At 51.4% G+C, this 234,207-nt stretch overlaps 1 protein-coding gene across 2 annotated transcripts; it reads left to right on the top strand.

The window, feature by feature from the left end:
• The first annotated feature begins 76,512 nt into the window (after window positions 1–76,512).
• Window positions 76,513–207,589, top strand: COL5A1 (collagen type V alpha 1 chain). 2 transcript variants are annotated; one of them, XM_057409164.1, is made up of 66 exons: window positions 76,513–76,836; window positions 103,686–103,853; window positions 109,840–110,053; window positions 110,677–110,839; window positions 133,680–133,811; window positions 135,710–135,856; window positions 135,975–136,223; window positions 139,944–140,096; window positions 140,397–140,453; window positions 144,340–144,381; window positions 144,569–144,631; window positions 150,303–150,377; window positions 151,877–151,969; window positions 153,769–153,825; window positions 153,964–154,017; window positions 154,609–154,662; window positions 155,459–155,512; window positions 156,355–156,408; window positions 157,274–157,327; window positions 158,732–158,776; window positions 161,037–161,090; window positions 162,285–162,329; window positions 162,934–162,987; window positions 163,574–163,618; window positions 164,404–164,457; window positions 165,224–165,268; window positions 166,939–166,992; window positions 168,911–168,955; window positions 170,044–170,097; window positions 170,197–170,304; window positions 170,907–170,960; window positions 172,517–172,570; window positions 176,728–176,772; window positions 177,067–177,120; window positions 177,997–178,041; window positions 178,628–178,681; window positions 179,248–179,301; window positions 182,617–182,670; window positions 184,145–184,252; window positions 184,434–184,523; window positions 184,615–184,668; window positions 185,298–185,405; window positions 186,942–187,049; window positions 187,532–187,585; window positions 188,177–188,230; window positions 188,429–188,536; window positions 188,626–188,679; window positions 188,770–188,877; window positions 188,962–189,015; window positions 189,397–189,504; window positions 190,834–190,887; window positions 191,260–191,313; window positions 191,743–191,796; window positions 192,225–192,278; window positions 192,953–193,060; window positions 193,490–193,543; window positions 193,642–193,695; window positions 193,880–193,987; window positions 194,459–194,512; window positions 195,140–195,175; window positions 195,941–195,994; window positions 196,369–196,627; window positions 197,046–197,158; window positions 199,316–199,384; window positions 202,560–202,793; window positions 204,919–207,589. In XM_057409164.1, exons 1-66 carry the CDS (start codon window positions 76,737–76,739, stop codon window positions 205,063–205,065), a joined length of 5,514 nt encoding a protein of 1,837 aa, XP_057265147.1. In that variant the 5' UTR covers window positions 76,513–76,736; the 3' UTR covers window positions 205,066–207,589. The 2 variants fall into 2 exon arrangements, with proteins under 2 accessions (XP_057265147.1, XP_057265146.1); XM_057409163.1 differs by lacking the exon at window positions 199,316–199,384 and adding an exon at window positions 199,193–199,261 and having other exon boundaries at window positions 76,514–76,836.
• Window positions 207,590–234,207: the final 26,618 nt, after the last annotated feature.

The following is a 234,207-nucleotide window of genomic DNA, read 5'->3' as shown; positions in this document are numbered from 1 at the left end:
CGCAGCCACCGCCTGCACCCTGGATGCTCCTCGCTGCCTTCTTGTGTGTGTGCACGTCTCAGCTGAGCCTGAACCCCAACCCAGTGAGTCCAGGGCCACCCCTGCGGTGCTGAGGCCTCCTGAGCATCCCCCAGCACCCATGGGTGCAGGGAGCCCCAGCCCCACACAGCTCCCGTGCTGGGCCCAAGACATGGGACCACGGCTCAGGAGCTGGTGCTGGCCCCATCAGTGCTGGGCGAGCATGGGCTGGCTTCAGCTGACACGTATGTGCGTGTGTATACATGTATGTACTGTAGATATATACACTGTATAAATAGCCTCACTCACATATACATATATTATAACTGTAGCAATTACAGACTTCTCGTGGTTTCTTGTTTTAAGTCCATTTTCCCTATTTTTTCCCTTGCTTTTTTGTTTGTTTGGGGTTTTTTTTTGCTTCATGTAAGCGAGTACATCGTATCCGCAGCCCTCTCCGCATTGGCTGATGCCAAATCTGGATCTTTATTCCTCGTGGCAAAGGAACTGCATCTATTTTAAGATGCTTTTTTGTTTTGTTTCCTTGTTTGTGTTTGTGTTTTGAGCAGCAGGTGGGTTTAAGACTGGCTTTAGCGATTCCCAGTACTTAGCGACGGATGCCTTGGCTATGGGATGCATAGATAACAAATAAAATACATTAACATTTAGAAAGAAAGAAAGAAAAGATAAGGAAAAATATCTAAAGCATCAATAAAGTGAAAATCTATTTTTGTACAAATGTAATTTTATCCCTTCCGTATTCTTGGCTATTTTCTTTCTGGATGGTTTGGTTTCCTCTACAGAGATTGTTATAACCTCTCCGTTCCCTCTCTTGCTCTCAAGTGTGCAGCCCCAGGGCCAGGGATCTGGAGAGGAGGGAGGAATTCTGACGTGTTTTAAAGGCTTTATATGAAATCTCTTTTGAAATAATTTTTTGGAATGAACTTTTTATTTCCCCCCCCCCCCCACTTCCAAGATCTCCTTTTGTGGGGTGGGGAGGGAAGGGGCTGGTCTGGGGGTGTCTTTTGTCACGTATATCCGGCGTTCCCGCAGGTCTGTTTTACTGTGAAATCACTACCGTGTATTATTATTCACTTTAAAAAAGAAAAAAAAAAGGAAAAAACCCAGGAATTGCTGCTGGAAACGCCAGTGTTTGATGAACAATTGTACCAGAATTGTGGGAAAAGAGAAAAAAAAGAGAAAAAGAAAAAAGGAGAAAAAAAAAAAGAAGAAAATATATGAGCATTTTAAAATATAACCCCGTCCAAGTCCTCTTTTGTTCTTCACCCGTGTGTCTGCAGTGAGTCCTTCAGGCCCCCCCACTGCGGGTCCCCATCGCCCCCCTTCCCAGGGGATCATCCTTGCAAGACCGAGGCCAGGTATCCCCAGCCTGGCTGTGAAGGGCAACAGCCGGACCAGGGCGTGCTGACCGGCTCCAGTGGATGCTGCTGTCCAGCCCCATCCCTCTGGGAGCCACATCCGTGCCATGGAGCAGGGCGAGGGAGGTGCTGGGCCCCCGGAGCAGCGGGTGTGTGAACAGGAGCCGTTAGCACTGGCCTCAGCTTAACCTGGATTCGTTGCCAGGTACAAACAAGATTGAACTTGCTCGTGGGTTTACAGTGGAGATAAATCCTCCCCAACGGCTGCAGAGCCGGTCGAGTAGAGAGGGAAAATAGTTTCAATTCGGTTAGTGCCGATCGTGTCTCTCACTTGCCTGCAGTGGTTTTTCATTCGGAAGCCCTGGGAAGGAGCAGGATGATCCTGCTCAGCCCCATCCTGCTGCTCACGTCCATCCCCTGTCCCGCTCCCCACCGGCCCCAGGGAGCAGGCACCCCCCGGCCACGCTGCCAGCCCATGGCTCCCGGTGCAGAGGGTGGGTTTGTGCCTCGTTAACCTCCAGGCAGCAGTTTGTGTTTAGAGAGTAAATATTTACCTCCCGGAGGGTTTTCCCCCATCTCCAGGGCGGAGCAAGCTGGGATCCCAGGGGATGCTCATCCCTGTTCCATGGGCTGCCCACTAGCTCCAGACCCAGCCTTTGCTTTGAAACCCGGCTTTGTTTCTATATTTAAAGATGTTAATAATGGAAAGAAAAGCAAAGCCAAGGTGGCCGCTGATGGGCTTTTTTTCCTTGTGGCTGGCTGCTGCTGTGTGTGCTGCTGCCCTCCCAGAGGCCACGGCTCCTCAGCCCCAAACCCGCTCGGGAAGGGCTCTGCTACCCGGGAGGCAGGAGGAGGTTTGCACCTTGGCCAGATCTGCTCGTTGCTGTTTCTCAGCCTCTGCAGGGATCAAAGTGCCTGTTTTGACTCCCCTCCTGATGCCTTGATAACAGAGGGTGGTTGTAATGCAATTAAACATCCCTCGCATGCAGCGGCTCAGGGCTTTTGTTGTGTCTCAGGGCTGGGTGTGCGCAGGATTTGCCCTTGCCCTGGGAACAGCAGGGAGACACGGAGACACAAAGTGGGAGCAGAGCTCTCTGGTTTATCAGGAGTTCCCAATACCAAATTTCCATAAACCCTGAGCTCTTGGATGTGTGGAACTGTGAGAGGACATCGTCTTCCCCTGCAAAACACTGCTCCTGGTCCTCTGGGTACTTGAGGGGATGCAGGGTGGGGGATGCTGTGTTGGGGGTGCAGAGCATCCGTGGGGTGCTCGCTGTTGGAAATGCCTCTTGCTTGGAGGCACCAGGCTGGCCACTTAATCTCTGTGCATCCCCAGTGCTGACAGAGATGGAGTGAGGTGTCAGCAGGGTGTTCTGAACTCCTCAGGCGAAGGGCTGTGCTCCTGGTCCTCCACGGGCCCCAGCTCTGCAGCGAGCGATGGCTCTGCAAATAAATACAGACAGATGAGCCCCGTCACCAGTCATTTATCACTCAGTAATTGCCAGGGGAAAGCAGGTCGGTTTTCTCCTCCTGACCTCTCTCAAGGAACCTTTTCACCCCAGCTGGGGCTGGGGTCCCATCGACAGCTTCCCCCCCCCCGTGCTGGGGCTGCAGAGGGAGCATTGACCTTCTGCAGCGTGTCCTCCAAGGGACATTTCCATGGGTGTCCCCATGGCATTCCCAAGCTATGCAGACACCCACAGTGGGCCCCCAGTGCATCCACCAATGGGATCTGATGGGAGATCAGGGATAGTTCCTGCTACAAACAGAATTAATGGAATCACAGAGCAGTTTGGGTGGAAGGGACCTTAAAGCTCATCCAGTCCAAACCGCCTTCCACTGGAGCAGCTTGCTCCAAGCCCCTGTGTCCAACCTGGCCTTGAGCACTGCCAGGGATGGGGCAGCCACAGCTTCTCTGGGCACCCTGTGCCAGTGCCTCAGCACCCTCACAGGGAGGAACTTGCACCTAAGAGCTCATCTCAATGTGGCTTCAGGACCCGAGCAGTGCAGGGCTCCAGGCGTTTTCCTGCGGGACTTTGGGATGGAGCCCCTGGGGCTGGTTCTCCTGCAGCAAAGTGCTGCTGCCACCTCCCGACCGGAGCGAGCCCTGCCCGGTCCCGATCCCCCTTTCCAGGGCAGCTCCAGGGCTGGAACCGAACAACCTGTGGAAAACAAGAGGCATTTTGTTTCTCCTTCCTTTGACAGCATCCCGCAGGCTGTGGAGTCCCCGAAGCGAAGCTCTGCATCCCTCTCATGCTCCTGGGCATCCGGCAGGGCCTCAACCCCTTCTGAGCAGCTTCCGGTCCCTGAAGGATGCTCCACTGTTGGTCACCTCCATTTCCTTCCCATCTCCTTGCCCTGACTCTGAAATTTCTGTCCTGATTCAGCTGTTTCTTGCGGTGGGAGCTGCAAAGCTGCCCATTGCCTAAACCACTGCATCTTGAGTGCTTGAGCTGATTTTCCCTCCCAGAACACAGCGCCTGCTTTTTCCTTGCAGTGTGGCAAAGGGTTAACAAAATGCTTCAAGCAAAGCATTGCCTAAAATGAGGATTTTTCATTCCAAAGAGCCTGAGATCCCAAGGCACAGGCAAGAAACACCAGCCACAAAACCCCTGCAGCTCTCCCCCTTGCACCACTGGCAGTGAAACCTTGTTTGGCTTCATATGCAAGATTTTCCATCCCGTGCTCCAACGCAACTCAATCCCACTAAGCCCACATCTTGTTTTTCTACTGACAAAGTGAGGTATGATTCTTGGCTCGGAGGTTTTCTGCTGTGGAAGACTAAATGAAAAGATGCTTTTAGAGCTCATTCACTCAACACTCAACCCCAAACACAGGGGAGGGTCAGATGGAAATACGCTAAAGTCATCAGCCGGGCTTTCTGCTGCGTTTCTTTTATGGTTGATATTAGGCTGAGGAAAATGAGATGAAGACAGGAGTGTTTGCTGGGAGCCTGCTAGAGGTAGAGCAGCCGATGAGTAAAGCAGCCAAGTCACTTCATTTCTTTTCTTATAAAAAGCCGGGTTTGAGTCACTGATTCCTCAGGACCCAGCTCTGGGGTTCTGTTTGTCCGGGCTTTTTAATTTATAACACAAAAGCCTTGTAATAAGTGCAGCCCCATCCCTGCTCTCTTCCTGCTCTATCCCTGCCCCATCCCTGCCCATGTGCTGTGTCCAGCACGGAGGCTGCGGAGGGCCAGGCTGGGAGCTGCTCCTGTGTGTCCGCGGCCATCAGCAGCTGCCTCCCCTCCCAGCCCTCCTGCGCAGACACATCAGGACGTGGGTTCCTGGGCGATCCGAAGACATTACCTAATCCTCTGAAACTGGATCCTCCCATCAGACCCGGCTGGATGGGAAAAGCTTGCTCTGGCCTGTCTGTTCCTGCTCCAGAAATGTTTCCCTCCTTATGGCAAAGAATGTGCTGCGCACCATTTCCTGCTATCTGGAGGGTGGAGGTGGGTCCCCGGAGACCCCAGGGGTTAACCCCTGCCTGCGAGGAGCTGGTCTGCGTGGGCTGATCAGTCTTGATCCATTTCAGGGTAGCACTGTCCCTGCTGGGAGTTCCCATCCCTTCTGCCCTGGGCTCCCTGCCCCTTGGAAGAGGCTCTTGGCAGGAGATTCCTTCAAGCACATGGCAAGTGCTCACCGTGAGTTGCAGGCTCTGGCTTACAAAGCCAGTGCAGCCCAGGTCCAGCAGTTCTCAGCTCTGAGCTCGCACAGCACCCTGTCCCCAGGCACGAACCGGGCTGGGGCAGCCGGAGGGTGGTTGGGGTTGAGGAAGGCACCGCATGGCCTGGCAGGTGCTTCCAGCCCTTTGAGCATCCTCCTAGGTGCTGGGGCAATCTGAGCACCTCAGCCTGCTGACAAGTGGGAGGAGGCCGTCAGGAGAGATGATTTGTGGCTATAGCTCCTTGCTGTTGTCACTCCAGCCGTTTTACCTTAAGGGGCAATAAAGATGAAAGCAAATAATAAGCAACCAGGCATCGTTTGGGGGGGGGGGGGGGGGGGAGGCTGTGATTTACACTGCTGGGGCTGCAGGGAGCTCATCTGAGGCCGCTGCTATCGACAGCAAGTCCATGCGGCTGCTTCTTACAGCACTTCCGTGCGCCCGGAGCAGGGGAGGGTGACATTTTTAACAGCTAAAAATACACAGCTGGTGGTGAGCTCCAGCAGCACGGGGAGGGGGAGGATTCGTGCCCGGAATGGTTTGAGCTTGGAGAGAAGGTTCTGAAGGGGTGATGGGGGCAGCAGCCCTGGGCGGTGCTGCCCCAGGAGCTGCTGCACTCGGGAAGGGTTCAGACCCAAGCCAAGGACCAGGTGCTGCCATGCGGGGCTGTGCCCTCTGGGCCCCGGTGGGTTCCTGTGCCTGGAGGAGGTTGATGCTCAGGGAGGTGCCATCGCCCTGGGTCAGGCACACACCAGCTCACCCTGCTCCGCTGCTCCATAGGGTTTGCTGGAGCAGGTCAGCCCATGGCCAAGGGTGAACCTGGCTGCAAAGTGAGCAGATACATCCCCTTTGATCCATCCAGAGGACAAGCTACTGCAGGCCCCTGTGTCATCCAGGAAACCCAGTAGAAGTGAGGGTTTTAGCCTCCAAGCAGGATGATTCCGATTCTCATTTATTTCTGCTCAAAAGAAGCAGTAGCCTTGCTGACTCCTTTCCCAGGAGCACGAGGACTTGATCCTGTGGGTCTGGGGACCTCAACGATGAAGACACATTGCAGCCTTTTTCACAGGAGCTTCAATTCCTTCCTTCTCCTCAAGCCATTGCCTTGAGAGGAGGGAGGAGGTGGTTTCAGGAGACACAACGAATGACTAATCCATCTCCTGCCTCTGCCAAGGGAGAGCAACCAGCCCCACGAGCATCCCTGCTGCCTGCGAGAGCTCGGGGATGTCAGCAGGGTTCTGATTTACAGCAATCAATCCATCATCCTTATTTATAGCTGCAGCTCCATGTGAGATTTCACACAGAAAGATTGGCTTCTTCCATGGCCTCGCTCCTGCCAAAATTGTCTCTGGGCCTCCCAACCTTCCTGGGGAGGCTTTGCCGTTGCCTCTGCCACGTCCGTGTGGGAAGCTGCCATTCCTGCCCCATCCCAACGCAATTACTGCCTCTATCATTAGAGCACTTCCTCACAGCCAGAGGTTTCCAGGTCAGTGGAAGGAGGATGAGGACGGCGGAGGTGGGAGGGGAGGTGGTCCTTCTGCCCTGCAGCACTGGGCAGGAGCAGTGGCTCTGAGCACAACAGGGAGCCGTGCGTTTCCTTGTGGAACATGTGGGTTTCACCCCTGTGAAATGTCCCTCCTGGCTGCCCAAAACACTTTCCCCCTTGCCAAGATGTTGTTGATCGGGCCCTTTCCCACCCTGCTGGGGTTTTGCTTGTTTGCCCTCTGCTCCGTGGGGCTGCTGCTGGTTTCCAACATCCCAGGATCTCCCCATCGCCTGGGAAACTCTGTTTTCCTGAGGAGGATAGTGAGGATTTCTGATCCCTCTGCAGCAGAAGGCTGGGGAAGCGTGACTCAGATTCAGCCCCCAGCGTTCAGAAAACACAGGCAAATCAAAGGCATGAGCAAGCAGGAAGGAGCTGTAACCAGTAGAAGGGAGCGGGGGGCTCGCTGCCACCCGGGGCTGCGTGTTCTGTCTGCTCAGCCGGGAATGGGCACCCTGGAACCCCCTTTTCCCCCTGTAATAGGTGGTGACAGTGAGGGAAAGTGCTGCAGCCTGTTTAAACGTGAGCCTGCTCCCCGGGGCCCGGCCAGCGCCGCTCCTGCGCCGTGATGAATGGAGCCCTGGGACCCGGTGCCTGCAACAGCCAAAGCACTTACCTTGGAAATGCAAACCTTATGGAAAGCAAATCCATAATTCCTGGGGCCTGGCTTTCGCTGACACGCGCCCGAGCCCGCAGGAAATCAACCCTTTGTTAATCCTCCTCGAGAGGCGCGCGGGCCCCTATAAAAGGCTCCTGAAGTAAGTAACTAATTACAGCCCGCACGAGGCTCAGTCTGTCACCCCGACAGCTCAGTGGGAGCAGGGGCTGGCTGGGATGATGGACGAGTGCGCGCCAGCTCCTGGCTTCGCTCTGAAAGAGGAAGAATTAATGGGCAAATAAATTACAAATCAATTATTAAAGCTGAGCAGGGCCCTGTTTGACTGGGTATCAAATATACATTTCTAATTAACTCAACAACCCCTGTCTATGTGCACGGGATGCTGCCTGCTGCTAGAAATAAGAGTTTCCATCACACACTCTAAATAGGGTCTTTTATTTCTCTCTTCTTGCCTACCGAGGCAGCTCAGACCACAGATCTCTCTGTAAGGAGCAGTTTTTATGCATCAACAGCACTGAGAGACCCCCAGCTTCATGCCAAGGCTCAGGACACCCTGCTCTGCTGGGGTGGATCATGTCCTCGAGGTACCAGCATCTTCCAGGCTCAGCACCACCCCTCCTGGGGGAAATTGGGTGCCACCGGGGTGCGGGTGGGGGGTGATGTTACAGGGTTTGGGTTGGAATGAACACCAGAGCCAGGAGCAGCGAAACCTGTGAGGCATCCACACACTATTTCTGCTGCTCACTAATCAATTATCATTCTTAGACAAGCTCCCATATGGTGCCTTTATAAATCACTCTCTCCCATTATCCAGTCTGTCTTATTTGCCTGACATGAGCTATAAGGAGGGTGGTTTTTAGGCTAATGTTAACTCAAGCGCACAGAATGTGATTTATTTATAGAGTTTAAGAAAAGTGTTTTAAAAGTCAAAATCCGGGTGCTAAGGAGCTAAACAAGAGGCGGAAGACTCATTCTGCAGCCTTGGCATGAGCATCACTATAATAAGTCCTGGTTTGGGAACTGGCCCGTGAATACCTGTTCTCAGCCACAGCACAGAGGGGCTGGTATCTCTCTGATACCAGCAGCTCTCCATCCCAGCTTGGCCTGCAACCTGGGCACTTGGCAGAAGAGCTGAGCTGGGAGCCAAGAACAAAGGGTCCAAGAAGAAACCAGAGCAAAGAAAGGAGCCCTTCACCTCCCACCTGAGCAGAAAAGAGCACAAGGCCTTTGGAGCACTGATCCTGAGCACAGGAGGTTTCTTAGGATGTCTTGGGAAGCTGCCATTGAGCAGCTTTGTTTCCTACTGCGAACAAGGTAGAACTCACACCTACTGCAAAGCCGGTCTCGGGAGGACTGGAGGAAGCAGCTGCCTTGCTGGGACGGGGGTGAGTCCGTGGATGATGCTGAGCCCGTGGCAGGACGCTCAGCTTTTCCCGCGGGGCTCCCTCCGGGTTTGTCAAAGAGACAAAAGAGCTCCCCCCGCCGTGCTCGCTGTTGGATTCCAGGCTGGAACCCGCCTGCAGCCTCACCCTGCGGCCCGGGGAAGCCCCACAGCGCACCCCAGGGTGCCCACCCCCGGGCTTCGGGGTCCCCCCGCCGGCCGCTCCCGTTGGTGCCGCTGCAGCGCCGCGCCGTGCCCACCAGGTGGCGATGTGGCACCGCGCATTGGCCGCAGCAGCGCCCTCCCATTGGCTGGGCGCGCCGCCCTGGCAACGCGCTGGCAGCTGGTCCCGCCCCCCATCCCCGCATCCCTCCGCCGCCCATCGCCAGGGTCGCGCCCCAAATCTCTGCCTGTGCCCTCTCTGCTCACCCCGGCCTCCGTCGTTTCCCCTTCTCTGCTCCCCTCAGTCTCTGCCCCGAGGGTCAGCAGTGCTGGGGAGGCACCCACGTGCGCCTGTGTGCCCCGAGCAGGGGAGCACAGGGTGGGAGCCGGGCTGAAACTGCTGCCAGAACCATCACGCTGTAGTACAGGGAGGGAGGGCTGTGCGCAGCTGAGCACTTTGCTAATGCTGCCTCTGTGACTGCTGCTCCCGGACCTGAACAGCAGACAGGATGTCTCTCTCTTGCCTTCTCTCTGCTCCTTTCCTTCCCTTTTTCACTGCCCGAGCTCCCAGGCTGTTGTGCTGGTTGGTGCCGTATGGTACATGGACCAAGATGCCAATTCCAAGGGTCCATCATACTGAACTCCCCTGGGAGGAAGATGATGGCTCTGCTGAACGTGGACAGCGGTGCAGCCAGAGACCTTGGTGCAGAGCTGGACAGGGGCCTGCAGTAGTAACGTCTGGCTGGCCTAGGCTAAGAAGCCGATGTCCAGACTATCTAGAAACTCAAAACAATGTTTCAGAGGCCAAATTCCCTTTCCTTACTCCGGCTTCTCCAGCCAGGTCTCATTCTTGCCCTGGGTGCACTTCTCCGCCATTGCAAGGCAGGGAGAGCCATGGGCACAGCCCCACTGATGGGATTTGTCCCAGTCCCCTGGGACTGCAGCTTCTCTGTCCCAGCACATCAGGGGTTGTTCAGGAGGAAAGAGGCGTTTCAGAGGGTGTGACTTCTTCTTCCCTCTCCCCAAGGGAAGGAGCTCAGTGGGGAGAAAGCAGGGAGGTTTTCAGGCACCTCCTCTGGTGTTACCCTCCTCCAAGCCAGCTCAGTGAATTACAGCCCTAATTCAAACCTTGCCTCAGCTCTGCTTGCCTGAATAATGGTGTGAGCGCTTCTGCCTGCAGTGAGGCTGTTGGCAGGGATGGAGCTGCTCCTCCGGTGTCAGCGAGCAGGGTCGGTCCCACTTGATGCTCCAGCATAGCCATGCAGTTTCACCCTCCATCATATGTGGGGTTGGATGTGGGCAGCACTTAGGGGTCTAAAACCTGATGCAAGTGCCTCACGTGAGGCTCTCTAGGTGCAAAACAACCCCTTAAGCCGAAGGTGTGTGAGTGGGTGCAATGACCCCCCAGAGGCATTGCCAACCCATAGAAATGGTGTGAAGGGCTCCGAGCAGAGGAAGGGGCTGGGAAAGGCTCTGTCGGGCTGCTCCGTACAGGGGCTGCAGCATCCACCTCCTCTGGCTGCAGAGCTCCCGCTGCCACGTGGCCTGCTCCAGCGCAGCTCCCTCCTCCCATCTCTTTGCTTCTTCCTTTTTTTCCTCAGGAAACATCTGGAAGCCGAGTGAGGGACGTTAAAAGGGGAAAAAAGAAAGAAGGGGAAAAAAAGCCCAGGAAAGAAGCCAGGGGGAGGGACTCGGGAGCACCATATGATTTCGCTTTCCTAAGACAACTGCAATTATGCCTTTGAGGCTTTACCCGTCACTGTAGATTCAAACCATGTTGGATGATGTCAGTGGGAAAATATGAAGGGCCTACTGGCTGCTTGGAAATAGGAGAGGGAAAGATCAGTCTCTGGTGTTTTATTTAACATCGGAGTCAGAAGAAGGCACCGTCCAGATGGGCTTTTTCTTTGTGGCTTTCCTGGGGCTGGTTGGGCCTGGCCGCTCCCTTGGGAGGGGGGAAATTCCTCCTGTGTCTACCCAAAGGATGTGCTGCCCTGTGCTGCAGAGTCTGCTCCTACCACGAGCCCTGAAAACGCTGGGGCAGCGCTGGGGCTGGATTCCCCCAGTGAAGGGGACAAGCAGGAGCTGTCGATCCCGCTTTAGCAACCACGGGGACTCCTGTTTGCAGGCAGCTTCCAGCCAACCTGCCCATTGCCACCGGCTCCTCCTGGGAGGTTTGGATGTGGAGTCTCCACGCAGAGCCTCTTGAAAAGATCAAGACGTTGCTGTCAGATTTCATGAACCTTCCGTTTGGAAAAGCAGGATGCTGCAGGAGAGCTGGGCCTTGAGCTGACAGGGGTCAAACTGCCGGAAAACAGGCTTGGGAGTAATGAAAAATCCCTCCCTCCCGTTCCCGTGGGAAGAAATCAGGTGTGCAGATGGGGAGGGGAGATCCCGTGCCAAGAGATGCTCAGAGCCACCACTGCTGATGCAGGGGGAGCTGGAGGCTGAGCAGGGGGGTCAGATAAATGTGTGAGGGGTTTCTTCACTGGGGGTAAAGCAGCAATGTGAGTTCCTCGTGTGGTTCTTTTCCTGTTTGAGGAACAGCTCCGGATCCCAGCGTGTCTGGCCCAGGAGCTGACGCGAGGACGTGTCGGGGCCTCACCCTCACCGACATGAGCTGGATCCGGATTTCCTGGAGCTGTGGCTTTGAGGGACCCAGCTCTGGGCTCACAGGGCTCCTCTTGGTCTTTTGAGCTGCACCTCAATGGGGGGGATTGCCCAGGCTGCTCCCAGGGATGTGCCCTGCTTTGTGCTCTCAGGGTGAACACCCAGTTAGATGTGATCCATGAGCACCCAGTTAGATGTGACCCATGAGCACCCAGTTAGATGTGACCCATGAGCACCCAGTTAGATGTGATCCATGAGCACCCAGTTAGATGTGATCCATGAGCACCCAGTTAGATGTGATCCATGAGCACCCAGTTCGATGTGATCCAGGAACACTCAGTTACATGCAACCCACGCAGGCAGCGCACACCTCAGCTGTCCTGTGCACATCTGATTTCATCAGCCTGACCTTTTCAGGCTGTTAACAATGTCCATGGCATTGAGCCCTTTACAGGGGTTTTCAGCAGTGACATTAAAGAGCATCTCCTGATGATCTGGAGATGCAGGTTAGACCTTTTGCTAACACACCACAAACACCCTGCACACGGTGTCCTCATCATCCTGAAAGGCTTTGGAATCCTGAAATCCTTCAGGGGCGGCAGGGGTGCAGATGAGAATTGCAAGGGTTTCTCCTGTTCAAATGTCCTTTGTGTCACAGAGACACAGCCCTGGAAAGATATGTAGGGACCTGAGCTGCAGCAGTTTCCATCAGCTGGGTGTTCAACAGGAGGTACCCAGCCCCCTCTAACCTTCAACACCCGCCTTTGCTTTCCTATTCACCATATGAAGAAAATATTATTCCTTCACTGCTATTCTTTACGCAGGCTGCTGCCCTGTGCTCACGTTACAGCTCCAGCCTCACCGTCTGAAGCCAAGACTAATTCTAAATCATGAATGGGTATGAAGCAGGCAGTGCGATGGCGAGGGCACCGCTCCACACGGCTCAACCCCCTGAGGACACCGAGGAGCCGGGCAGGGCTGGGAGCTGGAGCTGCTGCTCCCCATCAGCCACATCCCCACCGCTGCCTCCGTGCTGCTACTGCCTCTTCCTCTTCCTCCTCCTCCGTCCACTCCCAGCAGCATCTCCTCCTGGACAGGAGCCCCAGCAGAGCACCCATGGGTGCCTTGCAGCTGAGGGCATTTGGCTCAGAAAGTGTTTAAAGCATCAAATTCCTCTTTTTAACCCAATTAATATGTTCATTGGAGGACTTCAGCGCTGAGATTACAGCAATTAATCCACTGCCGTCCCCAGGCACATCTTGCTCAACTTGCTCAGGAGAAGTATTCCAGTTTCTATCTAACCCCACAACTTCAGCTGTCCCTTTGGTGGCTGGGAACTGAGCCTAGACATGAAATAATGAACTAAAACCCTTCGATGCATTGACCAAAGAAAACAAGCTGTCAACTAGAAATATTCCCTTGCTTCTTTCTGAGGCTCACCAAATCTCCATCCCATCTGTAGGTATCATTATGTCAGGAAGGCAGCCTAAGTAACTCAGCGTGCGATTGTCAGCGGCAGCATGTGAGACTGTTTGTAGAGCATAAATCAGTCTAGGAAATGAAAAGTGCTGTCTCCTTTGCCCCAGGTTTGCTCAGCATTTCGTACCTCTGTGGGGAGGTTTTGGCAGTTTAAACCCAAGCCCCACATTTGTTGTTAGGGCTTTAATTATGTTCAGTCATCTCTTTGCCATCCGCATTAGGCCCTGACATCCCCCCCTCCTGAGCTCCAGCCACCCCAGCAGAGGCAGTGACTCCACTTTAGCATGAAAACGCTGATGGAGAGGTGGAGCCTCCCCAGGTTTGCCTGCCCTCAGCTCTTGGCTCAGCCTGGAGAACGGAAGGAGCCGCAGTGGTTCCAGTGCTCCTTTCACCATGGCTGTGCTGAGGCTCCTGCCTCCACAGCGGCAGTGGATGTGCTGGAGGATGATAGAGCAACCTGGGCACTGACTTCTGAAGGCTGGTTTTGAAAGGGCAGCTTTGCGCAGAGCAGCCCCCAAACTCAGGGTCTCTGGAGGGGCCTGGGCTCTTCTCCCATGTAACAAGGGATGGGACAAGAGGAACCGGCCTCAAGCTGCACCAGGGCAGGTTTAGATGGAGCTGAGGAACAATTCCTGCCCCAGAGGGTGCTCAGGCATTGGAACAGGCTGCGCAGGGCAGGGCTGCAGTCACCCTCCCTGCAAGTGTTCACACACCATGGAGCCAAGGCCTCAGGGCCATGGGGCAGTGGTGGCCTTGGCAGGGCTACGAATGGTGGAACTTGATGTTCTTAAAGGTCTTTTCCAACCTGGCTGATTCTGTGATCCTATGACCTGAAGCCCTCAGGAGCTCAGTCATGTTGTCCTCCGGCACTTCCAGCCGGTGCCATCAATGCCCAATCTCAAACAGAGAGGAATTTTGTAATTAGCCTTTAATCCCGTTTAAGGATGATCTGAAACACCCAGCCCCGTACCGAGCCCTGCTCTAAGTGAAAGGACAAGAGCCTGTCTCCATTCTCCTTCTGGGAAGGAAATGTGTGAGGTTGTCCGATATCTGACACGGAATCTCCATCCGCATGGATCTTGCAGTGGAGTTTGCCAGAGGAAGAGGGGCCATTTCATTCAGGCCAGTTCCTTCTTTTCTTTGCAAACAGCCTCTCCTCACTGTTTGGCACCAGGCACAGCATGCAGTATCCAAGCCCATGGAGGGCTGCAGGGAGCCCATGGGCATTCTATGAACAAAACTCCACTCTAGGGTGGAAAGCAGGGGTAAAGCATCACATCCAAAAAGACCCATGAGCCCATTCCCTGCATCACCCATTCCCTGCATCACCCATTCCCTGCATCGCTCATTCCAACCTCGGGAGCCGCATAAAGGAGCCTCAGGGGGATCCCAAGGAGCTGAGCTGGAGGGGCAGGGGAATGAATAGAGCTTCTGTTCCGTGCAGAGCATTGGGTTTCGGCTCAGGAGGGGTCTGGTCTGCAGCAGCAGGAGAGGCCCTGGTTTACAAAACAAATAAACCACTGTGGCTTTCAGCACGAGAAATCTGTTATTCTGAAGGGTCCGGGGTAACACCACCTGATGGCACACTGCGTTTTGAAAGGGCGGTTAACGAACGGGAGCTGAGACGGAGAGGGGGAAATCCAGTTCTCCTAAAGCTGCTTTGATTTGAACTTCCTTAACCCAAGCTAAGGCTCAGCGTGTTTCCCCGTCTCTGGGGACAGGGGTGAAGGTGGCCACAGCTTGTGTCCAAAACCAGGCAGCCCCTCTGCAGGGGTGCTGCCATCCCAGCACTGCTCATCCTGTCCCATTGGATGGGCATCACCCCAAAGCCTCCAGTCACCTTTCTGCTGGCCTCAGAGGCAGGAGCCTGGTGTGAGGACACGGGGGGGCACCTAAGGGTGTTCCTCTGCATCTGCTTTGGGGTCAGACCCTCAGAGGGAGAAAGAACCCGATTGTTTTCTCTGGCGGCTCCATCGGAGGGCTGACAGAGCCGTGCCCGCCCCTTCCCTGTTTACACGACATCGTCCCAGCCCTGCCGGTGGGGCTCGGAGCAGGCCCTTCTGTTTGCACTGATTTAATCTTCCCATCCTCAAACCCCTGTAAACACTTTTAAGCCCGAGGCTGAGCTGGATGCCTCAGCTCCCCCACGCGTGGCACTTGCCCAGGGGTGCTGTGTGCAAATCCCAGCTGGACCATTCTGTATCCAGAGGCAATTCGTGTCTGAGATCCCTGGGAACAAAGTATAAGGGAAAGCGCAAGGATGTGATGCTCACAGTGACAAGTTCCTAAGGCATTGGAGTGACTGAGGAGCCGGGATTTCCCTTCAAGCAGCCTTTCCTAGGAGCTTTCCTGCGGTGTTTGCAGTAGAAACATTAGGTCAGCCCTTAACCAGGAGCAGCAGCAAGCTCTGGTTTTCTAACCTCCGATGCCCAGACCCACCAAGCTTCGTGGATCAGCTCCGATTTTTGCCATTTCCCAGCTCATCCCAGCAGCACTTCGCATTAGGGTGATGTCTCCATATATGCTCGGTGGAGCCCTTGCGAGGCTCTCACCGGGGCTGCCTGGGGTGGGTGACAGCCTTGTCTGTGGCAGGGGATGTCCCTCTGAGGGGTCCCATCACAAGCATCACATCAGGGTTCTCGTCTCATTGCTGGTTTTTGGGATGCAGACAGCAGATGGCAATGGAGAGCTGGGAGGCACAGAGGGGGTAACCAGCAGTGAGGGTCAGGCTCCTGTGGCTGATAAAGATGATCCGTGCTGTGGGAAAAAAGTAGTTTTGGAAAGAGGGAGGGAGAACTGAAGAGCAAAACCTCCCTCCAGCCTTGAAACGCCCTTGATGTCCCTGCTGACCCCTGCCTGCCCGCGTCCTGCAAACAACAGGGCAAAGCCAGGCTTATCTCCAGCCCAGTTTGTCAACCCCGTCCCAATGTGCTGCAGGATGCTGAGGAAAGCAGGATGCTGTGGGAGCCATTGGGCTGCCTGCCCCATCCAGACCTGGGTGTGAGACATCCCAGGCAGAACTCCAGCAACTGCAACTGTGTGGGGCACACAGTCCTGGATAGAGAGTGACTGGGAGGAGGCGGATGCAGGCAGCATCCCATCATGGGTGGGAAAGGCACCAGGCATCCGCGGTAGCAACCAGGGGGACCACTGCCTGTGGGCACCGACACCAGCGGGTTTACAGGGTGTAGCCAAGGTTGTGGTATCTGCTTTTGGCGATGGGAGCCAGGCAGCACCCTCCTGCCCCGCTGCCCTCTGGGGTCCCTGGAGGTGCTGCTGCATCTCCTGCCTCACACCAGAACCCACCCCTGGTCCCCTCCCTGCTGCAGGCTCCGGCAGCCAGAGCCGGGAGGAAGACACTAGGTGGCAGGTTGAGGCCATGTCTGAGCCCCTGGCTGCCAGCCCAGCCCCAGAGCAGGGCGGTGTGGGATCGCTGATGGCTCGCAGGGCTGTGCTGGCCTCGGTGGCTCTGCGGGACGGGGCGGGTGCAGGATCCAGCTGCACATTTGCATGAAGCTGCTTTAGAACTCTTGCCCGCGGGGCCTTGGGCATCAGCCAGGTTTGGCAGAAGCTGGCAGGGAGGTTTGAGAGGAGGGATGACGGGGATGTAGGAGAGGCATGGCCTGAGTGCTGCGTCTGCAGCAAGCCAGGCTGGAAAGGAGAAACAGAGATTATCTCTGTGTGACCCCCGTGCCCTGCACACAGGCACTGCCTCTGCTCACCACTGCAACCCCGGTCACTTCTGAGCTGCTTAACAGAAGCTGGAAAGAGCCACGCATGGGGGTTGAGGCAGGATTCGTGCTCCCAGAGCAGAGGGTGATGCACGTGAAATCCAGCCCTGTCAGTCACCATCCTCATGAACCAAGTTTGCTGTGCAGAGCATCCTGAGCCCTGCACAAACCAGGACAAAATGGGATTTGTGTCCCAGAAACAGCTGCTATTAAAGGGTGACTTTTCAGGAACAGTTTTGTCTTTCTCCTTCTATTAAATCTGTGCAAGCTGGAACACCAGATTTAGTACTGCCTAGGGATCCAGCAGGGATCCACATGAGAGGCAGATAGAGGCATGCCAGGACTGCTTAAGGACAGGGACAAGAGGTAAGGCCACCCTCCAGAATGACACTCACACTTCCCAGGGTCTTGTGTGCTTGCAATGAGGTTTGTAGCTGTTTGATGCCTCCGAGGGCTGCCAGGAGCTGCAGAAAATCAGGGAGCAGAGCAGGGTCTGAGCTTTGGGTCCACGTTTGCCAGTGAATGCACGGAGCTGCCGGTGAGCTGTGCATAGCTCTTTGCTTCCTGGAGCAAAACCTTGTTAGAACAGAGAGGCGGGAGCTGGGGGATGCTGGTTCTCAGAGCTGAGCTCAGGGTAACCCTGCCCGCAGAGGGGCTGGTCAGCTCCGAGCTCTTTTTCCGCTCCTGGGATTTTGCCTCTAAAGAGCAGCCAGTGGCCGGGACACGGTTTTCTCCGGGCCAGTTTTGCACACTGGAGACGTTTCACATCAGCCGAGGCTGAACTCCTGAGCTCCCACACACTTCCCAGGGCTGCAGCCCGGCCCCGGGGCTGGCCCTGCCTGCGGGAAAGCCAGTTCCCCTGGGATACCGGGACGTGTGTCCCCAGGGCAGCTTTTGTCACCCATGGAGCCTCGCCACTCCCGGCACTTGCGGGTTCCAAGAACCGGGTGAAGCAGCATCCAAACCATCCGGGAAAACGGCGCAAGCCCGAGTGAGGGCTGCGCACACAAAGTGCGGCCGGTTCACAGGGAGCTGGGCTGTCCAGAGAGGAATATTCGTGGGGATCCGCTGGGATTTGCTCTGAAAAGGGAAATCTGCTCCTGCTGCAACTGTTTTATGGGGCTACTGTGATGAGAGCTGCAGACAAGGTGAGGAGCCGGGCTGCTCCAGTGCTGGCGCCCTGCCCCCTTGTCCCCATGTCCCCAGCACCTCCCAGCACCCTCCTTGGGTCCCTCCGATGCTCTTCATCCACAGATCCATGAGTGTTGCGGGTTCTCAGGTTCCAACTGGGGCTCGCTCCTCCTGCAGATCCGGTGCCGGTGCTGGGTGCTGGGACCGGTGCTGGTGCCGGTGCTGGTTCTGGTGCAGGCTGTCGGGAGCCCCAGCAGCCGGGGCCGTGCCTCAGCAGAAAGGAATGTTCTCCAGAGCTCATCAAGGCAGCCTGAGACGCTCGGTCCAGCTCTCATGAGTCACCTATGGCCGCACATGTGGGCTCCGAGGGAGCCAACAGCAACACGGCGTAGCCTAGCAATGGGGAGCAACCCGACAATAATAAAGCAGGGTTTAACATAATCCCCTACAGCAAACCCGTGTAAACTAATTGTTTGATGAGGATTTTCCAGCAGTGTCTGTGATTGTGAGGAGGGAAAGTGGAGGCAAAGCACTTGCCTGATGCAGCTTGAGGTCAGGGCTCCGTGTCTGCTGCTCTCACACCTCCTCCATCTCCTTTTCCCTCCCCATTCTCCCGCATTCATCCATCTCTAGTAAAGCTTTTCTCCCTGACTCCCTTTCGGGCTGTTCCTTGCCTCCAGTGCAGGATGCATCCCTCCACCATGGCCGAGGCAAGGGGCAGCTACTCTGACCTGGGGAAAACGTTTCATTCTGAAATAGGGATGCTGACACAGCTATGGTCATTTATGGTGTCCTTCTGGTTAAGAAATGGGCATCATTTCTAAAGACTTAGAGTCCCCACCTGCCTTTAATGGGACTATTCTCACAGCTGTTGCCAAAGGTAGAGACTTAGAGTCAAACAATAATTACTCCCAGGAAAGAAGCACTGTTTTCTTGTCATGTTCCATTAAAGAGTTCACAGCATGAGCTAAGGAATTAATGGCCTTATTATATGGCCTTCAAGCCAGATCATATTAAAGAGGAGAAGGCAGCTCTGAAGAATACAGGAGATGCTGGGGATGCCACTGCCTTGGATGATGCAGCTGCATCGGGGTGTTTAATATTTTAGCTCAGTGTTGGCTCTGTCAGCAGGGATGGAGGGTGGCAAAGGGCCCTGGACCAGGAGAGGAGGCTGGGCAGGCTGGAGATGTGCCCTTCTTCCCATTGGGAATTGCTTCCCGCAGAGATGAGGTTTATTTCCCATCCTCGGTGTGTGTGGTGGCTCCATCCCGCCCTGGTTGTGGTAGGTGTTGGTGCTGCCGGGCGATGGCTGGCATCTACCCCTCTACCATGGTGGCAGATGGCAGCTGGGGAAGCAGACGCGCCGCAGCCACGTGCTGGCAGCAGGAGCCTGAAATGTGTCTCATTAATGCTCGTTGTTGTTGCTTCCCCTTGAGCAGGAGAACCTGGCAGCCTCCGTGGCTTGGAAGTACACCAACCCCCCCAGGAAAGAGAGGTTCCAGCCCTCCCAATGACTTCAGGGCTCCCTGTGGAGACGACTCAGCATGGTTCATCCCCCAGACACCTGCAGATGCACTCAGGCGCGTGCATGTAGGTGCTGATTCCCGGTGGCCCAAGGGTTGCATGTTCCAGCTCCCTCCCTGGCTCTGGGGCTTGAGAGACCTGCTCTGTTTTGATGAATTTGGGCAGGATGGCTCCGGTTCTCCACAGCTGCTCACAGTGCAGCTTGGCCATGCGTGACAGCAGGGAATGCCCTGCCCACAGACCCCATTTCCCTGTGCGCCCCTGTACAGACGTCCCGGTAGAGAGGTCCCACCAGCAGCAGGGCTGTGCTTACAACAGTTCACACGGCTCAAGGAGAACAGCACCAGGCAAATGCCAGTCCAGGTCTGCCTTCGAGCCCTCAGGGTTCCACACTTCCCTAGGGCGTGCTTTGTGCAGCAGATCCCAGGATGTGAACTGCCAGCCTGCTGTCACACATTGATGTCAATGGGACATGTCCCATTTTGGATGGGGGACACAGACCATTACCTTTCACTTCTGAATGGACAAAGAGGCTGTAACGTTTTTAATAGCACTTCCTCTTCGGAACACCATCTAGGAGGCTCTTTTTCACATGCTTTGGTCTATATTTGTTCCTTCACCTATTTCTATTTCAACACTGCTGTTACTGGAAAACTTACACAGCTTTGGAGACCAAGGAGCACTCTGCTGCTGATCCGTGTCCTGCTCCAGCCTGATGGCAATCATCTGGTTTGCATGATTTCCTAATTAAGGGGCTTGGCCTGATGGCACTTCATGGTTGCAAAACATCTCTGCACGCTTGCAGGGTACTTAGAGCATACGGCCCTCATCCAGCAAATGGAATAGTGCTCGAGGCAGTGAACTCAGCTGAGGACAGTGGGATGCCTTGGAGTGACACCAGATGTGATGGGGTAGGAAATATGTCCTTCAAAAACCAGACTGAGATGGAAATGCTGAGCTGGCCCTTCTCACCAAGGGAATGGCATGAGGTGTAATCACTGTGGTGCTTTGCCACATTTCCAAGTGTGGCTTTTAATCCCTGCTCTGTTTCTCCAGGCACCGGTGGTGTCTTGGATTGGGTTTGATGGGGCTTTGTAGTTTTCAAAATGTTCTTTTTTTCCCTCACAGAGGGAACAGTCTCTGTCTTCCTGTTACTCCACGGAGCAGAATATTCCAATACAAAGACAAACTGCAAGAACAAAACCAGGACTCACCATCAGCAGCCAACCTGTCTTCTTACAGCTGTAGGAGTCACAAGCTAATATTCCAACAGTTCTACTTGGGCACGGGGAAATGGAACGTTATCCAGAAACTATCTTGGATTTCTCTGGGTAGGGAAAAATACAAAGCTAATGCCCTCTTGTGGCTCCTGACGGCAGAGTGCTCGGCTGCAGGGTGGTGGCAGAGATACCCACCTGGTTGTTACAGGGTAGGGAGGATAAAGGGCTGTGAGTCCCCTCTGCAGCATGGGAGGTTCCTGGAGTGCATTCCTTCTGCTGCGATTAGAGACCGGGATGAGGCTCGGTGAGAGCAGGGGCGCACACTGCTGCAGCGGGCTCTGGCTGCTCTATGATGTGCTGGGGGCTTCGGGCCTCATTTAACCTGGAGTTTCCCTAAGCGAGGTTTGACCACGTCCCTTCGAGCTGCCCAAAGGACATCAGCACACTCCTAGGTTGCATCTGACGCTCTCTGCACCTCACTTTTGCTGTCCCCTCTGTGAGAGGTGAGGGCTTTGTCCCTGTGAACACGAGCGGAGCCCCATGGACATCCACTGCCGGGGTCCCCTTCAGGGCAGTGCTCGGTGGGAAGAGCCGAGCCCTCACAAGCCAAAGGCACTGCAGCAAGCAGGAAGAGCCTTGCTGCGCTTCCCAGCAGCTCCACTCCATCTCCATCTTGTTAAGGAATACACAGCATGTTCCCAGGCTGGGCTGACAACCAGACTCCCCTGTGTCCAGGGCCCCGCTGGCCCCTTCCTAGGTGAGTTAAGCAAGCACAAATGTCCTCCCTAAACAACAACAGAGAGGAGGCAGCTGGATGCGAACGCGCGGTTCCTGTGCGGGCTCCCTTTCAAATGAGTCATCCAAGTTCCTTGGCAGGCGCCCCTGTGTATCTGACTGGGATCAGGTTAGGGGCAATGTGGATAGCTGAGGATGGAAAATATGTGTCCAATTTACTCTTCTGTCCCACTGCTGATCCCGAGGCTTGGGAACGCTCCTGTTACACACCAGCTCTGTGCACTCTGCTTTGGGCTGTTCGGGGCTTGTTCTCCTTCCCATTCCCTGCTGGAGGCTCTTCTTCCATCCTCTCCCATATGTCCCTCTGTATTCCCCACTAGAACCCAAGGCAGAAGCATTGCCTTGCCATGCTGGTGGGTACAGAGGCAGCCACAGGGCTGGGGCAGTCCCAGAGCATCCTCCTGCCTGCTCACTGCTCAGCAGAGACCCAGCAGAGCTCTCACTTGTGCAGTGTCATGATTCTGTCTCTCTGGTGCAAACCCATCGCGGTGGCTGCACTTAGAGCAGGCTGACACCAACCGATGCGTCCTGCTCTCTAGGTCTTGCTTTAGCTTGGAAAGAGCGGCAGGGCTTGGAGGAAGCACTGTGTTCCATAGAGCAGGAGGAGCAGCTCACACATGGTGCCCAGCAGCTCTGCGCACCACTTCCCTGCAGACCTCCAGCGAAGGGGGGAAGGACCAGCATAAACCTCTTGGAAAGAAATGCCCAGGGAATGGAGATGCTAAGTATTCCCTGAAATCCTGACGGAAATGGAGCTCTTGGCAGAGAGCAGAGCCATGCTTTTTAGTAGATCTATAGTCGGTTGAGAGAAAGAAAAGCCCCTTTAAGGAGCCTCTGCTTTCAAGGCAAGAAAACAGCACCCTGGTTTCCACAGAGCCTGGAAGCAAGGAGGGAAATCCTACCAGAAACATCCCAAGAGGCCACGAATTCCCTTCCATACCCCCTCCTCCTCCCCTTGTCCCAGCACCTCAGCTGTCAGTCCCACCCCAGCCATCAATGACAACTGCCCATCTCTGGAGTCCCACTCCCACAGCCTGCCCAGGAAGGAACTTGCACAAAGCAGGGTGGTGAAGAGCCCATTCCTCCCCTGGGCAGCCAGGACCGCAGAGGGATGCCTGGGAGGCAAGGAGTGGCTCGGGCAGAGGGGAAAGGGCAGGAAAGGCTCATCGCAGCTGGCAGGACCATGCAGATGCTCACTCCAGGGGATGTTTGCAGAGCCAGGAGCTGGATGGTGGCTGCTCCTGGCTCCCAGCCCAGCGGCGTGCCCCTGCCCCACACAGTTTGGTGGAGATGGCTCAGCCCTGCTGCTGCTGTTTGTGTAAGCACCCTGCCGATGCTGTGTGCTGGGCTCACAGAAGGAACTTTGCCCTCTCTCAGCTCACACTTTTCCTAAGAAAATAAGTTTGGGTCTTTGCCAAAGAGACAGAAATGAAAAAAACCTTCCCTTTGAAAGCTAAAATCATCCCTTTCTGGTGCTCAAAGCTTTCCAGAGGAAAAACCTCAGATAGAAAACATCTCTACAGAAACAAGTAAGATTTTGACAGAAAACTCAGTGCTGCTGAAACTTATGAATTAAAAAAAATGAAATAAAGCTGAAGAAGCACCTCAGCAGTGATGCTGAGCCTGTGCACGTGGCACGCTCAGCCACCACATACTCGCAGGGCTTGACTGGATGCTCAGCATCTGTTTAGGGAGGGAGCCTGTCCACTTACAAGAAGAACCGAAACAAATGCGAGGAGGAGCTGTGGCTCCGCCTGCTTTAGGACACAAGCATCTAAAGGCTGGGAAGTTCTCACAGGCAATGGGAGGTCACTGCTGGGGTAGGATGTTGGGCGATGGGGACCATCGGTTTGATCTCTGATCTGCTCAGCAATTGCGCTCATCCTAAATTCCTCACATTTCATGGTAGAAATAGTTTCAGGTTAATATTCATGTGGGGAGTGACTGGCTCCAGATTCTGTGATCTGTGGGATCAGGAGCACAGCCTCATCCCACCGGCATAGCGGAGCCAGCGCCAGGCTCTCCGCTGCTCTTTGTGAGCTCTTTGGAAATCATGGAAGTCAATAAATCTTTGAAGTTATTTTGGGCTGGAACCCAGTGATGTTTAATCAGAAGCAGATGCTCGTGGAGGTCTGTCCTGGAAGGCTGGTGTGGGGACAGGCACGTGGGCTCTAGAATATAGAGAATTCTCATCACTGTCATTGTATGTTAATGTCTGTGCTTTAAAGAATATTTGATGTACTTGGATGTGTCATTGGGTGCCTGGCACCAGTGAGACAAGGGGGGCACAAAATCAACAGCACCAGCCACCGCTCTGCATTCAAAACCAGATGAGAACTGGGCTTTGATGAACCCCCCACATCCTTCCATTTACCTGGGTTAAACGTTCTCGCAGAGCCTGCTGGACTGGATGGACTCTCGGTGACCAGCAGTGGCCTCCTCCATCCCTGGTGTCCTCAGGCTGTTTTGCCTGGGGAGCAAACACCCGGGATTTTGGGCTGCCTTTAAAGCTGCAAAACTGCCCAAAGCCCCTCTCCAGGTTCCCTGCAGCCCCTTCAGGCACTGGAGCTGCTCTCAGGTCTCCCCTTCAGGAGCCTTCTCTTGTCCAGGCTGCCCCAGCCCAGCTCTCTCAGCCTGGCTCCAGAGCAGAGCTGCTCCAGCCCTCAGAGCATCTCCATGGCCTCCTCTGGCCTCGCTCCAGCAGCTCCACGTCCCTCTTGTGCTGCTGCCCCAGAGCTGGATCAGGGCTGCAGGGGGTCTCCCCATCGCCTGGGCACTGTCCGCAGGAGATGGAGGAAGCGCTGGGTGTGAGCAGGGTCCGGAGGGTCTGCGCCACCCAGGGTGGGATTTCCTATTTCCCTGGGATGGAATTCCCTATTTCCCAGTCGCTGACGCTCCCTTCTTCCTTCCCTACGGCTGGAATGCCCCGCGCAGCTCACACCGCCGTCCTCCTGCTCCCAGCCCTGCTGCGGGGGGGTTTGGGGCCTGTGGGCTCGGGGTCCCCCCCATCCCCGTAGCCAGCTCCGAGAGCCGCAGCGGCATCACTAGATGGAGCTACCGGCTGCGTTATCCCCGGCGCCGAGGGTACCGGAGCCGCTCCCGGGCACGGGGGATGCTGGGGTGGTCCCGGTGGGCCTGGGCGCTGCGGCCACTCCTGTCCCCAGAGTCCTCCACCTCCCGTGGGCTCACTGAGTCACTGCAGCCATCCCTGCACCACATCCTCTGAGACCAACCCACGCAGGAGCGAGAGGGGCTTGGGGCGCTCTGTGCAGAAATTGCTTTCTCATGACTAAACATCAGCGCACAGAAAACCCAAACCACGGCCACAGAATCCCTTTAAGGTCATTGGTGACTCCCCAGCCCAGAGGAGCTTGGTCTCAATGTCCCAGTGGGAAATGGACGCAGGGAGAGGGGTTGCTTGTCTTGGTAAGGGCTGCCACGAAACATCAGTCAGAGAGCTTCCTCCAGCGAGCTCGTGACCTGGGTGGTGGAAGAAGGCCGGGCTGGCCCCCAGCAGGACAGCTTCTGGGCTTTATGGTTATAAATCATGATTTGTTCATGGGCAGCTCCTGGTGGCAGCCAGAGGGTGAGCCATGGGGCTCACACTGACACAGGCTGATGGGGAAGCTTCAGATCAGCTCCGGTTTGTGCGAGTCCCTTCCTGGGCAGGCTGGGGCACAGGAACCTTCCTGCAGCTCATTAAAAACCCACTCATTGAAACTCCTGTCACTGGGGATGCTTGGTTTTGCTTCATCATCCTCCTCCTCTAGGCTTTGAGAAGTGCCAGCAACATGAAGGTGGGGTTACTGCAGGCATGGCTGGGCTCCAGCCACCCTTGTAATGTTAATAGATTGATAGAGGAGCAAATGAAGCTGGTGTAGGTAATATTAGCACTGCACACAAATGTCATGGTCAGAAATATTTCAGGCTACAACAGTAAGAAATTCTCTTCTGCAGGATCCGATTTGCCCTTGGTTACATGAGGGCTCGGTTGGTGCTGGAGGTGGCTGCAGTTCTTTGATAAACTCTGATTTATCTTTTACATGAACAGGCATTAACAGTTTAATTCAGCTTTTGATGACCCCACGTAAAGGAGCAAGTGTGTGGTTGGGGGGTTTGGTCTCAGCTGTCCTGTGGTGTTCACACTGACTGGGATCACCTTTTCCACCTCTCCCTGTTTCTCAGGCAGTGTTGGGCAGGCGATGCCAGGACAGGGGCGGAAAGAGCTGCACGTTGGTGGGAGGAATTGCCCCTTGCACACTGTGGCTTGCTCCATCCTGGGCATCACCAACGGGCAGTACCAGTTGTAAATGAAACCCCTCTCTTTGACCTTTCCAGGTGTGAAAGATGCAAAGATCCCTCAACTTCCCTTTCCTTTAGTTCTTTTACAGAACACTTCAGCATTGGATGTTGAAAGATAAAAACTGTCCTTTATGGCCATCTAGCCCCTTATTTTCCTCCTCCTGCCCTTGATAACGAGGACCAGCGTGATGGAGCACACCAGATACAGCCATTTCCTCACTGGCGCTAGTTGGGAAGGAGCAATTCCTGGAGAAATGGCAGAAATAAAGGCCAGTGTTGTCTGGGCAGAGCAGCTGCTGTGCTCCAGAGCAGAGTGAAGGAGCGGGAAGGGCAGGGAGCGCTGACCATGGGGTCACGTTGGCTCCGGACGAGCTGGGAGGGGGAAGGACGTGGGTCCAGGAGAAATTCGAGGGAAGAAGCAAGAGCCAGCAGGGATTAAATCTGTGGCTCAGCCAGGATGAGCTCAGCACCCGGCTCCCGTGCTCCCACCAGCACCAGGGATGCTCTGGACATGCTGCAGAGGGATTCTGGATGGCTTGGGGGGTTTGGTGCCCATGGGACAAGAGGTCTTGGGGGGGGGTCATGCCCTGGTGCAGGGCCCTGGCTCCGCCTGACCCCCTGCTCTGTGCCCATGGACACGGGGAGTGAGTGAGAAGCTGGAGCAGCGCGAGAGAACCCAAATGTGTTTCCACTTAGCTGCTCCTCCGAGGCCAAATGATGTAACTCCACGAAGCCCTGCAGTATGTTGGCAGGAGGAGCCCGGTGACAACTCCAACTGTAAGTTCCTGAGCTAATGAGCAGGAAAGTTGAATAAAAAAAGAGAAAGAAAAAGAAAAAAAAAGGCCTTTTCTTTGGCTCCACATCAAGATCCTCCCCAAGAACGTTTTCTGAGCAGGGAACGGCACACCGAAGGGAAAAATCCAGCCCCAAAGCTCCTCTCCTCTGTTCTAATGGGGCAAAGCCAGGAGGGCAGCACCAATTGGGCCGAGCATTTCAAGCCAGTGGAGCTGGGTTTGCCAGGGATGCTGGGCAAACATCCTGCTCCAGAAGCAGCTCGCTGCCACCGCATCCTCCAGCCTTTATGGAGTTAACCACAATTACTATTACTAAGGGTGGTTTTTCCTCTCTGTGTGTGTTACCAGCAAAGAATGTTTTACTACAGCTCTCCACACAGCCACCAGCCTCCAAATGGACCATGTTACACTGGAGCTAACTGTTGTGTCAGGGACCATGTGTTTCTTGTAAGATGGGCTTGAGCCACAACTGTGTAGGAAATTGTTTATCTCTCCCCCCTCTCCTTCTGCCTTCATCCTCCCACGGGCCGCATGGACAGGCTGGGACCTTGCCTGGGGATGCTGGAGGGGGTTTTACAGCCCAGGCCTGTAGTGAGGAGCGAGCTCTGATTGAGATCAGGGTGACTTCCCCTGTCACTGGCTGGGTGATATGTGCCAGTCCTGTGGTCCCCAGGGGCACAAGCAGCTCCCTCTGGGGCTTGGGTGCCATAAACAGTGCCCCACCACAGGGCAGGGGCCAGCATCACTGCTGCAGGCTGGCTCAGCACCGCCGATGCCTGGGAAACCTCTGCGGGAGGGCTGGGATGGAGCACACGAAGGCAGGATGCTGATGTGCGTGCGTGCGCTTCAGAACAAAGTCTGGGCAGAGAGGATGCACCAACCCCAGGGTCACGGTGGAGGCACCACGGGCATGGACCCGCCTTTGGCCTCCACTGAGGGGGAGTCTCAGCAGATCTGGGGCTTGCTTCTCCCCTGCTCTGCGCTGCAAGAGGGATGCCAGGGAAACCCGAGCCCCTGGTGCCTCCCTCTCCTTATCCATCCATCCAAAGCCATCCCCCTTCACAAAAAGACACTTTTCCTTTTTACTGCCTCTGCTCTCCTGGCCCCTGATCTGCACAACAGCATAATTGGATATAAACATCTGATTTTTTACTTTGCCTCAGTAATAGCTTGTAGCAGCCTTTTCCAACATCTATTAATACTGTGCTGTGTATTAGATCCAGACTGCAGATCCCCAGACGTGACTATCTGCAGAAGAAAATGGGGAAAGGCTGAACACAGATCAAACGCTTGCCCTCTGGTCAGTTTTAAATATGGCATAAACTGTCTTTCTCTGACTTTAGTGAGGGCTCTTGCTTCTAAACACCTTGGCCTTCACTCCCTGCAAGATATCATAGAAGAGGCCCACCTGGCTCAGACTAATCATCTCTAAGCATCAGTATCTTGTTCCAACAAAGGCCAGTGAGACCTGGCAGAGCAATACTCCTTCTGCTGCCTTTATACAGAGCAGAGCCATAGGAGGTTGAGATCTCTGCTTTATACAGGGAAAACATGAGCACAAAGAGAGGAACTGACTCACCCAAACCCACCTGTAGCCAGGTGGGAGGTAGAAACCACTGGGTCATGGTGGTGGCTCCCTCCAGCAGTCCCAGGGTGGGATTCTGGTGGGGATGATGCTGAGGCGCTGTTTCAGTGCTTTACATTCGTTCCTCGTGACACACAGAGACTTGCAGAGTTGCAGTCACTTCCTCAGACAGAAGTTGCTTTACTCTTTGGAACAGGAGGGGTTTACTCAAAGAAATGAAGATTTTTCTTCCAGATGGGCATGTTTTTCCTGAATTGCTTTGATTTAAGCAGATCTGGGAGCTCTTCATTGCCCGTGGCCCCCCCATCTCCTACCGGCTCCCTGCAGAGGCAAAAAGCAGCAAAAATACAGCAGAAAATAAGAGCCACATCTAATTCCTGATCCCCCCTGACACAACGTGGGAGCAATTCTCTAACCCCCAGCTCGTGCTCTGGCAGAGCTGCAAGGCCTGGCTGTGCTGGGGTGCAGACCACAGCAGGAACAGCACCGGGCTTGACCAGCACCAGAGCTGGGGAAAGGGGCAGCACTTCCCATTGGGAAATGATCCTTTTCTGCCCCAGAAGAAAAACCCACACCGCTTATAACAAAGGGACATGTTAGCCCTGATTGTATCTCTGGGAATGGGAAAAACAGCCCGGGTTAAATCCTCCAGCTGGTTACAAGCCCTGGGAGGCGTCCCCTGCCCTTCCTTGTTAGGACACCAGCAGGGTACAGCTCCAAACCTTCAATAGATGATGTTTCTTGCAAAAGCAAACCACAAACCTGCACCCTCAGCTATATTTCTCTTCCACCACTGTCAGCGTCTGTCTGTGCCGGGGCTCTATCAGATGATAGCAACTGCTTTTCGCATCACACTGCTGGGGCAGAGCGATCCAACAGAGGATACCTGATGAGAAAAGGACACTGAAGAATCTGGCTTGGAGGGGAAAACAGGGTGTGAAGCTCTGCTGGGGTTTGCTGGTCGGGTGTCAGGCTTCCTAGGGCTGCTTGAGGAGAGCAGATCCCTTTTCCTCCTCACCAGGAATGGCAAAACAGGGCCTCCCCTGGCTCTGCTTTGCTTCTTGCTGCTGGCCACTGCTCTGAATTGGGCTGGGGGAAGGAAAGAGGCTGTGCATCTCCTGATGGCTGGGATCACTGAAAAGCCTGAAGTGTACCATGGACTAGACCAGCCCTTTAGATGACAACCTGCTTTACCACCAGCCTGGGCCCCAAATTTATTGGGCTGCAGCTGGGAGTCTTTCGCTTTGATCCATCTCTGCTATTAAACAGCTTCAGATAAAGCTATAAAGCTCATTTCTAGGAAAGGAAGTCAACCAACCTAAATCTTGGATCTGAGCAGCAGTGGGGAGCTGATCTGTAAACTATCTCCTCTGCAGCTTCAAAAGCAAAGCAGCTCATTTTAACACACTGCACGGCACTTCAGCAGTGATTAAAGTACCTTAAACATGCTCCTTTTTCATCATAGACCCGTGTGCTGACAGGTTGCCAAGTACAACAAACCCAGTCAAAAGCATCCCCATGATGGATCTCATTGTCATTGCCTTGTTTCCTGGACAAGAGCATCTGTTACAAAAATAGAGCCTGAAGGAACATGCGCATCCTCATATAGAAACAAACCCTAAAAGCAAGCTGAGGAGCCATAGAGGAGACAGCCTCTGAGCTACAGACACAAAGTACCGAGGGAAGGAGACAACTGCCTGGTGAATGCTGGGAAATAATACCCTAAAATCCTCCTGAGCCCATCCATCACCCTGCCTTTGGTGATCATCTCAGCAGTAAATTCCCTTATCATCCTATTGGAATTTGACATTAATGACCTGCCTGTTATTTCAGAGGGAGATGGACTGGAACCAGCGGGTAATTGGTAGGAAAGATTGCCGGTTATAGCAAAGACCCGATACCATCGGAGCAGTTACACTATGGGAGAGGGAGATTAGGCAGCTCTGTTTACCACAAGGGGCTTATTCATCCTGAATAAATGCTTTAGCTGCCCAGGGCCTTCCTCTCACACTCTCATTCCCCTCCAGCGGCATCTTAACATCCGCACTAACAGTGTTTTCCCCCGTGGCTCTGGTAGGAAGAGCAGCACAGACGCTGCGCACCAGCAGCAGAGATGGTTGTAAAAATGACTAACAGGCTCCCCCCGAACTCCCATTAGTTTAGGCACTTATTTCTGAGTTGTCCCAGGAAAGACCACTGTAATGTCTTAATCATTCCCACTACCCAGAAGGCTTCTGCAAACACCTCTGTCCATGAAGACAACATCCACAGAAAGCCTAGCTGGAGTCCTTCCTTTAAACAGTGGCTTGAGATCAGTTCTGGCGTCCTCAACATAAAAAGGACATGGAACTGTTGGAACAAGCCCAGAGGAGGCCACGAGGATGATCAGGGACTGGAGCACCTCCCGTATGAAGACAGGCTGAGGAAGTTGGGGCTGTTCAGCCTGGAGAAGAGAAGGCTGCGTGGAGACCTCAGAGCAGCTTCCAGTATCTGAAGGGGGCCTATAGGGATGCTGGGGAGGGACTCTTCATTAGGGACTGGAGTGACAGCACAAGGGGTAATGGGTTCAAACTTAAACAGGGGAAGTTTAGATTGGATATAAGGAGGGAATTCTTTCCTGTTAGGGTGGTGAGGCACTGGAATGGGTTGGCCAGGGAGGTTGTGAATGCTCCATCCCTGGCAGTGTTCAAGGCCAGGTTGGACGAGGCCTTAGGTGAGATGGTTTAGTGTGAGGTGTCCCTGCCCATGGCAGGGGGGTTGGAACTGGGTGATCTTAAGGTCCTTTCCAACCTGAACTATTCTATGATTCTGTGAGATGGGGCTCAGAGCAGAGGTGGAGCTTGGCATTGGTAACACCTGAGATAAGAGACTGCAACAGCCCTGGAGCTGCTGGGTGCTGCCCCATCCCCTCCCTATGGCTTTAACAGGCATTGGGAATCAATTCCCATGTCTCTGGTGCCGGCACGATGAGAAGGCACAAGCAGTGAGCTATGGCCATGCCTCTCCTGGGGACAACTGAAGTGGAGACCTGGAGGTTGGATTTCTTGCCTAGAGCCGCATATCAAGCTGTCAACCACCAGCATGGCAGGAATCGAGCCTGCGAGCCCCATGCATTGTGCTGCTGTGCATGGGAGGCTCTGCATGCACAGAAACATCAGCAGAATGAATGAAATGCTGCTGTAGTGGCCACATTCCCACGTGCTCCTTGTGCTCTTCCACTTGACTCACCAATAAGGAAGCCAAGATATTTTGTAGAGGCTGTTTTGTAAACACTGATCAATGTAATTCATAGCCAGAGCCGTGCCAGCCCACTTGCTGGATACTCCCCCGGGAATGGGTTTAAGCCCTGCTTGCCCTGAGTGGATGGAGACGATGTCCTCCAGCCCCTTCCCTCTTGGCTGTGACATTGGGCTGGGGAATGGGTGCTCACTGCTGGTCTTTGGGGTCATGCACAAGAATGAAATGTTGGTGACAGCCTGAAACAAGCTTCAATTGCTTCTTGCCTCGCATGTTGTTCCCTGCAGACAAATTGGAGGTGAGCGAGTTCATAAACTGAATAATCACCATGTTCCTACAAGAAACATTTTCTTATCTTGATTTTTCCCCCTTTCCCCCTCTCTCCCACCCCATCTTGGACTAATCACTTCCAGACCGGGAACCTTCAAACAGATTTGTTTGGAGGCTTGGCGTGAGCTCGTGGTAGCTGAAGCCTTCTGGCTTTCCCTACGAAAACCAGAGCCCATTTGGAGGGGAAGGAGAGCTCCAGTGCTAGTCAGACCCTAGGCATCAAGGGGGCAAGCAAGATGAGAACTAGAAAGCTGCCCAGAACACCTCTGGCCCCTTCCTGCACATCGGCAGCAGAACTGCTTTCCGTTTGGCTGGTGGTGGCTGAGCTGTAAACGCTGCCAGGAGGAACCCAGCAGCCTCCTGTGGTTTGTTCTGTGCAGGTTTGTGAGAGGCTTCCAAAACGGGCCTGGAGGCTGTCGCTCTGGTCCCAGACAGCCGTGGGCAATGGTGTGTCAGCTGTGTCCCCCCATGCGGGACAGCCTGGGGATCATCTGCACCAAGCCAGCGGTGCTCCCCCAGCGCCCCATCATGCCCGCGGTGATGGAAATGGGTGTCATGGGATGAGCTCCTTGGGAACTACAGCAGAAATGGGCTGAGGGGCTCATGAAAGCTGGAGAGAGATTCCCCAAGGAATGCTGTGGTCTGGAGTACCCAGGAGACCCACCAACCCATGCACATCAGGATGTGTACATGTAGATGTCCTTCTGAATCTTGCTCTTCCTCACTTTCTTGTCCCAGAGAACACCCAAGCTGCGAGCACTCTGAGGGCGATGATGCAGAGCAAGAAATTGCTGTAGCAAGAAACAGAGAAATGAGATTTGTGCATGTTTTTTTGGGAAAAATACCAAGTTTTCCTTGTCAGAAAATGAATGTGTTGGAAACCGGCTTGTAAAACTCCAGTCCTGACCCAAGCACTCGTTTGCCACGGGGCTGTCACCTACGCTCACTGTTCTCAGCATTCCTCAAACCCCTGTCTCCAAAACAAAAGATTCCTGTTGATATTTTATAGATGGATTTGTGGAAGAGCAAATCCTGGTCAGGTCAGCAGCTTTCCCTGGATCCAGCAGCGGGTGAGGAAGGTTTATGGAATACAGAATTATTCTCCGCTTGCTGCAGAGCTGTTCCCAAGGAGATGGGGAGCGCAGTGATAAATGGATTTCAGGAAGCCTGGGGGTTCAGCTTGGCTAAGGGAAAATTGCTGGTGTCTATCCCAACACTGCAAACCTGATTTTCTGCTTACATGCCTGATCATAAATCAGCAGTAAATGTACTTATGGTGACATGCCAAGTTTTCCCTTGGATGCTGTTCTATAGGCAAATGCTCCTTCAGCCACAGGTGATTAGAGCTGATGAAGAACCCACGGATAGAGGTGATTTGGTGGGGATCTGCAGGAGATGCTGTTTGATCGGAGCAGCCTTTTGCCCTGAGCTGCTCTGACCACGCTGCGGAGGCAGCAGAGAGATGCCAGCAGAGACATTGACCCGGCGAGCCCGAGCAGTGGGAATCCTCTGTCTGCAAAGCTCCTCCAGTCTGTAAAAACCTCTGAAGAGGTTTTTGATTAATGTAAATTGCTTCTGCCTTTTTTTGCAGCAAATTAAAGCTTCAGTCTCTATTCACATCCCCTCGAGGCTCACGCAGCCTGAGGTTCCCTTGCTAAGAAGGACGCACGGCTCTTTCTGCTCCCTTTTAAGTAGGCCAGAAAGCATCCCAGCGCCTGTACTTCTGGAGGAGCAGGCGCCTGCACACCAGTCACCGGCACACAACTGCAGCCATGGGAAGAGGCAGGCTGGGGCTCCAGGCAGGCTGCGGCGCTCCGCGGGGAGGGACTCGCTTGGAAACTGGGGCGAAAGTTGAAAGAGGATTGAATGTTGTCTGGATCGGTTCATGTGTCCCCGATTAGCAGCAGCTTCCCAGCGCATGACGTAAGGGGGGTTTAATGAGCTACTCTCGCTAAGATAAAGCACAGCCGTTCCCAGATCGCGCCCTCGATGCTGCGATAGAGACTGGTGCAGTCAAAGATGAGAACGAGATCCCACGTCACACATGGCGAGCACTAAAATCCTTTAGAGTATGGCTCTGTTTTCCTACCAATTTACTGTGGCAACCCCAGGAACTTCTGCACATCCCTGGTTTAATACCTGTATTAACTGCTACTGAGAGGGGACCCTTAAGCTCCCCAAACAGCACAATAAACGATGTCGCACAGTGGGATAATGCACAAAAAGTGTCTATGATTGCTCTGAAAGTCCCCAGCCCAGCTGGCAAAGCCCAGTCCTGTTTAACGGCACTTTAGCACAATAAATGAAATTGAAAATCCATATTTCCCAGGTTTTCATGACAACAGTGTGAAACTGGGCTGCGGGCTGATCTCGCTCACCTCGTAATGCACAGTCCTCCCCTCTTCCACATCATTCCTTTGCTCCTAGTCATACCTCCTTGTACCATCCCACATATTTCATCTTAGTCCTCTGTGCTCACACCCTTGAAATCCTTCCAGGCTGCTATCATGTCCACTTCTCTAACTCACCTCTGCGAGCCAAGCTATACATCCAGGCTCCAATTCTTCCCCATAAACCTATCCCTCCAGGACCCTGACCATTTTGTGATATTTCCATGGGGGTTTGCTTCTCCTCTTCTAACACCAGTACAGCTTACACCAGAGAAAGATAGGAATCAGGTTTCTGGGTTTTTTATAACCAGAGCCAAGGGCAAAGCTTGGGGATGCTGTACACAGTCCTCACTGAGCGGTGAAGAACCAGGGCAGGACACGTTGAGCAGATGGTGATTCTGGACTGCAGATGAGGACTAAATTACTGTGTTCAGAGCACATCTTTGATACACTTCCAGCTTTTCTCAGATGGTTCCACTCAATGTTTGGCACAGCTGATGCGAGGGGAAGGCCAGGAGAGCAATCACCCAGCATGCGCAGCCCCGCGCCGAAGGGCCCCAGCCCCGGCGGGCTCTGGTTGACATGGTCCTTCCCGATGCATCCAGTAGGACTTCTCTGACTTCTCCCACTCCTCCAGTACCAGCAGAGCTTTAATATTTACCCATAGGTGCAAAGGTGCAGCTCATGCTCTGCCCAGCCTCTGCTCCCTCCTGCCACATCACATTGCAAGCAGCTCACCTGGGTGATGTGATCCTAAGTTCAAATACTGGAGAAGACTGCTATCATGTGAGCAATTCCTCGGAGTTAAAAGACTCTCCTCCATGGGTTTTGGCTTTGGATGACCCGCACTCCTAATGCACTCTTCACTTAATTCACTCCTGCCAGTGCAAATGCTCTTATTTATGGAGTCAGTAATCACTTCCTATCAACACGCTCTGGAAATCTGCTCCTTCCACAAAACATTCCTTCAAGCAAATCCTTCCCCATGAATATTCCCAGTGCAAGCCGAGTCCGGGGCCTGCTCAGGGCATAGGAGAGGACTTTCAAAGGACTCCCACTGAGCTCCGTTGGCTCGGACCCCGAGTGAACACACATCCACACCCACAAAGCTCTGTTAGAGATGGCCTCATAGAAGCTCACAAGAACCTTTCCCAAAGTCCTTAGGAGGGTCCGTGGTTATTTCCCCATCCTTTCACTGCACTTGGAGCACAGGGTTTTACCTCTGCGGAGGAGTCTCGGGCAGCACCACAAAGCACACACCTAAGGGCTCTGCTGGTTTAAAACCCTTCCAGGGCACGGAGCTCAGTGTCTTTTTTCTCCCTTAACTTAAAAGCCAGAAAAAATATCTAGAAATGTCTGAGCAGGAGAATCAATCACGTATGAAGGAACCTTCCGGGTCCCACGAACCAGCCCGTGTTTTCAGCCTTGGCAGTTTATTCTTCCTCTTTCTGGGAGGCAGCACAGAGATGTTTTCCATTCGAGATATCCCAGGGCTCTTGCAGCTCACGCTGAGCCCTCAGAAGTAAATGAGCCACTTTTCCCAGCAGCAATCTCAGCTACAATTAAGAAATGTGATGTTGTTCTTGGTGTACCCAGCCTGGCTTTTGGTTGAAGCCATAGGAAAGCAGAGGCATGGAGTCCACGCCAGAGCAGCGCCAACAAACATATAACACACACACATCTTTAGCTCGGTTTTCTGCTCCACATCTCAGCTGTTTCACAGGCCAAGTAGAGCTCTTTATCGGTGTCATTTACTCAGCTGTCAAGTGGGGTTTTTATCCTCGAGCTCCGCAGTGAGGAAATAGGAACCTACAATGAACTTGCCTCGAATTGAAACAGATATTTAACTAGAATAAACCAGCGGCTGCACTGAATAAACACTGCAGGCACTTTAGAAAGAATGCTCAGTTGACATAAGATCTGTTGGGTGAGTTCAAGAAATGTTAGATTTTACGCTGAAGTCATTAATCTTCTGGGTTAAAAAGGGATAGTGCTGAGCTCTGCACCCTGGGGCCTGGCTTGGACAGACCAGTGCAGGTTTGCTGTCTGGGGGCTGCAGAGCTGTTGGCATGGACAGGGAGACTCCTTTCCCATCACAGCGGCTGAGGAGTGGGGACTCGATCTCCACTGCTGTCTTCTGCAGCTGCTGCAGCTCACTGAAACCTCTGGCAGAGGGTCCTGTCCACTGGCCATGTGCACCAGGGCGTTTAGTGCAGAGCTGAGTCTTTGCTGCTCAGCCCTGATGCTATCACAGATGTCTTGAAGGAGACTGAAGCTCAGGGTCTCCGGGCCAACACTATTTGTTCCACTTGGGACAGCCCCAAGTGCTTTGAGGGCCAAGGCAGCAATGGAACCCAGTAGCCTCTGGTGGGGCTGTTGCAGTGTTTGGAAACCACAGTGCCCTCGTATGACCCTGACTCTGCTCTCCTTCCCCTCTGGAGCACAGGACGGATGGAAGGGTGGATGCGGGTCTTGGCTCCTCATCCTCCCAGCAGCCGTGTTGATCCGGGCAGGCTGGAGCACGTTTGCTCCAGGCTCGCAGGTGTTGGCAGCCGCCCGCGGGCTGATCTCTGCATGGGCACCCATCCTGCTCCCTGATCCTCTCCGACACCAACAGCCCCGGGGAACGCCTGGCCCTGCGCTGAGCTCAGCAACACCTGCCACAGCGCTGGAATCCCATTTAATGCCGTGGGAAGGGGGCTTCTCGGAACTGCCCCTGTAACAGGGGGGTTGCTGGCCCTGCAGAGCCACAGCTCCGCCGGTCACAAGGGAAGGAGCTGCTGGTTTGGGGTTTATTAAGAGAAAACTGCACTTCCTAAAGACAGGAGACCATGGCTGATCTACCCGGGGGGGATCACCCAGGCTGGCAGGACCTGGGGCCTCTGCTCAGCCAGACCTCAGAGCCAAGCGCCTTGGGAAGGTTTGGATGTGACGGCAGCTCTGCTGCATCTGCAAGCCCCATGTCTTGAGAAAGCAGAGCACGTTTCCTGGGGAGTGGGCTGATCCCAGCCAGAGGAATGCCACGTCCTCCATGGTACCTGCAGGCTGGGCTGAGCAGTGGCCCACGGGGAAGAGCTCACCCGGTAAGTCAGCCCGTGCTAAAGACTCACAGATGTTTAATATTGCTGGTCCCTGCTCCGAGGAGAGGGGGAGCGGAGCTGCACCGAGCACTGCCATGGGTTTTCAATACATTCCATATGTTTCCTCCATAAGTCAAGATTAACCAGCGGTGCTGGTTGGAATAGGAATCAGCCGCTGGCTGTTCCGCTGCCTTTGGAGGAAGAATGAGCCCTGAGCGCAGGCTCTGACCTGACTGACAATACATCTCCATGGGGCAGGTGGAATTGTCCACGCTGCCACCGCTCTCATGGGTGCTGTTGCTTTGCCAGCAGGACCAAACTGCCCCAGCCCCATCTGCCTGGTGGAAAACCCTGGGTTTATCCTCATGCTGCTCTGCCATTCCCAGGGAAAATATGATGTCCTTCAGGTGCCCGAGCCCCACTGCAGCCAGTCTGCAGACACAGAGGGGACCCAAGGCCCCAGCTCATGCCTCGAGCCCTCGGTCACCACACTCCCGCAGCCACACACAAGGGCTGCAATTTACTTTTTCCCTATGTTTTCCCCCCAGTCTCCTCACTCCAGCAGCAGCATTTCAGGGGTGTTACCTTCACCTCTCCCTTGCTCAGCTCCAGACACTGCAAAAGCCATCACTGGCAGGTCTGCAGGGAAGAGGAAAACCCAGCAACCAGGAGGGGAAGGAATTTGCTCTCTCCTGAAGGGCACCCTCGCTGTAACGATGCCAGCCAAATATGCACAGAAGTCCTCCGTAATTGCTCTGGTAATCATTTCACATGTGTGGGACTTTTTAGGCTAAAGTATGATTACAGCTAATTGCTGTTTGATTTTGTTCCTGTTTGTATTCCCCTTAAAGAAATTGTTGGAGTCTCTGCTAAAAGACTTTCTTGCCTTTTTTCCCCTTCTTTTTCTTAAATCATGCTGGAAAAAAAGGGATCGTGTTGCAACACTCCGAGCTCATGAATGGCCATTAGCTCTCCAATGATCTTACAACAAAGAGCCGTGTGAAGCCTGAAAGAGCCTGATGCTTTTTCCCAGCACTGGGAGCTGACAGTCCTTCAGTGTGCAGAACTAAGGAGAATTTGGGAAGATCTTGGCTGTTTGTTAATGAAACCCTCTGGGCAGGAGGCTGAGGCTGGATTTGTGTGGGGAGATGAGAGGATCTGAGCTGGTTGGTGCAAGTAAGATAAAGGTGTCAGAAATCAGCTGAATCCCTGCTGTGTGCCCCCATAGGAAACTGGACGAGGGGAGCAGGGACAGGAACCCCTCTGGTGCCTGGGTTTGGAAAGTCTATGTTCTTTCCTTGTCCTGCATTGATTTTACACGGTGCCCATCGGCCAGAACCAGCAAAGGGGCAACTGAAGCTGGTGGGGCTCAGCGCAGGCGCAGGGGTCACTGGGAGCATCTCCTGCCGTGGCTGGTACCGGTATCCTCACTGAGTGCCTTTCCTCAGCCCTGGTTTTCAACACAGGTGTCCCAGGGTGTAACTTAGAGAGAATTAAACACCAGGTGTGCTCAGGCTTTGGGGAGTTACCATATTCTGGTGGCCTGCGGTGAGGCCAGATAACTCCCTTATCAGTTCATCTGTATATATATATATATATATATATACACATATATGTGTGCCTCTGTACCATCCCTCAATGACTTTTGCAGGTTTTATTTTTCTATCAGAAAATTGGCTTTATGTTGAGATGCTGAAAAGATTTGGGGAAAAGGAACAGAAAGAGTCAGTTTTCCTGTCCTGGGAGATTCCCCCATCCCTCTCCTCATTTGGAATGAAAAACTGGAACCGGGAATGATGCTAAAAGGTGAGATATTTTTTACTACGTTCACTGAAATGCTTCAGGTTCAGTCAGCACTTGTCAAATAAAAACCACAGAGAGCACGTGCACAAAGCCCCCTTTCTGACTGAGCTCCACTCTTTGAGCAGTCATTTTCCAGAAGCTTCTCGCTTCCTCTGTTTCTCCAGGGGCTGGAGCACTTGGCAGAAGCTCGTGGACATGAGGTAGGTGATGCTCGGTGGAAAAGCTGCTGAAGGAAGGGATGGAGGGAGGCTTTGGTGATGGCTCTAGACACAACCTGGAAGAGGTGCCAGGAGAGCATCTCCCCAGCACTCCCACCTCACCGAAACACAATGCTGCCCTGGAGCAGGGAGAGTCAGTGGGTCACAAGAGCTGTAATATTCTCATTCCTGAGCATTGTATCCTTCAGAGGGGACTGAGACCACATAAAAAGTCTTGACTGTGGTGAGCCACAAGCCACTGTTCCAGTCCCTCCTCAGCCACATGCAGAATCCAGAGCAGGGAGTGATCACAGAAAATGCAGGGTTATGTTGCTAAGGGATGGGATGGAAAGAGCTGGTGCCATCCCAGCCCTGGAAAACAGGGAGCTTGTTTGCTTTCTCTTTCTTTTCCTTCTCCCCCCCCACCTTTATATTTGGCTCCTGCCTCTGCCCAAGAAGCCAAATTAGCTCATGGTCTGAGGCTCCAGAACTGAACATGAGCAGAAGCAAGATGACATTGGCTTGAAATAGAAGCAGAAATAGAGCTGTTTACCATCCTGTTTGACACTTGGAGGGAGCAGGAAATATTTCAGGGCATGGGCACTCACACAGCAGCTACCAAAGCACATCTGTAAGAACAACTGCTTCCTGTGGAGCAGATGTTTTGTGGCTGCTGCTTATATCCACTCCAAAATGCTATGGGTGAGGACACCACCTGCTTCCATTCGGATGTCCCACCACATTCAATGGATACTAACGAGATGATTCCCAAGGGGCTACATTGCTTTCCCTGATGGGAAGATGGGAGCCCAAATCTCAACCAGGAATCTCTCATGGATGCATAATCCTGGGAATATGAGACAGATTGAAACGCACAGAATCCCAGCTGATTGCTTCTCCCTAATTAAGAGAATTATCAGCTCCCTTTGAGCTGGTGACTGCATCTGAGAGCTGCTGCCCCTCTCGGCACCGGAGCCGGCATGGATGCGTGGTGTATTTTTAACCAGGCTCTTCTGAGCAGGATAATGATATGGTGGTGCCTCCTCCCTGCAATTCTGTAGTCAATGTGTTTGGAAGATGATCTCAGCCATGGTGCTTACATGCTAAACAGCAGGCAGAAGAAGAATGAGCTCTTGATTAAAAGATGTCTAGACAGCCTTCTGCATTTTTAGGTCCTGATTTAGAGGACTTAGGTATGGAGGGATTTACATCACTCCCCAAATCTGATCCTCTGTTTCTGATGGCGGCAGGACAGTTCTCACGGCCAGCTCTCAATTCTACCAGCAGTCTCAGGACATTTGGTTTTTTCCTGGAGGCCCCAGAGGCTGTGGAAGAATAGCTGCTTCCTTTTCCATACAAATAGGAAATGCTCATCCCCAGTGATCCCAGAGCAAATGAGGCCCATAATGGTTGAAGCTTGGAATGGGGAGGCAACAACACTCCTAGTAAATGCATATTTTGAGCCATCTTATGATTTTGGAAAGCTTGGGGTTGCTCTTGCAGACCTTTAAGCTTTCAATATAGCTTGAAATTCCCAGTCCTGAGTCCAGGACTGCCGGCAGTCTGCAGAGTTGCTTTACCCAGCATCCAGCAAACCCTCTGAAGGGGAGTACTGTCCTGCAGGAACAACGGCCTCAGGGGACTTGATGTGGCAACTGAGTCTTTCCATTTGAAGATCAGCTTGCTCCAATTCAAGCCTTGCTGGCGACATCCTGGAGGTTCCAGCAAGTTTGCTGCGGGGCCATGAGCAGGATGTGGATCCCAACAGTGTGACCAGACTCAAACCAAGGGCAATGGGAACTCGGCATGCAGGAAAGCATCAGGATCCCTATCAGCCATACTCCAGGTAGCTGTGACAGCACAGACCCAGCCTGGTTGGTGCACATATCCTGCACTGTGATTATCACTGGCCCTTGGCATGATCTGGAAATCAGGTTCCCTAATAGGCCTATCAGTTATCCCCTTGAGCAGAGCAAAAGTTGAGTCTGCAGTTTCCATCCGCTGACAGCCAGCCTGAGTGTTTCTATGGCTCGCACCACTCAGCCCTGTTTGGTTACGAGGGCTCGAGGCAATAGGAACCCACTGTCAGACACAACTTTGTTGAAGAACTCTACAGTTATTGGCCTCTCAAATGCAGGTGCAGTCGATAGCCAGGGCTAATCCTGCTGGGAAAGAGGAGCTGAAGCTCTCCAGGCTCCACTAAGGACAAACCCAGTTATATTTGGGTGTATTTTGCAGAGAAAAAGGGCTCTGGAGTGTTTGGGTACTAAATTACTTCTGCCAAAGCCCCCTTCTCCTGCAGCAGAACTGGTTTGTGCCAGGCACAGAGCTGGGGGGGGGGGGTAGACCAGCCTGCTCAGCACCCAAAAAACAGGTTTCCAAATGACCGCTTTCTCACCTGGTGAACTGAACAAAGGCAAAGGGAGACACTAACTGAGACGTAATTCAGTTTAAATGAACTCCGGAAAGGCCTGAAGGAGAAAACCAGAGCAGCTTTCTGGTCCTTGTAGAGGAGCCACGTTGCAATTTCTCCCATGACCAGCAGCATTAAAAAGGTGCCGGGACAAGAAAAGTGAGAACTCATGTGCCTTTTAAAAGCCTCTGCTCTGCTGGGCTTAATGGCTCTTTCTTTTCAAGAAATGATTCATCCTATGACTGTGTAACCAGCATCACAAAGAGGATGGCATTGCACATCTGGAATAATGCTTCCTGACAGCTCTGTGGAGGTGGTGGGACTTGAAGAAGTTAATGAGAAACATAAGCTTGCAAAAAGTGGGTGGGAAAAAGGGTTAGAGATACAGCAAAGTGGTTTGCATCCAGATTGAGGAACATTTAATGACTCAGTGTGTGCTGATTTTCGAGCTAGAGATGTTGTCAACTCCTTAAGGATTTCTCCATCCATGGGCCCATTAAGAGGGGGTTAATGCAGTTAAGATGCGAGTCACTGTTCCAGACCTTACAAGGCAGAGAAACCCCCGGAAAAAGATGCCATGGGCCCTTGTTCTGCCTGTGGATGACTAACCCCAGGAGCTCTCTAACTGCCATCCCAAGGGTATCATTCAAAACCAGCACAGGAGCCCTCCCAGTGCCACACCATGCTAGTGCCACAGGACAAGGCTTATTTTTGGATCAGGGTCTTACTTTCGAGGGCTGTGATCCCTGCTCCCGTCCCCTGTCAGCACCCTCAGCTTCTTCTAGCCTGGGACCATCCCATTCCTTGGATGACAGCTCATTTCAAAGGCAGACGAGGCTTCCCACAGCTATTGTCCTGTGGCTGTCTGCATATTTCAGCCCTTCACTACCCTTGCTCCTAGCAAGCATCTGATCAGAAGCTCTGAGCTTCATCTGAAAGTCCACAAATGAGACTTTGAACTAAAGAAAGAGACAACCCCCCCCCAGCCTTCACTGAAATACTCCTTATAAACAGATCCTTATACATCCTAAACTCAAAACCATCTGCGTTTCCAAGCCTCAGGAAATTGCAGCTCCCATCCTGGAAATAAAATTCATGTTTGTCCATATATCACATTAATTAAACTCCATAATATGGAAAGAGGCTGGTAAAATGCTTTCCTGATGGCTGCCAGATTTGCATAGCAAATTATCGTATTACCCATTGCAATTATTACTACTATGAGCATTATTGTCATCATCTTTTCCTTCATGTCAGATGTGTTTAGAAAGATAGGGCACTTTGCTGATCAAGAGATAAATGTATTTGGTCTTATAGTGATCTGCTCATTATTTATGTGCCCCATCTCACACTGGGGAACCCCAAAGCCTTGTGCTGACTTACTGACTGTAGCATGCGATGTTAGCAAGGAGGAGATCTAAACTTGAATGATAACATCCGTCATTTATAAAGGCAAACTGACAGGCTGAGGAAGACAGCAGCTCTGTCCTCTGTGGAAGGGCTGGGTTTACATCCCCCACTTCTGCTAACCAGTGGATGGGGAAAGCCCTCGGCGATGGAGTCCACTCAGTGCCACCATTGCTGCTCCTGAGCCCTGCTCTGGCAGCTGCTGGCCGGATGGTAGGAAATGCCACATCAGAAACATTCCAGCTACTGGGGGAAACGATGTGTGGACGGGGAGAAGTGCAGACCTCAGCTGTTCTTCGTGGGGTTTGCATTCTTTCCCGCTGAGGTACGGCACACGGAAAAGCATCGTGCTCTGTGTGGTCAGCGCCCCTACCAGAAACAGAGCGGTGGCACGCTGTTAAACCGCCATTAACTGAGCTACCACGGGAGGGTCGGCTTGGCCTCCTCCGGCAGGACTAAAACAGCGTCCACCTGAGCCCTTGGCTGCTTGTGTGTTACTGTGGAGGGGTGGCACACCCGGAACGTGCCTCCGTGCACATCTGTCCTCCCAGACACCCGCCTTCCCCAGGAGGCAGCCGTAGGACACGGCTTGCAAAGACATGGGTTGAACCTGTGGGTTCTGAGCAGAGCCCAGGCTGTGTCAGACTTCCATACGTGCCTTCATTGCCCCGGTGTGTCAGCCCCTCCTGAGCTGGGGAAGGCACAGCCAAAGGAAATCTGGACCCAAACGTTGGCTTCCAAACTCTGAAGCTGTCAATATTTGTGTCAAGAAACGCGACAAAATTAGGACACATTTTTCACAGCCAGTTTTCTCTGCCTGGATACAGTCCGTGCCATCCAGGTATGCCAACATCAATAGCAGTTTTGTGGAACATCTTTATGGTATTTTGTTGTGTGAATGCCAGGGGAGAAGGGCATTGCTTTATCCAGAACGGTCTGCAGGAAGACCACACAGCAAATCCTGCTTCTCATCCTCATCCAAGCTGCATCCATCAAAACGAAGCTCGGAGCGGAAGCAGCCGTGAACCTGGAGTGACCATGCTGCTGCTGGGGGAGGAGGGTTTCAGCCTCCCAGGCCCTGCTGTGGGGAAGCTGCCAGGAAATGTGGCAGTCTGGAGCCGAAACCTCCCGGCCATGAGGAGCAGCGTGTCCAGGCACTGCGATGGGGATGTGTCCTGCACGCCAGCACCACCGCACTGACCTCCCCACACCTCCTCAGCCTGTGCAGGGACTTCAGGGCTCCCTTCAGCCCCGGCAGGCTGCGCTGGCTGCCATTGACAGTCACCTCATTGTCAGCCAAGTAACCGTACACTCCATGCGCAGAATGCAGGAGATCGTGTGACAGCTTCTTCGTCTCACAAAGCAGGGGATGCCGAGGAGGCAAAACGTCCCATTCCCTGGTTGAAACAGACATCACAGGCTGTGATCAGCCCTCGTGTACATGCACACAGGCAGCGGGAGAAGATCGGGCATCAAAGGGAAAACCCCATCCCTGCGAGGATATTGACATCAACAGGAGCTTTGTGAGGAGATGAGATGTAAAACCGAGTCGCAGCCGGGCTGATGGAAGTTAAAGACGCCGTTAACCCTTGAGCAGACCCGCTGCTGACACGCAGGGCAGGAGAGATGTCAGGGCTCAGGCTGCTGGTCCTCACCCAGGGCTGGGCTTTTCTCAGCCACTCAAATTCCTTGGAAAGTTGGACACGAAAGGCCACAGGCTGCTTGGAAATTGCCACTTCTCCTCAATCACTGCTACAGATGCAACATGTCAGTTTTTCTCTCACCATAATTTTTCCATTGCTTCTTAATGGAAGGAATTCTCTGTTCCAGTGATGAGGCAAGAAAAGGATGACACAGGAGAAAGAGAGCGAAGCTGCAGGAGAAGGTTTTCTGCCAGGGCTTTCAGTTTGGGATGAGATAAAAAAAGAACTAAAGGAAGCTCTCGATGGAGAATTCCTGACAGTTCGAGTGTCACAATCTCTGAGCTTTGGCCACTTCAGCCAAAAATCTCCTGGGGACACCCTGATGCATTCCCAGCACTGTGGTCTGGATGCTGGGTCTCGATTAATCCACCCTTGCAGAAACAAAGCTCAAGCTGGGAAACCAGACCCCGAATCCAGCCCCGGGGAGTCAGGAATCCAACCCCAATCCCACCAGCTCAGACACCCCAACTACAGCCCCTACCCAAAGACTGTGCCCTACTGGGACATGGACCCTCGCTGCAGCCTGAAATGCACTGTGGTCATATGTCCCCTTAGAGATGTATTTATGGACGTCATTTCCCTTGTTTACCGTAAGGAATAACCAGGCGCAGGGTTTGTGCCAGGACTGGGTTTTCTTGCATGTTTTTATCTGACAGAACAAAGGGATTTATTTCTGCAGTAAAACAACTTGCAAAGGTGCCCTGTAATTCCACCCATTGGAAGTTGTTTCGAGCTCTGCCGCAGCCCCGGAGAGCTGAAGAGGTTGCAAGTTCAGAAGGGATTTTTATCTCGCTGCCTGGAAAAGCTTCACTTTGACTTTATCCGTGGATCTCAACATGAGGCTGTTGTTTGAATAACAGCAATCCAGAGCGGTCACCCCGCTCTGAGTTCCCCCCGGGGATTGGGATGGAAGCCTGGGGACCCCTTTGCCCAGAAGAGATCCATCCCCTGGGCTCTTGCACCATGGATGAAGGTGGGAGAGGCTCACCAGACCTGTTGTCTGGCTGGGTCTGGGCATCCCCACGGCTTCAGGGGACCTGTGAAGTGAAGCCTTGATGGAACAAGCAGGATAAGACCCTGCTGAGGTCTCCCAGGCCATGGGGGGGGGACCAGGTCCCATCCCTGACACAGACACATCCCACCAGGGCTTGGGTTTGACTCTCAATTGCTCCTTCTGTTCTGACCGTGCCAGTTGTTAACCAGCACCAGGGGGACCAGGTCCCATCCCTGACACAGACACATCCCACAAGGGCTTGGGTTTGACTCTCAATTGCTCCTTCTGTTCTGACTGTGCCAGTTATTAACCAGCACCACTTGCTCAGCCTGAGCTGACCCTGCGCTACCTGGAAGCGATGAAGCAAAGAGGCCATGAAGGCAGAGGGGCTGTTGTTTAATGTGTTTAACCACTGAGCAACGCACCCATCAGCAGGACCCTGGTGCTGTGCTGTTGGGAGGGGAAAGGCAACTGGCACCATCACTGGGAGCAGCTCAGTGCCAGCAGCTCCCAGTGCTGTGACCACAGGAGCCAAACCTCTGGTCCCCTGTCCTGCATGCACAGGTGCCTTCAGGACAGCCATAACTACCCCCTATGGCAGCAGCACTGGGACAAGGCTGATCAGCTGCAGGTTCTCCTGCAGGTTAGGTCAGAACGATCCCCATCCCCACAGTGCTGCAGACCTGGCCCTTACCAAGCACAGCAGATGGGTTCACATTTGAATTGTGCTAAAGACAGGCCTTTGGGGACAAAATGTGTGTGTCCCTGCCAGGAGGAGCAGGCAGGATCCTGTGGATGCTCAGCTCCCAGCGGGATGGAGCAACGGGTGCATCTCCAGTCCTGCTCTGCCTTTTGGACCTGGGATCCCGGTCGGGGGGTGTATCACAAAGGTGATGACACAGGACATATGGAGCTGTGTGTTTCAACATACATTTCCATAAAGATATTTAATGCATTCCCTCACACCAAGTAATGCTTTGGAAAGGATCCAGGCCTGCGAATGTTTCTATAAACACGTCATCTCTTGCTGCTCTTCTCCCTCTTTTGCTGTGAGCTGAAGGATTTGGTGTTTCCCTCCCTTGCTGTGGAAACCTTGGATGTCACTTAAGATCTTGCTGGTCCATTAAAGCAGGATCCTTCATTCGTACTCAGCTTTCAAGTCAGTGCAGTCCACGTCAGAAGAGCTGCGGACTGTGGCGTTTCATATAGTCTGTGCCTTGAGGAGATGATTTCCTAGAAATAGCCAGCTATGAAAACACTCCCAGTACATCCTGTATGTGGAGATGATTATATGCAGCCCACACGCCCATTGGGTTGTTTTTCCTAGCTTTTTATTTGTTCCTAGAGATAGGTGACATTTTCTCACAAAGCTTTTTCAACCAGGAAATGCAGGTTCAAGGACACGACGGCGCTTTGGAAATGGGCATTGAGCCTCCCTACTTCATCCTCCATAGACACCCAAAGTTACCCTGAAATAGCAAGCTGTTAGAAACAAGCGACAGGCCTGCATTCCTATAGAACCAGCCAACAAATAGGTGTGATACACTGCAAATATCAGCTCTGGTAGGCTGGGATTTTTACTTTTAAGGAGTTAACATTTTAAAGCTTGGCCTCAAACCTGGACGCTTCCTCAAAGCCAGGCAGATGTGTTCCAGTTGGGAAGGAGGTGCTCCAAGCGAAGCTGGGTTGTTTTCCCACAATTTCTGGATTGCCAAAAAGGCAAATCAGCATTGGTTGTAGCAGCCTGATAGCCAAATCCACCCTTAGCTGGGGCTGAAGCTGCCACAGAAAAGAAGAAAAACTTGGAGATGGTGTGGAAAAGCTTTCCTGGAATGATGGGCAGGACCCAGCCTCTGTCCCCAGCAGCTCGGAGTTGGATCAAGATATCTCCACTTTGATTCTCAATACTAATTGGAGCTTGAGAGCTCTTTGCTTGAAGTAACAAGGATAAAACTGTGTGCCATTCCACCCCATTTCCAGGCAGCACCAGGCCTGAGAACTGGGCTCTGTTTAATTTATATTGTGAGAATCCCTCACTGCATAATGCCTCTGTTTCCAGATATTATTAACAGAGCTGGAGAGTCCTTCCATGTGTTCTGCTGGAAAGTAGCTGTAAATCAAACATGATTCGGGAAGGGGATTGTGAAATTTGACTCACAGTCTAAAAATGTGCTTGTGGAATGGAGGTTGCATCATGGAGGTGCTGCAAAGCAAACAAAGCAAACCTCATCTTCTGCAGCACATTTCCTTCCCAAGGGGTAGCAGGACACTGAAAGCACATCTCCAGGAACTAGTGATGCTCCATCTCTGCTTCCACCACTGCTTCTCTTAGCAGCAAAAGAGCCGTTGGAGCTGAGATCAGAGGGGTTTGATTTCAGCTCCTGAGCTCCATTTCTGCAGTGGAGGGGAATAAAAGGGAAGGGAGAGGAGAAGCACATCTGGAGGCTGGTGCATGGCAGCTTGGCCTTCACTTCCAGCGAGCAGCGTTAGGAGAGGAAATTGCCTTGTGGATAGCTGATAGGGGTGTTTGCTCAGGGGGGAGCGGTGGGCCTGGGCAGGGGAGGAAATTCCTGAATGCCAAGCCAAATACAGGAAAAAGAATGTGGATTCCGCAAGGAAAACCATCCACTGGAGAGAGGCAGCCAGCTGCTGGGGATGGCGATGGGTACCACGGTGGTGATCGGAGGTCCTGGCGTGGGGCATGTCCTGGCATCCCATTGCAGCCCTCGTTCCCATGTGTAGCCCAGCGCTGTGCTTGGAACCGTGGGCATGGCTGGTTTGTGGGGCCAGATGCAGTGCCTTCTGGTTTGTCCCTTTTTAAAGCCATCCTGCACTATCTCCCAGCTTCTTCATGATGTGGAACCAGCAGTGAGGGGAACAAATGAAAGTAAAACACTGAAGTGTTTTACACTGTTTTCTGTGACCCTGCTCTGGCTTCTGCTTACAAAAACCCCTGGCATCCACAGTGGTCAGGTCTGTGATTGAATGACATTTTAATTTGGGGTATATTAAAGCAGCATGTTTTCCATGGAAAACCTCAGCACAGAGAGGGAAGATGAGGCTTACGAGAACCTCTTCAGCTTCAGAATTACAACGTGTGCCCCAGATGCCATCACAACATCTTTGATAGGCAGGCCGGTCGATTTAAAGAGGGCAGGAGGGTTCAGCTAATTGAAACCATTGTGTTGTGATAACCAAATGTCATCTTTTGCATCTCCCATAGATGACAATGCATACAGAAAAAAGAGAAATAATAATGCTACGTCCGTTTTCAGGGAGAGATCAAAGGATCTCCTGGAAAGAAGAGCCCAGTTGTCCCTTGAAAGCATCTGGGCTGCAGACAGCCTCTGGAAAAGCCAGTTCCATTCACTCACGAGGCAGAGGAATGCTGTCTGGATGCTTTGAAAAGTGCATGGGCTGGTTGAGGGAAAGCAAAGGGAGCTGTGGCCAGCTGTGGTCATCTGAGTGTCTCCTACCCTCCTCTTGCAATGGGGGCCTCTGGCTGAGCTGTGCTTTTCAGCAAGACGTTCAGCTGATGCTGTGAGCACCACTCATGCACTTGCTTTCGGCTCTTCACAAGGGTGATGTCTCCTTTCTGTACAAGTTACCACTGCTTCTGCAGCAAGGGAAGTGGCGGTGCCCGAGAACCACATGGTCTGAAGGACCCTTCCTGTGCCCCTGGAGGGATGGACCCAATTTCTCCCTCCTGAAGCTGCCAAGGTCGCTGACACAGCTCAGACACCCTGAGTCTCTTTCCCTGCTGTAACCACGGGACCAGCCCTTTTCCTCATCGCCGGAGAAATTACAAATAACGTGCCCATCATTAGTGTAAATTAGAGGCAGGAGATGGAGGGGAAAGGAGAGATGTGTTCCTCTTGTGCCATTTGGTCTGGCTCTGAGCTCTCCAAGGGTGCCTCTGCCCCTCGCTCATGAAGACATTTCTGAGGGGAGGGGTGGCTTTTGCTGATTTTGAAAAGCATCTGATTGCAGCAGATGGTAAATGCATGGGCTCTGTTCTGCTGGGAGCATGCCCTGTGAATCACCTACTGCTTCCTCCTGCATCCCCTGGCAAACCTGGGATGCAAACACTCGGGTTTGTTCGCATTTATGATGGACACATCTGCTGACAGCTCAGCTCACCAACCGGCCAGAAAGGCCGCTCTCATGCAGGGGTATTTTAAACAGCAATTAGGGTTACAGACCATGTCCTCCTCATACTCCCACAAGCAGAACTCCAGAATAACTGGAAGCAGAGCCTGCTCAGACGTTGTTCTGAATACAGAACACAACAACAGCAACAAGACTTTATTAAACGCATAACACCGAGTGGGTAGTTTTGCTAAACATTTGTGAGATACTGGAAAATTCAGCTCCAGCCCTCATGCTTCATCAGCTGCAGTTCAATGCTTCAGTACAGATGGACAGAGCCCAAATGGCAACCTCGCCTGTGGAATGCGTCTGCTCTGGCCCATATGCTGCTCAGAAGTGAAGAGGATGCAGGGCTCGCTTTGAAGCCAGGTCTTGGGGCTCTGCGGGCGGACGGGTGCCACATGGAGCCTCAGACCTTCTCATCTGCCTGTGACCGACCTGCAGCTGGCTCTGGTGACATGGCAGGGTGCTGGCAGCCCCATCAGTGTGTGCTCATGGGGTCACATCCTACTGGGGAGCGAGGGCTGTCCCAGGCACCCGTGGACATTCAGCAAGGACTTTGTGCTGCCGTTACTGGGACAGTGAATAAGGCAGAGGGGATGTCATCAGGGAAAGGCATCCTTTCAGGATGGAGTTAGCAGAGTTGAAAAGCTTTGGTAGTTTGGGATGAGCACTTACCGAAGAGCAGGGAGCTTTTCTTTCTGAGGCCATGGGAGCTGAGCAAGCATCTTCAGCAACAGTCTCCATCAGTCTGCAGCTGAATTTTGTCTCCTCCCTGCAATGCTGCTGCTCTGCATGTAGAAATCAGCCTCCTTTGTGCTTCCACATTCCCATGACATCTTCTGGTGAAGGTGCCAGGCTTTGGATGAGTAACGTTCCCCCACTGTGCATCAGTTTTATCAGCACCTGGTGAGCGAGCCAGCAGAATCAGTGCGAGAGGAGGACAGGGCTCCTCGCCACAGACCCGATTGCTAAGGCTTATTTTTCATCCCTGAGACTGCTGTGCCTGGCTTGGCACTCCATGGCAAACTGGGGATGAGGCTCCTCTGCTTCAGCAGAGTCCCTGGATCAGAGAAAGGATGTGGGGATAACAGGATGCAAGTGGATGCCTGACAGAGACACAAATGGCTGTTGGAGAAACCATAGGAGGGGCAATAAACAGCTGTAACCGAGCTGTGTTTGCTCAGCAAGGTGTGCCATGACCTCACCTCCATTTAGCTTTGCTCCTGGGCACGGGGTGAGGCTCATTTCTAACCCATGAGACCTTCTCCATCAGCACTACCTCCACTGCACCACTGCCCTTGCGGAGGGGCGAGCAGCACAGCCCGGGGGGCTCCAGCAGCCCTGTGCTGTGACTCCCAAGGACCAGACAAGACCTTCAGGGGTCCTGTGCGATGCTCATGTTTCACAGACACGTTTCTAAAGGCAGCAGATGTCAGAGAACAGCATTCGCAACTCTCTTTGGTTTAACCACTGCTCTGGGACCTTTTTGCTTGTTTATTGCCTTTGAGCGCAGGAGCGTGGCATCAGCCTTCATGGACATGCAGTTTACTGACCCCCATTTGCATCCTTCCCATGCACTACACAACTTTTACCCCTTCCTGACCCTCTGCCATCCCCGTGGGCACTTGGATCTGGGCAGTGAGGGCAGAACTGGAACCTTCCCCCTGTTTTCACCCCCCTGCTCCCACTCCCTCCATCTCACATGGGGGCAGGCCTCTAACACAGAAGTTGAGGCATTTTTATTGCACACGCAGCTCTGTGTATCCTTTCCCTAACATTTGTTTTTCCTAGATAGACCCATGTTTATCCACAGCCATTTCTATGGTCAGAGATGTTAATTTGGCATCATACTTGGAAAGTTTTAGACATCTGATCAGGATCAGTACTGGAGCTGCTTGCCAGCTGAAGGAGAATGGCCAATATTAAAAGAAGCCTTAATAAACATCAGCACTGCAAATCTAAACACTTCAAAATGCTATTAAGTGTATTTAGAAAGTTCTGGTGAATCAATAAAGTGCAGAGGCGAAAGAGTCAAGCAGAGGCAGTGAAATGCGAACTCGGCGCGCCGAGGGCATTCTTAGAGCGCCCTGATTGATCCAGGCTTTCCAAAGCCACCTCTGATTTCCTACATGCAACTCACCCGTGTTTGCTGTGGGACCAGCCCAAAGGCCCTTAAAGTCACTGGGGTGGGCTGGAGCTTCCCCACCGGCATTCACTGCTGCAGACACTGCAGGAGCTGCAGAGGATGCCTGCGGGAGAGCTCCAGCACAGAGCATCCCCCAAGAGGTGCCACCAGCAGAGGGGTTGGCAGCTCCTGTGCAGCAGCTCCTGCCACACCAGAGGCCACGGGAAACGAGCCGAAAGCCTCAGAGCTGGCTCTGGGGCTGCTGCAGAGCAGGCACCTGAGAAGCGGGGCTGGAAAGGGAGTCCCAGGTCTGAGCCCTCCACCCCAGCTCTCAGCGTGCCTTAGTCAGTGGAGGCCCATGTTCACTGTGCTGCTAGAGCTTCAGGACCCTGTGAGCTCCTTCTTCTCCTCTCTGCGTTTGCTTCCTGAGGCCCTGGGGGTTTGGCTGTGTTGAGCTGCAGGTGCAAAGCTCAGAGGAAGCCTGGCTGCTGAAAGCCGTGCTCTTTTCAGAGGGGGTTGAGTGTCGGACCCAGGCTCGCAGCAGCTCAACGTGCCAAAAGCACCGTGTTCTGCAGACCCCTGCGAGCGCTCCAGGGACGGGCAGAGCCCAGTGCACCCACTGCGGTGGCAGAGCAGAGCCTGTGCCCCTGCGCCGAGCCCTCCCTCCAGGGCACGCATCAAAAACCTGCCCTCATCTTCCTGACGTGCTTTTCCTGCTCCCAGGGCTGAATTAGCACTAAATGAGACCAGATTCCTCCGTAATTAAGGGTCTCTGTTCCACATCGCTCTGTTACTGAAGATCCTCCTTACCTCTTGCTTCTCCTTCTCCTCCTCCAACCCCAACGCCCCCAGCTGCCTCCTTCTCTTTACATCTCCTGGTCCTACTCGCCTGGGATCCAGCTTCATGCTTTCCCTTCCTCTGTCAACAAGAGACGTGAGCACAGAGAGCTGCTGCTTTTCCCCCATTGCTTCCCTTGTTCTTTGAGCTGAGGACAGAGCACATGTGTTTGATGAATGAGAAAGCAGTTTGAAACCATGTAAATAAAAATAGCAACAACCACCAAACCTAACAAAACAACGTGGAAAAAGATGCTTGGGAATGGTCACAAGTACTTGTTTTCTCTTTTCCCATGAAAGTTTCATTTCTTTCCAGCCTTTCCATCCTCCACGTCTGCCAGCTACCACAGCCTGAGAAATCTCAAGAAGGGGCTGGCCCATGTGGCCCAAAGAGAAGTGAAAATCCCCTCCAGAAAGCTCATTTGCACGAGTGTGCTCCCATAGCCCTCACAGCCTGCGGCAGGGCCCAGGACTGTCTCCTCTGCTTTAGCTCCTGCATACGTGTTCCTGGCTCCCGTGGCGGCACCGCTGGGCAGCCCGTGCCAAACTGCACGCCAGGCCCTTGACCTTCCCCTGACGTTCAGGGCTGTCTCCTAGACTGCGCCAGCTCCTTGCAGGCAGGACTGTCTGGCCAGTGGATTCTGGCCCTTCTGCATGGAAAATGCACTGTGTGGGGTGCCTTGCCAGCCACATCCTGGACTGCGCTTCCCAGCCTCCCCCTGCTCCTCCCTCCCTTTTCCAATGAGCTGCCTTTGCTCACATTCGCTTCACACAAGGGTCTGCAATGGGGGGACCTGTGAGGTCACCCTGGTGTCCCTGGGCCAGCTGGATGACCCCCAGTTTCCCACTGCAGCACCCAGCACCCTGCTCGCACAGCAGAACTTAACGTGTGACTTTTCTTTCTCCTTCCTCCTTTCAACCATTCGGTTACATCTTTCCCCATGTCCCCAGTTTCAGTGCAGGGTATGGGGTGATCCTCACCCCTCACAGCAGCTGGTTCTTGCTTCCCTGCCTAAGGTCCTATTTGTGCTGGAGCTCAACACAGCAACAAAGCAGCGCTGCCTGACTCTGACTCAAATCAGTGTTACCGATCCCAAGCCTAAAGGCAGTTTATGCTGATATTAACAATGAGGCAGAAGTTCCACATCAAGGATCTGCATCAAGCTCACTGCTCAGGGCTGCAATTGAACTTCACAGCAACCTCAGCTTCACCCATTGTCACCATTTGCAGGGCTTGTGCCACCCCTTCCTCCCTCGGTACCGCTAGGATCACAGACAACTTCAGTACTCCCACAGTGCTTCCCTGCACTTACTGCATCAAAGGGAGATCTCTGCTTAGATGCTTCTTCCAGTTGCCCTATTAATGAGCCTTTTAATTGCTATCCTTTTGTGGTAAGTAATTGCTACAGAGATCCGCCTGGGAGATGCAGATGACCTGGCAGCAGGATGCTCTAGGGTACCGGAGCAGCTGAAGGCTGCTGTTAATGGCTTCTGACAGGCTGCATTAGGAGGAGCAGTAACAGCCCTGGACAGGCTGGGACCTGCCGGGACTGTGGCTTCCCCTTGGCACCATGCACCTGCCTGGTGCTAAATTCACTGACCTGGAAAGACGTTGCACATGAGTGGAGTGGTGTGAGTTCTAAAAGAGTATGTGTTCTACCTTCGTGAATGATTGCTTTAGGCAGAAGCCAGGTTACGCCACAGAAATGAGGGATATCTGCAAAGGGGATGGATGCTTTTCTCAGCAAAATTAGTTTGAAGTTTTTCACTTACACAGCTCTCAGGCCCCACTTCTCCTCTCCCTTACATCAGGACATGTGAATATGGATATTACAGATGTCACTGGTCCCCCCTGCATGTTTGTGGGGGAAAATCTAGGCAAGCAATGAGCAGGCATGGCCACAGCAGCTGGCTAAATCCCCATCCTCAACAGGATCTCATCCCTTTTACTGACACAACCTCCTGCTCTACAGGTCTAACAGTCCCAGCCCTATAACAGCCACACTGCTCATGTGCTGCACTGCCTCTTGCCCTTGAAACAAGCGACTTCTGCTCACTATGAGCTGCTCAGCACCACTGGCTTAGGGTGCAATCTGTCCGAAGCAAGATTGTCCCCAGTGTGGCTGTTGTCCTGCCAAACCACGAAAGCAACAGCCTGTCCCTTCTGGGAAACAGCTGAACACGACACAGCCAAAGCTGCTTTTTGTTTGGAAAAGGAGGATGTGCCCAGAGAGGCTGCTCTGGGGAAGGACAGCCCTTGCGCTGAACAGGAGGGAGATGCTGGACTTCAGGCAGCAGATACTGGGTAAAGCTGCTCAATCATGTAAGTGGGATGAGGCTGCTGTCAAATGAGCATCAGGCTCCCAGCACTCAATATTGGCCCCTGGCAAGGCTCAGTACGGATTTTGCCCAATGGCCACATCCTTCAGTGTCCACAAAACGCACCTCCACTGAGAAGGACAGCAAGAGGAGCCTGATGGGCTCAGCTCTGGCCAGGCTGGCTCCCTTCCCAGCTCCGTGTGGGCATTCACACGCACCACTGCAGCTCCACTGGGGAAAGCTCCAGCTCAGCTGAATTCTGCACAACAAATGGGGACCTTTGTAGCCTCGCTGCTCAAAGCTCCCAGCTTTAGGGGCACACTTGCCCCAGCACCACAACCAATGTTTCCTTTGTCAATACAGTGGGTTCCACATGAATCCACATCTCACCCCTTACCCAGATGTGGCCATCAGTTCTGTTGCTGTCGCTGCCTTTTATCCTCTGCATCCCTGAGCAGAGCTCACAAGTGATGCTCTATACCAGATTTAGAAGGAAAAAAAAATGTGTGCTGCAACACACAAAGGAAAAAACCTCATCTCACCCCTTGTGTTTTTCCTGGAAGCATCACTGCCCTTAGTGCATCAAAGAATCACTTCTCCCCTTTTGTTTGCCTTGGCCCCTGCAGCTCACGTCGAACAGGCCAACATAAACCTGCATGCACTGAAGGAATTTTGGGCACAGCTTATTCTGCAGCGCTGGGCTCAGGGTGGGAATGACTCCCAAAGGTCATTGCCTGGCTCTGTGGGTGCAAGCAGCTATGGGTGCAGCGGGTCAGTGCCCTGCAGAGGAGCAGGGAGCCAGGGGCCAGCATCCCCCTGCATCCCAAGACTCAGCTGCACATGGAGACCTCGCTCCCAGGGACCTGCCCCACAGAAACCTCTCGGTCCTGGCAACTGAAAAACTACTGTGCTGCTGCAGAGCTGTACTGGTGTGGGTCTGCGGAACTGCAGGATTGTGGATGCGCTTGTGCAGAGCTGCCAATGCTGCTGATTTTCCAGTGGGAAATCATATACAGGGAAATGATTGTCCAAACCCTTGGTGGGAAAAGCCACGTGGTTTTTGAAGGATTTTTGCCTGAGAAGGCAATGGCTGAGGTCAGTCCTGCTCTCAGACCTGAACAGAGCTCTTCAATATTACTCTGGGAGTTATTTTCATATAAGAGGAAGGAAACTGGCCCTGGCTGTGTACACTTTCCTAATGAGCTCCACAGCACTTTGTGCATCTCCGCTTTTCCTCCTCTCTGCACCCCCCTCAAACATATACAGAAAATGAAAGCTGAAAATAGGCCATTCCTTTCTGACAGTGAGTATAATTAAGCCTCAGAACAGATTCCCCAGGGATATAATGCATCCCAATTACTTGGAGGCTTTCAATCCAGGCTGGGGTGGAGATGCTGGCTTGCTCAGAGCAGGCTGCACACTACAGGTGAGTCCCCTGGGACCTGTTTGGTTTGGGGTCTCCGGACCAGCTCTCGCTGGGCTTTTGGCAGCTCTTTGGGCACCACCAGCCTGATGTAAGTGTGTGCATTTCAGATCCCCACCTTATAACAGGGAGGAAACACCCGACGATCATCCCTGCTTCCAGTTCCAAGGACATCAGCCCTCGGACCTGCGGGCTGCCCATGGATGCCACACAGCTCCACAGGTTTCAGTGCTGTCACCAGCTGTGACTCCACATCAGTTTTGCTCTCTTATTTGGTTTCTAAGCTGGTGCTTGAGGTTTTTGGCTCACAGACAGGTTTTCCCTTCCAAGATCTCTGTGTTGGAGGACTGTTTCCCTAATCCCCAATAGTTTAAGATTATCTCTAGCCAACTATTAATCAACATCAGGATCTAGCACTGTTTGCTTGTGCTCTTGCACTTGAGCACATGAAAAATCCTCTTTTTTCCCTGACGAAACACAGTTGTTAGTTTATCAATTTGCCTCTGGTTTCTTTAGCACCAGCTCCTCAGACACAGAACAGCTCCATTCCTCATTCAATACCAGGATGCCACATGGCAAAGGGATGCTTTAAGAACACCAGTAAACCAAGCAAACACCAGCACAGGAAAGGCTTAAAATAAGCTAGAGAACAACAGCAAAGCTTTTATTTTCTCCTTTCACAGTGTGGTCCTTCGAGTGCAGAAGAATGAATTGCCTTATAAACCCCTGGCACATTTGATAGGCAATCAGCTCGTGCGGTGACAGGGGTTATAGAGCAGAAGATGGATTTTTACAGCACTCTCCGTACGCCACATCTCCAAAAGCCTTTGCAGAGAAGTGAATCAGATGCCACTGACTTTCTAGGGTTGGTAGCTGGAATGGTTCCTTCTGCTCCTGTGACAGGGGACTTTGTCCCAGTCACAGAGGCTTCTGATGGGGCTTACCTCTGCTTAAGCTGCTTCTGTTGCAGCATCGCTCTGGGCTGAAATCACACTTCCCACAGCAACACACACCAGGGAAACTGATGCTGCTTTGTCGTATCTCATTTCAGGCAGCTCGTTTCCTGAAGCTGGTTGTGAACAAGGGAGGATAATGTAACACATAACTCGCCTCGAGAATGACTCTCCCATGCTGAGCCCTGCTCTGCCGCTCTCTGAGGCACTTTGCTCAATGGATCACAGCACGATGCCAGCCCCGGCTGGCAGCCTGCACAGAGCTGCAGCCACCGACCTGGCTGGGATTGCTCTGAGAGCTGTCACAGGGGATGGATGCTGCTCGCGAGCTGGCACCCGATGTCTGCTGAGGAGTCCCACATTATCGCTGCTGTCATCTTCCAAGCTGTGTGTTATACAGGGCAGGAAAGCTGCCAGCTTGCTCTGCAAGCCAGTAGGCATTCTTGGAGACAAAAACCTGAGCCTGGTCCCAAAGCCTTTGTTTGGGCTTTGCTTGGGTTTTATTTCCTTGAGAATTGGACGCTCCTCTCGCTCTGTCAGCTCATGAAACTGCAGCCTGGATCAGGCTGTGTCCGTTTCAAACACAGGACCTGATCCAGAGCTCAGCAAAGCCAGGGGACCAGCTCCATTGTCACCAGATTTCCTGGATCAGGCCTGGCTGTGCTTAAACCTTCTGCTGGGGAAGCTCGACCAAGGCTGTACATGAAACCCTGAAACCTCCCACAGCTGTCATGTAAAGCCATGAGGGGCTCCCTTTCTAAATGCAGTTTGCTGATATAGCTCTGCCTCGTCTGTTTGCAGCCAGCATTTACCCTCACCTGAGCTACTTATTGGGCTGCTCCCCAGCTAAAATGGACAGGAATGGCGTTTGCTCGCTGAAGGATGAAACAGGAATCCCACCTTTGCTGTGGAAGCACCGGTCGAGGACCAGCTCCGGCTGCATCCTCTGCTTCCGAACAGCAGCGCGACCTGGGCATGGTTTGCAGGGAGTGTGGCTTTCTTCTGGTGGCACCAGAGACACAAACCCCTGCTCACAAACAGAGGTTTCCTACAGCTGAGGAGCAACTGTGAGTGGCAAAGGAGCCTGGAAAGCTCCTGCCATCCTGCTGCATTGTGCAGACCTGGCTATTTACACAGGGATTGGGGGGGGCACAGACAGGGTCACTCCACGTCTGTAGTAACTGTGTGTGCTCCCTGCTCTACATCAGACCGGACACTTGGCACAACCAGGGTAGGAACAGCACCTATTTTGTAACGGGGAAGCCTTCAGAAAGATGGGTACATGGTAGTTTTTCACACAGTGCTTTGTTGACCAGAACCTGCTGCTATTTGGGAAGTGGAGAAGCAGCAGTTCAATAGGGGAATGGCTGGAGAAAGACAAATGTTATCACTAAAGCTCTAATTAAAACCAAGGGTACCACAAGGCCCAACTAGTTTCCTAACTGTTCAGCTGCACTGAAACCTTTTTGGAAGCAGAGATCTTCTCCCTTCTTCTGTATGAGGGTTGCTTCTTACACTTTTAGTCACCAGTGATCAGATTCTAGCACTGTGTCTGCAAGGTAGCTTCAGGTTTTGATTTACACCACTGTAATTATTGCTGGATCAACATACATTCTCTCTTATCTCATTTATAGCCCTGGAGGGAGCAGCTGAAATGCGATTGTGGTGGCAGGAAATGACAGATGCAGGCACTAACCAGCAGGTCAGGGCTTTGATCCGGCTCTGACTGCAGCACCTGACCACTACAAATAGGATGGAGATGAAGAGAACGAACATATGGAGCTTGGCCCATAAAGTGGAGCCAGCCCAGGAGTGGAATGCTTGCAGCTGGTTCCCATGCCTGTTTTCCATGCTCCCACATGCACTGGGTCCTGCTTCCCATGTGGAGGGATGCCCCAAACAAACCTGTGCTTAGGTACCGGGTTGCGTGTAAGGCGGGGAGAAGGCAAAGGAAGGTTGAGTGAGCGGACTCTGTGCCAAGGCTCACACTTCCCATACTTCCATGGCCCTCTATGATGGTTTCCTAACAGCAACCTACAAAAACCAGCTGGGACTCAAGGCAAATGAAGGAAAAACCTTTGTCTGGCATCAATAACCCCGGCCTCAGTGGGCAGCTTTGTGCCAGGGGCTGCTCTGCAGCAGAGTGGGGTGGGTTTGGGATGGTTCTCACTGTGTTGGTGAGCTACACACACGGACACGCAGTGAACAGGGGTGGGCCACGAACACCACAGGTCCATGCCGATGCTATCATCCTACATGTGGGCAAATGTCCCTTAGGGCTGGACATAAATCATCCTGCTCCAACCATATCTCTGGTTTCTGTTGTGATCTGAGCTCTGACACCAAGGGACGTTACAGTTGTAAATAGAAGCAGAAAACTGCCCACTCAGCATCTGCTGGCTCATTACAGTGCACACATTGTTTTGTCCATTAACCTGGGCCCTGTCTGTGATCGCAGCACACATCTGCAGCTGGATGCTGATTTACGGGGGGGCCTTTCCCTGGCCCCTCGGTGCTTTTCAAGAGCTCCAAGCTGACTGCACGAAGGGGTTTTCTGGCACTGGGATGTGCAGGGAGACGGCTGAACACTGGAACATGGCACTTGGGAAGGGAAAAGAAAGGCAAAGGAACAGAAACTTCCTGAACCTGTGAAGCGGTGACACGGCAGCAGCTGCGGAGCTGCTAAGCCCCGAAACGAATCTGTGGGATGAACTATACGTGTGATGGCAGAGAGGAAAAGGTGCCACCACTTGGAAAGCATCCCCAACCCTGCGCTCATTCACACTGCGGGAATGCGGGTCTGCAGGAGGAGCATCCGTGATGTGGAAATGAGGCCGAGAAGTGGCGGCTGACACCTCAGAGCAGCGGTGGGAGCAGCCCTTCCCATTCCCACCAGGAGAGCTGCAGCAGGGGCTCTGCTGGCCTGCACGGGGATAACCCCATGGCACGTTCTGTCCTGCTGCCAGAGGTCAGGGCTCTGCGTGGGGAGGGCTCTAACCCCCTCCGCTTGGGGAGAACATGGGGCAGGAAGGGAAGGGAAGGGAACACCTTGGAAGAGCCAAGTAGGCAAAAGCAGCAGGAGGCTGCAGCTCCCATCAGCAGGGCGCTGCCAGGTGAGCCCAATCTCAGCGGCCGAGCGCAGCAGGAGCGGTCTCTATGAGAAGCCCCCAGGAAGTCCCTCCCTGTTGGCGCTCGGAGGGGCTGCTGGGGCAGGAGCTCCAGGAAGCATCTTCCCCTGGGTCCTGCGGGGCTGCTGAGGGTCACCAGAGCGCTCTCCTCCGGGCTCCTTGGGACGCTGCTTCGAGATGCTGATCCCCAGCGGGTGCTGAAGGTGGGCGATGCTCCCCGGGAGCCCCTGGGTAAAGTGGTCCCCTCTGCTGGGGTCTGGGCAGTCCCTTGTAGGCAGAAGGCTGCAGGCAGCTCCGCGTGGGGAGGGATCCCCCAGGGGTGTTGGCAAGAGGAGCGTTTTCTTCTGGTGGTTTTATATGGTCCTTGTGTGTTGATCTAAAACAAGCCGGGACGCTTTTGATTGCGGGCCAGGTTGGGTCCTGACGTTTCTGAGTGGTCCTTGAATATTACAGCTTGAATCAGAGCAAGTCTGCTACTGGGTGATCTTGGAATGAGCGGCGTGCCCGTGTACAGCTATAGAGGGAGGGATGTTAATGGGGGGTGCTATTTGTGTATTCTCAGTATGAAAAGAGGCATTAATTTCACCCACACTAAGGTGGAAGCAATGGATTTGTGTTCCAGCAGCCCCCAGCAATAGGCTGGCACGTTATTTTGCACAGAATGTAAAACATGAAGCTACAGGTTGCTCCCTGTGTTCTTGTGACCCGAGGAGCTGAGGGTGCTCCTCGGGCTGTGCTGGCTGTTGAAGAGGTGCGTTCCTGCTGGGTTTGCTTAGAGGGCACAGGCTGCTGTTAGCTGCAAAGCTTCAGCTCCTGCTCAAGTGGGATCTAATTAGGGACGAGAACTGTTCCTGTGAATGAAGAGTGGCTTTACAAATGTAGTAGTGAACTCTCCAGTGACTGCGTTGTTTTCTGCTTTGCTTAATACCAATAGGAAAGAAGCTGAAATACCTTGGTTTGTGATGTTTATTGCTCACAGCTTATTTGGTTCACTTGAACCTGCGTTTCAAAGCCACACTGAAGTCAAGGGGTGTGAATCCACTTAAATAGAAACCAAATGACAGCTGGCTGGGATCCTTGGGAAGGGAAACCATGGAGCTGTGCTTGCTTCCCACTGTAGCTGATGGGAAAATGATTATACCTTCATCAATGGGAAAGCTCCCCTTGGCTGCTGGTGGCAAAATCTGGTTTCTCATCAGCATGTGGATACAGTGATTGTGCTCCTGAACTGGTGTGTATGGATGCGAGTTAATGAGAACTCATCTGTAGGCTCTGCCTGAAGGCTGGTGCTTAGGTCCAGCTGCACGCTTGAGGAGGAGGCTGGGGTGCCCACAGCACTGGGGTGTTGTGCTGCAGCTGTGCGGGTGCACTTGGAGCACTGGTTTGCTGCCTTCTCCAGTGTCTCATGGTCCCAATCAGTGGGGGATTAGTTCCTGTTGTTAGCAATGACTGCCAGCTCCTCCTCCTCGGTGGTGGTGTGCTGCAGAGCTCGTGGATGCAGGTTTCTCTCCAATTCCTCATTAGGTGCAGGTGAGGAACACTTGTGAGCTCAAGCCGCTTGTAAATGGGCATCGGGGTGCACCAGTGCTTGTGTCGGTCATAGGAGAAGCTGCTGCTCTTTAACCAGCTCAAAGCCAAAGCTCATCTCTTCTTTGCAGTCTGTAAGTCAGAGTGGCAGCAGGGAGAGGGAAGTGTGAAGACAGGCCCTGGGGTGTGTGTCCTCCCCCCCAGCAAGGGATACAACAGCAGCCACTCTTCAGCCCCTGCCAGCTGAATGGAAGAACTAATCAATCTGTCTTGTTCTGCTTGTTGAATGTCCCTCCTCTGCAGGGAAGTGAGACAGTTACTTACACTTTCCAATACGCTGGGACAGTCTTTTGGCCTCAAAATGCTCCAGAATAATGAAAAAGTCTATTTACAGTAGCAAAAGCTCAGCCTGTTGCCTCCTGGGATTTACTACACTGGGGTTTCTGAGAACACTGGTTTCTGTCTCCAAAGTAAGTGCCTTGGCAGCTCTTCACTAGTGCCAGGTATTGAGCCCTTTTGATGGGACCCGGTGATTTATTGCTTCAAGATCTGGGGGAGCTTTTTTGAGGGGAGGAAGGGAAAACCCCTCAGTTCTGTTGTGATGCCGGAGTGGCAGAGCTGCTGTTGGGCTGCAGGTGTGCCTGGGGGAGCTGAGAGCTCGGCACTGGTGTCACCAGCCTAAAGGTGAAGGTCTCGACCCATTTGCAGAGGGGAAATGCAGCCTGGCTGCACGGCTGGCCAGCCTCTGTGGGAGCCAGGTTTGTCCCAGCACCTCCTGGGCTGCTCTCTTTGGTTTGAATCCCCATTTTTCCATTTCCAGCTTTGGAAGTTGTTTGATTTCCAGCCAGCCCCTCGGAGCTGGGAATGGGATGTTTTGCAGGACTGTTTGCTCCTGCAGATTACTGTTTGCAGCCCTGCACATCTGGATGTGCAAAGGTGCCGGTGCCAGGAGCAGCAGGACCCTGCGAGGTGCATCTGTGCCATAGGGTGTGTGGGAAGCACCCAGGAGGTGGCTGATACCTGTGCAGTACAGATGCATTAGGGATAGGTTTTGCCCAATGTTGCCCTGTGTTTTGGGAGACGGGGGGAAATGACAGCACTGTGAGCACCACACACATCCTGGTACCTGGGACTGGCTAAATCCATCCCTTTGGAAGCTGCTGTGTTTATTACAGTTATTGTTTCGCTTTGCTGTTGTTTTCCTCTGGAGGAGGAGCAGGGGAGGTCCTGGCACTCGGTGCATACACATGCTCAGTGTAGGGCTGACCTGTGGTCTCTGCTGCCCTGCTCTGTGGGATGTCTTTATTTCCCCCGCAAACTGATGTCTGGAGCAGTGCTCTATGGGAGGGCTGCTCTGTGGGCAGTGCTGAGGGAGCATCCCCTGCTCACCCCACACTGCCGTGGCCCTGGGGGCTGTGGTACCCCCAAGCGTGGCAGCTTTCCCTGCTGTAGGTGCAGTTTTCCTGCTGCCCTGGCGTTCTGGGAGCTGCTGCTGCAGCTTTGATTCACAGAACCCCAGGCTCCTGTTGCTGGAGGCAGTTGAGAAAACAAAAGCCCAGAAGAAATGGCAAAGGCAGCTGCGGTGGAGGGGCAGTGCTGGGAGCTGCTGTTCCAGCTCACAGCTGGGAGCTCATTTCTGTACCGTGATCCCACCTGTGGGACATCAGTCCCTGGGCTACCCAAAGGAGTTTCTCCCTTGCAGCCTATAGATCCTAGAGGAAGAGAGCTGATTTTCCACTCCTGAGAAGCCCTCTGGGCCCCGGGGGTCCCTGAACTCAGTTATTCCTGAGCTGACCAGCTCATAAATTTCACATCTCATTGCACTGGTTGCTGTTGTTTAAAACAACATCCCAGCTGCTCCCTGTGTCCATCCCTGGTCTGTAGGTTTTTCCATAGGCCACCTCCTCATGCATCGAGGGGCTGGTAGACTCATTAGGATGTGTTCTAGCTGCACGATGTGCTTGGCAGGAAGAAATCCCTTTCTCCTCTTGCGTCAAGAGCAAGCCATGCAATGTATGAGAAATGCAAATAGCTTGGCTAATTCTGGAAGCCAGCACTAAGGTTGTGGCCTGGATCCCACAGTGGGACTGAGCCTTGGCGTGGGTCCCTCACGCTGTGTTGTCAGCTGGAGCTGCACTGTCAAACCCCTGCGCAGAGCACGTAAAGCCATAGTAAGGTCGTAGTAAATCCAGCTCTTAGGAGTAGGCTGATGCTGCACGGCTCTTGTTCTTGCAGGAGGTTTTCAGTTCACCCTACTGAATACCCTGAACGTGTTCCTGTTTAACCCTTCCCTGGATGGAAAAGAAACGCTTCCATTGCACGCACGGGGGCACATTCAGTGGTGCTGCCTGTTCACTGGAAGCAGCGTAGCTTGAATTTCCACTCATGCATGCAGGATTCGAGCAGGCTCAGGAGAAAACTGCTCATGATGGTTTTGTCCTCTCCCTGCCCCTCTCCCTGAAGCGCAGCAGTTGTCTTCCCTGCCCTCCTAATACAAAGATTTCCAATACTAGTTCCAATTTATGCAGGGAAATACTGAGCTGGAAAGAGATTGCAGTGTAATGAGGCAAAACCATGGCAAAGGGGCAAGAGCTTCATTTATTTAAAGACCCGTGGCTCTTCAGCACTCTCTTCGTGCCAGTGCACTCATTGCCTGCCACCGTTTGAGCTGCTGGGCTAATTCTGCAGATAGCCTGCCCCTGGGGTTTTGTGCACATGGCTCAGACTTCACCCCAAGCTCTTCATTCTTTCAGTGCTGATGTGGAAGATGCCGATTGTGCCTTGGTGTCTGCAGAATCCTGGCAAAGCTCACTTTGTGCATGAGTTGCCATCTTTGCCTGGCTTCGGGGGGATCTTCAAGTGCATTAACTTCAGTTACACTGAACTGGTGTTTTCAACACAAATGTTGATCTCGGTCCTGTTCAATGGTTCTTGTGCTGCCACATGCCAACCATCTGTAGCGAGCAGAGATGCTCGGGGTCTCTGGGGGCTGAACTGTGTATTGAAAGATGTCAGCCCTTCTGTATTCATGGGGCTTTAGTAGGTGAGTGCCAGTGCAGGATAAGGAGGACACATGTACAGCTCATCAGGCTTCGTGTGTTAGATCTGTGGCACTCAAAAGTTGCAGTTGGCAGTAAATAAAGCAGCCACCAGCCAGGTTTTTGTCATGCCCCGTGGGAATAATGTGTGTGATAGAATGAGCCACGGGAAGCAACTCCAGCAAAGCGAGTCCCTGCTGGGATCAGGGGCTTGCTCTTGGCCTTTCAAATGGTACCTCTGGGAGGCTGGCATCTCCTGCAAGGAGAACGCAGAGCAGCGGCGGGGCTTGCCTGGCTTGATTTACGCAGTGAGAGGTTTTGTGTGGGATAATGATGATACATGGACTCCAGACTGATGCTTCCAGAAATGTGTTTCCAACCTGTGTGAGGAATTTACTCCAGCCATGCTGGAAGTGCAGACTCGAGGAATACAGACATTCAGAGGTATTTAGTTGTTCATTTGGGGATGCAAAAATGCTGAAGAGGCAGTGTATAGCTTCACTGGGAAGTGATGGAACCAGCCCTTCTGTGGTGCTCCTGGCATGAGGATACAGCTCAGGCACTACACAGTATGCCAGAACCCCTGAACTTTATATGATGTGACTGAGCAGTTTTCAGTGTGGAACTGTATGTGCACCCTTCACCAGCACCCCTGTACTCCAGAATTGGAGCCAAGCTGAACCACAGCCCTTTGTACCTGAAAAGCATCACTCCTAATTCTCATTTTCACCCTGCTTTGGAGCAGACCTATGAGAAGTCGCAGGTGACAGATTTACAGGATACTTTTCAGAGCTGCCTGTGGATGATTTTGATGCTTGCTTCCTCTGCAGCTGGCAAGTTCTGCTTCTCTGGGACTAAACCTTTCGGAAACTATATCATTTGGCTTCCATGCTGGGAAGGAGGGGGCCAGGTTTAAATCTGTGCTCCACATCAGGTGCAGTTCCACGTCTCAAAGTATCCCACATTCGGTGCTTTTCTCACAGTTCAGCAGCCAGTGCAGGCACTGATTGTGAACCTCTGATTCACCAGAGTCAGTGGAGGAGCTGGGAAACACTTCAGGTCTCTTCCCCATGGCAGTGACTCAGTCAAAAGGCTTTTTCCTTTGGCTCTCATGGAGAGCTACCAACCCAGGCTGCTGGAAGTCCTCAGCCCGGTCCCTGCTGATGTCTCCTGGTATCTGAGCGGCTAGACTGCTTCCTGCTGCGTTGGGCGAGTCAGCAGAGGACGTGGGGAGATGCTGGTTGCAGCGCCTGCCTCTGCACAGGCCTTTCATTAGGAACTTGCAGCTCGCTGCAGAGGGGTTCACCACACAGCTACTCTACTGCATGAAAGCATCAGCTTAGAGCAGCAGCAAGTGTCGTGGGTGCTTCACCAAACAGCGACCATTCTGCAAGCCACTGCTTATCAGAGGCAGGCAAGACTGCTGTGATGAGAAGTGAGGTTACTTGGGAGTTGGAGTGCCCTTGCAAATGAATGCAAGATGGAAAATGCTTTATTTTAATAATGTTCTTTGGGACTTGAGCACCTCTGCTAATTATGAAAAGCCTGTTTGCATGTAACAGATATTTGGAATAAAAGCAAGGCTGCCCCAAAACCGGTGGGACGCAGCATCGTCCTAGGACAGGTTAGCATTCCTACTGAGGGCTTCATAGCCTTGTAGAGTCTAAACTAATATTGGTTTCCACCCAGTGTCTTTAAGTGCCAAGGGAAATAACCTTCTGCTGAGGCTCTGTTCCCTTCTGAGGGAAAATACAGTCCGAGAGGTGCAAGAGACGCAAGAACGTCAAAAGGGATGAGCGCTTCCATGACATGATGTCAGGGCTGCGACCTGCCAGTGCAGACTTGGCTGGCACCGTGCTGCCAGGAGCAAATGGTGTCACCCTCTCCCCAGCTCCCAAACAGCCTCCTCAGTGTGTAGGCAGCAGCCACGGGTCCTCATGGAGCAAACGTGTCCCCTTCCAACCTGAGACACAACACAAGGCTCTTTGATTCCTCCTAATTGCATTTCAGTGTTTGCGGCCCGAGCGCAGGGATTCTGCAGGAGTTCAGCACTTTTGGTTGCTGGCTTCCTCTCCTTGCTGACCTACAAATACCACTTCTCAGGGAGAGATTTATGAGCAGCATGAAATTACCGTCTTGTAAAAGCACAAATCACGGCTATAAATAGGGGCCTGGAATATGCAGAGAAACCCCAAGGGAACAGTGCCTCTGGCTTTGTCCATGCGGGACAGCCCTGCCAACCCAGGTTGAGGATGACTCCGGTCCTTTGACTCCTGCAAGCTGGCCTAGTGCCAGCCAACCTTCCCCTAATCCATATCCTCGCAGGGATGGAAATAACATCTGGTGAGGCTGACAGCGGTGGGGCTTTAGAGTAACTGAGAGCGCTGAAAACTGAACCTTCTCAAGCCTTGCATGCATTTATCTTCCTTTCCAGAACATTAGCAGGCAGAGTTTGTTTTCAGTGAGTTATTTAGCAGGAAGAGGGATTAGACCTTGGGCTAGCACTGATTAACCCCTGCATGTTGAGTTGTTTAACAGCATAATGGATTAGTCATGTTGGCTGGTGACCTTTGTCAATGGGATCCTTCATCTGAAGACTCTTCTGTCTTTTTAAATACACAGATCCTTAAAAGTTGAATCTAAATCGTCCCTCAAGTAAATACGTGGCTCAGCAGAGCACGGGATTGGGGCAATAGTCCCACAGTTTCTGATCTTAGGTTTGATATTGCATAAATCAAATCTTGGGAGCCCCATGTATGCAGCTGGCTCCTTGGCACTGCCCGTACACTTGATCAGTAAGGGTTTGAGGTGCTCCAGGAGAGCTGTGCATGAGCTGGAAAAGAATTGTTATGTGAATGGAAAAGAGTTTCTGGAAAAGGTCTGAATTTGCTGTGGGTCTTGGGGAAGGTGTGAAATGGGAGTCCAGCAGCAGTAAGGTTTAATGCCCCTCTACTCCGCTCTTGTGGGACCTCACCTGGAGCATTGTGTGCAGTTCTGGTGTCCTCAACATAAAAAGGACATGGAACTGTTGGAACAAGCCCAGAAGAGGCCACGAGGATGATCAGGGGCTGGAGCACCTCCTGTATGAAGGCAGGCTGAGGAAGTTGGGGCTGTTCAGCCTGGAGAAGAGAAGCTGCGTGGAGACCTCAGAGCAGCTTCCAGTATCTGAAGGGGGCCTATAGGGATGCTGGGGAGGGACTCTTCATTAGGGACTGGAGTGATAGGACAAGGGGTAATGGGTTAAAACTGAAACAGGGGAAGTTTAGACTGGATATAAGGAGGAAATTCTTTCCTGTGAGGGTGGTGAGGCACTGGAATGGGTTGGCCAGGGAGGTTGTGAATGCTCCATCCCTGGCAATGCTCAAGGCCAGGTTGGACAAAGCCTTGGATGAGATGGTTTAGTGTGAGGTGTCCCTGCCCATGGCAGGGGTTGGAACTGGATGATCTTAAGGTCCTTTCCAACCCTAACTATTCTGTGATTCACCCTGGAAATTACATCACAGCCATGTCTGGGGACTCAATAGTTGACTTTTTCATTTAAAGGCAGGCGTGGGGGCAGAGCTGCTGTGAGCATAAATGTGTGAATTCTCATTGCCTTTGAAGCTGTGTCCATTTAAATCAGCTGAGCGGATCTGGATAACTTACACATATTCCTGCTGGTGAAGCCAGGACCAAGAGGGAGGAAAAACTGCTCAGTGGCACCCAACATGGTACCAAGAAAAGCATCTTAAACTGCAGGAAGGCACTGATGGGAGTTTAAGGACTGCCAGGAGCGTATAAAGGTCCCTTACATAAGGCAGCCTTGGACCCAGGAGAATGAGAGGAGGGTGTCTCCTCAGACCTTCCATCCTCAGCGGTGCCACGAGGAAGCTGTTACACTTGACTTTTCAAGTGGAATACCTTCCCGCTGCAGCCAGGAGCTCTTTCTGGGCTCACTGTGCTGCAGTACGAGTCAGGTCAGGAAGTTTGTTTGGTTTGCTAAAAAAGATACCCTAGTTCAAACAAGACTTAATTCATTGAAGCCCCATGGCCTCTGTGAAACACGAACCCCTCGGGCCCCGTGATTTATGAATACAAAGCCATGGGGAAGCCTTGCCAGAGGAAAGCAAGCTGCATGGTGGGTAAGTAAAATAAACTGGGGCAGGAAAGGGTTAAAGACACCCGAAATGTGGAAGCTGCGCAGCTGGAAGCTGGGATGAGCTGTCAGTGCTCTGCCTTCCCAAAGGGGCTCTGCTTCTGTGGCCAGGGAGCTTGCTTAGAGTTGTCTCTATGAATCTGGCTGGTTTTGAGAGGATAAATCTATAGCAGAGGCTGTTCTGTGATGTTGTGGGAGGGCCTGACCCAGGTGAGCAGCCACCAGGGCTGGGCCCTTGGGAAGGGGCAGGACCCAGCTGAGTCTCCCAACCCTCCTGCCAGATGTGCTGCCAAATCCCTATTGTGATCACCAGCAGTAAACCAGCCCAAACACATCTGGTCCTAATGAGGACCACATGAATCCCTGGGCCAGCTTAATCTGTGCCAAATGTTAATTATGCAGATACTTATTAATGTTCGGTTGTTGTCTACATGAAATGGGTGTCGGGGGGCTTCTCTGTACATCTGCAGAGCCCTAACAGGTACAGTGCTGCTTCCCAGGGTTAAACCTCGAGGCCTGACAAAGCTTTGGCTGTGATCGCACCCTGAAGTTGTCTGGTGATGCAGCAAAGCCTTTTAACCTGACAAGATCCTTATAACCTACAGGGCAAGTGGAGGTGCTCCAAGGGATCCACCTATGGGGAGGGGGCTGCAGGCAGAAAACCTGTCTCTAGACCTGCCTAGGTAGCCTGTGCTTTCTGGAAGGTACCTTCAGTTGTACTTCAAAGATAGGAAGCAGAGCAGACCATAGTCTGTCTGCCACCCACTCCCTGACATGGTTTGTTTTGAATGCCTCTGAAAAGAACAATTGGGGATGTCCTTTCTGGATGTGATCCTCAAAGGGATGTGGAATGCTGGTGGAGCGTTCCACGCTGCTGATCTTGAAGATCTAATGTGTGGCTGAAACTGCTCAGACTTCCTCAGAGGTGTCTGAAAAATGTAAAAATGAGTTCTAGAAGTGCCTAAATACATAAACAGGAGCTTTAGGAGGGTTTAGGGTGCTGCTGGCTCTGAACTGAGCTGGGAACAAAGCCAGGCCTGGACTTCAGGTATAATGAAGCAGGATGCCCTGTGAGAGGTGCTCTGCAGTCTCAGATAGCTGTAAAACCTGGTAACTGTTCCAGAAGACTGTAGGTGCTGCACGAAGGCACCGGTGCTAAAGGAATCCTCCCTCAAGCAATGGTTGAGCATCTACTGTAGAAATAAGGTGTATGTGTGGGTGCTGCATCCTGGGAACCCCACTGAACACTGAGAGTGGGACTAGCAGGTGGTGGGGTGACATGGGGTAGTACATCAGTGCTTGATCTGGAGGTACAAGTACTGGGTCTCTGGTTAAGCATGTTAGTGATCTGACACCTTGCTCTGGCCCATGTCTGCGCCTTCTGCCCTGCTGTCTGGCTCTCCCCAGAGCTTCCCAACCTGGAAAACTCATCAGTGGGGGGAGAGAAGGGAGCAAGTTCCTGTGGGGACTTGTGGAAAGGTGCCGATGCGTCTGAGAAGGTGACTGACTGGAAACACTGAACAGACAAGTCAAAATTAGTCATGTTAGCGACCACTCGGAGGCTGGATTGGATTCCTCGAGTGATTCACCCGCAAAAAGGGCTGCTTTGCCTGACATTTTCTTTCCCCTCTCTATTTAGAAAGGAGCTCAGACTGGCTGAGCCTGAATTGCCTTTTGATAGCTGGGTGGTGCGCATAGCGTCCCTGTGTTCTCATCACTTCGAAACCACTACTTCAGCAAGGGGAAAAAGACAACAAAATGAAGGGTTTGTCACTGCAGAAGCCCTCGGTGGAATGAACCTGTAATCTTGTGAAATCAAAGGGGAATCTACGGAATGTGCCATTTTTGGTACAGTTAATGCAACAAAATTATAAATGGAAATAGCTGCCTGGAAATGGTGTACGTGGTTAATAGAACTATTGAAGAAGGGAAAATGTGCTTGGTAAAATAACCTCCGGAGGCTTTAGGTTGCTCTATTCTTCTTTTTGAGGAAGGATTAGAGGATGAAAGGGCCAGAGGATGAAAGGACCATCAGCTGAGGCAATCAGAATCTGGGGCGCTTTAATCAGCTGTTAGACCTGAGTAGAATAATTCATAAATGATGCTCATTTGGGGTGTGCTGGACCATACACAGAACATGCACGTTTTCGGGTTGTTACTGCTTACGGGGATGAAAACCCACCTGTGGTTTTATTGGCAACTTGTGTGCGTAAGACTGAGTAAAGGATGCTCCTTGGCCTGAAAAGGAGCATCCTGCATCTTGATCAGCAGGCAGGAGGTCTGCTGGGATGTCTTGTACAGGCCAGCGAAGGCAGGAGAAGGCTGTAACCTCCTTGCTCTGTGGTGGGAGCAGGAGCCCTGAGGCTTATCTGTGCTGTGACCACAATTTCTTGTGGAATTCATTCACCCAAATGTTTTCAGGATTAGTGAAAGGCACCAGTGGAAAAGATCTGTGGTCACTCAACCCACAGTCACACCAGGGCAGGATTGCTCCCAACAGTCTATAGGTTTGTCTAGATTGATTTGGTATGACTCAAGCAATAAGATTTTCACTAGTTCCTTTGAGAACACAAACGGATCTTCCATGGCTGAGGAGATCTCAGTGTAAGGATTATTTTTCCTGACATCCCAGTTGGAACTTTGTGTTATTTAACTTCCATCCAGTAATACCACACGTGCCCTGAACCCTGCCTGTTTGATGTTGTACCCCCACGTATGCAGAGGCAGCACCATCGCCATTAACAAAGTGGAGGTGTGTGAGAAGCAAATTGTCATCTGTTCATTTGGTTCCTGCCTATCCTCATTCATCCCTGGGGAAAATGGAAAAGCCTTCCTTGGGGATAGGCTTGGAAATGAGCCCCACAGTGGTCCAGATGAAAGTGTTCCTAATGGGCATCCAAGCTCAACCCCTGAAGCCAGATGTCACTGGGTGGGTTTGGACCTGTGCATAAGCTTTGTGGCTTGGGCTCACCTTTAATCTTCAGGCATGATTATGATGAACTGGAGCTACAAAATGAGCTCTGTGGTCTGTATTCAACCAAACCTCCATTGGGATCAGTGAGAGTTTAGTCCAAGTCACTTAGGAGCTTCTTCATTCTTGACCCTGTGAAGATCACAGGGTAAGTCACAGCTCCTTGCTAATGTGCAGCCCCGTGGTTTAACACAAAGCTTTCTGCAGCACCATGGATTATCTCCCTGAAGTCTAGACAGATTATATAGGGTTTAGCCTGGGCCATTGACCGCGGATCACAGGGCATGAGGAAATAAAAACACAGGGATGTGAAGAGGGAATGGCAGCTCCTACCAGGCTGGCACTGGGCATGGAGAGGAACCAAATGAGCAGAAGGTGATCTGAGTTCATCCTTCTCAATAGGCACCATGGTGCAATTTGTCCGTTTGCATTTAATAGATCATATGGTTCAAACACAAGGCTTGGAGTCATTAACATGAAGTGAAGAGAAGGCAACAACACTGGAAAAAGAGGAGGAGTGGAAAGTCCATTCTCTTTATGATGCTATTTCCTTTACCAAACAAACCTCTTTGACTACGAAACATTCAAACATACAAAAAACAAGCCCCACCTTGTGCTGGCTGCTCTTCCCACCATGGGCTTGTCCTGGTGCCACCTCATGGCAAAACTCGGATCCGAGTTTCCAGCAGAGCAGCTGGGATGGGGCTGTTGTGTAGAGCCTGGTCTGTGAGGCCAAAGCAGGTGCTGAAGCACAGGAGGGGTATTTCTGCTTCTCTGTGTTGTGATTTGTGTCTCTGGGAGCAAGAACGTGAACTGTTTGTGGTGTGTGTGTTCCACGTGCGGGAGAAACCTGTTGAATCTCTCCATGGGTCCCTGCAGCCTAACTAGAACGTAAGAGTCTGCTCTGTGTGATGGCTTGCAGCATTGCAGCACCGGTGTTGATGTGCTGCCCATCACCATGTTCTATAACTGCAGATTTGTGATGGCCTCTGCTCAAAACAGTGCCTTCAGAAAGGTTTTAGGGCACTGGCGAAGCTGCTGCCATGCTGCAGCTCTTCAGCAGGTGGGAATAGGTCTGAATGGTCCTGGGTGATGCAATAAATAGCACTCTGCTCAGGCTAAAAACCACACAGAGTATGGAGCTCTGTGCTTCCTCAGTGGGAAGTAGAGATTTATCTTTCAGGTCTCTCAATCCAAGATGTCTCAACTCTAAATTCTCTTTTTTCCTTAAGCTGAATTGGAAAGTGACCATTTCCATGGCAACGGGTGTGAGGTCACAGGGCAGGATTGTGACCTCGGCGTGAGACCGTTCACACACCTCGAGTTCTGGGTAGGGATGTAACTGGGTTTATATGTTTGCTAGGAGCGAAGGCAGATGATGAGGTCGCAGAGGAGAATTGTCTGTTTGGATGTGTGTGCTCTTCATAAACAGCATTTGAAACAATTCCTGAGAACAGTTTTGTCTTTCCTGGTTATTTATACAACAGTTCAGGTAGTTCTAACGCTGAGTCTGTTCCCATCAGCTGGCCATAGGCTGTAATCCTTTATCGGCAGCTCCTTGGGCTGTTCTTTGATTATCCCCATGCTTACTGTTAAACTGCAGAATAACTACAGAATAACCCCCTTTGGGGGGGTCAGGCTCAATGCTCGTGTCTGGTTTCATAGCATATGATTAAACCCCCCCAAACCCTACCGATGTATCGTAAGCTCCTTTGAAAGCTCATGAATGTCTCCTCCATCCCATAAACAGCCAGCTGGGCTCAAGATGCATGTAGTCATGAAACTACTTCTATAAACTGCTGTTCCTTAAAGATATTTGGCCATCTGCCTCCGCTGCAATGTATTCCTTTGGCTATTCACGTTACCCTGCCTGGCTGCTGGAAGGGCTTGGAGTTGGCGTCAACCAGGAGCTCATGTAAACCCACTTGGAGCTCACACCAGCAGATGATCTGGGCCACTCTAACCCGAGGGCTGGCTCCGTGAACCTGGCGTGTGGATGCTGGAATTTTCCAGTTTACCATTACAGGCCTGTTTCCGTATTTCTCTGCTATTGTTAAGGAGGGGCCAACAGGTCTGTGCAAGCTTCTAAATCACCTGGAGAGCAACTGGGAACTCAGACCTAGAGCTCAGGAGAAGCTCCCTGGGCTGGGTTCTCAGCTGGTGCAAAGCAAAAGGTGCTGCATCTGATGGGGGTCCAGGTCTGGGTGCTCTGCCTTGATCGTGGGCTTAAGAGCCCTTGAAAAATGAGTGGTGTGCGAGTGAGCTGCTCTGAGCTGCTTTTATTTCCTTGTCTGCAGTGTGTTTGGTGCTTTAGGTATCCCCCTTCCCCTAGCTGTGTTCCTCTGGAAGGGTGGGGAATGTCAACCCCTTGGTGACAGCATTCAGGTGTTAGTGGGATTTTCACTTGGAGCTGGAGAAGACAAACCAGGGTTTCATTCCAAAACAATGAGCTGCTTGTATGGTCCAAGATGCCAGGCTGGGGTGAGAAGGTGGAGGATCCTGGTGGTTGTGTAACCGGGGCTGAAATCGGAGCCCACTCTGTCAGTGCCCCTCAAGGGTGATTGGGCATCCACATAAGTACTGTGGATCAAGTTATCACTTTGTCATCATACTATCAAGGGTTACTGGGAAGAGGAGGGTTATTTGCAGTCCTCAGTCTGTGGTGCTTTTACCTGTCCTAGTTTCATATCCATATGCTTCATGATGATCCATATCCAGATGCTTCATGATCCATACAAATGGGGGGGGGGGGGAATCCCTGCCATGCAGTGTGTCTCAGCTATGGAACAGGTTCTCTGCTCCATTCCAGAGGCAGCTGTGAACCTGTGGAAGGGGCTTTTGCTGTGTATAGTGGGATATTCCCAAGCAGGAGGGAGGTGTGATGGTGATGGATATTGTCACTGCTGGGCTGTATCCCCTGGAGCTCTGCAGTGGTGTTTGCAGGCTTGCACGGCTATTAGCTGTACTGGAAGAGCTTGCCCCAGGCTCCTGGATATGGAGTGTTGCTTAATTTTTCTTACCAGCCTCTAGTCATGGAATCCCAGACTAGTTTGGGTTGGGATGGGAACTTAAAGCTCATCCGGTTCCACCCCCCTGCCATGGGCAAGGACACCTTCCCACTTGAGCAGGTTGCTCCAAGCCCCGTCCAACCTGTCCGGTCACAGGTTGCTCATCAAAGGCAGGACCTGGGGGGCTTTCACTGAGGGCTGTGCCCAGGGTGCCACTGGCACGGTCCCCACTGCACACGTGGCAGCAGCCAGCACACGCTGCCTCTGGGCTCAGGGGCTTGCAGCCAACCTGCCTCTAACCTCCCTGGTGAAAGGCTCTTTCAGCAAAGACTCTCCTCCTGCGTGTGGCTCATCCCCTGCTGCTTCCTGTTTCACCGGGCTGCTGGTGGTGGAGAAAGCATCTCCATGGGTTCGGAGGCAGAGAGGGAGATTTCCTACAGCTCCTCTCCATTAGGTAACTTCTTTGCTAGGCTACAAACTGAGTGGACTGGGAGCACTCCTTTCCCCTTGATCTGGTGGAATTTGGCCTCCTGTGCTTGTAGGTTTTGATGAGTTTGACATCAATTATACATCTAAGTAACTCTCATTCCAGAAGGTCAGGCTTATCCTGAGTGAACAGCTAAAGCTCGGAAGTCCCTTTTTGTGTGGAGTTCGTCAGACAGGGATAGGACAAGTGACTCTGAACTCATACCTTGCCCTCCTTGTATATAATAAACGGGATGACCAGTGACTGCCCAGGTTCTCACAGTGAGTGAAGGCGTAGACAAGCAAAGTGGAGCCCAGGGTAGGCAGACTGTGGAGTTTGGGTGATGGCAATGCTTGCTTTTCATTGGGATGATGGAAGCCTTTGAGGATGCTGCTGTGCAAGGGCTGAGGAGGGCTGGGATGCTCTCCTGTGGCCCAGGGTATTGGCGTATAGGTGAAATCGCTGCTCCGTGACAAATCTTTGCAACCATTGAAGTCACAGGAGGTGTGACTGTCACCTGGATGTGTGCTGGCAATGATGTGCAGGCCTTTAATGGCGCTGGTATAGCAAGTACCGATACCAGGAAGAGCCTTCAAAGTGCTTAAGGGAGAGGGTTGTGCTTGGTTCTTCCACCTCTGGTCTCCAGATGACCTGAGCTTGGTTTTGAGGGTCTCTGATGTTGTGCGACCTAGTCCTACAGCGAGGTTAGGCTCTCTTCCGCACTTCTGCAGCCGCAGCCTCGTTCTTTGCCCACATCCTCGCCTTTTCCACGCTCCACAAGCCCTGGCGGTTGGGGGGAGCAGATTCCCGATGGAATTCCTGGGGTGGGGGGGGCCGCGCCGTTCAAACTTACCGGGGGCGGGCTGGGGGCGGCTCCTGGCCCGCTGCGCCCGCTCCCGGTTGGCTGCGCTGCTCCGGGATTGACGGGCTCCGGCCTTGGGCTTAAAAGAAGGAGAAGAAGGGAAAAAAAAAGGGGTGGGGGGGAGAGGAAGGAAAGTTTTCCTCGGCGGGAGCCGGAGCGGACGTGCGGAGCCCCCGCTGCCCTCGGCCCGCCCATGGCTCTATAAAGCGGCTGCTCTCGGGGGGGGGGCTTGTAAATAGCTGTATATTATTATTTTTATTGGTTTTCCCCCTCGAGCGGGTGCCCGGTTTCTCTGGACCATGGATACGCACACGCGGTGGAAACGGCGCAGTTGGATACGGAGGTGGTGGGTGCCCGCTGCCCTGGTGCTGCTGAGTGCCCTGTCCCTCGGCCGGGCAGGTAAGGACCATCCGAGAGCCCCCCCATCCCCGGGACAGCGGCGTTGCGGGGTCGGGGAGGGGGGGGCTTTGTGCGGGATAAAACGTTTGTCTGGACCCGCTGCATTCCAGAGGAAAAAAAAGAATGGAAAAAGGGAAAGAAACCCCCGAGCCTCCTTCAGCCGCCCGAGTCTCCGAATGCCATTTGTCAGGGGCCCGGAAAAGGGGGAGAAAACTTAAAGCAAAACTTTCTGCGCCTTCTGGAGCCGGGCCGCCTGTTGCCGGGCTCGGTTTTGTGGGGCAGAAGTCGGGATGTGCTCCCGGAGCCGTAGCTCTTGCTCTGTCGGCGGCTGTATCGGTATTGAGGCAGCTGGAGACCTCTCGCCTCGCCCTGTGCCTTCTCCCTGGGGAGAAGAAACTTTTAGCGCAGGAGCGAGCGGCAGCTCCAGTTCCCTGCGCGCATCGCGGGCGCAGGAGCCTGAGTCGGGCACCCCCCGGTCCTCCCCAGCCCCTGTTTGTAGGGTTTCTCTCTAAAATCGTGGCTGTTGAGCGTGGCGAGAGGAAGCTGCAGAGTGCCAGATGTGCAGCAGCCCTGCACACGCAGCCGGGAAAAACCCTGGAATGTCTTTTTTAACCCCGCGGGAGTGGGACATCCACTTCGTTTCGTTCCACCGATGCTTTGGGTTCTGAGTACGTGGAGCTCTGCTTTCCAAATGTCTGCCTTCCCTGGTGGGCTGGAACTGCAGGGCAGGGCAGGGGGAGAGCCGTGGCTCTGCTGGAAAAGTTCTGTGTTCCGAGTTTGGAGCAGCCAGCCCGCGGTGCTCCGGGGTCTCTTCAGTTTGTGCTTCAAGGGCGCAGGCTCTGAAGCAGTTTGTTGGCAAAAGAGGATTTTGAAACCAGGAAAGTTTAAGCCAGTGGAGCTCTGCGGGGTAATGAGAAACAGTGAAGGGCTGAGAGTGGAGCTCTGGGATCCATCCAGCTTCTGAGCCTGAGTTCTGTGGGCTCGGGGTGTTTTTCCCCGGGAAGCCCAGTGTTTGCAGGGTGGTTTGTGTGTTACCAGGACGAATGCGTGTGGCATTCTGTGTATAGCAGCGGGATTATGAACTATTGTAATTTCTAGGTTCTTAAAATGACCTTAAGGAAGAAAAGGTGGGCGTGCGAGGAATGCTTTCATGAATGGTTTGCTCAGAGTCTCGGCACGACGGAAAATAAGCTGCTGGTTGAGGAACAAACCATTTCTAAACCATCAGAAGTTGGTGAAGTTAACGGCGGTTGGGGCTGCAGTGAGAGTTTGTTGTACAGCAGAAGTATGGGGCTGCCGGAGCAGTTTGTGATTAGGATACTGGAGCAATACTTGCCCCTCTGGAGCTCCCTTCTCGTGCAGCCACCTCATCAGGCTGCTTTGTATTAGTTGAAAACTGCGTTATCACCTCTCTCAACCACTCCAAAGGATATTTTTCCCCTTTCCTCCTGTCCATGCTGTTATTGGAATGGCTTCGGAACATCCTCACGCATTCTGTCCATTGGTATAAATCCGTCAGGCAGCTTCAGCCCTGCTCCTTTTAGAAGTTACCTGGCTGCTTTGCTGAAACCTGTGGCTCCAGCTGTGAGCTGCAGGGAGCTGGTGGGAGCTGATGTTTCTGTGCAGGGCTGAAGAGCTATTGTGGGGCCGACGGGCAGCTCCAAGTAGTGACTTTTGCAGTGAAAGGCTTTGAGGTTTCCTAATGAGCCTCCTAATAGGACATCAGATAATTTGGATGAGGGAGGAGTCAGACTGGGGCTGCTGATGGCATTGACTAAGGCTCTTTGTAGCTTTTTTCCCCATCTTTCCAAGTGATCTTTGATTTCAGCTCAGATTGTTTCAGTTTCAGTTTAGTTGGCTTCTCTGTATGGAGAAAGGTGGACCCCCTCTGTCATCTTTCATAGATCCATCAGTTGGCTACAAAGAAAGGGGAAAGACACCTTGCAGGGAGGGTTTCTAGAGGAATAACTGTCCAAGGCGACGAGCTGAGGGCCTCGGAACACTGCCCTTCCAGCTCACATTTTCCCATATTTTAGCAGATGATGTCACCCGAATCTAACCCGCAGACAAAGCTGGAATCTGCCTCTGCTTCCACAAATCCCCATAAAATTGAATCAGGTTTCTGGGTGAAAATTTTTGGAAGCAGCAGTTTCCTTTAGCGGCGAAGGAAAGTGGAATCAGGATACATGGAATGCCCTTTAAGAGAAATAAAAATGCTGGAAACTATCAAGTGTCCTGTTACCATCTGCTGCTTCTCCCCTTGGCTCTTCCCCGCTCCTCCAGAGTGAGGTAAAGAACAGTCTGTATCTGGGCAGTCAGAAGTGTTGAATATTTTGCCAATCAGAAATGTTGGTATTGTTTTACATAAGCAATCGGATTGTGTGAGTCTGGAAGTGAGGCAGATCTGATTCCCAGTGTAAAACCCGGGTTATGCTGTCAGTGCAGTGCCAGGTTGGAACTGGATGCTGTGACTTCCAAGCCCTTGCTACCGACTGTGCGCTGTCACGGCTGGAGTTGCTGCCTCTGCTCTGCAATGCTGGGGGGTATCCCAGTAAACAAGACTGTGTTGGTGTTACTCCTACTGCTTGCAGACAAAGGGGATGTGCATCCTTACTTTAAAGGTGCTGTCCTTGCCCCTTAGATGCTGTTTTTGTTGGAGATGGACTTTTCAGGCTCATTCCTTTCAAAGGCTGAGCGCCGTGTCTGTGATGTTCAGACTAAGCTTTAATTCTCAAGTAGCTTCTCTTTTTCACGGACCTCCACATGAGAATCTTTGCCACGCTTCCAGAGCCCCAGACTCTTAATGGCCCGTGGATGTCCTGTCGCCCTCGGGAGCCTGTACCTGGCTTTTTCCTCTAACACTGAAGGTGCGATCTGGTCCTGGTGCTCTCTGTCTCTGGTGACTCAAAGTGGCCCTGTCTGTCCTGCAGCCTGGGTTCAGGGCACAGGCTCACAGTGTGTGTGCTCACAACTGCTCTGAGTTACAGATAGAATCCTAAAGATGAGCCCAAGTGTGGCAGCAGATGCTGAGAAGCAGAAGGTGCTGTTGTGGCATATGCCCCTCATGCAGAGGCATTTGTGTGAAGCACAAGTAAATAGATGGGGTTTAATCTTCTGGACTTAGAAATCAATCTGTGGGAGTGCTTTAATGCTTTCCAGGAACTGCTCTTCAGCCTGAGGGGTTTCCCTCTATAGAGTAAACTGGTAATTCTTTTAACAGCTACTTTTTGTTATGCCCTGGTTCTTTGCCCTGCTCCTTGTGTTTTCCCTCTCCCCATGCTATCAGGATGCTGGGGCTGAGCCATGGTGCTGCCCTTCCTGAAGCAGGTAGAGGATGAATGTCAACCACACCATGCAAACAGGAAAGTCTGCACTTGGAAACACTGCATGGAGCAATACTGCTGCGTGAGCAGAACCTGTAAGGGTGACGAAGGGAAGAGGGGACAGGCCAGCTGGCCACAGGGGATAGTGTGTGTGTCAAAGTGCCCAAGTGAGGTGTCACGATAATGATTCATGGGTTTATTATTCATGTGTTGGTGTGGTTGCCTGTGGATACATCTGGAGAACAGTGGGACCGGGGAAGAGCAGGGAGCTGAGCACCAGGGGCTTTTGACTGGCAGCAAACTGCAGCTGCAGAGCTGGACCAGGATCCTGGTTGAGCAGATGATGCAGGCAGGGGATGCTCGGCATCCAGGGGCTTCCAGAGGGTCCCATTTGGAGCCTCTTTGACCTGATGGTTGATACTTGGCTGTAGAAAAGCAAGGACCAGTCTGTGTATGCCATGGTGGAGGTGCTCCCTGTGAATTGGCTTTGAAGTGCAGCAGCCCCTAAGACAGGGGAAATCCCTGCTGCGCTGCAAGTATGAATTTGGCACTTCATCACATACGTACACACAGCCACGTGTGCTCTTGCTTCGGTTGTTCAGGAGGAGCCTGATCCTCAGGGTGCAGCTTTTGTTCTGTACACAAGTGTTTTGCAAAGAGGTTTCAACTGTTTGGGTTCTGGGGAAAACACGGTTAAAACTCCTCAATAGAAAACCTCAGTACCCAGGTTTTGGTAACTGGAGGCTGCTGCTTGAATGAGGATTGTTTGGGCAATAAACAAGGAATTCACCACAAAACACACCTCGGACTTCCCTCAGTGGAGGAAGGCTTCCACGTCCGTGCTTATACCCAGTGCAGACCTCTGCTCGTGGGTTTAAGAAAGCCCTGGCTGCTGCAGCTCGGTGACTGCTCCTGTTGAGGGTATTGTGGGAATGCTGAGGCCTTAAACAGGCACCTGCTGGAACTGGGGCAAATTTAAGACCTGCAGGAGTCGTCCCACTGTCAGTCAGTGTCAGGGGCACGTGCACGCAGGGGTATGCTGCTTGTGGAGCTCACATTGAGCTCTCCACTGGGTTCCCTGCACTACCTGCATAGCTGATAGCATCACATTGGAAGGGACCTTAAAGCTCCTCCAGCTCCAACCCCTGCCACGGGCAGGGACCCCTTCCACTGGAGCAGCTTGCTCCAGGCCCCGGAGTCCAACCTGGCCTTGAGCACTGCCAGGGATGGGGCATTGTCATTCAGCTCTCTTACTGAACCCTAACCCCAGTGCTGGGGGATGCTGGTGCCATTCTGGAGGGGTTTTAGGAGATCCCAAGTGGACACTGCCTTGTGTCGAAGGCTTTACTGTTACCAGCTGATGTGATGGGCACTGGGCTTGCAAGGAGTTCCTCTTAACAAAATAAACCTTTGTGAAACAAAGAAAAAGCCAGTGAAGAAGGAGCAAACCCAGGAGAAGTGAGACATGAAAGAATGGAAAAACTTGGTTGAAACCTAATGTTGTATGGAAAAACCTTCAGTTGGGAACATGGTATAATTAGCCACTGGGTTACTGTTGGCAAGTTGTGAGGCTCTTGAAATGGAGCTGAGCCCCGAGTGAAGTGTCCAAGTGATGTTGTGGTTTCTCTGTGGATGTGTCTGGAAAATCTTGAGAACTAAAATAAATAAATGAAGGAGCTGCACAAAAGGCATTTTTGAGGTTGGTCGCTCACAGTCCGGGCTCTTTTTGCCTCCAGAAGCCAAGAGGATTCTCAGCATCATCTGGAAGCTGTCACAATGGTGAGATGGAACTTCTCTAAGCTGGGACAATGGCATTCATGTATCTGCAGTGGTGGAGTTATCCCGCCAGATTGTGTAATAAACTGGAGAGAAAAAGGGTGGCTTGGGGAGTGAATGGGTGGGATGAGCTGCATCAGTGCTGGTTCCTAAACTCTGCTGTGGACTTTCTCCCAGTCCTTTAGGCAAGTCTCTGTTTCCCATGCCCTGGGGCCTGATCCCGTCTTCCTGTATGGAACCTGCCATTGTGGTGCTGCTTTAACACAAAGTTAGTGCTGACAATACACCACCAAGACGTGCTTTCAGGCAGTGAAGTTCCAGGAGTCTCTTTCCATCCCTGTGCCCCAGGTTATGTTCGTGGTTGTGGTCTTAGTTTTCTGCTTCTAAAATACTTTTCCTCCCTGGGATGGTGTTTTCCTTCGAGCAACACCAGTGCCTCACCCTGCAAATCCAGAAGGTTGTTTGGATTTGGGCTTGGAACTCGGACAGGTTTCTTCCAGGTGACATGATGGTGTGCAGTACAGACCGCCGTGATGGCTGTGGGGTGGTGATGTTCAGCCGTTTTGCTGATGTGGAAGCCATTCCGGTGTATTTTGTTCTGAGTGCTCTGCCCCAGGCTCTTTTCACCCTGCTGGGTTTGCTTTCGTGAAGTCCCCCATGGTTGATTCTGTGCTCCTTGTGGGGCTCAGCCCTGCTGCTCTAGATGCACTGGAGAAGGATGCGAAGGCAAAGCCTTAGTCTTGCTGTGCTCAGGGGACAGCTTGCCATTGCTCTGGATGTCACCCAAAGGGACTCCATGTTTTCTGCTTAGGGATGAGGGTGCAGGGTTGGGGAACCTCTTTTTCAGCAGCTTGCTGAAGGCCTGGATGATCTGCCAAGCTTAAATGCAGCTAAATCTTGGCTAGCTCGGGCTGACCCTGTGCACCATCCCTGCAGGACCAAGCTGTGCCTGCAGCCAGGGAGATGCCCTTTTTGTCAGGGCATATAAAGTAGCAAGCATCCTGGCTTGGCTTTTAAACGAACTCCTTGAAGCCCTTTTCCTTCCCTGCCTTTCTGCACTCCCCTGCTGTAGCTCGTAGAGGCCGGGGGAGCCTGCAGCTGTGCAGGCAATGCTGCAAGGAGTGGCTGGGGGGAACCCGAGGGGAGCAGGGAGGTCACGGAGGGCTCTGGACCCCTGTCAGGTGCAGTCTGAGTGCCCAGATCTAGCATCTCACTTGCGTGTCAGCTGGAGTGTCTGCTTTCTGAGTGTGGGTATAGAGGAGAGAGCCGAGCCTCTTTTGCCCTGCTGTTCCTCCCTCCACCCCCTTTTTTGTTTCCAAGACAATACTTCAGTAAGAATTCCTTGCAGCTGAATTCCTGGAGGTGACACTGCCGGTTTCCCGGCATCTCTGGTATTCCTGCAGCGTTTTACGTGGTGATTCTTGGTGCTGCTCCTCCAGCTGCACCCCTCCGATATGAATTTTGTGTGGCCTTCGAGGGGGCTCGTCCTGGACGTGCTGGAATGAGACGTCTGCTCTGTGTGCTCTTGTCTGCTGCAGGGGAGAGATCTGGTCTGAGGGCTGCAGTTCACCAGCTGAATAATGAATGCATTGTTTGCATGCCCTTATTTCCAGCTTGCAGTATTAGGAGTGAATAGAAAGGTCAAGGAGATGAGTCACTGTGAATACAAGTGTCATTCTGCTCAGAAGAAATGGAAAAAAAGGTGCTTCCAAGCGAGGTGTTTCAGCTGGTGCCAAGCAGCTCCGTTCCACTGTGCTTGGGGTGTCACAGGGGGGAATCTCGGCTGGGATCTGCTCAAGTGCTCAAGCACCAAGGGGCTGGGGCTCCAAGCACAGTTACTGGCGGAGGCTGGGCACAGTCAGGGTGATGCTCTGAAGTGCTGGGCTCACCGCTGCTCTTTTGCAAAGCGAGGAGCTGGAGCTTGGGGGGGTGGCAAACTCCTGTCCTCAACTGCTTTATAGGGCCAGTGGTACCCAGAAGCAGAGGCCTCCTCAAACCAATGTGGAGACTCCCAGTGCTCAGTGAGGCTGCTCTCCTCCAACACCTAGAGCAAGGGTTGGTAGTGCTGTGAAGGTGCTGTCACGGGACAGTGTTAGTCTTGAAATGCTGGTGAGAAAGCGTGTGCACCTCGAGCAATGGGTGTCAGTGGGGTCCCAGCCCGGTTCCTGCCCCATCCTTGGGGCAGGGTGGTGGTGTGTGTGTGTGTGTGTGAGAGAGCCTGCCCATCCCTGCCCTGCCCACAGTCAATGCCCGGCTCTAAATTCAGCATTTTAATTTCCTGCCCCAAAGCTTCATTCAGTGCCCCCAGCCGCTGCTCCAGCCACGCTGGCAGAGCACTGAAGCAGGGATGTGCCTCGCGGGTTGCACGTGTGGAAGGGCAGTGGTGAGCTCCGGGGGGTAGTGCCAAAGGGGTGGGATGGGGACGTGGCCAGTTTTCCTTTAATAGGTACTGCTGGGGCGGTTACAGTAAAGCAGGGGTGGTGGCTGAGAGACCAGGACGCACAGTCCAGTTCAGAAGTTGCTAACGCTGCTTTTAATGGGGCAGAGTTTAAGTCATGGGCTCCTGTACCTGTGGGTTTCCTTTTTCACATGGCTAAAACACCTTTCTTGGGGGTTGCCAGCATTTTGGCCAGCTGCCTTTCACTGAAGGGAAATGCCCATGATGTGTTTGAGGAGGTGATGTGCTGGGGCAGACGACCCTGCATGCTGTGTGCCCCCTGCTTTGGTGTTTGGCAGAACTTGAGTCCTGAGAGGCAGTACCCAGAAATACTTAAATTCTTATTTCTAGCCACGGGATTCTTCTGTTCTGTAAGCCACTCCTCTGGTGTAAACCAGATTCCTCCAAAAGCCAGCTAAAGCTTCCGAATCTTGCCTTAATCTCTGCCCTCAAAATACACCTTCAGTAGAAAATCAAGCCAGCTGTTTTCCTTGCCCATCTAATGAAAGATTACTTCCATAAACAGCTTCCAAGTGAATTTGCCAGTGTAGCTTTGATCCCAAAATTCAACAAATTCCACGTGATATCAAATGACTGGGAACTGGGACTCACTTGCTAATGATGCAATAGCAGGATGCTGACCAAGCGCTGCAGCTCGTGGGCATGGGAGGTCTGTGCCTGGCTTGTGCAGCAAAGGCACTGGGTCAGTGACTTTAGTGTTGGTATTAATGGGAGTTAAAGCCTTCTGCAGGCAGTTGAGGTGGTGGTGGATGTGCTGCAGGCAGGCAGGACACAGCTCCTGCAGCATGGGATGTGTGGGAGCAGCAGAGCTGCTCTGTGTTCACTGGTGCGGGACTGGGTGGGAGAAGCCGCCGCAGGCAGGAGCTGTGCGGGATGTACCCCTGGGGTTCCCCAAGCACAGCGTCTGTTCCTGACCCTGGGCCGCTCGGTGTCTGCTGTTGGAAAGCTGTGGGTTCCTTGAAGGATAAGGACTGTTTGCCTGGAGCCCCGCGGCTGCAGATGCTGTTCCTGATGAGGCTGGTGTTGTTTTACCCTCGATCCCGTTGGACGTTCTGCTTTCTGTAACAGGGAGGGCAGATCACGGAGAATCCCCTCGCTGTTCCTGTGCTCCAGAAGCAGCGTGAGTGTGGGAGGAGGAAGCGGCTTTCATCCGTGTCACTGCCTTTGGCACTCGCTGGCGAGCGCTCGCATAGGAAAACTGCTCGGAATGTTCTCTTGCCGGGGTTTGCAGGGATGGGGAGAGGCGAGGGATCACGTCTTGTGCACGTCGGGAGAAAGCCCCTCCCTGCCGCTCTCAAACGCTTAAATTGAGACAGTCTGTCCTTCTGCAAGTGCTGGATGCTTTCCCTGCTGACCTCAGGAGCTGGGGCTGGAGGAGGAGCGAGCGGCCCCGGCGCTTCTAACAGGCTCCGGCTTGTCTTGGAGCTTCAGTCCCCGTTCCCTGCAGGATGCAAACCAGCAAAACAATAAGGGCCGTATCTGCTCTGGAAACATCCATTTTCCCAGTCCTCTCTAATTAAAGAGCTATATCAGGAAGCAGCAGAGCCTTTATGCACTGGAGGCTATTGTCTTACAAGACTATGTATAGAAGAAGCAGCAGGCGCGCTTATCCCTCAGTGCTGGCACTGGCAGAAGGGTTAAGTCCTCTGCAGCATTCCACCATCCCTTGCTTTTCCAGCCATAGACATTCCCACAGCAGGGTCTGACTGCGGAGCAGAGCTATGGCTGAGCAGGATCAACTTTTCCTTTCTCAAGGAGAAGGCAGAGCTAAGAAGCCCTGCAGGCAGCATTATCTGAGGATGCTGGATGTGGTGCTTGGTACCCAGGCTCTGAGTGGTCCCTGCTTGGGGGATTTCTGGGCACCAAAGGGAAAGCCGGGGCAGGATTGTTGGTCTGATTCTGGTGCTTACACTGAGTTTTTAATTGGCCTAGGGCCCTGGGGCAAGGCTGTCTCTGTGGATCCTGCACTGCTGCAGGGCTGTGTCCACGTGGAGCTCTGGATGCAGGGCTGGGACCCGACTTCTGTGGACCTTGGGACTTTGGGCAGTGAAGTAGCACAGAATCATCGGGCCTAAATCACGGAACAGCCATTCTCTTCTGCCACTGCTTTGACTCGCTGCCTTCATTGCCCATAGGTCTACATTTTCTTGCAGTTTACAGAGCATTTTACAGTCTAATTGGGATTCAGCCTAGGAAAATCCATTGATTTCTTGTGGCTGTGGGGAACAGGCTTGGATAACACTGTGCTGGTTAAGATTTTCCCCATGGAATATGAACCAGAACAAAAACTGGAGCTTGTTTTGGGTGTGGAAATATCCATGAAGAACTTTGGGCTCCTCATTTGAAGGTACTTAAACTTTCACCCCAAGCACTTAGAGATGCTCTGAAAGGTTCAGAGTCCGAACAGCAGTTCCCAATACACTGCACATTGAGTGACCCTGCGGCTCCCTGCTCCAAAGCCTTGGCCAGACAAGCCGGGGCCCTCCCTGCCCTGGGGACGCTCATCCCAAATAGCAAGCAGCAGTGCTGCTAAAAGGAGCAGGATTCCTGCAGCCTGGAAATAGCTGAGTCTCTGCTGCCTGAGCTGGGCTGCCCAGTCTGGGGCCTGGCGCTGAGCTTTTCATGGATGAAGCTGAAACATCTGCTTTTGGGGGGGGAAATCTGCTGCATCTTTGCTTTAGCTCATGTGGCCTCTAAGGAGCCTGGGTGGGATGTGGGACTCCATTTACCTGCCCCTGTTGTGACATCTGGGCTCGAGTTGATAGTTTTCCTTCTGATGGTGGCAAAGTGCCCAGCTTCCAGGCATCTTATAGGAAATTTTAGTTAATGGAAAGGCTGAAAATAGACCTGGGAGATGAGGGGGAGCTTCTGTGCACCTGAAGTGGGTTCTCTTATGCCACAGAGGTGCTCTAAGGAATGTATCTGGGGATCAGATCTGTTTCAACACTTTTCATTTGGGTGAGCAATGAATGACAGCGGAGAGTGTGACTGCAGGCAGGACGTCGTGCCTGTGCAATGTCAGTCAGTGCAGGATGAAGCAAGGCATGTGGAAAATTCTTCTTCTAGGAGGTAAAGCCTAGGGAGAAATCACCATGGGAGAGCTCGGGGTGAAATAGCCTGCTCCAGACAAGCCATGGTCCTCACTGTGCCCCTGCGAGCTCTGCTGGTGATGGATGGGCAGCCTGGGAGGAAGGGACATGTGGGGCTGACCGGCCTGAGAGCATCCTCTGTGCTGCCACACTCAGAAACGTTCTGTCATGCACGAAGCCTCCCAGAGCAAGCAGAGGGAGGGATGGATTGATGGATATGGGGCAGAGGATGCTCCATGAGGCAGATGGTAGGGCAGAGGCAGTTGCCACTGGAGAAACTGGTGCTCGACCAAGGGCTGGGTGTGAAAAGCAGAAACCTTTTTCCTTTGTACTGAGTGTGATGAGTCTGGATGTCTGCAGGAGCAGGGGTTGAGCCCAATGGCAAGAGGGAAGGGCTGGGACAGGGAGGACTCGTTCTGGGTACTGCAGCTCCAGCCTTAGTGGAGCTTCTTCTTGTGGGCTGGTTGGTCCTGGTTAAACTCCTCTTTGATGCCACCAACCTTAGCAGCACTTGAACTGGGTTCACAGCTGCTTTGAATTGGTGCAGTGGTGAATTTGACTTGTGATGTTTTGTGTGAAATAATTGTGTTCCATTATCCACACATGTAGCAATGGTCTTACAACTGGCACTTCTCTGCATGCACATCCTGATGGATTTTGACAGGAATGGGCTGGAGGAGCCAGGGTGGCACCAGAAAAGGGCAGAGTCCTTCCCAAACTCTCATGGGTTTGGACTTGTATGCAGTCTTTTCTGGGATGTCTGCCTTGATGTCAAAGGGAATGTCTCCTCCCTTCTTGCACTGGTAAGATCTCAGCATGTTAACGAAGGGAAGAAGAACATACTGTAAGTGACCTCTGCACTTTTGTAAGGACAAAATCTGTTCTCCTGTAGTAGAAGTCTCTCATCCCTTGGAGTAATAAATGAGGGCATGTAAAATACACCCAGGTTACTTTTGAGCTATTGTGTGTACCCTCTTACAAAGTACTTCATGTCGTGCTTTAGTGATGAATATCAAGCATGCTCTGTGTGTAAATCAATCTTCTCAAAATATCCTGATAACTCCTCTTGGCATTTGCCTTGTCTCCAGACTCCCAGATATTTTCTTACTTGGCTGCTGCCGCTACTCAACACGCCTCGTGCTCATCTATATGGAGTGGTGCTGGGCTGCTGGACTTGTCTGCATGGATTGATGCCTTGATGTGTCATTTACCTTCTCTCCATATGTAAAAATACCAAGCATTACTTACACTCACGAGTGGATGCACAGATGATTGGAAGCGTCAGCGTGCACTTTTCCAGATGGTGGGAGCATGTTCCTTCATTTATTTCAAATGTCAGACTCAGTGAAATGGATCACTCCCAGACCGCGGTGATGGAGTGAGTCTTGTCTCTGTTTCACCAGCAGCGGGGAGAAGCTGCAGGCTCCGTGGCAGCAGCAGCCTTCAGGAGCTGAAACACCACCACTAAACCATGGCTCCAAGCGCTGTAAAGATCTGGGTTTGCAGCTGGCTGGGGGAGGCTGGGTTGGGTCTTGGGAAGGAAGGAGGGATGTCTCCTGGGGGAAGAATGGCTTGAAATAGTGCGTGAAAGACTGACTGTGTCTTGGGTTTCTTCTCTGCTGTGCATGGCACAAGTGCAGCAGACCCTGGGTAGGGTCCTGGTGTTGCCCTGCTTGTGTTTGCAGTGCAGGTATCTAGGGGCTTGTTCTGGCATCTCCCATTGCGCTCCAGTGAGCTTTATACCTACCCTTAATCTTCTGCCTTCCTACTCCATCTGCAGCAGGATGCTGTGGGGTTTTGTTTGCGCAGTGTCTTCAGTCCTCCGGCTCTTTGGGGATAGCAGTGGTGGAAGGTGGGCAGGGTTGGAGAGCAGTTGCTTTGCTCAGATGTTAGCAAAGCTCCAGGGGCGGACATGGGATTTGGGTGCCTGAGTCAGGGCAATGAAGGACTGAATTTCAGCTTAGCAGCTTTTGGGAATGGGGTTGGTGAGTCTCAGGACAGGCCTGCTGGTGGAAGCAGTAACAGAAAGTGCAGATCTCGGTTAATGTTTCGCTCCAGGGTCTGGGCATCGCGGCTCTGGGAACTCTGGAGCTCTAGGGAATCACTTGGTATTTCATGCAGAGCTGAGGCTTCACAGGAACAATAACTGTGCCTGGGGTTTAAAGTGTGTTTAAGTCCCACCCTGCATCTTGCTTCATGTAAAAAGAGCACGTTCTTGTAAGGGCTTTTCTAGGTAATTCCTTCTAATAGTGCTTTGCGTTTCTCGAGCACCCTTGTTCCTCTTGGCAGAGGACACCTCGCAGCAGTAATTTAAGCAGGTGGCCAGATTGCCATTTACCTGGCAAGTAGCTGTTACCAGAGAGTTTCTAACCGTGCCCAGCTTGGGAATCCCTATTTTAACCCGTTGGTCTCTGCTGTGAGCCCTCCCTCCCTTGTCTACCAGACCCAGAAAAGAACCAGCCCCATCTCCTCTTGCCCTCTGTTGTTTCTCCCCTTTGTACTAAGTACAGTAACGCCCCTGAGCAACCCAGGAATCCTGTTCCCATGATCCCCATCCCTGCACAAAGGATCTCTCCCCTCCCGTGTTTGAGAACATGTGCCAGTGACCCTTTGCTCTGTATGAAAATAGCTCCTGCCTTTCTGTAGCTGTCTCTTATTTTTTGATCCTTTAGTTGGACTTTATCCTGTTTGTAGCTGCTCTCTTCCCTTTGACCCTTTGCTTTACCACAGGGGGTATGTTTAGGGGAAGTTTTCCAGCTCCCTTTTCTACCTGAGCATGCCCAGCTGGGCTGGCTCACACGAGTCTTCTCTCCTTGGGTTAAGTTGGAAGGAACTTTAATTGCAAGACTCCAAACTTCCCCGAGTGTTTCCTACTTGTGTGTTGGGAGGTTCCCCTGGGATGAGGCTGCCCCCTTGGAGCTGAGATTATCTTTCCATCTGCTTTTGCCCGAAGCTGGCAGCTCTTTGTGACTCCCTCCAACACTCGCTTCCGTGGGTATTTTAATACTGCTCTCATAATTGCATTAGAAATATTCTTAGTGGCATCCTCATTCATCCTGGCTCGCTGCTCTTCAGGGCTCGCATCTGAGCAAAGGACCTGGTAACTCCTCATGTGCCGGGAATGGTTTCTCCTTGTGTAGAAGAATCTGTCCCTGCAGTGAGCGGTCCCCTCCTGTCAGGGTCCCAGCGCAGTGATGCTGACTTGCACCACAGGCGGATGTGCTCTGGTACCCAGGCGATGTACAGCGGAGCTGTTTCCCCACCTCATCAGTATCTCATTAATCAAAATCTCTTTGCTGCTGCTGATCAAAACCCCAGTCTGCACAGGCACAGACTTACCTGGGAGAACACTTCCTGCTGTTTTCAGTGGCCACTCTGGCACAGCATCCTGCAGCCCCAGTTTCTTCTGTGGTCCCCACAGAGAACAGCCCTGCAGATCCACATTCATTCCCTGCCATGGTTACTGCCTCTTCCTCCCTCTGCCTGCAGCTCCTCAGCTGGCTGTGCTGGTACCACCATGGGGGCTGCCATGTGGTGTGGATGTGCTGCAGACTGGCAACACTTCTGAATGTGTCTTGGAGTCAGCTGCACTTCGAGAGCATCCTTGTTCACCCCTTCACATTGTGAAGGAAGGGCTCTTTCTGGTGCCTTTGCCTGTACGATCCTTTTATTTTGTACAGTCCCTGACTGGTTTGAGTTGAAGGGACCTTAAAGCTCACCCAGCTCCAGCCCCTGCCACGGGCAGGGACACCTTCCACTAGAGCAGCTTGCTCCAAGCCCCTGTGTCCAACCTGGCCTTGAGCACTGCCAGGGATGGGGCAGCCACCCTGGATGTATTGTTCGGGTGCAAAGATGTGCTTGGCAGAGGTGGGTTTTGTGTGCCCTTTAACCGTGGTGCTTTCTAAAGTAACAAAACCCCTTTGAGATGCCTCCAGGAAAACAGGATGACATGCATTATCATGGAGGGTCTGCTGAGTGCCTTGGTAGTTGGGGCAGGTTCTTGTACATGTGTCTGGAGGGGAAGTTATGATGCATTTGGGACTGAATGGCAGCAGCAGAGGATCTTCATTTCAGGCTTATAAAGCAAGTTTAATTAACATCTAATGTCAGTGCAGGTGATTCAGGGGACGTGTATTGGCTGGTCAAGTCAGTACAGCTCAGTGTTCAGAGCTGCAGGTGCACTTCATCTCTCACTGATGCCTCTGACCTTGCTCAAGGCCCTTTATTATGCTGCTTATGATAACAGAACATAAATTTAACAGGAAACGTTGTGAGCCTTCAAAAAAAAAAAGAGGGGATAATGTCAAGGTAAATGTCTGATGGTACAGACAGAAGCGATTAGAAGTGCTTAATATGTCAGGGTATTGATTTCTGTGCTCCTCTGCTCTTTTACCTGCTGCAGTTTGTACCTTTTGGAACCGTGAGAATGATGTGGGCTCTGCTTGTGCTATAGTCAAAACCAGTCTATGGATAGTTCAGTGATGCTGAATGGACCGTTGAAACCCAGATGGCTTCCAGGGGCTGCCCATCTTAGTGCAGGAGCTGGGTCTCACCCCTGGAGCTTGGGGCTCCGGCACTGAGGCTGGTGTTAGATCTCACTTGGGTGTCTGTGCTGTGATTGCATTGCTCAACATCATGTAAATGACTGCTGCTTGTGCTGTGTTCTTATACAAGTTTGTTTGGATTACCCACCTCTTAGGGACAGATACTGCCAGCCTTCTCACCTTACCGTGAGTAAATTGCCACTTAAGGCATTGGGGTTGTTTGACAGCAAAGTAATGTACTATTCCTCAGTGAGAACAGGGCCTGGAAGTTACCTGGGGAGCGTATGGCTGTGCCAGGCTGTGTGGAGAGCCTCAGCTCTGCTCAGCAGTTTTCTTTACAAAGCTGGAGTTTGTTTCCCTATAGAGAATTCAGTTCTGATGGAAACCTGGTTCTTTGGTGTTAGCAAAAAGCCCAGCTTTTAGCAGCCAGTGTGTCAGTGTTGCTGTTCTGCACTTCGCTGGCTTTAAATGGAGCATCTCTGTAGAGCTGTCCGGTTTCTGCCCTGGAAAATCAGAACAGTTTGGATGAACCATCACTTTACACTCTGGGTCCCCATGCGTCCTCCTTTATACTGCTGATTCCCCCCGATCCATGCGCTTGGGTTTAAGGCACTGTGTGAACTAGGATCTGAAGCTTGCTGGCAACCTGGAAGGTGGAAGCCTGCACTGAAGGGGGCCAGTGTCTTGCTGAGCTTCCCTCTCCGTGACTGGAAAGGCAGAGGATATAAAGCAGTGGGAACTGCTGCTCAATGAGCAAAGGGTGAGGGCTGAGCTGCTCTGCACTGGTGTGAGGGACAGACGTTAATCCCACGGGCTCCCTTTGCCAAGAGCATGCACGTGCCCCCCTTTATGTCGCCCTGTTTGTTTGGTGTTTTATTCACTTTTCCAGCCTGGAAGTGAAGACTGGCCCTGTTGGAAGCAGGGAGCAGTGCTTTGAGGGGCTCAGCACCCCACTGCTGCCAGGGTCAGCCCATCCATTGCCTGCCATAGTGCTCACCCCATGGCAGTGCCAAGCAGCTCATGTGGTTGCCAAGCTCCTCTTTCAATGTCACCTCGGTTGCTTGCAGTTAAGATGCACAAGCACAGTTTCCTGAAAGCGCTCGCAGTTTGTATGTGTTAGGGTATAAAAAGCATCATTCCCGCAGCCTGCAAATATTGCAGGCCTGACTGAGCAAAGCTGGGATTGAGCTTTTTAAACCTCCAAGCAGGTTTAGAGGTTGTGCCATGAACCAATTCCAGGCAAGTGGGAATAAGCTTGAGCTGGAATTACCCTTTCCCAGATGAGAGGATTTTGTGCTTCCAGCCTGAGAAAAGATGTCCTAGAGACAGAGCTACTGAAATACACAGCTCTTTTCTTCCCAATAGAGAAATGCAGCCCTGGTGACCACCTTAGCTGAATATTGCAGAAGGAAATCTTCAGTTGCTTCCATGCCTTAGCCAGAACTGGTAGAAAAAAAAAGTACTTTCATATATTTTTTTTGGTGCTTTATGGGAGGTTACCTGGTATTTATTGTCTGCCTTTGCACTAGGAGGGAGCACTAATTGCTTTCTTGCTTGAGTTAAACGGGCTCGCAGCAATTGAGGCTCTCCCTGCACTGCTCAGGGTCACCTTTCCATCAGGCTCCACAGGAGCATCCTGCGCAGAGGCTTGTTTGACCAAGCACCAGTGATGAGCACAGAGGCGGCTCTGAAAAAACCTCTTGGTTGTTTCCTGCTGCCAGAAGTGTTTTCTTATTCTTCCCCTTCATCAGTATACTTGAAGCCTCACCCTAGAACTGGATTGTGCGTGTATGTATTCTCAGTACAGGCCACCATAAATACCTCGGTGTGTGTTCATCTTGAAGTGGATTACACTTAGCCACATTATGTTGTGTGCTACTGTAGGACTTCATAATTGGTTTGCTTTGCTGAGCAGCCTGCATGCATTCAGGCAAAGGCTTAGTCCCAAGAGCTCACATATAAAGCAGAGAGGTGCAAGAAATGACTTGTCCAATGCCATAGGACAGTGCTGGTGTTGGAGCTGACCGAGAGCCAGGCGTGGTTCCTAGACATAGGGAACCTCTTCCCTGTGAGGGTGCTGAGGCGCTGGCACAGGGTGCCCAGAGAAGCTGTGGCTGCCCCATCCCTGGCAGTGCTCAAGGGCAGGTTGGACACAGGGGCTTGGAGCAAGCTGCTCCAGTGGAAGGGGTCCCTGCCCATGGCAGGGGTTGGGGCTGGATGAGCCTTAAGGTGCCTTCAACACAAACCAGGCTGGGAGCTGCTGTTACTGCCAGCAGCCCCCTCACCCTTTGCCCATCAGTGTTCCCTTTTCCCAGCACACAGCCAGGGGCAGGAGCCATCCCTCCTCCATCCCCCCGGGACCCTTTAATGAAGGTTCCCTCTCCTGATTGCCCCAGGCGGCAGCGACAGCTCCGGTGCTGCCCATCACTCGAGTACTTCTCCTTGTCAGTACTGCGGGGAGAGCTCGCGGTGATTTTTATAACTGTCATTGGCTTCTAATTAGATGGTTGATGCCAAAGTAATAATAATAAAAGGCTCTTTATTTAAAACAAACCCATGTGAATAATTATGTAAATATTTGTCTGGGCCAGTGTTCGCTCGAGTCCTGGGAAAGCTTTTTGGATGGATACCTTGGATATTTCTTGTTAGCTTTTATAGTAGCGGATTTCAATGAGATGTTATCTTTGGGTTTGAATTCTCCACGTCAAATGGAAGGCCTGAAATGACATCTCGGTTATTGGGTGCAGCTGATATTTCCAAGAACAGTGAATGGAGAAATCACATTGTAAACCGTTTAATAGGAAATATGTGAAGGAGGGGACGTAGGCGTGACCCACAGTTTGTAAAGCCGGTTCTTGTCCCTGCGTGACTTGGTCACTGCTGCAAAACACCAATTGTGGCTGCTGTGGGTTTTGAGCAGATGAAGGCATCGTCGTACAGGAATATTGGTACGTGATGAGCAAAACCCGTCATCTCCTTCACATCAGTTCCTGAAGCAGGAGGCTCCTGAGGGAGGATTTGTCTCCCATCCAGGTGGGGCGGTGCCGGGAGGAGGGGCTGGGTAATTTGCACCTCTTCGGCTCCTGATAGCTGCGTGTAATGGAGCTGCTGCTCCGGGGTAATGAGCTGGGTTTCTCCGCTAATGACCGGCGGTCAGAGATCACCAAGGGCTGTCAAGGCTGAGCTGCAGGCTCTGGATGTTACCCTAATGCCACTTGATGTGCTCCGTTAACGGCACTAAACCCACTGCCACCGTTTGGTGCTGCTTGGACCCGGGGATGGGGGTGGAATCGCGTGTTTTAATGCAGAACCCCCAATGTGCCGTTTCTTAACGTGGGTATTAGGGAAATACACCATGTACACGTGTTTTATTTCTAATGGGACTGGAAATCGGACGGGAATGGGAGCTGGAGTGTTGTATTTGGATGAGCTGCCTCTTGTGCGTGGTTGGACTCAGCAGATTATATATCATTATAGCTGGTACGTAAAAAAAACCCCTCAGCTGCTCTGGTGAAATAATGTTAATTCCGGGGTGATGCCAACAAAGAAATCCATTTAAACACCTCACCGGGCCAGAGATCTGCTGAATAAATACGGATTAGAACTGAGAAAATCATTAGGAGCCAGTAACCCAGGGGGTGAGTTTCTCCCTGCTGGAGGCAACAGGCTCCTTGGCTGCTCTGTGGTTTCGCTGAGAACTGATGGAACTCGTGGCTGTGGGTGGTTAATTCTGCATCTTCGTCCTCCTGCTCTTGCTGTGGAAGCAGGACCCGTGTTGGTGCAGACGTGGGCTGTAAACCTTGCAAAGGGAGGGGGAAAAAACCAGGAAAACGAGCTTCAGAAACGGTTCCCATGAAGTCAGGCAGATCCTAACTTGAAATTCACCTTCTGGCTACGTATTTGAGGAAAACAGGATATAGATAAAGAGTAAATGGAAGAGTTCATTGGTGAAGGCATCTAAGAGATTTAGTTTTGCATTTCTTTCCCTCTGTCAAAGTATGTGGCAGTGCTGGAAATGGTGTTGGGCTCTATTAGTAACCAATGAAATATTCCGAATGACTTATGCCCGGTCCCATTAACTTCACAGACCCCTAAACCCCACAGCGCCTGAAAATGGGTGTTCAGCTCCGCAGTGAGCGCCCTGGGGCATCCCGGGTGCAGCAAACCTCGGGTTCCGCTCCCTTTGCGGTGAGGAGCCAGAGCAGCGCTGCTGATTCAGCGGCCCGGCTGGCGCTGCGGGGTTTGCCCCGATGGGAATGACTGTAATTATGCAGGTGCTTGTGTTAATGTGCTTAATGAGGCTCCTGGATGGGAGATCCGCTTCCAGCACAACAGCAGCGGAAGGGCTGGGCATGGCTATGGGAGGGCTGGAGGGAGGCTGTTTCTATGTATGTTCTTTCCAGACTACCTTGGTTTAGATGGCAGAAGATGCTGAGAGGGAACGTGATCTTCTGCACTGCCCTGCCTTGAGCCATGTCTCCCTGGTTTCATTCAAACGGTGATGCCCTTGTTCCCGGTTCAGTGTGAAGTAGCTTTGGGTGCGAAAGGAGGGAGAAAGGTGCCATCTGTTGTGTTGCAGAGCCCATGAGCAGTGGCTTGCAGGTGGCTGCAGCTGCAGGAGGATGCTCACACTGGCTGCAAGAGGCTTTTCTGTCGGGTCTTCATGTGTGGTTTCCCCCTGTCTGGGAGATGATCGTGTCAGCTTCTCCCTTCCTTGGGAGAGTTGTATCTTCTGCCCCGTTAAAACTGGTTACAAAACTTTAATGTGCTGCAAGATCAGGCCCTAATTAGATCTTGCTGAGCTTTAAGCGGTTCATCATTATAAAGCACTCTGAAAATGCAAATGCTGTCTCAGTGCCACAACGTCTGGAAACAAGTGCACTCCTTAGAGAAAAGGCAAAAGGTTGAACTTCCCTTTTCCACCTTCAGATACACCTGCAGGAGCCCTGTGTTGCTGGCTTAGGTGCCAGTCCCACACTGGGAACTGGGGAAGGCAGTGTCCTGCAAGGCCCAGGCAGAAAATAATGATCACTTGTAGGAGCAGTGAATGCCACTCTGACAAAGCTGCTGTTAGCCTGGAGTGAAGCCTGTGTCTCATTGTGTGGCCCTGACTGTGCGGCAGGGTCACAGTAGAGTGTGACCGGACCCAAAGTGATGCTGTTCAGACTGATTCCTTGGGTGCTGTTCCCATCTCTTGCTCATCCATCTCTGTGCTCCCATAAGGCTGAGGCAATCGGGGCCCTCGCAAGGATTTTAAAGGATGCTTTTCTGAGTAAAGGGTGCAGAGACCTGGGCTGGGAGGCAGGAGGGGAGGGTGCCTGTTCATTTGCTCATAACTTGCATCTCCTTGTGGCTGGCTTCCAGAAACTGCTCCTAAACCCGAGCTCTCTGTAAGACCTCTCAGTTCATCATTCCAAAGATGGAGTCATGCTCCGTCACAGTTTCCTTCTGCAGATCTGCCGAGTGTGTGAGTTTGTAGCTTTAACAGCTCACAGGTTTCAGGCTCCGCTCAGCCTCAGTTGTTTAAAGGGCAAGGCACCAATGAAACTTGTGCTGGAAACCCTTTCAGAAATGTCACAGTGACCCAGAAATACTCGATCCTGATGGGTGGGGGATTGGAAAGCTCCCCTGGGCCCTGGCTGGCTGGGATGGGAGGAGTGGGCAGGGTGGCATGTGAGGCATCCCTGGCCCTGTGAGCAGGGGCAAGGACACTGCTGAAGCTGGTGATTCACCTCATTCTCCTGACCCTGCTGTCAGGAAGGGGCCCATAAAACCTCCTTGGACACTGAACAGTCGCAGTGAGCGCTGACATGGGCTGGGAGCTTGGCTTGGGCTCCGTCTTAAAAAGCTTTGTGCTCTTGAGTGGATGGGGTGGTTTGCTGCAGTGGGAAGGGGGGGTGGGAGGAAGGATTTGTGGCCCCTTCCTGGGAAGAGCTGGTGATACCCAATGCAAACCCCATGGGTCCCTGTAGGGCTGCCCGTGGGCAGGGAAAGGGACCCTGCGCCTGCTTTGCACCCTCAGACCTGCCCGTCTGGGCCCCCTCTGCTGCCCCTTCCCTGCTCTGGATCTTGTTCGTTGCTTTTGACCAGGATTCGTGGGAATGGGGTCAGCAGCTCCTTGGGAAGTGCAGGACCCACCCGTGGGTGCTCTGCTCTGTGCGCTCCTGGCACACAGCACCGGCTGCCCCCAGCTTTCGGGTGACGATCTGAAACCCTCGATTCCTTACAGTGAATGGGCTCTTTGCTGCTGTTGCATGGGGCTGGGGCTCCCCCATCCCGAACGCTGCCTGTTCTCTGTGCTTTGTGCCTTTAACTTTCACGTGGCATTTCCAGCAGAGAGTTTTTTGCGTGGTTTGATGCCGTTGTGTGGAGAGAGGCCGGCTCTGTGCTGGCTCTTTGCTGCTGCCACCACGGCTTTGTTAGAGACCCAAATGATTGATTGATTTAAGAGAAAAAGATTTATGCTCGCAGGAACAAAGATGATTTGATTCTTTGAGTTTAATGTAGTCTTGCAGAGCTGCTCCAGTATCAGTTTGGGGTTTTTCTTTCCCTTCTGGGATTATGCATACGATCTTTCGAATCCACTCTGCATAATGGTTTCCTTTGTTCACAGTTGGGACTATTTGGGCCTTTAAAACAACCCTATAAGGGGATGACATGAGTCACTGGTGAAATATTCAGCTATCTAGAGCAGTGTGAAGTGCCGCAGCTCTGTTGCAGCTATTGGAAGGAGCTGATGTGCACCAGATGAGCGTCTGACCTCTTTTGTAGCTGGCCTTTTTTGCTGTATTATGCTCCTTCCTAGGGAGCAAACTTTTATATCTTCAGTCCCGCACTTCAGATTCATCAATTCTCCTCCTTAAAATGCCTTTCCTCTTTGTCCAAATATATATTTTCATTTTATTGGGCTGCTGGGATGCTGAATGAAGAATTTAAGGGGCTCTATTAAGTCCCTCCAAAGGATGCTTGAACAATAGCAACTGGAGCTTTGCATGCTTATTTCTTAGACTGTATTTTGCCTTAGCCTCTGCCACCTTGTTTTCATCAGTTATCCAAGGGCTGCAGCTAGGTGGTGAAAATTGTTTAGAGAAGAGTAGAAATCATTGAAATTCCACAGGCAGGACCTGGAGACTCCAGGCTCTGTATAAATCCATCGCTAAGTGAAGCACCTTCCAGTTCTCATCTGTGCTTGGCTGTCTCCTATGGGTCTCAGCACAGGAGCCGTTAGCGCTTGGTATTTAATTCCTAGGACAAGCCATGATATCTGTGTCAACCTCTGGAGAGTGAGCAGCCCTGAGCACAGTGGAAGGGCATCCTTTCCTCTGCACGCTGAACCCTGCTCACCGCAGGTCTGAGCGCGGTCCTCCCAAGGACACAATTAGTGTTTATTCAGTGCTAAGAATAAACTTCTCTTCCCAGGAATGTGGTTTTGCTGTGCATTCAGGCGGCTCTGTAGCATCCTCCTTTCCTGCTGGAGAAGGTAATGCAGTGAGACAGGGTGGTGCGGTGCCTAATGTTGTTTGCACAGGATATATTGATATTAATGGGGGGAAACATGGCAGTAACTTCATCCTTGTCATCTGGGTGTAGGCAGAGTGCCTTATTATGCCTCTCGCAATCTCCTCACAATGCAGATGCTGGTGATTTTCTGGTTTAAAGACAAAACAAGGGGAAAGAAGGGGATTTAAGCAGTTGGTTTATTGTGGGCAGATCAGCTGCAGTGGATTGCTTTGCTTTGGCTGGGAAAATGTTTCTTTTTCCCCCACCTTTCTGTGGGATTTAAGGTACTTTTCGAGGAGATGCTGCTCTTGAAATAATCCTTATTCACTTTATCTACTGTAATGACTTGCTGCAGGATAAGATGGAGAGTTTGTTTTATATTGTGTGTTCATATAGGGAGGCTTTGCTCCCAGGAAGCCTGCATCCCTTGGATATAAATGCCAGACTGGTGGGTTCTGTATTAAATGATGAGAAAGCTGCAGAAGGCACCTGGGATGAGCTGGGAACATAAATGCTTATTCATTCCTCACCTTGTGACCTCAAATATTTAGCAATAATTGCACATAAACCATAGTATGACCAAGTGCTGTGTCATTAAGTCCTGAAGGTCTTTGGATGCCCTTTAGCTGTTACGAAACCAAATATAGAAGAACGGTTCTCCACTGCTAAGTTTGGTGACCTCTTCTTTAGACACCCACATGTCTTGGTGGTTGTATTACTACAAGGACAGGTCAGCTGTGCACCATGAATGTGTCTCGGGATGCTGGTGAGATTTTTGTTTCCATATTGAAGGGTATTGTAAGGCAAAAAGTTGAAGAAAGGGGGTATTTCTAGGGATGTGTTCAGTGAAGATGCTGAAAGCTTGCTAGTGGGATGTGTGTAATTTCAGTTTATTAAACTGCTTTGCTAAAACCTTTTCAGCTTCTGGTCCATTGAGATCTTTGGGGGCCTCCTGCCCACTTACAAAAGGCAGTTGGAAAAGTAAACCTGTTTTCAGCAGTGCACCAAGTGTGCAGCATCCTTTATGGCTCCCCTGGACAAGGGGTCTGTGGAGAGGAGGATGTAGGTGCTGCCTCACTTGAAGTATGCAAACCACTGCAGGTACAGCTCTTACCACAGCGAGGACACCAGCCTGGTTGGGAAACTGGTTTCTTGTTGACTGGTGGGTGCTGGTCCAGGCCCACAGAGGAAGGAGCAGGTTGGGCATGGTGTGGGAAAGCATCCCCTGCTTTTCTTCCTGCAAACCTTCTTGAAGGGTTGGCTTTGAGCTCTGGGGGTGTCCAGGCAAAGCTTTTCCTGAGCAGCCAAATGAATGTGGCGGAACCCTGAAGAGTTTGGGCAGGTTTCCAGATGTAAAATGGGAAGTAATGCTCAGACTTGTTCCAGGGCTCTCCACGCTGCTGGGTGCAGGCTTTTGGGGCAGCCTCTGGCCCCAGTTTGGCTATTTGGCTATTTAGGGTTTGCCTCTGTGTACTGGGTCTGTTGCCACGCTCCTCTGGCTCAGCAGGACCTGGTCCTTGGGAAGCCCTGTGCATCTCGTGAAAGAAGGATCCAGTGTAACGCTGCATAGTAATGTCATTCATGAAGAGCAAGGAAAGAAAAAAGCTTTCATAAAGCACCAGCTAATTCAGTCCTCGGATGAAGGCCAAGCTCAGTGCAAGCTTGCAAGGAATACCCTGTAGGACCTGGTTTTGGTCAGTCTGGTCTCTGTCCAATGTGCACGGTGCTGTCGGAGCTCCTAACAGGAGCTTGCTGAGTTTAGATTTGGCTGAGAAGTCCAGGGAAATAAATCAACTGATGAGCTGGGCAGGAATCGGAGCTGCTGCTGTGGGGAGCTCATCCTTCTGGAAGGAGCTGGAGACTTTCATGCTGTTTAAGTCCTACTCCAACTGATTTCTTAGTGATGAAGAGTAACACGAGTGCTCTGTAGGGCTTCAGCTGCCTCCTCACATCCTCTTTGATTTCCAAGAGCAAGCAGAGATGAGGCATTCATGCACATCTGAGCAGAGGTTATTTATTCTCCTGCTGGTTACCTGTGGGGTTTGTAGTTTGTTTGTGCAATACCCAGACTATTCTACTTCAATATCTTGCTTTGACCTAATCCATCATCCTTATGGAGGTATAGGGGATCTTCCTGTAAAATGAAGATGAATTAATTACATGTTGTGTTTGGAGGCTCTCAGCTTGTGTTTGAATCACCCCTTACACAAGTGCTGCACCAAGGTTCTGATAATGAGGGTGGTGTTGCTCAAAGGGCTCTAAGCACAGCATGAAGTGCTGAGCCTGCTACCTGTTTGCAGCAGGTCCAGCTTCAGTGAATGCCCATCACCGTGCTGTGACCTCTGTGGGAGCTTTTGGCAAGCATTCTGTTCATGTGTAGAGCTGCTGAAATCCTCTGTTTTCATGTCAACCTTCCTGTCAGTGCGCTGCACTTTAGCTATAAGATGATCACAGTGATGAGCAGCACTTAAGTCATCCAGCGCTGTACACTTCTCCCCTATGAGACCCCATGACTGGCTCTGCTGGCTGCCGGGGCTCCCTTGACACAGGAGATGATGCTCGCGCAGGCTCTGTCCCAACAGCAGCCACGCTTTTGGACGATGGGCTCCTCTGCAGAGGTTTCTGTTCCTGCCCAGCCCCGCTCTGCAGGATGGTTTATGTGCAGTGCTGTGAGCGAGGCGCGGACCCCTGCACCCTGCGTGGGGACCGGGCTGATGTCAGGACTCTGGAATTCACATCCCCTCCCCCTTGCCTTTGCCTTTTCCCCCTCTCCTCCCTAAATCCACGTTGGAGGCAGCTTAGGAGCTGGCTCATTTGAACCTCTTGGAGCACAGGGAGGTAACTGGAAGCAGATCTGGAGCTTGGTTGTAATTTTAGTTGTTTAAATGCAGCTTGGGCTCTATGTGTGCAGATATTCCTGGGTGCAATGAAACATGATTGAAGGCGGTGGGAAGATCCAAGTGTCAAGGACAGCTTAGACAAATGTGTGTCATCCATATACTAACAGGAATGAGGGATGAGGAAGCAGCACAGCTGTGTGCTGCGCAGGCCAGGCCCTCAGCTGGTTTATCTGCAGCATTGGCTTGGATCTGCCATATGTTTGTAATCTCTCATTGAGAGCCCAGCTTCTCAGGATTGTGGAAACTTCTAAACACTGCCTAACAATGTACACGGATTTTCCATGCAAATATTAGGCTGATCTTCTTGGTAACCAAAACTTTTCGTATTGTAAAAGTTCTGTTCATGCTCTTTCTTTCCAGTGCCTGGGGTGTTTGTGTTCAGCGCTGATGGCCGAGCTGTAGCCCTTCCCCATGGATGGAGCCAGTCGCGTGTGGCACATCCCTTGCAAATCCTCTCCGTCTTTCCTGCACTGGGAGATGTGTCCTTTTTGCAGCAGCAGGAATGCCACGCACCTCTCTGAATGCAATTGGGCTATTTGTGATCATTCTATGAGCTGCATCCCTGCCTCGTGTTGCCTTGTCTCGCCCCGGGCAGGGTTAGATGCTGGGCTCAAATGCTGCGAGGCTCTGGGCAAGCCCATGGGCAGCAGGACCAGCCATCAGCATCAAAGCACCACGCTGGGATCCTGCTCTGCCATAACCCACCGAGGCATGGCTCGTGGTTGACCTGTTACCCCATCAGTGTGAGCTGGTGTGTGGTTGTTTTGTGTGGTGTGTGTGACCCTCCAGGGAAGCTGGTTCAGATGTTTGCTTCAGAACAGCTTTTTGGATCAACCAACTTAAGAAAAAGGAATGGGAATGTTTGCATAAGCATGAGGGCAACTTCTGATTTAAAGCCTTTCTCTAGGATCATGAATTTCCTGTCAATGCTTAATCTCCAGGAGGTACTTGAATAATGGAGATTGAGTGAAGACATCCAGCAAATCTAACTTCTGTAGCTGACAGTGTGCTCTCCCTTCTGCCCTAGCGCAGACAGCTGTTCCTCTCTGCACTGAGTTAGCATTTCTGACCAGCAGCACAGCGTCCTGGCTTTGAAGCTGGTATTAGCAATGTATTTGCAGATGTATTGAAAACATATTTCATCTGTTTTTAGAACTGTGATGATTGATTTGTGTGATGCTGACTAATACCGATTCGGATCTGAACAAGCACCACTCCTGTTGCCTGCTAATTCTTGTTTTCTCCTTTTCTTTCTACAGCTGATCCTGCAGACCTCTTGAAGGTATTAGATTTTCATAATTTACCTGATGGTATAACAAAAACAACAGGGTTTTGCACAAGCAGAAGATCTTCAAAAGAAGCAGATGTTGCTTACAGAGTAACAAAAGATGCTCAGCTTAGTGCACCGACAAAGCAGCTGTATCCTGGTGAGTCCACGGTTTTATCTGTCATATGGAAATATCTGATGCTTTTCTCAGATTCTGCAGGCACATGTAGGGCACTGCATGATTCCTTCTCTTTCCAAGTGTGCTTGGATAATCCCTTGGGATGCAGGGAGTGATTCCACTGCAAACATTCAGCTGTCAAATAACATCCCAGTAAGCGGTTCTTTTATCATTGCACTTGCACATGGTGGTGGGCTTCACGGCAGATGTGGCCAGTGCCTACATCTGTTCTTCCCATGCTAGGAAGCTTCTACTGTCTCATTATCACCGTGATGTCCAGCTGGGGAGAGAGACTTGGAAGATGCAAAAGAACGCAGACTGCATGGTGTTTGTGGCGTGCCAAGCACAGTGGGGTCTTACTCTGTGGCTGCGGTGTCTCTCGCAGCATAAATAATCACCGTGTAAAAACCAGACTGCCCCATGAGAACAGATGTCCCAAGGGAAGAAGTTTGAAGAAATGGGAGGCTCACTGGGGAAAGCCACTAAGATGCAGAAGTTCACAAAGCCATTGAGGCGTGTGGGCTGCTGCTGCTGCTGCTTCATTTGTCACTGAGGATGCACCGGGGTTTAATTTTTCAGCCCAATGGGCAATCAGTGCTGCAGAGTAAAATGTGCTTGTAAAAAGCCCTGACACATTATAGACCCAAACTACTCACTGCCCAGAAGCTTCGGTTTTGAGCATATACCGTACAGGTACCATAAGGACCACTGCTGCATCCCTGTTTTACACGGGGGAGTGCAGGGATGCTGGCGGTAGGCATGGTTTGTGGACTTTGTAGGTCTGAGGAAAGTGCCTTTGCTGAGGAAGGTTTAGCAATGAGGCAGAAAGATGCTGGGTATAAGTGCTCTGTGAAGCAGTGATGACTTAAGCAAAGCAGACGCACACACACATCTTCCTTTGGTGTGTGTGAGAGAACTAATGGTAAAAATGCATTAGCTGGATCCCTGGTAATGTGCTGTGCCACCACTTTTAACGAGCATGCTGTATCTATTAGAGCCAGCCTGTCAGTGGCCTGACCAAGGACGCTGAGGCTGCACTGCTGCTGCGCTGGCATCCTCCAGCCCTGTATTTCTTTCATTGCATCTGTTATCATTAAGGTTGTTTCCAGACTTCATTATCATCCTGCTGTGACAATAAGCAGGTGAATTCTGTTTAACCTGTGGTGAGCAGGAGCATACCCTGTGTCTCGCATATGGGATGAGGGCATCTGTGCCTGTGCTGTGGGCTGGTAACCCTCCATGGCACAGTTAACCCCTAGCAAAGGAGCTGCGTGGCTTTGCCTGAAGCCCTGTTTCAGTGTCTGCAGAAGTGCAGAACAGACCCTGGATTTGTCTTTATTGCTGCCTGGGGCAGGACACTCCCTTCTGACTATAGATGGTACCATCATGTGCTCAGCTGCACCCCTCAGCCAGGTTCTCCCCATGTCCCAGAGGACTGTGCCTGTAGATGCGTGGGATATTTATCCCAGGGATGAACATTCATTCAGGAGCCCTGCAGTGGTCCCTGCAGTCATCCATCTGTCCCAAGGCAAGATCAACTCAACCTGACCAGTGCATGTCTGACCACTTTGATGTACTCTCTTTCCATGTACCTGAAAGGGCTTGAAGTTTTGGCCTAACTTGCATCTTCTGCTTCAGAAGTGCTTCAAGAAAGTGGTTCCAGTTTGGAATGTACAGCTGTAGTGGATTTGAGAGCTTTCCAGTAGTTGTCGTAGCCACTGTGAAATGTTGCCTGATCACCACTAGCAAACAGTGGTGATCCCAGGAAATAAAGACAAGGATGGAGTACTCCGATTAATGTAGTAAGGAGAGTGGATGGCACCAGTTATGACAGAGGTTAACAGAACAAGACAACGTGCGGAATTGAAGCACGGTAACGGGAGAGAACTCGGCATCGTAGGAGATTAGCTTACTGTTGTCCCACCTTACTTGCATGTCCTCATTGAGTTCTTGGTTCTGCACCTGCTGTCGTCCTTGGGTGAGAAGATCTGGATGGTGTTTCCTTGTGTCATCGAGCAACTTTTCAGTCATTTAATCATCTGGACAGCCATGGAGTGATGGAAGCAGCTTTGTTCCTCTCTGGAGGCTTCCAAAGTCATTGAGTCTTCTCTGCAGTTTGCTAAGGAAATGGGAAGAGTGAAGAACCCCTAGTGTTTTCCATCAGATGAACAGATGTTTGCTCAGTGCATCGCCATAGCTGGATGTGACTTCAGCTCACGCCACCAAATGAATGAGAGAGGAGATAAAGATGATAAAGTAATTGCAGTGCAGCATACCAGGGGAATGCGGGTTTAGTGATTTCCTATTACCAGGCGGGTTATAGAGCACCCGAGGCAAATGCACACTGCACGAGACGGTTTGTGCTCATTAGAAGCTGGTGCTTTTCTAAGATGGCAGTTTGATGGGCTTTGCGTTCTGCTGCCACAGCCGGCAAAGCAAGATACACGTAAAAGTTTATCTGTTTCTACAAGCTCACAAGTGTGAGGAATCCTGCTGCGGTGCTCTTGGTCCTCGCTCCCTCAAGTTCTGCTTCCCAGCAAAAGCAGAGGCAAGAAAGGCAAAGTTTTCAGTGGCAAACAGCAAAATGTCATTTGCATTCTTCAAGCAACCTCATGCTCTCCACACTTCCTGTGGGTGTCTGCATATGCGCATGTTTAAGAGCTCAGACCTCTCTATAATAGCTCAAGCAGCCCTCTCTGAGGAAAACAAGTCATTCTGAAGCTGAGTCTGCTCAGATGAAGGCCAGAAGTTGGTGGCACCGTTGAAGAGCTGTTTCCCCCTGAAGAGCGGCTCTGGGAATGACACCATCTCCACAACGGATCTGCTTTGTGTTTGTGTTGGGAGCTGGCTCGGCTCGTTGCTTTTGCTGCCTTTTTGCTATTCAGCAGCTAAAGCTTTTCTTCCTTCCCAGCTCAGCAGCGGGGCTCGTTATTTCAGGCTGTGTCTGGCTACACCTGCAGGGTCTGGGTTAAGACGGTCCTATCTGTCCCTGTCCTGAAGAACATGAGCTGGTACAGAAGCCTTTAGTTCCTGGTCCTGGTGCTCGGGGTAGCAGCAGCTCAGCCTGGCTCTGCTGGGTTGCATATCGGGGCATAGCAGGGGTGCAATGCGCGCAAGTGAAGCCCACAGCATTGATGTGCTGTGCAGGAGCTGTGTGGGGTGGAGGGGTCTGTACCCACCTTGGACCTCCTCAGCTCTTCCCAGGGCTCCATCTGCAGAACCGGGGTCTTAACCCTTCGCCACCTTGCAGGCGGTTGCATGTGGTGAATGTGAAAGGACTTGGCCACGGGGTAGGAAAGTGATGCTGAGCTAAATCCACCATTGGAGCAGTGCTGTTCAGTGCTGTTGAGTGATGGGATGGATGTGCAGCATCTCTCAGCATGAGCTCGTTTGAAGAAATGAATTGAAGATAAGGGCTTAATCCCAGACCCAGTGTTGAGGGGTTGTCTCCATTGTCTGTATCAATTGACCCAAATCCTCTTGTATTTATTACTCTGTATTTATTAGTACTTATTAGTGCTTCGTATATTTATTATGATGCATTTATTAGTATTGCTGCCGGTGTGGCTGTGTTTCCATACATCATTCAGTAGCCTGGGCCACTTCTAGCTGTGACAGTGAAGCCATTGTTGTTTTGCCAGCACAGCAGAGCAGTACAGAGTAATGTCAGCTATAATTCATCCATTATGGTTATTTGGGTTGAGAAACTCGCATCGCCATGGAGACATCTTAATAGTGAAAAAAAAATTAAAAGCAGATTTTTTAATGAGTTGGCAGCCTGTCCAGGCTGAAGGTACCATTGTGGCTTCCTAATGACATTTTGGACATGAGCTATTTTTCATAAAAGGCCCAAAACTGTAGCCTGTAATTGGAACCAGGAAGGCGTATGGTCTTGATTCAGCTCTACAGGAGGATTTGTGTACAGCAGGAGGGAGATAAAGCTCAGTGGTTCCTATGGGAGGCAGGATAATAGGATGCCTGCATTTGCCAAACATCTAGGTCTGTGTCCTAGGGGGAAATCAGGCTATAATCATGGCATTTAATTACTGGCCGTGAGTCTTCTATTCAGAGCGCTGCCTTATGCTTCTTTCCAAAGGCTGTTCAACCAAGGTGAGGGATATTAACTTGGTGCAAACAGTGTGTGTCTCTGTAGGTATCCTCAGCTCTCCCCCTCTGTGTCCTCTGTTTGCACAAGCTGTTTGTAGCAGTGCTGGGTGTGATGCAGTAGAGCCTGCTCCTGCCTCCCGCTCCCTGTGCTAGGCAGGCAGATGCATTCAAACCACTGTTCATAGAAGCTAAAGCAAGTCCCAGGCAGAAGAGGAGAGGTTAAGCACTTGCTGGTTTGCTGTGGTCAACACTCCCATGGTCCTGGTCCAGTCCCTGGGTCAAAATCCCTTATGGAGCCCTGAGGTGCTACCTACGAAAAGCCTGCAGGGGTGCAGGAAGTGGATTTGAAGCTTATGGGCACAGAGCTCGACAGCTGTGGTGGTTCACATGGCTGCGTGTCTCAGTTTGGAGCTGAGGGCTTGTGGGGTTCCCGTCCCTGCTTGCCGCTGGCTGCCACACGTCGCTGGTCCCAGCACAGCCTGTGGTGCCTGTGGCCCGGCTGCCCCACTTTACCCTGCCAGGGTTTAAGATTTCTCAAGCAGATACCCAGGGGTACAATGCAGCCCTTGTTTCAGAAAGCCTGGACCTCAAAGGCAAGATCCCCTGCAAGTCTCACGCTGCTGAAATGCAGCATCTGAGCAGGTTATGCCCTGTGGGTCCCCTCTTCAGTCATCATTTGGGCAAGAAATCCCCTTTACTGCTCCTTCTGGTGTTTTTAAGTGTCCAGTTTGGGACGTGCACCCAGGATGTTCAGTTTGGGCTCATCTTCCCAGGCTGAATGGCAGAGAAGTCCCAAGTTAGGGGAGTTGTGTCCAGCCCCGGGTGTGATCTGTGACTCGAAAGCTGACCTGCATTTGTCTTGTGTTTCAGGGGACTGACCCTTCCTCCCGTGCAGAGCATCTGCTCTGTGCTGACAGTGCTTGCTCCGTACTTGAAGCTTCCAAACCTTGCAGAAACACAGACAGGAATTGCCTGAGATCAGACAGGGTGGCTCTCCTGAGTGCAGAAAGAGCTAGGAAACACTGACTGCTTTTTAACATGCACACAAATCCGTGTCTCCTGCTCACTGCCAGGTTTATTTCTGTTTGCAGATCTTTCTGTCTGCTCCGGTCCTGAAAGCCGAAGGCACAGACACCGTTCTCATCTGCAGCAGACACAACCTGATGCAACTTCCCTGCTCCCTTAAATAAACCCCTTCAGTGTTGTGTGTGCTGAACTGGCACCGGGCTGCATCATTTCCTCTGTCCCTCCGACATCTTGTTAATCTGGGGACCTCATGATATGTGAAACAAAGTCTTTGCCTTGTCTCCTAAAAAGCTCTAGAACATGCTAAGGAAAGGTTAAGTGCAAATAGCACAGATTTAAACCAGCAGGGTTTTTAGAGTCCCTGTTTCCTGGCGCTATGGTCTCATCCCAAAACAGCAGATCCCTTGCCATCCTTTGCTTGCAAGTTCAAAGATAGGGTGGCTTTTGGCTCTGTGAGAGATTGCAACAAGGGCTGGAAAATGGCTTTCTGCTCATAAATGAATGATGCTCAGAGATGCTCAATTCTGTGCTTGGCTTTTTAATGTGCCATTAGAACAGGTAGCCCTTGGGGGACTCTGCTCTACACTGGTTTTGCTGGTGCAATCTACTTTGGGGTGCAGCCCATCCCAATCCTTTATCCCAACAGGCTTTGGGGGGGAAGCCTGATCTTCACCTGGCAACTAAGATGCTGCCCCATATTTTTCGGGCTGCTGATCTGCACACATCTGGAAAGATAAACCAGAGGTGTCCCCAGGGGTTATTAGGCAACAGCACTGCTTCGGTAGGGTTTAATCTTCAAAGAAACCTGACTAACCTCTTTGCTTTTCCACTCCAGCTTCCCCATTCCCAGAGGACTTCTCCATTCTAACCACTGTAAAAGCGAAGAAAGGAGGTCAGTCCTTCTTGATCTCAATTTACAATGAGCAAGGGATCCAGCAAATTGGTGTGGAGTTGGGTAGATCTCCTGTATTCCTGTATGAAGACCATACAGGAAAGCCAGGCCCAGAAGACTATCCTCTCTTTAGAGGCATTAACCTAGCAGATGGCAAGTAAGTGAAACTTTGTGCACGAAGGAAAAAGTACGTTGTCTATATGAATACCAGCATGTTGAACGTTGTGTACTCTAGGAGTCATGTATGTTTAAATGTATGTACGCACCTCTGACTACTGCCAAGTGTCCTAACCTTGAGCTTTGCCCTTTGGTGAATCAACACTGCACCTGCAAGGTGACAGACACCACTCAGTGCAAATTGTCTGGCACTTACGGGGGCAGGAACAGTGACTTCTGTTGCAAAGAGCCTGAAGAAATCGGTTTGTCTTGGAAAACCTGACTGGGTCTTTTGCAGGATGTGAGGAGGGTGGAAAAGGGGAATACCAATAACCAGGGAGTTATTGGTGGGGTTTTCCCCTCTGCTTCTTTCTGAAGCCAGAACTGGTGTGCTCCTACCTGTTCTGGAGGGATGAGAAGTGAACGGCATCATCTGTCAGTCAGCCTCTATTGCAAGTGAAATCTTTAGGGTCTCCCCGGGATGGTTTTCATGTGGTTGCAGATGGTGGCTGGCATGAAGACTTGCAGAACACCACTTCGTGAAAGCTTCGTTGTTATACCATTGTTAGCTTGTTCTTGAAAGCCCAGGGCTCTGTTTAACACATCTGGGGGCTGTTCTTCTAGGTGGCACAGAGTAGCTATCAGTGTGCAGAAGAAAAACGTCACCTTGATTTTGGACTGTAAAAAGAAGATAACTAAGTTCTTGGACAGAAGTGACCATCCCATCATTGACGTCAATGGCATCATTGTATTTGGAACAAGGATATTGGATGAGGAAGTCTTTGAGGTAAGTCATGCCAATGGACAGCTCTGGAGATGTTCCACAGAGGCGATGAGCTGAAGACTGGTTGATGGGGTATTTGCAGCTCAGTTTTGGAACTTGTATCGTGGTTTTGCGTAATGGAACACTGTTGTATGTCATTTATATCTTTGTAAGCTTGTGTTTCAACTAGGGAAGTTCTTTCTGTAGCAATGATGCAAACAGTGGGCCAGATGTCCAGCTGGAGTGAGCGCCTCTGCTCTTCATGCTCTTGCTGGGGCTCAGACTAGCCCCTGCACTGGGATTTTGTGTCTCTGTAGCTCTTCAGCTCATTTAGCATGGGAAAGTTTTCCTTCATCCCTGTTAGGATTTAGGTGGAGTTGCAGGGGTGGTAAATGGAGGCTGGGGAAAGCAGCTCCTTTGCAAGTCACAGTTCACTCCGGGGCTGTAGGAATTTGCTCTTTTCACATGCATTGTCCGTCGGTTCTTGGTTTCTTGCACCATGACGTAAGGGGTCTCTCCTCACCAGCTTGCCTGGCAGCCCTGTCACCTCCCACACAGCGACTGCCTTCAAGAATCAAACCAGCATCGTGATGGGCGGAATGCTAACCATGAGCTCCTCTCATTTAAGCAAAGAGATAGAGGAGTATTTATAGCCAAGGTACATATGGCAGAAGTTCTTCCCATAGTTCAGCAACTAGTTTAATATATGCATTTCACCAGCAGTCTCGACTTCAGTGCTCTGCTGCACTTGTGAGCCTTTCATGTGTATGAGAATCTTGTCTCTGATCTGTCTTGCAAGCTAGGATTTCTTCCCTGAAATCAGTGCCAGTGCATTGGAGTGTAAACCAAGACCTATTGATCTCTATCTCCCTAGTTTTATTGCATTTATGTGGAGGGAGAGCTGTATCTCCTGGGCCTCCCCAGCCCAGCAAAGGGACGGGGCGCATCTCCTAGCAGTGGATAATTGGAGCTGAAGCCAAGCCAGCTCTTGTCTGCATTTTGCTGTCACTCAGGAGGAAAGTTCCAGTCTGTTTAACAGTACCAACATCTGGGAGCTGGTCTGCTGTAAACACAGCAAGAACGCATGGGCTGAAGGTTGCTGCCAAAATCCCAGTTACAGAGTTAGAGCTGAAGCTCTAAATTCTGTTAAATTAATAGATGTTCCCTGGGAAGGTTAACAATTCAAATGGGAAGTAAGAGCTGGGTTTAATGGGCAGTGGAGCGTCTGTTGCAAAGGTTGGACCTTTGGCCAAACCCATCAGTGGTTGCACGGGATGCTGTGTTTTAAGTGGAGTGCCCCTGAGGTCTGGGATGTTCCCAGGTGGGTTTTAGAGCTTACCTGGATTTTGGGCTGCTGATTCCTCTGCCAGGCCAGGGAATGCAGAGTGATGGGTGTCAGCGCTCTTCCAGCACCCATCAGCCCTTCCCGGGGGGTTGGCCGCTGAGAAGTGGACAATTAGCAAGTATTTTCTCTGTCCTATAGCAAATGTTCTGGTACCACACAGCATGTGTATAACCTCCCTCTCTAGTCCCGGGATCTGTCCTTTCTTCTTTTGTCACTCTTGCCAGACAAAAAGGGTTTTCAGTGCATCCACACACTAATCAAGACACCAGCAGCTTTAAACTGGATGTAATGAATAGGTCCCATGAAGGCACTGGACTATAACCTAATTTCCTTCATAACTCAGCAACTTAATTTCCTTTGGTCCCTCCTTTCTTTCTGCAAGCCTAAGCAGAAACTGTGTAGGGAAAATCATGGCTCAGAACAATGGGAAATGGGTGTTCACTGTCCAGTGATGTATTCCTGGAAAGCTGATAATTTCTGGACTGAGTGCAGAATGATGAAATGAGGCTGCTGCTTGTGCTGGTGGCAACTGCTCTGCAAACCTCGGCTAACGTGATGCTCCCCAGGGCTTTCTGCACCCATGGATTTGGCTAGTTCTTCTGTTCGTCCCTTTTGCTGCAAGTTAGCATAGCCCGGTTTGCTGGGAGCGGGGTGGAAGGCAGCACTGGGCCGGGCTGCATGGATCAGCAGGAGGTGTAAGTCGTGGGCATTCATCTCCTCGTGGCCAGGACTGAAATCCAGTAACACCCCAAAACACACGTTGGTTTGGAAGCTGCCACTCCGCAAGCTCCAGGTCCAGCTGGGGCTGCAGGAGGAGCAGCTCTGCTGTGTTTGCCCCTTGAGCACCCAGATGGGGACTTCCTCACTCGTCCTCTGCTGCAGCAGGAGCCCACTGGGGAAGGTGAGAGGAGTTCCAGAGTGCTTCTCCAGCAGTGGGAGAACGACTTCCTCCCATTACCGAGCACTCGGCTGGGGCTGTGTGGGTCTCTGTGCGGCTGCGGAGGTTTGAGAGGGCCCAGCCTGGCGGCCAGGCTGCACAAGCGGGGTTTTGTGCTGAGCTCTTGTTCAGCGCAAGGGTACAAACGTCAGGACAGGCTCTCACACCGGGGTTGGGAAGTGGCGGTGGCTTCCAGCTGTGACTGAGGGGATGCTGTTGTGAGACTGCAAAGGGCTTTCTGCAGCCAGACTGAAAGAGGAAAGAAACAGCCCGTGGTGCAGCATAAACACTTTCCCTCTGCTTGCAGGCTGCAGCAGGCAGCACTCCTGCGGCTACAGCAGCACAGGAGGAAGTCGGATGTGAATGATCTTGGTTTTAGAGGCTTTAACTGTTTCTTTGGGCATGCTTGTTTTTTAAACCACGGCCTAGCATGGTCTCATGGTGTGGGAACAGAGAGGATGAAGTCTGGGAAAATCCCTTGCCCGGAAAGCAAAGCATCCTCTGCCTGAAACCCAGGGAGTTCTTCCAAGCCATCCTGGTGATGTGGCCCCACTCGGCAGTGATGCCCTGCAGGAGCTGCCCGCTCCAGGCCTGTGATATCCTGCAGGAATCCCTTTTCTGTGCAGGATCCCACCAGTTCTTGTGGCGATAACAAACTGAAGTGGGAGTCCTTCTCTGGCAGCAGCGTATTGATCCCAGGGCTGCCCCATCAGCCTCTGCTTGGACTGATGGGTCCCTGGGAGCCTGTGCTGCAGCAAGAGCTGAGTGAGCTGAGCCCCTGTCAGGCCAAAGCTTTGCCCTGTTCAGGGTTTACTTGGCTGTTAGGCGTACACCTCTGCTGCACATTGTACCATCAAACCTGGCTGCGGGCTATGTGGGTGCTTCGTGGGCTTTAATTTGAGAGCATCCTCGGAAGACGCTCATGCCGAGGCGCTTCTGCTCCACGTGTAACTTGTTGCTGGGTTCAGGAGACAGCACTTACCTCCCTGAGCCTTCCTCCTTCTCTCAGAGCAAGCAATGTGGCTCCGATCCCATCTCTCTCCCACCCCCACCCGAAGCCTGGCGCAGTTTGTGTTTAGCCATAACAGTGTGCAGCTTTACCCCTTTGAACACCGGCGCGGACGGCGCCTCCCCTGGGTCGGCTTGTCCAGCCTGCCCCTTGCCGTGGTGGTGTGATGGAAAAGCAGCTCAGCTGGCCCTGCGCTGAGCCTGTTGTACTGGTTGAGCAGATGTGGGTTGAAGCGAAGCTCAGGCCCTGGCTCAGGAAGGTCGCTGGAGCTGCGCTTCAGCCCCAGCAGTGGCTGGTTTACAGCAGCAACCAGAGATCACGTCACACGCAGCTGGAAGAGCTCTGTGCATGGGAAGTGCTGCCCAGCATCTGTGGGGTAAAAGTTCCTGTCCTGGGCCTGGATGAGGTGAACTTAACCCCTTTGCCGTGGTGTTCTGAAGCATCTCGTGTAATCCCATAGGAAGAAGTTGGGATTCTGCAGCAGTGCGTGGCTCAGCATTGTTCTGCGGACCTGCGCTTCTGTGATATCCCAGTTTGTTCTCTGATCTGTCAGGAAGAGACTGTTGTGTGAGGCTGCTAAAAGCACTGCACAGCACCCGGCTGGCAGAGCTAGTGTTGGCATCATTAACGTGGGGTGTGGGCGCTGGCGTTGTAACACTGATGACAATACCCTGGCAACAAGTGGGTACATCTGATGTCAATGGTTTTTGGTGCATTTGGTAACGTTTTGCATGATTGTCCCACAAGGAGCCTGGTGTTTCGGCCCTCTGGAAGTAACACTGGTTTGCAGTAGTGTCTGGGGTAGATGAACTTGGTTTTCCCATAAGTGGAGAAGCTCAGTGCGCGTGTATGTTGCTTTCTCAGGTTTATGTCTTTTGCTGTTGGCTCCTCTGGTCTCCCTTGCCCACCTGGGTACCACAGGGGTGTCTCGTTGGTCCGGGTGGTACTGTAAAACCAGGAGCGTTCCTCTGATCCTACCTAAGAAGGTGCAGAGTGAGAGGGGGGTGAGGACACCTGCAGACCCGGCTCTGCCAGTGCAGTGGAAGGCGAGGGGCTGATGGAGGGTTTGCTGTCAGCTCGTGCCAGAGCCCATCCCGGGCTGAGATCCGCTGCGCTGCTGGATCCGGGCGGTGCTGAAAGGATGGTGCTTTTCATTTTCTCTCCTCCTTTGTGTGCCTGAAGACCACTGGTGAAATCAAGACATTGGGACTGAAGGGAAAGAGATTTGTGCTGAGGTGAGCCAGAAAGCCCAGGCAAGGCGCCAGAGGTGCTCTTAGGGCTGCTCAGTGTTTCAAGGCGCAACAAGACAAAGCAGAATAGATGCTACAGTGCTCTCAGCAGAGACATTGGGGCCGTTCAGGTGCTGTGTTGCTCTCGGGTTGAAATGCCAACTCTCTTTTCATCTTCTGCCTTGTTTACACTTAAAAACCAATTATCACTGGGGTTGATAGTCCCAGATTTCATTTCACCATCATCAGGGGTTTCTCCCTCCCTTCCCATGCTCTTGGCTGTAGCATTTCCAGCTCTGGAAAGTGCTCTTATTAAAGTTTCTCTGTGTTGTTTTGCTCTGAGGTTAAAAAATCAGATCTTTTTTGCCTTAGCAAAAGGTGTACCAATTAAAACAGGTTCCTATACGTATATGTGCATCTTAACAGTATTGTTTTAGTGTTTAAGGATGGAGACATTTAGGAGCTTCCTTTTGCAGGTTTGCTGTTAATATGTCAAACAGCCTCTGTCTACTGCAGGAGGGCAGTGATAGTGATGCTGCCAGTGCAGTGGGCTTTGGGGGAAGACAGATTGGTGATAACTCAGCTCATGAGGGCAAATGCACTGCAAGAGCCTCGGGTCTGAATCCACGTCTCATTGCCATCCAGACCCTGGCTTGCCTTGGCACAGCTCTCTGCCATTCCTGTTTATCAAGCTTTTGTTATCCTTCAAAAAGCACTTCTTTATGATTAAGGCTCTTTGCTAATGTGAATGTCTCCACCAAGATGCGCTGCAGATACATGCTCTGTGTTCTTCCTGCCTCGCAGCCTGCTGGAAGGAGCCAGTTCAGGGCTGGCTGCTGGCCCTCTTGGCCCTGCCAAATCTGATTTCACCTCTTTCGCTGTAGAGGCTTTAAGGGAGTGCAAAGAGTGGATGTTTTACACCAGCAGCATATACCATAGTGTGAGGTGATGGAAAATCAAATGTCCTGAGCCAGCATGAGGGCTCGTTACTGAAGATGTCTGCAGCTTTCCCCAGTCTCCCAATAATTCTCCATTTAGTTGCTGGTTTTCTCGTCATTTCTTCTGCTTTTGTTTTTTCAAAGGGATTCTCTTAAGCAAAATGGTGCATTGGAGACATATGGATTAAATCACAGAATGAGGCTCTTCCAGAAGAGCAATGCTGCCTAGAAAATGTCTCCAATCACTGAAGATTATAACTCTGGATGGGTTTGCAATTAATTGTGAGGGTTTTGTGCCAGAGTCCAAGCAGTGCAGTCAGTCTAATCAAAACCCAAAGGTGATATTCAGCTTCAGCTGGCAAAGCCTTGCACACGGCATCATCTTACACAGGTGCCCAGGGACATCGTCTGGTTTTAGCAGTGTCTGTACCGAGGGAGGGGCAGGACCACATCCAGAATGAGAACTGCAAACCAGCTTGTAAAAGTTCATGTGTGCTTCAGGTGCTGTCGTTTCCAGCCTGAACCAATGCTGTTTCATCTGACCTCGAGCTGTCAGGTGCCAGCAAGGCAAGTGGGAGGCTGGGTTCGGCCATCAGATGGATTGTTTGCATGCACTGCTCAAACTCTTGGTTTTCATTTAGGTTTGCTGGGTAATTGGCAGTTGAGCCATCTGGACTGCAGTCAAGCATTGTGGCTGGGTCAGGGTTGCCTGTAATGATGTAGCCTTATTAGTCACGATTACAAAATACACATATTCAATAGTCTCTATTTTGATTTTAGGGTTTTTTTTTTTGGTTCAGTGGTAAATTCCATTTCATAAACTGGAAAAGAAACTCTGCATTGGCATGTGTGGATAATCATTGCAGTTTGCTGCTAGCAAATGCCTTCAGACCTCTGATGGTGTACAGTGTGCAGGGAGATGTGCTTTCCTGTTCCAGCAGACCAGAAAGAGCTTTTATTGATGTTTAAGTTAGGCGGTGCATCATTTATCTTCTAATATGGCCAAGTTAAACATCAGCCCTTTCAGTGTCATTACAAGGGCTTTTTAATCAGTGCTTCAGATGGGAAAAGGCATCCAACCCAGGGCGATTTCTTGTTGAGGGATCCCTCCTCCTGATTCTGTCAGCAAAGCAGGGTGAATGCTGAGGATATGGGGCACTGAGCAGCCCTCAAAATCCAGGATTAACCCTCTGAATGGCTGGTGAAGGACATGGTTGAGGAAGTACTGGCTTTTCTCTGCCTGTGGTCACAAGAGCAGGGATGTGCCATAACTCAAAGAGGCAGTTTGGAGCCTGATGGTTGCCTTGCTTTGGGAGACTCCTGCAGGATAATTGGTTTGAATGAGCTTTTGCCATTTAGAGGACACAGGCAAAGAGGCTGGGTGGGAGCTGCCAGCGGGGAGGGATGCTAAGTGATACCTTCAGGGCTTTCCATCACTGCTGTCCTGGGCCACAGCATGGAGAGGACAGGCGGGCTGTTGCACAACTTTCCCTGCTGTGGGATCCCTCCTGCAGAGTGGGGTAATCAGTTAAAACTGCTAACAAGGAAAACTGAGCGGTCTCTGGAAGGCAGAGCTTATCCCTCAAAACCATTTCCATCACCACAGGAATTATGGGGTTTGAGGGATAGAGTTCTGTCTGGTTGTTCCTGACACTCACCTGGCAGAGCTTTGCAGTTAAATGCTGGCAGGCAGCAACCCAGGCAGGCTCGTTACACATGATGGATGCTCTTAGCTCTGGTGGCATTACTCTTGCAGCTGATGGCTTCGTTGGTAGTTTGCTTCCCCCCTTGAACAGTGGGAGGAGGGGGCTTGGTTTCTTCCGTGGAAACTCTGAGGTGCAGCAGGCTGAGTGCTGAGTCCAGACAGGCTGATGTAATGCTGGAAACCTGCTCCTCTCCCGTGACACAATGCCAGGGTTTAAGGTGGCCTTGTGGACATGGATGTCTGCAGGCAGCAGGACAGGGCTTCGGGAGGGTAAGGGCAGTGCAAGGGGGCCCTGAGCACGTTGGGAAGCCCTGAAGAGCAGACCAAATGCTGCTCTCAAATGTTAGGGAAAGATGATTGTCCTCAGCTCGAGCATGGGGGAAAAGCCAAACACTCATGCTGCTGGGGAGCAGTTTCCAGCTGAACTTTACTGGCAGCATCACTACGCAGTATGAGAAAGGGGTTATTGAGAGCAGTGAGCAATAGTGTGCCACCGGCCCAAATCAGTGCGTGTTTCCTCTTCCCTGCTAATTCGGGAATGTTGTTCCATGTGGGAGGTGACACACGGATCAGCCTTGTGTGCATTAGAGTGAATTTCTGGAACAGAAATCTGTGGCTAGAGGAAAAACCCTCTCTGTGCCCAAAACATTGATTGATTTGCATTGTTACAGCAAACTGCTGTAGGAAGTACAGGCTTGGCTGAGCCGAAGTCGTGGGAGAGGAAGAGGATGGTGAGCGCTGAGCTCTGCAGTGAGGGCGGCTCGTGTCCTTGCTTCCTCGGAGTTTAGGTCTTTGTTGCTTTTGTCCTGCTTTTACAGGACATGGCGTGAAGTCTGTCCTCTCTCTAAGCTAGGGTTTTATGCAGGCAGCCTCTTGTTGCAGCGAGGACAGAGTGAAGCCAGCATAGAAGAGACCATCCTAACGTAGGAGCCTCCCAGCTGACTTCGTGTTCAACCCATTCCCTCGTCACTGAGGCCCGAACAAATGAAACACATGTTCCGTTCGCATGGGGAGGCCTTGCCGTTTTATTTCACTTTATTTTTGAGGCAGTCTGGGCTGCGTGCCAAAGCCCAGAGGAAAATCCTGGCCCGCTCCAGACATCCCCAGCGTGCAGGTGTACTCCTCACTGTGACAGAGCCGAGCGTGAGCGAATGGATATGTGCACATAAATACATCGCCCTGGGGATGGGGGCTGGAAGAGGGTATTCCTAATGAGTTGTGCAGAATGTTGGATGGGGTCTGTGTGTTGGGGTGTGTGTCTGTGTGTTTGCTATTCCCTCCAAGAACACGGAAAAAAGTCTCTAACCGTGGGCTCATTGTTCTCCACACGTAGCCACATACTGGCTGTGGTTCAGGAGGTCAAGTCTGCTTGAACAAACAGTGCTTTGGCCACTGAAGCGAAATGTGTGGGGAGATGAGAGAATTCGTGGTGAATATTACTTTTGTGCAGTGTTCTCTGCTCTGGAATGTCTGCAGACACAGCGAGGGTTTCCTGAGGCTTTGATGCCCGGCGGAGGCAAATTTATCTGCAAATTGTATTTATCCTCTTCCTGCTTTGCTGCTCGGCATTCCAGAGCCTGAGCTGTGACGCTGAGCTACTGCCCATGGCGCTCCCACTGCGCCCGTTCCGGCTCCGCAATGAGTCCTGTTCAGGTAACCACATTTCTGGGCTGAACTTCAGATCTGCTCCTCAGGCCATAGGATGTACAGACCCGGCTCCCTTCCTGGGGAGGAAAGAGCCCAGTTAGCTTAGCTGCGGGAGCTGCACGGGGGGCTGTGTTAAACATGAGACTGAATGCGGAGTTTGAGGTGGGCGATGCTGCACAGAGGTTCTCTTGCAGGGATACAAGAGCCAGCTGTGCAGCTTTGAAATATAAGTGCACAAATACTTTGGAGCATGGAGTGAGAGGTGTGTGAGCGTTGACAAAGGAGACGGTCCAGCTTCCTGCAGGAGGAGGGAGAATGTGTGCGGACAAGAGGTGTTATGGCCAAATGTCAGCTCCTTCCTGAGCAGCGCTGGCCAAATGTGCAGCGCTGGTGGGAAACAGCCATAGGAACCTGCAGGAAAGCTCCCTGCTGGGGTGGTCCCAGCACGTGTCTCGCTCCACGGTTTGGTGATTGTCGCCGGCCAAAGGCAGGAGAATTCTTTCCCAACCAGAAATGGGTGTTAAGTTGAATGGTGAATGTGTCAGCAGAAATCCCCACGGCGAAGCACGTAATCCCGCTTCTATCCTGAGATAGCTTTGGCAGCCAGGTCCGTTTTCCCCCCATTCCCTTTAATCCATAAAACCTGGATTCTGTATTTACCTCCTGGGGCAGGAAACATTCCAAGTCATGATTAAAAGCCTCTGTGCACACAAACCCCTTGATCCTGAGCCACCTCGGTGTGATGGGCTGAGGACAAAACCTCGGGGTGGATCTTGGGGCTGTAGCAGTTGGGGGGGAAGCCTGTCCATGGGGCTGAGGAAAGGGCAGCTCAGCTTGCAGCAGAATTCAGCTTTGAGGGGAAAAAACTATGGAGTAAAAGCAAGGGGTTGGGGGGCTTTTAGGTACCTGGGTGCTCAGAAGAGCTCCAGCTGTTGTGGGGTGGGAGCAGGAAGCCCTGAAGTGCTGCTGGAAGCAAAGAGCCACTCTTTAGTGATGGAAGTGAGCCCAGACTGGGGGAGGCTGAGGCTTTCCAAAAGGAGCCATGGGCTTTGGAGCTGTCTGAGGGCTCACCTGGGGTTTCACACTGGAGTTTGGGAAGTGTTTAGGGAGCGAGGAAGGGGAATCCACAGAGCAGCAATGTGGGGCCTCCCTGGCTGCTCCTCCTGCCCTTGTAGCGGTGGTGTGAATTGTCTGATGGAGCTGTGAAATGCTGGCTGTTGTTTGGCCCTCATAGATGGTTATGGCTGGATGTCTGATGCAGACCTTGCACTGGATTTCTTTCCCGCCCCCACCTCCTTTTCTGTACCAAGCCTCCTCAAGTCTCTCTTGAGACTTCACCTTCCCGAGGCCATCATTTTCCCTTCGCATCGCCCACCTCCATCATAGCCACGGTGGGAACAAAGCCCCGATCTTCCTGACTCGTTGGGACCAGCACCTCCCAGGCAGACACTAGGACCCTGTTTACACAGGGCCGAGTAAAAACCGAGCAACTGCCTCCACTTTGGCTCAGCGCGGCTCCAACAGCGAGTTTGCAACTGTGCAACTTCAGCCAAGAGCTTCACTTCACTACATATTTTCCACTGTGAGAGTCCCCCTTACGGTACGCTGGCGTATCCCTCCTGGTGTGGGCGGCGCAGCCAGCAGAAGCTGATCTCGTTCCTAATTTTCCATAGATGAAAGGGAAATAAATCAACGTGAAACCGGAGCCAGGAACCGGCATCGCTCCGCGCCGAGGGGGAAGACACAAAAGAGCAGCGCTGCGCTGTGCCGTGCCGTGCCACAGCTTGTAATGAGGGGGAATCTGTTTTTAAACTATCCCTTCTGGTTCACACATATGTCATCGAGAAATAACTTCTATAGGGGAAAAGTCAGCCCTTTAGCTCGGTTATTAGTGGATTATTTGATTTGGAGGGAGAGAGGGAACTTGGAACGGTGCGATCAGCCCTTGGTAAGGCGGTGACATCAGGAGATGAAGCTGGAGGGGGGAAATGCAGCACTAAATGAAATGGTAAAGAAAATAGGGACATTGAGTATGTGGTCAGGTCTGCATGACCACAAGAAGGAATGCAAAGGCTGGGCAGCTTTTGGCAGCCTTGCAGGCTCTAATTTGGGTTTACATGGAGATTGCACGCTCCTTCCAGGCTGTATCTCCTCTCCAAGGAAAACGCTGTGATTTCCTCATTTCATGTGAGGAATGGAGCTGGGATAACATGGCACTGCCCAGAGGAGAGCCTCAGACGTGAGCCAGGCTATGGGGCCAGGGGCACTGGGCCCCGATGCAATGGGGTGACAGCTAGGACCTAGAGAGTGGTGGCACTGGTGCAGGATAACTGGGCTGCCTGGTGCTCAAAGAACCGTGGAGGTCAAGGGGAGCTGGGCTTATTCCAGGGATTCCTAATTAATGCAATGAGGAAAATGGAGAAAATCACTTTTTTGAGGCTGTTCTATGGAGCGCAGGACCCTGATGCTTCAGAAAAGCAGTGCAGAAGCCGCTCATTGTTCCATCCTCTCCTCAGTCCCGCTCAGTTATTAACTGCTGGTTCAAGGCCTGGCAGATCATGATAGACAATGGCATCCATTCATCTTGTCCTATTCATTTCTGAGAGGCCTGGGCTGGGCTTTCATGTTTGTTGTTTTGTTTGCTTTTCTTCCTTTGAATTTCCATGTTGGACAGTGGAAGGTCAGGCTGACGCTCTCCTCCCTTTATGGAAATGCCTCCCACAAGTGCAGGCTATGGAACTGCATGTGAGTTCTGTGGGATGCTGCCCGTGGGGCAGTGCCGAGCTGTGCTGGTCCCCACACCCTGGCCTCAGGGCTCCACTTAGCACCCTGCTGGAGGGTGGTGGTGTGGGTGCAGGCTGCAGGAGCAGCACATAGGGTGTGCGTGCAGAGGAGGGGAAAATGCTTCATTGCCTTTCACTGCAACCACTGATTTGAAGCCGAACACTGCCTGGTTCTGGTACCTCCCCAGCCTGTCCGGCATCACTGGTTGGTGGGGGCTGAGCCCCATTGGCATACTGGGCACTTGGGATGGTTGTCAGGGGCAGCACCACCTTGTCACACTGTTCCCTGACTTTATCCTTGCGAGAGAACTTCTTCCCCTGGCTATCACGAGCAGGTGACAGTTGCTAAGCCCGTTCCCAGGTGCCTCCTGAATTGTCCTGCTTCAGCACATCCATGGAAGCAAACTTCCCTGAGCGAGTATCAAGAGATTTTCTTGGACAGTCTGATTTGCTGCTTGCAGGGGCTCAGCAGCGTAATCTGACTTGATGCCTCAATTAGGGAACGAAACCACACCGTGTGAATAGGCCTGAGCCAAATCAGCTCCTATTGGAAAGCGACTGGAAGGAGCTGCTTGAAAAACTTCTGCCGTGGGGCTCCACTCATTCCTTGGCAAACTCCTCGGAACAGACAACTGAAAGGAGAAAAGAAAACCGTGTTTAAGTTCTGGGTCTATATCTGATAGCTTTGGGTTTGAATTCTGTTGCTGTGAGGTCACCCTCAGCTGGTGGTATCAATATTGTGAACAGATGGTGGGTGCTTCTGTTACCTGGGAGCTCAGCAGTGCAATTCTGGGGCAGTTTTTAAGGCATTCCTTTCAATGCTGTCCTATGGATTTACACGGTTCCTGGGAGAAGCATTTGTGATTGGGAGGGGCAAAAAAGCCTAACAGTGACCATGCTATAAAAGTTGTATTTGGGTTAGATGTAAAAACGGTGACAGCAGAGTACGTGGTGATTGTGGGGGCTCTATTTTTAGGGATCAGCACTGTAATTTGTGTGCAGTGTGATGTAAATGCTGATTTCAAGTTACCAAATGAGGAGTTTGAAGCAGAAATCACAGAGTGACAAGCTGCTCTGTGGTCATAGAGGGGAAAAAATAACTCCAAGGGTTTGATCCCAGGGTGTTTGCTGGAGAGACAGTGGCAATTACAAGTCTGTTGGGCAGATGGATAAGCCACTGTCCTTAAGTAAAGGCTCATCTGAGGTTGCCTGGGTGGCAGGGACAGCCTGACCGTGGCCACCCCCTGATGGCAGGTAGCACCCAAACCTCTGGGCTCTGCTGTGTCCATGATGTTCCTCAGGGAGCTGCCTAGCTGAGACCTGGGCACACTTGGGTTCCTCCTCCATTCTTCTTGGGTCTGGAAAGTTGAGGAGAAGAGGGTGTTTCCTGTGCATAGGCAGAAAAGCAACAAGAACCGCTTATTTTGTGGTGCTTCGGCTCATCTTTCTCCAGTTCCTGCGGGAATTGGGAATCTCGGAGATGCTTTGAGATTAGTCAAGTCTAGATTCCTTCTAATTTGTTTTGTGGTTGCTTTAACTTTTCTTATAGTAGGAACATTAAAGTGATGTGTTTTTATTGTGCATGCCTATAGCTCACCATATGTGAACTCATTCCATAGCCTCCCTCAGACAATGAACTTGCACGATGCATTTCTCTTACTAAGCTGCCTGTTTCCATGACATTTATGGGAGTTTAATTATCTTGAGCCTTTTACCTCTGTCAGAAGTGATTGAAATCAGCCATATGAGGTTCAGGAGTTATTGGGATGGATGGACACACCTGTGGCTGCACAGGGATCACACATGGCTTGCTTTCGGGGGAAACCAGCCAGAAAAATGCACCGCTGTCCTACTGAATTGATTAGAGGAGAATGCTTCCTCATGTGTTAGCTTAAATCTTCAGATTTAATAACCCTCCATGTGGTTTCTGGTGCTCACGAGAGAGGTGAGTATTTAGCTGCTAGCAGTTGTAATGACAGAGGTGGCCAGAAGGCTGGGTTGGTTCTCTGGTGAAGGTGTTTCCCTCTCATGCACACAACAGCTGTCCTCCGAATGCTTCTCTCTAGGTAGGATCCTTGTTAGGGATAAACCCAGTTCAAGCTCCTTTTGCTGGCAAAGTGCAAGGAGTGGTTCTGCCCGAGTGGGTCCCACACCGGGAGCAGGCACAGATGGGGTCTGCAAAGGACCTGCACATGGTCTGACCTTAACATCTCACAGGCTCCCCAGGAGATGGTGCAAGGGTGCCACGTCCTCCTGCCAAGCTGGCCCCGTGTGCTGAGTCTAAACCTGCTTTTCTCTCATTCCAGCTCTTCCCAGAACTGGTTTCCTATTTTTTCAGTCAAAACCGGAGAGGGGAAGCAGAGTCAGACTATTTACCATGTCCATGGGAGACTGGGAGCAGCCAAAGAAAACTGAGTCACTTTGGAAGGGTTCTCTGGAGTCAGGTTTTATCTTTTTCCCTTCTTCCCCTGGAATAGAAGGCACACCTTTGCCCAGCCAGCACTCCGAAAGAAGCCAGCAAAGGAGTTATTCCTTCCAGTCAAGCCTGCTTGGTTGCATGGTCTGGCTAGATCTCATTGCAAGGTTTCCATCCCACAGCTGTGAGAACCTCTGGTGACTCAGTCCCAGTGAGCCAAAGGGCTCCAGCTCCGGCCCCATTTGCTGTTCTTGGGAAGGTGTTACTGCAGGAGATCTGGAAATGGTTTCTCAAGAGGAGGGTGTCAGTGGATGGTCCCCAGCCACAGCAGGCTGCTCCTTGTGGATGGACACAGTTCTTCATTCTCCAGCCCTGTGGTCCCTTTGGCGCTCGTGTTCACTCACTGCAAGTGTGGGCTTCCTGCATGGCTGGGGCTGGTACTGGAGCCCTGGTGGGTACCACAAGCAGGTCCTGTGGCTTTGCATCTCCTGCAGGGAATGGAAATCCCAATAATCAAGGCTTGTGTCAGGCTTTGGCAGGGTGCGTGCCTTGTGCCAGGAGTGGAAACTAAGTCATAAAGAAGGCAGAGTCTTTCAGAAGTACCCAAATGTGGATGTTTTTCTCCGTTGGAGGAGCTGGTTTGAGTTAGTGCTTAACAGCTGCACCTATAGATGCCATGCTTGAAAAGACACGTTTAAATAGGCAGCATGGCTGTGCAAAACACAGATGCAAACACTGTGGCTTCAAAGGGGAGCTTGGAGAAGCGTGCAGATGGTGTGCAAGGGGCTGCATCCTTGTCGCTTTGCACCACATGAGGTGAAGTGCTCTGGAAAAGCATCATGTTCCTGGGTAATAACTAAGGACTGTCTGTGTGCATGGGTGTACGGGTATGAGCCAGCTTTTGTGGGTGACCAAACATACAGCTGCTGCTTCAGAGAGGCACTAGCTGCTCGAATGTGATGAAATCTGAGCGAGGGGTCGTGCAGCTCACCAAACCCATGCGGGTTCCATGCCTTGTTCCTCCCATGTGTTTCTGATCTGCTGGGGGGGGGGCTCAGAGCATCTGCCCGGAGCACACTCAACAAAGCTTAAAAAGGCTCATTTTGCAAACATCGAGAGTGACTTTACAATAGGAAAATGAAACTTGAGGGTAACGTTGTGTGTTCAGTGGCGTGGGGAGGAGGGGACTTCTTTTTTCCAGGGGGTTCTTTTCTTTCTTTCCTTTTGGCCTTTACAAACCCGAGCTCCGTGCTGTTATTTTTCCCCTCTTTGCAGAACAGCTGCAAAAACCTCTCATGTTCTTTTTGCCTCCATTACTGCAGTGCTTGGCCAGGCTGTAGAGGAGGATGAGGGACTGTAAAAGCAACCTTTTGTCCCCCTGGTCCCTGCAGCCCCTCTCCCTATCCATCTATCCCGGCTGTGGCTGCAGAGCAGGGGACACTGCTCATCGCATCCTGCTTTCTGTGTCCAGAACTGATGGTTTCATGCCCAGAAATTCCTTGCAGATAGATTGTGGTTTGTTGAACAGACATAAATATATAAAAATAGCCGGTGGAGCTGAGTACCGTGATGTTGGTTTAAGGATATCTGTGTCTCTGGGTGTTCTTAGCAGGTTTTTGTATTTGCTTTATTTTTGAAGGTGTCTTGGCTGCCTTTTCCTTTCCTGCAGCTGCTGCTGCTTGGCTGCTGCTTTGCCCTGGGCATCCCTTCCTAGCTCAGAGAAAGGGTTCTGGTGTTTGTGATCCATCAAAAGAGGAGGAATGCAGACAAATCAGCAGAGTGCTGGCCACAGGGAAGGCAAACGGTTTTAAAAGGGACCTGAGTTAGGGGAGTGGGAGCTTGAAGGGGAAGGGAAAATCGAAGCTCACAAATGCTCTGTTTTGAAGAACTGGAGCGTGTGAGGGTGATGCCACCACGCTTGCGGCAGCTGATGGAAGGCTGCGGGTGCAGAGCTGTGGGGCGCGAGGATGAGCAGAAGCTGAGGAGTCTCGGGCCGGCTCCTGCTCCCGCTCCCCTGGGCATTGAGCCGCAGCGGTTACTCGAAGTGCTCGTGGGCTCTGGAGCGCTCCCTGCGGAGCACGCCGGCGGTGCCTGGTGGTTTGCAGCACCAGGCGTGGAATCAGGGGTTCGTTTGGGTTGGAAAGGACCTTTAAGATCATGAGTCAAGGGAAAGCTGGACGCGTCCCCTGGTACGTGCGTGGGCCGGACACTGCCTCCTGCTCTGCGCTGCCTGACCTGGGATGCTCCTGCGGGAGCCTCTCGGCGGTACTGTGGGGACAAGGGGGTTAAACCACAGCCCCATTCCTGCTCCAGTGGCAGCATTTACCTTCCTGTGAGGTAACGCACCCAACACACGCAGATGTGTTTCCCCTGGTTTCTTTCTACCTTATATTTTCCCATTTGCTGGTGTAAATCCCCCTTGCTCACCAGCAGCTCTGCCTCTCGTCCTGCCCCATCAGTGCCATGGCCGGAGAGGGGATGCTGCCCTGTCCCCACAGCGGCTTTGCCAGCTCTGAAACAAAACCCTGGAGAAGTGCATTGCTACAATAGCCTTGCTGTGATTGTTTTGTAGATTTGATGCTGTCTGTGCTCCTGCCGACACCACCTGTTTTCCGAGCTGCCTTTTCCTTAAGGATTGTTTTTCTCTCTGCCTTGTGTCCTGTAAGTTCCTGGACCTTAATTAAACACCAGGTTGCTAATTTGCCTTATCTGGGTTTTTCCACCATTTGGTAAATTTCCAGACAAAAACTGTCCTCCAAGGCCTAGGCATCAGCTTTCAGTGAGGGAAGACACATTGCTTCATGGAAGTAATGCTCATTTATGGCTTATGGTGGGAGCCACTCTGTAACATACTGTGTGATGCTAATGTTGTGCTGAGCCCTGCAGCCCCCTTCAGTGAGTCAGGGTCAAGGTTGAATCAGAAGTACAACTGCTTCAAAGCACAAAGCAGCCCTGGAGCTTTTGGGGGTCTTTAAGCTGGTGGTTGGATGTCTCCTGAAAGGATGGAGGTTTCAATTGGCAAAGTGCCTGGGGATGAATCAGTGGTGGCAATGAAGGGAGCTGGTGCAGGGAGGACAGGACAGGACCATGTGGTCCGCGTGGCAAGTCTGGAGCGAAGCTTGGGCTCTTGCCTGATCATTAAACATCCATCTGAGCTTGGTCAGGGTTTTTCATCTTGTTCCTTTTCTGTTCTCTTCCGGGCATTGCCAGTCCCTGTGTGAGAAGCTCTTGGGGCAGGACATGATGGTTGAATCAGGGTGGCAGAGAGCTGAGGAATGGGTGGCTGGAGAGATGTTGTGTGGGAGCGGGGCTCTGGGCTGTCAGCAATGATTAACGGCTTTGACAAACTCAGCCATTTGGAAAGGCAAGAAAATCTTTCCCCCGCTGGGGATTGGAAGCTGGAATGGTGGATGGGTCTGTCCATCACCCACAGGGTGCTGCCAGGTATATGGTCCATGCTGCTGGTGAGCACTGCGTGCTGTCCTTGGGAGTTAGCTCTGCATTGTCACTTAAACAAGGACTTTGGTGTAAGCTCCATCAAGGTGGAGGGTGCTCAGTGCTGTGCCAGTGCTGCCAGGGGAGCGTTTGCATGAGGGTGGGGTGTGATGGACACTGTGATCAGTGGGGCCAGGCGAGGGAGTAGCTGCCTGGAAATGAGCCTTGTGTTAGTGTCTCCTGCTCTGCTAATGACTTGAGTCCTTGACTGGTATTTGGGTATTGGCAGAGTGACAGCTTCTTCAGGAGAGCTTTCCAGAATTAGCAAAGCCATCTGGCTTTTGTTCTCCTCTTAGAGAATTGCTTGTCCTTTCCCTTCCAGTAACGAGTCCTTGCTGAACTGCTTGTAATTTGTATTACACTGACAGACCTACAGCGTGCTGTGGTCTCTGTGAGTGCATAGAAAATACAGCCCCTTGCTCCAAACAACCTCTTTTCGAAGGAAGAGCCGTGGAGTGGCTGACCCGGGGATCCAGCACTTCCAGATGGAGGAAGGATGACGTGGCATTGCCCAGCTGTGATTCCATCCCTTGGAGCAGGGCTGGGTGTTGAGAGCAGCTAGGAGTGGAGGGTGGGAGAGTTCAGGGAGGGAGAAAAGACATTAGAGGAGGGGACTGCGCTTCCCTGCCCTGCTCCTTCAAATCCAGTGGCCAGGGCTAACAGTGAGCTGATGGATCCTTGTGTGCATCCTCCCTGGGATCATAAAATAAAGGCTCAAAATTAGTGGGGAGGTTGTTTACCTTCAAGCCAAAGGGCTTATTTTCCCCTTGTTGCTGTGGTCAGGGCAAGAGCCATGTGGGTTCTCCAGATAATGCTGTAGTTTGTGTTCTGTAAGTCTAATACCAGAAATGTGAATGGCTGAGCTTTGCCTGGGGGTGCAGGAATAGACTGATGGATGGGGAGAGCTGGGTTCCTGGGGGTACCTCCTCTCCCAGATAGATGCAGTGAGAAAAGGAACTGTTATCAGCCCTTGAGAGGTATTTCCTTGAGGTTATATTTGGTTCCAGCGAAACTTCTATCCCTTTTCTGCTTAATTAAAGCTGTTTTTTCTAAAGAGGGCTCAGAAGAGGCTCCCATCTGAGTGCTGAAAACCAGAAGGAGCCGTTTTTGTGGTAACCGGAGCCCGAGAGGGAGGGGAAATAGCAGCAGCCTCACGGCAAAGCTGCCCTGTCCGTTCCTGCAGCCCCTCTGCGCAGGATGGGGAAAGCAAACATCCGGGTTGGGTTCACCCAAACCACCAAGTATTTGTAGCTGACTCATGACTGCATGTGAATCAAGCTTTTTTTGAGCCAGACCTTCAGCTGCTGCCTTCACATCCATTTTGTAGTGTAGGCTCTTTGGAAGGCCAAAGGATGCCCTTTAGGTACCTGTTGCTCTGTCTGGTGAGCACACTGCTGTCAGGTCTGGCCAGTGCGAGGGGTTCAGAAGGCAGGGGCTGGTGGGGGTGACAAGGCTTCATCTGGCCCTGTTGCTGCCATTTGGTTTCTTTTCTGGAGCAGCTGTGTTTAAACGAGGGGCTCTGGGATGATGCCAGTAGGATAAGGATGCCCCAGTGCTCTGAGTGGTTACTGTACATCTGACTTGGGGCTCACTGCAGTGGCAGAGCTGGGGCACAGGGAGCTCTGGGTCACCCCTTGCTTCTTTACTTAAATGAAGACGTTGGGTTGAGGCAGCTCTTAGTCCAACCTGTGCAGCCAAGGAGCCTCCTGGTGTGGGGCAGCCTCTGTGTCCTGGGCAGAGCCTGTGTCCGGGGCAAGAGCTGATGACAGCCTTTATCAAGTGGACCATCCGGGGGGCTGCCAGGCTGTCTCCCAGACAGGGATTAGGTATTTCAGAAGCTTCTGGTGGCTGGGATCCCTAAGCTTTCACTTTATCATGGAGCTGCATTGAACCTCTGCCACTCTGAAGCCATCAGCTGGGTTTGCATTTATGGAACCAATGAGTTTCTCATAATAAAACCCAGCAACATCCCAATTGCTTCCAATAATTTGGATAGTTTTTTGGTGTGTTACAGCTGGACATCCTGGCCCAGTGGCTCCAATTTAAATGCAGGAGCTTAAAACAACACACCAAGCAGGATTTATGCTTATGGATGTTCAGAAGCTCCAAGACTTCAGGGGTGAGGCACTGAAACAACAGCCCAGTTAACTGTCAGTGCGGTGCAGTGGGAGCCCTGAAGCGTCCCGGTACTGGCGGAGCTGCCGCTGGTGCCAGATGAAGTCACTGGGATTGGCCTCGCCAGCTGTTTGTTTTGGTGAACCACAGTAATCTGTCCCCGTTACTGCAGTTGATGTCATTGGAAGTGATGTGACATTTCTGCACACATATAGAATAAGTGTTAAAAAATGCTCCCGAAGAGCTTTTCCAGCCTTGTCTGGGAGCTGGCTGGGGCCTTGAATTCAACTGGCTTGGTGGGACTTAATCTATAAAGCAAATGAATCATCAGGCATAAATGGCTTTACCATAAATGTCAGATTCTCACTGGTCCTAGCAGCGCTTACATGGGTTTGGTGGGGCATATAAAAGCCTTGGGCTTCACAGTCACTTTCATAAACGTGCTGTCCTGCCTCTTCCTGTTCATGGGAAGCTCTAAGAATAAAGATCAATATAGGATTTATCCCTTTTCTAAAAACCTAGTTATTCTGGTGGATGAAATTGGCTATTTTCAGGCAAAGACTGACCTTTTGTATGTGTGTAACTGTGCCTTCCCTCTGTGTGCTACCAAGTACCCCAGGTATATACCCAGATATACCCAACTCGTTCCTATGCCAAAGGACTTCACCCACCTGCATGGGTGCCTGGAGGATGCTGAGCGGGTGACATCTCCTTTGAAGCAGCACCAGTGTGTTACTGACTTGCTCCCTTAGGTACCTCTTTACTTGAAAATGAGTCTCAAACCCTGAAATGTCTTGGCTGGTGAAGTCTTCAAACCACTTCCTCACTGTAACTGGAAGTTCTCTCCCTTTCAAAGGCTTCATGGAAAAGCGGTTGCTGTTGCATGTGTACGCGAGAGGGGTAGTGAATGGTATCTCCGTTATCGCTGCTCCTGCTGAGAAAAGCAGATGCTGACTTGGGAAGGAGAGGGGTTGGGGTGTCCTGTGTAAGCACAACAGTGCAACAAATAGAGCCTTGAGTGAGGAAGGGTGCGGGGCCGGGGGCAGCTATCTCCTGGTGACATTTATTAGTGGCAGCACACTTGAGAGGACACAAAAGGCTCCCAGCATGGCCCGCTCTATTTAAAGTAGCTTTTTAAATCAAAGCAGTGGGGCTCTTGACAGCAGAGCTTTGTGCATCTTTTGTGGAGTTCAGAGAGTGGGGCTCTTTATTGCTGGCTAAATTAGCCCATTTTATTGTTTTGCTCTGAGGGATGAGGTCAGTTGAGTGGGAATCTTGCTAACAAGGTTTTACTCCTGTTTTTTACATTGGGTATCCACCAGTGCTGTGCACTTGCTGGTAATGAAACAAAGATGAATAGTTTAGCACCCTGTGAGCTCTCCTCCTTCCCCCACCGTTGAGCTGCTCAGCCCATGTCTGTACCGGAGCTCAGATGCTCCCTGGGGCTCTCATCCCTGCAAAGCTGGGTCCATTGGTTTTCCTTCTGACCTTGCATGCTTGAATGCTACTGCTGGAACAAGGAAAGGGTGGACTTTGCTGGGCAGAGTGATTGATTGGGTTTGAAAAGGAAATGGGAAAATAGTAGGCATGTTGAATGATGCTCACGGAGCATGGTGAGCTCTGAAGGAGCTGTCTGAGGCAGCTCACGCTCTTTCCTGGCACCCCTCACATACCGAATCTATTCAGTTACGCACTGATTTTCTCAGGTTCTTGACCCAGAACTAGGAGGGAGCTTCCCTTGTTCATTCTCTCCCCTTACTCGGCAGCAGCTGCTGGACCAACACTGTCCTTTGGTGTGTTGAGGGAAGTTGGGGTTTGTGCCATGGCCCCAGGATACGAGCCTGTGGCTCTGGGATGTGCAGGGAATGTCTTCCCCTGTGCTCCAAGGTGCTGCCAATGCCTTGAGCAGTCAAACCCAGAGGATGCTCAGCTCCTGGTGTGCTGCAGGGAAGCAGGGTGGCATTGAGCCAGGATCTCTCCCCATGCATCGCTCAGGAGCTGCCATCAGCTGAGACTAAAAGCAAACTCAGCTTTAGCAAATTCTCTTCTGCTTAACCTTTTGCACTGTGTTTAGCCAACGTGCCTTTCTTTGCTTTATCTGTTCCTCGAGGAAACACAGTTATAGTCCTGGTCGCTTACAGGATGCGGACTATCAGCTCTCCTTGAGGTGTAAATCCAGCCTTATCAGGAAGAAAAAGCTTTCAGCCTTCCTTCCTTGCCTCTCAGAGACAAGCACCAAGTCTGCTTTTGTGGCTGTTTTATTTCAGCTTATCCCAGCAGTGCCAGACATTCCCCATAACCCGATGGAAACTGGGGAGCTTTAACCACCTAAGTGACAAGGGCATTAATGGCTTAACGTGGCTGTCAGTGAAGGGCAGGATGGTTGAAGTCCTGCGGGCAGAAATAGCAGCTGGAAGGATCTTCCCATCAATCAACTTTAAGCCAGTTGCCTTGGCGAGGTTGGGCATCCTCCAGTGGAGGCAGCTCCAAAGGGGCGGCCTGGGGTGATGCTCTGAATGCCGGTGAGGACAGGGATAAGGATAGTGATGGATGGTGTTAGAAACCCAGTAACACCCTCAGCTCCTTCAGGTCTCTGCTCAGGGCTGGGTGATGTCCTCAGGGTCACACCATGGCTATGTTCCCCACATAGGTCACGGTGTCAGGCAATGGCCAGAGCTGGCCGGGAATGGGCGATGTTCTGAGACAAAAACTTGGTGTTTTCTGTGTTCCTAATGCTGCGTCCCCAGTTCTGGTGGTTACACTGAAAAGGCAAAAGCCAGAACAGTGACAGAACTGCTCTGTGGGTTTGTTAAAAAGAAAAAAGCAAAGGAAAGAATATTTTTCTCTTAAATTAGGAAGTTGAAAACCACCTTGCAGACATTCCTGCTAATTTTGTAAAGGTTACTCACAGGAAACAGTGACTAATGAGACTAAACCCATGCTCGATTTCAAGGTAACCTGTGTAGCATCTGAAGGGTGCCCAGATGTTGCACTGGGTTGCTGCAGTAACCTGGAAATTAACGTGGTTATCTTTGGGGAAGATGCACTTGGGACGGGGCAGGAAGCGCGGTGGCTTCGCACCTCACGGAGATAAGCGGCTGCTCGTCTCAGGTGGTGTGCCTGTGTCAGGGAGGAGGCACTGCCGAGCATCTTGCTTTTCCTTTCCGGCGGTGTTTATCCCCTCAGCTGCGGTCTCACGCTCCATCCCTCCGTCCCCGTAACGCTCTGCGTTTCCTTCCCTGCAGGGGGACATCCAGCAGCTCCTGATCGTGGCGGACCCGCGAGCAGCCCATGATTACTGCGAACACTACAGCCCCGACTGCGACACCGCCATCCCCGACTCCCCCCAGTCCCAGGACCCCAACCAGGATGAATACGTAAGGCTCCCGTGGGGTTTGGGGGTGCTTCTGGGGAGCAGCATCCAGCTCCGTAGTGCGGCTGCAAACACTGCTCCTTCCTCCCTCTGCTTCCCTGCAGCTGATCTGGTAGGGCTGAGACAGAGCTTGCTTGTGGGATGCGCAGGTTCTGGTCTTGGCTCTTGCCCTCAGGAGTTTCCTTTCTGGGATCCTCCCCGTTCCAGAGACTGAAATGAATGTTCACGTGGAGCTCAAAGCCATGTGGGAGAGACAACCTGAGCTGAGTGTGAAACACAGACCCTCCCTGGCAGGTGAACCCTGCCCGAAGCAGGCGCCTGCTTCTGGATTCCAACTTCAACTGTTGAGCTTGTAAAAAGATTTAGCAGTTCTTTTCCAGCATTCCCTGAGAACAAGTGTTAAAGGAGGGGGAAATGTTTCTGCCCGTGTGTTTGACATTTGAATTTCATTTGGCTCCAGCTCATCTGTATGAGCTGCTGTGCTCAGTATTTTTTCTACAGTTAGCCCCAGATCTTTTCTTTAAATAAAGGAAGGAAGGACTGGTACAAAATGCCCTTTTATTTCTGCTGCTCCATTAGAGAGGCCTGAGTGTGGCTGATTTCCAGAAGAGCATCACCTGAATTGTACACCCTCTTAAGAGGGCTCAGACTCAGCTCACAGCAATTGAAGGGTCTGCCATCCTCAGCTGCTTCACAGCATCTTGGCTGCTCTCTTGGTCCCACTTGCTGGTCCATGCACTCTCTTGCTTTCAGCTGGTCTCTGATCTGTGGATTCCTGCCAAATCCCCACAAATCCTGGAATGATTTGGGCTGGAAGGGACCTTAAAGCTCCTCCAGCTCCAACCCCTGCCACGGGCAGGGACCCCTTCCACTAGAGCAGCTTGCTCCAAGCCCCTGTGTCCAGCCTGGCCTTGAGCACTGCCAGGGATGGGGCAGCCACAGCTTCTCTGGGCACCCTGTGCCAGCGCCTCAGCACCCTCCCAGGGAAGAGCCTCTTCCTGACATCTTGTCTAAATCTCCCCTCTAGGAAGCTGTAATGCCAGCAGCCTGCTCTGGCTTAGCTTCGGGACCGAATGAGCGAAGCAGGGATCTGGGGAGGAGGTGATGCTCGCGGGGTGCCCAGCCCCTGGGAAGTGCTGTAACCGCTGTGCTAGCTCTGCTGGAGAAACAATAAATAAGTAAAATAAAATAGACCTGGGTATAGTCAAAATATGTGGTAGTAGGAAAAGAAAACTTCTCTTGGAGCCAGCAGCTCAACAAGGGCTGGCTTGTTTTAGGGCTGTGTTGCTCCATGTAAGAATAACTCCTCCACGCGCCGGCGTCTGCTGCCAGTGAGAGCGATGGACTGGCAAAGAAATTTGCCATGCCTGGCTGTAACCAAGGTTCTGTTTGTGTTTCATTTTGAAGAATGACTGACGCCTTGTGGAAAACACTGAGAATATCCTGCTTCTGGAGCCCGGCGGGTGGATGGGAAGTCACATGGATACCATTAGTGCTTAGAGTGAGAACAGTATCGCGGCTTCGCAGAGCAGCTGCACAATTCCCACCTCTCTCAGTATGCCACACGTGTGACCTGGGGGGTCCCGACAGTCCAGGGCTAAAACCAGTTAATGTTTATTGTGTTATCATGGGTGACTGAACAGGCAGGTTTGGGCCGTCATCTGTGGTCAGAGGACCAAGGGATGAATTAGAACCTCCTCAAATCCCAGCCTTGCCACAGCAGCCCAAAGCTTTGGTGAAAGGTTTCATAGGAGCTGATGAACAAGAGGAAGGGACAGCTTTCAGTGCATGGATCTGCAACACAGCGTGGCCCTGTTGGTAGGAAATAATGCCTAAAAGAGCTGGCAAGAATGCGTTTGGGTGCTGCCAGCTTATTTTCTGCTTCTCATCTTCTCTTTGCAGTACACTGACGCGGAGGGCGAGGGTGACACCTACTACTATGAGTACCCCTACTATGAAGATGTTGATGAATCTGTAAAGCCAGAAGCTCCCACCGCCAAACCCAGCGCTCCCGAGGTGGCTGCAGGAGAGAGACCCGAAACCAAGCAGGTACCAATTCAATGGCAAAGATGTGGTTCACAAATGGCACCTCTGTAGAAGGGGAGGTGGAGGATGGTGCAGAAGGTTTGCTTTTGTTTCTGATTGTGGCGTCCTGTTCCTGTGATAGGACTATCCTGCTCCCACACCATCTCCGCATGGAGGGGACCCTGACAGGCAGACCAAAGAGGATACTACAGCGGGTGATCCCCTCGTGGACGAGTACAACTATGAGACCATTAACGAGGAGTACTTCACACCTCTGCCCTACGAGGATGTCAACTACAATGAAGAAGTAGACCCGCAGGGGGGGCTGACTGAGAACGCTGTGGAAGCCGAACTCCCCACGAGCACCGTCATCGCCTACAACGAGAGCGATGTAATTTCAGTGAATGCTTTTACCTTTCACTTTGTGGTTTTGGTGACTCGTGGTGTTTCAGAGCCCTGAGAGCCGCGGGGACGTGCTCACCCATGTGGTAAATCTGGCAGCGCTTTGGGCAGCTTTGGAAGAGGAAGTTTCTTGTAAAATATTTTCGCTCCAGATATTTCAGGGTGTGGAGCGCAGATATTGAGGGTTTAGGGAAGGATTATTCCCCTGGAAAAATGTGCTCATGCCGACATCTGCGTTTCCCTCCGCGAAGTGCTTGTGTGACAAGAAGAAAAATGAGGGTTGCTGTTAAAATCTAAGTAGAATCATTTTATTTCAAAGCTATTAATATAAATCCTTAACATGTTGATTTGCTGGAAAACATCAGTGTTTTTCATCTTGTCATTCCCACCGAACATCTTCAGGGGTTTAGATTGTAATGCTCAAAAAACCCATTTCAACACTGGGACCAGCCCTTGGTTTCAAACTGCTGCATCCACCAGAGTGAGGACCTCTGCTCTGTGCCACGTCTGCTCAAAGGGGGGAGCAGTCCAGGTCCCGTGGCTGATGTACACCAAGCAGATGAATGTGGGTCTCGACTTTAGATGAGACTTAGACAAATTGCCCTGCAGCCACGTGCTGTGTAGCTCTCTATGTAAGGAAATAATGCTAGATGAGGCTGATTTTGCTATCCAGGAGGGGATAGCAAGGGGAGTTGACAGCAGGGTAGTGTTTCCTGGGAGGGAGGATGGCGCTTGGCAGAGTTTTGTGGTGGCTATGGGGGGACTCAGCACCCTGAGGCTGGTGATGCAGAGGGGTCGTGTCCAGCCAGTCGGTGTGGTGGAGGAGGAGGTTGAGCCACCCAAAATGATCTACAGAGAGGAACAGAAAAGGCTGCAGGATATCAGGGAAGTGAGCGCCAACCTGGGGGAACCCATGGATGGGAAATATTGCTGTTTCCTGACGAAGAGCCAGAAATCTTTGGCTAGGCTTGAACTTTCTAACAGAGAGGAATTAAAGATTGGATAGCGGGACCTTAGAAAAAAATTGGAAGAGGAAATAAGAGTCTCGAGGGCTGCTTTAGTTGTTAGGAAAAGGAAGTAAGAGGAGGAAAGGTCAGGTAGGGGAACACACAGTGAAGCTTTCCTATGTGAAAGCTCAACCCTCTCTCAGCAAAGCATCTCCCAGGGACAGAGTGCGACTGTTCCCCTCCAGCAGCTGCAGAGGAGGTGGCGTTTGGACAGGGAAGGCTGCAGGATGGCTCCCGGGGTGGGAGCTTGCTCCGGTGAATCTCTTAGCTGAGGAGCAGAGCAAAGGGCACAGCTTGCCTGGTTGAAGGAGATTCCCATGCACTGAGGCAAAGGCTGATGCAGTGTGACATAGGGAAGAGTCCCCAGGAGTGCCAGCCTGGGGGACGAGCACCCAGGAGGATATGGATTGCAGGTTAAAACCTCAGAGTGGGAGCTGAGGGTCCTGCCTGCAGCCGGGAGCTCCTGGGAAATGAATCCTCTAATCCAGCAGCAGACCAGGCTGCTTTATGAGCAGTATGGAAGTGGGGATGGGGATCTCCTGCGTGGAATTGCCTGCCTAATACCTGTTATTAAGAGCAGGCTTCCAGCGGGAGCTGCTGTGGGGGCTGGAGAAGGTTGTTTGCTCTTTAGAAAAGGAGAGAAAAGTCCATTAAAAATCTCACAGGTGTTTTGGCTGGTTCAGGAAGCGAAGTGCTCATGGCCATGGGTTGTGCGCTCTGATTTCACCTCCCAGGCTCCTGCCCGCAGAGCCCCGTGCTGTTGGAGTTCACCTGACTGCAGTTTGGGAAGCCTTTAATTCCTGCGATGGGAATGAAAAGGGGATTTAGCTTTGTACAAGCGAAAGCAGTGCGAGAGGTTTGAGAGGCAGGAGCAGGCGCTGAGCCCTCCTGGGCTGGGGCTTCAGCCTGGCTCATAACTCCTGCTAAATGCCGGGGAAGCAATTCCGAGATTTAGGAGGCAGCGATACTCCTGAGAACAAGAGGAGCTGGGAGCAGATAGATTCTGCTCATTGCCTGCTATTCATCAGGCAGTTTGCTTTGCTTGTCCAGATGCATATACCAGGGCTTCATATCTGCATTGCTTCTCTACAGGGAGGACTAAAAGGAGATTTAAATGAAGCTGTTACCAGCAAAGCAGAGGCACAGCGTTCTGCATGCTGATTTTTGGGCCTCCTGTCTCCTTTGCAGACTGGTTGTAGTTGTCCAACAGCACTGTTCAGGAGATGATTTTTTGGGCTTTTATTTTGGTTTTCCTCCAAAGCACCTGCAGCTCTCAGCAGGGAGAACTTTGCTCCTCCTCTGCCCCCTTACTCAAGCAAATCTTCCCATGCAAATGGATTTTGGGGCCTTAATCAAAATATCATCCCGGACATTTTTGATGTTCATTTAAAGCAATGCAATCTGGAACAAGCTTGCTATGTTAAATCCAGAATCTTTGTAGCGAGATAAACAGGTTTTAAGGTTTCAAAGTGCAAACCCAGATAAAAGATTGCAAACAGGATAAAAGAGAGTGTGATAGCACCCAATCCATTTGAACAGCACAGAGGAAAAGTGATGCTAACTTTTCCGAGCCTTCTGATTGAGTAATTGCCAAGCTATAATTCCTGCAAAGACCGGTTGGTGCTTGCAAAGCTAAAGGAAGATGGGGTATCAGAGCAGTGGCTGCCTTAGCACCGGGGTTATTCTTATTCAAAACCTCTTGAATTTGGATGCAGATGCTTGTGCTCAGTGGTTCTGAGCAGCTTTGGCACCGAAACAAGGTCTGGAAATGATGGTGGCATTTAAGTGATTTTTGAATTCGTAGTAGGGAGGAGATCATTTGTCTGGGAAGCACTGGAAATAATTCAATTTATGGATCATTTTGGTCATTACCTGGATGGGAAAGAAACAAAAAAACCCATCAGCAGCAGCACATGTTCTTCACAGTGCTGCTCGGAGCAAATGATGCCAAGAGGCAGCTGCCTGCCAGGCTGCAGAAAGCACAGGGGGATGGAGAGAAACAAGGAAATTCTGATGCTTGTCTGGATGTCCTTGCCCAGCATCTGCTGCTGGAAGGATTCAGGAAGGATTCAGGGATTAACGCATCAGATTTGTGAAAAACCTCTGCTTCTGCTTTTTGCACAATTCCAGTCACAGTTTGGATCCCGGGATAAGCAAACAGGAGGTTTTGTAGAAGCGACCTTGGATTTTTCCACATTTCCTCCTGTAATCAGATACTCACAACAACAGATTGAGGGTTTGGTGGGCATTTTGACTATGAGACTGGATGTTAATAATCTTAACACCAGTTAATAATCCAGCATCTCTGATATCGAGGCTGTGAGAGACGAGGAGGGCTTGGAGTTTGAGGCTTCCGTTGCCTCTTTCTTCTGGTCTTTAGGGCTTTCAGGGTGCTCCTGATGCGAGCTGATGCTTTGTGCTCTGCTTTGTTTTCCTCACTCAGACTTTCCCTCAGTGTTATTTCAGGGATTGACAGAGGAATCCCAGGGAAAGCCAGGGTGGTTTTGACATAAAGATCCTCCCATCCTTCTTCCCTGCCCCTGGAAAACCCTTAGAGGTCCCTGGAGACTTTAAAACTCCAGAACTTTTCTTGTGCTTGTTCTTTACAGCTATTGTTGTAACACATCTTCCTCACATTGCAGACCCTGCGCCCCTTATTCCACCGTGCACAACCTGATGTGTTGCTGCTCTTTTGCTTCCAGGCTGCTCAGGGAGGAGATGACCTGGATAAAGATTTCACTGAGGAAACAATAAAAGAATATGATGGAAATTACTATGATAACTATTATGACCGAACAGTCTCTCCTGATATCGGCCCCGGCATGCCTGCCAACCAGGACACCATCTATGAGGGGGTAAGAGAGTTTATTTCCCATAGAAGGTGAGTCTGGCTCAAAATGTTTGTCACCCCATCATTAATAGCGTAAAGATCAGCCGTGCAAAAACCAGCGAGAGCATCTCACTTGGATTCATTCCCCTGCACTGCACGTGCTTTGCACGGGGTGAGGAGGTGCCTGTTTCTGTTCTACACGAGCATCAGTATCCTTTCGGGGCAGAAGTTGGTCCAGGATCTCCGGATCCTGCTCAGAGCAGTGATGCTGGTGGGGGTGATGTCCTCTCTGACTCTGGTTTTGTGTTTCCCTTGTGTGCTGCAGATCGGTGGCCCACGGGGGGAGAAGGGACAGAAAGGGGAGCCCGCGATTATCGAGCCGGTAAGGATCGAATGGTGTTTTGGTGTTAGTGTTTTCCCAAGGGAGAAGTCCAAGGTGTATGTTTGGTGTGGCCTGGGGTGCTCTGGTACGGCTGGGAGGAGGATTTCCCATGGAGGAATTACTCGGTTCATTTAAACACTTTAAATGCAAAATACTGTACATTTTTCTTTTAAAAGCCTTCAAGCAGTGACTGAAATCATGAAGAAGCTCAGTCTTTCCCATGAAATCTCTTATGTACCAGAATAAACCCCGGCCTTTCAGAGGGGAAGCATCAGGCAGAGGGCAGGTCTCACATCTCTGGAGGTTTGAAGTGCCCTCAGCTCGCAGTGACCCCAGCTCCCCAAGTGCTGGTGGCTGAGTCACATCCTGACCTGATCTTGCAGCTTGGGATTGGCTTTAATTGTGCCACTAATGAATTAATCTCTGTGGAAATGAAGTGGTTCTCCCAGCACACAGCTGTGGGAGAGAATGGGTTTGCTCCTGCTCCAGGGTCCCATCAGCTTTCAGAGAAATCCCATGTCATCTGGAGCGGAACCCAGCTCTCTGTGATCTGTCCTGGCCTGTTTCTGGGGTTGTTTTTCTCTCTAAAGAGCTGCCTGTGCCCTCTGCAGTCAGCAAAAACTGTGGGTGCCCAACTGAGCACCCTGTTACGTGAGGATGGAGCCACTCTGGGGCCAGCTGGGGCTTGCTCACAGGTACCCACTGGGCAGAGCAAGAGGCTGGGGGTTGATGGCCACGTGTGTGTCCCCTGTTGGGTACCAGGATGCTGAGGTGCTCCCATGGGTGCTCCTCCCAGGCTGGAGCTGGGGCTGCAGGTCCTTGCAGCCGCCTCCCCGCATGCTCCCACGCACCAGCAGCTCAATTAACCAGCAGCTCAATTAACCTCGTTTCTCTGGCACGGGCCCAGTGCAGCAGCACTTCCCATCAGTTATTTCTCTTTAATTCTTCCTCCCTTTCCTTCTCTGACCGACATTCTGCTGGGGGAGCTGGGCTGCAGCAGCAGGGCTGGACAAGCCTGAGCTGAGCATCTTGTAAAAGCTTTTCTGACCTTCCCTTCCCTCTCTTCCTTCCTGGGGCTCGCTCCCACCCTGCGGACACAAGGAGTGAGCAGTTTGCTTACCAAAGGTGTGGGAAGGGTGGGGGGCCTCTGAACCCCAGGGAAACGATGGCAGAAACCAGCCTGCGCTGCGCAGAGCCCATCGGAGAGGCTGCAGAGCCAACAAAACAGTTAAGTTTAATCATCCAGAAGGAATTTGGCTGCCTTCGCTGTTTCAAAACCCTGGAGCATGCATCGCTTGTGCCAGAGAGTAAACAAGAGCAAATGCCGCCCTGTCCCTCGCCGTGCGGTCCCTCTGCAGCACAAACTCGGGTTCGCTGCGCTCTTTAGCTCTCTTTTTCCGATGGGAGCTGCAGCAGAGGGGGAAGAAGCCCAAAGGCGTTAGTGGGGTCCTGCAGGGTTTGTTCTCCGTTCCCTTCCACCCTCCTGTCCTTCAATCCTTGCTCGGTGCTGACACTTGCTGGAGACAGCGGGGCAGCACAGCTGCAGCGTGAGGAGGGCTGAGCTGGGGGCGGATGGATGGTGGGGACCCCCCATCCTTGAAGGCTCCAGGCTGCCTGTGCTCGGGGGGGCCCTGGTGCTCCTGCCTGCCCCGGGCAGGGGGCGATCAGCCTTTGCACACACCTCTGTGTGCTGCAACCAGTGTCTGGGCTGTTTCTGTGACGGGAGTTGCCCTTGCGGGTAGCCCCTGGGTGCTGACCGAGTGGAAGCAATGCTCTTTTCCCCTGGGACAGTCCCAGCTCCATGGTTTGCTTGCTCTACCCCCAAGGCATCGCCCTTGGTGGCATCCCCCCCCCAAACCAGTCCTGGTCCCCAAACCCTCCCACTTTTCCATTGCTCCTGTTGATGAGCAGTCATATAAACAGTGGTGGTTTCTTGCCAAGGAGAATCTCCAGATGTCCCTAAAGCTTGAGCTCAACGTAAACCAACAGATAAATATGGGAGGATGCCAAGGATGTTTGCATTGCAGATCGGCTCATTAGCCCTGGCCCTTACCCCACGCTGAGGAGCGGCCCCAGGCTCTGCAGCTGGCCGTGGGAAGCGGAACCTCAGCATGCTCAGCCCATGGCATGGTCACCCAGCAGCCCACGTATGTCCTGGGGAGACCTGTGTGGGCTGTAGCCCTCCATCAGCCCAGACACAATTACTGGTGCCTGGTTTAGAGCCTGCCACAGCAAAATGTGCCATCGCTGGTGTCAACAGCGATGGACCTTGGGGGTTCCATATGGGAAAAGGTTTGTTGGGACCTCTGGGGTTCCCTGCACGATGTCTTCATCGTTTGCCTGAAAAGGAGCCAGTGCTTAGTGGATGTCCTGGGGGATGCTTTCTCCACCAGCATCTTCTCGGTAGCTTCCAACAGCAAAGGGCTGACCCTTAGTGCAGGTCGGAGGAATGCTGCGTAGGGCTCACCCTAATTCCCACCCAGAGGAGAGGGTCCAAGGCAGGCAGGAAAACCGCTGTCAAAATGGGCACAGGGTGAAGCCTGCGACCTGAATTCTTTCCTGGTGAAGAACGGCTGTGCAGGCGCTCCCTTCTGTGATGGCAGCAGCAGCAAATTTCCCCTCACACTTCCAAGTGAGCTGAGAGCCAGTTTTTATACGAGGTGGTAATGAGTCGCATGGACACTGGGAGAGACAGAAAACAGCACTGGCCACGCGTTAGTGGTGCAGAAACACACATCCCACCAATGGAAGCAGGGATGGTTCATGTTTTACCCCTTCTTTTGCTCCTCTGGGCTTAGAGACTGTGGCTTTTGGGGCAGGGATGCCTGGATTTCCCTGCAGCCTTTTCAGATGGGTTCAGCTGGGCCCTCTTCTGCTGCAGTGGCTGCCACGGGGTCAGCCGAGGCTTTTAGCACCGGAGCTGAGTCCAGGAGACCGGCCAAGGGTGACCTAAGGCCAGTCCCCACACTTGTTTCCTCCTGGCTGCTCCCGTATGAACTCACTGCTCATCTGCAGGGTTTTACAGGCAGATGTCATCCCACAGGACAAGTGTCCCTGTTTGCTGCCCGTGAACTGGGCAGTGCTGGGGTGGCTTTGGCTCACCCTGGCTGCTGCTGGGGTCACGGTCACTGGCCCAGAGGGAACAGGGTCGTGCTCACCATGGGGCTCTCCCCAGCAGATTGTCCTGATGCTGTCAGGAAAGCATTTGCTGGGATTATGGAGAGGTTTCTTTCCTGCCTCTTACGTCTCCGTGAGGAGGGGGGGGGGGGAGAAAAAACTCGACTCTACTGAGTACGTGATAGACCTGATTTAAAGTTATGACAAAATATTTAGATTAAAAGCACTGGAATAACATTATTCTACCATTTTGCCCACACAGTGATTTCCTGGGTACACAGATAAATCACAGCATGCAGGCTGCTGGGAAAGTCATTTTAAACCCCCACTATTTGATTATTAACATGGGTTTTTTTTAAGCTGCTTGGATCTAGAAACAGCTTCTTCCTGAGAAAGATCTTTTCTCCTGCGCCATCACCATCCAGGCTGGATGTGCCCCAGGGCTTGCCCTTTGCTGGCCATGTGCTGAGGGCGAAGGGTTGCGGTTGGGAAGGTGACCCTGTGCCGGGTGAGGGTGGGCTTGGGGCTGGGGCTGTTTTGCTGTGCCCTGTGTGATTTAAATAGATGGTATCTGGTTCTTCAGTGGGCAATGCCCCTTGTGCCTCTCATCCAGAGGGAGCAGAGACGCTGCAGCTCGGGGATACCCACACCCAGCAGCAGAGCTGGAATACTGCAGGGTAGAGGAGGCGTTGGGCTTTCCGGCCCTGGGGGCAGAGTGACCGTGAGGCTGTGCCTTGCTAATGGTTCTGTCTTCTCTTCCATTGCTCAGGGGATGCTGGTGGAAGGCCCCCCCGGACCCGAAGGCCCAGCAGTAAGTGTCCCTTTGTCTGCACCGCAGGGTGCTGATGTACGTGGAGGGCTCCATGTGCCACCGGCCCAGGGCTCTGTTGCTTCCAGACACCCAGCAAGGGTGCAGAGAGCTCTGGGTCCATTTCCTGGTGCAAAACTGAAGAGGAAGCTCTAAGCAGCTTATTTTTTCCCTGTCTTTTCCATGCTAGGGTCTTCCAGGACCTCCAGGACCAACTGGACCTGTGGGCTTAATGGGTGACCCTGGGGAGAGGGTGAGTACCCGTGTTTTTTTCCTCTTTGCGTCATTTTGTGTGTGCAAAGTGGGGCTGTAACTTGGGGTTTGCATCTCTGGTTTTGATACCACTTCAAATGAGTTTTGTCACTGGCAGCAACTGCTTTGTAAACTGCTGCCTGCAGAAGCCTCCAGCTCTGCGATGTCTCAGCTGTTCCCAAAGCACTTTTGTGGACCAGGGCCCCGAATCCCACATTTTAGCACCATCCTTTGGTCAGAATTGCATCTTTGTTCATTATTGCTGGGTCCTCACCTGGAATCAGGGCTGATCTGTGGTTTTGGAAGCTCCTGGACTGAAGCCTGGGGTCACTACGTGTTGCACCAGCACCATGTGAGCAGCAAAATGTGTGTTTGGGATTGCTGGACATTAAAACCCGCTCTGTGAGCTGACTCTCTGAAATGACCCTTGTACCAACGCAAGCTTTTGCTTTCGTTCACCCTGTTCTAGCCTATTCCCCCTCCCTGGCAGAGACAGCCAGGCAAGCAGGTCCCTGTCTGGTACCCCATGGGACCAGGCTGCCCATCGCCTCCAGCACTGCACCCAGCACAGGGATTGTGCCTTGACATCTAGTGGAACGCTCACCATAGCGCCGACGGCCTCTGGCTTTGCACAGGAGCTGAGATGGGATCATTCTTGGCTGCTGGAGCAGCTCCGTTTGGGCCCCTGGAACTAGAGGAGTGCCCTTGAGCAATGCTGGTTTGGGTGATGAGCACCGGTGTGGGCTGCGCTGGCAGGAGCAGAGTGGTTCCTGCCCGGTGCAGCCCAGCGGAGCAGTGCGTGCCGCAGGCAGCGGTGCAGGGGCCGTACGGACCAGCAGCAGTCACTTCGCATGAGTAAATTCATTGATTTCAGCACTTTGTGAGCAAAACAAATGGAGTTTGGAGCCTGACCGCGTTCGGGTGCTTTGGTGCATCTTGATGTCGAGTGCAGCCAGATACGCTCTCAAAATAGCTTCTGGTGTTCTGCTGTTTCAGTGGGCTCCCAGCAGTGCTGACAGCAGCCTCCCCTGGAGCTGCCTGAGGCATCCCCACGGTCCCGTTAGTGAAAAAGGCAATCCTGTGCCTTGCTCCAGGTGGGTTTGTGGAGGCAGGCTTGGCTGGAAGCCCGTTTTGCCAGAGTTCTTCCTGGAAAGCTCAGGAGGGAGGGGGCCGGCAGGGACACAGATCACAGGAGGTGCTCCTCAACATGAGCTGTCCCAGCTTTTCCCTTTCCAGAAACCCAGCCGTTCCCTTTCCTGTCCGATGTACCCCGGAGCTGTTGTCCTTCCCTAGTGCTGCCCTTGCTGTCCTTCATCTCCCAGAGAGGTGGTTCTCCTCAGCAATAAGGAAGAGATGGGAAACTGCCCCTCTGCAGTTGGTGCTCTTCCAAATTATCCCCTTCGGGTGGGTTTGGAACCCATGGGACCCGAGTGCCTTCCCTGGGGCAGTCTCCTTCCTCCAGTGGAGGACAAAGCAACCAGCTGGCTCCAACCCTTCATTATTCACCTCCCAGCCCCATGACACTGGCATTGCAAAGTACAACCACTGGGAGAAATAAAACCACTGCTGGCGTGCACTGGGAGGTGTCTGCTGTGGGTTTAAGGTGTACTTGAGGAGACTGCTTCAGTGTTGGGATGCTCCTGTGGCAACGGCTCTAACCTGGGCCCTGTATTTCTTTAATGAAGGCTCTTTGTCGCCTTCTCGGTCCCTGGGGACTTGCCTGGAGCCTGCTGGCTCCCCCAGAGCAGTGCTGGGGAGACCCCACCTCACCTGCCCTCCTGGTGTGTGTTACTGGGTTTTGATGGAGCAGTAATAATGCTTCTTGTGGTTGTGACATGACTGAGAACGAGAGGCCCTGACTGTGCTCCATTGATCGGTGCCTGCAAGCTCAGAAAGTCAATAGGCAGCTGCAGGCTCTGCCCATGGCCAGGAGCCAGGGCCACCACTCAGTGAGGCTGGATTAACCCCTGAGACACCGCAGCACCAAGGAAGGCCTCTGCCTCCTGGGGTGTGGGACTTCAGAGAGGATGGGCAAGGTCCCAGCAGTGGCTTGCACCTTGCAGTGGTCTGGGATTAGTCAAAAGAGCTGTGTGGCTTCATCAGGCTCTTGGTGGGCCTTCATCCTGGAAGGGTCCTATGTGTTGCCTAGCTTTGTCCTTGTCTTCCCTTGATGTGCTGCTTCTGCTCCCAAGTGCTCGGTTGCCTGGCAGGGTGGATGCTGCAGGCAGGGTGGATGCTGCAGGCAGTCTGTGCTCCCGCCCTTGGTCCAGGCAGATGCAGGCGTTTGGCCAGGCTCCTGTGGAGTGGCCGTGCAAAGCCAGGCAGCAGCAGACACGTTGTCCCCGAAGATGCTGCTCCACACCCTGAAACGAGGCGTGATTTACATTCTAGCATATCCTGCTTTTTTGTGTGGCCAGAACAGAATGTAATACAGCATATTGTGCATAGAGAATTGATGAACTTGCAGAGCCAGGAGCTGCAACTGCATTAAAATACTCCTTTTCAATTACAGCAGCTCCTCTTTTAATTTGTTTATTATTAACCCTGCACATAGCTCATGAATTTACATGACACTTCAATGTGTGCGGCGAGGAGCATTTCCTATGCCTACGTCTGATAGAAAGATTTCTTATTTGCAATCAGGCAGGTGCACTGAATTAATATACCAATAATATTCAGCTATGGTAATATTGGCCAACACTCATTTAGCTCTGTTTTATTCGTCGTGTCAGTTTGTTCGTTTATCCCACAGCACAAAGAAGAACTTGTGCCACCGGGCAAGCTGCGGAGCGCTGGTTGTGGGAGGTTTCGGAGGACTCGTCTGGGAGGAGGGCGGTTTAGGGTGCCTTGGGTTTCTCTGAGCAGTGGGAAGAAGGAAATAAGGCGCTGAGGAGACCAGCAAGCTCTGTGATGGGTGCTCTGCACTGGAATGAAGAAAGTGGAATGGGGGAAATGTGCTCCTTTTGAACGTGATGAGCTGCAGCGTTAGAGCAAACTGCAGCTCTGCACCAGCTCTGCTTCTGTGCCTGGAAATCCGGGTATTGGGGTGCTCTGGGCTTGATCAGCTTGTCCATGGGGAAGGCTGATCACAGAATGAGAGCTGTAACTTCCAAGACCATACAGTCATTGTGTCCCAAAGGATTTATTCCCCCAGCGACAGGTTTGCATCTCAGAAGTGTAATAGGATTCCTAAAATCCTCATTGGGGTTCTAAAAGGCTTGATGTGTTCAGGGTGCCCTTTTTACCACCAGTGAACACTGCTGGACCTACAAGACCCCGAATGCTGCAAGGGATTCTGTTGCAGAATCTTCTGACCAGGGCTGAAAAATAGGCTGAGAGAGACACTTAAAGCAAACTCGGGCTCCCTCGGTACTGTGGGCTGCTGGGCACCCCTGTCACTGCCTGCTGCCTGAGGAGCCTCAGCACTAGCACTGAGGTTTCAGTGTAAACATTGCCTTGAAATATTGCATTAGTGTTTGCACTCAGCGTGGCATTTTAGAGCGCTGCACCAAATGGAAGTTGAAGTCCCCATCCCTGGCTGCTATATATCAGCAAATCTCTATTTACATAATGAGTGACACAGATTTACACCAGCTGAGGGGCTGGCGTGCTGCGTTTCTGAAAGGCATTCATGAATTTCAATTTACAAAGTGCTTTATGGGGTTGATTTTCCTCCAGCCCATTGCCCCCCACTGCTCCACCCCACAAGGAAGAGACCTCGCACACCCAACGTGGAGCAAAGGGAGGTGTTTATGTATCGAAACATTGCATCGACGTTTGTCAGGCAGAGTGCGTATAGGGAGATAAATAAGCTCATTCCTGATCCATCATTTGCTGGACTTGGAGTTAAAGGAGAAGAGAGAGAGGGAACGAAGTTTATTATAGAAAATGAGTCTGGCCTAAATTATTTATTGTGCTTCTGCTCCAGCAGATGGGCCTGGCCCCTGCACCGCAGCAGCGGAGTCAAGAGCTCCGGCGTCAGCCAGGCTGAGCAAACAGCATGAATGCAACGTCGTGAGCTTGCCCTGAAAAATGGGTACCCCGGTGTGCTGTGCAGGCTCCCTTCAACACCCAGCCTGCTGCTGGGTTTCTTTCTTTCCCTGCTAGCTCCCTGGGCAGTGCTGTTATTCTGGGCTGGCTGTGGTGCAGCCCTTGGCTCTGCCCTGTAATTGTGGTGTGGGTCCAGGCATGGGCTGGCTGGGGCAGGGTGAAGCACAGCAGCCCTTCACCCCCACCCCGGAGCTGGGCTCTAATTTAGTGCTTGAGTGTTTTGGGTCCCTTTTAAAGAGGGATGTGATGAGGGGAATGTGAAGTTGAACGTGACATAGAGGGGAGGGAAGAACAGGGAGCAAGAAGATGCACCCACATCTTGGTGGAAGACAGTGGGGCAGGGATAAAACACCAGATGCTTTGGGTTGGTTGGTTGGTTGTTTAAAACTGTTCTGATTTTTAGGGATCTTGTGACATGTTTCTGTTTCCCTTATCCCTTTCCCACCTTTAATCACCTCCCTTTGCCTTGTGGGGTGAGTGTGCAGCTTCCTGGGTCAAGGCCTGGCTCTTTGGTGTCCCTGTAGATTGTCCATAGATGTCTCTGATTTGTGGCAGGGTTTGATTTTTGCTTTTATTTGGTGTCTGCAAGGGCTGGAGGGCATCAGGCAGGTCAAAGAAAGCAGGAACTAACATAGGCACCTGTTGCTTGCCCTTCCAAGAGCTCTGCTTCTCCACAGAAGGGTTTATTATTAGTGTTTACTGATGAGGGGAGCGTCCAAGTACTCGAGCTTGAGCTGTTGGCCAGGCAGCGCTGCCTGCCTTGCCATGGACCCAGCACCAGGGTCCTCTTGGCCTCTCTGGGATGTGATGAGCTGTCTTGCCTTCAGCTCCTTGAGCTGCTGTGAAACTGTAATCAGGCATGCGCATTGAGTAGTTGGATGTCATCCTCATTGCATGTAGGCTTGTTGGATGGATGTGCAAATTTGGATTAACTTCAACTTCTTGCCAAGTACGCAACGGGGAATACAAATAATCTATGGGCTGTCTAAGGAAAATTGGCCATATTTGATTATTTATAACTTCATCAATAGATCTTTTACTGCATGCTTGTTTCTTTAGTTGAGTTAAAGAGACTCAACTGATGTTAATCAGCACAGCTCCATGGAGATCCTCAGAGTCCTGCTGATTTACAGCCATTGACAGGATCACTCACTCCACTGTAGATAGAAGTAGCCTCATAGGACTAACAGAAAGACAGAAGAGAGAAAAATGCAATGACCCAGACGACTGAACATGTGCAGAAATGCATTTATCTTTCCACGTTTCTATCTCACTGAGTTATGAAGTTTCATATATATTTTTAATAGGTTTTAACAGACCCAACTAAACATTGATTCCATTAACTTGGAACATTGCAGAGACTTTAATTGCTCACTCAAAAATTGCATATGGCAGACTCTGGAAATACAGAGGCCAGGATGTAACAAGAGGGAATCACTAAGGAGAATGTGGGCTTCCACAAAATCTGCCATAGCATTGGGATGCCCACACACTCATCACCTGCCTGTCAAGACAGGGAGCCTTTTGTATCACGACATAAACCTTTGCAACCATGACTACTTACATATGGACATGACTAAAATGACACCATAGACGTTTATTTCTATTCTTGTTTCTTGTAGGGGCCCCCTGGTCGCCCGGGTCTCCCAGGAGCAGATGGTTTGCCAGGACCACCAGGGACAATGCTCATGCTGCCAGTAAGTACAAGCATTTAAATGAGTTGGCTTCTTGGCTTTGCTACTGCTTAGTCCCTGTTCTTGTAGAAGTCTCCCATCTCTTTTACATCAAGGGCGCATTTTCCTTGGTGGAAAAGATGGGTCCAGATGGTTGCCCTGGTAAATTTACTTTCTGGAAAGCACTGTAACTTCTGCATTGGTCAGAAGCACAGGGCAGCTAGGTCAAAACTTCCAGAAGGGATGAATAAGCTCAAGTGTTTGTGACTGGGCATGGTGCTGGAGAATAAGAGTCATAAAGAAGCAACTGAAGACAATTCCAAGAGCAGAACCCTTCCTCCTGCCTCAAACCACTTCAAAGCAGGTGCTACAGTTGTAAGCACCTGAATGAACTGGTCTCTTCTGATGGCCTGTGCTTAATGTGCATTGAAGCCAGCAAGTACCAAGTCAGCCTTCTTGGTCCTGGGATGCTTAAAGGAATAGTTATATTTTGTGTCTGCTCTGATGGGAGAAAACCCCATGGAAACCAGCTGCTGCAAATGAGCGGTTAGGTACCAAAGGGGAAGAGTCTTTAGTGAAAAACCACAGTGCTCTTGTCCGGGCTCCAAATGGGAGGGTGATACTTGTGTAGGCTCCTGGCAGGGTGCCTGGGACAGCTTGGGCCGAGTGCTCAACATGGAGCTTAGCTGGCCATTACAATAGGTTTGTTGGTCCCTACAGTAACCAACTGTAGGCCTATAAATTGCATCTCTTTGAAGCTGCTTGCCAAGTTCCTGTGGTCATGTACCTAGCGCCAACCAAGCGAAAGGCAGGGGTGAAACGGAGGTGAAAGAACTGTCCAAGTAGGTTCTGCAGCCCGGGGTCCTTCTTGCAAAACCCCAAATGCACATGCAGTTCAGCAGGAGAAGGGTGTGTGTCCCGGGAAGTGGGCTTGTAGCTGTTGGGGGTGGCAGAGGCAGAATTAAACACAAAACTCCTTCCCTTTCAAGTTTGGGAAAATAAACCAGTAAAGCTTGGGGTTTTAAAGTCCTTTGTACGCTGAAGGATCCTGGCTTGAACAATAGGCCAGCCTCTGCTCTTTGAAGCACACTGCCATGCTTGAGAAATACAGCCTTTGTCCTGGGGCAGAGAGGCAGCTAGAGCCAAATAACCTGGTGCAACCCCATCTCCGGGGGTCTCCCGGCCAAAAGCATCCACATGGGGAATATCAGCCCTGTGAGAGCTTTGTGTTCTGTGTTGAGGGGTGGTGTGTGAGGTCCCTACCGCCCGGAGCCCGCAGTCCCTCTCACTGCGTGTTGCTCTGAGCTGGTACAGTCTGCTCTGTGGGCACGGCACGGGGATCAGTCGGGGTGTTCCTGTGAGCTGGTGACCCAAGGGCACAGTGGTCCCTTGGATGGCATGGTCTGGAAGAACAGCTCTGGTGCTGGGCTGGTCGTGGTGAGCGGTTGTTGAGGGCTCAGGCCAGGGGGAGGCTGGAGGGACAGCAACCCTGCGACCTGCTTTCTGCATCTTGTTCCCATCAGTTCCGCTTCAGCGGAGGAGGAGATGCCAGCTCTAAAGGACCTCTTGTTTCAGCCCAGGAGGCTCAAGCCCAAGCCATCCTGCAGCAGGCCAGGGTAAGTGAAGGCTGGTGGGGATGTCTCTTGCAGCAGGTGCCCGAGGAAGCGGAGGAGCAGGATAAATGTGGCAGAGATGTCTTGCACCATCCACGGTGCTTGGGGCTCGCTTCGGCACAGGCTGTTGAGATAAGCTAAAAAGCAAATTATTTCACCCTTGAATGAAGGGTGTCCCTGCCCATGGCAGGGGGGTTGGAACTCGATGATCTTAAGGTCCTTTCCAACCCTAACTATTCTATGAGTCTATGAACTAAAGCTCACTGGCATCTCCGCCCAGCTGGGGGGCACAAGCCCCTTTTAGGTTTATAACAAGGGTTTTGGCTTAGCTGATGCCATTCTGGTTTCCATCCAACCCCTCTCTTACAAAGGAGTTTGACCTTATACACATTCAGGTAGAGTACAGAGCGCTGATGCCACCAGCCACTGCATATTCCCGTCCATGAATGTTGCTCTGAGGATAATACCAGTGGGTTGTGTGTCTGGTGTTACCTTCTCAGTCCCAATTTTCCTAATTTCAAGCCTGCCCACAGTTTTCCATCAGCATTTTCTTTTGCTGGGAATGTGACCGGATGAGAGCTTCATGAGAAGCATCTGCTTGCTCAGGCTCTCTGGTTTTGTTCTTTGTTTTCTGCTTGTTGAAAATTGGGTCTGTAATGAAGAGCCCAAAGAGCCTCCCTCCCCTCCCTCCAAATCCTTTTTCTCTCTTTTGGTTTTGTTGGGTTAATTTATTTGAATCGATGTTCAGTTTAACAAACAAACAAATCCCGGGCGGCTTCTGGGCTGCGGATGAAAAGTTGGATAATTCCATAAAGGAAAAAACCCATCTATTTCTTGGTTAACTTCAACCTATTGTTAGATAATTCCAGCTGAAAACCCTGATACCAAAGCAGAAAGGGAAATAAATTGCTTTTGTGGGGAAGCTACAGGATATGGCAGGAATGGAAGAGGAATCCTGCAGGGGAAGGACATTTTATTTCCTGTTGGGGGGTAGTTTTTCTTGTTATCGGTGTTAATTACATTTTCAGGTTGATTTATTCCCTTTAAATTTGGGTTTCATGAGGCAGCACTCGCTGTCCCAGCTGCCTGCATTTCAGAGCATCTCCCTTTTAATGGGGTGTTGTGAAAGGATGCCACAACACGTAGCATTTGTGCAATATTTATGTCATTCCAAGTGCAGTTGCGGGTAGATTTTAATTACTGGTGTACACAGATAATTACAACTCTTTGAGTGTTCAATTGTCACGAGGGAGCGAGTTGCCTGAGTGATGCTTTAAAGTGTGGACCAGCCCCATTACCCACCATGGGGATTACTGACTTGATGCATGGTTCCATGACTCCTTAATTACGGAGCTAAAAGCCCCCGGGTGCAAATGGAATTGTTGTTCTGTTCACAGGGTATTAAGTAGTAACTAAAGCAAGGGAAAAACTCCTCCAAAACTGGACCCTCAGGATGGTAAAGAAAGAAATCCTCCTAACCCGGACTGAGATCATATTTACCTTAAATGGTTTGTTGCCAAAAGCATGCATGTAATAGTGTCTGTATGTAATGATGGAAAAGGGGATATGGGCTGCAGAGGCAGCTTCACATCTGGTTTAGATGCAGGACCCTCACCCCTCCACGTGGCAGGGTCTGGGCCAGGGTTTGTCTGTACACACCCATGGCTGCCCCGTCCCTGGCAGCGTTCAAGGCCAGGTTAAACAGGGCGAGAGCACGTGGCTGGTGGCACCGTGGTGGCTTTGTCCCGCTGCAGCAGCGAAGCAGGGGCACCAAGTGAGCAACGTTTCTCTTTGTGTTGCAGCTGGCGCTGAGGGGACCAGCAGGTCCAATGGGTCTGACGGGGCGGCCAGGCCCCATGGTAAGTGAACGGGGAAATGAGCATGAGCAGAGCCATGGGTGCTCTGGTTACCTGCATGAATGGCTCTTTAATATGGTGTCATCCTTCCCTCTGGCTCTGCTATGGAAAAATGTAATAAATCCTTTTCTGTGTCCAAAGGGACCCCCGGGCAGCGGAGGACTAAAGGGAGAAGCTGGAGAAATGGGACCTCAGGTGAGTATGGGCATAGTGGGCAACCAGGAGATCTGGGGGAAAGGAGGGCATGAAGCCCTGCTTTAGATGCTGTTGTGAAGGAGCGAGTCAGTAACCCAATGCCAGCTGAACATGAGTGGGAACATCTGCTTTGCATATAAATGTATCCAAATGCAGACTGGAGACATAATTTTAAGCTAGCAGTGTAAGATTCTGCAGGTGGATGGCCTTCCCTTCCCTTCCCTTTCCTGCAGAGACATCCGTGGGGGAGTCCTGTAAGCATGAGCTGGGTTGGAGTGTGAGGAGTTTGCTGATGTTCAGGAAATTGTTCCCCCAAGCCGTAAATCCTGGAATAAAGGGAAATTCCCACTTTCTAATAGTGGGGGAAGTAATTTGTCTCCACTGCATGGAGCTGCTTGCAGGGCAAAATCTTCCTCGTGCAGAGATAGTCGGTCCTGAGCCTTCCCTCTGTATTTGGAGCCATGGGCTCTGCTTGAGGACTCCACATCCCGTTTCATAGCCCCAGTGACCCGGGCAGCCCCAGCAGCGCTGGGTTCCCCTGTCGTGCCTATGGGTGATGATGCAATTCTTCCTCTCCTTGATGCCTTGCAGGGTCCACGAGGCATCCAGGGTCCTCCCGGTCCGGCAGGGAAGCCAGGCCGCAGGGTGAGTGTCCCGGGAGCTGCGCTGGCGACTGCGGGAGCCGCGTTCCCTGCTAGAAACTGTTTCTGCTGCCAAACAATTCCTGAGCACCGAGAGCGTTGCACAAGAGCAGGCTGGTGGCCAGCGGTGCCTTGTCCAGGAGCTCTCTGTGCATCTGGGCAGCGCAATGAGGATGGGAGTTAAGGGCTGGGTGGTGTGGGGAGAGCTGCAAGTACGCGCTCCCCGTCTTTTGTCCTCGTTTTCTTCTCCTCTGTGCTGTTGAGGTTGTGGCTGCATGAACAACGGGCTGGTTTGGACAGTGCCGAGGTCTCGGTAGTGCACAAGGAGGGTCCAGGCCCTGGGGGTTCTGGAGCTGGTATAAATGGTGCTCATCTGCTCTGCCGACGTCCCTGATGCTGATTTCCATTTCACACCATCCTCTGGCTCATCGGTTTGTCAGAGGAAGGAATGAGAAAGTCTTTTGTGTGACCCACTTCTGGCTTTCCCGAGCATATTCCAATTTGTGAATGTAGTGATTATCATCTCTTCAAATGTGCTGTGAAATGAGGATTTCAAATTAAAATCAAGGACCATGTCCCAGCATCCCCTGTAGCGAAGCAGCTTTGCTGCCATGTGTCTCACACCAGGCTGAGCCCGGGATGCTCCTTCCAAACCAGACCAGCACGTTTTCCTTCCCAAGGGAAGCTGTTCCCCAGAGAGCTCTGGCTTAAATAAAGCTTCACTCGGCCGCAGAGCAGAGAGCAGATGTCCCTGGTCCTGCCCTGCCCTTTGTGTTGGACTTTGCTTTTCTCTGTTGCAGGGACGAGCTGGCAGCGACGGTGCCCGGGGAATGCCGGGACAGACAGGACCAAAGGTACCACCATGTACTGATGTGCTCTTGGAATCCACATCTGCTCTTCAGCAGTGAGCTGAGGGACCCTTGGCAGGAGCCCACCTTGCTTGGAAGAGGTGGTTGAACTGATGCCAGGGCTCCATGTTTGAGAGGGAGAAGTTAGACGCACACCTGGAAGGCACAATAGCAATCCGTGTTTTCCTTTCATGTTTTTAATTGCTGGATCCTCTTAAGAATGAACTGTGCTCCCTTGGCTGCCGTTGGAGAGCAAATACTTTGGAGTGCCAATTATGGAAAAGAAACAGGAATGAGCAGTTGGAAATGTCCTAAAATACAACTACAACCCCCCCACCCTATTAACTGGGTGAGGAAATGGGGAAGGCATGGTGAGGAATTTTAATGCCCTGTAGTTTTATTTGAGACAAAATCCCTTCATTCAGCTGTGATCTGCTGGTGTTATCAAGCAAGGAAGAAGCTGTGCCACTGAAATTGAATGCAGAGAAAGTTTGCTCAGGGAATCGTGTATTAGAAGGTTTAAGTACTTTATTATGTAGATACTTAAAGCTGGAATAGATGGGGTTTTGATATAGAGACAGGAGACTGCAAATCATTTATCTGGTAAAGTGCTTTAATGAGCGTCGACTGCCCTCAAAGGAGGGATGCAGGGAAGAAGGGGAAGCAAAATAACAAGGAGCACTGGGAAGGAGAAGGAGATTTGCAGTGAGCAGAGGCAGAACGATGCTCCAGGGCCTGCCAACAGGCAAGAGCTGCCCATTGCCCCGGGTGCACCTCGGCCTGTCCTCCCAGTTGTAAAGATACGCAACAGGAGGTGGAAGCGTGAACTAAACTGGTTTCTCTTTTAGGGTGACCGAGGGTTTGATGGCTTGGCTGGTTTGCCTGGTGAGAAAGGAAATAGAGTAAGTTACTTCCACTTGTCCTCTGGCCACTGTCTGGAGTGAGCCCGTGGTTGGGGAGTGCTGGGAGGAGGACAGCTACTGCTGGGGATGAGCCGCAGTGGTGCAACTGGGAGAGCGCAACCATGTCCCGTCAGAGCATCCCTCCCAGGTGCAGCATTCACATCCCAGGAAGCTGCGAGATCCTTCTGGGCCTGATTGAACTTGGAAAGGCTGGGGGGTGGGGGGGAAATTGCCTTAATAAAATGCAGACTGAAAAATAAAGCAAGGGGCAAAACCTGCGTTCAGCCAGTGCGGTTGTGGATGGAAGTTGCCCAAAATTATAATGGGATTTTTCTCTTTATAATTAAACAAAAGGGGAAAAAATGCAAGAGGCTAGTTATTTTGGCAGGCTGTTCATGCCTCCCCTCCCTAGAGAACACAGCCATGGCTTTATAAAGCAAGGGAGTGTTTGAACAGCGGAGATTGCATCATGATTACAAGCTACACGGGAAAGGGAAGATGGTGCCTTAGAGAGATGCTTAATCAGCCAGAAATGGAATAGCATGGCTTGGGTAAAGCAGTAACTGCAAAGCCAGAGCCCTGCTCCTGAAGGAGCTACTGCTCAGTTCCCCGTTCCCTGCCAGAGTGTTACCAGTAAATCCCATGAACTCTCACCCTGGAGGCCATCAGTCTGCCCATGCTGCAGCCCACACGTGGCCCGAGCAGGTACAGGGGAGCACATGGAAAGGAACCGTGAGGGCACCTTCAGCACCCAGGGCAGGCAGAAAAGTCACGTCCATCACCTGGTTTATCAGTGTTCCCCAATGTTTTCCATTGCCAGAGTGTGTCCACCTTCTCTGAGGATTTTTCTCCCTTCCCTTTATAGGGTGAGCCAGGCCCCCACGGACCCCCTGGGGCACCCGGAGAGGATGGGGAGAGGGTAAGTCTGTCTCTGGATTGGGAATCCCTTTGAATTCAGAACTGACTGCTGTAAACAAGAAGCAGATGCCACATCGGGCAGAGACGTGGCAAGAGCAGCCGGTCTCCTGCTGCTGGTCCTCGTGTCCTGGGGATGCTGCAGATGGCCATGGAGAGAGGGAGGGAGCAGGGAGGTGGGAGAGGAAGTGAAAAGGAGAATTTGTGTTTAAAGATCTGCTCAGAAAAGCCAGGTCTTCTTAAAAGAATGAAATAACAAAAGAAAAATGATCATCTTCCAGGTGAGCAAGCATCAGCTCTGATGTTCAAAGACCCAGCAGATTGCAGCAAGGCTTGGGGAATAGAAATTCCAGACTGAAAGGGAATCAAAGATTAAATTGTTCCCTTCTCCTTCCACGCTGTTTAGTCAATAGTCACAGGCCTTTAGCAAAGCTCACATTAAGTGGTTGTAGGTCTAGAAGGGCTGGTTTAAGGGGAGAGATTGCAAATGCTGAAGCAGTGCCTGCGAGGAGCTTGTGGTTTAACCAGAGGAGCGTGTATGGATTTCCCCTGCTCTAATCCCCTTCCACGATGTTTTCTCTCCACCTCTGGCTGTTTGTTTCCTCCGGAAAGCACAGATAATAACACATTCCTCGCCACGAGCTTGTGAGGAGAAATTAGCTGTGGCTGTAAATGCTTTGAAGGCGAAAAGACCAAACCCGCGTCCTGTGGGGGAAGAACGAGTGTTGGGAGAACTTTAATCCTAAAGAGCAAAACAAACCATTTGAGGTGTGTGGAGAGAAGCTCCGAGGGCAATGGCTGGAAGGAAGAGCATGGATTTCGGCAGCAGAAGAGGAGGGTTTACAAGGGCTGGCTGCTGGCATTGATTTCCTATAGGGAGCCTCAGGGTTTGGCGATTTAAAAGCAATTCAGGGGAAGAGCCAGGTCATCCTCGTGAGGGATCCATGGGGCACCAGAAGGAGATAGGGAGTGGAGGGATGAAGAGGTACCCCTTTGCTGCCTCTGCTTTATCTGAGGAGCTCTGATTTGGCTCAGTCATATTGAGGGAGCTGCTGCCATACTCGCCTGTCGTTCAGCATGGGACTGTCTTGTGGTTATTAACTCACATGCCCTGAGTTGTTTCTGCGCTGCCCTTTCTGTTACCAAAATCCATCTGTATAAACCTCGACATGAATTACGACGTCTCCCTGCAGCAGTTCTAATCCTTGCTAAATTCTGCCCACGCAGGATTAGTCTCCAGGCTTACGAGGCCTCCCTTATGCACGGCTGCCCCTCTATTACTCCGGGGAAGCTGGCGTTCTGTGTGAATACTGTTTAACAAGAGTGAAAAACCTGTGATGTGACTGAAATATAACTGCCTTGTTCTGTCTCTTGTGCCATTTCCCTCTGCGCCTTCGCTGCTGACCAGGGAGATGATGGAGAAGTTGGACCCAGAGGTCTACCTGGAGAACCCGTGAGTATCTTCTCCTTTGCCTTGATGTACAGTGGCACTGCTTTGGTCAAGGTCTTGACATGGTAGCAGTGGTTTTAGTGGTTCTGTGGGACAGCTCTTCTGGTGCTGAGGTCCTCAGTGACTCCCTTTAAGTCCTGACAGGACTGAGCTTGAGGGGACTTTGAGCCCTGACTTCAGTGGGGTCAATATTCACCTCACAGTGCACGAAACTGCAGAAACCTGCAGTCTGTGGCTGCTTTGGCCCCCCCGTGCTGTGAACACCAGAGCTGCTGAGGCAGCGCGAGAGCAGGAGGGAGCTGCTTGGTACCAGTAAGGTTCAAAGATGCAGGTGCTGTTGGACAAAAACCTCTTGACCAGCAGCATAACAAATGCTTTCAGGGAGCTTACCCCTGAAAGGAAACAGTTGGGGTGTCAATTTGAGACTCTAAAAATACATTTTTTCCCCCAGTACTATTTTTTACTTTATTGGCAATGGTAAACTCTGCTTCTGGCTGGCTGCAGATCTCTGTGTGTAGTACAGTTGTTGGGTGCTGATTTCATCCCAGATGCATTTCTTTTGTTACAAAAAGAACGTTATCTACCATTTCCCATCACTTTTGCTTTCAGAATGGCTTATTTTGTTGTTCTGAGGCCCAGCATGGTGGCCTGGGAGTAACTGATGGGAACATTTGGACACACTTCATGTGAGAAAGGGAAGGGCTGGCATTTACGGACTCACTGGAACTAAATCATAGACAAGTTGTCTGATGAACTTCTAGGAAAGATTAATCAACTGAGCTGTCTCCTTGGCACATGTCTAAGCAATAACTTCTGGGTTATTAACTTCTTAAAAGCATTTATGTGCTCAGGTAAGACAGTAACAAAAGAGGAACTTAACTGATGGTAATGCATGCAGGGAAGGTCATGTTTATTTCAGCAATGCGAGTAAAAATATCTGCGATGGCCAAGAATGAAGGCACCAGGGGAAGCTTTTTGTCATATCTACACCCTAAATGTGCCCGTTTGCCTCTTTGTCTGCCCTCAGCCAAAAGAGGCTCTTCCCAATTTCATTGGTAACTGAAAGCAGTGGTGGGACTTCAGAATTGGTTTCTCCTCATCCTGCTCGTTTCTTTGTGATTCCCATCACTGGGTGATACAGCAGAGTATCAGCACGGGCTGTGGCCCATGAAGGTCTCTGGTGCCAGGGGCAGATTTCCTGGTGGATGCATCCAATTTTTGCTGCGTTTTTTCCAGGATCAGAATCCCTGCAGTATCCAGGATCAGACTTTGTCTTAATGTCTCCTTTATTATCCTGTACCATTTCATTTTAATTCCTCTGTTCTCTCTGCATCATAAAAAGAGGGACATATAATATTTGGGCAGACAGATAAAACTGCCCATCAGTCAGGAATGATTCTGCTCTGGGACAGTGAGCAAGCACCATCCTTGTAAATGTCCCGAGTTCTCCTATGGTCCCTCATTTAAGCAAGGGCCTGTGTTTAATTGTGAGCTTCCAGATTCACAGCTGAGGGCACACAGGTCCCCATCCCATTCCTTTTACTACAAATCCCCCTGAAGGCTCCAGGTAGAGGAGATGCTGGTATTTGCAAAGCTTCCTACTGAATGAAGACAAGTCCCCTGCCGTGTCTGTGCTCATTCAGTGTGATGCTCCATCCTGCCCCTTTCCCTGAAGGTGATATGAGGTTAAAGCTGGTGAGAAAGCCAGAAATGGAAAGGAAACACCGTGATTCCGGGAGTCCTGGGTGGTTAAGGCTGAAGAACCAAATGCCTTTGGAAATGCACATTTATGCTGCAGGCTGAAAACCTTTCCCAGCCTTGCTGAGTTGTACAGATGTGTCAGTGCTAAAAATTAAATGTGGGGAGAATTTGAATGCACACCCCACTGCCCCAGTAATAGCATCGGGTCATCCTTCAGACACTCCCTGGCTGGAGTGACTTGGCTGTGAAGGGGTTTGTGTCGTTGTGTGCATTATTACAGGGTAACCCAGGAGTATGATTACATTAGTAATAAAATGGTGGTTTAAGCAGGTCTTCTTCTAATCCTAGGGTTAGAATGCTAGGTGTCTGTGCCTGTGTTATTTATCTTTGCAGCTCAAGGATAGGTGCATACAGGATATCTGTTACTGGTTTGTAAACCAGGAGAGCTGCTGGGACAGCGAAAGCAGCAGGGGCATTGCTGTGCCAGCCCCGGTGATGCTCATCCCGCTCCAGCAGCACAGAGGGCTCCAGGATCACTAATTCCATCTGCTTCCCCCAACAGGGACCCCGAGGACTGCTGGGACCAAAGGGGCCGCCAGGACCCCCAGGGCCACCGGTGAGTTCCTGGGGCTGCTGCCCTCCTCGGGCAAAACACCCTGTTCCCGTTAGTCATCCAAGCAGATAATGCAGCTGCATAATCTCACACATCTGTGCAATGAAAAGCATGGTATTCAAAAACACGGTTAAAGCTCCAAGTCCATTTTCTCCCCCATTTTCAGTGGTGTCACGTCCATTTAAAGCAGCTCAAGATTTGGGGCACCTGAGTAAATATTAATGCCTTGCTCAGGCTGAAAGGGAAGAATGAGAGTTATTAACACAGCAGCTTTGCCATTAACTTCTGCCTGAGGGCTGGTGGGACTTTGAAGCAGTTTGTTCGTATTTCGGGCAAAAGCCAAGGGAAGAATGTGCTGTTTCTTATCCAGGAGACAGTCACCTTGTCTGCTGTGCGCTGCTGGGAGCACTGACACGGGTGCTCTCCCGTAAATCACTGCAGCTCGCTGGAGTCCCAGAACTTAAAAACCAAACCCCAGGCTGCTGCTGGGGCTAAAGGGGTCAGTGTGTAACGGGGAGCGTTGTAAAGCCCTTCACCCCTCCTGGGATGCGAAGGCATCTTCACGTTGAGCTCCTACCCCTGCTGAAATTTAATGAGGGTTCAGGATCTGCTCCAAAATGTACAAGCACCCTGTTACAGCCTGTATCCTGCTCAGCCCCAGAGCAAAACAGCGGCAGGGGAAGCCCCAGCAGGACATCTCCAGTGGACCATGTGCTTGTTACCCCATTAATAGATGCTCAGGACCTGTTTGACCCCAGCTGCCTTTTGGTTTGGCATAAGGCAGCACAGCCCCATTGCCTTCACCTGCTGCCTCACTGAGTGATGCATTCACATCCCAAGTGAGCTCTTTTCATAGAATCCCCGACTGGTTTGGGTTAAGGGACCTCAAAGCTCACCCAGCTCCAACCCCTGCCATGGCCAGGGACCCCTTCCACTGGAGCAGCTTGCTTCAAGCCCCTGTGTCCAACCTGGCCTTGAGCACTGCCAGGGATGGGGCTTTTCCTTTTCATTTGCTGTTCCACGCCTTGGGGGCAAATCGGCCGCTTTACCAAACACCTTTACAAAACCGTGCCCTTTCCCCCTGGTCCAAAGGGCTTCCCCATGTCTTTGTGGGTTTCTTTTTATGACCAGTTCTCTGCTTTTGTGGTGCGCAAAACCAAGATCTGTCCTTAGTGCTGTTCCTAAATCCTTCCGCAGGGTGTGGCTGGTATGGACGGACAAACTGGTCCCAAGGGCAATGTGGTAAGTTTTCACTGCGAATTTTACAGGCAGTTGAGGTATTATATAGAGTGAAATGTAAAATGGCCTCTATTAAATTAGATTTTCTAATTGCTTTGTAGCCTGGTCTACATTCCTACCAGAGCCTGTGAAAACCACAGAGGGTATCTTCCTGCAGCAAATGGATGTTAATTTATTATAATTTCTGATGGAATTACACATTATTTCCCCATGAAAGATCAAACATTTTCATTGAGATGTGTGTTGTTCTAATGAATATCAAAATATAGTAATTTAACTGAGAAGAAAAAAAACCTTTGTGCTTCATTCTTTGTACTGATGGGATGAAATGAGCTCCCTGCTCGAGAGCCAGTGCAGAGGCAGGGAGTGTTAGAGCCCTGCTCAGCTCCTTTGGGTTGCGTGTCCATGCAGAGAAGTGAGTGTGCCCTGAGTTTCCCCCCTTCCTGTCCCCCTGCAGAGAGAGGTTGCTTCCCTTTCCCAGGAGCTCTCAGCTCCCAGCAGGGGGTTAGGGAGGGTGCAGGGATGCTGCACAGGGGCAGGAGCCGGAGGAAGCCCCAGCTCCGCTCTCACCTCTGCTGCCTTCAGCTCTGCCCTTGTCTCCTCGCAGGGTCCTCAAGGTGAGCCGGGTCCCCCAGGACAACAGGGCAACCCGGGTGCTCAGGTAAGAGGAAAACTCCTTTTCCATGGGTAGGGGAAAGGAATGATGGTTTAGAACAAGCGCCATTCCCCCACCAGAGACAGGACCAGCACTATGGAGGTTTGCTGGGAATTGGCTTTATGATACATCGCTGGCACAAACTCTCCCTGAAAACACTCCCAGTTTCACATCCCCTGGTTCTCACCTGGGTTTTGCTCCCGTGAGGCAAAGACAGACCCAGGTCCAGGCCATCTCTTTGGCCAAGTCACATCTTGTGGCTCATGCCTGACTCTTAGGATCTCAAGGTCCACTTGCTCTGCAGCCAGATGGGTGGCAGAGATGTCCAGGCCTTGCTGCCAGCCTTCTCCACAGCTCTCAGCAAGTCTCACCTCTTAGAGCATCCCTTTTCCATCCTGGGGCCGAGCGGTGCAGCTCCCTGGGGCAGCAGATGAATGTTATCGTCTCTCACAGACATGTTGAGAATGAATGGACCTGGGGTAGTCCCCAGCCGTGTCAGGCACTAGAATCATGCTCAGCTCTGGCACTGCCAAGATGCATTTGGAAGGAATAACTTGTTCCTTAATGACCCCCGTTTTTTTTCTCTTCACAGGGTCTTCCAGGTCCACAAGGCGCGATCGGTCCCCCAGGAGAGAAAGTACGTTTAAATCCTGAGCTCTGGCTTCAGACAACTGTTGCCATTGATATGTGTGTGCTGCCTCAGCTGCTCCTTTGCTCCATATGCAACATCTGTTTGCAGCCGTGCCTATGAAAGTCTAATGCCTCTCGTTCCAGACAAGAGGGACAAGAAAGCACGGTTTACCTCTAATTCATAATATTTGCATTCATTTCCCCTCTTAAGAGAAACATTTTGATGGTAAAGCACTAGGAGAGGATTGAAAATTATCTTGTTCTGTGGGCTAAATGCCTGGAAGTCTGAGCGGGATGGTAATGGGAAGAGCCCATGGGTTTGGCTCACTCAGCCAAGATCCCTCCACCTCCTCCCTGCCTGCTCCAGCTCTCTCTGATTTTCCACTGCTGTTGCTGCAGGGTAGCAGCACCTACCCCTGCTGGTGCTGGGCTGCAGTTATCAATAATTCTCCTGCAAGGGAGCATTATCTTGCAACTTGTCCTTAGACACGTGCAGCATTTGGTCTTTTGGCAGGACACAGCTTGATGCTTCGTGCCCCGGTGTTGAGCTCCCACTGCTGCGTCGTGTCTGTATGCACAAGGTGCTGGCACTAACACTGCCGCATCCTGAGGTGCTGGAACAACTCTGCCCACAGAAATAAGCAGACTCCCTACACCAGTGGCAGCTTTGCCAACAGGTTCACCTCTCTGCAGCCTTTCACAGCTAGGCAGAGCGAGACCTGTGTCTGAAAAGCTGCGTCCTCCAAGGTTCTGAGGCTCTAACCATTGTGTGTGTTGATTATTTGCTTTTAGGGGCCACTGGGCAAACCTGGTCTTCCTGGCATGCCTGGGGCTGATGGTCCTCCGGTAAGTTGTTCTCTCCTGGGTCTCTTCTTGGCACTGGGGCTGGGGGCCTGATCCTGCACCCATCCGCCCTGGGGTGCACCATGGGCTAGTGAAGCACGTGAGCCTGCAAGGCTGGGTTGAAGGGTTTGAGGTTGAGAAGCTCCGTCCCTGCTCCAAGCTTTGCTGAGCCTCACAGTGCAGCACTCGGTACTTCTCACCATCTCTTGGGGCCTCTCTTTCCCCTCCTCCTGTTTCTCCCCCCTGTTTCAGCAGGTTGGCAGCTCACTGAGGTAGGGATGCTCTCCTGTGTGTGAGCATGTTTCTGCACAGTGCAGCACGAGCACGGGGTGGTCCTCATCTTGCTCGGGGCCGCTGGGCACTGCTGCGGAACAGTGATAAGAGCAGGCTGAAATTGCATGTCAATATTGGATTCCTGCAGCTTCCTCCTAATCCTGCTTTAAGCATCATTTGCTCCTTGCTCTAGAAATCGGTCTTAATCTCTGGCCTTTAAACCTGATCTCACTTTTACACACCTCAGAGGCACCTGGATTTAAGAGTGATAAAATAGCCACATCCCATAATGCAGATGGAAAGCATGGCAAGAAAAATGACATTTCCCACCCTTGGATTGTCATTCCTTCAGAGGAATGCTGCTTGCATCAGGGAGAGCTTCCTGGAGAGCAGTGCTTCTCTTACAGATAAACCATAGCTGCCTGAACGAGCTGTTGGCTGTGGAGCACCAGATGTGCACTAAACCCCTTTTCCTCTTGGTCTCTTTTATGAATAGGGTCACCCTGGCAAGGAAGGTCCTCCTGGAGAGAAGGGGAGTCAGGTAGGTGTCAACGTGGCCCTCATCACTGCCAAGGGGAAGGTCGCTGTGGCTGCAGGGGGACAGATGTCCACGGGGCTGCGGGGATGGCCGGGCAGCCGGGGGACGTGGGTCAGTGGCAGTGACAAGAAACAAACCTGGTTGAGATCTGGGAGCTGAGCCCAGGTTTCATCTCTTGAGAGTCTCTGCTGGTGCTCGGGCTGGGCTTCCCTGTGCTCCTCCCGGCTTTCCTGGCAGGCAGCTCTCCATAACGCAGCAGACATGAAAACTGAAACTGTGAAGGGACCCTTCCCTTAACCAGACACAAATAAATATCCTTCGTGTGCAGGGAATGAAGAAAATAACTCTTGTTGTGTTTCCCGGCCTCCCTTTTCCTCCCCCCCTCAAACCCCTGCTTTAACAATATATTTGAGAATACTGCCGGAGGCTGGAGGCCCTGAATTATACAGGAATTATAGAGCATCCGTCTGTCGGGAGATTGACTCCCTGCCTTCCTGCTGCATCCCATTCGGTTGGAAAACATTGCATCTGTCTTTGATGGGAGCAGTTGGGTTTGGTGGATGCCAGCCCCAGCCGGGCTCGGGTGCTGCAGGGACCACGACCCGTGGCTGCAGCCGCTTGTCTGGCATCTCCCAGGGCTGGGAGTTCAAGCATCAGCCTCTGCAGGGTACGAGGAGCCCGTGAGTGCTTGTGCTGGTGCTCCCTGTGCTGGGGGAGGTTTAGCAAACATCAGTGAGGTGATTTCGGGGTGCTGCTGGTGCTGCGGGTCTCTTCCAGCCGGCATTCCCGTAAGCTCTGGGGTGCTGTTGGACCCATGGGCTCTGAGGCTGGAAAAGCTGGTCTGTGTCAGGCTGGGAGATGTACAGGGGTCTGTGTCAGGCTGGGAGATGTACAGGGGTCTGTGTCAGGCTGGGAGATGTACAGGGGTCTGTGTCAGGCTGGGAGATGTACAGGGGTCTGTGTCAGGCTGGGAGATGTACAGGGGTCTGTGTCAGGCTGGGAGATGTACAGGGGTCTCGTTTAGTTAGGAACTGAGCAAAATAAAAGCCAGCCAGGTTCAGTGAAGAGCATGATTCAGTTGCAGGTGTAAGCATGGCAGTGAGGGTGAGCAGGAGCGTTTTCAGGGCACGTATCAGGCACCGTGGTCTAGCACAGCTCCTGGTGTCCTTGGGGATTTGCAGTGCCAGAAGGGAGCTTTGTGAGCACCTCCTGTCCCATGTAGCTCAGGCCAAAGGACATCACTCCGAGGCTTGTGCCTCAGGCAATAACCCCTCTCTGTGATCATTATCATTGCAAGCTCTGCTGTGTTACTGCAAAACCAGCACGGTTTGGAAGAGGGGAGACAGCAGAACATGGTCTTCCTCTCTGAGAACTCTTTTCTTTAATCCAAAACACAAATCACTGTTATCACAAGTTGTTGCTACCCTGCCTCTTCTCATCCCCTTTTCCTATGGTTTGGATCTTTGCCGTTGGCTCAGCCCTGTGCACTTGCTCCAGGTGATGTTCCTGTAGTGCTCTTGGTAATCTGAGCTATTTTCGGATGGCTGCTGTCATTTCCATCCGGTCTAAAGCAGCCGCATGGCTGGGATATGTGCTTTGCACACACTTTCCTTATTGCTGCACCTTCGTGTTGATTTGTGACATTATTCTTGTTTGCCTTTCTTCCACCCCAGGGTCCACCAGGTCCTCAGGGCCCCATCGGTTACCCAGGACCCCGTGGAGTCAAGGTAAGGAGGACACAGAAGCAGTGTCCATGGCATTGCCTGTTCAGCTGGAGCTCTCCAGCTCGTGCTGGAGATGGACACTGATGGGGGATGCAGATGCCCTACCAGGGCACTTAGGACCACCTCAGGGTCCATCATCTTCTCCCAGGCCATGAGGATTGCAAGTCCCCTGCTCTTCAATAACCCCTCCTAGCATCACTCAGTGCTTTGCAGGGATTTCTTTCATTATTCCTGAGCATGGCTCAGGCCCATTCCGGTCGTTTCCAGTTTACAAGCAAAGTAAATCTCGGCCAGAATGTGAAGATTTTAACAAGGCTTGTTAATAAAACAAAGAAGCCCATTACTAAAACAAAGCAAGCTTTTCATGCTCCTGACCAAGACCCTGTTAGATGAAGCTGATGCATCTCAGCAATGTGCTCTTTCACTGGATTGAATTCCAGCCCTTTCCTTGTTCCTGCTGCATGCAGCACTCACATGCTGATGGTAAGGCTGTGGATGTTTTTTTCCCCATTCAGTAGTGGCCGTTATGCCCATCAAGATGTATTAGTTCAGGTGCAGATGCATCCTGCATCCCAAAGGTCCAATGAATCCGCAGGAATCTGTGCTAGCAGATACAAGCACAGCTTGGGGACGGACTGTGGGTGAAGTGAAGCCTCCTTAAACTCTCTTGTATATTTTTTCAATAGCAGAGACCCATTTGCTGTTCTGCCTTCAAAATTTAAAGGGGTGTATTTAGCCAGCACGAGCTTCCATCTCATTTTTTGCAAGGTTGCAGATTGAGATGTAGTGGTGCATTAGGGAATGGTTTGCTGTTGTGTTTACCATTAAACTGGAACTGTTCCACATTAGAGTGATCTACAGGAAGTCGTGCACCAAACCCATAGTGAGTACAGACAAGGTTTTGCTTCCTACAAGCAGTGTTCTATTAACTGCACAAGCCTCCAGCTCAGGAGAAATATGTGTCTCATTGGGTTTGCAGCTGTAAATAACTTGGAGCTCCCACCAGACCCTGTCCTGCTGCACAAATGTTGATATACTTTTAATTATACTTTTTCTTGACGTGCTGAAGGGAAGAACAAATTTAAACTACCCCAAGCAAAATACTGGTACTCAGAGAAAAAAACAACCAAAGCTGCTTCTATTCACTGTCAGAGCTGCATTGCCCAGTGCAGCTGGGCTAGGTGCTGAAGGGTGATGTTGGCTCCCAAGAGGCAGCATGGATGGGAAGCTTGGGGATCCTGCAGGTTGGGCTGGTGGCAATAGCAGGGGGCAGATCCTGCCCACACTCAGCACCTCTGGGCTGAGCACCGCGGCTGATTGCCTTGGTGAAGCTTTGGAGGGCTTCTGCGCCATGTCATGAATGCCCACACTGGTCATGTTGCCTTTGCTTTTTTCCACGTTTTGGTCCCTAAATGTGCTTTATGAAAGACAGCGCACACAGACACGAGAACCATGGCAAGAAAAGAGCTAGGCTTGACCCTTGGCGTGTTGGACACGGTGCTGCAGGACGGCACAGAGATCTCTGACAGTGTGCTCAAAGTGGATTCACTTCCCAGGTGCCCGTGCACAGCTCAAGCATGGGTTTTAATTTGAATGCTTGAGTGATCTCAGCACGTAGCAAGGCATCTGTGGGAGTGGGCTGTTGGAAAAGCTTTTCATAGTGAGTTTTATCCCTGGAAACGTAACTCCTGGGCAGAAACCACCAACCCCACCTACCAAGTCAAGCTTGTGACTATAAGGTACTCGCTGGTTATCAGCTGGACATCAGCAGCTGATATTTGATTAGCAGTGTGTTAGGAGCATCACAGTTTGCAGAGATACCACTGTCAACATCACAGGAAGCACAAATCACTGTGATTAATGATTCTTCACTCTTAAGCTTACCTATACGTGTGTAACATCTTGTTTTATCTCCTGCAAGGGAGCAGATGGTGTTCGTGGATTGAAAGGCACCAAAGGTGAAAAGGTGAGTTATCACTGCATGTTTGCATTGATTTTCTGTGGCCTCTGAGCAGTTTTGCAGGCTGGTCCCTCAGGATGCTCCCCGTGACCTTTTATCCTGCACAAGAGGTTTCTCTCGGGAGCAGGGGCTGAGCACCCAAAGGACTGGTCTCCTCTTTGGTTTTGGAGAGGGTGCGTGCTGGGGCCTGCTGTGATGTTGTGTCACATCTTGGCTTGGACCAGGGAGTGCTTGAGCTGTTTGTTGTGTCCAGCCGTCACTTATAGCTCAGGGGCAGTGTCGGGATGATTTCCCCATGACAGAATTTGGAGCTGGAGTGATGGAGTGGAGCTGAAGGGTTTGAGGTGTGTTACAGCAGGGCAGTGGTGCAGGGGATGTGCTGGTCAGCAGAGCAGCTTGTAAACCCCAAGCCAATAAGAGAATCAGCTCAGTCTATCTCTGTGGGTCCAAGGATGCAGTTGTTTCTGCCAGGTGGTGGAGAAAAACCTTCCTTGGTCCCATAAACAGATCCATGTTCCTTCCTTCCTGCCCGCAGCGATTCGTCAGCGCAGCACAGTTTTAGCTTAGGGAATCCTGGCAGGGACCTTCCAGACTTCAAAAGTCTTTCTGGAAACCGTGTCTTCGTTGCCTACCAGAGGTTTGCTGTAGAATGAAATACATTATTGATTTAGCTCTGCAATTAAGTCTGCTTGCCTGAAAGAAATGACTGCCGCTGTCCTGGAGGTTGCCTCAAAGCGTGCTGTAAAACATCCTCCGTGAAAACAAACCCAGCTGTACTTCAGAAGTGCTTGCTTCTCGGTGCTGGTGAAGTGGTGTCAGTCACATCGGGCCAAATCTGTGCTCCTGACTTGCAGCCAGGATAGGATGTAGGGAATACCTGCTCTGACCCCTCTGGGACCTCCCTGTCGCACCCTGGCTGGGTTTTCATGTTCATTTGTGCGCACCAAAGGCTTACAGAAGCCAATGTGATGGGCAGTGCAGGGACCCAATCTTGTCCTCCCTGGGTAGGGGCCATACAGTGAGGCTAGAGAAGCTTTTTTTGCTTTCTTTTCATCTATACACCTTGTCTGTGCTTTCACCTCTTCACTATCTAGGGTGAAGATGGCTTCCCTGGCTTCAAAGGGGATATGGGCATCAAAGGAGACCGGGTAAGTCTGTGATGGATTGCAGCCATGAGGGTACTGCTGTCAGCAACCATGGGGTCTGGGACCCGTCTGCCCCATCAATACCTGTCTTGTCACTAACAGGGGGAAATTGGGCCTCCTGGCCCCCGGGGTGAGGATGGTCCTGAAGGTCCCAAAGGTCGCTCTGGCCCCAATGGCGATCCTGGTCCTCTTGGTCCTGCTGGAGAGAAGGTGAGTCTCAACCATGGGAGTCACCCAGGGATGTTTCCCTGTAAACCCTGCTTTGCTTTGGGTGTCCTGGGTGGGTGGGGGGGCAGTGCCCAGCATGGGGAGGGGGGATCTTAGGGCAGAGCGATGAAGAGGAGCTGCAGGGGCTTTGTGTGAAGGGGGTAAGAGTTGTTCCACACAGAGACCAGAGGAGACCAAAGGCTGATGGTTTTACTGCAGCAGCGTGACTTGAGCGTGTTGAGATATTGGTCCCTTTGGTGATATCTGCTTGGGTACAATGTCTTGAAAACAAGACCAGAGGAGAAAGATTAAAAAATAGGAATATCCTGGACTCCAGTCTGATCTCTGCGTGCATCCCATTGAAAATGAGAGCAAAACTTAACCAATAGGTCCCCAACACCTCTGTGGTGCTCACTGTGCATCAAACCCACTTGATTTACCCCAGGGAGGGCAGCGGGTGCTTGTGGTGCCCCAACAGCTTTATTCCACCCATACCATGTGTTCTGCTCTTGACTGCTCTGCACTTGGCATCTCCCCTTTCCGCTGGTGCAGCTCCTCGCGAGGTCTCCCTTGCTCACGCTAACACACTTCTGTCTGTGTTCCAGGGGAAGCTCGGCGTGCCAGGACTGCCCGGCTACCCGGGCAGGCAGGGCCCAAAGGTAACGCGGTGGGTTCGGTCTGGGGGAGTTCAGGGGGTGCGGGGAGCACAGCAGACACCGTGGTAGTGGATGGAGCCACGCTGAGGGCTCAGCCCCGGTAACGGGGCAAGGTGGGGCAGCAGCATCTCCATTGCAAGGGGTCCCTCCTTCCCGCCCGGGCAGGGCAGACTGATAGAGGGGTAAAGCCAGCTCCCAGCCCTCCGCCGGTGGAAACACCTGCAGGGCTGGCAAGGGAGTTGGAGAGGGGTTTTTGGCAAGGACAGGACAATGGGGAACGGGTTCGAACTTAAACAGGGGAGATTTAGGTTAGATATTACACATCCTTCCCGGTGAGGGTGCTGAGGCGCTGGCACAGGGTGCCCAGAGAAGCTGTGGCTGCCCCATCCCTGGCAGTGTTCAAGGCCAGGTTGGACACAGGGGCTTGGAGCAAACTGCCCCAGTGGAAGGGGTCCCTGCCCGTGGCAGGGGTTGGAGCTGGAGGAGCTTTAAGGTCCTTTCCAGACCAAACCAGTCTGGGATTCTGTGAAGTCAGTGATTGCTTCTGCATGACTTCAGTCTTGTGCAAAGCAGTGGGAAGAGATGCGGTGGGACAGGGCTGCAGCATGTGAGGGGGTGCAGGACAGCGCTGGGGAGGGATATAAACAGGCTCCATATGAGCTGTCATGCTAGTAGTACGTGTGACAATCCTTCTCCTTGCATTCTGTTTGGCATCTTCAAAGATCTGAGCTAGTGTTAAGTAATTAATCAAGGAGAAGAGCTAATGAATCAGGGTCTCCCTGAAATGAAAATAAACCCGCCACTGGCAGATCTGCACCCACCTTTACTGCACACCCACCCTGAGCTGGGCCAGCTTCAAACCTGCTCTTTAAATGAGAACTGTGAGTCCCACTGCAGAGCCCGAGGCTGCAGCCCCGGTTTTGCACGCCCTGGAGGCTTTGGGAGCTCAGGTTTTCGTCAACTGCTTTATTTCAGGAATCATATTTTATTATTCATGTGCATTGCTTGAGAAAGAACCCAGCCGAGCAGGCTTGTTTAACACTGGAGCCATCATCTGCGAGAGGTTGTTCCCTGGTTGTGCTGCTGATGGGTTATGTTTTAATTTGCGTTTTCTCCCTGGGATGGGATTTTTTCCGTTTCTTTGCCCAATTCCTATTCCAAGAGCAGCGGCCGCAGCTCTCCGGGCCTCACGTCACAAAGGAACGAGCCAGGAGTTAATTTTTTATGTGAGATGTGGTGACTTAGGAGCTCCCAGACGAGCTGCCTGTTCGCAAGCGCCCGGCGCAACCAGGACTTGGGCCTTCGCAGGGACTCTGAGTGAGGCATGGCCTCTGCTGCTGCTGGTTTTGGATGAGATGCGGTTTCTGAGGTCATCTCGGGTCTGTCCTTGGGTTTGTTTTCACTAAAGCAGGGTTTAACACAAGCGGCACTGGGAGCTGTGGATGGCAGCGGGCGCTCGGTGCGGGTTGTTCCAGGCCAGCGGGTGCCTGGTGTGCATGGGCAGAGCTGCCCCTGCCGCTGCCCTGAGCCACTCACTCTCTCTTTGTTCTCTTCCCAAGGGCTCCATCGGCTTCCCAGGATTTCCAGGAGCCAACGGAGAGAAGGGCACCCGGGTAAGAGCCGCTCTGTGGAGCTGCTTGGCTGATTTTCTTTCCTCTCCGAAGAAAGGTCCTTGGGCAGGATGCAGGGAATGCTCTGCCGTGGGTGGCTGCTGGGCTGGTGCCCTGCTTGCTCTTACACAAAAGTTGCCCAAAGAGTGTCATCCCAGGACCAGCAGGAGACTCCCAGTGCTGGCTGTGGGAGAGGAGGCTGCTGGTAGCACACAGTCAGTGCTGCAGACAGCAGCTTCCCAATTAAACACCATAAATTTTCCCTCAAGGTATTTTAAGAGACTCCAAACCTGGATCCTTCCAGCGCCGTCAGACTTTGCTCAGGGCACAAAGAGCATTTTAATTAACAGTAATTACTGGAGATGGGTGAATCTGTTCAGCAGCAGCAGGAACCATCTTTAGCCCAACTTGAGATTCAAAATGCGTAATTGGAAACAGTCTCACAAGTTTCTCCTTTTAATGAAAGCTCTTCTAAATCCATAGACACCCTTAAAATGTGGGGGCTCCATCCTCCAGACTTGTCTGCACCTCTCACTCCCACTCCACAGACTTTGCCTCCTAGTAGGGCTTGTCTAAATGCACTGGTGGTGGTTTTCCTTCGTGGAAGACAGAAGAATTGACAAGAATTAGGGGATTCAGAGTGCAAACATGAAGTCATCTTCTGCACCAGCTCTGCTCACAACAGAGGGGGTGAGAAGAGAGAGTGGAATTAGTTTCCTTTGTACTCTCATTTAAATACAAATGACTTCTAACAGACATGTTTGATAGGAGCCCAGAAAGTGTAAATCACTCTGCACTGCATTAATAACATGCCACTGAAATTTGGTTTATATCCACCCCCCCTTTTTCCTCCCCCCTGAGTAATTTCATTTCATTCTGAACTAAAATGCAGCATCCCCATCCCTCCCTCAGCTCCGGCTGGGAGGAGGGAGCTGTGAATAAAGCAGCTGCCACAACAGCCTTGAATTCACTGTGGCTCTGTAATTACCACCCGCTTTATCAACTGTACAGCAATAAAATCCTTGGGCTGGATTTTCGGGTGGTGTAAAACGGCCTCAGCACCGCAGCGGGGCGGAGACGTGCTGCTCTGCAGCCCCCAGCAGCCGCATCCCTCTTGATCCAGCTGCTACTTCCATTCTGGTGGGATGGAGAGGCGGGTTACTGGGATGGGAAACCTGTCAGGAGCGGAGCAGGTACCAGGCTGCTGGTGGTTTATGACATAGGAGAAAACCCCAAGGGTTGGGCTGGTTGAATTCTGGCAGTGTTCAGAAGGATGAGGGGCTGCGCGTGGAGCAGGAGTGCTGGCAAGGGGACCAAGGGATGATAAGAAAAGACAAAACATCAGCAGCTTGCTTACTCCTATTCCAAGTGAGCTTTGTGCTCTTAGGAGGAGGCACTGAGGACACTTGGCTGCGCACCTGCGGGCCTCACACTTCTTCAGCCTAGGAATTGGAAAGGTCTCTTTGTATTTCAAGGTCAGAAGCTCCTGTTGTCCCACCTCAGGAGCCGAGCGGTGCCTGGGGGACCCTGTCCCGAGCTGGGCTCCGGAGCACCGTGGGGCTGGCACCAGCAGCTCCTAATCTCTGGTGGAAAGGAAGGAGATGGGAATGTGGGGAGCAATGAGGGGGTTTGTGTGTGGGGAGCAGGGACAGGCACCCCTAAGGGGGAGCACGATCTGGCACCTCTGTCAAACAGAAACGTGTTGGTTTGGTTTATGGTAATTTGATTTTCTCTCCAACGTGTAATTGGGCCATTTCTGCTGTTTCACACCCGCTCCAGCAGCTTTTGCTTGGTTTAGCAGTGTATTTGTATGTGGAAGAGGGGCGAGAGAGACGATTTTCACAGACATATCTTGGTTAGGAAAGGGACAGCTTGAAGATCTTTTACAAATAGCAGAAATAGTGATGCTCAGGAACTGATTTGCTATCCTCCTTTTATTTTCCTTTCTCCTAAGTATCCAATATGAAAGAAGTGAAAAGCAATTATATACAGAACAATAGACTGAGCTGCCGTCCCACAGCGTCAGACCAAATGGAGACCATCAGCTTAATTCAAGCCTCATTGATTTAGGCTTGATAAATCAAAGAACGGTCTCTCCCTCGTAGAAATCTCCCTCTGCTTCTCCTGAGCCCACTAAATGTTTGCTGATGTTTTTGAGCATGTCCCCACAGTCAGGAAAGAGATGCTAAGATTTGCTTCTCCAGTGACTGTGGAGTAACTCAATTTGCAGCTGAAATAAGCAAAACCCATTTGTTCCTCTTTTTACCAGTGTTACTATTGTGCTGTTAAACACAGTTATGCCCAAAATAATCTGAATCCCACGTTTCCCTTACAATCATCATGTAGGAATGGAAATAAGCTTTCCAGCTTATTGTTTCAGCAGCAAAAGCAGTCTTCCCAAGGCCTGAAGTAATAAAAAGAAAGGTGAAAACCAAAGGCGGAAGAACCCAACCGGCAGATCCTGCCCACACAGAGCAGGCACCTGAGGTCTGGTGCTGGCAGGACCCACAGCACTAAAGCTCCCTGGTCCTGAGACCTCAGCTTCTGGCTGTTCAGCTGCACAAAAGGGCTGGTGATGTTAAAGGGGGGGGGGAAGCTGCTTGGTGGGTTAGAGAAGTGTGACCTGTTGGATATGAGGGTAGTTGAGGTGCGTGGCTGCTCGGTGCCCGCAGCCAGGCTCGAGGGAGCTGCTCGGAGGTTTGCAAACCCTGATCATAAAATCAATAGTTAGACGTGAATAAGTGGTCTTATTTTTAGAGCTAATAGGCCCCTGCCATTTGGATGGGGTAATAGATCTGCTGCTCGGCCCGTCTGACAGAGCCTGGGGGGTGTGGAGGGACCGAAATACAACCATTTATTTGGGTGCCTGGGAAACAATGTGAATTTAGATGCTTTCCCTGGTATCCCGGCTTGAAAAATATAGGTCTGTGTACATTTACAGTGCTGTGTAAATCCTTTGCAGCAGCACCCGGTGCTGTGTTCATGATTAATGACAGCAATAAGCAGGGGAAGATTTTGCTTAAAAATAGAATTGAGGAAGGAGGAGAGGAGGGTTTGTGGTACCTGCGGGGACGTGGCACACGCTCCTCTCCACCTGCTCCGAGCTTAGCCTCTGGAGCGAGAGGAAATCCAACTGGAGGAGCTGAAACTGATTGCTGTAATTCATTAAAGAAGGGATGCCTGCAGGGTTTATTAAGTGGAGCCGCAGAACAAGGAGGCTTCAGCAGGACTAATTTTAGTAGCTTGAAGAAAGTTGATTGTAAAGTTTCCCAGCGCCCGTTTCATGTTCGCCTGGTTAATGAGCACAAACAGGAGCAGGTGAGATTACAAGATGATGGATTCAGGGCAGAAAGTGGAGAGTGATATTTTAAGGTGCCTGTGTTCCTTGCATAGAAAGCAAGGATTTTTCCTCCTTTAACAGGTGACAGCAGTCGTGGACTGCGGGTCCCAGGGAAGGAGGTTAAACCTGTTGGAATTTTCTAGGTAGCTTGACATGAGCCAAAATAGTGTTTTCAGGGAGCAGGCTCTAGGCCATTAATTTTCTCTCAGGCTCAGGGTAATGGAGCTTAACGTGCTGCCAGACTGAGGACGCAGCCACCTCTTTCTTCTGTCAGACTCAGTCAGAGTCCCCCATTACAGGACGCTGAGCGTGTCTGTCACGTCTCGTGAGCCTGATGCTCTGTCGCTGCTGCAAAACAATGTCTTCAATTACTTGTTTAGCCCAAACTTCACAGAGATGGAGAAATGCCTGTAAATACGTGGGGCAGCTTAATTGGCTGCTGTGGTGTAAAGTAACTGCTCAGAGCAGGAATCCTGCGCGGCTCCTGGCGTTCCTTAAACCCTGAACAGCACAGAGCTAGCAACACGTGTGTGCATCCGTGTGCATCCGTGTGTGCATCCTGCCCTGCTCCCGGCCAGGGGGAGGACCAGCCCTTCCTGTGGCAGGAGCAGGGTGAGCAGAGCTCAGTGGCAAAAGGGATGATAGCTTTTGGGGTGGCAGAGTTGAAGAGCTTTCTCGCTGGCTTTTTAGAAGACCACATGGTCATCTTTGAACGTCTTTGAGGTGTTTTAAAGGACTCAGGATGCTTTTCCTGGGGGTTTATCTGCAGCGAGCTCAGCCTGCAATATTGGCCACTAACTCCAGTTCTTCTTCATTGCAGGGGACACCTGGCAAACCAGGTCCAAGGGGGCAACGCGGTCCAACGGTAACAACCCATTTCTTCATTCCTGTGTGACTTGAAAGCTTGTTAAGGCCAGGGGAAAGTGGGATCTGATTTGTGTCCTTGCTGGGTAGGGTCTGACCTACAGCACTTAAAGCTAAGCAGAGGGGATGGAGAGATCTGGGGCTGGGTCTCACCAGTGAAAGTCCCCTGACCTCTGGAGGCAGTGATGAAGGCTCTTTGCTGCTGGTGGGATGTCTCGCTGGTGCTTGGGTGATCACAGTGTAGTGCTGTGGGTACCAAGAAGGGCTCAGATGTTGTCTTTTGTGTCTTTTCAAGGGTCCACGTGGGGAAAGAGGCCCTAGGGGAAGCACTGGGAAGCCTGGCCCAAAGGTAAGGTTTTGGAGGAGCCTGGTGGAATTGTGTCTTAAAAAGTGTTGGTATAAGAGACTGTCGAGCTCGTTGCTCTCTATTTCCCTTCTCTCCTTTCTCCATTGTACTTTGAAAGCCGAGCCCTCCTGAGCTTCTTCACCCAGCCAAAGGGCTTGTAACCTAACCATAAAGGACATGCAGGTCCTAGAAACACATTGACCGTGTCTCAGCAAGACATCAAGCACATACACCAGTGAAGGGCCATTGCAACCAGAAGGAAGGGAGAGAAGCCCCATGCTATAGGAACCTGCCAACCCACTGACACGTCCCCTCAGCCCCGGTGCTGGTGTTCAAGTAACTCTTGAACCACCACAGAGGCTTTAGGCTGTGCCACGGGCCAAGGGGCAGAACAGGTATCCTCCTGCCAGTCTGGAGGTGCGCTCAGCTCCAGACCCGGCTGCAGGCACCACTTACGTGACCATCAGTCACTGGGTGTATGGAAGCAGAGCTTTGTGGTGAGGAGTTGTCACCACCACGCTGCTGGCTGTAAAAGTAAATGCCTGGGCTTTGTGTCAGCATGAATTCTTGATAAGTCCCTCGTCCTTGCAGCATTTATCTCTGGGAGGGGAGGTGGTGGGAATGTCCTGATGTTATCTTCCCTGTTATCACTGATGTTCTCTTCCCTGCGTTCTGATTAACCAGCGTGGGGGGAACGAGCAGTGCAGCGGGTTGTTTGTCACTGGATGCTGCTCTTGAGGCAGAATTACTGCTAGAGAGGGGATGGGGGTGTCAGTGGGGTGTCACCGTGGGCTCGGTGCCATTTGAAGTCTTTGTGCACAGCAGCTGCAATGGGGAGCTGTGTATTTTTAATGGCACTCTTTTGTTTATTCACAAAAGGGCAACTCTGGTGGTGATGGCCCCCCTGGACCTCCTGGAGAAAGGGTAAGTCACGCTGATGGGGATAAAGCAGGACTTAGTGCTCAGGCGCGTTTGCATCCTCCCAAGTGCCCTGTTACGCAGAGAGGGGTGGGCAGCTCATTGGAGCTGGAAGGAGGAGCTTGAGTAGGACGTTGGGTGTCCTGTGTAAGCATTGCTCCATTGGGAAAGGGAGAAGTCACCTGTGGGTGTTGTGCAGCCCTGGGCTGGAAGAGTTTCTCCACGTTACAGTGCCATAGGTGGAAAATACTCCAGGTGCTCTCACTTGAGCTGGGATGGGGGAAGACCTGTTTTCCATAGCACTGGAAGGGAAAGGCATGAAGTGGTTGAAAGCCCTTTTCAGGTTTGCAGTGCTTTTTCCAACTGGACAGGCCACTGCTCAAACATGCCTGGTGGTTCACATCTCTCCATGCATTCTTTACCAGGGATGGCCTCATGCGGCTGCATCTCGCGCTTTGGGGCATTTATTTGTGGCAGAAGGAGCTGATTTCCCATGTCTTTGAGCTCACATGCTGTTCACACAGAGCTAGTGTTTCATAGCAAAGCATTTTAGGTTCCTTCACCTTGTTTTCTGGCTTGTTTTGTTTCTCAGGGACCACCAGGGCCTCAAGGACCAACTGGATTTCCTGGACCAAAAGGCCCCCCTGTAAGTACCTCTCTTTGTAGAGCATGCAAAGAAATACATCAAGTCTTTCCCACCCGGCTGTGATCGGCTGTGCCAGCTCAGCTTCATGACGTACCCAATAAAAGGCATTACTGAGACATCAGGATAATAACCCCACGCTTTAAGATTTTAAATAGCTGAGTAAATTGCGGCTGATTATAAATGTTCATTTCCTAATGACTCAATATCGCTGGGATCCTTCATGGTTGCTCTGTTCTGCATTTTCCCTGTGTTCGGGGGGACAGCACAGCAGAGTAACACTTCTGCCTCTGCAACATTACACACTGGTGGGGACCTCAGGACCCTTTCTGGAGTGATTTCCTTCCCTGTGATGAGCATCTCGCTCCTGCTCTGGACCTCCAAGATAAAGCTTTGCTTTGGGAGATGTGTGGGAAAGGGATGTATCTTCTAGGGTTCTAGTACCTCCATTTCGCTCTAAAACAGATGGAAACTAATGCAAGGAGGTGAGCAGGTTTGATTCAGTCCTTACGCAGTTTGACTACTGAGCACTTCGTGATGCTCCTTCTCACGCTGGTTTTCTGCTGTAGGGTCCTCCTGGGAAGGATGGATTGCCTGGTCACCCCGGACAGAGAGGAGAAACCGTAAGTAGCCAAACCCTTTGGGCAGATCATTAGTCCTGAGTCTCGTCTTGCCGGTTGGTTTCTCTAAACCCTTCTGTGCAGCTGGGGAGATGCGGCCACACGTTTGGTTTCCCTGAAGGTCTGTGTCTCTCCAGCTGCACGGGATGGTCTATGGGAAGCAACCCTCTTCTGAGCAGGACGGGTCGGTCTAATGATGGTTTATCTGGAGGCTGTGCACCAGCTCCTCTCTGGTCCCTTCAGTAAATCATAGAGGTCAACACGTGCGTGGTGCGTGGGGAAAACGTGAGCAGAGATGTAGTGATGCTGGTGACCGGCATCGGTGGCGGTTGGGTTTCTGCCATCGTAAGTGCAAGGGGCAGCTCCTCACAAGGTGGCAGATGTTGGCTGGGGTTGAGTCAGGATCGGCACCAGCATGGGCCAGCGCTTTGTGGCTCTTGTTTTCCTGCGGAGGAGGAGCTGGGGGTGGTTGATCAGCCCCACATGCGGGCTTGGTACCCCAAGACTTGCTGAAGCACTTGTCCCTTTGCTCTCCCAAGGGGAGGCTGTGCCGATGCTCTTGGGAGTGCTGTGGGTGAAGTCTGTGCTTTATTTCCCACTCTGTCCTTTGGAGATGGGGAGGTTTTACATCTCTACGCCAGAGACTCAGCTCTAGGGCTGTGACAGCAGAGGCTTTTTCATGTGAGACAGGCTCCATCCTTCACAAGCTTTCTAAACCCAGCTGTTAGGTCAGGGGCAGTTTTGTTTTCTCTGGAACATTCAATGAGGAGAAGTAAACACTTTTCACCTCTTGATGCACCATGTGGCCAACACCAAGAACGGTTGCACCGCAGAGGAGTTACAGACCAGTTTTGGCCATGCTTGTTGTGAGAGGAAGACAACTCCTGGCTGAGATGAGAGGTGCAAGGGTTTTGCTCTAGTTTTTCGGTCCACCCTGGTTTCTGCAGCCGCTGCCTCAGCACCTGAGTAAGAGCATCCCTGCTGACGCTGCCATTTAGCCAAAGCCTCACTGAGGTTTGCTTCAGCCCCCCCAGCAATAACCCCTCGCTGTAGCCCTGGAGCAGCTCCTGGCTGCTCCTCGCGGTCGTACCCATCCTGCTTTGTCCATTTTAAAAGGTTTTGTTGCACAGATGTAATCATTGTTTCTCACCAAGGGAGAACGATGAGGCATGTGGAAGGTATGATACCCTGGCTGTTGTGCGTCTGGTGGTCTGTCTCCTGCACCTTTTTTGGCTTGAAGGATACCCTGAGCAAAAATGACCCTTCTGCCCTGTCCTCTGCATGCAGGGATCAGCGTCTTTCTGTTTGGTATTTCTGGGGATGTTTGCTTTTGTTCCCGGGCTGTTTATAATCCAGCTCACTCCCAGTCTGGGGATGTCCCTCTCCCCAGCACTGCATGCTGCATGGTAGCACATAGACTCTTTGTTCTGTGTTCATAGACCCCCCCCCCCAGTTTCCTCTACTTGGCTTTGCCTTTTCCTCCACAGCCTTTCTGAGCAAATGAGCATCAAAAGGCTTTGCACACGATGCCTTTTTTCCCCTCAGCTTATCACACAACAATTTAATTAACTCGCCTGGCATTTGCTAAGCAAGGCAATGCAAATCCTGCTCGGCGCATCACCCGAGATTTAGTTACACTCTGTAAGACCGACTTTAGGGCAGTGGTTGTGGTATTTTTGAACACACAGCCCTCAGGCCAGGATTAACTTAAAAGTGAAGAGTTTTCACCTGCCACAGCCTGACTGTGACGGTTAGTCTTCCTTCCCTGAGTTATCCATAAGATCCAGGACACCTACATTCAATTGGAAGAAGCAGTAAAAACTTAACTTATGTCTGCCGTTATCAGCTTTCGGGAATAAAGTATCAGCCCCCAAGGCTGCATGAATATGGATGGAGAATGGAGAATTCAATTATCTGGGGTCTGAAAGTGCTCCCTAGTAGCTCCCTTCAGTTATTGCTTGTCCATCACAGGCAAATCCTTCCAGAAAACAAACCCTCTCTTCATCTGCCATGATGCAGGGATCACTGTCCCTGCATCCTCCTGCATGCAGATCCAGGCAGCCAAGTCCCCTTTTTTGTCTCCCTGTTCTTTCACAGTGCATAAAGCCAAATTAAATACCATTCCCACATCAGCGGCCTCGTCAGGGCACTCTGCACTTCATGCAGGGAAACCTAGACCTGAAATCTGTGTGTCAGATACTTCCCTTTATGTTACTTTTCACTCAGTATCAAATAGACACGCTGAAGGATGCTGAAATATTTGGCCATATAAGATTATAAAGATTGGCTCAACAAAAACCCCCATGACAGATTCTAAAGACCCTGTGCCCAAGGCTCAAACAGGATAAAGGGAAACCCCTTTCTTCAGATTCCTAGGGGAAGTCCCGCACAGCATTTGTCCATGATAAGAGTCTGAATTGTACATTCATTTCACAAAGATGTGTTGCCGTTTCCCCATCAGTGACAGAACGCTTCCTGTGATCTGCAGACAGCTAGAATAACACCGAGAAGGTTTCTTAGCGTGATACATTACCGTTGGCTTGGGATTTATCTGATCTTCTTTTGTGGCGATGAGAAAATAGCCTGTGTGCCCTAAATGCCATTTCTCAAGCTTGTCAGCGTGCTATAGTAGGAATGATAATTAATGTGCTTTTTAAAGAGTGGCTTAGGAGAGCTAAACAAGTGCCGTGGTGAGAGCTGGTTATTGTCACTCTTCAAAACGGCACTGTGAGTTCTGGAGGCCCTGCTGCTCATCAGCCTTTGGAGAGAAACGCACGGGGAATTTCTCTCCAGAGATGATGAAGGCAATGGAGCTTCACCCAGCCCCAGGCTGGTGGGTCGGGGGCTTCAGCAGGCCTGGAGGTTGGTGCTGGGAGGGGGTCACCCAACCTCTGAGTTCCTGCGAGCTCAGCCTAAAGCAGAGCTGAGCCTAAGCCAGTACCAGAACAGGGAGCAGCAGAAGGGAAATGGCTTTTAAGGCTTGCTCAGCGTGAAGAAACTCACCCTGGCTTGTCACTAGCAGTTTCCTGTGCAGGGTTTATGAGCGTAGCACATATACATATGGCCAGTCCTTCAGCCAGGCCACAGTAGCTCCATCAAAACAACAGAGCTGAGCGTTGAGAATCCCTTTTCCTTCCTCTGTTTCCCCCTGTATACGTGTACAAAGACAATTCTCCACCTTCTGTTGGATTTCTCACTTCCTTTGTCTTTGGTGTCCATCCATTCCCCATCAGTGTCTCACCAGAGCCAGCCTGGGACCTCGCCGGAGCACTCCTTGGCAGAGGTGTCATCTCTTTCTCTTTTACCTTTCTCTAACAGGGTTTCCAAGGCAAGACTGGCCCCCCAGGACCCCCTGGTGTTGTAGGCCCTCAGGTAAGAAACAAAGGCTCATGCTTGCTCCAGCTCATCTTCACTGGTTCGGCACAGCAGGCTTCTGCAGCTCTGATGGTTCAGCTGGAGCTGCCAGAACCTTGGGTTTTACAGCACAGAGACCCCTCTTCCAGGGAAGGCAAAGTCACATCAAAGCACACTGGATGGCTTTGGAATTCCTGGCCAGGGTGTGAAATTACCCCAGTGGGTCCCAGCCCACCTTGTTTGGAGGCATTAGGATGGTATTTAGACAAACAGGTGTAAATAAGGTGGCTCCTGTGAACTTAATGGAGCTTTCCTGGTCTGGTGTTGGTGTAGGATGAGAGACCAGCTACACACAACCAGTCTAAAAGACCTTAAGCAGCCAGAGAGGTAAATGAGATCTCCAAGGGCTGGACAGCTGCTGGGCAGCGCAAGCATGATGCAAGAGTGCTCTTACACGTCGCTATCAAGAAATGCATCTCTGTAATGTAAAGTGCTGCCACATTCTGTCCGAGTGGGGCTGCTTTGCTTTCAGTCACAAAGGCCTCCGCGGTCTGGAATCAGTAACTGCACAACCAGAATTTGTACCCCTTAAGCCCAGGCATGCAGGGCTCATGGACCGCTTCTGTAGGCAGTGCTAGGCTGAGGAGGACTGGCTTTGGGCTCAGTCTTTCCTGAGCTACTGGGGAAGTGGCTCTTTAAGGAGAAGTAATTAATTTGTCCTCTTTAATGACAGTGTAAAGCCCCTGATTTGTAAATTCCCGGATTAGGGGCAATTCCCTGCCGGCTGTGTCTGTCTTCTCAAGTGCAAATGAGGTTCTATGGCAATTTTATTTGGCTCTGCTGCAGGCAGTTAGTGTGATCTGTGGTTGCTGAGGATTGCAATGTTATCACTCTGCTTACACTAAGTGGCACCCTGCAGCGTGACAGGAATTCCAACCCTTGTCCCAGAGGATATCAACATGCAGGGACGCTACAGAGCGGTGATGTGGCTTTTGTCCTCCTCCACAACAGGTCACTTGGGGACCGTGGGCACTGGGCCTTATGTTACACTTGTCACCATTAGTGCCCGAGTGTAGCGCAGAGGCAGGCGGTAATTGCTGTGTAGTACAAGCCTAATCCATTATTTATGCCCCATAGAAGGAGGAATCAGTACAATTGTGGAGAGCTTGCTAAGTTCTCATTTATAAAACCCCAAAACCTAAGCGTAACAGTTGTAGTAATAATCTCATTTATGTGAACACTTTAATTCCAGATGTTCCCAGTGCTGCTAGCCTGTCTGGGGCAATGTTACTCATTCTAAAACAAGGTCCTTTTAGATGTCAAAGGTGGCATCTCTCCAGGGATTCCTGGTGGCACTGCAGAGGACAGCTGAGGGAAGGAGCATTTTCCATCCCACTGCAACCTGAAGGACTAAATTGATAGCCCACATCTCTTCCTTCGTGGGTTGTTCTGCTGATACCAACCGCCTTCTCCTCAATCTCTGTTTCCGCAGGGTCCAACTGGTGAGACTGGACCAATGGGCGAGCGGGGACACCCAGGTCCTCCAGGTCCCCCAGGTGAACAAGGTCTTCCTGGCCTCACTGGAAAAGAAGGGACCAAGGTAGGGACGAGCAGCCTATGGAATTCACCCTCCTTGCAAGCTGGATGCCTGCCTGTCTCCCAGAGATGGGGAGGGATGATTCCCATAAGAAATTATGATGATGCTTCACAGTGTCTCATCACAAGCTGAGCCCAGAGAGAGGAGCCTGCAGGTCCTCAGCTCTCTCTCACTGTCATTGCAGGGGGACCCTGGTCCCGCCGGCCTCCCAGGGAAGGATGGTCCCCCTGGCTTGCGAGGCTTCCCTGGGGAGAGAGGCCTCCCCGGCCCCATTGTGAGTAGAGGATGCTCGGTCCTTCCGGAAGGAAGGATGCCTGGGGGTGCAGCCCCCACCACCCAGAGTGACTTTGTTTTCCTTCCTCCAGGGTGCTCCAGGGTTGAAAGGCAGCGAAGGTCCCCCAGGCCCCCCCGGTCCAGCAGTGAGTATCCTTGCCCTTACAGGCACCACCTAACACGTTTACAAGCTTGGCAAGTAGAAACGGAGGGTTAGTCACAGCTCGGAGCTTTCGCCGTTATTTCCCTTGCACTAACCAACAACTTGCTGGGTATTGCTGTGTTTTACAAGACACGTATGTAATAGCTCGGACATCCCGTGCCATCAGCTGTGAACATACGTGACAAGCTGAGGGAGCAGCAGTGATTCAGGACATGGAGAATTTTGCTTCTAAGTCACCTCTGGAAGTTGTCTCCACTTAAGACTCGTGCTCAGTGCAGCCCTCCTACAAGAAAATAGTCATCATCCAACCCTCCCTGCTGCACTGGCCATGAAGTTGCTCATGCTCTTGGTCCAAGGTGATAAAGAGCCCCCAGGAACTGAGCTCCTGGCACCATCCAAGGGAGAACCCAGCCCTTCCAGAAATTTTAGTTAATAAAAGATCTGCAAGATCCCTTAGGCTGGTGGAACCGCACCACGTGGCAGCCCCCCCATCAAATGTGCTCCCCTCCTGAGAATGCATTTGCAGCATCCAACTGCTGGATTTCTTTATGTCTGTGTACAGATGAGGCTCAATGCTCCAGTTAATGCTTCCTTTCTTCCTTCTCCGAACAGGGCTCTCCTGGTGAGCGTGGTCCTGCAGGATCAGCTGGCCCAATTGGCTTACCAGGGCGACCTGGTCCCCAGGGACCTCCAGGACCTGCAGGTGAAAAGGGAGCTCCAGTAAGTACCAGTATAAAGATAAGCAGCTGTGGGTCAAACAGAAATGCGTACGGCAGGAGGCCGAGCATGGAGAGGCCTTGGGGTTGGTGTATAAAAACAGAAGGAATTCAATTAGAAGGGAGTTTTCTCATCTTGGGTGCGTCAAACCACCGGATGTCAGCTGCTCAGCTGCCCTGTTTGTGGCACCCGTGCTATCAAAACTGGATGTGACCCCAGGACCTGGAACGTCTCCTGGCAGTGAAAAGGGATGAGGACTGAGCAGGTGAAGTGGCAGCTCTGTGACCTCCTAGTGACAGCCAGCCCAAGGACCTGCCTCTGGGCAGAGCAGTGAGCCAACCCCACCACTGCTTCCAAGGCTGCAATAGCAGCAGCAGTTCCCATTGAACCCAAAGCCATCCTGTAAAGTGCTGTGGAGGTTTCAGCTCCGTTTCCGGGGATGCTGCGTTCTCATTCCCAGGCATCCCTCCCGTGGGATGCGGCTCGTGCAGAGCGTGGCTGAGCCCTGCCATATGGTCCCTCTCCGGAGCCTTCACCGTCAGCCCGCGCAAACTCGCGCGTCTTTCGCTTCCCGGCACGCGCGTGAAATGCCACGTGCGCGGGAGGGAGTGGGCTGGGATGAGCCTTCTGTCCCCGGAGAGCACAGCACCGGGCCCCGGGAGGGAGGCTGGGCCTGCTCACACCCCAGGGGCTCTGCAGGGGCTGTTGTGGTGCCTCAAACACGAGCTCAGCTTTCAGACCCGGCGAAACGAGCAAACACTGGCATCAGGTGTTCCAGACTACATGAGGACACTTACAGTGGTTGTTGTCATCAAAAGTGTTTATCAGCCGCTGTATCTCATCTTTGCCCATTATAAACCCCAGCAGCTAGTCCAGAGGCAAGAATTTCCTGGTGAATCAGCTTTCTGAACATCTGTCCTGCCAAGTACCTATGTGATGTATCAGTGCATAGATGAATGGGCAATTTGTGTGGCATCTAATTACTCAGAAGAGAGCACCCAGGATTCAGATGCAATTAAATTATGTATGAGGAAACCAAAAAATACTCACTCTTCAGTTCCTATAAAACAAACAAATGTGGTTGAAGGCTCAGGCTGAGGAACACAAGTAGATGTCCAAGCAGAAACCCCCAGTAGCTGGGGTTCAGCCAAGGAGGGAGCAGGCAGGGAGTGCTGGGGCCAGAATCAGTAAAAACTGGCTTGTGGGAATATAAATTACTTGGGGTCTTGTTTGTCATCCAGAGAGAGATGGCAGAGGCTTGAGATTAAATCTGGGTATATTGCTCTGGCAGTGAAATTGCAGCTCTGATCTGGGTATTCACCATTTAGATGTGTTTGTTCTTTCTTATCTCTCAAGATGGACATTTTGTCTTGTTGCAGACAGCGAGCACAGAGTCTGATGAAACATCAGTGAAAAACCGGTCCTTCTGTATATGTCCATGCAGTGAGGGGTCGCTAGCAGCTGAATAAAACATTAATGGGATGGAATGGGTTGGCTGGGGGAGAGCTCTGTGTGACCTGCTGCTCATTCCGCTTCCAGGGCGAGAAGGGTCCCCAGGGGCCGGCTGGCCGGGATGGCATCCAGGGCCCCGTGGGCCTGCCGGGTCCAGCAGGTCCTGTCGGCCCCCCTGGCGAGGATGGAGACAAGGTGAGAGGAGCAGCTCCTGCTGCGGGGGTCGCTCTGGATGATGTGCCCCATTGCCCCCATGCTGCCTCCGTCAGTGGGTTGGTTGTGCTGCTGGCCATCACCCAAAGGGTATTTCTTGATGATGGGCAGAAACCCATCACCCCCCCCAAAGCCTGGAGCAGGCAGCCTGCCCACAGGCGCCTGGCCTTTCCCAATTAGTTACCTTCCCCCACTCACTAATTAAGCCCCTCTGGTCTGGAGGACTCTGGGATGAAGCCCCCATCACTGCGGACAAGGGCTGCAACACGGTGGTTCTTGCATTGTGTGGCAGCTACGGAACATTTTAGGGTACACCAGGAGCATCTGAATCTCTGGCTTCTTTTAGAACATTCTGGGGTGTTTCCCTGGGATCTCTGGGATGAGGGATGCGGACAAACATCTCGCATGTTGGGATATGGAAGTGGTCACCACGTGAGCTAACCGTGTCCCTTTGTACCTGGCAGGGCGAGATCGGGGAGCCCGGGCAGAAGGGCAGCAAGGGCGACAAGGGGGAGCAGGTGAGTGGGGTGGATGCTGCCCAAGCTGCTTCCCTGGAGGAGCGTGGCTCTGGCGTGTGACTTGCTGGAAACAGAAAATACCAATTTCATTCCTTTCTGTCAGCGCTTCGTCTTCTCCTTCGCTTCATCAAATACCCACACGGTGGAAAAAAGAGGGAGGACCTGAGGTGTGAGCCTGCAGCTCCCAGGAACACACGGAGATGTTTCCATGTCCCCCTGTACTGTGTAAATTGTCCTGAGCAGCTCCTGCCATTCAAGTCAGGTGTGGGGCTGTAGCCCCTTTTCTGGTTGTCTCCAGCACTCTCAGGCACCCTTTATGCACTGCTCAGAGCCAGGGGAGGATAAATGACACTCGAGTATCTAGATAGAGCTGAGTGATGTGATAGTGTTTTGCTGGAGAAAAAACGCATTCAGATGTGCCTGGCATGCCATTGGCACCAGGGCTGAGGAATGCTGGCTCTGTTCCCTCCCTCTGTTTAGGGAATTAATGCACATTAAATGGAGGCTGTCTTGAAGGGCATCATCTTTCCCAGGTGAGGTCTTTTTACTCCGAGCTCCTAATGCTGATGTTGCTCTTCTGTTTCATGACAGGGTCCACCAGGGCCTACTGGCCCACAGGGTCCGATCGGTCAGCCCGGCCCCGCTGTGAGTATTGTCCCCTGTCAGCAGAAATCCCCTTTCGAGCTATAAAATCCCTTGGGAAGCACTGCAAGGATTGGCAGTTCCTGCCTGCCGCTGCTGATGCGCAGGGCGTTACCACTGGCAGCAGAAGGAGGTGGTGGGGATGGGGCTTTGCATCTGTGTCATGTCCTTGCTAAGCTGTGCTAGACCCTTTCCTCTTAGGGTGCTGATGGAGAGCCAGGTCCCAGAGGGCAGCAAGGCCTCTTTGGTCAGAAAGGTGATGAAGGACCCCGAGGTTTCCCTGGTCCCCCTGGCCCGGTGGGCTTGCAGGTAAATTGCAGCATTGAAGGAGGGCTCAGGGTGATGAGAGCTGGGGCTCCACCTGAGATGTTCACAGCTCAAACTCATCCCCTCCGCAGGGCTTGCCTGGACCGCCTGGTGAGAAGGGAGAAACGGGTGATGTTGGGCAAATGGTGAGAGGCTTTTGTACTTCTCTGTTTGTCACCGGCACAGACGTTGCTCCAAGAAATGTGTCTTAAATCTGTCTCCCCTTTCTCTGTCAGGGCCCACCAGGCCCACCTGGACCCAGAGGTCCCTCAGGACCACCAGGAGCAGATGGTCCGCAGGGTCCTCCTGGGGGAATAGGAAATCCTGGTGCAGTAGGAGAGAAGGTAAAAAAGCATCCAGGGAAGCCTGGCTGAGGCTTTGCTGGGTCAGCAACCCCAGGTTTGCTCATCCTCTTTTCCCCTCTGCAGGGTGAGCCTGGTGAATCTGGTGAGCCTGGGCTTCCCGGCGAGGTTGGCCTCCCGGTGAGTACACTACAGGCTGGCTCTTGCTCTGATGGAGAAGAGCTTTTCTTCACGGGTGGCCCTCTGAAGAGCTGGTAAAGGGGTGTAGGAGAGGCATGGATTCAGCTGCAGGGGCTGAACCAGTGCTGTTCTTGGTCTGGGTATTGGGTGACACATCACCATGTTCCTGGGTATTTATAGTGTAAGTTTAGTCACCGAACATGGGCTACCCACGGCTGAACATCATGAACACCATTCAGCCTTCGTGGGAAGGGACTGCTATATCATGTTCTCGTGCTCTGAGATACAAATAAAGCTTCTTTCTCAGAATTGATCCAAAGAGGAGTTAGAGATTGGCAGGTTGGTTTCCTGGAAAATAGAAACACCCTTTTTCCTTTACAGGGTCCTAAAGGTGAAAGAGGTGAAAAAGGTGAAGCAGGTCCCTCTGGTGCTGCTGGTCCACCTGGCCCCAAAGGTCCACCAGGCGATGATGGTCCCAAAGGCAGCCCTGTAAGTACCCCTCCTGTCCAAGCAGTGCTCCCTTGTCTTGCCCAGCAGGGATTTCTGCATGAAAAGGTGTTTTCCAGAGATCTCTATGGAAATCTGAAACAGTTTACCAGCCACAGAATTGATCCTCCAATGATACTTGATATTGATCCCCTTCTTCAGGGTGCTCGTGAGGAAAAGACCCAGCTGTACCTCATCTTCCAGCAAGACTTAGAATCATAGAATAGTTAGGGTTGGAAAGGACCTTAAGATCATCCAGTTCCACCCCCCCTGCCATGGGCAGGGACCCCTCACACTAAACCAGGTCACCCAAAGCTTTGTCCAGCCTGGCCTTGAGCACTGCCAGGGATGGAGCATTCACAACCTCCCTGGGCAACCCATTCCAGTGCCTCACCACCCTAACAGGAAAGAATTTCCTCCTTAGATCCAACCTAAACTTCCCCTGTTTGAGTTTTAACTCATTACCCCTTGTCCTGTCACTTGAATTATTGGTTCTTTTTGCAGGCTGTCAGAAAGCTCACCCCCATGGTGAGCCTGCAGTAGGTTCACTTTGCACTTGAGCTTATGTATTTCCAAGGTCCTCCGCACCAGAGCGAAGCTTCTGAAACAGCGTGGAGGAGATTTATGTGAATCTGGGAGTTGTGCGTGCAGGGCAGATCCCTGTTGATGCTGATTGCTGTAGCTGTAGTGAAGCCAGTAGAGCTATTCTGATTTATACCAGATGACAATGGTACAGTATTTATCTTGCCAGCTTCTTTGATGCTTGCCTGCTGAAGAAATTTCTGCTGTGATAAGCAGCGGAGGCAGGAAAGTCAATCATCACTGAACAGATGGGCTTTGGGGATATCACATTACTGCTTGAAGCCTATTGTCTGAGCGCTGGTCTTGGGGTCGTTTGAAGTAAACAATAGACATTGCATGGAGAAGAATGGTGAAGTGTTTTAGTCATTAAATGCCTTGAGGGGATCTTCCTGTGATCGCGTAGTAAGCAAGCATCACGCAGTAAGCAAAAGCAAAATCTCACCTGCACGTTCCCCAAAGCTGCGAGGATTTTGCTGTCATTTGTCCAATGTGTTTATGAAAAACCAAATGAGGCTCCCAGTGTTGCCTTTGCTTTGCCTGATGCAGAGCTCAGCTGGTGGCTGGGACAAGATGAAGTCGCTGAAGATGCAAAGATGGGATGTGATCTGGGACTGTTGGAGGGTGGAGAACTGGGGCTTTGCTCCATAGGGTGACTCCCTGTGTTGTCACTGGGATCACAGGCACTAGTGCTCTGCAGTGCTCCAGATGCAACCTCTCTGACATGGGGATATCCCTCTTCTCTCTCTGCAGGGTCCGGTTGGTTTCCCTGGTGACCCTGGTCCTCCTGGAGAGCCTGGTCCAGCTGTAAGTGTCCATCTCACAGAAGGGCAGTTAGGTTCCTCCTCTTGGTTCAGTAAGATACAGCACTGTGCTGTTCATTCACCAGCAGCTCCTCTGGAACTTACTCTTCCCTTTACTTGGGAAAGAGTAAGGAGTTGCACCATAAGACTACTTGTCTGAGCATGCTACAGCCTTTGGGGTAGTAGCTGTATGAGTGCTGCTACCCACAATATTTGACATAGGACATTTGCTGTTACCAGTGCTCTCAACAAGAGATGGGAAGGGATGGTGCTGGTGGCATGAAGAGCACTCCACACTCCTGCTGCTGCTAATGCTTTCCTCAGCTGTATTCATGCCCTAAATACACCTGCTTGTTTCTTTCTTCTTCCTTTTCAGGGTCAGGATGGTCCTCCTGGTGACAAAGGTGATGACGGAGAACCTGGACAGACCGTGAGTAACTGGATCGATGAGCTCTGTTCCCCATCACTCCCCATGGTTCCTGTACACAGGTCCAAGGGCATACAGCATCCGATTCCCACCAGCTTCTGCTGCGCTGGCCCCTGGTGCCTGTCCCTGCCGCCTGTGTCAGCCTGGCCGCTGCATCCACCCTGGCTGCTGAGCAGTGCATCCCCAAAGCAAACGTTAACTTATGGGAAAACAAAACTCTTTCATTTAAACTTTGCTGTGCCTTATGGTATTTCCTGGTGGGAATGGCTAAAAGAAGAAACCACCTGCACCCCGAGGAGCTGTTGGGAGTTGTGCTGCCCACGCCTCGGCTCAGCACAAACTCCAGAGCTCAACTCGAGCTTTACACATGTGCTCCTCCTTCCCATGTCTCGTGGTGCAGTTATGGCTTGTTCTGCTTCCTTCTCCATCTAGGGTTCCCCTGGTCCCACAGGAGAGCCAGGCCCCTCCGGACCCCCAGGAAAAAGGGTAAGCTGATGGTTTAGGGGCGGTCCTCCAAGTTCATTTGTGTTGAATTTGTGAAACTAATGTTAGCAGTAGGTCTGCAGTAGATGCAAAGCAGTAGCATGTGAGATAAACAATAACTAAAAAGAATATCATGATGCACCATCCCAACCACTGGGAATTGCTGGGAAATTGTCAACCACATCCCCTGGTTTACTGAGGTTTTAATACCCAAAAGAAAACACAAGGATGAGGTGCTCCTGCTCTTCCCGCCTTGCTGCAGAGCCCAGGGATTCATTTAGCAAGAAGCTAATTTAAAAAGCTTTTCAGAGATATTTGTCTCCATTTTGCCTTCTTCCCTGGGGCTGTAGCATCATTCTGCTTATTCCAATGGACCGTTTCAGATCTGTGGGATCTAACTGTGATTTGCATCTGTGTTGTGCTTTCTCTAGGGCCCTCCTGGTCCAGCCGGTCCTGAAGGAAGGCAAGGAGAGAAAGGAGCCAAGGTAAGCGCTGGATGGGGGTTCACTTCTGCTGCCCTTCGTTTGTCAAAGGGACCTCCCTCTGACAGTGCTGGTGTTTGAAAGACAGTGATTTGATTTCTCTACGTGTTACAACGAATTAGCCTGAACTGGGGGCTGTTGGCCTTCAATCTAAGCTTATGTTTCATCTCTTCACAAACTCCATGGAGATAATTAGGGCTTGCTGAGGTCACGGGGATGTTTTCCTTGTTTTGAAATCACAAAGTGCCATATCTGTCAATTCAGTGTGTTGTCAATGAGAGACGTGCACAGCCCTGTGTTGTTTCCCAGGGCAGAAACAGCGCTACTGGACCAGGGTTGTTTCGGTAGGGGAGGTGGGGAGATGGAGAGGGGGATTGCAAATTACAGGCCCAGATGTTGTGGCAGCTGTGGGAGCGCTGGTGGCAGAGGATGTCCTCTGCTAGATTATATCCCAGGACCAGGCACAGGACAGCTCGGGGAGCTCGCAGTCTCCAAGGCTGTTCCTGCTGGAAACCAGCAGAAGTGGTGGGGAGCAGCAGGAAAACGAATGTGTTGGGAGCTTTACGCGCTTTGCATGCACCGGTGTTCACTCTGGGACATCCTGGCAGCAGCCACAGTGTATTCAAGATTGCTTGATGCCCCAGTGCGAATGAAGCCATGCTGCCTCTTGCATCTAGGGTGAAGCTGGTTTGGAAGGACCTCCGGGCAAGACTGGCCCAATCGGTCCCCAGGGTGCTCCAGGGAAGCCCGGTCCTGATGGTCTTCGAGGGATTCCAGGTCCAGTTGTGAGTATTCCCAAACTGAGCAGAGTCTGAGCAAGCTGCTGGGCAGGGCTGTTCCTGGTGCTTACCATAACCTATCTGCTTGGAAGACTCCTTTCCGCCAGTGAACACAGGTTTAAATGCCTGACAGCAGATAAAACACATTTAGTGGAAATAATGCAGCAGTGAATATCACCTCCCAGCATGTTTTATTTGAGACTTGAGTCTGCTCACTCCCTCTCCATGGGTGAGGGTTTCCAGGACCTACAAGGTCCCTTTTCCAGTAGGGATCTGAGCATGAAAGGAGCATAAATCATTTTGCCTTTACCACCTGTGAGAAGGCAGGGCGAATGTTCCGTGGCACAGGGGCCACACGAGGAAAGGTGAATAATGGGAGCAATCCCAGCTGGGAGCATTGAGTAATTGTTTTGAGGGGATTGCACTGTTTTACAGGGTGAACAAGGTCTCCCGGGATCCCCTGGCCCAGATGGTCCTCCAGGCCCAATGGTATGTCCAGACCATCAAATTCTGTGTGGTTTTGACATGGGTGAATGCATTTTACATGAACTTATTCTCTCTTTCATTTCCCCCCCGGTCTCTCAAAGGGCCCACCGGGTTTGCCTGGTCTTAAAGGAGACTCTGGTCCTAAAGGAGAGAAGGTGAGAATAGCACACATGATCTCACTGCATGACCTGGCCATTGTAGAGGCATCCTGCAGGTGGCAAACTCCTGTACCCTTGCTTAGATATTTGGGATGTATCCAGCAACGCCTTTGCTGGGTGGCTTTGGTGTTTGGGTACCTCAAGTGAGAGATCATTATTAACATCTGCTGCTTTTCCCTAGGGTCATCCAGGTTTAATCGGGCTTATTGGACCACCAGGAGAGCAGGGGGAAAAGGGTGACAGAGGTCTCCCAGGCCCCCAGGGCTCAGCAGGACCCAAAGGAGAGCAGGTAAATATTCCATGAGGCCTTAATGGAACGTGCTTTTGAGCTGTGGGGTTTGCTGCTTTAAGCAGGTATGGCATAGCAGAGCTGCTCAACCTTGGCTAATTTTTGAAGAATATTTTCTATGTTAATGTGGTTTATTCTACATGTGAGATGGGCATGTTCCAAATCACCCGACTTAGTGGGAAGCAGGTTCTCAAGGGTCATCTGAAAAGAGCTGAATAGACTTGGAGGGATGGTACCATTAAATATGCATCCAGAGGACAGGTTTTTACAACTGTGTACCAAGTGAGATAGGCGATTCCCTGGTTGTGCACATGCTTAAAAACCAGTTAAACCTCCAGGTTTGAATAGAGTCCTCCGTTCAGCTCATTCAGCTCCAGTCAGTCCTCATCAGCTGTGAGCAGGTGTCAGTTGTGTAGTTACATGCCAGCACTGGTGCATACACATCGATGCTTTTCTGCTTTTATTTTCCAGGGTATCACAGGTCCTTCCGGACCCATCGGACCTCCAGGGCCACCAGGATTACCGGTAGGTGACAAGCAATTGCCTTTGAATTCCTCAGGGGCTGCGCAGTCTTTGTGGAGTCACCTTTGTTCTCCCGGATACACCCAGCAGAGCCTGCCTGGCCTGGCCTGGTGTGAGGAAGTTGGTGGGGATGGCTTTGCTCAGCTGAGCCTGTTAAACACACTTGGCTGGGTTAGGGAAGTACTGGGGGTGATGGATGAGCCGAGAGATGAGCTCAGTGCGCATGGCAGGATGGAACACAAACGTCCCTCTCCCTGGTTTTAGGGTCAGCTATGATCACACTGTGATTTCTTGCCCTTTTTGCTCTTGGTACATTTTTCCCTGGATGCCCAAAGGCTGCACCTTGGGTAAGCAGCATTTGCTGGGTGCCCTCAGCACGGAGCCAGGACCAGCCCTGGGCTGTAGTAATGACCCAGCAGCTTTTCCAGCCCCCATCCAGGCAGGAGTGTGGAGCAGTGACACAGATGGATCTGACACAAATGCATTTTGCATGTTGGCAAATAACATTGAACTCCAGTGGATGGGAAAAGTGGGGAAAGAAGTGAAAAGGAAACCACCTTGTCTCTAAGGGGAGTCTGTTGCCTTCTCTGCTAGAACTGTACTGACTCTGCTCTGCTTTTCTCCACACAGGGTCCACCTGGTCCCAAAGGTGCTAAAGGATCATCGGTGAGTATAGACATTGTTAAATGAAGAAGGCGAGGAGCAGTTATTAAGTGTATAACCCACGGCAGCTCCTCCCTGTCAGTGGCATTAAGGCAACTGGCCACAGATGGCCTTAGCAAGTGCAGCCTTTCCAGGAACGGTACCTGGGGAAGGTTTCTGTTGCGCTCTCTGTACCTCAGTGAACATCAGTGCAGCAGAGATCCCAAGGAGGATTCCAGTGCACAGTCCTTGGGAGAAAACCTCCTGCTGTAAGGCGGCGGGTATTAAAAATAGCCAGTGGAGCGGGAGGTGGCGAGCTGGGGAGTGCAGAACGCAGCGAGAACGAGAATGTGACAGGGAAGCAAGATTCATGTTACAGATCTCCCATGCAGGCAGCTAAAAATTCCTCTTGGGCAGCTTCCTAATCCTCCTTCCCATGCAGAATTCAGTGTTCAATTAATTTTTAGGTTTTATTCGATTTATAAACCATTGGGTTGGTTTGAAGAGTTCACGCTGTCTTGCACTGGAACAGCCTCTCTTTTCCATAGGAAGCCTCAGCAAAGTCTGACTGTTTAACCCCAATCATTTGACTGATCTCTTTTCCTTAAGCATCTTCGGAGAGAGGTGCAAGGAGACCCCTCTGATGTGCATGAAGGGCACAGAAAGAAGGGACAGGAAGACAGATTTTGCCACAGGAGACTATTAGAAGAAATAATGTTTGGGATGTGCTGGAGGTGACAAGTGCTTTTCCCTGTGTGACTCCTGGTTTTCCCATGTTTTTCCTCCCAGGGTCCAACAGGTCCAAAGGGTGAATCGGGTCTTCCTGGGCCCCCAGGGCCTCCTGTAAGTAGAACCCATTACATGAAGCATGAAATGAGGCTCACATTTAATGGGTGTTGTAATATCAGGGGCTAGAGGATTTCTGGTCAGAGATTCAGCATATCAGGAGTCCCTGCAATACATTGACAGCTCTTAGAGGTGCTGGGGAAGAAAGCAGGATGTGAAGGGAGAAGTTACTGATGGGTAAAGAGAAGATGAATCCAACGTTCAAGTTTGGTGGCTGGGGTTTTTAGCAGTGCCATCACAGGTGTTTTACCTGTTATGTGTGTGTCTTGTGATGCTGCATCTCAGCACTGGTGACTGCTTTGGCCACCTCTTCCGTCTCTTCCCCACTGGCAGTGCAATGAGCAGTGGTATCTCCTTCCCCCACAAATCAGGGTCCTCCTGGAGAAGTCATCCAGCCGCTGCCCATCCAGGCTTCCAAGAGGACCAGGCGGAACATTGACGCCAGCCAGCTGGTGGACGATGGGAATGCCGACAATTACATGGACTATGCAGATGGCATGGAGGAAATCTTCGGCTCGCTGAATTCCTTGAAACTGGAAATCGAGCAAATGAAGCATCCCTTGGGCACCCAGCATAACCCAGCACGTACCTGCAAGGACCTGCAGCTCTGCCACCCCGATTTCCCAGACGGTGGGTCCCAGGACAGGGGGGATGAGGGGAAAACACCGTGAGTGTCCCAGCTCCATACAGTGGATAGAGGCGAGTGCAGGAAGAAAAGGAATGTGGGGGGTCCCTGGCCCTGGTGCCTCATGAGGAATGTGGCTGACAAAGAAGGAATAGATAGAGAAGAGTTGAATTAGATGATCGTTGCAGGTTCCTTCCTACGTATATACTCTATTATAAGAATGGGGATATATGGTGAAAATCAGCTATTCCTATAAGGTGCCACAGTGTGATGTAGAGTCAGATCATAACCTGGTTTCCAAAAAATATATAGAAACAGTGGCCTATGCCAGAGATGAGACATTCCTGGTAAGGTGGCTGCTGAATTGTCCTTCCTTCACAGTGCTGACTCTTTCTTCCCTTCTCTTCCCTCTCGTGCATCCAGGTGAATACTGGGTTGATCCCAACCAAGGATGTTCCAGGGACTCTTTCAAAGTGTACTGTAATTTCACAGCTGGTGGAGAGACTTGCATCTTCCCTGATAAGAAATCCGAAGGAGTAAGTCCATACAACTTCCCCCCTCCCATAGCATGGTGATAAGAGAGGAGTGTTTCCTAATATGAATATTCATAGACAGTCCATTTCAGGAGAACTGAACAATAGCAAGTAAGGATTAAAGATCCAGAACATTCCTTTGTTATGCAGCGTTGGTGTCTAAAATAAGGAATATGTTTATAAAGATAATTTCTTGGAGTAAGGCAGATTTAAACTGTGATTTGGGACAAGTCTTTGATGATTTCCCAGGCATAATAAATGCTAACACCTTTTTGCTTTGCTTTAGAAAGGCAGAAGTGTGTGTTGGTGCAGGAACTGTGAGCTTCGTTTAACTCCTTCCCTCCTGCAGCCAGGCTGCTCTGCTCTCTGCATGCACAGGCACTGCTGATTCCTCTGCCCTTGCTGTGCCTTGAGGCAGAGCAGATAAACGTTTCTCTCCTGTCGTTTTTCCTGGTGTTTCCTATGGGCAAATGATCATCAGTGGTTGCACCTGGCCTCTGCGCTCCTGGCGCCGATGCACGAAGCCTGGTTGAGTCCTTTGTGTAATGATGTGCTTAGCTCAGCCGGACCCTGTGCCCTGTGCTGTCCCCTAGAGCTGCTCTCCCCAGTGCCTGGGGACCAGCTCTCGCAGTGGCCGAGCAGAAGCTCCTGCGAAGCAGCCTGGGGAGCTCCCTCGGTGCCTCAGCTCTGCTGGGTTAAGGTGCAGACAAAGCTGTTCACTGAAAGCTGTTTGCTTCCCCAGTTTCACCCACCAGCAGTACGGGCCAGAGCAGGACAAGTAACAGGCAACATAAATCTTCCTTGGGTTTTTGTTAGGGTTGTTTAAGCAGGAGATGGATTTCCTCTCCTTTGCACTCACTTGCCATGGCTTTCCTCTAAATCTTGACAGCTAAAACACAGAGTCTGCCCCTGATCTTGGGGCTGCTCGGGCTCCTGTGAGTGGCTCTTTGGCCTCGCCACGTCCACTGTGGAGCTGCTTTTCTGAGCACTGCGATGCTCCTCAAATACAAATTGTGCTCCACTTCTGCAATACATTGTAAATAAGGAAAAGCTTCAGCCTGCTCTTTTCCCACGTAGAGGAATGAAACCAGCTACCACAGCAGCATTAAGTATTGGCTGAGTGGTTTTATTATAAGCCACAGCAGACTTTAAGCCATACCCCCTTTCCCTCCGTCCTTAACCCAGCAGAATCACACTGACTTGCTTTATGGCTCACGCACTGGCAAGGAAAGGACGATCCCAAGACACCTGTGTGTAGCTTGGCCATTGTTTTTGGAGGGATTTACAGCAGCAGTGCAGGAGCTCGTGGGAGGGTCGGGGAGCAGGGAGCAGCCACGTTCCTCCCTTGTGCTCTGACCCGAAAAGTGATTCAGCTGATCAGATGCGGCTGCCATAAGGGATGCTCCAACAGCTCATTTCTTGTCAAGGTCACCCCCTGCATTGCTCCAGGTAGTTGGACCTTCACTATGTGTGATGGTCCAGCACTGACTGTGGGGGATGCACTCTGCGTGCTGCTCCTTATTGCCACAGAAGTGCCAGAGGCAGGCAGAGGCTTTTCCTTAATCACATTCTTTGCCTTTCCCAGCCCCACAGCATCTGGATTTGCTGTTAGAGTGACAGCAGCCTTCCCCATTATCAGCACTGCTTTTCCACCCCAGCCCTCCCATGGAGATCCTTTACCACCGATACTTCCTTTTTTCCCTCCCTGTCTTTCCTTTTGTCTCTCATGCCAACAGACTGCACTGCTGGTTCTGCATCCAAAGTATGTAGGAGGCAGACATCATTAGCCCTTAGCCAAGGAGGCTCGTGCCAGGGCACTGCTGGGCAGCACCACGCAGTTCCTCCTGCGTGAGAGGTTGCTGGCACCTTAGGGCACTGCCAATTGCTCTTGTTAGTGGTGTAGAAAGATAAAGAAAGCAGTGGAAAGGAAGCTGGACAGTCTCTGTAAGACGTGCACGCTCTGCTGGGGAACTGAATGGAACTTTTTAATTGATTTTTCTTCTTTCTCTCTTTCCTCCTTTGCTGTCCACAAACTAGGCTAGAATTACTTCCTGGCCAAAGGAAAACCCAGGCTCCTGGTTCAGTGAATTCAAGCGCGGTAAACTGGTAAGATGCATCTTGGTGCTTTCTGTTTTCTTTAACCCCTGTCATATTTTACAGAGTAAAATGGCTCGTTGGCCCAAAGAGCAGCCTTCCACATGGTATAGTCAATACAAGCGGGGGTCTTTGGTAAGTGGCTAACCTTGGCCCTAGTCTGAATCAGAGCACCTCATCTGCTTTGGTATGGCCAGACCTGTTGCCCTCTGCATGCCGGACTAATCCCTATCCCACGTTGCAGTACAGATGTTTAAGGTGGAATACTGAAAAAGGACTAAAACCCAGTGGGGACGCTTTTCCCGTTGGCTTGACTAGAAGCCCAGGAGCAGGGCACAGCGCTAGTGCAGCCCATGCTTGCTGTACCCAGGGTGAGGTGTGAATCTATACATCTCTGCACTGGGGCAGGCTTTCCCTAAGGTGGGTTTTGTCTCTCGCACTGGAGCTGGGCCCCGTCAGGAGCTCCCACACCACCCCCAGAGCTTGGAGACATGAAGTCATTGCTTTAAAGGACTTAAAAGGTTTAAAGGATTTCAAGCCACGTGCATTGGCCAAGCCTGATGGGCAAGAGCTTGACATAGTCCCAGTTAAGGACTTTTTCAAGTCCTGTCCTAAGGTCAGGAGATGTTTGATGTCGGCCAGCAAGGCAGCGACACAGAACAGAGAAAAAGCTCTGGTGTTTTGTCCTGTAACAGGACATCCATGCTGTGGATAGATCACTCCTACAGAACCTCAGCCCTGGTCAGGGAGGTCAGAGCAGTGGCTTATGAGTGTATGCCAGGTCTGCTTAAGCCACAGCACTCTGTGGCTCTGTGGGTGTCAACTGTGTGATGCTGTGTGGGTATCAGCTCCTGTAGGATGAGCAGGATGCAGATAATGAACCCAGTCAAATGAGAGCTAGGAAAAAAGGAAATACTCAGTGGCTAAACCTGACCTGCCCTAGAAGCAGGAGCTGCTCTGTTGAACTGCACTGATCTGCTCCTGCAGGGCAGAGGTTTCTTGCAGTGCCCAAACTTCCACCTTAAAGGCAAACAACAAAGCAAACCACCGCGTTGTTTTCCTAAGCCGCGTTTTGTTGCCACTAAACACGTTCTGCTCTGGTTCTGCCCACCAGAAGGATATGGCTTCTGCAGCTTCTCTGCACTCCTGAGCAAGGCCACAAAGCCAAGGCTGCAGCCTCGTAGCTTCTTGGAGGGCAGCTACTCATAGCTTCATTACAGAGCACTCCATCAGTTAATGTTACGAGTAGCTCCATTTCTCCACCTTCTCTGCTTTTTTTCCCTGTTCAGTCTGTTTACCAGCCAAGTTAGAGGCTGAATTGCCAACCTAGACCTTAGGGCCCTTCAGTTTGTTAAACAGGAATTTCAGCGCTACTTGGAACCCTTTGTTCCATCTTTCTGTGTTGCTGTTTTCTTTCTTTTTTTTACCTCTCCTGCATTTTCTCTTTGGGAAGAAAAAGCCACCAGCACGTGGAAGACTTGCGTAGGCAAACCTGACCTGCCTAAGCCAACCACAAAACGCCTAAGCCAGCCACAAAACACCTGAGCCAGAAAAGTGCAGTTTGAGTATTTACTCTGATTTCAAATACCTCTCATTCTCCCCAGTCAGTCCTTGGAACCATGAGGTTTGTAAACTGGGGAGACATTTGCCTGGATCCAGCATCGGTTGAGATCTGTGTGTAGCTGGTGAGCTGAATGAGTTTGAGTCCCCCCTGGGTGCTGTGTTGCCCATGGTACTCCGCCGAGAAGGTCCCTGGTGTCTTTCCATGCAGCCTGAGCAGGGTCTCCTGGGGGGCTGAGCCCCACAGGGATCCCTGATGCTGTGGGGAAGGTTTCCACCCGGCTGCTCAGCACTGAGGGAGCGTAGATGGCTCCGTGTGAATCTCAGCGCTTGCAGGAGGTGTGCTCACCTTTCTTCTGGGATAGCTGAAGGATGAAGGGCATAGGAAATGAAACACAAAGAAAACATCTTGTTTTGATGCTTCTGCACCATCATTAATCAATGACACAGAGTTCTTGGATCTGATTTCTTACTGTTTCACATGGTGCAGCCAAACTGCATTAGAGGGATAGAAGGGATGCAGATGTTTTTTTTTCTGGACTCTGCTTTCCTCCCCTGTGTGTTGCACACAGTTCCCAGTGGCTCTGACAGGGCCTGCCACCCATCCTGTCCTGTTATCCTTCACAGCCGTGTGGCATCTGCCACAGGAAATACTATCACAGAGAAAACAGAAAGGGATTGATTTTGGCAAACCCGTGTTCCCATGAGCCAGCCTTATGCAGGCAGCCGGTTCCCAGTGGCTCCAGTCACAAAGGTGGGACAGGGCTTTGTGCAGTCTCCAGAGGCAGAGCAGGAACCGAGGCCCCTCCACAAGTAGTCAGTCTCCAGACTAAGCCCTGGTTGAACTAAGAGGAACAGGTCCTGCGGACAAGTAATGCCACGCGTCCTTGGGTGCGTGCCGTGCACTTGACATCTTGTGCCCCGGCCTTCCACGTCCTGGTGGTTTTCTGCCAGCTCTCTCCTGGCATGCGCGGCTCTCTCATGGTCAGTCATATTTCACTCTCAGGAGGACAGTGCAACAGTATCCTGACAACCGGTTGGTATATCTATTTATTTATATTACCTTTTAATTCACTGCTCTATTGCCTGGTTATGAATCTCTTCTACTGTTTGCAGCTCGCACAACAAGTCAATGTTTCGTGGTACCTTGAAGACCACCATGCTGTCTGTGTGCCTGTATTTTTCTCCTGGTTCTTTCCAAAGACACCCACTGTCCATAGAGGACAGTAACGAGCAGCAGCTCTGGTAGCGTGTTGACGCCCAGGAAGAATGAATGGGAAATACCTCCGTGTGTGCAGGATGAAGTACCCACAGCAGTCAGAAAACAGTGTCACATAGAACAGACAGAGCCCCAGGCCTTACAGAAATCTGTTCTCTCTCCTCTTCAAAAGCTGGAGAAGTATGCTCGCTATTGGCTTAAGCCTGAGATGTGTATCCCCAGATTTGCACTCTCTTGCAGCCAGGGCTGAAATCCCTCTTCATTTTTCCTCCCGCCATGAATTAATGTGATTTTTTTTTAGCTCACCACCAGACTACACCAGCAAACAGAATAAACTGCCCCTCAGTAGCCATGTCCCGCAGCCCTGTGTTTGTGGCATGGCAGGAGCAGGGTCTGCACCTCAGCGAGGTGGTGAGATCAAGCCCCGTGCACAGGATAATACAGATGGGTGAGGCTGGTGCTCCTCAGAGCCCCCAGACTTGTTGCATTGCCCCTCACTGCCCAGTGTTTCCCCTTCTCCACTTCCCATAGCTCTCCTACGTGGATTCAGACGGGAACCCCATTGGCGTGGTGCAGATGACCTTCCTCCGGCTCCTGAGTGCCTCGGCCCACCAGAACATCACTTACAACTGCTACCAGTCCGTGGCCTGGCACGATGCCACCACCAACAGCTACGACAAGGCCATCCGCTTCCTGGGCTCCAACGATGAGGAGATGTCCTACGACAACAACCCCTACATCCAAGCCGCCCTCGATGGCTGCGCGGTACGTGGGCAGCGCTGGGCGCTGCGGGATGTGTCCGTCTCCTCCTCTGCTTGTCCAGCACCTTTTGGCTCAGTGCAAGCACCTCTGCATTTCCTGGGCCTGTTGATGCAGTTGCCTGGAGGGTTGTCCCCAGCGTGAGAGGCATTGAGCTTGTTCTCCCCTAATGCTGGTAATAGGTGGTTCCACTCGAGGCCAGGGGAATCATAGAATCATTAGGGTTGGAAAGGACCTTAAGATCATCTGGCTCCAACCCCCCTGCCATGGGCAGGGAGGGACAGCTCACACTAAACCACGTCACCCAAGGCTCTGTCCAACCTGGCCTTGAACACCACCAGGGATGGAGCTGCAGCATCTCTAGGAATTGGGTTCATTTGCTTTATTGCTGGCTGTGCATAAAGGGACCTGCCTAAAACTACAGGTTGCTTGTAAAAGACCCCTTGCCTTTGCTCTCCCCCTGTTCACTCACGAAGAGCGAGGCAAGCGATGAGTTTCCAAAGGGGCCCAGCATCCTCCCTGTGCCTCTGCTTCCTGTTGGGTGGTTGGGTGCTTGGTTTGAGATTGAGCTCTGCAAAATCTGCCCTCAGGAGCTAAAAATCTGGCAAAGCAGGTGCTGCTGGTGTTTATTTTGAGCCCCAGCGTGCTGGTGCAGAGGCACATGGGATTCTCACCCTCTGGAACTGCAGCACTTGAAGCCCACGGGACAGAAAGATTGAGATGTTTGACAGAAAAAGCCCTCCGCAGAATATGAGATCAAAGTGGTTCTGTTGTGGCACATTCATGTGTTTTACTGTAGGAGCAGTGAGGAAAATCAGATTTGAATCACTTCTTTTAACACTCTGGCAGAGGGAAAGAGCATCCATCCATCCATCCATCCATCCATCCATCCATCCATCCATCCCACTTCGGAAGCCATGTTGGGGAGTTTATCCTCAAGTACTTCATATCTCCTGCTAACACAATGTGTCCTCACTGGGAAGTGCCTTTCCTCTCCCTTTCCCTTCTTAAGTGTCAGGGATGTTGCAGGATCACATGTTGCATGTTTTAAGGCAGAAGTGCTGGCTGAAAACCCTTTTGGTTTAAGTGATTTGACTCAGGTGCCTGGCATTCATCTCCTTAATGAGGGATATTTGCATGGAAAGACGACTGGGGCTCCTTCGAGTTTATTTGCTTGGTTGCCTCTCTCAGGCATCTTCTCTCTGCAAGAGATGTGTCCTGTGGGCTGTGGAAAGGAGGTAAAACATGACTAAGAAGCTTATTGCAGCCTTGCAGAAAGAGGCCCTGCATCTCCTGTACCATCTCTGGTACCCTGGTAGATCATCCTTCCTGAACCGCAGGCAAGATACTTTAGATTGAGCCCCACCATGTGGAAAATGAAGTTGGGCTGCCTGGCACAGTGTTGTCACAGGAGTCCTGGCAGGACCACGCTAAAGGCTGATGTTCAGGCTGTTATTTGAATGTGTTATCACAGCTCATTCTGTACACAGCCTATTCTTCTGAGGCACACAAATCAGAGGGTACGGTAGAGCCTAAAGCTGCTCCGAATCAATTTGTTTGTGCAGCTCTGTACGCCCTCAGGGGCACTGCTGCTCCTCTAATAATTATTTGTATTTCGGAACTAAGTGTATGGCTACCAGGCACGCTAAAAAGACACCATCACCTTGTGAATTCCATCAGACTTTAAATGGGATCTTTCCGGTAGCACTCGGATAATAGTCAAACTAATATATTCAAATTAAATCGCTTCTATTTGCTCAACAACCCATGTGTGTCCTCAGGGAGGCAAAACAGCTATAGCACAACCAGGCTCCTGTTCCAGCTGTGAGATGTGCTGACAGCAGAGTTAGTGTCTTTTGATGTGCATGGCAGCAGCTTCTGCTCCAGCATCTGGGCTCAGGACAGTGGGACCATTGTCAGTGGTCACCATCCTGCTTGAGAACCTCTCTGCTAGATCTGCAGGGCAAATATGTGGTTGGGTGCTGGGTTCCTCAAATTCCACTCAGAAATGCCTATGTAAGATCATCACCGTATTCCCAGCTTGCCTGGCGAATGCTTATCCATGCAAACTTGCTGCTATTGGGTTGGAGGCATCACCAGAGCTCCTCTCTCTCCCTTTTCTCCCTGTCAGGCAAAGAAGGGCTATCAGAAGACTATCCTGGAAATCAATACGCCCAAAGTAGAGCAAGTGCCTATAGTCGACATCATGTTCAATGACTTCGGAGAAGCATCACAGAAATTTGGATTCGAGGTGGGACCGGCTTGCTTCATGGGCTAAGAGCCACCTGAAAACTAGTCTCCAAATGAGCAACCTCGTAACCTCATTGCGCCATTTAATTAATTAAAAACAAGAAAAAAAAGAGAAAAAAAGAATTCCTCGTCACATGCACGTTCTGAAACTGGACAGCGATGGGTTATTTTATATCCCCGTTCCGTTTTGTTCCTCGTCCTGCCCTGGTTCCTCCGAGCCCCGCGAGGACCCAGCCCACCACACACACAGAATCTCATGACCGCCCGCCGCACGCGTGGCCCAGGGACCTGGCCGTGTGCTGCTCCCACCGCTGCTGCTCCATGGCCACCGAGCAGGCCCCACTGCCAGCAAAGGATGCTGCTGCTTCTGCTGCTTCATCATCTTCTTGCCACAAAGCAACACCAAGCCCTTGCCTGTAGATCCTTGAGGAAAAGCTTGAAACTCCAGTGTTCAGCCTGACGTGGAAATACCAGCAGTCCCGGCTGCAAACCAAACCATCCAAAGCTCATTGGAGGCATTTTGTTGACTTCCACCAGATTGGGATCAGCTCTAACAAGAGATGTCATGGCTACTTCCAGAAGGTTTAATATCTCCCTTGAATCACGTAATTCCATCTTTTACAAAATGACACCCCATGAATTCGATAGGGAAAAGTCGTACTGGGCATCTCTCTCCCATGTATTAAAGGTGCTTATATTTTTGTATGTTTGTAAGTAAATATTTGTATTGTATATTATTTTAAATGCTGAAATGTTTCTGGCTTCAAAACATGCATGTGACCCTGTCTGGATTGAGCCCAGCTCTCTTCCCACCACTGCCCAGCCAAGCATCAACTCCGGGGATGAGGACAGCAGCTCCTGCCTCTTCCCAACCCCAACCCTGGATCTGGAGGGTCTTTGAGTTGTGCCCAGGCGTGAGCCTTGGCAGGATGAGGGCCCATGGGGTGGCAATTCCGTGTTGTAGAATGATTCCCTTCAACGTAAGGAAATTAAAGCCACATTTTAACAAGGTCTCTACAAAAACCCTGATGTGAAAGTAGGATCTGCTTTGAGTCTTTGCCTTTTTATCCACCTGCTTACCTTCACATCCGTGTTTTAAATTAATTCTTCCTTTTTTCCTTCAGCATTCTTTTAAAGTAATAATGATTTAACACCCCCCCCCCCTCCATTCTCAGTGGCAGATTGCAGTGGCAAGGGAAAACCCATTGGTCCTCTCTGAATATGAAGTGTAAAGAAAAGGAAACAAAAAGGTGCTTTTTATTTTTACATGTCTCTGTGGTGCTATCTATTTGAATGACTTTAATACAACACTGGTGATACCCTGCCATTGGCCAATCTCCCACCAGCTTTTGCTTTTTAGCTGCTTTCAACGCAGACTGGAGGCTTTTGCTACAGTCTTTGATTATAAATGCATGTCCTCTCTGTACTTGTTACGTAGAAGACCCACTCATTGCTTAGTACGGTCCATGTACAAAAAGTATTAAGTGCTCACATCTTTTTTTCCTCCTTTCTCCCCGAGAATATCGCTGCCTCTCAGGCGGTGGGAGCCACACCAGATTGTACCCGCTCGCTGCATGTTTGTGGTGCTAATTTATGTAGTTGCTGGCTGTCCTGACGCGATGCTGAAGCCGGGTGGGATGCCGCCCGCCGCGCTCCCAGAGTCTGCAGTTCTCTTGGTCTTCCCACGGTGGCAATGCCAGGATGGGATTTTTCTTTTCCCATGCAGCGTTTTTGGCTCTCAACCTGGTGACACCATCTTCTTTCTCCCTGTTTCTGTGCGTGCGTCTTCCCCCTGCCCGTTTTCCTCGGTTAGATCTCTCAGCTGGATAATAGATGTTGCAGGGTGCTTTTTTAATTACTTGGCCTGGAGTATTCCAGCAGCGCTTGAGCCAAAGTGGGGCTTTCACCGTAAAGGAAAAGACATCACATTTACTGTGAAGAAAAGCCTATATCTGATGTCTTCTCCCCCCTCTTTCCCAAGCAGAGAGCAGCGGTAGCCAAGGAAGGGAGGTGAAGCTGTGCTGGAGGCAGCGGCGATGCCGCGCGGTGCTTGTCGGTCTGGGAGAGCCACGTCCATCCCTCTCCCTTCTCCTGCTCTGTTCTCTTGCGTTCTTTTATCACTTGGGGGACAAAAAATACACAAGGTGCTACCCTAAACCCTGCAGACTCCGGCAGCAAAGCAGTGAAAAGGAGAATATGGTAATAATATATAGGAGAATTCAGCTTCTCAGTCACCTTGGCAACAGCCTTGTTCAGGAGCAGTGGGAAGGTCAGGAAAGGTTGCACGTTCCTCTCTGCAACAGAAAAGCCATATCTTGATGTATGTACACACGTGTGCGCCTGCCCAGGTCATGTGATTCTGTTATAAATTTTCATCAAAGGAGCTTTTTTCTTTTTATTTTTTCTTTTTATTTCATTGCTTTAAGAAAAGAAAAAAAAAAAATTCCTGTCGAATTCCACAGTGTTGTAATTGTACTGAGCTCCGAACTGTTCCGATCCCCCAGACCACTTAGCTACGGTATATTGCAATAAAATTACTACTTGTATTTGCAGACCTTCTTTTTGTGTAATTTTATTTCCCTCCTCCCTTAATATATATTGACTTGAACAAATGTTGATAAGAAAAATAAAAGCCTATGGAAAAAACAAATTCTAGTACGTAAGGCCCTTTTTAAACAATAGTGTTGAATGGCTTATTGTACATTTCTCCAAAGTCCAATAAACATGTCATGAAATTTAAGTGTAATGCCCATAAGAGCTATTTTTAAATATTTTAAACCTGTGTAATAAAGGAATAAATGTAATAGTTTTTTTTCAATAAATCAAGTTTACTGTTTCCACCGAACCCAACACGATGTGAATGTCTTCTTGAAGTTGGTTGCAGCGGGATCTCCCCACGACCCCTCTGCTCAGTGGAGCCTGAAGAGTTCATCGGAGGAGCAGTGACAGTGCTTAAAGGTAACGTATATACTGCAAGATACTAAACCCAACCCACCAGAGAGAGAATTTCCAAGCCTGGAATCTTTTCTTTCCCCTCAGTGAGAAACTCCAGTCAACTCAGTGCAACACTCCAACCTGGGCATTTCAGTGGGACCTGGACGAGAAAATCAAGTGGCCACCAGCTCTCCGCCTTCTCCACGAGCACCTGAGGAGCCTTTGCTTGGTCCTGCAGCGTTTGCTCCAGATGATCTTCTCACCTCAAGATGAACTCGGGACACAAACCCTTCCTCCAGCTTCCCGGTGAGCTCCTCCACCCCCAGACGCATGCCCTGGCCCCAGAGCACTGCTGCATGGATGTGCTGGGGGAAGCAAAACGAGGGACACTCTTCCCATCCTTTCCTCCTTGCCTCCTGTGGGTTTCGCTCCATGAAAGACATGCCAGAAGATGATGGCTCCTCTGGAAACCACCATGAAAAGTCACATCATCAAAGTCACCATCAGCCACTGCTGCTGGATTTGCATCGCTCTGGTTCTCACAGGCTTCTTGCAAACAACATTTGGTTGGCACTACTGGTTTGCAGGTTCAAGAAGATGCTTGGGCCTTAGGAACACGTCCTTATTTGCAACCCTGCAGGTGCGTACAGTGCACACACACATGCACAAACCCACCCTGTGCAGAAAGCTTTGCAATGACCCAGACGTGTTGTGTGTCCCATCAACCTCTCCCTTTTATTCTTCAGCTGCAATTAGTGGTAAAACTTCACATCTAAGTGGACCCCTGAAATGCAGAGGTACCACAGCTACAGGAAGAAACTATGGGGGGAATAACTTTAATTGCTTAGACCTGGCTAGAAAGATTTAACTTAGATCCTGATAATGCTTCAAGGTGACACTAAGCTCATCGTGCTGACTTGTCACTTGTGATTTGCACTCGGTCGCTGCTGGTTGCAGCAAAGACTTCAGCAATTGCCTCAGAGTCTTGCTGCTGAAAGGAGCTTTGATCTGTCATTAGGAAAAGCAGAGATTTAAGAAAGAATGTGACTGTTTGGCACTGCCAGACCCAGAAGCTGGGGCATATTTTTCACCTCTTTTCATGTAACAGAGTCAGGGATTTGGTGCTGGAGCTACAGTGCAGGAGCTCTGCTGGGTGAAGTGTGGAGGGTAATTTTGGGGAGATCCACACAGAAAGCAGCCGTGTGAGCACCCGAGATTGCTCAGTGTTGGGGTGAGAGTGGGGCTGCTCAACCCAAACTCACACGCCCTGGGCAGCAACTGCCTCCTGTGATGTTTTCTCTAGCACCGGGTCTTGGCGAGGCTGGGAATGCTGCTTTTCTGTGTATTGAGAGCATGAAGCTTGAGGAGTTTTCCCACCCAGTTACCTGAGCTGACCCAGGCTTAAGAACGTGTGCGTTTGCTCCCTGGCTGGTTCCTAGGGTATAACATGAGTGGCTGCTTGAGTGCTCCCTGCCTGTGAATGGGAATTATCCTTTAGGTGATGCTTTAGCCCTGTTCTGGAGGAAGGGGCCGAGTCCTCCTGCTGCTGCGTGTCTGTTGGCTCCCTGTCTTTTCCCTTTGAGTCCCTTGGCTGTGCTGCAGCTGGTGGAGCACCGGCTGGCCCTAAAGCCCTGTCAGGACCCACAGCCTGGGCTGAGGGTGCTGCACACCAGTGGGGCACAGCTTAGCCATGTAAGTGCTCCTGATCTGATCCGTGCCATGCAGGGGCACACTGCGATCGCACCATTTGCTCTCTGCAAGACAGGATGGCGTTGGCTGGGATGCACCCTGCTCTGTTGTTATCTCCCAAGTGATGCTCCTCCCAGCTCCTTAAATAGGTGTTTACATGAGAGTGGTAAAAAAAAGTAAGGGCTAAACAAGAAGTGTTGGCTCTGGTTAAATTTAGAGATGAGGTTCTGGGCCTCTCTCCCCTGTGGTCTGGGTGACTTTGGGCAAACAAGCCAGAAGAAAAATTGAATGGGTGTTTCATACAAAATATTTGGTTTCTTTAGTGGAACTAAAGCTCTCCTGGGGAGCAAGAAACAGCAAGATAAAGTGGGAGGCTATAATAAGAAGGGGAGAGGAATATGCATGAAGAGAATGTGTAAAGCATTGGGTAGGGGGAGGTTTTTGCAGCATGCGAGCCAAGCTAGAGCTGTTTTCATTCTTCAGCTGCTTTCTGTCCAGCATCTCCCCCGCCAAGCCTGGATTGACTTGGTTTTTATTAATGTCTCAATCAAAAGGCTAGAACTGACCTGACCCACCGCTCTGGGAAAAAAAACCCGGCTCCCTGTGACTGTCAGGGAGAAAGAACAAGTGAGCTGGAGACGCCTCCTGGCACTTCAGCACCACCTGAGAATTGAGCTGCAGCGTCTCCAGCCGAGGCTAATAGAGCACCAGTCAAACGTATCCCCTCTCTCTTCACACCTTGCGCAGGAGCGGTGCCGCTGCAGATTCACTGCTTTGCTTTCCTGCCAGCCGGGCATCCAGTAGGCAGAGAGCTCAGGGCTTGGGGTATTTGTTTAACACGGCCGATCCGAGCAGGTCAGAGCATCCCGGCCTCTGCCGGGGGGCAGTGCAGGCAGGGCAGGATGTGGCCCCGCTGAATCTGAGCTCGTCTGCCTCAGCCACCTCTCCTTCTCCACCTCCCTGCTCTGCCACGCTGCACAGTGTGAGAGCAGCAGGTGGGAAGCAATGGTTTAGCATAAATACCCATAAATTATCATGTCACAGCAGTGAGGGCTTCTGCTGCTTCTTTCCGTTCTCTTTTCTTTCCATGTGTTTTCCTTACTTTAAAGCAAGAGCAACCTTTGAAGCCAGCCTGGGCTGATGCTCTCAGTATCTGTCAGTCGCTATTCAACCAGAGCTGCTCTCCTGCCATTACACAATGGCCCAAAACCGCAGAGCTGGAATTCTCTTCAAGGCATCTGGCTTGATCCAAGCTCTGATTTCAACCAGGAGGCACTGCTGATGCTGGAGAGTGCAGAAGTGCAGCTTCAATAGCTTGAGCGATGACATGAAAACACAACACTTGAATACCAGTGCTGGCATTCAGTGCTTGCAGCTGAGTCCCGGGATGTGCAGCAGCTCCGTAGTGCTTCCCCTCGGGCTGGGCTCCATCTGCTCTCCAGAGGAGCAGGATCCTGTGCCACTGGGGATTGTCTACAGCATCACCAGTCCACCAGGATCATCCTGCAAAAGCACCGAGGAGCAATCCTTTGGATTCTTACAGCCATGGAAATGATGTATTCTGAACTCATCCCTCCCTCAGCACTTCCAGATGGAATGGTGGTCCCCGGCCTCAGCAAGGAGAGCTTCAACGCCAGCATCTTCTCCGGGCACAAAACCAGCCTGCTGGATCTGGGGGTCTCACTGGGTTTTCCCCAAGTCACAGAACTGAAACCTGAGTTTGCTTTTTATCTCCAGATCAGGGGCAGTGTTGATGTGCTGTCATTTCATTATGGCACCTCTTGCCTCTTCAGTTATTCCTTGTAACTTCTCTGGCTGCAGGTTTTTCCCATCCTGGAGCACCATGGCAGCAAAGCGATTTTCTCCTGAGGCACAAACTCAATAGTTCAGGCAGACCCTGCATGTTTCTACCTTCACAGCAAACAAAACTTAGCAATTTATGCTTGTATTTAATGGGTTTTCTCAAACAGCCCAGAGCAAAAATAAACACCCCAAAGACATCAAACACATGAAAACCCTGAAGAAGAAGCTGTTTTTCTCCTTCGGAGAGAAGCCAACACACTTGTTTTGGGAGAGATGCATAACTAAGAGAGCTCTGAAGCGCTAAAATTACATCTTGTAAGGCGCAGGCTGTCACGCTCAGAGGCACCCCTGGAATCACTGCTCGACACAGCTGAACACAGAGAGCAAATGTGCCATCCCCGGGCCCTGCGCTGGGACTTCCTGTTCTCATCCTGCCTAATTATTAATATGTTAATTTGACAACGAGATGTTCTTTGCAGCGCGTTTTCTGCACCGCTCTTGGCTTTTTTCAGATGCTCTTCAGCAAATCCCCCTGTTTTCTCCATATCCTCGGCTCAGGCAGGGCAAAGCCATGGGCCGTACCTGGGGGACCCTTCCCTGAGCACCACAGAGGGTAACCACATTGGGTGGGCACAGTGTTGGTGCTGACCGCCAGCCTGAGCTTGGGGACAGCCCCTGGTGTGGCCAAGCCACCGTCCCAGCTCTGCAAAAGGCAGGTGCTGCCCTGCAGCCCATGGCTGGGGATGGCTGCGGTTGGGCATCATCTCCTGGGGACCCCCAAGGGAAAAGATGCTCTGACTGTGCCATTATAGGTGGAAAAACTTCCCCTGGGCAGTGAGCAGGGACCTGGACTTGGCTATGGGGCCCTCTGCCATGGGTGCCATGTACACATGTGGTGACGAGTTTGGTCTCAGTGCTGATTCCCATCCAAACATCCTCTGGGGGCTCCCAGACAGGAGCCTGGCTTGGGGAGGTGCTGGTGGGACTCAGCCTGGAGCTGCTCCTCGCTGCTACCGGCTGATGCTGAGCTGCAGGAGACAGCAGGAGCAGCCACCAGAAAGCAAATTGTCCCTCTTTCAGGCTTTCCTTTCAAGAGGCTGATCAGAGCCCCTGTTCTGAAACGGAAATCAAAAAGCTGCCAGACTTGAAGCATTAATTAAGGTACACAACAGGGAGAGAGGGAAGGAGGGGAGCACCTCTCCATGAATTATCTGCTCTAAGAGGAAGCGTTTGTGGATTCCAGATGCATATCCATCATTTCGGTGCCGAGCGAAAGGGATTGAATCAAACTGCTGAGGAAGTTCGTACACCAGCGTGGATTTCATTTTCAAACTTGTATCAGGCAAAGATTAACCTTGCTGAAGGGCGTTAGCACAGGGAGAGGTGCGAAATTAATCCCTGCTATAAGTTTCTTCAGGAGGAAATGCCAAGCACTATTAAATATTTATTGTATAGAAATACCCCCCACCCCTACACCCCCCCAAGCTTTCTTTCCTGCTTTGCATTCCCGTTTCTAACCCAGCCCGAGCCTGCCCAGCAGAGCAGCCCACCCGGCTCTCACTGCGAGTGCAAGGTTGGGTTTATTTCCTCCTAGGTAAAGAGAAAGGTGTGAGGAATAATTCATTTGCCACCTTGATTTTTTTCCCTCCCTCCCCTCCAAAGATTGATGCCGTTGCACTTAAAGGGGAGAAAATCAAGTTGTGCTGATCTATGACCAGATGCTATTTATTCTCATAGAGTCTCATCTGCAATTTGTTCAGCATCTCTGGAATTAAAATCCCTTTGCAATCTCCCCGGCTCGCTGAAAACACGCCATTTCCCTCCCCTTCCTTCTCAGATGTCTTTTTCCTCTGATCAGGGCACGATGTTATCCACGGTGTGATTCTGCTTTACATTCAGATGTCTGTGGAAGTTTTGGACCGTAAATAATGCTCCCATGCAGCTCGGGCAGAGTGAGTCTGAGGCTTTTTTTTTCCCCTTTCCTTCCTTCTTTTCCTTGTCTCTTTCTATCTTTTTTTTCCTCAGATCTTGGAACGGGTGATAAATTAATCATTTCTTCCCCCATAGCAACCGCCAACGTACAATATGGAGCCGATTCCTTCACACCTGTGAGTTAGGCTTGGAGCTGACCCTGCAAATGGCAAGAAAAGAGCCTCTCGTGGCTCCTGAGCCGCCTGCGAGGGGCGGCCCCGCCTGGCTCAGCAGCGTGGCTCACTACATTAGTCCTAGAAAGCAGCTCAAGGGGCTGCTGTCCCTCCTTGTCCCCAGCACCCAGAGCAGGCACAGCCTGGCCAGCTGAGCCCATGCCCCAGTGCATTTCTGGAGCAGATCCGGGCTGGCTTCTGCTTTTTGCAGGGATGAAGGTGGTTTGCAGGGGTATTTTGTACTTGGCAGGCTGATGGGAACGGGGCTGGCAGGCACGGGTCCTGCAGGTCCTGCCCCAGCTGCCCCGAGCTGGTGAGATGGGATCGGCAAAGCTGGTTCAGAGCAAGGCTTTTCTCCTTTTCTTTGCCTGTCTGATTCAAAATAGAAAACAGCTGAGGGTGGGTGGAGATGAGCTGTCCCGTTGGGTCCTCGTGGCTTGAAACCATCCGTGGCAGACTGAGTTGCCCCTTCTGTGCTCTGGATAACCACTGCCTATAACTTGGGGCTGCCAGCTAGGGAGGACAGGAGCATCTTCAGGCCACCAATTGCCAAAGGAAGTGGGTTGAGTGTCCCAGACCTAAGCTCTGGATTAGCCCCAACCCATTATAGGGGCTGTGACCCGATGGGATTCCAGCTGGGGGGGGGGGATCAGGACCCCCTTAATTTGCTTGTACTAGCCTGCCCAGCCCCAGCATTACTCCACATGCTCCTCTTGCTGCTCGGGAGCCTTCTTCCTGCTGGCCAGGGCAAGGGCTGGCAGGGATTCGCAGACTCCATCAGGGTGCATTTCCCTGTTGTTCAGAGGATCCCTCCTTTTAATTTCCACTACAAATATCAATTTGTGACTAAAAGGGGACCCACCTGAAACGTCTGCCCTGTGGAGTCATTATCCACTTGAAAAGGCTCTCCTGGGCCTGGGCCAAGCCCTGCTCGTGGCTGCCTCTCTATTTATTGTGTAAAAGCGAAGGATTTCATGTTGGTTTGTTTCTAATTTTCTAGAGAGCTAATCAGATTGGCAAGAGAGAAAGGAGCTTTCAGGAGAGGCAGCTGCTGAATAGCAGATAGCATATAAAGCTGGGTGTGTAATCCAGGCTTTACCCACAGCCTTATTAAGATCTAGATGTCTTACTGCAGGCGTATATCCTGCTGGATTTCGTATCAAGTTTTGTGATTTCTCCCTTTTCCCCCCTCCCTTTTCCAACATTTTCTTTTTCCATCACATAATTTGCTGGAGGAAAGAGCCTTGTTTAACAGCGCGCGTGTTGCACTGAGCAACAGCCTCCATTTAAATGGAAATACTATCAATAACAAATGCAGCACTATCACCTCACCTGGGAAAGGGCTTAGAAACACCATTCAGAGGTAAAAACAGCCCGAGCTCCAGCCCATCAGAACAAGAACAGCCCCAGTCCTCTTGCAGAGGCAAATTGCAGATAATAAACTGCCCGTTTGTTTGCAGCCAAGATGGTGTAAACGATGTGGGAGGAACAGGAGCTCAGGAATCAAGCCTGGAAAATTAAGTGAAGGTGTGGAAGCGGGGAGCTCATTAGGTAGTTACTGTTATTGTTCATTGCAGCCCCGCAGGACTTCGGCAGAACATAAGAGCCAACGCAGGGACAAGGAATCAAACAGGAGCCATGGGAGCACGAGTGAGTCCGGAGCAGATGTGAGTAGCATCCAAACCCCTTCTCACAGTGGCTGGGGAGAGGATGCTTTAAGTGACTTGGTCAAGGGCATGAGGAGCTTGAGGTAGATAAAGGGACTGACTGCATGGCTGGGGCCCAGCCTGGCACCCTGATTCTGCAGCTTTTTGTACCTGTTTTCTCCCGGATCATAGAATCCCAGAATCCCCGACTGGTTTGGGCTGGAAGGGACCTCAAAGCTCCTCCAGCTCCAACCCTGCCACGGGCAGGGACCCCTTCCACTGGAGCAGCTTGCTCCAAACCCTGTGTCCAACCTGGCCTTGAGCACTGCCAGGGATGGGGCAGCCACAGCTTCTCTGGGCACCCTGTGCCAGCGCCTCAGCACCCTCCCAGGGAAGAGCTTCTGCCTCAGAGCTCATCTCAGTCTCCCCTCTGGCAGGTTAAAGCCATTCCCCTTGGCCTGTCCCTACAGGCCCTTGGCCAAAGCCCCTCTCCAGGTTTCCTGGAGCCCCCTAGGCTCTAAGGTCTCCCCATGCCTGACTGCGCTCTTCTTGGGTTGGAGATTTTTTCTGTATCATGTAACGCTATGGATGCCCTACAATGCGGGCCTGATGTGGTAGAGGCCACATAACTAGTAATGAAAAATGAAATGGGGTTGAAATACATTTATCCCTTCCCTTGTGGGGAAGGGGGAGAAAACCTTAGACAAAATATTGACTTTTCCTTTCGTCCTTCAAAATCCCAGAAATCTTCAGAAATGGCTCTTCCCTGGATGAGAAAATCCTCCAAATGAGAAACTTTACCAGCTGTCCATATTGTTAAAAAGCCATTTTCTCCTTAAAGAGATGCTTTCAGGAAATGTTTTCAGCCAGCTGTAAGAATAAATCATTAAGTATTGCTTCCTTGGACTGATGAGATCTATAGGCACTGTGTAGATGATTTACTGAGAGGTCTGCATAAAGATGCTCTCTCTACCGCACTCAATGAAGCCGGTCTGTGCCTTCTCCCGGCTGGTGCAGAGCCCTGATGTGCTATTGATGCCAGCAGCACTGTGTCCCATTGCAGCAGGTGAGGTTTAACTTGTCAATTCATTTACTGCTGGCCAGCCCGACGGGTCCCAGTGGTCGCTGACCCCTTGGCTGTGACAGCACAGCCTGAGCTGCATCTCCCATCCATGATGGGCTCTGCTTCCCATGTGCCTCCTGCGGGGCAGGTTTCTCTTCCAGCATGGTGCACAGAGCGCAGGAGGCTCCAGCTCCCCCAGAGATGGGAAGAAGCCTCCAGTCGCTGTCCAGATTTGGGGTATAAGTGCTTTTTCCAGACCTGTCAAGTTTCCTTTATCACCGTGATGGATCCTCTGCCCATATGTTTAAATACCAACGAGATGGAGCCTTGCAGATATCTGCTCTCCGGGGATGAATAATTTTGGTTGACAGGCAATCAAGGACAGATTAGTATTTTCGTTGCCATCAACAACTCTGAGATCCTCGGTGAGAAGTTTCCATGTCCCATCTCTCTGCAGAGCTCTGTCTCATCCCAGAATTTGCTGATGCCGTTAGTGCCGTTTTCTTTTTCTCTGTCAGCTCAGTCCCGAAGTGCAAAGCTGTTTGTAAACCCCAGAAATAACACGAGCAGGGCCTTACCCCCTGTGTCATAAATCACAGCAGCAAAATGAAATTATAAGAGCTTACAAGACCCACCAGGCCAGGGCCAATGCAGAATCCATCAATCCTGTGGCGTGTCCGGAGCTTACGTTTCAGCTTAGCCCTTTACAACTGGTGTTGCATGCAGGAGGTATTTCTGAGCCTGTGGCAATGGTAGCAGGGAGGAGAACTAACACGCAATCATCTGGACTGTGTGCCTGGACTGACCCTGCTCCAGAAGAGGTTGGAGGAGCCACCTCTGTGAAACAACAGGCTTTAAGGAGCAAAGGAATTGATTTCAGCCAAAGCTATTTCTCTTCAAGACCAAGAAAGAGATGCCCTTTGCCTTAGCACCCACCCTTGGTTAGTAACTGGAGCATCTATGTGAAACACTGCATGGGAAAACTGGTTTCGTTCCCTACGTGTGGTTTCAGAGCAGGAAGGAACAGCACTTCCCGAGGAGCGCGAGAGCAGCGGAAGCTCTTTAACACCTTTAGTTCCTGTGTAGCATCTGTTGATAATTTATTTTTGGCACCTATAAGGCATTTATTATCCCTGCTGAGGCTTCACCCACTCCTGTTTGCTTGTGGAGAAATAAACCCACCAATAATAAATAAATACCAGCAAGGAACTAAACTCAATGAATAAACAGGATCTTCTGGCAAGGCATCTGCTCCTCAAGGGCTGCATTGCGCTGCAGATGGGATCCCAGGGATCTGGGGGGCTCTCAGCCACTAAAAGTGCTTTCGAAGGAGCTTATTTCTTATGCTGAATGCGATGAGTGCAGGGGCTGGCAGAGCAGCCCCAGGGCAGCCCTTTCCACTGAACCAAAGCAGTGCTGTGCTATTTTTCCCAGGGTGGAGGAATGGGGAAAGGTTAACCTATGATTAAAAACGCCATTAATATGCTATCCATCCCAAAACTTCTGCTGCAATCATTTCTGAGTGATTACCTCTTCCCCCAGACCTTTCCCCCTGCGTGCACGGTGCTAAATGAATTCTTCATCGCCTCCCTCTGCTCTCTGGGACAGTTTCCTCCAGTTGATGCTCCAGGGATGCATCCAGCACTGCAGATGAGGGCCGAGAGCACCCACCTTAGATATAAGGAAGAAGTGAGGGTGCTGAGGCACTGGCACAGGCTGCCCAACGCAGTGGTGAATGCTCCATCCCTAGCAGTGTTCCCGCCCAGCTTGAACAGAGCCTTGGGTGAAGTGGGCCAGGATGAGACATCCCTGCCTGTGGCCGGGGTTGGAAGCGGATGAGCTCTAAGGTCCTTTCCGTTCTGTGGTCCTCCAGCCGCCCGCAGGACCGTCCCTGCAAGGACCTGCCCCGGCTTTTCCTGGGCACCCTGAGCGGGGCAGGAGGCTCCGTGCCGCGGGTCGGGGCTGCCCCTGGCCCTCGCTGCTGCCGCCTGCCCCCACGGGAGCTGGTTTTCCCTCTGGCCGCGTGCCCCCCAGGGCCGGGCCCATCTGTGCCCACCGAGAGCGGGACCGGCAGCGCCGCCGCCCCCCGAGGAACGACCCCGCGCAGGGGGAGCCGTCAGCGCGGGGCCGCTGCCGCGGAGCTGAGCCCGGGCGCGTTCACGCCGCGCTCTGCTCCAAGGAGCGATCTCGTCGCTGAGCTCGGAGGCTGCTGACTCATTTATGCCGTTGCTTTTAGGTCGCGTGGAGACATCTATATATACACAAGCGCTGAAGCACGCTTTGCGTTTCAGGAGAGGTGGGGGAAAGGGAGGAGAAGCAGGACAGAGCATTAAGGTTCTCAGCTTGAGGTCTGCTGTAGTGGCTGGTAATGAAATGGTGTCCCATAAATACCAGTCGGGTTTACAGGTTTCTCTCGCGCTGTATCTTGTCATCGCTCCAGCTCCCAGGGCACCACCAGGAGCGTATATTGCCAGGGAAGGGGTCCCCTACTCATCACCACAGCAGGGAAGAGAAATTAGGGCTTCTTTGTCCTCCTTTTCCTGCAACATCCCCCGTGCCTCCTCCACACCATCCCACCTCTCTCTGAGTCAGCCTTCCTCCCTGTTCATCTTCATCAACTCCCCATTGATGCACATCAGATCTTCATTGGAAGCATTTCTTAGTTCCTATGCCTTGCACTATAAATTATTCCTTCCCTCTACTGTCATTTACCACTGTGACACTCCCAGATGTGGTCTTCCATACAGCAAGGCTATGGAAATGGTGTGCAATTGATTAAAAAGGGAATACATCCTTTTTGGCACAGGCATCGGGTACTGGAGCTTGTTTGCAGTCTCCTCAGACAGGGACCAAACACTTTCAGAAGCTGCTTCCTTCCCTGTTGAGATGAGGGGCTCCAGTTTAAGAACACCTGAAACCAGTTGCTTCACCTTTAGATAACTGGAGAGAAGAACTGAATCACACTTTTCAATGGGAATTGCAAAAGGGATTTAGGCACCTGTAAAATCCAGCCCCCTGGCATCATTCTCCAGCTCCCTGTCTGCTGGTGAGCTCCAGGGCTGGGGTCAGCATCTTCACCAGAGGAAGCTGAAATAGAGACTTGGGTTTGGTGGCTTTCATGCAGTCCTACTCAGGAATCGCAGGTACAAACCCCTACATCTCTGGCCCGGAGCATGTCCTGTTACCTGCCCCAACACCCCGCAGTGATCACTGACACAGTTATCGACTGTACTTTGCTGCTGTAAGAGTCTGGGAAGTGCCAGGTGGGTGTTCATAAACCAGACAGTCCCACACGTTCCCTCTGGAGCGAGATCACGGCTCCGGCGCTGCAAATCACTGCACAGAGCTGTCAGTGGGGGCTAGAAACTGCAAAGCCCTCACCTTTGATTTCTATGGTCTTTAATAATTAAAGACTAAACCGAGGAGAAAGACTGAAACCCCTTGCAAGCTCCGTGGGTTGAGGGGTATTTCCCAAAGGTTTGGAGTGCTCCGAGAATGGGAACCTGAGATTAACTGACTAGAGGGCAGGGAGAGAGCAGCCAGGCCGCCTGTGCGTGAGTGAATTTCTTCTTCTTCTGAAGCTGAACTTTTCGGTTACAAAAATAACCTGTCTCAATTTTAAAGGGAAGACTCCACCGCAGCCATTGCAGTGCTGCTGTTATTAATCTTCTCCCTTAAAATGGAGGATTTATTCCTAATCAGGATTAAAACCCATAAAGGGCTGTTGGGAGGAGAGCCAGAGTCTTGCTGACAGGAAATTCACATCATGCACTGCATAAACCCAAAGAAATTCAGGGTTTTTTTCCTTCTTTCATGGGCCCTCTTTCCAAATTAGAACGAATGAGATGATCATAAGGATGTAAGGAAAGGCTATTGGAAGAACAGTCCAAATTGGTTTAGAAATAGATCTCGGGGGGGAACACAGTTATGAAAACAAAGCCAATTAGATGGAATATGGGCTGTCTCCCCCGTTCATGCAGAAGCACACCAAGGTAGATCATTAAGCCAGTACAGAGGTAAGGATTAGTATTCCTGGCTGCAAAGCCCACAGTTTTAATTAGTCGCTGGGTCTTTCTGCAGGGCCACATTATAGACAGGGCTGTGGTGACCTTTTCTTCTCTTTCTCTCCAGGTTCATTACCGCCCTGCTCATTGCCACAGAGCACACAGCTTTGTGCTTGCAGCTGCTTTACAGGCAAAGTGAACACCATGGCCATGGGTCACCCCAAAGGCACATTCAGCACAACACCCAAAGTCCTTGGTTTCTACCTTCGCATGAGTGTTTCTTTCTGCGCATCCACAGCTTCTTGGAGCAGGGAGTGAGAACCAGGGATGCTAAAGGTGGACACTGCAGAGAGGTAAAGGGATGGACGTATTGATGCCTGCTGATATGCATGAATCTTTCCGAAGGCTCAACTTTGAGAGCCACTGGGACACAAGCTTTTAATGAATGTGGATGCTCGTGGAAGCGTCCTCCCACCTGCCTGCATTCCCTCGTGCTCTGCCTGCAGGCAAACATTGATTTCTCCCTTCTCTTTTCTACTTTTCTACCACTTCCCTGTCATCTTCAGCTCCTTTTAAGAAAACTACCATGAGGAAAACTTAAGGAAGCAAAGGCACCTTTCAAGTGCCGGTAATTTCATCACCTTGTCTTGCACTGAGGAGCAGGTTCCCCACGAGCTCTTTGAAATACCAACAGCAGTGATGAAAAGTTAAATTTCCTGGATGTGCTGCGGTCCATGCCTGGTGGCTGAGCTGCATCTGCCACCGCAGCAGCATCCCCGGCACCGCCTGTAGGAAACCTGAACACACAGGAGGGCGCACGCATTGACTGTGCCCAGGGCACTGGTAGGGCTCTGGGGGATGGAGGTGGGACAGAGATTCCAGTCTCAGTAAAGGGGAGAAGCTCAAGATCATTTTCTGAAGGTTTGGGGTAAAAGAGTTGGCCTGGCCAACAGCACGGTGTGGATGAGGTGAAGCTCTTGGTGTCTGATAAAGCACAGAGGACAAACAAGCCCCAGCTGAAGAGCTTTGCTCCTCTTGACCCAGCCAGGTTTCATACAAGGGAAAAAGCTTTTGGTCTTCTTAAGTAATGTAGTTTGACAACGGCTGTAGCTGAGGGCCTGGGGGTTCCCAGCTCTGGATCTCTCTGCTGCTCACTTGGGAATGGAGCTTAGTTTTGCCCAGGGAGCTCAGCCAGTCCCAGCGCTGCACCCTTTGTTGTCACCTCCAGCTCTATTTCCCAGGATCCAGGGGGCAGGAGGAGCCTGCAGACGGTGCTCCTCCTCTGCACAAGCTTCCCAAAGGTGTTTGCAGGGAGGAAGCTCTCCTACCTCCAGGAGGAATTTGTTTCAAGAGCTGCATATAGATGTGCGTGTGTGTGTAGAATAACCTGCCCCTTTAGCAAACCATCAATCTCTTGGGTTTATTGATGCACAAAGATTATTTGCGTGCCTTTGAAATGAAAGGATCTGCCTCATCCCTTCTGTAATGGTGTCAGTGCCTGGACTAGGCTGGAGTAAACCAGCCGAATGGACTTTGCCAAAGCTCCGCTGTTACACCCGGGTAAAACTCACTTAAATGAGATCAGAATCAAATCCAAACCTGGCAGTAAATGAACTGCAGCAGCAAAAGGAAGTTTAATGGATGTGTGCTGCAGTTTAATGGATATGTACAGCTCTTGTTTTATTGCTGAGGCTTAGGAGAATAGCAACCCTTTAATTGACTTTGATAGAAGAGGGTCTCCTTAGCGCTGCAGTCTAGGGCAAAACTGATCATGACTGTAATTAAGGCACTTCCAACATGTATTAGTTCTTTCTTACTGCAACTCCTGCCTTGCAAACCTGGCTGGCTGCAGAAGGACACTGGTGTTGGCCTGCTTCCCACTTGCCATTAGAAGGAGGGGACTCCTTCACCCCCATTCTGCTTGTTCCAGCCCCAACAACCCAAGGATGCTACAGCCAGAATGCCATGGGCTTCATTCATTCGCCTTGAGCACAGTTCTGAAGGACAATGTGCTTTGGATGCTCTCCTTTCATGCTTCCTCTGAAGAAAGCCGGGGGTACAGGGCTGTGCAACGACTGTGGAGCCGCTGCCAATGGCTACTGAAAGAAAAGCAAGGGCTCCGTTTCCTCCTGCACCACTCAGGCTGCCAGCCCCAGCCTGGGGAGTCAGATCTGCCCTGCTCAGCCCTGTGTGCAAGCAGCAATGCCAGCATCCAGCCCGGCTCATCACTCAGCCTGGGGAAGACCTGCCCAGCGAGGCTGGAGCGAGCACTGCGGGCAGGGGATGTGCCCTCAGCCTTTATTGGGTTTTGCTGTGCTGCAGCCTCAGAACTGTCCCCCCCGCCCCGGCTCTTCTCCCTCCCAGAGGTTTCACAGCACTTCTCCCACAAGACGGTGACACCACCAACCACCCTTTTGCAATGGCTCCCATTGTTTCAGATGGGCACCTTCCTCCTCCCTCTGAGCAGGGGAGCTCTTCTGCTGGGGTGGGTTACAAACACCCTGCCTTTCCCTTGGGTGTGACGCCGTCCCTTTGGATTCCTTTCATAACAAAGACAAAATAGAAGTGAATGCATTAATATAGGACAACTATCACTCAATTAATTCTGGTCCTGGCCCCATAACACTCTGTTTGACCTTATTCATAGTTACTTGATCCTCAGCTCTTTAATATTTCAGATGACCTTTTGGGCTGGGAAGATGCTGCTGTTTCTCACTGGCATTCCTGAGTCAACTTGTGCATCAAGTCACAGCAGTGGACCCAACCTCATTTATCATTCCATTTAAAGTGTCAGCCGAGCCAGTATTCAAATCAGTGGCCACACATGTAATCAATCTTTCATGAAACAATAATTGCACCCTCCAGTCCACAAGACCTCTGCCTTTCTTAAAGGCATATTGTGTATTAATTATTGAAAACAATTGTGTTTTACCAGCAATAAGTTATGTTTCAGCAATTGCCATCTTTCAAGAGAACTTTAACTGGGAGATTTATGACCCTCTGTTTCACTAAGGGATGGGTAAATAGCAGACTGTGTCCCTCTTTTCCTCACCTTGGCATTTCCTGTGATTCCTTTTGCATCTGGCTGGAAGGGGAGAAGTGCAGGACCACTGGGCTGCTGGGCAATAAAGAGGTAACATTTGGAACTGAGGCGATGCTGGTGAAGAGGGGCAAAGAGCCCCTGTTCTGAGGGATGATGCTTATGGCAAAGTAAAGGAGAAGCCCCAGGGTGGGAGACCTCAGGGTTACCTGTCTTTGCTTTTGAAAAGCATTCATACTTGTGCTATGTACCAAGGTTGGAGAGGGTTAATCCTGAGGCACATGGGACTAAAACAGGCTCCCACCAGCTAAGCCTCCTGATTGCTTTTGCCCCATCAAAAGCCAGCAGATGCTGGGGGCTTCCTTGCAAGCTGAGGTGGGCTCAGAAGCACGGGTCTCCTTTGGAGTCAAGCGGTGGTTAAGTCAGCAGGTTCAGTGCTGTCAGCGTTGGAAATGGAAGAAAGCCCCATCAAGATTTAAGCCTTTCTTTTAATTGGAGCAATAGATATTTTTTAATGAACATGAACCATTTCAGTGAATTTACAGACCCCAAAGCACCCTCTGCCTGAGGAAGAATCATGGGAGAAATTTCACTGCCTGTAATGGTGCTTGGCATGGGGGGAATTGCTTAGTGATGGAGCAATGTTTTAACCGTGGAAGCAGGGCTGTGTGGTGAGTGGTGGTGTCGGTCCTGGTGTGGCCTCTATGGATTACAGAAATAGCAGCAGGGCACTGGTCCTGCTATAGCAACAGCAAAGCTCATATTAAGAAAGTTCCTATTATTACCCCTTTATTGTCTTAGTACTGTGTTATCCCATTTATGTGTTTCCTTCACCTTATTTGCAGCCTTTCAGCAGCTGTTCCAATGGATTTCTTCCTGAAATCACCATCAGCCTCGTTGGAAAATGAGATTGCGGTGGCCCAGTACCCTGGGCTGTTGCCCTGATGTCCCACTGGAGGAGGTGAGCTGCCTGGCAGGAGAAAATGAGCACTTCTATTTCTGCAGCCGTTCTGCTGGTGGTGGAGCAAGGGAAATATGGGAACAAAGAGCCTCTGTTTGCCAGGGCTGTGACAAGGCTCGATCATGGGGAACGAGCTCTCTGGTTGTGAAGTTTCTCTCCTGTCCTCGCTGACTCTCTAGATGCTGCGTTAAGAGAGCCCTTGCGTTACACAATGAAACGGTGATGGATAAAGGGACCCATTGAGCGGGTAAAGCTTTGTGCACGGTGCTGAATATGGCTTTTCTTTCTTTCCTCTCTCCCAAACTGTTTCTTCCATTCTTTCCTGCCCTTGGCTGCTTACTTCAAGGTTTCTCTGCACTGAATTGTATGAACTCGAGATAAACCTGCAGTTGAGGCATAGCCTCAGCAGAGGCACGGCCACAAGGGAAGGGCGGTGTGAGCTCCACAGCAGCTCACACATCCCCTTCCTCTGCATCCTCCTGGGGTTCTCATTTCACCACCACCCCTCTTCTTAACAAGCCAGGATCTCCTCTCGCCCTGCCTTTGGGGCTGGTCAGGGGTAAATGAATGAGCCCGGGATTTCTCTTGTTCTACCTGTGTGATCCTGCTTGGCAGCAGTTCCCTTCTCCCGTGGGACTGTGCAGGGTGCTGAGCTTGGTCCCACAGGGATGTTTCTCATTTCAGGAAGCAATGTACTGTGGAAGAGGCAGGTTCCTGCTGCGTGCCCAGGGATCAGTGTGAGGGCAGGAGCAGGACACGGGTCTGATCCTGCCGGAGCAAGGGCTCAGCAGGTCTGGGTGCTGCTGCCGGCTGGGATTGGCAATGAGGTGCATAAGCAAAGTCTCTTGGGGTCAGGGACAAGACTGCTTTGCAGGGTGATAAATGACATAGCTTCCTGGATTGTTTGATAGTTAATTGTTTGAATCCCATCGTACTAAGGGCTGGAAAAGGCAGGAAGCTAAAAGAAGGAGAATGCCCTTTTCCGTCTGCGCACACGGAACTCAGGGTTTTGGGCACGGATTTATAGTTTTCCTCATAATTTAATACCTAAACCTATCACTTAATTAAAAGGATTTATTAAAACCCTCTGGCTCTGCCTTTTTACGATCAGCCCCTGAATGTCATGGAGAAAATTCCTCAGCTGATTTGTTTAACTGCACAGATCTCCCACCCCCCCAGCTCGGGCTGCCTCGGGGTGGGAGTAAGAAAGAAATCTATAGCCAAAAGCAGAAGAATCTCAGCAACAGATTGGTTTGCTGATTCCATCCCTTTTTCCCTTCCTCTTCCCCCATCTCTGGCCTGGCTTTCCAAGCCTTTGTTAATGAGGTGATTAATATTGATGGCAGAGCATTGAGCTGTCAGTTTGACCGCCAGAGAAAGGAGTCTGAGTCCAGTGTTTGATGAGCTGAGCCACAGGGACACCTCTGAGGAGGACATGTGGGACAGCTTCATGCCGGGATGCAAATGGCACCTGCCCTTCCTTCAGTGCGGTCTTGGGCTCGTATCGTATGAGGCCAGTGATCCTGTAAAAGCTTTGGCACTGACCCTTAAAATTGGTGAGCTCCTGGGATTTTATGGGAGAAAGGTTCCGCTTCCTGATTGTACAGCTGCAGGAGAAAGGCTTGGCAATGCTTCTAGGCCTCTTGAAACGCCTGAAGGCTCAAGAAACCAGAAGCAAATGGGAACACAAAATGGGCTGTTAGTGAGCATCCTGCTTCTCCACGCTTTCTCCAGCTTCCAGGCTGGTCTGGGAAAGAGGAGCCCTGATGGGGACTCTGGAATGGGAGCACATCCAGCTGCAGCAGCCAGCTCCCTTGTCACCAGCCCTGGCCACTGTCATTTGTCTCCTAAAGAGTTATTCTCCTCCTGTTTGAACTCCTGATGAGAGGTATTGAGAACCGCTCTTCTCTAAACCCATAAATCCTCTCATAACCCAAACGGAGGGCCTGGGACTCTTATTAAAAACCTCATGAATGAGTTCAGCCCATCTCTGATGACATTGTGCCTGTAGCCTTTTAAGTCTTCCACTGTGAAATTGGGAATTTCAGTGCTGCTCTTGGCATTGCTCCCCGAGCTAAGGGCTTGTGCTGAATACAAATCAGTGCTTAAGGGCTCCATCTCTGGATCCTCACATCAGGCTTAAATGCAGTAAATCTCTGGCTGTAGCTGTCTATTAGCCCTGTTTATTAGATCTGGAAGGACTAAGGGAGAAAGAAAAGAAGAAAAAGCACACAGAGGAGATGCTTTTTCAGTTCTCTTCCTGTGCTGTGCGGTGATGGGGACTGAAGATGAAATGCTACCTTTGGGACACACTTTTGTAGTCTTCCTGTGCTAATGTTTAATTGGCTGCTCTGTGGTTACAGTGGAATAGTCCAGCACCAGTGACTGACCCTTTTCTTTTTGCCTTTACCATCTCTGCTGCGTGGAGCAGCTATTCCAGTCAGCCCCAGCTTGACATAAAGGCTTGGTGTTTGGAGTAGAGTATATGAAAGTATTTGGGAAGACATTTCTTATCATTTCAATGGGGCTTTTGACCCTAAATGTTTGTGTTCCTCTTGTGCTCAGAGGCAGCAAGGTTCTTTCTCTGCATCTCCTCCAGGTTGGTGATGCACAGGCAGGCACTGGTGCACACAACGTGTGTTCTGTGCCATGTGAACTCAGTGCCTGGTTAGACCCACGCAACACAAACTGCTCCTCCTGTGATGCGGCAAGATGAGCACAGAAAAGACCCTTTCTCCCCTGCCCCTTCCCTCTGCCTCTGGTTTCAGGACACTGGAGCCCTTTCTCCCATGTATTCCCCATGAAACCCCCACCTAACCAGAGGATGCTCTCACTCCCCAGGGCTTCGCCTTTGCAGCCCAGGCACGCTGCTCACTGCAGCCTTTTCCTCACAAATGGCCAGTTCTCCTTGGCCTCTCGGAGGGGTTTTTTCCACAGCTTTCAGCTTTCCTCCGGAGTGGGGGGTGAAGGTTGCTGGTGCAGCAGTTCATTTGCATTACAAAATGCGCGTAAGCCCTTGTCCTCGGGCTTATGAAGTGCTGTCAGAAGCCTGAATTAAAATACAGTGCCCCAAGTCCCTCTTGGTTTGTATTTAATTAAAGCCTTTCATTCATCATTTATTTCTGCATTCCATCATGTTTGGTGGTTTATGAAGAAAGAGGAAAATAAGGCTTCTGACAAAGATGCTGATAAGTGTTTTCTGAAGGCAACGGGCTCCTCTGGCATCGCATCTCTGTGGATGATTTCTTTAACCCATACATTTTTCTAATGACACAGGCACTTTTTATGTGCTTTTCACTAAAGGGACTCCTGCCAAGTTTACAAGAAGAGGATGATTCCTTCCCTCCTCAATGCCAGGTGCGTGCCAAAGTCTCCCTGCTGCTCCCGACACTGGCGCGCAGTGGGGTTTTGGGGGGATAGAACTGGATGGTGTTACTTCTTGGACAGAAATGAAAGCCGGTGAGGAAGAGAGAACTGCGGAGTCCCCGTGCTGGATCTGGAGCCTTTCAAGTCTGGATATGAAAGTGATGGTGGCGTGCACAAACCTTGGCTTGGCTTCTGTAGAAATCCATTCTGAAAAGGGATTTATATTTATCCTCCCATCTTCTAATTACTGAAGCAGCCTCTCTCTGGGTAATTAAAGACGCACACACACCTCGCAAGAGCAGAGCTACTCTGAAAGCAGTGGAGGAGCAGCCCAGCATGCCCACTGCTGTATTTCACCCCTTGAACTTCGTCATGGCCAAAAGGAATCACTGGAGGCCGTGACGAGCAGCTCGCTCCCATTTGTTTGCTTGGTGTCTTCCTTTAAGAAAATGCGAACGATTTTGCTGGCTGCAAAAGCGTGGGGGAGATACTTGGGTGCTCCCGAGGTGTGAAGAGCAAAACTGCTCCCTTCTGGATGTGGGGCGAGGGTGTCGCATCCACCCCACGCTGCCGAGCACATCCCAGCCCTGGGGAGACATCCAGCTCTAACAAAACACTGTCCCCCCTCGGCTGGATCCTCCTTGCTTCGCACAGCCCCCATCCACCTCACTCCCCACCTGCTGTCCTCCTCTCCTCTCTGGCTCTGCCTTCCCCAGAGCCAAGGCTGGCACTCCTATTGCTCACCAGGGAAAACTGAGGATATCTGTGGCTGTCAGCAGGGAGGCGGAGGGGTTTTCATAACAACTCCCTACATGTGTTCTTGCACATGATCCGGTTTTTACACTGCCTTCAATCTGGAGCGCTGGTCTGCCCTGTCCTCCCAAGAGCTGTAGCGTGGCAATAGCATTTCAGAGCTGCCTTCAGTACATCACCAGCAGCAGACTTGCTAGAGCACTGCCCCAGCTCCCGTTCTCGCTCCCAATACGTTAGTTAAGAAGTTAAATCTGAGGTGCATATGTGCCCATCCTTCAGATTCACAGGGTCACGCACCAGGGGTTCTGCTGGAATAAATAAAAGCCACTGCTTAAGGCATGTTGGTGCCGTTGCCTTCATTCAAACCCTTCCTGGCAGCGCTTATCAATTATTTGGGTCTACATTAGGAGGGAAAGGCGCTGTGCTGTGATACCAGATAGTGCTGGTGAACAGCCTGAAGACTGACAGCCAAACTCCCAGCTCCCCTTAACAGTGCCTGCTTTGCTGCTGGCAATGGGTAGGAATCTTTTCCTCTCCTTTGCTCTGCCTGTGTGTGAGCAGCAGAAAGGGTTTCTTATCAAGCCTCATCCAGGGCTTCTCCTCCTCCATAGTCATCACAGCTGTGTCCATTGTTAATGGCAGAATAATGGCAGTGAGGGCAAGATGGGAGGAGAGCTCTCTCCCGTGGGCACTGGGAACAGAAGATGCTCTTCCTTCTCCCTGTTTAGCCTCCTGCTGATGCTGGTCGGCTCTGCCCTGGCTCCCATTGTGCTTGTGAGAAACACAGCTGGGGAGGACAGAACAGGGGGAGGAGACTGGGAGGCTCTGGGTTCTTGTGCACTGATAAGTTCTTTGAAAATCTGAGAGGTGTGTTAGCTCTGTGGTGTGCCTGAATACATGGGGGTGACGAGAGCTGGGGAGAGGAAAAACCTGCGTCTTCTGGTTCTGCTTTAGTTCTTTCCCTGCTTCTGTTAGAAACACAGGTAAAATGGTGACGTGAAGTTCTGGATCTAGTGTGTGACATATCATAGAGTAGTTTGGGTTGGAAAAGCTCATCTAGTCCAACCCCCTGCAATGAGCGGGGACATATTCAACTATCACAGGTTGCTCAGGACCACATCCAGCCTGGCCTGGCGCATCTGCAGGGATGGGGCATCCACCTCCTCTCTGGACGTGTAATGGTCTAGTGAATAGGTCTGGAAAGGAGCTGCTGGTTCTGCAGCATTGCTTCAGAGGCAAGCACAAATCGAGAGAGAATCAACTGAAACCCGTGGCTGGTGGGAGGCCCAGCCCAGCTCTGCCCGAGCCCTGCTGCGCTTGCCCGGGTTGCTAACGCTGATGACAGCCTCGAGAGAGAATCAATGGAAAAGGACCATTATTGTTATTTATGATGTGCTGTATGGGTTTGGTGGCAGGCCTGGGAGACTGAACTTCCTCCCTCTCTCTGCATATTGTCCTCCAGGGCTGGGTTGGGAAAAGCAGAGAGCTTTTATCACTGCTTGCCTGATTGTACCTGTTTGGAAGATGAATAAAGGCCACTCTTCTCCGGCGCTGGCAGCCAGGCTCCTTTCTCCAGCAAGTTTTGCCCATTTTGTTCTGACAATAAGAGCTTTAGAAGGCAGAAGCCGTGTGCTGCATTTTCGGGAATAGGCTCCTGCTCAGTAAAGCCCTGCTGTTAAGGAAGCGCTTAAACCAAGGCAGATGTTTACAGGAATTTGGGAGCTGCACAATGCCGAGTGAAAACAGAGCCGAGCTTCGCTGCACAGCAGAGCCCTGCGATGGGCTGCTCTGGAGATGGGGTTACATTCATTCTGTGACTCAGTTTTCGAATACACAGGGTGCCTGCAATGCTGTTATAAAACATTCACCTTCCTGTTAACCTGTGCTCCAAGTCTAACCACCCGAGAGGCACCTTCTGGGGGATGAAATCGTGTATTTCATTCACGTAGCTTTGCTTTTCCCCCCTTTTATTGCTTTTGTTTCTTTGCTCTTGGTGCATCCTTTGACTCCTCTGGTGGTATCCATCAGGGCCAGGTCTGGAAGCACATGCTGTGACGGAGGCTGGGGTGAGCCATGGGGCTCTGTGACCAGCCTTTGGTGCTGCCCATGCCGGCGCAGAGCAGGAGACCTGCTTCATTGCTAAGGCTCAGATTGATTTCTTTCTTCCTGTAGCTCATTACCCAGCAAGTCATTTTAATTAACACCATCTAATATGGCTTGAGATGTATTTTGCAAATGTCAGCACTCTCTTTTTTTTCCCTTTCCCCCTGTAGACCGAATGTGGGAAGCTGCAAGAGGACAGCACTAAATGATTTCAGTTGATTTAGCAGTGGTAAAGCAGGTCGTTAGCAAAGTGCTTTATGAAGCCATAAATGTCCTTTCCAAGTCCTTTATGGGATTCCTGGGGAAAATCTCTTTGTCACAGAGGGTTATGCATTGTGCTGCTCTTCACCTGAGGAGCAAATGGGGCAGAATAAACCTGGGGCTCTTGTGTCTGTGGAGCTGCTCCTCCTGAGAGTGATGGAATGACAGACCTCAGTGCAGTGCCCGTGCCTTGTGGTACCCGTGTTCTTCTCAGCTCCTGCGTGCCAGCGTGGGAATCACCTCCCCAAGGGCACTGGGGACCCCTCAGGTGTGAGGAGGTGCCAAGGCAGGGTCAGTAATTAAAAGGAGCGAGGGCAGCTCTTACTGCATCAGCTGGGAATCAAATCAAGTGCTTGATAAAGTCACTGGCAAAGCTCTTAATGGTGTCAGTTGTGTCTGATCAAGCCCTGGGAACAGCCTGGGCCAGTCTAAGTTTTGCTTCCAGTTAAGTCCTCCTCTGTTAAGCTCTGCTGGTACAGATCACCACCGGTTTCACATGGACAGGAGGCATTTACTGTCACCTTTTAGCTCAGTTCTCAGAGCAGGAACATCAGGAAAAAGATTTCCAGTCTGAAGCTCTGATTAACCCCTTGAACCCACCGCAAATGTCCCCCATCATTAAGGAATGGTGGAAAAAGGGTGGCAGAGAGAGATCTGGAAACTACCAGCTGTGAGTGCTCATGTATGGGAATGGGTGAGCAGCCCAAGAAAATACCCTTTCTCCTCTCATATCTCTGACAACATTGCATCTTCCTTTCTGTTGGTGCTCCAAAAGGTTTAAACTGGAGCACCTCCGTTAGAAAGCTGATACACCTGAAAATGAGACAGGTCCTCCTGTAGCACCACTGTAATGTAACTGCAGATAAAAAGATGCCAAGAGCAAAGAGCTTGATGGAAGGAGGGACCACAGCCTGGGCTATTCCTTGGGGATTTATTTAGTTCAGTTTCGGAGGCAATGCGCTAAGGGATTTGCTCTTCCCAAATCTCTCTTAGAGCTGCCAGATCTATTCTGATATGTAGCAGCCAAGTTTAGTGTATGAAGTCCACATTCATAAACTACTGGGTTTGTATAAAGGATCCTCCTCCTCCTCCTCATTACAGCGGCTCAACAGACTGTGCTGAACCACTGAAGACTTTGGTACAACGTAGATCATGTTTAACAACATGTGCAGGGCTATATTTTCCAATACATTTCTCTCGGATACCCGGTGTGCGAGGCCTAACCATGAAATACAGCAGGTGCTGCATTCAGCATTGCTGCCTCTCATCACCCGCAGGTACAGAATGATCTCTAATATTTAATACCTATTCAGCAGACAAGATTTAATGCAGACTTAAAGCACGAGGCCTGGTTTATTCCCCCCCCCCCCTGCATTTGTACAACTCCACTGGCTTCAGTTCAGGCTTCATTAGGAACAGACTATTACATACAGCAGCCGAGGATGGATAGCTCGTGGTGAGCACTGGACTTTGCAGGCTCCCTCCTACTCCGTACCAGGGAGGCAAGCCCGTAAAACCGATGCTACATCATCATTTTTTATTCATTGCCTGTAAATATAACAAAGGGCAGGCTGGATGGGGCTTGGAGCAACCTGGTTTAGTGGAAGGTGTGTGTTAACACCTACAGCTTTCTCCCTGGGGAGCCCCAGTAGCCCTTTCACCCCAGCATTCTCTAGTAAGTGTGACAAAACCTCACTATTTATGTTTCCTCCCATTCTTTAGCATTTCCCCCTCATTCCAGCAGGTGTGTTCATTTTAGGACGAGAGGCGGAGGGAAAAGAAGTGTGTCAAGCATACAAAAAGAGACTAGAAACCATACAGTGCCTATGTAGGAGAGAGGTGCTAATTTCCTTTGGGGAAAAATACTCCAGGAAAGATATAAATGGATCTTGTCTCAGTCTTACTCCATAGCAATTACTTCCACGTGGCCAGCAGACGGAGGCTGTCGTGGTTTAAACCCAGTCAGGTAACTCGTTCACTCACTCCCCCCCTTCTTTCCCTCCCCCTACTCCCAGAGGGACGGAGAGGAGAATCGAAAAGAATGCAACTCCCACGGGTTGAGATAAGAACAGTAACTAAGGTATAACACAAATCACTGCTGCTACCACCAATAATAATGATAAGGGAAATAAGGGAAGAGAATACAACACCTCACCACCCGCCGACCGATAACTCGCCCCCCCTCAGCCCAACCAAGCACCGACCGATACCTCCTCCAACCCTGCAGTCTCCCAGCCCTTCCGGCTAACTCCAGTTACATCCTGGGCATGACGTGCTGTGGTATGGAATAGCTCTTTGGTCAGTTTGGGTCAGGTGTCCGGTCCCTGTTTCCTCCTGGCTTCCCCTCCTCCCTGGCAGAGCATGAGGCTCACAAAGTCCTTGGCCAAACCAAAACATCAGTGTTATCAGCTTTGTTCCCGAGCCGAAAGTCAAAACACTGCACTGCACCAGCTACCAAGGAGGGGAAACATGACTGCTACTGCTGAACCCAGGACAGAGGCTCATCCATTAATATTTCAGGCTTCCAGTCAACTTGGGTTTGTAACTGGTTTTAGCACTAGGAGAGCCTCGCACAGAAAGCTTTCCTTGGTGGCCTTTGTAAGGCAAATCTGATTCCTTTGCAATAACCACGCTGAGTCCTGGCAGAGGCTGGAGTCTGCAGAACTTGTTTTTACAGCGCCTTGATGCAGGGTTCAGCTTTCACTGCTAATGTGGTGAAAGATACTGAAATACCCAGTAACGAAAGCTAATTTAACCAGATTGCTGATTCCTGCTATGCTCTTGTCAAGAATACCCACATGTAGCAGTAATTTGCTGTTGCTGAATCCTCTTCACCCACTGGAACCCTGTGAGCTCTTGGCTAGACTGGGTGGGACGGGACAGTCTGTGAGCAAGAGCCACCAGCCCTTGGATGCTGGGGAGGCAGCAAGGAGGGAGCAGCAGCAGGTGAGGTTGTGCACGATGTGCCACGTCGGGAGCACAGGAACGTGTGTGCTGGTGCCCATCCTCTCCACAGGGTCTGATCCTGCTCCTGCTCCATCCTCCCAGCGTGGGGCTGGTCAGGAGAGCTGAGGAGGGGAGATGCCTGCGGGGACACACGCTGAGAAGAAAGGGAAACCGGAGGAACTTTCCCCTAGCATCAGCACTCAGTGAGTTGCAGGTGAGACGTGCAAATGAGATTGATTCCTCTTTCTAAAGGGACTTGGATGCGCTTAATTTATTCTTCAGCATTTCTGCAGCACTCGGATCAAGCTGCGCCGGCGGGCATGAAGCATCCTTTCACCCCTAAGCTCCAGGAAGGTCAGTTCAGGGAGCTCCTCAGTGCAAGCGCGCAGCGTCCACAGCCCATTACAGCTCGGGGGGCTGTGTCTGCCCTTCCCTCAGCTGCAGTGAGCAGTTTGCT

Source organism: Pezoporus wallicus, unplaced genomic scaffold (genome assembly GCF_028554395.1).
Source record: "Pezoporus wallicus isolate ANWC-B61680 ecotype Strahan unplaced genomic scaffold, APGP_CSIRO_Pwel_v1 contig_8341, whole genome shotgun sequence".
NCBI classification, from domain to species: Eukaryota; Metazoa; Chordata; class Aves; order Psittaciformes; family Psittacidae; genus Pezoporus; species Pezoporus wallicus.
The sequence above is the reverse complement of the archived record's forward strand: the minus strand, read 5'-3'. Positions and strand labels throughout refer to the sequence as shown.

What these genes read in the sequence shown, in the direction of transcription:
- COL5A1 (XM_057409164.1), top strand. Translation starts at nt 76,737, where the DNA reads ATGGATACGCACACGCGGTGGAAACGGCGCAGTTGGATACGGAGGTGG. An exon ending in TCGGTCCCCCAGGAGAGAAA is followed by an intron (nt 163,619 to 164,403) that starts GTACGTTTAAAT and finishes ATTTGCTTTTAG; the next exon opens with GGGCCACTGGGCAAACCTGG. An exon ending in CTGGAGAGAAGGGGAGTCAG is followed by an intron (nt 165,269 to 166,938) that starts GTAGGTGTCAAC and finishes CTTCCACCCCAG; the next exon opens with GGTCCACCAGGTCCTCAGGG.